The sequence below is a fragment of the Anomalospiza imberbis genome, chromosome 28 (genome assembly GCF_031753505.1).
Source record: "Anomalospiza imberbis isolate Cuckoo-Finch-1a 21T00152 chromosome 28, ASM3175350v1, whole genome shotgun sequence".
In the NCBI taxonomy this organism is placed as follows: Eukaryota; Metazoa; Chordata; class Aves; order Passeriformes; family Viduidae; genus Anomalospiza; species Anomalospiza imberbis.
The window spans coordinates 4,368,441-4,586,268 of NC_089708.1; the positions used below are offsets into that span (position 1 = coordinate 4,368,441).

The 217,828-nt window shown below is 55.8% G+C and overlaps 11 protein-coding genes and 1 long non-coding RNA gene across 18 annotated transcripts; 3 read left to right on the plus strand and 9 right to left on the minus strand.

Annotated features, from left to right (window-relative positions):
• The first annotated feature begins 4,263 nt into the window (after positions 1-4,263).
• SLC4A5 (solute carrier family 4 member 5) lies at positions 4,264-35,213 on the plus strand. Of its 6 annotated transcripts, none has more exons than XM_068174311.1 (26): positions 4,264-4,372; positions 4,635-4,823; positions 9,799-9,928; positions 11,620-11,780; positions 12,812-12,967; positions 14,595-14,690; positions 15,885-15,940; positions 17,823-17,980; positions 18,069-18,156; positions 18,323-18,477; positions 19,258-19,401; positions 20,169-20,343; positions 21,239-21,372; positions 21,479-21,750; positions 24,339-24,400; positions 24,930-25,130; positions 26,313-26,426; positions 27,051-27,164; positions 28,575-28,736; positions 30,053-30,231; positions 30,609-30,681; positions 30,842-30,910; positions 31,519-31,692; positions 32,138-32,299; positions 33,295-33,362; positions 35,013-35,212. In XM_068174311.1, exons 1-26 carry the CDS (start codon positions 4,300-4,302, stop codon positions 35,176-35,178), a joined length of 3,531 nt encoding a protein of 1,176 aa, XP_068030412.1. In that variant the 5' UTR covers positions 4,264-4,299; the 3' UTR covers positions 35,179-35,212. The 6 variants fall into 6 exon arrangements, 4 of the variants coding, with proteins under 4 accessions (XP_068030412.1, XP_068030413.1, XP_068030416.1 ...); XM_068174312.1 differs by having other exon boundaries at positions 27,141-27,164; XR_010993864.1 differs by lacking the exon at positions 35,013-35,212 and having other exon boundaries at positions 30,172-30,231.
• A 5,414-nt stretch (positions 35,214-40,627) lies between these two features.
• MTHFD2 (methylenetetrahydrofolate dehydrogenase (NADP+ dependent) 2, methenyltetrahydrofolate cyclohydrolase) lies at positions 40,628-54,042 on the minus strand. Its single transcript, XM_068174408.1, has 8 exons — positions 53,913-54,042; positions 52,307-52,491; positions 51,457-51,579; positions 49,773-49,925; positions 48,381-48,488; positions 46,580-46,672; positions 42,460-42,585; positions 40,628-41,709 (listed from the first exon to the last, which is right to left on the minus strand). Exons 1-8 carry the CDS (start codon positions 53,996-53,998, stop codon positions 41,570-41,572), a joined length of 1,014 nt encoding a protein of 337 aa, XP_068030509.1. The 5' UTR covers positions 53,999-54,042; the 3' UTR covers positions 40,628-41,569.
• A 3,503-nt stretch (positions 54,043-57,545) lies between these two features.
• BOLA3 (bolA family member 3) lies at positions 57,546-61,644 on the minus strand. Its single transcript, XM_068174390.1, has 4 exons — positions 61,561-61,644; positions 60,031-60,154; positions 59,142-59,230; positions 57,546-57,627 (listed from the first exon to the last, which is right to left on the minus strand). Exons 1-4 carry the CDS (start codon positions 61,588-61,590, stop codon positions 57,562-57,564), a joined length of 309 nt encoding a protein of 102 aa, XP_068030491.1. The 5' UTR covers positions 61,591-61,644; the 3' UTR covers positions 57,546-57,561.
• A 10,222-nt stretch (positions 61,645-71,866) lies between these two features.
• On the minus strand, positions 71,867-96,947 carry TET3 (tet methylcytosine dioxygenase 3). Of its 2 annotated transcripts, none has more exons than XM_068174550.1 (10): positions 96,812-96,947; positions 80,476-82,672; positions 78,223-78,313; positions 77,762-77,855; positions 77,102-77,310; positions 76,584-76,734; positions 76,132-76,221; positions 75,899-76,036; positions 75,220-75,556; positions 71,867-74,902 (listed from the first exon to the last, which is right to left on the minus strand). In XM_068174550.1, exons 2-10 carry the CDS (start codon positions 82,625-82,627, stop codon positions 73,167-73,169), a joined length of 4,998 nt encoding a protein of 1,665 aa, XP_068030651.1. In that variant the 5' UTR covers positions 82,628-82,672; positions 96,812-96,947; the 3' UTR covers positions 71,867-73,166. The 2 variants fall into 2 exon arrangements, with proteins under 2 accessions (XP_068030651.1, XP_068030650.1); XM_068174549.1 differs by lacking the exon at positions 96,812-96,947 and adding an exon at positions 95,609-95,744.
• Positions 96,948-104,112: 7,165 nt separating this feature from the next.
• DGUOK (deoxyguanosine kinase) lies at positions 104,113-111,218 on the minus strand. Its single transcript, XM_068174376.1, has 7 exons — positions 111,087-111,218; positions 109,080-109,192; positions 108,787-108,974; positions 107,105-107,252; positions 105,041-105,156; positions 104,856-104,955; positions 104,113-104,267 (listed from the first exon to the last, which is right to left on the minus strand). Exons 1-7 carry the CDS (start codon positions 111,133-111,135, stop codon positions 104,172-104,174), a joined length of 810 nt encoding a protein of 269 aa, XP_068030477.1. The 5' UTR covers positions 111,136-111,218; the 3' UTR covers positions 104,113-104,171.
• A 1,399-nt stretch (positions 111,219-112,617) lies between these two features.
• ACTG2 (actin gamma 2, smooth muscle) lies at positions 112,618-115,752 on the minus strand. The gene is made up of 8 exons (XM_068174375.1): positions 115,554-115,752; positions 115,340-115,468; positions 115,144-115,254; positions 114,537-114,621; positions 114,306-114,467; positions 114,020-114,211; positions 112,975-113,156; positions 112,618-112,875 (listed from the first exon to the last, which is right to left on the minus strand). Exons 1-8 carry the CDS (start codon positions 115,677-115,679, stop codon positions 112,732-112,734), a joined length of 1,131 nt encoding a protein of 376 aa, XP_068030476.1. The 5' UTR covers positions 115,680-115,752; the 3' UTR covers positions 112,618-112,731.
• Positions 115,753-120,857: 5,105 nt separating this feature from the next.
• On the minus strand, positions 120,858-136,632 carry STAMBP (STAM binding protein). The gene is given in 11 exon segments (XM_068174374.1): positions 120,858-121,280; positions 121,687-121,786; positions 122,584-122,696; positions 124,198-124,335; positions 125,433-125,557; positions 126,179-126,506; positions 127,176-127,271; positions 128,155-128,230; positions 134,474-134,688; positions 136,520-136,578; positions 136,581-136,632. Coding segments are annotated over 11 exon segments (1,344 nt in total). The 5' UTR covers positions 136,618-136,632; the 3' UTR covers positions 120,858-121,223.
• Positions 136,633-136,837: 205 nt separating this feature from the next.
• On the minus strand, positions 136,838-150,909 carry DUSP11 (dual specificity phosphatase 11). The gene is made up of 9 exons (XM_068174371.1): positions 150,841-150,909; positions 149,774-149,849; positions 148,507-148,638; positions 144,675-144,798; positions 143,353-143,413; positions 141,685-141,731; positions 140,472-140,544; positions 139,958-140,074; positions 136,838-138,941 (listed from the first exon to the last, which is right to left on the minus strand). The coding sequence occupies exons 1-9, from the start codon at positions 150,873-150,875 to the stop codon at positions 137,183-137,185; spliced, it is 2,424 nt and encodes an 807-aa protein (XP_068030472.1). The 5' UTR covers positions 150,876-150,909; the 3' UTR covers positions 136,838-137,182.
• Positions 150,910-158,326: 7,417 nt separating this feature from the next.
• On the plus strand, positions 158,327-165,453 carry LOC137463316 (prominin-2-like). The gene is given in 24 exon segments (XM_068174419.1): positions 158,327-158,616; positions 158,619-158,861; positions 159,454-159,503; positions 159,639-159,841; positions 159,923-160,043; positions 160,238-160,301; positions 160,381-160,470; positions 160,581-160,780; positions 160,862-160,936; positions 161,024-161,087; positions 161,202-161,361; positions 161,472-161,624; positions 161,961-162,084; positions 162,590-162,681; positions 162,759-162,843; positions 162,947-163,093; positions 163,178-163,249; positions 163,323-163,415; positions 163,515-163,568; positions 163,902-163,982; positions 164,361-164,429; positions 164,553-164,642; positions 164,776-164,882; positions 165,306-165,453. Coding segments are annotated over 24 exon segments (2,706 nt in total). The 5' UTR covers positions 158,327-158,411; the 3' UTR covers positions 165,370-165,453.
• Positions 163,121-164,492, minus strand: LOC137463317 (uncharacterized). Its single transcript, XR_010993879.1, has 3 exons — positions 164,409-164,492; positions 163,500-163,623; positions 163,121-163,234 (listed from the first exon to the last, which is right to left on the minus strand). It is a non-coding gene; the product is annotated as an uncharacterized lncRNA (long non-coding RNA).
• A 13,075-nt stretch (positions 165,454-178,528) lies between the features above and the next one.
• Positions 178,529-191,855, plus strand: PRNP (prion protein (Kanno blood group)). The gene is made up of 3 exons (XM_068174369.1): positions 178,529-178,642; positions 181,602-182,386; positions 191,842-191,855. The coding sequence occupies exon 2, from the start codon at positions 181,604-181,606 to the stop codon at positions 182,381-182,383; it is 780 nt and encodes a 259-aa protein (XP_068030470.1). The 5' UTR covers positions 178,529-178,642; positions 181,602-181,603; the 3' UTR covers positions 182,384-182,386; positions 191,842-191,855.
• Positions 191,856-192,470: 615 nt separating this feature from the next.
• Positions 192,471-208,149, minus strand: RASSF2 (Ras association domain family member 2). Its single transcript, XM_068174606.1, has 10 exons — positions 208,057-208,149; positions 206,102-206,177; positions 204,209-204,360; positions 201,508-201,590; positions 198,231-198,379; positions 197,741-197,842; positions 196,967-197,018; positions 195,467-195,588; positions 193,928-194,025; positions 192,471-193,609 (listed from the first exon to the last, which is right to left on the minus strand). The coding sequence occupies exons 1-10, from the start codon at positions 208,113-208,115 to the stop codon at positions 193,540-193,542; spliced, it is 963 nt and encodes a 320-aa protein (XP_068030707.1). The 5' UTR covers positions 208,116-208,149; the 3' UTR covers positions 192,471-193,539.
• Between the last annotated feature and the right edge of the window lie 9,679 nt (positions 208,150-217,828).

The following is a 217,828-nucleotide window of genomic DNA, read 5'->3' on the forward strand; positions in this document are numbered from 1 at the left end:
AGGGGATTTGGGAACGGGATTGGAATGGTTTAATTCCCTTTTATTCCCTGTTTTCTCTGGGATCTGGGATCCTGACTGAGGGGTTTGGATGGTTTCATTCCCTTTTATTCCTTGTTTTCTCTGGAATTTGGGATCCTGACTGAGACCTTTGGGTGGTTTTATTCCCTTCCAGAATTCCCATTTTCTCTGGCATTTGGGATCTTGAATGATTTCATTCCCTTTTATTCCATGTTTTCTCTGGGATTTGGAATCCTGACTGAGGGGTTTGGGTCATTTATTCCCTTTTATTCCATGTTTTCTCTGAGATTTGGGATCCACTGAGGGGTTTGGATGGTTTTATTCCCCTCCAGAATCCCCTGTTTTCTCTGGGATTTGGGATCCATTGAGGCCTTTGGGTGGTTTTATTCCCTTCCAGAATTCCCCATTTTCCCTGGGATTTGGGATCCCCATTGAGGGGTTTGGATGGTTTTATTCCCTGCCAGAATTCCCATTTTTCCTGGGGTTCCTCAGCAGGAGGAGCAGGAGGCATCACTGCCCCAGCCCCACTCTGTTCCCATGGAATGCAAACACAAATCTTCCCGGGAGGCAGAAATGACAGATTTGCCCCAAATCCCACATTTCCAAGGGTTTTCCCCACATTTCCAAGGATTCGCTCTGGGTGAGGATCAGCACAATCCCTGTCCCCCTTTTGGGGTGTCCCTGACCCCTTTTTCGCTATCCCTGTCCCTTTTGGGATATCCCTGTCCCTTTTAGGATCTCCCTGACCCCTTTGGAGTGTCCCTGATCCCTTTTAGGATATCCCTGACCCCTTTTAGGGTATCCCTGACCCTTTTGGGGTGTCCCTGTCCCTTTTAGGATATCCCTGACCCCTTTTGGGGTGTCCCTGTCCCTTTTGGGGCGCCCCTGAGCCTTTCTGATATCACTGACCCCTTTTAGGATATCCCTGACCCCTTTTAGGGTATCCCTGACCCTTTTGGGATATCCCTGTCCCTTTTAGGATCTCCCTGACCTTTTTGGGGTGTCCCTGTCCCTTTTGGGGTGTCCCTGACCCCTTTGGGGTGTCCCTGATCCCTTTTAGGATATCCCTCACCCCTTTTGGGGTGTCCCTGTCCCTTTTGGGGTGTCGCTGACCCCTTTGGGGTGTCCCTGAGCCGTTTTGGGGTGTCCCTGTCCCTTTTGGGGTGTCCCTGAGCCTTTCTGATATCCCTGACCCCTTTTGGGATATCCCTGACCCCTTTGGGGTATCCCTGACCCCTTTTAGGGTATCCCTGACCCTTTTGGGGTGTCCCTGTCCCTTTTGGGATATCCCTGACCCTTTTGGGGTGTCCCTGACCCCTTTTAGGGTATCCCTGACCCTTTTGGGGTGTCCCTGTCCCTTTTAGGATATCCCTGTCCCCTTTGGGATATCCCTGACCCCTTTGGGGTATCCCTGACCCCTTTTAGGATCTCCCTGACCCCTTTGGAGTGTCCCTGATCCCTTTTAGGATATCCCTGACCCCTTTTAGGGTATCCCTGACCCTTTTGGGGTGTCCCTGTCCCTTTTAGGATATCCCTGACCCCTTTTGGGGTGTCCCTGTCCCTTTTGGGGTGTCCCTGAGCCTTTCTGATATCCCTGACCCCTTTTAGGATATCCCTGACCCTTTTGGGGTGTCCCTGACCCTTTTGGGGTGTCCCTGACCCCTTTTAGGGTATCCCTGACCCCTTTTGGGGTGTCCCTGTCCCTTTTGGGGTGTCCCTGAGCCTTTCTGATATCCCTGACCCCTTTTAGGATATCCCTGTCCCTTTTAGGATCTCCCTGACCCTTTTGGGGTGTCCCTGACCCCTTTGGGGTGTCCCTGACCCCTTTTAGGGTATCCCTGACCCTTTTGGGGTGTCCCTGTCCCTTTTAGGATCTCCCTGAGCAGTTCCCTCCCGAATCCCGAAATCCCCATCCGAAATCCACGGGGACAAAAATCCCCCAGAGCCCCGCAAACCCCAAGCCCGCAGCTCGGGGTGGATTTTCCACGTCCCACACGGGAACCCCGTCCCTGGTGGGGCTGGGCCGGTTCCCCCCTCCTTCCCCCCGTGATTCTCCGCGCTCCGGCCTCGATCGATCGATCGATCCCGTCGGGATCAGGGCCGGGCTTTGGGGTCGCTGGGCTGTTGGGAAGAGCGGCTCCGGCTCCCGGCGATCCCGCTGCTCCCCGACCCCGCTGCCGAGCCCAAATCTGGTTTTGGGGAGCTCCAGGTGAGTTGGGAAGGGGAAATCTCCTTTTTGGGGTTTCACGGCTTTGCTCTCCCTGCCCGCGTTCTGGGGGATCCCGGTTGGGTTTTCCAGCTCGAATTCCTGCTCCGGGTCGGTTTTTAGGGATTTAGTGGGGAAAAGCTCCCCGTGGGAAAAATCCCAGACCATCCAAGCCCAGAATCGATCGGGAGCTTCCATTTAGCCATGCCTAACAAAGCCTGGCTTTACCCCGGGGGTCCTTTGTGCTTCCCAGCTCATCCAGATTCCCAAAAAAATCCCGTTTTTTCCTGGTGTTGTCCCAGCTGGGAGGGTTTGCACCCCAATCCCTCCCCCGGGAACCCCGGCCTGCCGGGATTTCCTGGAGTTTGGGATCCTTCATCTTTTAAAAGGGCATTTTTAGAGTAAAAATATTCCTGGGGGTGTTTTCCTGCTTTTCCAGTTTCCTAAAATCCTCAGGGTTTGCCCCGGAATGTTTTTGGGAAGCCAAGTTATCCCTAAAACTGCCAGAGGAAAAACCCTAAATTTCCCTCCAGAGGAAAAACCCTAAATTTGTTCGCCCCTAAATGAAATCAATTCCTGCCAAAAGCATCGAATTGACAGGAAAAAATCCCAGATCTTGGAAATTTAAATCTCAACCGAGATGGGACTTGAGCTGGACCGGGATAAACCAGACTTGAGCTGGATTGGGATAAACTGGATTTGATTTGGACTGGGATAACCTGGATTTAATTTGAGATAAACTGGATTTAATTCAGACTGGGATAAACGGGATTTAATTTGGACTGGGATAAACTGAATTTAATTTGGACTGGGATAAACCAGATTTTCCCGAGGTAAAGGGGGTCAGGAATTCCTGCCCTGCTGGGCCCAGTGGATCCAGTCGTTCCCGTTCCCTGTGGTTTTCGGCCAGATTTGGGGTTTTTGGCCGGATTTGGGGTTTTTGGCCAGATTTGGGTTTTTTGGCCAGGTTAGGGTTTTTGGCCGGATTTGGGGTTTGGGCCGGATTTGGGGTTTGGGCCGGATTTGGGGTTTGGGCCAGATTTGGGGTTTGGGCTGGATTTGGGGTTTTGGCCGGATTTGGGGTTTTTCTTCCCGCAAGAGCTGGAAAATGCGGGAATGCCGCTGGGGTCGCCCTCCGAGTGACTTTGGAGGCATCGACCGGCCGGGAATGGAAACAGCCGTGCCCGGGCAGCCGAGTGTGAAAGGCAATCGCTGGAGCTCGGCTAATTAGGGAGTCGTTAATTAATTCATCAGCAGCGTCCCTGGCAGAGCGGCTGCAGAAATCCCACCGGGACCAAAGGGGGAAAGGAAATGTGGGATCGGGAAAGGGGAGAGGAAAATTTGGGCTGGGAATTCCCTTTGGGTTGTGCGGGGTCGCTCCGGAATTCCTGGGAAATTCCAGGGAAATGTGGGATCAGGGATGGGGAAAATCCCTTTGGGATGTGCGGGGTCACCCCAGAATTCCAGGAAATTCCAGGGAAATGTGGGATGAGGAATGGAGAAAATCGCTTTGGGATGTGTGGGGTCACCCTGGAATAACAGGGGACTCTGGGATTCCAGGAAATTTGTGTCAGGAATTCTGCCAGGCTCTGACATTTTGGGAAATTCACATCCAAGGATTGTGCCAGGCTCTGGAATTTTGGGGAATTCGTGTCAGGAATTGTGCTGGGAAATCTCTGAAATGTTCTCCCGCAATTCATGGACCCTCTGAGCAGCAGGATTTGGAGGATGGGGATGGGATCCTGGGGGAATTTTGGGAATATGGGGAGAGGAGAGCGGGGATGGCACAGGAGGTGCTGGGGGGTCCCAGATCCCATCAAAATCCCAGATCCCACAAAATCCCAAATACCATCAAAATCCCAAATCCCACTCAAATCCCAGATCCCATAAAATCCCAGATCCCATCAAAATCCCAAATTCCACTTAAATCCCAGATCCCATAAAATCCCAAATGCCATAAAAATCCCAGATCCCATAAAATCCCAAATCCCACCCAAATCCCAAATCCCATTAAATCTCGGGTCCCATAAAACCCCGCTCCCGATCCTTTCCCAGCTCCCCCGAGCAGCCGGGCCATGCTGGAGGACGAGGATGGGCTGAGCGAGCGCGGCCTGGGCGGCTCCCGGAGGAGATTCGAGGATGAGGAAGGTGAGAGGAATCCGGGAATGGCCTGGAGGAGATGTTTTTGAATTTTTTATTCCAATTATTGCTCCACCCACATCATTTCCACCAGGAATTTTTCCCCCAGAAAAGTGAATTTTTTATTCCAATTAACTTTCCATCCACGTAATTTCCACCAGGAATTTTTCTCCCAGGGAATTCACACTTTCACTGCATTTATCACCCCACCCACCTCATTTCCAACACCAAAACCGAATGTTTTTTTAACCCCTTCCTCTCCCGTTCCCAGACTACCACTCCATCTACATCGGGGTGCCGGTGCCGCGCGGCTTCCGCAGGAACCGGCGCCGCCGGCGCTCGCCGGGCTCCAGCCGGGAGCGCAGCGGCAGCGAGCGCCGCTTTGGGCCCCGCGAGCCCTCGGACACCGACGAGGGCCAGGGCTGGCCCGAGAGCGGCAACGACAACGCCAGCAGGACCAGTGAGCGCCCCCGGAATTCCCAAAAATTCCCCAACGTTCCCGAGAAATTCCCAAAAATCCCAGCAGGGATTCCGGGCTCGGGGCGGGATCGGCTTGGGCGTGCGTGGCGGTGACGCCGCTCCCGTTCTGGGTTTGTTTGTGCCGTTGGGATGGGGTTGGAGAGGTTTTCCTGCTGGGATTGGGGTTCCCACAACCTTCACACCGTGTTCCCGATGGGTTTTTCCCGTTGGGTCGGGATTTGGAGAGGTTTTCCTGCTGGGATTGGGGTTCCCACAACCTTCACACCATGTTCCCGATGGGTTTTTCCCGTTGGGTTGGGATTTGGATGGAGTCTTCCTGCTGGATTTGGGGTTCCAGAAAACTTTCAGACATCACATGGTGTTCCAAATGGGTTTTTCCTGTTGAAATGGGATTGGAGAGGTTTTCCTGCTGGGATTGGGGTTCCCACAACCTTCACACCGTGTTCCCGATGGGTTTTTCCCGTTGAAATGGGATTTGGATGGAGATTTCCTGCTGGGATTGGGGATCCAGAAAAACTCCAGGCACCACATCTTGTTCCTGACGGGTTTGTCCCATTGAAATGGGATTTGGGTGGGTTTGGAGGGATTTTCCTGCTGGAATTTGGGTTCCAGACAAGCTCCAGGAGTCGCACCGTGTTCCCGCCGGGATTTTCCCGTTGCAGTGGGATCGGGATGGAGTTTTCCCGCCGGGATTGGGGAATCACGCCGTGTTCCCGCCGGGTTTTGCGGCTCCTTAGGGGGGAAATCTCCTTAGGGAGGATTAACATTTCACAAGGCCGCCGAGCCCTTCCAAGGGCTGGGATTGTGCTGGAAATTTGCAATCGGGTTCGGGCCCAGGGGGCGGGCGGGGGCTCCGCTCTTCCCTTCGGGAGCCGAAGTTTTCCAGGGTTTTTTTGCATGGGAAGAGGTTTTTTATTCGCTGGGCTGGCAGCTCCTTCATACCCGGCAAGAGTGGGGGCACATCCCTTCCTTTCCCCTCTTTTCCCCCTCTTTACTTCCCCCTCCTTTTCCCTCTTTTCCCCCTCCTTTTCCCTCTTTTCCCCCTCCTTTTCCCCTCTTTTTCCCCCTCCTTTCCCCCCTCTTTATTTCCACCTCCTTTTCCCTATTTTCTCGTCCTTTTCCCTCTTTTTCCCTCCTTTTCCCCACCCTTTCCCCTCCCTTTCCCCTCCATTTCCCCCCCCTTTTTCCCCCTCCTTTTCCCCCCTCCTTTTCCCTCCTTTTCCCCTCCTTTTCCCTCCTTTTTCCCCCTCCTTTTCCCTCCTTTTTCCCCCTCCTTTTCCCCCCTCCTTTTCCCTCCTTTTCCCCTCCTTTTTCCCTCCCTTTCCGCTCCTTTCCCCCCTCTTTTTCCCCCTCCTTTTCCCCTATTTCCCTCCTTTCTCCCTCCTTTTCCTTTCCCCCCGCTCTGTTTCCCCTATTTTCCCCTTCTTTTCCCTCTTTTTCCCTCCTTCCCTCTCCTTTTCCCTTATTCACCCCCCTTTCCCCTCTTTTCCCCCTTTTCCCTCCTCCCCACAGCCACCAAATTCCACTCAGAGATAACTCCAGACCACTTTGGTGGCTTGGACAAAAAAAAATTCATTTTACAGAGAAAAAAAAAAACCAAACCCAAACCCCCTCAAACCCCACAAAGCCAGAAAATCCCCCTCATTCCACCCCTGAAAATGAATTAATTTTGGAGTGGCCTTTCCCACCCCGCTGCGGCCGGGAGAGGAGAACCCCGCGGGGAACGAGCCCAAAGCGTGGGATTTTTGCGGGATTTTTTTTTTTGGGGGGGGGATTTTTTTTTTTTTTTTTTTGGTGGGATTTGCGGGTTTTCTTTTGCGGGATTTTTGCGGGATATTTTGTGGGATTTTTGCGGGATTTTTTTTTTTTTGCGGGATTTTTTTTTTTTGGTGGGATTTGCGGGATTTCTTTTGCGGGATTTTTGCGGGATTTTTGCGCTTCCCGCCGCTTTTCCGAGCGCATCCCGGCGATTTGGCAACTTCCCGTCATGGGAGCGGCGGGAGAGGGAAGGGTTTAGTGCCGCTAATCTGCTCCCTAAGCCCCGGAGTTTAGCGAGCCGCAGTGGATAAAGGAGAAAGGAGAAAGGAGAAAGGAGAAAGCAACTTTGCAGCGTTTTGGGATCGCAGCGAAGCTTTGGGGTTAAATGGGGGAAGAAATGGAAACAGCTCCAGGTAGGGTTTGGGTTTTTTTTTCCCCCGGCGCTGTGGTGGGAGAAGGAAAAGAGGTTTTGTTTTTTTTTTTTTCCCCTTCCGTGGGTTTTTTTTTCCTGTTTATCCCTCGGAAAAGTGACTCTGGGGCTTCCAGGAGCGCCGAGATCCAAAGGTCATCCTAAAAAATCAACGGGGGAGCTCCCGGTTCCCGCTGCTCCTCGGTGGAAAAGTCGGTTTTTGGAAGGGTCAGAAACATCCCAAAGCTGGGGGATTTGGAGCAAATTCATCCCGCGGGGTGTGCATCCTGCTCTCCTGGGTTTTGGGGAGGTGGGGACTCGTCTGAGGCAGGAAAATCCAGGGAAAAGCAGTGGAGAATCCAGGGAGAATCCAGGGAAAATCCAGGGAAAAGCGGTGGAGAATAAATAGGAAAATCCAGGCAAAAGCAGTGGAGAATCCAGGGAAAATCCAGGGAAAAGCTGTGGAGAATCCAGGGAAAATCCAGGGAAAAGTTGTGGAGAATCCATGGCAGCCCCTGGGTAAGGCTGGACTTTAAGCCAGGCTTAGTCCCGGCCGGACTGCAGACCCCGGCAGTGCCACCTTCCCTCATTTCCCAATTTTATCCCAATTCCATGGGAATTTCGGTTTGGAAAAGGACCCCCAGGTTTTGAGGTTTCATTGTGGGCTCAGGGTTGGGATGTGAGGGGATTCAAACCATTCCTGTCCTGTTTCCCTGGAAATGATCCCAAATATTCCCTGATATTCCCAAATATTCCCTGGGAATCCACGGTGGCTGAAATCCCAGAGTTTCCCCATTCTAAACCCTGGTTCCAGGAGATCTGGGTGCCCCTCAAAGAGCTGATTTTGGGTTTTTTTTTTTTGGGATTTGTGTCACTTTCCCCCTCCCCAAAAAACACCTGCTGCTTCCTGGGGTTTTGGATGGAATTCCCAGGAATAAAAAAAAAAAAAAAACACCCAAAGCTGGGAGAGCTCAGAGCTCTCCCGGCCGTGAAATTCTCCAGGTGAACAAATCCCAGGAATTTTGGCTGCCTGGCCGAGCACCTCGGGGAGGGAGGGAAGCACAAGCCGGGAGCTGCAGGTTGGATTTATTCCCAAAAAAATCTGGCAGGACAAGGAAAAGCAGCTAAGAAAAAAGCTCTTTCTGTACAAGAATCCCTTCGGTTTTTGGGGTTTCGGGGGTGACACAGCCCCAAGACTCCAAAATGAGGCCCTGGGGGAGGGTGAGGAAGGAAGGATCCATTTTTAAGGATGGAATTCGGGCAGAGCCGGGAGCAGCACCCCAAGAATCGAGGACAGGAATTCCAAATCCCATTTTTTCCACCTGACGCCTCACCCAGGACAGGGATTTCCAGCAAAATCCCGATATTTTTTTTTGGTTAACTCATTAAATTTGGGGTTTTTTTGGGGAATTTTGGGTTTGGTGGGGGGGTTGACCAGAATTTCACCCGTTTCATCCCTTTTCCGAGAACAACCCCGGGCTTAGGCAGCCTGAAACCCTCCAGGCACGGAGCCCAGCCCCAGAATTCCCGGGAATATTAATAACCAGAATCAGGGATTTATGGGAATGGCGGCAGGGCCGGGCCGCAGGCTTTGGGCTCGGCTTAGAGGGGCTTAAGTGGTTTAAGCAGGCTCAGCCTAAGGGACATCCTCTTCTTTTGGGGCCTGGCCTCTGCTTTCTGCAGGAAAAGGGGCAGAATTCCCATTTTCCCCTCATTTATCCATGGCAATTTAATTCCCTGATTTTTTTAAGTGCTGCATTACCCAACTTTGTTATTCCCAGCTTGGAGAAAAAGGAGGATTTTCCCAAAAAATTCGCGTTTTCCAAGGCTGGATCATTCCTGCTGAATCAGGAAATACAGGATTTCATTCCAAACACCCCATTTCCATGGATTTCAGGGCTTGGATTTCTCCCCAAATCCACCAAAATTGGGAAGTTTTGCCAGAGAAACCCCTAAGGATGGAGAGGGTTAAGATCAAATCCAACTTTTTTATTATTTTCCTGGGATTTCTTCACCCTCCCATGGGCACCGGGAATGTCCTGGGATGGAAAAGCCTTGGAGGGCGCCGTGATCCCAAAACCATTCCCACATTGCTCCACGGGCCATAAATGCTGCCCCTTCCCAGGAAAAAAATGGAATTTTTCCTGTGGGAATGAGGGGTTTGTGTCATTCCCCGTTGGGAAAAGGGGGAAATCCCAGGGCTGGAAGGGTTGGGTTGGGATGGAGCCTGGAAAAACATGGGATAGCCCTGGGAAGTGGGCACGGGGAACTCCTGGAAAGGGAATCTGGGGGGAATTGGTTCCTGGATCTTCATCCCGCTCCTCCTTTCCCCAGCATCCCCCAGGGAATTTGGGATGGGATCATTTGGAATTCCCCCATTCCCTTCAACATTTCCCTCAGCTTTTTATGGGATCCCAACCCCGCCTTGGGGCCGTTCCCTGGGGGACGGAGCGGGATTTTCCATGGAATTCCAGCCCTTTTTCCCCCAGGGAATTCAGGATGGGATCATTTGGAATTCCCTCATTCCCTTCAACATTTCCCTCCATTTTTTATCCCATTTTTCCCAATCCCAAACCACCCTTGGGGCCATTCCCTGCAGGATCATCCCATTTTCCATGGAATTCCAGCTGTTTTTCCTCACAGGGAATTCGGGATGGGATCATTTCGAATTCCCCCATTCCCGTCAACATTTCCCCCCATTTTTTTGGGATCCCAACCCCCCTCGGGGCCATTTCCCGGGGGGACGGAGCGGGATTTTCCATGGAATTCCGGCTCTTTCCCCGGGCAGTGTCCCCGGCCGCGGAACGGCTCCGGTACATCCTGGGGGAGGAGGACGAGCCCCCCAACCCCACGCTCTTCACCGAGATGGACACGCTGCAGCGCGACGGCGACGACATGGAGTGGAAGGAATCCGCCAGGTCAGCCGGGATTCGGGGTCGTGGTTTTCCAAGTCCCAGTTCCCACTCTCCGGCCAGGCTGGGACTCTTTGTCCTCAGGGCACCTGAATGCACCATAAATGGGGGGAAAAATGGGAATTTTTTCGAGGATCATGGCGGTTTTCCAAGTCCCAAATCCCGATCTCCAACCAGGTTGTTACTTTATCCTCAGGGCACCTGGATCCACCATAAATGGGGAAAAAATGGGAATTTGGGATGCTGGGAGCAGCAGGAATTCACTGTAACCCCGGCCAAGGAATCCCGGGATGCCGACGGCGGGGCAAAGGCGCCACTGGAGCCGTGCCCCTGATCCCACAGGGATTCCTGCCCCCGATCCCACAGGGATTCCTGCCCTTGATCCCACAGGGATTCCTGCCCTCGATCCCACAGGGATTCCTGCCCCCAATCCCACTGGGATTTCTGTCCCCGATCCCGCTGGGATTCCTGCCCCCGATCCCGCTGGGATTCCTGCCCCCGATCCCACAGGGATTCCTGCCCCCGATCCCACATTCCATCCCAAGCTCCCTAATGACCCAAATTCCTCGGGAAAAGGGGCAGAAAGGAGAGGAAAAGTGCCCTAATCGGCTCTGGGGGAGCTGCCGCGGGAAGCCTGAATTCCATCCCCGGGAAAGAGGAAGGGCTGGGGAACGGGATTCTCCGGAGAAATCGGGGAAGGGAGATGTGGGATGGGTGCCAGGGCTGGGTGTTGGGTTTTGGGGGTTCTGCCAGGGCGTTCCTGGGTAATATTTTGGGGTTTTTTAGTGGGGACACCCAGGGTTTGCTCTGTGCTGCCGCTGATCCCATCCTGGCCCTTCCCCGTCCTTCCCCCTCGGAATTCTGGGGCCATCGGAATCCCATCCCAAAATCCCTTCTCCTGGCTGTTCCCAAAATCCCTTCTCCTGGCTCTTCCCAAAATCTCTTCTTCTTGCTCTTCCCAAAGTCCCTTCTCCTGGCTCTTCCCAAAATCCCTTCTCCTGCTCTGTCCTTCCCACCGGTGGTGCCCGCTCAGATGAGTCAGGTTAAACCCCGGGAAGGAAAATCCATGGAAGAAAAGCAGCTTTTGTCCCAAAAACCAAGAGCTGCCCTTCCAGGAGCCCGAGCCCCATTCCCAGGAATTTGGGAGGAACATTCACCCCTTTCCAGAAGTTTCTCTGGAGTCTTCACTGTAAAAGGAAGGAAGGGAAGGGCTGAATTCCGAGGGTTTGCAAATCCTCCCACGGGGGGTCTGAGCATTACTAAGGAATTGGGATGTTGGGAATGCTCTGGGATATTGGGAACGCTCTGGGACATTGGGAATGCTCTGACACATTGGGAACGTTCTGGGACATTGGGAACGTTCTTGCTGCTCCGGGCAGGAGCAGATCCGGGCTCAGGCCAGGTCATCTCCATGGGAAAAGATCCCAAAACTCTCAGGAGTGGTTTAAGGAGGGAGAAAACCATGGATTTGGGTTTCCTGGTGGGACTGGGAGCTTTTCCTCCCCTCCACAACCCTGCAAGCAGCACTTTTGGGAATGACTCCACCAGATCCTCCCTTCCCAGCCTGGATAACGAGCGAGAACTCTGTGAGACGAACTAATCCAGGCCTGCCCAGCAGGGAAACTCCCCAGGAAGGAAAAGCCATTCCCGCATCCTCACACCCGCCCCGTTCCGGGCCCATCCCGCTCCCGTTCCAGGTGGATCAAGTTCGAGGAGAAGGTGGAGGAAGGCGGCGAGAGGTGGAGCAAACCCCACGTGTCCACGTTGTCCCTGCACAGCCTCTTCGAGCTGCGGACGTGTCTCCAGACGGGAACGGTGCTCCTGGACCTGGACGGATACTCCTTGCCCCAAATTATTGGTAGGAGCTCCTGGAGGTTTTCCCCCGCCGCGTCCTAAAATGGTGGGAATGGATTTAAACTCACCGGTTTGCTCCATTCCCTGAGTTTGGTCCAGGAATGAGCAAAGGGAGGAGTTGGGAGCCATCAGGGGCTTCCAGAAATGGTTGTGTTGAGGTTTTGGGGAGGCTTTTGGGGTCACCCCTGGACCACCGCGGCTGGATGCTTGGAGATGATGTCATTGAGGAGCTGATCGAAGATGGGACATTTTGGGGAGGTTCTGGGGGGGGTTGGGGGTTCACCATGGCCACGTGTTGCAGACATTGAGGAGCAGATCAAGGACGGGACATTTTGGGGAGGTTTTGGGGGTCAGCACGGCCGTGTGTTGCAGACGATGTCATCGAGAATCAGATCAAGGATGGGACATTTTGGGGAGGTTCTGGAGGGGTTTTGGGGGTCACCATGGCCGTGTGTTGCAGACATTGAGGAGCACATTGAGGATGGGACATTTTGGGGAGGTTCTGGAGGGGTTTTGGGGGTCACCACGGCTGCGTGTTGCAGACACTGAGGAGCACATTGAGGATGGGACATTTTGGGGAGGTTCTGGAGGGGTTTTGGGGGTCACCACGGCTGCGTGTTGCAGACACTGAGGAGCACATTGAGGATGGGACATTTTGGGGAGATTCTGGGGGGGGTTTTGGGGGTCACCACAGCTGCGTGTTGCAGACATTGAGGAGCACATAGAGGATGGGACATTTTGGGGAGGTTCTGGAGGGGTTTTGGGGGTCACCACGGCCGCGTGTTGCAGACATTGAGGAGCACATTGAGGATGGGACATTTTGGGGAGGTTCTGGAGGGGTTTTGGGGGTCACCACGGCTGCGTGTTGCAGACATTGAGGAGCAGATTGAGGATGGGACATTTTGGGGAGGTTCTGGAGGGGTTTTGGGGGTCACCACGGCTGCGTGTTGCAGACATTGAGGAGCAGATTGAGGATGGGACATTTTGGGGAGGTTCTGGAGGGGTTTTGGGGGTCACCCTGGCCGCGTGTTGCAGACGATGTCATCGAGAAGCAGATCGAGGACGGGCTGCTGAAGCCGGAGCTGCGGGAGAAGCTCAGCTTCGTCCTCCTGCGCAAGCACCGCCACCAGACCAAGAAGCCGATCCACCGCTCCCTGGCCGACATCGGCAAGTCCGTGTCCTCCAGCACGGGTGAGCCCTCGGCGCCCCGCCCAAGCCGGTGGCACCTCGGGAGCAGGGAGGGAGGACCCGAGGGTTTGGGACGCCCACGCAGCGTCTGTGGCTGGGAAGGAGCCCAGAACTGCGCCCCGGTGGGTTTAGGGGTGGGGGGTCGGCAGGGGTGTGGCCGTGGCAGGGACAATGTCACCGTTTGGTGACGTCATTGTGTGCTGACATCATCATGGGATGACATCGTTGCGTGAGGGAGAATGTCATTCTGTGGTGACATCATCGTGTGGTGACATCACCATGTGAGGACAGTGGCGCTGTGATGACATCACCGTGATGACAATGTCACCGTACGATGACATCACTGGGGACAATGTCACTGTGTGATGACATCACCATGGGGGTCAGTGGCGCTGTGTGATGACATCACTGGGGACAATGTGTGATGATGTCACCATGGGGACAACGACTGTGTGATGACATCACAGTCGGGGGGTCAATGACGCTGTGTGATGACATCACTGTAGGGACAATGGCACCACGTGATGATGACATCACTGTGTGCTGATGATGTCACCGCGTGCTGATGACGTCACGCGAGGCAAATGGCGCGGTGTGGGCCCCGGGCTCGGTGCCGGGGTTTCCTGGCGCGGCCGCCGCAGACAAATCCGGTCTGGCCCCGGCTGATCCCGCCTTTCCCAGCCCTTACAAAAGGGGATTTGGGTCTGTTCCCGATTATTCCCGCGGGGTTGGCGGGAGGTCACTCGCTGCAGCCCGGGACGCGCTGGGATCGGGATCCAGCAGCTCCTGGGAGCGTCCTGGCATTCCCAACGGGATCCTGCTGTGACATTCCCAACGGGATCCTGTCCTGACATTCCCAATGGGATCCTGTCCCCACATTCCCAATGGGATCCTGCCTTGTTGTTCCCAACAGGATCCTGTCCAACATTCCCAACGGGATCCTGTCCTGACATTCCCAATGGGATCCTGTTGTGACATTCCCAATGGGATCCTGTCCCCACATTCCCAACGGGATCCTGCCTTGATGTTCCCAATGGGATCCTGTCCCCACATTCCCAATGGGATCCTACCCCACATTCCCAACGGGATCCTGCCCCAACATTCCCAATGGGATCCTGTCCTGACATTCCCAATGGGATCCTGTTGTGACATTCCCAATGGGATCCTGTCCTCAAATTCCCAATGGGATCCTGTGTCCACATTCCCAACAGGATCCTGCCTTGATGTTCCCAACGGGATCCTGTCCCCACATTCCCAACGGGATCCTGCCCCAACATTCCCAACGGGATCCTGCCCCAACATTCCCAACGGGATCCTGCCCCACATTCCCAACGGGATCCTATTGTGACATTCCCAATGGGATCCTGTCCCCACATTCCCAACGGGATCCTGTCCCCACATTCCCAACGGGATCCTGCCTTGATGTTCCCAACGGGATCCTGTCCAACATTCCCAACGGGATCCTGCCCCAACATTCCCAATGGGATCCTGTCCCCACATTCCCAACGGGATCCTGTCCCCACATTCCCAACAGGATCCTGCCCCACATTCCCAACAGGATCCTGTCCCGACGTTCCCAACGGGATCCCCTCCCCGTCTCACGCCCCTCTCCCCTCTCCTCTCCTCCCAGCCCGCAGCCCCGGGCGCGGCCCGGCCGCCGGCGCCGCCTTCCACCGCTCCACCGAGGACCTGCGGATGCGGCAGAGCGCCAGCTACGGCCGCCTGCGTGAGTGGGGGCACGGCCGCCCCGAGCCTCCCTGCCACGCCACGAGGTTCCCAGGAATAGCACCACCAAAACCTCCCTGCAACGCCAAATGATTCCCTGGAACACCACGTGGTTCCCCGGAACGCCAAATAATTCCCTGGAATGCCACATGAGTACCTGGAACACCAAATGATTCCCTGGAAAACCGAATCATTCTCTGAAAACCAAAACCTCCCTGCAACACCAAATGATTCCCTGGAAAACCGAATGATTCCCTGCAACACCAAATGATTCCCTGGAATACCGAATAATTCCCTGCAACACCAAATAATTCCCTGCAAAACCAAATTATTCCCTCCAACACCAAGTAATTCCCTGAAACATCAAATAATTCTCTGAAAACCAAGTAATTCTCTGAAAACCTAATAATTATCTGAAAACCAAAACCTCCCTGCAACACCAAATGATTCCCTGGAATACCGAATGATTCCCTGCAACACCAAATAACTCCCTAGAAAACCAAATGATTCCCTCCAACACCAAATAATTCCCCGCAACACCAAATAATTCTCTGAAAACCAAATAACTCCCTGCAACACCAAATAATTCCCTGCAAAACCAAATGATTCCCTGGAACACCAAATTCCCAGCCCCAGGGGCAGAGCGGGAGGAAGAATTGGGGTCCCACCGCGGCCGCCGTCCCAGGAGCGCAGCACGGAGCTCGGGATGAGCGAGGCCGCCGGGGTGGGGTGGAGGAAAACACCCTTGGAGTCTTTAGGAAGGGAAGGCTTGGAAGAGGGAGGGAATCCTAGAAGATTGCTTGGCTGGGAGGGGGCAGGTGGGAAATCCCAAAGGAACCCGGGAGCTTGGTTTGAGTAGCTGAGACTGGGAATGCTCCCATTGATAGAGTTTTGGGATCATTAGGGTTGGAAAAGCCCTCCGAGGTCGTGGAACACCACAATGTCCCCGAAGGCCACATCCAGGTGGTTTCTGGACCCTTCCAGGGATGGGGGTTCCATCACTGCCCCGTGCCAGCCTTCCCACCCTTTCAGAGGAGGAATTTTCCCTAATTCCCGTCTTTTCACGGCGCTGCTGCTGCTTTGCAAGCCCATACACCATCACCAATATTTTATTTCTGTGCATGGATTCTCCCCAGAGGGTTTTCTCCTGGCACCTGGGCTGGCTTTTCCTCACAATTCCCTCCCTTCCCTCCAGGTCACGCCCAGAGCCGGAGCATGAACGACATCTCGGACACGCCGAGCACTGACCAGGTACCCAAAACCCCAAAATCCCAAAACCCCGACGCGATCCCTGCTGGGCTCTGGGGCTGTCGGGTCCATGTGAGCCGTGGCTGGGTCGATACCCGCACAAATCCCTAATTAGGGCAGTTAATTGCTCTATTGATCCCTGTGGGGAAGCTGCCCCGGAGGTGACACCTGCGCTCTCAGCACGGAATTAGGGACGAGCCAGGAGCCCAGATCCATCGGGGTGGGGCAGAAATTCCCTCCAGATCCGCAGGAGCTGCTTGGAAGCGTAGGAATCCTGAAGGGAGAGGGTGGTAAATCCCACCTGAGCTCTTGGGTTTGCACACGGGGATTCAGCTCTGGGGGTGAGGGGCTGGAATTTGGGGTGGGATCTGTTTTTTCTGAGGGTTTCTCAAGGCAAAGCTCAGCCCAGAGCCCGTGGGGGGCTTTTCCTCCTGGGATTGCTTGTAGGAGGGAGCTGGGAAGCAGGTCCCACCTTGGGGATGGGATGGGTCAGTGGGATTTTGTCCCGTTCCCATCCCAGTCTCTTCTTCTGGGAATGGTTGGTTCCTTGTATGAGCTTTGCTTCGTTTCTGTTCCTGATTCCGCCGTAAACCGAAGGCAGAATCACTGGCCCCGTGGGATTTTAGGGAATGGGATGGGAACAATAACTTGCTTTGGGTTTTTAGGGAGTGGGATGGAATAACAACTTGAGTTGGGTTTTTAGGGAATGGGATAGCAATTTGCTTTGGGTTTTTAGGGAATGGGATGGGATAATGACTTGCTTTGGGTTTTTAGGGAATGGGATGGGATAATGACTTGCTTTTCCCCCGGGATGTCCTCGCTGGGCTTACCTGGGGTGATGCGCTTTAGGGCAAGTCCAGACACCATAAATAATGTTTTATTTCCTTGGATTTCATGGATGGAAATCCACGTTCTGCTGGGAGCCACGGGACAGGGACACCACAAAGGTTCCCAGGCCACCTCCCGAAATGAATCCATCCTGGTGCCCACTCAGGAACCCCAAAGATCCCCTCCAGCAATGGGGTTCGGAGGGTTAATCCCAAAATATGCAAAGCATTTAGGTTTAATCGCCCTATTAGGCCCACTACAAAGGGACTTTTAAGTGTTACATGAAGCTTAGTGGCCACTGGTAACTCCTGCTCTTATTCCAGCAGAACTGGAGGAGTTGCTTTATTATGATGATGATTTTTTTTTTTTGTTTTTTTTTTGTTTTTTTCCATTTGGATTTAGAAGATTAGGCCAGGGCGAGGCGGCTGCCCGGCTCACATGCCTCCCCTCATGCTGCCATATAGATTATCATAACTCCCTGCCTGGCTGGGTATTGAACCCTTTTAGGCTCCTAATGAAAAGAGCTGCGGGGGAGAAGAGACCTGGGGGATAAATCCATGGGTGAGGTTTTCCTCCTCCCATTATTTGTTCCAGCTCCCGGAACCAGGCTGGGGAGGAGCGAGGCACCAGAACCTCCCCCATGCAGGGCTTTGGGGGGGTTCTGTGCCACGAGGGGCTGCAAATAAACTCCAAAAATGTTCCTGGCTCGCTGCAGCACCCCTGGGGTTGGCTTGGGTTTTCCACAGGGGGGTTTCAGGGAGTTTTCCTCGCAGAGAGCCCAGGAGAGCAAAACCAAACGTTGCTGGTTGGGTTGTGGAGCCCTGGGGCTGCGGTTTAGTCTTGGTTTTAGCCACGTTTCTGAAGAAATCTGGCTTTGTGAATTTCTCCTGGCTGATTCCCAGATGTGGCTCCTCAGTCCCCACCTCTGGGAGTCCTGGGACAACCAGAGGTGAAATCTTGCAGCCTGAGGCTTCAACTTTGGTGGGGGAAAACAAAAAAGAGGGAAAAGCCAAATTTTGGCAACCGCTCCCTTCCTCGATCTTGCCTTTCCCAACAGCTGAAGAACAAGTTCATCAAGAAGATCCCCAAGGACGCCGAGGCCTCCAACGTGCTGGTGGGGGAGGTGGAGTTCCTGGAGAAGCCCTTCGTGGCCTTTGTGCGGCTGCTCCAGGCCACCATGCTGGGGGGGGTGACGGAGGTGCCCGTCCCCACCAGGTGAGCGCCGTCCCCGGGCACGTCCTGAGGGGTCTGGTGGCCCCGGAGATCCGAGGCGGCCAACGCGGCGGCGCCTTTCCCTCCCCAGATTCCTCTTCATTCTCCTGGGTCCGGCGGGAAAAGCCAAGTCCTACAATGAGATCGGCAGGGCCATCGCCACGCTCATGGTGGATGATGTGAGTTGAGGCCACCCCAGCCCTCCTTCGGGACCCCCTGGCTCAGAACCCAGCAAAAAAAGCAATTTCCACCTTATCACCCCAAAAATTGAGATTGAAACCCCCCAGGAGGACGTGGGGCTGGAGGCCACGGCCAGGCTGACCCCTGTCCTGTGCCCACCCCCAGCTCTTCAGCGACGTTGCCTACAAAGCCCGGGACAGGGAGGACCTGATCGCCGGCATTGACGAGTTCCTGGATGAGGTCATCGTCCTCCCGCCCGGCGAGTGGGACCCCAACATTCGCATTGAGCCTCCCAAAAAAGTGCCCTCAGCTGAGAAGAGGTGGGTGGGGCTGGACCAGCCCTGTGGCCACTCCCGTGTCCAGGTCTGGAGGGCAAGAGCCTTGCTTGGCTTCATCCCTGGAAGCAACCCCTCCAGATGTTCCAGAAGCGCTGGGTTTGCAGCAGGGCTTTTTCCCAGTTTGGCTCAGCGCCGCTTCCACTCTCCTGGGACAGCTTTTCCTGGGAGCTGACCCTGCCCAGGCCAGGGGTTGAACTGGGTGATCCTTGAGGTCCCACCCAACCCAACCCAACCCAACCCAACCCATGGCTCCACAAACTGAGGAAACCCAGCTCTGGATCTGTCCAAATTTGCCCCAAAACCCAATCTCAGTGCAGGCTCAGAGCTGCACCACAGCCTTGGCCATGGTCCTCACACCGGTGCCGATCCGGCAGCGCAGATCCGGTGGGGCCGATCCAGCAGTGCTGATCTGGCGCTGCCGAGCTGGCGGTGCCGATCTGGTGGTGCCGATCTGGTGGTGTTGAGCTGGCGGTGCCGATCTGGTGGTGCCGATCCAGTGGTGCTGATCCAGCAGTGCCAATCCAGTGGTGCCGATCCGGTGGTGCTGATCCAGCAGTGCCAATCCGGTGGTGCCGATCCGGTGGTGCTGATCCAGCAGTGCCAATCCGGTGGTGCCGATCCGGTGGTGCTGATCCAGCAGTGCCAATCCGGTGGTGCTGATCTGGCATTGCCGAGCGGGCAGGGCTGATCCGGGTGTGCCCATCCGGCGGTGCTGCTGTGGCGGTGCCAGAGCGGGTCCGAGGTGGTGCCGCCGTCCCGCAGGAAGTCGGTGTTCTCGCTGAACGAGGTGGGGCAGATGAACGGCGCGGCCGGCGGGGCGGGCGCCGGCGGTGGCGGCGGCGGCAGCGACGATGGGGAGATGCCCGAAGTCCACGAGATTGGGGAGGAGCTGGCCTGGACGGGCAGGTGAGTGAGGAGCCACCCCCAAAATCCTCCAGCATGTGTCGGGATCTGTCAGCGTCTCCCGCGGGCTCATCCTGGGGTGAAATCCCGGTGGGAAGGGGTTCTTGTCAGCGCCAGGCCTATTTGTGTGTCTGTATTTAAATTCCATTTCTGTGTCAATGTTTATAAATCTCCCAACTGGCCAGAGCAGCTGTGCTTCCCCAGAAGTGTCCAAGGCCAGGCTGGACGGGGCTTGGAGCAGCCTGGGACAGTGGGAGATGTCCCTGGATGGGACTGAGGGGGTTTTAGGGCAAATCCCAACCAAAACCATTCCAGGTTTCCAGGATGCTTGAGCCTCTCTGCTCTGGAGCCAATCTGGGAATGGTCACCTGGAGAAGGGAAGGCTCCAGGGAGAGCTTCCAGCACATTCCAGGGCCTAAAGGGGCTCCAGGAGAGCTGGAGAGGGACTGGGGACAAGGGATGGAGGGACAGGACCCAGGGAATGTGTGTCCTTCCCAGTGCCCACGGGCAGGGATGGAGGGATATGGGGAAGGAATTCCTGGCTGGGAGGATGGGGAGGAGCTGGGATGGAATTCCCAGAGGAGCTGTGGCTGCTCCATCCTGGGAATGTCCCAGGCCAGGTTGGAGCCCCCTGGGACAGTGGGAGGTGTCCCTGCCATGGCAGCGGTAGGATGGGATGGGATTTAAGGTCCCTCCCAACCCAAACCTCTCCAGGACTCCACGATTCTGTTTTGCTGGAAGTCACCAGCTCTTCGGCGGTGTCTCCGCAGGTTTTGTGGTGGCCTCTACCTGGATATCAAGAGGAAGCTGCCCTGGTTCCCGAGCGACTTCTACGAAGGTTTCCATATCCAGTCCATCTCCGCCATCCTCTTCATCTACCTGGGCTGCATCACCAACGCCATCACCTTCGGGGGGCTGCTGGGGGACGCCACCGACAACTACCAGGTGTGGCCCGGGGTGTCACCGGCTTGGGGACAAGCAGGGGTGGGTTCAGTGGGATGGGATCCATGGGATCCACGGGATGGGATGGACTGGGATCCATGGGATTGGGATGGGATCCATGGGATCAGTGGGATGGGATCCATGGGATGGGATGGAATGGGATCCATGGAATGTGAGGGAATGGGATCCATGGAATGTGAGGGAATGGGATCCATGGAATGTGAGGGAATGGGATCTATGGAATGGGATCAGTGGGATGGGATGGGATCCATGGGATGGGATCCATGGGATCAGTGGGATGGGATCCATGGAATGTGAGGGAATGGGATCCATGGAATGGGATCAATGGGATGGGATGGGATCCATGGAATGTGAGGGAATGGGATCCATGGAATGTGAGGGAATGGGATCCATGGAATGGGATCAATGGGATGGGATGGGATCCATGGGATGGGATCATTGAGATGGGATCCATGGGATGGGATGGAATGGGATCCATGGAATGGGATCAATGGGATGGGATGGGATCCATGGGATGGGATCCATGGGGTTGGGATGGGACTGATGGGATGGAATTGTTGGGATCCATGGGATGGGATGGGATCCATGGGATGGGATCCATGGGATGGGATCCATGGGATGGGATGGGACCTATAGGATGGATTTAACCCCCCTTGTGCCATGGCAAGCTTCTGGGGATGGACATTCTCTGCCAGGTGGGACTGGCAGCCCCGGAACGCTGGAATGCTCCATGGCAATGCCGGGAGCAATGGGACATGGTCCCAGCCATCCCGGGCGGGCCCAGGCTGAGGTCCCTCAGCCCCATCTCCATCGGGGGGTCCGTGGGGACGTGGTGTGGCCCAGCATTCCCGTAAAGCCACCTCTGCTCTGTCCCCAGGGCGTCATGGAGAGCTTCCTGGGCACGGCCATGGCCGGCTCCATGTTCTGCCTCTTCGCCGGGCAGCCCCTCATCATCCTCAGCAGCACCGGCCCCATCCTCATCTTCGAGAAGCTGCTCTTCGACTTCAGCAAGTGAGTGCTGGGCCACCCCAGGGGACACCAGGGCCCGTCCCCGCGGGGGTGGGACGCGTCCCCAGCCCCCGGCCGCTCTCACAGGGCCGCATATTCCCTCTTCCAGAGGCAACGGGATCGACTACATGGAATTCCGCCTATGGATTGGGCTGCACTCAGCCCTGCAGTGCCTTATCCTGGTGGCCACCGACGCCAGCTTCATCATAAAGTACATCACGCGCTTCACCGAGGAGGGCTTCTCCACCCTCATCAGCTTCATCTTCATCTACGACGCCATCAAGAAGATGATCGGGGCCTTCAAGTACTACCCCATCAACTCCGACTTCAAGCCCGACTACGTGACCATGTACAAGTGCGAGTGCGTCGCCCCCGACCCAGGTGAGTTCACCCCGGGGCCGCCCGGGCAGGAGCCGGGGGTGGGAGGAGGGTCCTGGTGTGGATGAATCCCACGGGATCGCTGGCCCAGGACGTGGAGGAAGCCTGGGCTGGAGAGACCTCGTCCTCATCATCCTCCTCGAGGGGGTTGTGGAGATGGAGGAAGAGCCTCGTCCCCCTTGGATGAAGGCCTCGGCACTTCCTGGGACGTGGCGGACGGAGAGTCGGGATCTCAGCCTGAAGCAGCCAGACCTGGATATGGATATGGAGGAATTATGGAAGAAAAAAAGGACATTTTGGGTCATTCCAGCCTGCTGCCGATGGAAACTGAACGTCCAGGAAACACCTGGAGTGGTTCTGTGCTCTGCGGTGTCTGGGACACCCCAGGATGTCCCAGCTGACTGTGGAAACTTCCATGGACCATTTTCCTCCTCTTTTTCCACTCCTTTTCCAAAAGAGGCCATCAGGCTCTGAGCAGAAGTTCCTTCCATGGTTTTGCTCTTGGGTAGACGTCCTGGACGATCCCAGATCCGAATTGTGGAGCTCGGACGCTCCTGGAAGGGAGCAGAGACAGCTTCGGGCTCACGGCAGCGAGCGGCTGCTCTCCCAGGAGCTGAATTTATGTCAAAAATCCAAATTTTGGGGAGCACCAGCTGCAGCCAGAGGAGACTGACAGTGGGTGGAGGTGAAGGTGGATGAAGATGACGGTGGATGAAGATGATGGTGGATGAAGGTGATGGTGGATGGAGATCGTGGTGTATGAAGGTTACAGTGGGTGGAAGATGATGGTGGGTGAAGGTGAAGGTGGATGTAGATCACAATGGATGAAGATGGTGGTGGATGAAGATCACAATGGATGAAGGTTATGGTGGATGGAAGAAGATGATGGATGAAGGTGATGGTGGATGAAGGTCATGGTGAAGTTCTGCCCATCTCTTTCCTTCAAGAGAAGCACCCAAGACCCTCCACCCAAGGCATTCCCAACGCATGTGCCACTCCAAGGAGAGCTCTCACCCCGTGCCAATCGCAGCCATTGGGTTGAATTTTGCATTTTTCCCAATTCCTGCTCATCCACCCCTCCGTGAGCACCGCGATCCCGCCAGGAACCGAGACCCCCGAGCAGCACCAGAACCGACCCAGCTCTGCCCCCAAACCCGACCCGCAGAGAGCCAAGGTGGAACCCCCGGAGCCGGAATTCCCGGACGGAGCCGTGAGCACCCCCCGGGATGCACCCGGCAGCTCCCGCGGGAGGAGCCTTCAGCCTCCAGGGAGGTCTCCCCCTTCTCCAAGCCCCCACCCCGAGCAAACCCCGAGCAGCCCAGAGGCGTCCGCACCCCAATCCCCGACCCCACTCCTCGCCCTGGCTGCCCGAGGCAGCGGTGTCCCGGCTGGATTTAAAATCCTTCTAGAAATTATGTTTATTCCCCCCTCCGTCCTTAATTTTTTTTTTTAATTCCCTCTTTTTTTTTCATCCCTGCTGATTTTTGATTATTATAACTGATTTGTCCCATATTTGTCTCTGCTGCACACATCAATTTGGGCTGATTTCAATCTCAAGTGAGTATCGCCTTCTGAATATTAAAACTATTTTAATATTTGATACTCTCCCCCCCACGGGGGGGTTCCGTTGTTATTTTTTTTTTTTCCCATGTATTTGACTTTTCTCTCTCTCTGAAAAGGTTTGTGTAGAGCCCTTAGGGCTCCTCTCTTTAACCCCACCGGTGCCGTGCCGCCCTTTAGAGGCGGAGAACCCCCAAAATAGGGTTTGTGGAAAAAAGAAAAGGTTGTGGAGGAGAGAAATGAGAGCAAAGCCGATGTTTTTAGGGCCGGCTTTGTCCCCCAGAGCTCGGTCCTGGCAGCCCCAAGCTCTCTGTCCTAGCCCAGCCTCTCCTTCATTAATCCCTGGCGCCGGGGCTGGAGGCGGCGGCCGAAATTCCCGCTGGGCGAAGAGGATGGAAGAGGGGGGCGGCAAAGCCATCCCGGAATTCCTGAATTCCCTCTTTTAGGGGCACCCCGAGAGGTCCCGGGGGTGCTCCCGGAGCTGCGGAGCTGCGTCGCCTGAAGAGCCGAGGAGGAGAAGGTGCCGGGGGCTCAAAAGATGGAATTTAGCACCGATGACACCAAAACAGCCCCAAACGATTAAAAAAAAAAAAAAAGAAAAAGAACAAATCGGGCGTGATTTGGGTGCCAGCCCTCTCCAAAAAAAAAAAAAAAAAAACCAAACCCAAAAAAAAAACCACCCCAGGCTGCTTTCCCAGCCTTCCACCCCCGTGGTTTTAAGTCCACCCCACTCCCGGTGGCTTCTCTGGGAAGCTCCTGGAAATTTTAGGAATGGGAAGCTCCTAAAAAATCCCCTCTGGCCTGGCCCTCGCCAGCCCCACAGGGAGAAGCCGCTGCGGGAGCCGCCGCGTCCTCCCCGGCGCGTGGGATTAATCAGGGAGAGGTTAGAAAAGGGGGATTTCCCCCAAAAAATCCGGGATGCCGATCCCTGCCGGGCTGGGCAGGTGAAGCCCAGCTGGTGGCAGTGCCCAAAAGCTCCCAAAAGTTTGGGTTTAGCCCCAAAACCTCAATAACCGACTCCTCTCCCGCAGCCAACGCGACCTCGTTCGATGCTCCAGCTCCGGTGGCACCGAACACCACTAACGTGTCTCTGGTAAGGATTGGGATCCGCTCGTCCCGGGGGAAATCTGGGATCAGGGAGGGCGGATCCGGGGGATTTCAGCACCCAGGAGCGGGATGGGCTAGCTCGGAGCGAGGGGAGCTCAAATTTGGGTTCCCAGTGGGGCTCAGCAGCACCATATCCACGCTTTTTCCCTCCCAAATTTGTATCAGCGCTGCGGTTTTCCTGTGGTTTTGGGTATCCCCAAAACTCTGGAAATTCGCTTTTCCTTGAGTGCTGAAATGGCTCAAACTGCTCTTTTTGGGGGTTTGAGCAGGAAATTTCCTTTTTCTGCAAGCTGCAGTTGCTAAAAATGCTGATTTTGCTCAATTCAGTTGTGAAATTTCCCTTTTCTTGGACAACGTGATCCTAAAAGTACAAATTTGGGGGTTTGGACAGGAAATTCGCCTTTCTTTCCATGCAGCACCTTAGAAATGCCAGTTTTGCTGAAATTCCCCTTTCCCTGCACACCACAATAATTCCAAATTTTGCTAATTTTGCTTTTTTCGGGGTCTCTCGCCAGTCCAATGCTCTCAACCTCACAGCTCTGGACTGGACCCAGCTGAGTAAGAAGGAATGTCTCAAATACGGCGGCAGCTTAGTGGGAAAATCCTGCAAATTCGTGCCCGACCTGGCCCTCATGTCCTTCATCCTCTTCTTCGGCACCTACTCCATGACCCTGACCCTGAAAAAGTTCAAATTCAGCCGCTACTTCCCCACCAAGGTGAGGAAAGAACCAAATTCTGCCAGATCCTTTCCCAGAAATGAGGGGAAATGCGAGCTGCCGGGAGGTTTGGGTGGAGGCAGAGAACTCCAGGAACATAAATCCCTGGTTTTAGGAGGACTTGGCCACGACTGGGGTTCTCTCCAAGGTTTTAGGGCCTGATTTTTTGGGATTCTGTGAGGTTTTTATGACATCCTCCTCTCCGAACTGGAGTTGGGTTAATGGGTGGACAATTAATGGGTGGACAATTAATGAACAAGAATTTGTGGGATCATGGATGAAGAATGGGTGGGATGATGGATGTGGAATCGGTGGGATCGTGGATGAGGAATTTGTGGGATCATGGATAAGCAATTTGTAAGATGATGGATGAGGAATTTATTGGGACCCTGGATGACGAATTTATGAGATCCTGGATGAGGAATGGGTGGGATGATGGATGAGGAATTTGTGGGATGATGGATGAGGAATCAGTGGGACCATGGATAAGGAATTTGTGGGATCATGGATGAGGAATGGGTGGGATGGTCCCACCCACAGGGAAGTGGTCACCAGCCCAGGGTCCGATGGACATCAGTGACCAGTGGTGCCCAGGGCTCCCTGTCAGGGCCAGCGTTAATTAATGTGCTCATTAACGGTGGAAACGAAGGGGCCAAGGGCACCCTCGGGAGGTTTGCAGGTGACACCAAGGGACAATCCCAGAGGATGGGGACGTCCACAGAGACCTGGACAAACTCCCTTCCCACCCCGTTAATCCCCTTCCCACTCCATTAATCCCCTTTCCAACCTCATTAATTACCCTTCTCACCCCATTAATTACCCTTCCCACCCCATTAATCCCCTTCCCACCCCATTAATCCCTTTCCCACCCCACTAATTACCCTTCCCACCCCATTAATCCCCTTCCCACCCCATTAATCCCTTTCCCACCCCATTAATCCCCTTCCCACCCCATTAATCCCCTTTCCAACCTCATTAATTACCCTTCCCACCCCATTAATTACCCTTTCCAACCTCATTAATTACCCTTCCCACCCCATTAATCCCCTTCCTACCCCATTAATCCCTTTCCCACCCCATTAATTACCCTTTCCAACACCGTTAATCCCCTTCCCACCCCATTAATCACCCTTCCCACCCCATTAATCCCTTTCCAACCCCGTTTCCCTGTCTTGCCTCCAGGTCAGGGCTTTCATTGCTGATTTTTCCAATGTCTTCTCCATCCTGCTCTTCTGTGGCGTGGACGCCTGTTTCGGCCTGGACACCCCCAAACTCCACATCCCCAGTATCATCAAGGTTCGGCCTCCTCTCCTCTCCCACGCTCTTTTTCCAGGTTTTTTTTTTTTGGGAATCTCGCAGCTCCAGGCACCTCCTGAAAAGCTACTTGGTCTTTTCTAACAAGATTCTAATTTTCTGACTTTCTTTCCTCTCTTTTTTTTGTTTTTCCTTCCCTTTTTGTTTGCTTTTCCTCTTTTTTTGTTTATTTTTCCTCCTTTTTTGTTTGTTTTTGCTCCATTCTTCCTCTCCTTTTTTGTTGTTTTTCCTCCCTTTTTTCTCTTCCTGTTGTTTTCCCTCCTTTTCTTGTAATTTTCCTCCCTTTTTTGGTGTTTTTCCTCCTTTATTTATTGCTTTTCCTCCTTTTTTCCCCTCTCGTTTTTGTTGATTTTTCTTTTTCCTCCCTTTTTTGGTTTTTCCTCCCTTGTTCTGTTTTTCTTCCTTTTTTTGTTCTTTTTCTTCTTCCTTTGTTGTTTTTCCTATTTTTTGTTGTTTTAACTCTTTTTTTGGTCTTCGTCTTTTTTGTTTTCCCCGCTTTTTTTTATTGTTTTCCTCCCTTTTTTGCCATTATCCCTTCCTTTTTTGCTGTTTTTCCTCCCTTTTTGCCATTTCCCTTCCCTTTCCTCTCTCCCCTCTGGCCGGCAGCTCCGTAAGCTCATTAGCGACTTCTCGATCTTTATGTCCATACTAATGTTTGTGGGGCTGGATGTGCTTTTCGGACTCAACACCCCAAAGCTCCAAGTGCCTACCGACTTCAAGGTAAAAAAAACACAACTCCACAAAACCCCATTCCGGAAGGAGTGACGTGGGGATCCCAATGAGATCCCAGTGTGGAACCCAAATGGAAATCCCAATGAGGATCCCAGTGGGGACCCCAAATGGAAACCCCAATGAGGATCCCAATGGGGACCCCAAATGGAAATCCCAATGAGGATCCCAGTGTGGAACCCAAATGGAAATCCCAATGAGGATCCCAATGGGGACCCCAAATGGAAATCCCAGTGAGGATCCCAGTGTGGAACCCAAATGGAAATCCCAATGGCGATTCCAATGGGGATCCCAGTGAGGATCCCAATGGGGACCCCGAATGGAAATCCCAGTGAGGATCCCAATGAGGATCCCAATGGGGACCCCAAATGGAAACCCCAATGAGGATCCCAGTGTGGAACCCAAATGGAAATCCCAATGGCGATTCCAATGGGGATCCCAGTGTGGAACCCAAATGGAAATCCCAATGAGAATCCCAATGGAAACCCCAATGAGATCCCAGTGTGGAACCCAAATGGAAATCCCAATGAGGACCCCAATGGAAACCCCAATGAGATCCCAGTGTGGAACCCAAATGGAAATCCCAATGAGGACCCCAATGGAAACCCCAATGAGATCCCAGTGTGGAACCCAAATGGAAATCCCAATGAGAATCCCACTGGGGATCCCAGTGAGAATTCCAATGAGGATTCCAATGGGGATCCCAATGGAAACTCCAGTGAGGATCCCAATGAGGACCCCAATGGAAATCCCAGTGACGATCCCAATGGGGATCCCAATGTGGAACCCAAATGGAAATCCCAATGGGGACCCCCATGGAGACCCCAATGGAAATCCCAATGGGGACTCCAATGGGGACCCTAATGTGGAACCCAAATGGAAATGAGGATCTCAATAGGGATCCCAGTGAGGGACCCAACGGGGATCCCAAAGAGGATCCCAATGGGGGCCCCAAATTTTGGAAATCCCAGTGATGATCCCAATCAGGATCTCAGTGGAAATCCCGATGGGGATTCCAATGGGGATCCCAGTGAGGATCCCAATGTGGAACCCAAATGGAAATCCCAATGAGAATCCCATTGGGGATCCCAGTGAGGATCCCAATGTGGAACCCAAATGGAAATCCCAATGAGAATCCCATTGGGGATCCCAGTGAGAATTCCAATGGGGCAACCAATGAGGACTCCAGTGGGGATCCCAATGGAAACTCCAGTGAGGATCCCAGAGAAGACTCCAATGGAAATCCCAATAAGGATTTGGGGGCGGTTTGGGGCACAAGATTTAGAATGGATCCGGGATGGGGTGGTCCCCAAACGCCACCCCTTGGGTTTTGCCGACCCGTGCCGCGTTCCCGAGGTTCCGACCCCGTTCCCGAGGTTCCGACCCCGTTGTCCTCCCCAGCCCACGCGCGTGGACCGGGGCTGGTTCGTGTTCCCCTTCGGGAAGAACCCGTGGTGGGTGTACCTGGCCAGCGCCCTGCCCGCCCTGCTGGTCACCATCCTCATCTTCATGGACCAGCAGATCACGGCCGTCATCGTCAACAGGAAGGAGCACAAGCTGCGGGTGAGACCCCCGGGGGGACACCCAGAGCACCCCAGGATCCCCCACATCACCCAGGGCACCTCATGGATCCCCCACAACCCTCAGGGCGCCCCATGGATCCCCCACAGCACCCAGGGCACCCCAGGATCCCCCACCGCACCCAGGGCACCCCAGGATCCCCCACAGCACCCAGGTTTGGGGTGGGTTTGGGGGTTTGCCCTGGCTCCAGCACAGGCTGCCCCTGGTTTTGGCCAACTGTGGGTTTGGGGTGATGGAGGGCTTGGGGGGTGAAGTTCTGTGGGTAACGGGGTGCAGGAGGATGATATGGGGTGATATGGGGTGATACAGGGTGATATGGCATGATATGGGCTAATATGGGGTGATACAGGGGGATATGGGGTGATACAGGGTGATATGGGGTGATGTGGGGTGATATGGGGTGATACAGGGGGATATGGGGTGATATAGGGGGATATGGGGTGATATGGGGTGATACAGGGTGATATGGGGTGATACAGGGTGATATGGGGTGATGTGGGGTGATATGGGGTGATACAGGGGGATATGGGGTGACATGGGGTGATTCAGGTTGATACGGGGTGATTCAGGGTGCCCTATATCCATGTGGGGCACATCACAATGACACCGTGTATTTTGGGGTGACACAGGGTGCTTTGGGGTGACACCAGGTGCCCCATATCAGTGTGGGGCGCATCACGGTGACACCGCGCACCCCATGTCCACGTAGGGTACGTCGGGGTGACACAGGGTGCTTTGGGATGATGTGGGGTGATTTGGGGTGACACCGCACACCCCATGTCCACGTGGGGCACATCTCGGTGACACAGGGTGCTTTGGGGTGATGTGGGGTGATATGGGGTGACACCGCGCACCCCATGTCCACGTAGGGTACGTCGGGGTGACACCGGGTGCTTTGGGGTGATGTGGGGTGATATGGGGTGACACCGCGTGCCCCATGTCCACGTGGGGCACATCACAGTGACACAGGGTGCTTTGGGGTGATGTGGGGTGATATGGGGTGACACCGCGTGCCCCATGTCCATGTGGGGCACATCACGGTGACACCGGGTGCTTTGGGGTGATGTGGGGTGATATGGGGTGACATCACGGTGACACCGGGTGCTTTGGGATGATGTGGGGTGACACCGCACACCCCATGTCCACGTGGGGCACATCACGGTGACACCGGGTGCTTTGGGGTGACACCAGGTGCCAAGGCCATTCAGGGCACACCCAAGCCCTCCAAGAGGCCTCGGGGGGTGCCTGGGGGACACCCCCAGGGCAGAGCCCCCAGAGCCCCCCGTGCTGTGTTGCAGAAGGCAGCCGGGTACCACCTGGACCTCTTCTGGGTGGGCATCCTGATGGCCGTGTGCTCCTTCATGGGGCTGCCCTGGTACGTGGCCGCCACCGTCATCTCCATCGCCCACATCGACAGCCTCAAGATGGAGACCGAGACCAGCGCCCCGGGGGAGCAGCCCCAGTTCCTGGGGGTCAGGTGGGTCCTGGGGGTCCCAGGTGGGTCTGAGAGGTGTCCTGGAGCTGGGGGGACATCCCTGTCCTGGGGGGACGAGGGACACCAGGCCAGGGAGGGATTGTCATGGAGGGGACATCAGGAACAGCGTGGCCAGGGAGGGATTGTCCTGTCCTGGGGACACCAGGGACAGTTCCTGGGGGTCAGGTGGGTCCTGGGGGGCCCAGGTGGGTCTGAGACGTGTCCTGGAGCTGGGGGGACATCCCTGTCCTGGGCCAGGGAGGGATTGTCCTGTCCTGGAGGGGCCAGCAGGGCCAGGGACTGTCAGTCACATTCCCACTGGAGTTCCCGTGGTTCATCGGCGGTTCCTCGGGCTGACCCTGCTCCTGTCCCCGCTCCAGGGAGCAGAGGGTGACCGGCATCATCGTCTTCGTGCTGACGGGCATTTCGGTTTTCCTGGCTCCTATCCTGAAGGTAAAACATTCCCGTCCCCCCGCCCCACAGAGATTTGGGGACACGGGGATGAAAAGCTGGATCCTGGTGACCTCCAGCGCTGGCCCTGTCCCTGTCCCTGTCCCTGGGGAGGAGCTGCTGCCTCCCCTGGGCTCAGGGCCGTGGTTGTTCCTGTTCCCAGTACATCCCCATGCCGGTGCTCTACGGCGTCTTCCTCTACATGGGCGTGGCATCGCTGAACGGCATCCAGGTGAGAGCCCTTCCTCCTTGGCATCCTCCTCCTCCTCATCCTCCTTGTCCTCCTCATCCTCATCCTCCTTGTCCTCTGTCCTCCTCGTTCTCCTACTCCTCATCCTCTTCGTCCTCATCCTCATCCTCTTCATCCTCATCCTCCTTGTCCTCCTCGTCCTTATTCTCAGCCTCCTTCTCATCCTCTTTGTCTTCATTGTCCTCTTCCTCATCCTCCTCGTCCTCCATCCTCCTCATCCTTGTCATTCTCCTTGTCCTCCTTCTCCTCTTCCTCATCCTCCTCGTCCTCCTCCTCGTCCTCCTCACTGGCCACAGACTGTCCCACACTGGCTCCAAAAGGAGGATTTTTACTCCAAAATTTCCACGCATGGGACAGCAGATACCCAAAACCCTCTGAGAAACACCAAAAACCTGGAAATGCCCCATTTTGGAGGGAATAAAAGAGGCTTTTCCTTGGCAGCCTGTGGGGTGGGGCTGAGGATCAACCCCAGGCCTTCCTCCCCTGGCAGTTTTGGGATCGCTGAAGTTCCTCCACCATTTTGGGGACTAAAAGAGGGTTTTTCTGTGGGGTGGGGCTGAAGATTAACATGGACCTTCCTCCCCGGGCAGTTTTGGGAACGCTGCAAGCTCTTCCTGATGCCGGCCAAGCACCAGCCCGACTACGTGTTCCTGCGGCACGTCCCGCTGCGCCGCATCCACCTCTTCACCCTGGTGCAGATCGTCTGCCTGGCCGTGCTCTGGATCCTCAAATCCACCGTGGCCGCCATCATCTTCCCCGTCATGGTAACCCCATCCTCGATCCAGAGGGATTTTTTGGGATTTAATGAAATTTTTGGTGTGGTTCCACCATGGCCACCATCATCTTTCCCGTCATGGTAATCCCATCCGTGATCCAAAGGGGTTTTTTTGATTTTTGGCATGGTCCCACCATAATTTTCCCCATCGTGGTGATCCCATCCTTCCTTGGAAGGGTTTTTTTGGGGTTTTTGGTGTGGTCCCACCGTGGCCATCATCTTCCCCGTCATGGTAATCCCATCCTTGATCCAAAAGTGTTTTTTGGGATTTAATGGGATTCTTGGCATGGTTCCACCACGGCTGCCACCATCTTCTCCATCATGGGCAATCCCATCCTCGCTCCAGGGGTTTTTTTTGGGATTTAAGGGATTTTTGGCTTGGTGGTCACCACCAGATCTTGGGTTGAGCTGCCCTTGGACCTCTCCCCTGTCAGATCTTGGCCCTGATCCTGGTCAGGCGGCTCCTGGATTTCGTCTTCTCCCAGCACGACCTGGCCTGGATTGACAACATCATCCCCGAGAAGGAGAAGAAGAAGGAGGACGACAAGAAGAAGAAGAAAAAAGGCAACAAAGGCGACAGCAGCAGCGACGAGGAGGTGGGCACGGGGTCACCGGGGGCTCCCAGGGACATCCCAGAGCTGGGGAGGGACAATTCCCAAGGAAACCTCCGGGTTTGGGATGAAGGTCTTGGATTCCTGGAGCTGCTCCAGGGCAGGGACAGAAGCGGGTTCTGTGAGTGAGGGGCTCCATCTAGGGGATGTCCCAGAAGCTGGAAAATCACGGCCAAATCCTCAGGGAGAAGAGCCCAAATCTCCCAATTTAGGGCACGGCACCATCGATCAAAGCCTCTGAGCAACTCCTGTCCCGGGATTTGGGAAGAGGAAGGCAAAGCCTCCTCCTCCTCCGGAGGTCTCGGGTCGCTGTGGGAGCTCCAGGCGGTCTCAGAGCCCCCCCAGGCGCTGCCTTCAGCAGGAATTTCCCCGTTTCTTCCCCAGTTCCCACCTCCCTCAGTCATTAAGATCCCCATGGAGCCCCTGCCCGCGCAGCCCCGAAACGGGGGCCCCCATTGCCTCAGCCGTAAGTACCGAGCCCAGGAGCCTCTCCTAACCCCTCCCTGGGCTCCGCTCGGCACTAACCCCACTGGACACGCACCCGACCGCGCCCGGAGCACCGGGGTCGGGGAAACCCACCAGGATCAGGGAAAACCCACCAGGAGAAACCCACCAGGCTTGGCAATGAAAGGGGGGATTGGTGATTTTGGGACAGAAAAGATGGGATCGGTGATTTTGGCAATGAAAGGGGGGATCGGTGATTTTGGGACAGAAAAGATGGGATCGGTGATTTTGGCAATGAAAGGGGGGATCAGTGATTTTGGGACAGAAAAGATGGGATCGGTGATTTTGGCAATGAAAGGGGGGATCAGTGATTTTGGGACAGAAAAGATGGGATCGGTGATTTTGGCAATGAAAGGGGGGATCAGTGATTTTGGGACAGAAAAGATGGGATCGGTGATTTTGGCCCAGGATGCAGCGGGGGCCCAGGGGGATTTTTGGGGTCACCTGGGCAGTGTTTCAGCTGCGTGTCCCCCCAGGAAAGAGGGCCTCCACCTGGAGCTTTGCGTTCTGACTCCTCCCCGAACGGCTCGGACATGGACCGCAGGTACCCGGGGCCCCTCCCCATCCCCATCCCTGGGGGAGAATTTTGGGATCCTCCCGGCTGAGGCTCCACCATCCCCGAGCCATTCCCAAAAGTCCAGGCAGATCTGGCAGCATCCCTCTGGTTTTGGGGTGGTTTTGTTGCCCCCACCCCGCTGGGTTGGAGCTGTAAAAATCCTGCTCGGTGACGGCCACGGGGATTTTTCCGACTCTGAATCCTGAAATTTTGGGAACATCTTCTCTGGGAATCAGAGTTTTTATAAGGTCGATTAATAGCCTTGAAGGTATAAATAATAAATCTAATATTGTCCAATTAGAAGAGGAAATTTCCCCCAGGTTCTGCCCCACTGGGGTTGTTCCATTGGGGCTTTTTTTGCTTTTGAGCTGTGGTGGAAAACAAAATAATCTTGTCAGGCTTCTCCTTAGGACCAAACAGAATTCCCATGTGCGTTAAAGGGTTAATTGATCATGCTAAAATCTGAGAGAAAGCGTAGGGAAAATGCCAAAAATATAAGCACGTATGAACAGTCAAGGAAATATGTTCATATGTGTGAAAAATCTAAGAAAAATATGTTAAAATATAGGAAAAACCGATGAAAAATAGATAGGGATAAAATATGAATACGTGAAAAGTATATACGGAATATAGAAATAATATATGAAAAACAGATATAAAATACATGGAAAATAGATGAAAACTCCATAGGAATAATATCTGAATACATGAAAAAATATATGAAAAACAGATATAAAATAGATGGAAAATAGATGAAAATTATATAGGTATGAATATATGAATACATGAAAAAATATTTGAAACACACATGAAAAATAGATGGAAAATATATGAATAATATGTATAAAATATAGGAAAATATATGGGAAATATACGGAAAAGATTAGAAATAATATATGGAAAATACATGGATAATATATATAAAATATAGGGGAAATATATGGAAATATATATATAAATAATATATGAAAAACAGATATAAAATACATGGGAAATTGATGAAAATTCTATAGGAATAATATATGAATACATGAAAAAATATATGAAATACACATGAAAAATACATGGAAAATAGATGAAAATTATATAGGTATGAATGTAGGAATAGGTGAAAAAATATTTGAAACACATGAAAAACAGATGGAAATTCTATAGGAATAAGATCCGAATCCATGAGAAAATCCATGAAACACACATGGAAAATACATGGAAATTCTATAGGAATAATATCCGAATCCATGAGAAAATCCATGAAACACACGTGGAAAATACATGGAAATTCTATAGGAATAAGATCTGAATCCATGAAAAAATCCATGAAACACACATGGAAAATAGATGGAAATTCTATAGGAATAATATCTGAATCCATGAAAAAATCCATGAAACACACATGGAAAAAAGATGGAAATTCTATAGGAATAATATCCAAATCAATTTAAAAAATCTATGAAACACACATGGAAAATACATGGAAATTCTATAGGAATAAGATCCGAATCCATGAGAAAATCCATGAAACACACGTGGAAATTGTACGAAAACCACACAAAACATGCAGGAGAAGCTGGCCGTGTCCCGGGCCGGGTTTGGGGCAGGGCGCCCCAGCCGCTCACCCGCCGTCCCCTCCGCCCCCAGCATCACCCTGCACCTGAAGATCTCGTGCCCCTCGTCCCCCGCCTTCAACTTCTCGCGCAGCGCCGTGTGCGCCGTGCCCCAGGTGAAGATCGAGATGGAGTCGGACTACGAGGACAGCGACACCGAGAAGGCGCCGCGGGACATGGGCAGCGAGACCACGCTCTAGCCCGGCCCGCCGCCGAAAACCCCATTTAATTTATATATATATATATATATATATCTATAAATATGTACGTATATGGATGTATAGAGATAGCGCCGCGGGCACGTGCACGGATAAAGGAACTGCGCTCGTTTCTCTCCGCCAAACGCGGCCGGCCCCGGCGGGTTTACGGCCCCGGCGGGTTTAGGGTCTGAGCCCTGGTGGATTTAGGGCCCCACACCCCAGTGGATTTAGGGTCTGAGCCCCGGTGGATTTAGGGCCCCACACCCCAGTGGATTTAGGGTCTGAGCCCCGGTGGATTTAGGGCCCCACACCCCAGTGGATTTAGGGTCTGAGCCCTGGTGGATTTTAAGATCACGCGCCCCAGTGGATTTAGGGCCCCACACCCCGGTGGATTTAGGGTCTGAGCCCCGGTGGATTTAGGGCCCCACACCCCAGTGGATTTAGGGTCTGAGCCCCGGTGGATTTAGGGCCCCACACCCCGGTGGATTTAGGGTCTGAGCCCTGGTGGATTTAGGGCCCCACACCCCGCTGGATTTAGGGTCTGTGCCCCAGTGGATTTTAAGATCACGCGCCCCGGTGGATTTAGGGCCCTGTGCACCCTGGTGGATTTAGGGTCGGAGCCGTGGTTGATTTAGGGTCTCAGCCTGGGTGGATTTTAGGGTTTGAGCCCCAGTGGATTTAGGGCCCCATGGCCTGGTGGATTTAGGGTCTGAGCCAGGGTGGATTTTAGGGTCTGAGCTCCGCTGGATTTAGGACCCCACACCCTGATGGATTTAGGGTCTGAGCCCTGGTGGATTTAGGGCCGCATGCCCTGGTGGATTTTAGGGTCTGTGCCCTGGTGGATTTAGGGCCCCACACCCCAGTGGATTTTAGGGTCGTGCACTCTGGAATTCCCTCTCTTCCTGCTGGGCGAAGGCAACGCCACTGGCGGTGAAATGGGGCCGGAAAAGGGAAATCTGTGATTTTGGCAAAGGGAAGGTGAAATCGGTGATTGTGAAACCGGTGATTTTGGGACAGGAAAGGTGGGATTGGTGATTTTGGGACAGGAAAGGTGGGATTGGTGATTTTGGCAAAGGAAAGGTGGGATTGGTGATTTTGATCCTGGAAAGGAGGAAGCACCTGGGATGGGGATGAAGAGGAGGCAGCTGGGATGGGGAGGAGGAGGAGGAGGAAGAGGCACAGCAGGATGGAGAGGAGCGGGCGCCTGGGAGGGAAGGAGGAGGAGGAGGAGGAGCAGCTCAGGGTGAAGGGTTTTGCCACCTGAGGGCAACCAAGGGCGACAACCAGGCAGGGAATGGGGCTTGAATCCTGCAGGGATCAGGAACGGTTCCTGAGGGAATCGGGAATCAGGAATTGTTCAGGGAGTCAGGGATGGTTCCTGAGGGAATCAGGAATGGTTCCTGAGGGAATCGGGAATCAGGAATTGTTCAGGGAGTCAGGGATGGTTCCTGAGGGAATCGGGAATGGTTCCTGAGGGAATCGGGAATCAGGAATTGTTCAGGGAGTCAGGGATGGTTCCTGAGGGAATCGGGAACGGTTCCTGAGGGAATCGGGAATGGTTCCTGAGGGAATTGGGAATGGTTTGTTCAGGGATCTAGGGATGGTTCCTGAGGGAGTCAGGAGTGGTTTCTGCAGGGAATTGGGAATGGCTCTTGAAGGAGACAGGATGGGTTTCGGACAGAATTTAGGATGGTTCCTGAGGGAATCGGGAATGGTTTCTGCAGGGAGTCAGGGATGGCTCCTGATGGAAGCCAGGCTGGTTGCCGCAGGGAAATGGGAACTGTGGCTGCAGCGAAGCCCTTTGGTCGCCCACCCCACATCCTCACCCTCACCTCTGCCAGGCCCCGGAACAGCCCCATCCCCCTGCAGCCCTTCCCTCCCTGGAGGAATCCCCTGAGTGGGGAATCCAAGGATTCCTCCTGGAGGAATCCCCTGAGTGGGGAATCCAAGGATTCCTCCAGGAGGAATCCCCTGAGTGGGGAATCCAAGGATTCCTCCTAGAGGAATCCCCTGAGTGGGGAATCCAAGGATTCCCTCTGGAGGAATCCTGTGCCTGGAGGAATCTGAGGATTCTCCATGGAGGAATCCCCTGGCTGGAGAAATCCAAAGATTCCCTCTGGAGGAATCCTCTCCCTGGAGGATCCTCCCTGGAGGAATCTGAGGATCCTCCCTGGAGGAATCCTTTCCCTGGAGGAATCCTCTCCCTGGAGGATCCTCCCTGGAGGAATCTGAGGATCCTCCCTGGAGGAATCCTTTCCCTGGAGGAATCCTCCCTGGAGGATCCTCCCTGGAGGAATCCTCTCCCTGGAGGATTCCAGGGATTCCCTCCGGCTCTGCTGCCCAGGGCTCCGTTCCCAGCCCAGCCCCGGGAGCAGGAGGGGAGAGCAGCCCTGCCCCAGTGCTCCCAGTTCCACCCAGCAGCTCCTCCCAGTGCCCAGCAGCGTTTTGGGGTCCCCGAGGGGCTCTTCCCACCCAGCTGGGGATCCAGGCTGCCTCCACCTTTTCCCAGCCGGGCCGAGGCTTTAAAGGAATTTTATTTTTCTCCACGCACAGCCCAGGCCCAGCCCGGGTCCCAGCACCCCTGGGATCGATTTTTTCTCGTTTTCCCTGGATGAATCCTTCAGTTCTTTCCCTCCCAGAGCCCCCAGGCCCCTCCTGTGAGCAGAACCAACCTGACACCGACACCAGCGGCACTGGGGTTCTTCTGGGACACCAGTTCAGCACTGGGACACCAGTTCAGCGCTGTAACTGGGCACCAGTTAAACACTGTAACTGGGCACCAGTTGGCACTGGGACACCAGTTAAACGTTGTAACTGGGCACCAGTTAAACACTGGGACACCAGTTAAATGCTGTAACTGGGCACCAGTTAAACACTGGGACACCAGTTAAATGCTGTAACTGGGCACCAGTTAAACACTGGGACACCAGTTAAACGCTGTAACTGGGCACCAGTTAAATGCTGTAACTGGGCACCAGTTGGCACTGGGACACCAGTTAAATATTGTACATAGGACACCAGTTAAACGCTGTAACTGGGCACCAGTTAAACCCTGGGACACCAGTTAAACACTGTAACTGGTCTGGACCTGATCCCTGGAAATCCCCAAATCCTCAGAGACTCGAAGGCTGTTTCCTCTTTATGGCATTTCTCGTTTTGGTTCTGGCGCAGCTCCAGGGACTCCCGGCAGTGCCCGCCGTGCCCTGGCAACATCCAAACCCTGCCCTGGCACTGCCCAAACCCTGCCCTGGTAAAATCCAAACCCTGCCCTGGCACTGCCCAAACCCTGCCCTGGTAAAATCCAAACCCTGCCCTGGTAAAATCCAAACCCTGCCCTGGCACTGCCCAAACCTTGCCCTGGTAACGACCAAACCCTGCCCTGGTAAAATCCAAACCCTGCCCTGGCACTGCCCAAACCCTGCCCTGGTAACGCCCAAACCCTGCCCTGGTAACGCCCAAACCAAACCCTGCCCTGGTAAAATCCAAACCCTGCCCTGGTAAAATCCAAACCCTGCCCTGGCACTGCCCAAAACCTGCCCTGGTAACGCCCAAACCCTGCCCTGGTAAAATCCAAACCCTGCCCTGGTAACGCCCAAACCCTGCCGTGCCCTGGCAGAGCCCAAACCCTGCCAGGAGCCCCCAGCTCCTCCTGGAGCTCCTGTCCCCTCCCCGTGCCAGCTGCAGCGTGCTCTGCGTAGGGTTAAGATTTAATCCCGGTTTAATTCTGTTACTCTGCAGTGTGCCCCGGGTAGGTTTAAGGATTTAATCCCGGTTTAATTCCCTTTCTCTGCAGCATGCTCCGGGCAGGGTCAAGGCTAGGCTTAAGGATTTAATCCCGGTTTAATCCCTCTCTCTGCGGCCCAGGGCTCGGCTTGTGCTTTCTGGGGAGGTTTGGGTTCGTGCCAGGCTCAGCCTCAGCTCGGCGCCGCCGGAACCGTTTGTAATCCTCGGTGACAAAACCCAATAAAAACCCCGAAGCAGCAGCGTGGGCCTCATCCAGGAACCCCAAAACTCCCGCCCAGACCGGGGCTGGGGCGGGAGGGGCAGCAGCACCCCCGGAACCGGGAGCCCGAAAACCCCGAAGAATTCTAATTATATTTCTTTTAAAAACATGAAAAACATATACAGAACTTGTTATATATAATTTTATATATATAAAATTATATATATAAAACACATATATAACCGCATATATTTATATATATAAATATTTTTATATATATAAATATATATTATTGTATATATATAAATACTAAAAATAATATTTTCTATATAAATATATATATTACATATAATTACATATAGCCATGATAAATCATAACTCTATGAATAAAACCCCAAAACTCCCGCCCAAACCGGGGCTGGGGCGCGAGGGGTACTCCCCAGGTACTCCCCGGGTACTCCATGAGTACTCCCCCGGGTACTCCATGAGTACTCCCCAGGTACTCCCCAAGTACTCCCCTGGTACTCCCTGAGTACTCCCCCAGGTACTCCACGAGTACTCCCCAGGTACTCTGCTGGGTACGCCCTGAGTACTCCCCTGGTACTCCCTGAGTACTCCCCCAGGTACTCCGAGTACTCCCCAGGTACTCCGCCGGGTACGCCCTGAGTACTCCCTTGGTACTCCCCAAGTACACCCCCAGGTATTCCCTGAGTACTCCCCAGGTACTGCGCCGGGTACGCCCTGAGTACTCCCCTGGTACTCCCCAAGTACTCCCCCAGGTACTCCCTGAGTACTCCCCAGGTACTCCGCCGGGCACGACCTGAGTACTCCCCTGGTACTCCCCTGGTACTCCCCCAGGTACTCCCCCGGGTACTCCCCAAGTCCTCCCCCCAGGTACTCCTCGAGTACTCCCCAGGTACCCCCCGAGTCCTCCCCCCAGGTACTCCTCGAGTACTCCCCAGGTACCCCCCAGGGTACTCCCCAGGGTACTCCCTGAGTACTCCACCAGGTACGCCCCAGGTACTCCCTGGGTACCCGCCCCCCCTGGTACTCCTCGAGTACTCCCCAGGTACTCCCTGAATACTTCTCAGGTACTCCCCGGGTACTCCCCCGGGTACTCTGGTGGGTACGCCCCCGGCTACCCACCCCAGGTACTCCTCGAGTACTCCCCAGGTACTCACCGAATACTCCTCAGGTACTCCCCCGAGTACTCCCCCGGGTACTCCCCCGGGTACTCTGGTGGGTACGCCCCCGGGTACCCCCCCCGGGTACTCCTCGAGTACTCCCCGGGTACTCCCCAGGTACTCCCTGCTCACACACGTCGCAGCAAAGCTCCCCCCACCCCCAGGGCTTCTTTGGACACAAAAAGAAAAAGCTTTTGTAAAACTCCCCACCCGTTCAAAGAGCAAGAAAAGCCCGGCCTAGCTGCACTCCTGCCCAGGCCCAGGAATAAAGTATGGCTTTAATTTTTAATTTTAGTTTTATTTTTTCAAGTAATTCCTCTAGAGAAGAGTTTAAACTGAAATCCAGCACTGAGGGGGAATTGGGAGTGCCAGGATCTGGGAATTCCATCGAGCCCAGCTCAAACACAAAGCTGAGTGTGGGTAATCCCAGCTCAAACGAAAACCAGGAGTTTGGATACAAAGCAGGAGGAGTGTGGATAATCCCAGCCCAAAAACAAAGCAGGAGCATGGATAATCCCAGCTCAAAGTCAAACCAGGAGGAGTGTGGATAATCCCAGCCCAAAAACAAAGCAGGAGCATGGATAATCCCAGCTCAAACCCCAAGCAGGAGGAGTTTGGGTAATCCCATCTCAAAAACAAAACTGAGTTTGGATAATCCCAGCTCAAAATCAAACCAGGAGGAGTGTAGATAATCCCAGCCCAAAAACAAAGCTGAGTTTGGGTAATCCCAGCTCAAAGACAAAGCAGGAGGAGTTAGGGTAATCCCAGCTCAGCCACGCCTCCAATAAATACCTGTGGCCTCAGGTGGGGACAAGCCCCACGTGACAATAAATAACAAATACGGCATTTCCTGTCAGCTGGAATGGCGCGCGTAGGCCTGGCTCTGAGGGGCCCTGCGTAGGCCTGGCTCTGAGGGGCCCTGCTTAGGCCTGGCTCTGAGGGGCCTCTTGTTCGGCCCAGCTCTGAGGGAGCTCTTTAAGGCTGGCTCCAAGGGTCCCTTGCCAGGCCTAGCTCCAAGGGCCCCCCATTAAGCCTGGCTCTGAGGGGCCCCTTGCTAGGCCTGGCTCTGAGGGCCCCTCATTAAACCCAGCTGCGAGGAGCCCCTCGTTAAGTCCAGCTCTGTTTAAAGCCTCGAGCCCCCGGGGTTTCAGCAGTTTCTTGGCAGCAATGATGGTGTTCAGAGGGACCCCTTGTTAGGCCTGGCTTTGAGTGGCCCCCCTCTTAGGCCTGGCTCTGAGGGGCCCCCCGTTAGGCCCGGCTCTGTTTAGGCAGGCAGAGCCCCGAGCTCCCGGGGTTCCAGCAGTTTCTTGGCAGCGATGATGGTGTTCTTCATCAGCATGGCCACCGTCATGGGCCCCACGCCGCCGGGCACCGGCGTGATGTAACTCGCCTTCTTCCTCACCCCTGAGGGGAAAAGCTCGGCTTAAGGGCCGGGCGAGGCCACCCGGCCTAAAGCCACGCAGGTTCTGTCGGGATTAAGGCTTTAGGAACGGGGCCGGGTGGTTTTTCCCTGTTGGACAGCGGGGCAAGGCCCAGCCTGGGTGTGAAGCGCAAGGTGGGGAAAGGTGCCAAGCCAGGACTAAAAGCATCAAGCCAGGCCTGGAAGCACAAAGGTCCAAACCAGCAAAAATCAGGCCTAAAAGTGCCAAAAAGCTGGGCCTCGGAGCCCCAGAAAGTCAGGCCTAAAGGCACTAAAAAGCCAGGCCCAAAAGCACCAAGGAAGGCCTGGAAGAACAAGGGTTCAAAACAGCAAAAAGACAGGCCATAAAGTACCAAAAAGCTGGACCTAAAAGCACAAAAAGCCAGACCTGGGAGCCCCAGAAAGCTGGGCCCAAAGGCGCCAAGCCAGGCCTAAAAGTACAAAGATCTGCGAGCGCCAAAAAACCGGTCCCAAAAGCACCAAAAAGCTGGGCCAGAAAGCAGCAGGGCCTAAAAGCCAGCACTAAAAGCTGATCTTTGGCACAGAAAAGCCAAATCCAAGCCCAGGGCTGGAGCAGAGGCAGACGGACACGGACGCACCCCGAGCTCGGTGACACAAACCAGGCTTTGTCCCCTCCTCAGTGCCCACAAAGCCGATGCCGAGCCTAAAAAGCCGATGCCGAGCCTAAAAAGCCGATGCCGAGCCTAAAAAGCCGATGCCGAGCCTCTCCTCACCTTCAAAATCCACGTCCCCCACCAGCCTGGGCTGGGCCGTGAGCGGGTCCTGCACGCGGGTGATGCCCACGTCGATCACCGCCGCGCCCTCCTTGATCATGTCGGCCGTGATCAGGTTGGGGATGCCTGGAGAACACGGCCACACCTCAGAGGGGCTCCAACCCCCTGAGCCTCCCGGTCCCAACATTCCCAGGACGTCCCAACCCACCCCGGCTTTCCTGCTTCCCAAAAAAAAAAATGGGATTCAGGAATTTTAAGGGTTTTTTCCAAGATAAACCACCCTAAGAAATGCAAATCCATCCCCTCATCCTCCTCATCCCAACATTCCCAGGATGTCCCAACCCATTCGTGCTTTCCTGCTTCCCAAAAAAAAAAATGGGATTCAGGAATTTTAAGGGTTTTTTCCAAGATAAACCACCCTAAGAAATGCAAATCTATTCCCCTGATCCCAACGTTCCCAGGATGCTCCAACACATCTGGGCTTTCCAGCCTCCCAGAATTATTGGATTCAGGAATTTTAAGGGTTTTTTCCAAGCTAAACCATCCTAAGAAATGCAAAACCATCCCCTGATCCTCCTGATCCAAACATTCCCAGGATGTCCCAACTCATTCGTGCTTTCCTGCTTCCCAAAAATAATGGGATTCAGGAGTTTTAAGGGTTTTTTTCCAAGATAAACCACCCTAAGAAATGCAAATCCATCCCCTGATCCCAACGTTCCCAGGATGCTCCAACACATCTGGGCTTTCCTGCTTCCCAGAATTATTGGATTCAAGAATTTTAAGGGTTTTTTCCAAGCTAAACCATCCTAAGAAATGCAAAACCATCCCCTGCTCCTCCTGATCCCAACATTCCCAGGATGTCCCAACCCATTCGTGCTTTCCTGCTTCCCAAAAATAATGGGATTCAGGAGTTTTAAGGGTTTTTTTCCAAGATAAACCACCCTAAGAAATGCAAATCCATCCCGCTGATTCCAATGTTCCCAGGATGCTCCAACCCATTTGTGCTTTCCTGCTTCCCAGAATTATTGGATTCAAGAATTTTAAGGGTTTTTTCCAAGCTAAACCATCCTAAGAAATGCAAAACCATCCCCTGATCCTCCTGATCCCAACATTCCCAGGATGTCCCAACCCACCCCGGCTTTCCTGCTTCCCAAAAATAATGGGATTCAGGAATTTTAAGGGTTTTTTTCCAAGCTAAACCACCCTAAGAAATGCAAATCCATCCCGCTGATTCCAATGTTCCCAGGATGCTCCAACCCATTTGTGCTTTCCTGCTTCCCAGAATTATTGGATTCAAGAATTTTAAGGGTTTTTTCCAAGATAAACCACCCTAAGAAATGCAAATCCATCCCCTGATCCTCCTCATCCCAACATTCCCAGGATGTCCCAACCCATTTGTGCTTTCCTGCTTCCCAAAAAAAAAATGGGATTCAGGAATTTTAAGGGTTTTTTTCAAGATAAACCACCCTAAGAAATGCAAATCTATTCCCCTGATCCCAACATTCCCAGGATGTCCCAACACATCTGGGCTTTCCTGCTTCCCAGAATTATTGCATTCAGGAATTTTAAGGGTTTTTTCCAAGCTAAACCATCCTAAGAAATGCAAAACCATCCCCTGATCCTCCTGATCCAAACATTCCCAGGATGTCCCAACTCATTCGTGCTTTCCTGCTTCCCAAAAATAATGGGATTCAGGAGTTTTAAAGGTTTTTTTCCAAGATAAACCACCCTAAGAAATGCAAATCCATCCCGCTGATTCCAATGTTCCCAGGATGCTCCAACCCATTTGTGCTTTCCTGCTTCCCAGAATTATTGGATTCAAGAATTTTAAGGGTTTTTTTCCAAGCTAAACCACCCTAAGAAATGCAAATCTATTCCCCTGATCCCAACATTCCCAGGATGTCCCAACACATTGTGCTTTCCTGCTTCCCAGAATTATTGGATTCAGGAATTTTAAAGGTTTTTTCCAACATACATCACCCTAAGAAATGCAAATCCACGCCCTGATCCTCCTCATCCCAACATTCCCAGGATGTCCCAACTCATTCGTGCTTTCCTGCTTCCCAAAAATAATGGGATTCAGGAGTTTTAAAGGTTTTTTTCCAAGATAAACCACCCTAAGAAATGCAAATCCATCCCGCTGATTCCAATGTTCCCAGGATGCTCCAACCCATTTGTGCTTTCCTGCTTCCCAGAATTATTGGATTCAGGAATTTTAAGGTTTTTTTCCAAGCTAAACCACCCTAAGAAATGCAAATCTATTCCCCTGATCCCAACATTCCCAGGATGTCCCAACACATTGTGCTTTCCTGCTTCCCAGAATTATTGGATTCAGGAATTTTAAAGGTTTTTTCCAACATACATCACCCTAAGAAATGCAAATCCACGCCCTGATCCTCCTCATCCCAACATTCCCAGGATGTCCCAACCCATTCGTGCTTTCCTGCTTCCCAAAAATAATGGGATTCGGGAGTTTTAAGGGTTTTTTTCCAAGCTAAACCATCCTAAGAAGTGCAAATCTCCCCACAGTGGCACAACCAGCTCAGCTATTTCAGCTGGAACAAGGGAAATTCAGCTTGGATTTATGGCAGGAATCTCTCCCTGGGCACAAGCAGCTCTGGCTGCCCCAGCCGTGGGAGGGTCTAAAGCCAGGCTTGGTGCTTTTAGTCCCAGCTTTTTGGTGCTTTTCAGCTCTTTTTGCTGCACATTTCCCACCTAGACCGAGGCAGGAGGAGCTGGGGCAGTGTCCAACCCCAGCCTGGCCCAGCTGGGCACAGCTCTGGCTGTGCCAGGGAGGGGAAAAGCGCCGAGCCAGGCCTGGAAGCACAAAGGTCCAAACCAGCAAAAAGCCAGGTATAAAAGCAAAAAAGAACAAGGCCTGAAAGTGCCAAAAAGCTGGGCCTGGGAGCCCCAGAAAGCCAGGCCTAAAAGCATCAAAAAGCCGGGCCTAAAAGCACCAAAAAGCCGGGCCTAAAAGCACCAAAAAGCCGGGCCTAAAAGCACCAAGGTCCCAAAAAGCTGGGAGAAACCTCCTGGGGCTGACCCAGCCTTTTAGGGTGGGGTGAGTGTCTGCTTGTGCCAGATATCGGGGGGCTCCACTGCCAGCCCGGCTTATCTCCCCCTCCCGGAGCCTCCCTGTGCTCTGCTCCCACTGCCCGGGCCACCCCCACCCCTCCTCTGCTTCCAGAACTTTCCCTGCACACCCCATCTCCAGCTGGGCCAGGCCAGGCTCAGGCTGGATTTTGGGAAGGGTTCTGTCCCCAGAGGGTGATGGGCACTGCCCAGGGAACGGGCACGGCCCCGAGGCTGCCGGACTCCAGGAGTGTTTGGATTTTGGGGTGTCTGTGCAGGGCCTAGGGTGGGATTTTGGGGTGTCTCTATAGGACCAGGGGTGGCATTTTGGGGTGCCTGTGCAGGGATGCCCAGGGTGGCATTTTGGGGTGTCTCTATAGGACCAGGGGTGGGATTTTGGGGTGCCTGTGCAGGGTTCCCAGGGTGGGATTTTGGGGTGTCTCTATAGGACCAGGGGTGGGATTTTGGGGTGTCTGTGCAGGGATGCCCAGGGTGGCATTTTGGGGTGTCTCTATAGGACCAGGGGTGGGATTTTGGGGTGTCTGTGCAGGACCAGGGGTGGGATTTTGGAGTGTCTGTGCAGGGTTCCCAGGGTGGGATTTTGGGGTGTCTGTGCAGGGATGCCCAGGGTGGCATTTTGGGGTGTCTCTATAGGACCAGGGGTGGGATTTTGGGGTGTCTGTACAGGACCAGGGGTGGGATTTTGGGGTGTCTCTATAGGACCAGGGGTGGGATTTTGGGGTGTCTGTGCAGGACCAGGGGTGGGATTTTGGGGTGTCTGTGCAGGACCAGGGGTGGGATTTTGGGGCGCCTTTGCAGAGCCAGGAGTTGCACCCACGACCCTGCTTGGCTTCCCTCCCACCCCACGACTCCCCAGGTGCCATCAGGTGCCCCCTGCCAGGTGCCGCTGCCAAGGCAGAACCCCCCAAAAACCGCGGCTTCTCTGCCTCAAGCACGGGAGCCCCCAGCCCCAGGAGCCCCCCCAGGGCATTCCAGGACGGGGATTCCAGGAGGAGCAGCCCCCCCCCGGGCCTGGCGAGCCCCCGACCTGCGGCTGCCACCACGATGTCGGCGCGGATGGTGTGCTGCTTCAGCTGCTCCTTGGGCGTGTAGCGGTGCGAGATCGTCACCGTGGCGTCACCTGCGGGGACAAGGAGGGGCCGCTCCTGGAGCCAGCTCTTCCAGGGAGCCATCACACCCCAGGTGGCTCAGCTAGCCCAAACGGCATCAGAGTAGCAGGATGGCTTCTGAGGGAGCGATGGAAACGGAAAAGGTTCTAATAAAAGGCAAAATAACAAAGTCCTTACAGAGAAAAACCGAGCTGAGGGCAAGAGGATTTTGTTCCTGCTAAACACCCCACGAAAGGGATTGTTTCCTTTGTTCTCTTCTTTCCTCGTGAATTACCTAGGCTGGACCTCTTGGTCTCTGTCCAACTGGGCAGCCCCAGGCTGGAGGTGAAGCCCCAAAGGTCCTGTGAGGTGTCTTTGTACTTAATCTGGGAGAGAAACTTGTGGGCTTTTTGCCTTTTTAAGCAGACAGAGAATAATCTGGTCACTCCATCAACAAGGGGCACATTCCTACAGGCCAGGAATTCACAGCCAGCACCCAAACCCAGCCACTCCTCTGCTTCTTCACCTCCAAGGCCACCCCTGTGCTCCTCAGGAACATCAGGGCCTGCTGGTGAGCCCCAGGATCAGCCTCCGGAGGGACAGGCAGGGATTTGGGGTGGAAGAGGACAAGGAGCTGCTGAGGGAGGCTCAGGGCTGGAAGAGGACAAGGAGCTGCTGAAGGAGGCTCAGGGCTGGAAGAGGACAAGGAGCTGCTGAAGGAGGCTCGGGGCTGGAAGAGGACAAGGAGCTGCTGAAGGAGGCTCAGGGCTGGAAGAGGACAAGGAGCTGCTGAAGGAGGCTCAGGGCTGGAAGAGGACAAGGAGCTGCTGAAGGAGGCTCAGGGCTGGAAGAGGACAAGGAGCTGCTGAAGGAGGCTCAGGGCTGGAAGAGGACAAGGAGCTGCTGAAGGAGGCTCAGGGCTGGAAGAGGACAAGGAGCTGCTGAAGGAGGCTCAGGGGGCACCTTCTGGCTCTCCACAACTCCGTGGAGACAGGAGGGGGCAGCCAGGGCAGGGTCAGGCTCTGCTCCCAGGAGACAGAACAGCCCCAGGAGAGGTTTAGGGTTAGATAGTGGGGAAAAAATTCATCACGGAAAGGTTAGAAAATAGGAACAGGGACAGGATGAGACAAAACAGCCTCAGGAGAGGTTTAGGGTTGGATATTGGGAAAAAATTCATCATGCAGAGGTTGGAAAATATTGGAAGAGGCCACCCAGGGAAAGGAGGGAGATCAGGTGTGGATGTGGCACTTGAGGACGTGGTGACCGTGGCTGAGAGATGGCCACTTCATCACCCTGGAGACCTTTCCAACCTGAACAAGTCTGGGATTCCAAGGCTGTCGCCCTGTTCTTTTAAGGGTTTTAAAGTTCTTCTGCTGTTTACTATTTCTACTGAATTTTCACACACTGCTCATATAAACAATGATCGTTTTACATTCTTCTTTGTAAGTGGAAAAGATAAATAACCTGTTAGTTGAACCAGTGTGGTTGGAGAGGTGACAGTTCCTCCCTCCAATCCACTGTCACTTTTGCTACTGAATATAATTAGAGTCAGAAAATAAAATCCCCCTTCCAGTTCTCTTCTTTTCCCCTTTTACATCTAGCATCCGTGTCGAAGTCATTTCGTATCACAGTGTAACACAAGACCTCGCTGAGGATTATTTCTCCCAGACCCTGCTGGGAGTGCTTTAGGAGGTTTAGGGGAGGGTTGTGAGGTCTTTCCCCGGGGTGCCCCTGTCCTACCTCCGGGGCGCTCGTGGCTGCCGTCGGTGTGCAGCAGCATGGCGATGGGCATGCCCACGTTCTTGGACCTGCCCGCCACCACCACGTTCCTGCCCAGCGTGGGGATTCCTGCAGGGGACACAGCACAGCCTCACGCGCTGGCCTGGGCTGGGCTGGCTGATCCCACCCTGGCAGCCCTGCCCAGGCACCCCAAAATACCACCCTGAGCATCCCTGAGAATCCTGCACAGACACCCCAAAATCCCACCCTGGCAGCCCTGCCCAGGCACCCCAAAATCCCAGTCTGGGCATCCCTGGGAATCCTGCACAGACACCCCAAAATCCCACCCTGGGCATCCCTGGGAATCCTGCACAGACACCCCAAAATCCCACCCTGGGCATCCCTGGGAATCCTGCACAGACACCCCAAAATCCCACCCTGGGAACCCTGCACAGGAACCCCAAAATCCCACCCTGGGAGCCCTGCACAGACACCCCAAAATCCCAGCCTGGGCATCCCTGGGAATCCTGCACAGACACCCCAAAATCCCAACCTGGGAATCCCTGGCAACCCTGCACAGACACCCCAAAATCCCAACCTGGGAGCCCTGCACAGACTCCCCAAAGTGCCACCCTGGGAACCCTGCACAGACACCCCAAAATCCCACCTCAAGGGCCCTGCACAGACAACCCAAAATCCCACCCTGGGCATCCCTGGGAATCCTGCACAGACACCCCAAAATCCCAACCTGGGAGCCCTGCACAGACTCCCCAAAATGCCTCTCTGGGAATCCTGCACAGACACCCCAAAATGCCTCTCTGGGAGCCTTGCTCAGACACCCCAAAATCCCACCCCGGGCATCCCTGGCAGCCCTCAGCCACTCCTCGTGCGGCCCCTCCAGACCCATCCCCACCCTCGTGTCCCTCCTTTGGGAATTATTGAATTTATTTTCTTTTTTACTCTGTGTCACCCCAAACTGGGTGAGTTTTGAGCTGAGGCCACCCCAGAGCAGAGCAGGACAAACCCTGGTGTCCCCCCCAGGACAGGACAATCCCTCCCTGGCTGGCCACGCTGTCCCTGGTGTCCTTCAATCCAAGCTGGAACTCCCAGAATCATCAAATCTCCAGCTCCCACTTGAGCTGGAATTCCCAGAAATCCCCAAAAGCTGCAGCAGCAGCTCTCACCCGAGTTGGAATTCCCAAATACTGCTGCAGCAGCTCTCATCTCAGCTGGAATTCCCAGAATCAACAAACCACCAGCTCCCACCCCAGCTGGAATTCCCAGAATCCCCAAAACCTGCAGCAGCAGCTCCCACCCGAGCTGGGATTTCCAGAATCGCCCAACCACCAGCTCTCACCTCAGCAGGAATTCCCAGAAATCCCCAAAAGCTGCAGCAGCAGCAGGAGCTCTCACCCGTTCTCTGGATGATCTCCCAGACGCCCCGGGGCGTGGCAGGCAGCATGGAGTCCTGGTCCAGGCACATCCTGCCCACGTTGAGCACGTGGAACCCGTCCACGTCCTTGTGCGGGCTCACGGCGTTGCAGACCCTGCGCTCGTCGATGTGCTCTGCAGAAGGCAGGGGCTCAGGGAGCAGGCACACAGCTGGGCCACGCTGCCAGCTGTGCCCGTGAGCCCGAGGGCTGGCATGGAGACCTGACCCCAAACGGGAGCTCTGACCCTGAGCCTTGAGCTGCAATTGTCACCCCAAACTGGAGCTGTGACCCTGAGCCTTGAGCTGCAATTGTCACCCCAAACTGGAGCTCTGACCCTGAACCCTGAGCTGCAATTGTCACCCCAAACTGGAGCTGTGACCCTGAACCCTGGGCTGTAATTGTGACCCCAAACTGGAGCTGTGACCCTGAGCTGCAATTGTCACCCCAAACTGGAGCTCTGACCCTGAACCCTGAGCTGCAATTGTCACCCCAAACTGGAGCTGTGACCCTGAATCCTGAGCTGCAATTGTCACCCCAAACTGGAGCTCTGACCCTGAACCCTGAGCTGCAATTGTCACCCCAAACTGGAGCTGTGACCCTAAACCCTGAGCTGCAATTGTCACCCCAAACTGCAGCTCTAACCCCAAGCCTTGAGCTGCAATTGTCACCCCAAACTGGAGCTGTGACCCTGAACCCTGAGCTGCAATTGTCACCCCAAACTGGAGCTGTGACCCTGAACCCTGGGCTGCAATTGTCACCCCAAACTGGAGCTGTGACCCTGAACCCTGAGCTGCAATTGTCACCCCAAACTGGAGCTGTGACCCTGAACCCTGAGCTGCAATTGTCACCCCAAACTGGAGCTGTGAACCTGAGCCTTGAGCTGCAATTGTCACCCCAAACTGGAGCTGTGACCCTGAACCCTGAGCTGCAATTGTCACCCCAAACTGGAGCTGTGACCCTGAGCCTTGAGCTGCAATTGTCACCCCAAACTGGAGCTGTGACCCTGAGCTGCAATTGTCACCCCAAACTGGAGCTGTGACCCTGAGCTGCAATTGTCACCCCAAACTGAAGCTGTGACCCTGAACCCTGAGCTGCAATTGTCACCCCAAACTGGAGCTGTGACCCTGAACCCTGAGCTGCAATTGTCACCCCAAACTGGAGCTCTGACCCTGAGCTGCAATTGTCACCCCAAACTGGAGCAGTGACCCTGAACCCTGGGCTGTAATTGTGACCCCAAACTGGAGCTGTGACCCTGAACCCTGAGCTGCAATTGTCACCCCAAACTGGAGCTGTGACCCTGAACCCTGAGCTGCAATTGTGACCCTGAGCCCGAGCTGTGCCCCTGGAGCCCCTTCAGAGTGCGGGGCCTGGCCCTCCCCAGCACTCCCAGCTGCAGGCTGGCAGCTCCCAGCACGGGGCACTGGGAGCACCGTGCAGGGCCAGCCCTGCTCACACTGAGGGGATTTTCAGGCAGCCCCAGGCCACGCACGCCCAGCTCGGGAAGCTGACACTCCCACACAGGAATAGATCCCACAGCCCGGAGGCTGAGCCCTGCAGCAGCTGCTGCTGAGGGGGAGGATCAGGGCAGGATCCCCCCGTGCTGCCCCATCCTGCAGCCCTTGGAAGAGTTCTGGGAATGCAGGAGGAGGAGCTGAGCTGCTCACCAGGCAGGGGAAGCTGCACCAGGAGCCCGTCCACAGTCGTGTCACTGTTGAGTTTGGCAATCAGCTCCAGCAGCTCCTCCTCAGTGATGGAGGCTGGCCTGAGGATGGTCTCGCTGCTGATCCCTGGAATCGCCAAATCCACGGAGTCAGTGAGGCACAAAAGAGAGATTTCCCCAGAGTGTGAGGATTTAAACTGCCCCGTTTTGCTACCCCGGCTGAATCTGGGAGGCGCACGCCGAGGATGGAAGGGTTTGTGCAGCTCCCAGGCTGGAGAGACCTTTACAAGCCTTGGGATTTGTTGTTGAGGATGATTTTATGGGACTGGTGGCCTGGGAAAGGGGGTTTGGGACCCTGCCAGAGCAGGGAGAAACCCAAGCAAAGGCTGCTGCCATGAAAATAAACCCACGTGGCCTGAGACGCCTCTCTGGACACAATAAAAAAGGGATGTTTGCCTCCAAATCTCAGCTCCAGCTGTTGAGACCCAGGTTAAATGACACCATTTATTGCCCTGACCCCGAGCAGGACCTTGGACTGCAGGATGGAGCCAGAGGGCAGCGAGGCTGCTGAACAGGGGCTGTGTCCCAGGCAGATGGGGAAAGGAGGCCAAAAATGCCCTCCTGTGCTCTTCATGGCTCTGGGAAAGCTGACAAACCCCAATCCTGCCCCGAAGGATCCGACGGATCACATCTAATGATCTAATGTACTGATCTCAGTACAACTGGGCAGCCAGGAGAGCCCAAATCCCGGGTGAAGCTGAAAAGCCAGCAGGTGGGTGCATCCCAAAAAAAGCTTCCAGCATCGGGGATTCCCAACCAAACAGCGTTTTTGGGGCAGGAAACCCCCCACTCACCCACATCAGCCGCTGCTTTGGTTTTGTTGAGGACGTAGGAGTGGCTGGCCGGGTTCTCCCCCACCAGCACCACGCTCAGGTGGGGCCTCCTGTTGCCGGCAGCCACCCACTGCTGCACCTCGTGCCGCGCTTCCTGCCGGATCTGCCGGGCCAGCTTCCTCCCCGAGATCACCACGGCGTCCTCCCTGCAGCGGGGAAAGGCTCAGCACGGCCGCAGGCCCGCAGCTGCCAGCCCTGGGCAGGATGGAGGAGGAAACCAGGGGGAACAGGCTCCGGCCCTGGTGCTTTGTCGGGGCCTTTGGCACCTCTGTGCTCGCTCCTGCCGAGCAGAACGTTTTAGGCTCGGTTCCAGCATCAAAGCTGGGACCAAATAGGGCAGGATCGGAACATCCCGCGCTGGAAGGGACCCACTAGGATCAGTGATTACACCCCAAAATCCCGCCCTGTGCGAGCCTGGGAATGTTGTGCAAACACTGTTTGGAGCAGGGTGGGATGCTCGGGGGTCTCTGTCCCTGTCACACCAGGGAACGCTCGGGGGTCTCTGTCCCCATCACCTCAGTGCCCACGGAGTGCTCGGGGGTCTCTGTCCCTGTCACACCAGGGAACGCTCGGGGGGTCTCTGTCCCCATCACCTCAGTGCCCAGGGGTCTCTGTCCCTGTCACACCAGGGAGTGCTCGGGAGTCTCTGTCCCTGTCACACCAGGGAATGCTCGGGGGTCTCTGTCCCCATCACCTCAGTGCCCAGGGAGTGCTCAGGGGTCTCTGTCCCTGTCACACCAGGGAGTGCTCGGGGGTCTCTGCCCCCCCTGACACCAAGGAATAATCAAGAAGAGGGAGGGTGGTGGAGGTCTCCTCCTTTCTCACTCAGGGGGTTTCTGTCCCTCTCGTTCTGGGGGATGCTCGGGTGTGTCTCCATCCCCTTGACCCCATGCCAGCCCCGCAGTGGAGCGGTCTCTGTCCCTCTCATTCTGGGGGATTCCCCGGGACCGGAGGATCTCCATACCCCTCACCCCTGGGGATGCTCGGGTGTGTCTCCATCCCCCTGACCCCAGGCCAGCCCCGCTGTGGGGTGGTCTCTGTCCCTCTCGTTCTGGGGGATGCCGGGGCTGTCTCCGTCCCCCTCACCCGGGGCTGTCTCTGTCCCCCTCACCCCGGGGCTGTCTCTGTCCCCCTCACCCCGGGGCTGTCTCTGTCTCCGTCCTCCTCACCCGGGGCTGTCTCTGTCTCTGTCCCCCTCACCCGGGGCTGTCTCTGTCTCTGTCTCTGTCCCCCTCACCCGGGGCTGTCTCTGTCTCTCTCCCCGTCCCCCTCACCCGGGGCTCCCGGGTCGCTCCCGCTCCCTCCCGGGGCATCCCCGCACTCCCACGCAAGGCGGCCGCGGGATTTCATCAGCCTGCAGCGCCCGCCGCGGCCGCTGGGGGCCCGCCCGCCGCCGCCGGAGCCGCCGGGACCAAACAGGCCGCGACCCCGGCCCGGGGACCGCCCGAACCGGGCCGGGCCTCGCCCCGCACAGCCCCCGGCGCGCCGGGCCCGGGCGGAGCGCGGCGGGCGCTGCCCCCACCTCCCTCCCAAGCATCCCCGCACATCCCCGGTGCCCCGGCCGTACCGGGCGGCGCTGAGGTGCAGGCGGCGGGCGCGGGGCTGCAGCGCGGCGCGGCTGAGGGCGCTGAGGGGCCGGAGCGCGGTGGCCATGGCGGGACCGAGCCTGGCGGGCGGCGGGAACGGCACTGCGGGCAGCGCCGCTTCCGGCGCTTTATATAGCCGGCAAGCCACGCCCCCCCCGGCGGTGGCCAATGGGGTTCGGGCCAAAGGTGATTCATTCATGGTTTCACCTTCGGCGGCGGGAGAGCCGCCGGGACCGGGCCGGGACCGGGCCGGGCCCCGGAGCGACCGCGGCGGCTCCAAACGGGGTGGAAAATGACATAAACACCGTGGGATCGGCGGCTTTGGATATCCAGCGTCACCGCGCACGGCTCCGGCAGTGGGCACAGTGTGGGTGGGTGAGAGGCTGGAGTGAGCCCCAGCGCGGGCGGGTCCCGGCAGGAGCCGCCCCCGCTCCCTCAGGGCAGCCCGGCCCGGCTCTGCTCGGCTCGATCCGTTCCCTCCGCCCTTCCCGCTGCCCTCAGTCCGCTCCCTCATTCCTTCCCGCTCGCTCACTCCGTTCCCTCAGCCCTTCCCGCTTCTCTCGGTCCTCTCCGCTCCCTCACTCCGTTCCTGCTCCCTCACTCCGTTCTCGTTCCGTTCCCTCACTCCGTTCCCTCAGCCATTCCTGCTCCCTCACTCCATTCCCGTTCCCTCACTCCATTCCCGTTCCGTTCCCTCACTCTATTCCCGTCCCCTCACTCCATTCCCGCTCCCTCACTCCATTCCCGTTCCCTCACTCCATTCCCGTTCCCTCACTCCATTCCCGTTCCCTCAGCCTTTCCCGCTGCCTCACTCCGTTCCCTCACTCCATTCCCGTTCCGTTTCCTCACTCTATTCCCATTCCCTCACTCCATTCCCGTTCCGTTCCCTCATTCCATTCCCGTTCCGTTCCCTCATTCCATTCCTGTTCCGTCCCCTCACTCCATTCCCGTTCCGTCCCCTCAATCCATTCCCGTTCTGTCCCCTCACTCCATTCCCGTTCCGTTCCCTCACTCCATTCCCGTTCCCTCAGCCCTCTCAGCTCCCTCAGTCCTCCCCGCTTCCTTCTGTCCTCTCCGCTCCCTCACTCCATTCCGGTTCCGTTCCCTCAGCCATTCCCGTTCCCTCACTCCATTCCCGTTCCCTCACTCCATTCCTGTTCTGTTCCCTCACTCCATTCCCGTTCCCTCACTCCATTCCCGTTCCCTCAGCCATTCCCGCTCCCTCAGCCCTTCCCGCTCCCCGATCCCTCTCCTGCCCGTTTCCACTCCCCCTCAGTCCCCCTTCCAGCCCAGGAGGACCCTCCTGTGCTCCAAGGATGGATAAATCCCACAGGAGGACCCTCCTGGGCTCCAAGGATGGATAAACCCCTCAAGGATGGATAAACCCCCCTGAGGGAACCCTCCTGGGCTCCAAGGATGGATAAATCCCACAGGAGGACCCTCCTGGGCTCCAAGGATGGATAAATCCCACAGGAGGACCCTCCTGGGCTCCAAGGATGGATAAAACACCCTGGGAGGGCCTTTCTGGGCTCCAAGGATGGATAAATCCCACAGGAGGGCTCTTCTGGACTCCAAGGATGGATAAATCCCACAGGAGGGCTCTTCTGGGCTCCAAGGATGGATAAATCCCACAAGGACAGCTAAACCCCCCTGAGGGAACCCTCCTGTGCTCCAAGGATGGATAAAACCTCCAGGAGGACCCTCCTGGGCTCCAAGGATGGATAAACCCCTCAAGGATGGATAAACCCCCCTGAGGGAACCCTCCTGGGTTCCAAGGATGGATAAACCCCCCTGAGGGAACCCTCCTGGGCTCCAAGGATGGATGAACCCCTCCTGAAGGACCTTTCTGAGCTCCAGAACCCGCTAAACCCCCCTGGAAGGACCCTCCTGGCCTCCCGGGACGCCCAGAGCGGCTCAGCTGATTTTTGTGAGGTGCTTTTTGGGATTTTTTTTTTTTTTTTTTGGGATAAAAGAGGTGGACTCTGGCCCAGAGCCCTGAGCTCCCGTGGGGGTGAGGAGGAGAAGTGCCTGGCCCCAGGGTGGGCTGTCCCTGGGTGGGAGGAGCAGCTCTGGGCTGTGCCACGGGTCCCTCCTGTGTGGCAAAGGCAACAATAATAACAATAAAATAATAATAAAGTTCATTCCCGCTCTTCTTTCAGAGGAAAGGAGTTTCTCCTCTCCTTCTCCCATCCCACAAGGATTGAACACACACCACTGGGGGGAGGTTTACAGCCAGGGGGGCAGCCCTGGGCCCCTCCTGGAGCTCTTTATTGAGGCTGGGGTCTCTCCTGGGGCTCTTTATTGAGGCTGGGGGCAGCCTCAAGTCCCTCCTGGAGCTGTTTATGGGGCCGGGGGCTGCCCTGGGCCCCTCCTGGGGCTGTTTATGGGGCTGGGGGCAGCCTCAAGTCCCTCCTGGAGCTGTTTATGGGGCCGGGGGCTGCCCTGGGCCCCTCCTGGAGCTCTTCATGGGGCCGGGGGCTGCCCTGGGTCTCTCCTGGAGCTCTTCATGGGGCCAGGGGCTGCCCTGGGCCCCTCCTGGGGCTGTTTATGGGGCTGGGGGCAGCCTCAAGCCCCTCCTGGAGCTCTTCATGGGGCTGGGGGCTGCCCTGAGCCCCTCCTCGAGCTCTTCATGGGGCCGGGGGCAGCCTCAAGCCCCTCCTGGAGCTGTTTATGGGGCTGGGGGCTGCCCTGAGCCCCTCCTCGAGCTCTTCATGGGGCCGGGGGCAGCCTCAAGCCCCTCCTGGAGCTGTTTATGGGGCCGGGGGCTGCCCTGGGCCCCTCCTGGAGCTCTTCATGGGGCTGGGGGCTGCCCTGGGTCTCTCCTGGAGCTGTTTGTGGGGCTTGGGGCTGCCCTGGGTCTCTCCTGGAGCTGTGTGTGGGGCTGGGGGCTGCCCTGGGTCTCTCCTGGAGCTGTCTGTGGGGCTGGGGGCTGCCCTGGGTCTCTCCTGGAGCTGTTTGTGGGGCTGGGGGCTGCCCTGGGCCCCTCCTGGAGCTCTTCATGGGGCCAGGGGCTGCCCTGGGTCTCTCCTGGAGCTGTTTGTGGGGCTGGGGGCTGCCCTGGGCCCCTCCTGGAGCTCTTCATGGGGCCGGGGGCAGCCTCAAGCCCCTCCTGGAGCTGTGTGTGGGGCTGGGGGCTGCCCTGGGTCTCTCCTGGAGCTGTTTGTGGGGCTGGGGGCTGCCCTGGGCCCCTCCTGGAGCTCTTCATGGGGCTGGGGGCTGCCCTGGGTCTCTCCTGGAGCTGTTTGTGGGGCTGGGGGCTGCCCTGGGTCTCTCCTGGAGCTGTGTGTGGGGCTGGGGGCAGCCTCAAGCCCCTCCTGGAGCTGTTTGTGGGGCTGGGGGCTGCCCTGGGCCCCTCCTGGAGCTCTTCATGGGGCTGGGGGCTGCCCTCAGCCCCTCCTGGAGCTGTTTGTGGGGCTGGGGGCTGCCCTCAGCCCCTCCTGGAGCTGTGTGTGGGGCTGGGGGCTGCCCTGGGCCCCTCCTGGAGCTGTTTGTGGGGCTGGGGGCTGCCCTGGGTCTCTCCTGGAGCTGTGTGTGGGGCTGGGGGCTGCCCTGGGTCTCTCCTGGAGCTGTCTGTGGGGCTGGGGGCAGCCTCAAGCCCCTCCTGGAGCTGTGTGTGGGCCCGGGGCAGCCTCAGGCCTTGGGGGCCGAGGTGAAGATGCGCAGGCCGTGCATGTGCTTGATCTCCTCGCTCAGGGCCTGCAGGGCACGCGCGGCTCAGGGCCGGCTCCGGGCTCGGAGCCCCACGGGGTCCCTCTCCCGTTCCCTCCCACCCATTCCAGCTGCTCCCATCCCCTCTCCCTGCTCCCGTTCCCCGTCCCCTCTCCCCATCCCTCTCCCATTCCCCCTCTCCCTGTTCCCTCTCCTCCATCCCCTCTCTCCCCATTCCCTGTCCCTCTCCCATTCCCATTCCCTCTCCCCATTCCGTCCCTCTCTCCCTGTCCCTCTCTCCGTTCCCTCTCCCGTTCCCTGTCCTTCTCTCCCCGTTCCCTCTCCCCATTCCCCATTCCCTCTCCCCATACCCCATCCCCTCTCCTGTTCCCTGTCCCTCTCTCCCCGTTCCCACTCCCATTCCCTGTCCCTCTCTCCCCGTTCCTTGTCCCTCTCTCCCCCATTCCCGTTTCCTCTCCCCCATTCCCGTTCCCCATCCCCTCTCCCTGTTCCCTCTCCCCATTCCCCATTCCCTCTCCCCATACCCCATCCCCTCTCCTGTTCCCTGTCCCTCTCTCCCCGTTCCCTCTCCCCCATTCCCATTCCCTGTCCCTCTCTCCCCGTTCCCTCTCCCGTTCCCTGTCCCTCTCTCCCCGTTCCCTGTCCATCTCTCCCCCATTCCCGTTTCCTCTCCCCCATTCCCGTTCCCCGTCCCCTCTCCCCATTCCCCATTCCCCATCCCCTCTCCCCATCCCCTCTCCTGTTCCCTGTCCCTCTCTCCCTGTCCCTCTCTCCCCGTTCCCTGTCCCTCTCTCCCCGTTCCCACTCCCATTCCCTGTCCCTCTCTCCCCGTTCCTTGTCCCTCTCTCCCCCATTCTCGTTTCCTCTCCCCCATTCCCGTTTCCCATCCCCTCTCCCTGTTCCCTCTCCCCATACCCCATCCCCTCTCCTGTTCCCTGTCCCTCTCTCCCCGTTCCCTCTCCCCCATTCCCGTTCCCTGTCCCTCTCTCCTGTTCCCATTCCCGTTCCCTGTCCCTCTTTCCCCATTCCCTCTCCCCCATTCCCGTTCCCTGTCCCTCTCTCCCCATTCCCCCATTCCCGTTCCCTGTCCCTCTGTCCCCGTTCCCTGTCCCTCTCTCCCCGTTCCCTCTCCCCCATTCCCGTTCCCTGTCCCTCTCTCCCCGTTCCCTCTCCCCCATTCCCGTTCCCTGTCCCTCTCCCCCGTTCCCTGTCCCTCTCTCCCCGTTCCCTCTCCCCCATTCCCGTTCCCTGTCCCTCTCTCCCCGTTCCCTCTCCCCCATTCCCGTTCCCTGTCCCTCTCTCCCCGTTCCCTCTCCCCCATTCCCGTTCCCTGTCCCTCTCTCCCCATTCCCTCTCCCCCATTCCCGTTCCCTGTCCCTCTCCCCCGTTCCCTGTCCCTCTCTCCCCGTTCCCTCTCCCCCATTCCCGTTCCCGTTCCCTCTCTCCCCGTTCCCCGTCCTCTCTCCCCGTTCCCTCTCCCTCTCTCCCCGTTCCCGTTCCCTCTCTCCCCGTTCCCCGTCCCCTCTCCCCGTGCCCCACACCTGTGTCACCATCTGGTGCTGCTGCACCGGCCGCTTCTCCCGGAACTCCTCCGACTCCACGTGGATCTCGTACATGGCGCCGCAGCCTCCTGGCGACCCGGCCCAATTAATTAACGCCAATTAACGCCAGTTAGCATCAATTAACGTCAGTTCAAGTCAAGGCTTGAGCACCCTCCCCCTCCTGCCCTGTCTGGTGTTCCCCACGGCCCAGGGGGGGCTGGAGACTGACCGGGCTCCCCACTAAAAACCGGGCTTAGGGCAACCAAGAGCGGGTTTAGGAGCACAAAAACCGGGCTTAGGGCAACCAAGAGCGGGTTTAGGAGCACAAAGAGCCGGTTTAGGAGCACCAAGAGCAGGTTTAAGGCTACAAAGAGCTGGTTTGGGGCTACAAAGAGCGGGCTTAGGAGCACCAAGAGCAGGTTTGGAAGCACAAAGAGCGGGTTTAGGATCACCAGGAGCAGGTTTAGGATCACCAGAAGCGGGTTTAGGATCACCAGGAGCAGGTTTAGGAGCACCAGGAGCGGGTTTAGGAGCACCAGGAGCGGGTTTAGGAGCACCAGGAGCGGGATAAGGATCACCAGGAGCAGATTTAGGATCACCAGGAGCAGGTTTAGGATCACCAGAAGCGGGATTAGGAGCACCAGGAGCAGGTTTGGAAGCACAAAGAGCAGGTTTAGGAGCACCTGGAGCGGGTTTAGGAGCACCAGGAGCAGGTTTGGAACCACAAAGAGCAGGTTTAGGAGCACCTGGAGCGGGTTTAGGAGCACCAGGAGCAGGTTTGGAAGCACAAAGAGCAGGTTTAGGATCACCAGGAGCAGGTTTAGGAGCACCAGGAGCGGGTTTAGGAGCACCAGGAGCGGGTTTAGGAGCTCCTGGAGCTGTTCCGTACCTGAGATATCCACGACCTTGATGGCCGAGGCCCGCGGGAACTTCTCCCGCAGCAGCCGGGCCAGGCGCGACTCCCCGTCCGTCCCGGAGGCCAAACCCCGCCAGGAGCGGCAGCGCAGCCAGAGCTGGGGGGAAACGGCCCTGAGAGACCCGGGGGGACCCCGAAACAGCCCCGGGAACGCGGCAGGGAGGGACGGGACGGGACGGGAAAGCTGCCGGTACTGGAGCGGGCACAAGAAGCTGCGGAGAACCGGGAGATGGGGGCGAACCGGAGCTGCCCTCACCGGGGGAGCGGCCGGGGGGGGTTACCTGTGCCTGGGGGACAGCGGGAGGAGCGGAAGCACCGGGAGCGGTACCAGGAAAGAGGGAACACCGGGAGAGGGCGGGGAAGCGGGCCCGGACACCGGGAGGGGGCGCGGGCCGCGCTTACCGGCACCGGGGGGACACAGGGAAGGGGACACGGGGAAAGGGACACGGGGGATACGGGGACAGGGACCGGGGACAAGGACCGGGGGACAAAGGGAAGGGGACACGGGGACAGGGACACGGGGACAGGGACCGGAGAACACGGGACAGGGACACGGGGACAGGGACCGGAGACACGGGGACAGGGACACGGGGGATACGGGGACAAGGACCGGGGGACACGGGGACAGGGACCGGGGGACACGGGGACAGGGACCGGGGGACACGGGGACAGGGACACGGGGACAGGGACCGGGGACCGGGGACAAGGACCGGGGGACACAGGGAAGGGGACACGGGGACAGGGACCGGGGGACACGGGGACAGGGACCGGGGACAGGGACCGGGAGACACGGGGACAGGGACCGGGGGACACGGGGACAGGGACACGGGGACAGGGACCGGGGACCGGGGACAAGGACCGGGGGACACAGGGAAGGGGACACGGGGACAGGGACCGGGGGACACGGGGACAGGGACATGGGGACAGGGACCGGGGACCGGGGACAAGGACAGGGGGGAACGGGGAGAGGGACCGGGGGACACGGGGACAGGGACACGGGGACAGGGACACGGGGGACACGGGGACAGGGACACGGGGACAGGGACCGGGGGACACGGGGACAGGGACACGGGGACAGGGACCGGGGGACACGGGGACAGGGACACGGGGACAGGGACCGGGGGACACGGGGACAGGGACATGGGGACAGGGACCGGGAGACACGGGGACAGGGACCGGGGACAGGGACCGGGGGACACGGGGACAGGGACACGGGGGACACGGGGACGGAGACCGGGAGAAACGGGGACAGGGACACGGGGACAGGGACCGGGAGACACGGGGACAGGGACACGGGGACGGAGACCGGGGGACACGGGGACAAGGACCGGGGGAACGGGGAGAGGGACACGGGGACAGGGACAAGGGGACAAGGGAACAGGGACCGGGGGACACGGGCACAGGGGCACAGGGACACGGGGACAGGGACAAGGGGACAAGGGAACAGGGACCGGGGGACACGGGGACAGGGGCACAGGGACCCGGGGACTGACGGGCACTCACCGGGCCGCGGCTCAGCCCCGCCGCCGCCATGCCGGGGGGCGCGCCGGGGTCACCTCCGCCTCAGCCAATCAGAGGGCGCGGCTGGCAAAAGGGGCGGGGCCAGCGCTGCGCCGCTCGAGCGCCGCCTGGTGGCTCGGAGGAGCACGGCATGGCGCCCGATGGCCCCACAAAGGATCCCGAGCTGAGCCCCAAAATAACAACAACTGACCCCAAAAACCCACAATTGACCCCAAAAAAAACCCAACTGAGACCAAAAAATAACCACAACTGAGACCAAAAAATACCCCCAGCTGAGCCCCAAAAAAATAACCACAACTGACCCCAAAAAAACCACAACTGAGCCCAAAAAAACCAACTGAGCCCAAAAAAACCCAACTGAGACCAAAAAATAACCACAACTGAGACCAAAAAATACCCCCAACTGACCCAAAAAATAACCACAACTGAGCCCCAAAAAAATAACCACAACTGACCCAAAAAAAACCACAACTGAGCCCAAAAAATAACCACAACTGACCCCAAAAAAACCCAACTGACCCCCAAAAAAAACCCAACTGAGCCCAAAAAATAACCACCACTGAGCCCAAAAAAACCACAACTGAGCCCAAAAAAAAAACCCAACTGAGACCAAAAAATACCCCCAACTGACCCCAAAAAATACCCACAACTGAGCCCCAAAAAAATAACCACAACTGACCCAAAAAAAACCACAACTGAGCCCAAAAAATACCCCCAGCTCAGCCCAAAAAGCCCCAACTGACCCCCAAAAAAACCTTCCTGACCCCAAAACCCTCCCTGACCCAAACCCCCCCCCCGTCCCCACAAAAACCCCCTGACCCCACAAAACCCCCCCGACCCCCAAAAAAACCCATCCTGACCCCCAAAAAACCCCTCCTGACCCCACAAAAGGCCCCTCCTGCCCCCCTCAATTCCCCTATCCGGGGTCCCATCCCGACCCCCAAAAGAATCCCAAAAGGATCCCATCCCCCTCTCATCCCATAGATGGAGACTCCATCCTGATCCCCCCCAAAAGGACCCCAATTCTGCTCTGCCCCCACTCCCCACACCCAGAGCCCCCAGCCCCAAAAACCCCCAAAACCCAATCCTGCCCCAATTCCCACACCCAGACCCCCCAATCCCAAAAACCCCAACCCCAAAAACCCCCCAAACCCAATCCTGCCCCAATTCCCACACCCAGACCCCCCAATCCCAAAACCTCAATCCCAAAAACCCAAAAAACCAAACCAAACCCAAACCCAAAAACCCAAAAACCAAAAAAACCAAACCCAAAACCCCCAGCCCTCAAAACCTAAATCCCAAAAATACCAACCCCCAAAACCCCAAGACTCCAATCCCCCAAAACCCAATCCTGCCCCAATTCCCACACCCAGACCCCCCAATCCCAAAAACCCCAACCCCAAAAACCCCCAAAACCCAATCCTGCCCCAATTCCCACACCCAGACCCCCCAATCCCAAAAACCCCAACCCCAAAAACCCCCAAAACCCAATCCTGCCCCAATTCCCACACCCAGACCCCCCAATCCCAAAACCTCAATCCCAAAAACCCAAAAAACCCCAAAACCCCCAGCCCTCAAAACCTAAATCCCTAAAATACCAACCCCCAAAACCCCAAGACTCCAATCCCCCAAAACCCAATCCTGCCCCAATTCCCACACCCAGACCCCCCAATCCCAAAAACCCCAACCCCAAAAACCCCCAAAACCCAATCCTGCCCCAATTCCCACACCCAGAGCCCCCAGTCCCAAAACCTCAATCCCAAAAACCCCCAAAACCCAATCCTGCCCCAATTCCCACACCCAGACCCCCAACCCCAAAAACCCCAACCCCAAAACCCCCCAAAACCCAATCCTGCCCCAATTCCCACACCCAGACCCCCCCAATCCCAAAACCTCACTCCCAAAAACCCCAAAAATCCCAAAACCCCCAACCCCCAAAACCCCAATCCCAAAAATACCAACCCCCAAAACCCCGATCCCACAAACCCCAATCCTGCCCCCAATTCCCACATGCAGACCCCCCAATCCCAAAACCCCAGCCCTGAAAACCTCAATCCCAAAATCCCAACCTCAAAAACCCCAAAAATCCCAAAACCCCCAATCCCCAAAACCCCAAAAATCCCAAAACACCCAATCCCAAAAATACCAGCCCCCAAAACCCCCAAAAACCCCAATCCCGCAGGAATTGCAGCCGAGTCTCGTGTTGAGTGCAAAAAATAAATATAAAATTTATTAAAACACCCACAATATTTTAAAGGTATCGGGAATAATAACACAGCCCAACTCAGAATAAAATACAAATTAAAAATAAACAACAACAGAACAAAAAGAAAACCCCAAAAAAACAAAACCAAAACCGGAGGGGAGGATCCGAACTTGCGATTTTTAGGAATCCTAAAAAATAAATTTATTGAAACACTGGGGGAAAGAAAAGGAGGGAAAAGGGGGAAAACAACACAAAGAGAAAAAGGGAAAACGATACAAAATAAAATTATCGGCATCAATTTCCTGTCCTAGGAGTATCTACAGTTTAATTACATGTTAATTAATTCATTAATTAATTAATCCTATTGCCTTGAGACGTGGGAAAAAATTCTACCGCTCCTCGATCCGCCCCGAAAACTTCATTTCAAGTAACCCCAGTGCGAGCCCAGCCAGAAATCCTAAAGGGAATTTGGGACGCCCCCGCGGTGCCTCCCCCGCAGCTGCCGCCGTCCCAGAAAAACCCCAAACAGCGCCGGAACACCCCGGAAAAATCCCCAAAAAATCCCAAAATAAACCCCAAAATGCATCCCAAAAAATCCCAAAATAAACCCCAAACAGCGCCGGAACACCCCGGAAAAATCCCCAAAAAATCCCAAAATAAACCCCAAAATAAACCCCAAACAGCGCCGGAACACCCCGGAAAAATCCCCAAAAAATCCCAAAATAAACCCCAAACAGTGCCGGAACACCCCGGAAAAATCCCAAAATAAATCCCAAAATAAATTCCAAAATAAATCCCAAAATATCCCAAAATAAACCCCAAACAGCGCCGGAACACCCCGGAAAAATCCCCAAAAAATCCCAAAATAAATCCCAAAATAAACCCCAAAATAAACCCCAAACAGTGCCGGAACACCCCGGAAAAATCCCAAAATAAATCCCAAAATAAATCCCAAAATAAATCCCAAATAAATCCCAAAATAAACCCCAAAATAAATCCCATAGTAAACTCCAAACAGCGCCGGAACACCACGGAAAAACCCCCAAAAAATCCCAAAATAAATCCCAAAAAAAATCCCAAAATAAACCCCAAAATAAACCGCAAACAGCGCGGGAACACCCCGGAAAAATCCCCAAAAAATCCCAAAATATATCCCAAAATAAATCCCAAAAAATCCCAAAATAAACCCCAAACAGTGCCGGAACACCCCGGAAAAATCCCAAAATAAATCCCAAAATAAATCCCAAAGTAAACCCCAAAATAAATCCCAAAATAAACCCCGAAATAAATCCCAAAATAAACCCCAAACAGTGCCAGAACACCCCGGAAAAATCCCCAAAAAATCCCAAAATAAATCCCAAAATAAACCCCAAACAGCGCCGGAACACCCCAGAAAAATCCCAAAAAAATCCCAAAATAAATCCCAAAATAAATCCCAAAATAAATCCCAAAATAAATCCCAAAATAAACCCCAAACAGCGCCGGAACACCCTGGAAAAATCCCCAAAAAATCCCAAAAAAATCCCAAAATAAATCCCAAATAATGCTGGAACAGCCCAAAATAAATCCCAAAAAGCACTGGAACACCCCCCCCAAAAAAAATCCCCCAAAATATCCCAAAAAATCAATAAAAAATCCCAATAAAATCCCAAAAGCGCCAGAACAGCCGCCCCGCCTCCGGCCAAATTCCCAAATCCCACAAGAAACGCGCTCGGGTTGTCAATTTGGAATTGCCACGGTGCAAAAAAATAAAATAAAATAAAATAAAATAAAATAAAATAAAATAAAATAAAATAAAAAAAAAATTTAAAAAATTAAAAATAAAATAAAAATTTTAAAAATCCAAATAAAAAAAATAGAATTTCCAAATAAAATACAATAAAATAAAATTAAATTTCCAAAATAAAAGAAATTTAAAAAAAAATAGAAATTAAAAAAAATTTAAAAATCAAAATAAAATAAAATTTCTAAAATAAAATCAAAATTAAAAAAAAAATAATTTCCAAAAGAAAAGATAAAATAATAAAAAAAACCCCAATTTCCAAATAAAATGAAATGAAATAAAATGAAATAAAATGAAATATAAATAAAATAAAATGAAATAAAATTAAAATTAAATGAAATAAAATAAAATTAAATGAAATAAAATAAAATTAAATGAAATAAAATTAAAATTAAATGAAATGAAATAAAATTAAATTAAAATAAAATGAAATAAAATAAAATAAAATACAAATTTCCAAAATACAAATTCCCACGCACCCACAAACCCTCCTCGCTCCCGGAACCCAAATGAGGAAATTGCGGCGGGGTCGAAAATCCCTGAAGGAGGCGCAGAAATGGGGAAAAACCCGGGCGGAAAAGGGAAAAGGAGGGAAATGGAGGAGGAAACCCCGAAAGGATCCCGGATCCCGGAAATGCGGGAAAGGATCCCGGAAATGCGGGGAAAAGGATCCCGGAAATGCGGGGAAAAGGATCCCAGAAATGCGGGAAGGGATCCCGGAAATGCGGGAAGGGATCCCGGAAATGCGAGAAAGGATCCCAGAAATGCGGGAAAGGATCTTGGGAATGCGGGAAGGGATCCCTGATCCTGGAAATGCAGGGAAAAGGATCCCTGATCCCAGAAGTTCAGGAAGGGATCTTGGAAATTTGGGAAAGGATCCCAGAAATGCGGGAAAGGATCTTGGGAATGCGGGAAAGGATCCCTGATCCCAGAAATGTGGGAAAGGATCCCAGAAATGCAGGAAGGGATCCCTGATCCTGGAAATGCAGGGAAAAGGATCCCTGATCCCAGAAGTTCAGGAAACGATCTTGGAAATTTGGGAAAGGATCCCAGAAATGTGGGAAAGGATCTTGGGAATGCGGGAAAGGATCTCGGGAATGCGGGAAAGGATCCCAGAAATGCGGGAAGGGATCCCTGATCCTGGAAATGCAGGGAAAAGAATCCCTGATCCCAGAAATGCGGGAAAGGATCTTGGAAATTTGGGAAAGGATCCCAGAAATGCGGGAAAGGATCTTGGAAATTTGGGAAAGGATCCCAGAAATGCGGGAAAGGATCTTGGAAATTTGGGAAAGGATCCCAGAAATGCGGGAAAGGATCTTGGAAATTTGGGAAAGGATCCCAGAAATGCGGGAAAGGATCCCTGATCCCGGAGAAGCTGCACCCGGGGCTGGGGCTGAGGTATCTGCTGGGGGGCGCGGGGGGGAAGTAGCACCAAGAAACCCCAAAAAAAGGAAAATCAACCCAAAAAAGGGGAAGGGGAAAAGAAAGAGATGGGAGGAGCCGGGGAGAGCGAGGAGCTGCAGGAGCCTGGACAGGGCTGGACACGGGATGGACGCGGGATGGACACGGGATGGACACGGGATGGACACCGAGATGGACACAGGATGGACACGGGATGGACACGGGATGGACACCAGGATGGACACCAGGATGGACACGGGATGGACACGGGATGGACACCAGGATGAACATTAGATGGACATGGTGATGGACACAGAGATGGACACAGGGATGGATGCAGTGATGGACACAGAGATGGACATGGGATGGACATGGGATGGACACAGGGATGGACATGGGATGGACATGGGATGGACATGGGATGGACACGGTGACGGACACAAGGATGGACACGGGATGGACACAGGGATGGATGCAGTGATGGACACGGTGATGGACACAGAGATGGACACAGGGATGGATGCAGTGATGGACACAGAGATGGACATAGGATGGACATGGGATGGACACAGGGATGGACACGGTGATGGACACAGGGATGGACATGGGATGGACACAGGGATGGACACAGGGATGGACATGGGATGGACACAGGGATGGATGCAGTGATGGACACGGGATGGACACAGGGATGGACACGGGATGGACACAGGGATGGACATGGGATGGACACAGGGATGGATGCAGTGATGGACACGGTGACGGACACAGGGATGGATGCAGTGATGGACACGGTGACGGACACAGGGATGGACATGGGATGGACACAGGGATGGATGCAGTGATGGACACGGGATGGACACAGGGATGGATGCAGTGATGGACACGGTGACGGACACAGGGATGGACATGGGATGGACACAGGGATGGATGCAGTGATGGACACGGGATGGACACAGGGATGGACATGGGATGGACACGGTGACGGACACAAGGATGGACACAGGGATGGACACAGGGATGGATGCAGTGATGGACACGGTGACGGACACAGGGATTGACATGGGGCTGGCGCGGCGCTGAGCACCAGGAGTGCAAGGTTGGCTGCTCAAGGTTGGTGCTGAAGGGGAGCAGCGCCAGGACCGGGCCCGGCCGGGCGGTGCCATGGGGGTGCCTGGTGCCCGAGCAGCACTGAGCTGTGCGCCATGCCCGTGCAGTGTGGGCAACCACAGTGTCCACGCTCTGGGCAACCACCGTGTCCATGCTCCATGCCCGTGCAGGGTGGGCAACCACCGTGTCCGTGTTCTGTGCCCATCCATCATATCCATGCTCCGTGTCCGAGCACTGTCCATGCTCTGGGCAACCACCGTGTCCATGCTCGGCCCAACCATCATGTCCACGCTCCATGTCTGAGCACCATGTCCATGCTCCATGCCCAACCACCGTGTCCAAGCACTGTGTTCACACACCGTGCCCAAGCACCACCATGGAGCACCACGCTCAAGCACCATGTCCACAGCACGTGGTCAAATCACATCGTGGCCGAGCACCACGGCCATGGGCCGTGTCCAAGCACCACGGCCGAGCACGGGTCCAGGAACCATGGCCAAGCACCGAGTCGAGTCCAAGCACCAAGCAGAGCACCCGTGTCCATGTGCCACGTCTGAGCACTGTGTCCACCCACCATACCCGAGCACCACGTCCACAGTGCATGGCCAAGCACCAATGTCCACTCACCATGTCCAAGCATCAATGTCCAGCATGTCTGAGCACCAATATCCATGCACCATGTCCAAGCACCGTGCCCACTCACCACATCTGGGCACCAATGTCCATGAACCATGTCCACACACCATGTCTGAGCACCAATGTCCACACACCACGTCTGAGCACCAATGCCCATGAACCATGTCCAAGCACCAGGTCCGAGCACTGTGGTCAAGCACTGTCCACACATCATGTCCACACAGTATGGCTGAGCACCACGTCCATGGTGCATGGCTGAGCACCATGCCCGAGCACCATGTCCATGCACCATGTCCACGCACCACGTCCGAGAACCATGTCCGAGCACTGCGGTCAAGCACCACGTCCATGCACCATGTCCATGCACCATGTCCGAGCACCACAGCAGAGCACCGCGTCCATGCACCAAGTCCAAGCACCAAACACAGCACCATGTCCACGCACCACGTCCGAGCACCGTGCCTGAGCACCGTGTCCACGATGCGTGTCCAAGCACCACGTCCAAGCACCGCAGTTGAGCACCATGTCCGAGCACCACGTCCGAGCATCATGTCCATCATGTGTGGCCAAGCAGTGGGACCGAGCACCACGTCCAAGCACCATGTCCAAGCACCACGTCCAAGCACCACGTCCATCATGAGTGGCCAAGCACGGGGACCAAGCACCACATCCACACACCGCGTCTGAGCACCGCACTGAGCACCACGGCCGAGCGCCACGTCCGAGCACTGTGTCCACAAAGAGTGGCCGAGCACTGTTCCTGAGCACCATGTCCAAGACCACCCTATGTCCATGACCTGTGGCCGAGCACCATGTCCATGACCTGTGGCCGAGCATTTTGAGCCTGAGCGAGCGAGTCCAAGCGCCGCGTCTACGATGTGTGACCGAGCACCGTGACTGAGCGCCACAGCCACCACGTGTGGCTGAGCACCGTGTCCGAGCACTTATGTCCACACGCCACGTCCGAGCACCCTGTCCAAGTGCTGCAGCCAAGCACCGTGACCACATACCTGGCCAAGCACCGCGGTTGAGCACCATGACCACACCCCTGGCTGAGCAACCTGCCCAAGCACCATGACCACACACCTGTCCAAGCACTGTGGCCGAGCACCATGACCACACACCTGGCCGAGCATCCTGTCCAAGCACCATGACCACACACCTGTCCAAGCACTGTGGCCGAGCACCATGACCACACACCTGGCCGAGCCCCACGCCCGGATGTCACCTCTAGCACCTCATCCCGGGACCACGCCCGCCCCGGAACCGCAGGGAACGGCTCCACCGCGACGCGGCGCCTCTTTCAGTTTGCATAAACCCAACCGGCTCCCGGCACGCCTCGAGCTGTCGCTCCAGAAAAGTAAACTTCCTTCTCAACGACATTGCTTAATTTTTTTTTTTTTTTTGTTTTTTGTTTTTGTTTTTGTTTATCTTGGTTCCTTAATTTGATATATACATTAGTAGCACCTCAGCGAGATGGAATCAGGCAGAAGCGTGATACAGTTTGTTAAAACACCATAGCACCGTTTGTATTACAAGATTTCATTTAATAAAAATATGCCTTATAGAGCCCACAAAGCGTACTCCAGTATTAAAAGGAAAAATCAGCAATTGAGGCACCTCAGGGATTCTGGTTTCCTTCTCCTTCCCATGCCTCATGCCGAGAGCATTGAGATGGAGGGGGACCCAAATTGCATCCCCCGTTTCCTGCCCAAGGCGAAGCACCGCGGCCAGATAAAACCAAAGCGGGACGGAGGAGCCGGTCGGGGCTCCCCGTGCCGAGCCCTCCCTGGGGTTTCCACCACGGGTGTTGTTCTAGCACCAATGTGGCCACGACCTGCTGCAAAACCAGGTCCCCACATCCCACTCGTTAAAAACATCCCTCCCCCCGAGCTCCGCGACCCCCGCGGCTTCGGCACGGGCGGGACGAGCGCGGCCGCCGGGACGGGTAAAGGGAAAAGATTTTGCTTGGAAACAGCCTCTCAGCAGCAAGGGGTAAAGAGCTGTGCATAGATTTCGAGTTTGTGTAGAAGTCTGAAGCGTGCGAATTCGTAATGACTGAGAGTTGAGGTAGGTTAGACAAAGTTTATGTAGTGTAAAAACGTTGAGACTGCAGCAGTTCTCGCTCCCCGACCCGCGGCGCCGGCAGCTCCCCGCTCTCCCGGGCCAAACCCGCCGCGCCGGACCGACCCCTCCCTGCACCGAAAAACCTCTGAGGAAGCAGGACTTAGACAGGTTCCACGGACCATCGCCTTCTCCCAACGCTCCTTCTCCTCCAAGGCACCCCCGTCACGCCAGCCAGAGACCCCGGGCGACACCAACGGGGCCGGCACCCGAACCCGGCCCCAGATCGTCCCCGCCCCGCGTTCCGAACCACGGCGACACGGCGGGTCCCCGGCATCGCCCGCCGGCGTCCCTAAAATCTGACTCTTACAATCCTGATATGCTATTGGGTATTTCTAAGAAAAGCGGGAATAGCTCGTCGAGTTTCCTTGTCAAATATATGCGACTTTACAGATTACGGTTAAAAAACGAACGAAAAACAAAAAAAAATCCAAAAAAAACCAAACAAAAAAAATTCATTAATGATGAAGGACGGACAAAGCATGTTAAATATTCTGCCACTATTTACAGTTCTCCCACGATAATCTTGTTTAAAACATACTGCTTCAAGTTGGGGGGGAGTGGGGGGAGAGGAAAGAGGGGAGCTGTTTGCTTTTTTTAAGTTTCGCTTCCTTTTTTTTTTTTTTTTTTTTTTTAAATCTAGGTGAAAGTGCTTTTAAAAAAATTTCTTTCCCTATTTACAGGTTTAAAATCAGACCACGTCAATGTTCAGGCTGCTTTACCGAGATCCTGCTGATCCGTGCCCGTGCGCGATGTGGGGGAAGGAGGGTGACGGTAAACACGAGGTGATCCCGCACGGCGACGGCGTCGGCGCTGCCTCGCTGGCTCTCCAAAAGGCACCTCAAAGTGCAAAAGCAACGACCCCGCCCGGGGACGCCGGGGCCCCGGCCACGCCGCGCTCCCGGCGAGCCGCAGGGCGGCTCGGCCGCGCTCCGTCCGTCCCGGCGCCGGGCGGGAAGTCTCGACTGAGAGTGTTCGAAAAGCACCACGCGGTTGTCGTCGTTGCTGGGTTATTGGTTGGGTTGGGGTTTTCGTTTTGTTTTTTTGAGGGAAGAACGGTGATCCGTAGGAAGGAGGGATGGCACCCGGGGAGAGAAAAGAGCACCGAGCCCCGGCGGCGCTGGCCGCGGCTCGCCGGCACCAGCGGGGAAGGCGGACCCGGCGGGGTTTTGGCCAGCCAAGTCTTGGGATTCGCTCTTCCCAGAGCCGATTGCACGGAGAAAGTCCCCCGGAGACAGAAAGCACCAGACTTTAGCAACAGTGATGTACAGAGAGCAACACTCGCTATTCACAGTTTGGGGTTGTGGTTTGTGTTTTTTTTCCTGTTCTTTGTATTTTTTTTTTCTTTTTTTTCTTCTGTTTTTGTCCCGTCGGCTCCTACGGAGACGCCGCCGCTGCCGCTCGCCACGGAGGCCGTGGGCAAAGGAGCCCCAAGTCCGAGCCCGAGCGCAGCCCCCCCAGCAGCGGCGTTCCCCAGCCCGGACATGTCCTGAGGTCTCCGGCGCCAGGAGAGGCGCCGGCTTGCTCCGCGGCGGCAGAGCCGATCCCGCCGGAGGCGAGGGGCCGGGCGGAGACGCGCCGTCCCGGGACAGCTCGCCCGCTCGCTGGCTCCCGTTGCTGTGAGAAAGGACTCCTCGAGCTGCAAAATTGGTATTTTTAGGTCCTTGGAATAAAAATAATTGGATGTTCAGCGTGTCCGGCTGACAGTAAAGCACACGGTCCCACCAGCCCCCATGCGACGGAACTGGAGGGAGTCACCTCTTGCCTCTGAGCTGGTTTGCTGTTCAGGTTGGTTTGGATTCATGATTAGGGTGGTTTTTCAATGTTGGCTTCTCTTTCGAAGATCGGCTTCGTCGTTGTAATCGGAGTAAAAAACAAAATAAAATCAAATCCAACAAACAGGCCATTTCAAGTGGAATTAAAAACCTCTCCTTGCGGAAGGACGCTAGGAAATTCATCCGAGGCTAGATTAAAAAACATGGAGATATAAATATGAGATTACCTAAAATCATCAAACAGCATCGTTCCTCTTGGGTTTTTTAACCACGTTTTGCTTGGTTTGCCAACTCCTCGCCGGGCGCAGCTCTCCGACGGCGTGAGCCCGCGCCGGCTCCGCTGCTCCCGAGCGCGCGCGTTGGGCTCGTTTCCTATGGGTTGGATTTTTTTTTTTTTTTTTTTTTTTGTGGTTGTTGTGTTTCGCTTCGGTTTCCTCTATTTACTTTTGTTTTCTTCTCCCCCATGCCCGAGGAGAAAGCACCACGAAGCAACGCCGGGCTGCGGCGCTGCCGAGGGTTGAGGTAAGATGGGGCCATGGCGGTCGCCTCGGTCTCAGATCCAGCGGCTGTAGGGGCCCGTCACCTTGGTGTAGGCATAGGAGGACACAGTGATGGCGGAGTTGGTGGGGATGGCCACCGCCTGCCGCGTGGGGACCGAGTCCCTCCTCTCCTTGCTGGGCGCCTCGGTCGCCAACGCGCCGCCCCATTTGCGCTTCTTGGCAAAGGCTTTGGCGTCCGGCGGCAGCCCCAGACGCGCCGCCTCCTCCTGCCGGGCCCGAGCCCGCTCCGCCAGCTGCTTCACCTTGGCCTCCCACAGCGCCAGGCCGTGGTTGGGCTGGTTCAAGTTCTTGTGTTGGTAGAAGACGAGGGAGATGCGGGTGGGGTGGCAGCGGTTGGGTTTCTTCAGTGGGGTGGTGGCGTGGAGCTCGCGGCGGGCGCACTCGATGAGGATGGAGCCGTGGGCGGGCGCCACGGCCACGCCGCCGATGTTCTCGTCCAGGAAGTTGTGTTCGCTGTCCGACCACTCCTCCTCCTCTTCCTCCTCCTCTTCCTCCTCCTCTTCCTCCTCCTCCTTCACCGCCTTCTCTGGCAGATCCTCCTCCAGGCCAAAGGGGTCCCACGGCTTCTCCTGGCGGGGCCCTGCCGCTCCCTTCTCACCCACCGCTGCCTCCCATGGCTTCTCCGGCAGCCCCGGGCTGGGTGCCGGCGTCCTCCGCTCCTCCACCTTCACGGAGCCCCACGGCTCCTCAGGGAAACTGGGGAGCCCCGGCAGAGCCGAGCTGAACCCCAGTGACCCCAGCAGGCTCGGGGTGCCCGTGCCGGCCAGTGCCGTTTCCCCCAGCTTGCAGGGGCTCCACGGTTTCGGCAGCAAGCCCGAGCCATGCGCCGCTGCCGCTGGCTCTCCCGCCAGGACGTTGGACCACTGCTTCTCTGGCGGCGGCAAGCGCATGGCAGCGTCAAAGGCGCTCGGCTTCTCCCGCCCGCCCGAGCCCGGCGCCAGCGCGCTCCACGAGCCCTCGGCCGTGCTAGTCCTCTCGGGGGAAGCCGTGCCCCGGGGCGCCTTGAAGGGGCTCCACTGCTGCTCCGGCGCCGTGCCGTGCGCAGGGACGGCCGGCAGCGTTAAGCCAGCGCCGGGCACGGCCGCAGCGTTGGGAAGGGGCTCGATGGCGGGCGGGGGGTCTGGAGGCTCCTGCTTGATGGGCCGGTTGCCGAAACAGTTCTGTGCAAACGCCGGTGCCTCCTCCGAGCCCGAGCTAGTCCTGTGCGCCCCGGCCGTTGCCGCCGCTGCTTTCTGCTGGCTGGCGTAGCGGTTGGCTCGCTCGTAGGTGCGCTGGTGATGGTTTTTGCTCCGCACGCTGTGCGGGACGGGCTCGGGAAAATTGCTGTTCCCGTAGGTGTGGTTGAGGTTTTCCTGCAGCGCCGAGACGTCGGGCTTCTTCTCGTAGCCGTTGCTGACCCAGCTGCTCCCACTCCTCTCGGGCGCCCCGTAATTGAGAAACTGCGAGGGGAACACGTGGTTGCTGGAAAAACCGTAATACCCGAAGGAGGGAAGCGCGAACTTGGAGTGAAACCCGTTCACGGAAGGCAGATTGGGCTGTGCATAGTAGGAATGGTAAGAGTAAACACTGTTCATGCTGTACGGGTCGGAGGGCCGGCAGCTGCCCAGCACCGAGTAGCTCTCCACCACGGCGTTGCCGTTGTACTTGAAGGCGTTGTAATGGCTCTGGGGTTCCACCTTGATGGAGGGTTTCAGCGGCTGCGGGGGTATCCCGCCTTTCAACGCCATACCTGTGGGACAGCACACACAGCCCCCGTGACCTGCCAGCCGAGGAAGCCACCGGAGGGGAGCCAGGACCCCAAAACAGTCGGCCAGACTCAGAAATCCCACGGTGATGGGTTTGCCAGCCAACTGCAGAGGTTGGCATCGCTTGCCATCACCTGGCGCACCGGCATCGATTCGCACCTTCATGAAAACCCAGGTGGCACAGAGAAGCCATCCAGCACCACGACACAGCAGCCCAAAAATGTCCCCAACCACATCCCCATCCCCTCACGCGCGTTCCGGGCGGCTCGGGGTGGCAGGACCTCACCTCTGCCCCCGTTACCTGCATTTGGCTGGAGCGTGGGGAGCTCGAGCGCTTCCTGCTTGATCTTCTCTGGCGTCAGCAGCTTCTCTTTCTGCAGCTTCTTCCTCTCGGCAGCAGCTCTCCTGGCTTCCAGCTGCCGCTGCCGGCAGGACTTGGCGGGTTCGGGTAGCTTGCGGACCTCGCGGGGGAAGGACGTGAGCACCTGGATGGCCCCGCTGCCCACCTTGGCATTTTGGTTCTCCTCGCTGCCGAACTCATCCGTGCTGGACATCTTGTAGAGGGGGAGGACGTGCAGCTGCTCATCTTCGGGAATTTTCCCCACCACACGATTGTCTTCCTTTGTCAGCGTGCAGACCTGGCCACAGCAGGTGCTGTCAGTGGGATGCTGATGGATGTGGCCCGTGCTGGACGAGCCAAACTTCCCACTTCTTGCCCACACCGATGTGAAGCCACATCAGCATGGCATCCCCCCAAGCCTGCTCTGGTCCCCAGCTGGTATTTGGAAACCTCTCATGGGGTTTGGGTTGGACAAAAGTAGGTGCTGGTCCCTGTTAGACCTGAGCAGCGCGTGTGAGGTGTGCCCACACCAAACATCTGGAGCCACCAGGGTGGGACAATTGGGGATGGAGCCCCTCAAAAAGGGGCATCCCAAATTAGTGGGGAGCACCTTGAAAAGCCCTGCCAGGTGCCTGCTTACCACAGTGCAGCCGTTGTAGAGGTTGTGCTGGTCCTTGTGAGCGTGAGCACAGAAGTCCATGCACGCCGTCACCCCCGAGAACGGCCTCCCCTCCTTCAAGCCCAGCCGGCAGTCGATGGCTACATCCTCATTGGTGACCTGTGGAAGGAGGAGCTGGTCACCCAAAATCCCCCCAACAGCACCACCCCAAACCCATTCCAGCTGTGTGTGCCAAGGGCTGGGATGACCAGGACCTGGTTTTGGTAGGCTTGCGGCGCCAGCCTCTTGTAAAGTGGAGCAACCTCGGTGGCCAAGTCCTGAAAGCTTCTCCGGAGCAGCTCTTCCTGTGGTAGGGAAAAGAGGAGGATATTACCCAGGGGTTTTGGCAGCAGGGATGGAATTGGGGACAGAGCCCACAGACACCACACGGCAGCCAACCCTTCCCACGATATCCACCACGGCACAAAACACGTGGCTTAAATTCCCCATGAGGATTTGGCCGTTCAACCTCCAGCCTCACTGTCTGTTGTGTTTGACCAAAGAGCCCTCTGGGATTTCTACAGCAAGCCCATTCATGCCCCCTTTCCTTTCCTCATCTCTAGCCCATAAAAAACCCCACAAGGATCCTATTTTCAGAGTCCTGAAGGAAAGGAGCGCCAAACCACCACCCTGCCGGCGCTGCCCCCGCTCCACCCGCATCACCCACCTCTTTGGGATTGTCTCCCACCAGCCTGAACTTGCGGGGAGTTTTGCTGCGGGCGTATTTGCAGCCGTTGAAGTACATGCTCCAGGAGCAGCCGAAGGAGAAGGAAGCACCGCAGGTGTTGGGGTCCTTGCCTTGGCACGCGCAGGTCCGGCTGGGGGGGGACACGGCGAGAGAGTGTCAGCCGCCAGTGCCGTGCGGTGACGGCAGCTCTGGGAACGGGAGGGAGCCCCGCATCCCATTCCTGCATCCCATTCCTGCACCCCATTCCCATTCCCTTACTCCATTCCCATATCCCATTCCCATATCCCGTACCCCATACCCCATTCCCACATCCTATTCCCATTCCCGTATCCCGTACCCCGTTCTCACATCCCGTATCCTATACCCTGCTCCCGTACCCCATTCCTACGTCCCGTTCCTGTATCTTGTACCCCATTCCCACATTCCATTCCCACATCCCGTACCCCGTTCCCGTATCCTGCCTCCCTGCCCCGGGCTGTGCCGCCAGTGGGACTCACTCGTCGTTGAGGCCGCAGCGGCGGCTGGTGGGGTTGCCGTACTTGGTGAGGGTGTCGGTGAGCTCCTGGTAGAGCGTGTCCCCCAGCGTGCGGGGGATGCCCTCCCAGGCCAGGATGAGGATGATGATGACAGCGTTCTGGCAGTGGTGGCCGGCGCGGTGCCGCACCAGGCACAGCAGCTTCTCCTCCTGGTTGTGCCTGCGGATCACCTGGGGAGCGCAGGGGCCTGCTCAGACCTCCCGGGCCAGGGAATCCCACAGGCATCCCCTGAGCCTGGGGAATCCCACAGGGATCCCCTGGGATGCCCTGAGCTGGCAAGGAAGGAGCTGCTGCATGAGGGAGAGGCAGGAGGGTAAGGAGGCTACAGGAGAAGGGTTTGGGCTGCAGGAGAAGGGTTTGGGCTGCAGGAGAAGTCTTTGGGCTGCAGGAGAAGGGTTTGGGCTACAGGAAAAGGATTTGGGCTGCAGGAGAAAAATTTGGGCACTGGACACGCCGTTCCCCATGTGCCGAGCGTGGGGAGCCCCAGGGAGTGAGGTTCCCTCAATTCCGCCTTGCCAGCCATAAATCCAGCATCCCTCCCCTGGCCACGGTGGCCACAGCACAGGGAACTCCTGGTGGCCAGGCACGGAGGGGACAGGCCTGGGGACGAGAGGCACTCACCCACTTGGCGATGGGGCAGCCCCGGGAGCTCTTGCCCTCCTTGCCCGTGTAGATGACCTTCTCGATGCGGATGGCCTTGCCCTTCTCACCGTACCTGCCGGGGCACGGCCGTCAGCCCCACGGCCCCACAGAGCCCAGTCGCCTTCATGGGCCCCTCAGGAGCCCCAGTCGCCCTCAGGAGCCCACAGTCGCCCTCAGGAGCCCACAGTCGCCCTCAGGAGCCCACAGTCGCCCTCAGGAGCCCACAGTCACTCTGACAAGACCCCAGTCACTCTCTCCAGTCCCCACTCCCCTGATAGGACCCCACTCACTTTCTCCAGTCCCCACTCCCCGGACAGGACCCCAGTCACTGTCCCCACTCCCCGGACAGGACCCCAGTCACTGTCCCCACTCCCCTGACAGGACCCCAGTCACTGTCCCCACTCCCCTGACAGGATCCCAGCCCGGGGAGGGGCTCTTACCGCTCCTCCATGAGCTCCCGGATGGAGGCCACGGTGGGCCCCGAGCCCAGGTGGGTGTAATAGGGCCCCTCATCCTTCTCCACGATTTGCTCTGCAGAGACAGGAGGGAGCACAGAGATTTTGGGGTTTGCACCTCTGCTGGCTGCCCCAAAGGATTGCAAACACCCAAATCCCCTCAAACCGAGCTCTTCTACACCAAAAATCAAGGGTTTGTCAACAGCAGCTCCTCATTCTCTGCTCTGGAAGATTCTGCCAGCACTGAAATGCTGCTGGAGAACCCTCACCCATCAACACCCACCCCTTTTTGGGACCCAAAAACCCCCCTGAGCAGCCACAGCCCTTGGAAGCACCCTGGCAGTGACCACAGCTCCATCCAGGGAATCTGCTCTGGCCACTGGAGCTCTGCTGGGTGGGAGATGCAGATTCCAAACCCCCTCCTCACCCTGCTCCCACCCAGGGCTCCTGTCCAGAACCTCTCACGGGCACCAGCCCAGCTGGATGCTGCCATCGTGGGATGACTTTGGGGGCAGGGAACTCTTCCTGCCTGCTTCAGGCTTTCCCAGAGGATTTGGGGATGCTCATGGGATGCCCTGAGCTGGCTGAGCCCGCGTGAGGAAGGAGCTGCTGCACGGGGGAGAGGCAGGAGGATAAGGGGGCTACAGGAGAAGGATCTGGGCCATGGGAGAAGGATAAGGGGGCCATGGGAGAAGGATTTGGACTGCAGAAGAAGGGTTTGGGCTATGGGAGAAGGGTTTGGGCTATGGAAGAAGAATTTGGGCTGCAGAAGGAGGACTGGGGCTATGGGAGAAGGATTTGGGCTGCAGGAGGAGAATTTGGGCTACAGGAGGATCTTGGGGGCTGCAAGGAGAGGATCCTGGGGCTGCAAGGAGAGGATCCTGGGGCATCAAGAGGATCCTGGGGCTGCAGGAGAAGGACACTGGCACACAGCCCTGCACAAAGCAAACCCCTGGGATGCTCCAAAACCACCGGCTGGGATGTGTCCTGCACCACGGCCAGGGCTGATCTGTCTTTGCATCCCTCTGCTCTCACCACCCTGATTTTCATTCCCATCATGTCCAGCTGGCTGGGAGCCAGGCTGAGGAGAAAGCCGGGCTCAGCTGGGCTGCAGCTGTCCAGACAGGGATCAATATGGGATGCTTGGAAAAAGCTCATTTTATTACAGCCTCCAACAGCTCCTGTGCCCAATAAAGCACTGAGCCCTCTCCTGCTGCATTTCTTTCTCCTACAGCTTTTCCTTGAGAAAACAGAGAAGTGGAAGGGGGGGAATCCCCCCTCTTCCAGCCCCTAAACAAATCTTTTCCTGGCAAACTCCGAGGCTGGGTTTGAGTGGCTTCAGGAAAGCTTTCCCTCCTCTCCGTGGAGTTTGGGCTCATTCCTGCTGCTGTTTACAAGCGAATAAATAAATAATCATAAGCTCCACTAATAAAGTGCAGCCTGTGCTTCGCCCAGGGCATCCTCTCCCAGCAGTGAGGGGGTTGTTTTTCCAGCTGGATGCCCCCAAATCCTCACCTTGCTGCTCCCAGGGGAGCACACAGGTCCAGTCTAAAAACTGGGGAGGGAATATCCAGCTCCCCACGCTCAGATGGAGGTGAACTGCAAGGACTGGGCAGGGATTCTCTAGCACTTGCTGCAAAGTCTATCAAACGCCAATGAACACCAAAAATAACCACAAAGAACCTCACAAATCCAAGAGTTTGGTGATTTTTCAATGCAGCCCAGTGGGATTGGCCAGTGGACAAGGCAGCATCCCAGCAGCAAGTTATTTCTCCAGTGATAAGCACAAGCATCAAGCCAAAGTTTAGGTTACTCAACCTGAACCAGCTAATTTGGCTGAAAACACCAGGAATAACCAGGTGAGAGGGAGTTTACGTGGGTTTTGGCACTGGGACCACCATGGATTCAGCTGGTTGAGGTTAAATAGAAGGAAAACCCAAAAGCCCTTTGGTTTTGCTGCTCATCCAACCCCCCACCCCGGCACAGCCAGTGGCACCAGTGCCACCCCCGCGCTGACTCAGGCAGGCACTCGGCATTTCCATCCAACTGTAAAACCAAGAGAGGAGGAGAGAAACCAAAAGGCAGCTCCACAGCACCGGGGTTTCACCACGTGAGTGCCCTATCCTCCCCAGAAATCGGGGCTTTGCTGATGCCATGGCTTCCCTTATCTACCCAGGTCAACCCCGCCCTGCAAAGCCACCTCTGCCGCCCTCCCCACCAGCACGGCTGCTCGCTCACCAACACAGTCACAGGTGGGGAATTCAGCCTGTGCCCTCTTGGCAGGGGTGTCCAGGAGGCTTTTGGTCGGCGTGTCCAGGTATTTCAGCGGAGACTCCAAGAAGCCGCTCAGGGTCGGCGTCAGCGGCACCTCGTCCTTGGTGGGTGTTCTGTCGACGTTGTCCACGTCTGGGTTTTGGCTTTCCTCAGAGTAAAAACATGTGGTAGACACCACGGTGATAGCACCAGAAGACTCGATTTTGATCTGTTTGGGGGAGCGAGCAGTGAAGGGTGGCTCTGACAGCAGCCCCTTCCCTGGAGAGATGCTTTTGGGTCTGGCTTGGGGAGCGCAGCTGGGAGTGGGAGCCGTGCCGGCGGTGGTGGCCGCGGTGGGGGACCCTTGCGGGGCTGGTGCTGGCCCCCCCGGCAGCGGGCCAGGCGTCTCGGGGGGCGGCAGGTTGAAATTCTCCCCAAATTCGGCTTCAAATTGTCGGATGAGCTCTTCCAACTTGTCATCCACCATGATGGGAGCCGAGCTGGCCGGCGGGGGGGCAGCCGGCGCTTCCTCCAAGCCGGTCGAGCCCGCCGGCGCCGAGTGAATTTGGGGGCCCCCCCCGGGGGCACCCCTTTCCTGAGAGTCGGAAGCCGGGGGCACGCCGTCCAGGGGGTTTGGTGGCGGGGGGCATGCTGCGGGCAGGGGTAGTGCAAGAGGCTGGTGCGGGAAGGCCGGCGGCGGCGGCTCCGTTTGCATCTCTTCGGTGGGGGGTTCGGCGGGGGGTTCGGCGGGCGCCCGAAACCCCTCCAGGCTGATCTGCCAGAGGGGCGGGAAGAGCGGCTGCGAGTCCTTCTGCTTCGCCTTCTTGATCTGCACTTGCTTGCGGAGAGGTTTGGCCGGCGGGGGCTTTTCGGGCGGCGTTTTCTTCTTCTTCTCTTTGGGCTGCTTTTCGAAGGGCTTGGGGGGCGCGGCGGGGGCGCCGGGGGCCCACCAGCCGCTCGGCCGCTCTGGGGGTGCCGCCGCCAGGCTTTGCTCGAGGAAGAGGCTGCGCTTGTGGTGGAGGTGCTGCTGCAGGACCAGCTGCGTCTTCTTGTGCAGGTCGGGCTCTGGCGGCGCCGGCGGCAAGCGGGGCCCGCCCGGTGCTTCTTTGCTGGGTGCTCGCTCGGGGGGTTCCGTTTTGGGGGCTGTCGCTTTGCCGGCCGTTGCTTCAGGTCTCTTGAAAGCCGCCCTGATGTAGTCGTCAGCATTACCCAGCAGCTGCTCCAGCTCTGCCATGGGGTCTCCAGCCCCCGCTGCCCCCTCGGCCTCCAGCCCCCAAGAGGCCGCGAAGTTCCCTCGCGGAGGCGCCGCGCCGAAAAATGGCTCAGGTGCCGCTCCCGGCTCCGGCGGGTAGCGGGGCTCGTCCCCTCGCTGCCACGCGGCCCCCGGCGGGCAGAGGGGGCCGGGGCCGAAGGGGACGGCGGGGGACGGCGGCGGCGGGGGCTGCCCATCGCCCGCGGGCTGGGGCAGGGCGGCCGAGAGCTGCGTGAGGGCTTCGATGGCTATGGCGGTCTGCAGGCTGATGTTCTTCTCCTTGGCGATGGTCAACGCGCTCTGGGAAAAGGGGAGGCCGTCGGGCGGGCAGGGCTCGGCAGCCTCAGGCACCGGCTGGGGGTCAATAGCACCTTCTGGGGGAGGAGGCGGGGGGATGGCGGCGGCGCGGGGCCGCGGTGACGCCAGCTCTTCTCCGAGAGCCGTCTTGATCTTCTGCTCCAGCCATTCCAGGTAGTCGGGGCACTCGGGGCCGTCGCAGTTGCAGTTGGGGGGCTTCACACCGTGCTTGGCCAAAGCCAGGGCGGCCTTGAGGGCGTGCAGGTCCTCTCCCCGTGGCACCCCGTCCGCCGTGCCCAGCCCGCCCCGGCTCATCTCCGAGTCGAACTTCTCGTACAGCAGCGACGGCGACCCCGGCGGCGGGAGCCGGTAGGAGGAAACGGCTTCAGCCACCGCTGAGAAGGCCACCAGGTTCCGGACGTCTTCCAAGTGAGCTTTGCCAGCGGCGGGCGGCTGGCCCGGTGACCACCTGCTGGGCTCCATCAGCACGGTACCCCCCGCCTCCGGCCGGCCCCCATTCACCAGGCTGAGCCCGCTGCCCTCGTTTAGCCGCCTTTCTTCCACATAATTAATTGGCCCTTCTTCCATTTGGCTTCTGCTGGGTCCATCAACCGCCTCGCCCGCCGAACCTGTCTGCGAGGAGGGAGAGAGAAGAGACGTGAGCATCTCCATGTGCCCCAACCCTAATTTTTCCCCTCTGTTTCCTTTAGTTCCCCTTTCCCCATCTCATTTTCTGACTGGGGGGGGATGAAGACACGGAGGAGCCACGCAAGGAAAGGCAGCCGGCAAAGCCACGCGGGTTCTGCCCGGCTGAGTGAAAGAGGAGAAGCTCGGCTTGGCTCGGAGGGCGACCGCTTTCCACCGTGCCCACCCACGTCCCCACCCCGCCACCCGCTTTCGAAATCGCTCACGGGGACCGTTCGGGATTTCCATCACCCGCCGAGGGCGCCACGCCCGCGGTGGGACAGGCAGGGTGTCCCTGGCTGCCGTGGCACAGCTTGCTCACACTGACGGAAGCGGTACAAGGAGGAGAGGGGGGTTTTTGGAGGCCTGCCAGGAGCGAACATCCCGGCCGGGAGCAGCCGTTCGCACGGCAGGAAGCCACCGAGTTGGCTATGCTGGTGCCAGGGGCTGTTTCACCTCAAATAACCCCAAGTCTGCATCAACACGGCCGGCCAGGGCTCCCGGCAGCACCGGGGCTGTGCCAGGGACACGCCAAACCCACCCGGCCACGCCAACGCCGGGTGGTGGCACCCGGGGAGCCCAACACCACAGCGTCTGGGCTGGACTCCCTGGTGAAGACCGCCCCAAGGGGTTCTGCCAGGGATGGAGGGGGTCTTTCTGTTCTCTCTGGTGCCGTTCCGCCTCGGCAGTGGGGATTTCGTGCCGGCAGCGCACCGAGCCGTTTGCTGATAAGCAGGGGGAGCTTCCGGCGAGCTAAAAATACAGCAGAGTTCGCTGGAAAAACCATGCCAAAGCAAGCAGAGGCCGTGGGCAGAGCTTCCTGCCTCTGGACCGTGCCGCTCGTGGGAAGGATCCGCGGCTCAGATGCGCGGGGAGAGCCGAAATACAAAGTTAAGCACAAAGTTAAGGTTCTGAGTTAAGCCGGGGTTCAAAGCCCACCGCGTGTGGCTGCTTTAACCCTTCCGGCACCACGGCTTCGGAGCAGAGTCCTTCACCCTTGGTGGTGAGAGCGTGAGCAGAGGCACGCTGCAGAGATAAGAACGCTGGAGAGATAAGAATGCTACACTGCTGACTCCGGCGAAACCTCGGAGGAACCACTCCCCAGCACGACCCTTTCCAAAAAAGCCCTTTTCCCCAGCGGTGAAACCCCACAGGAGGGCAGCACAGATGCTCCTGCTCCGCTCGGGCATCACCCCGTGATGTTTTCAGAGGGTTTTTAGAGAGGCTCCGGTGTCTTCGGGGCGATGGGACCGGTCCGGCAGGTCCGGGGAGAAAGCGAAGCCCGGGCAGGGTGGGGACAGCATGCCTCCGCTCTCCTTTGCAAACCCAGCAGGGAACGGCCTCGCCCGTCCTTCCTCCAGCGTCATCTTCCTCCTCCTCCTCCTCCTCCTCCTGCCCAGCCCAAGGGGATTTTCCCAAGCGCCGGGGAGATAAACACGCTGAGCTCCCCCTCTCAAGGGCTCCGGGGGACGCGGCGGTGATGCCAGCCCAGGGAAATGATGGCAAACCTGTCTTGCTCCGGGTGGGGAGCGGCCCCAAGGGTTTGCCCAGGGGGGAAATCTGCTGGGAAAGCCCCAAAAATCAGCCACGGGGCCAGGGAGGGACCTTGGGCTGCTCCATCCCATAAACTGGGTTATGGAAGTGGGCTGGGAACATAGGAAAATTAATTTTTAAAACCCCATAAAATTCATAAAAATTCATTATTCAGAAAAATTCATTTAAAATGTCACTTAAAAATTCAAAATTCATTTAAAAAACCCCATAGTCCATCGCGTGAACTAAAGGAAGGAGCAAACACCTCACGCTGCTCCTAAAGGGTTAACCCAAAAGCCAAAACCTTCCCCAAATCAGTGGAGGAAAAAAACTTCACACATGTATATACACACCCATATATAAAAATATATATATATAAAAACCGATTTTTTCCTGGCTGTCCCATCCAGTTCCTTTTGTTCCTGGCCCTGCTGGCTGGGAGATGGAAAGAACCCGCAGCTTCTCCCCAAAAATCGATCTCCCTTCCCCATTCATCCCCCCCTCACTGCCGTGGGCACCAACTCCTCCACCCTCAGCTTATTTTCCTCAGAAAAAGTTCTGCCTGCCCAAAGCACCCGAACCTCCTTCCATTCACCCCGAGAAAGGATAAAAGCCGGGGAGGGGAGGAAATAAATTAAAATAAAGAGAAAACCAAGCGATACGGTTGGGGTTAACCCAGCTGCTCCTGCACATCCCCTTCTGCATCCTCCAGGCGCTATAAAATGGGAGAAAATCCCCGTGAGGACAACAACTTTTTTTTTTTTTTTAATCCGTTTTCCCTCCCTTTTTAAATCCCCCCCTCCCAGTTTAAATGCCTTAAACAGAGAGAAGAACAAAAAAAACAAAAAAAACAAAAAACCACACACAGGCTGAGCCCGGCTTGGAGCGTTTCCAGCCTGGGCTGCGCTCCCTGGAGCAGCCCGGAGCTGTTTGGAGCCCAGCGAGCGCGGCGGGGGCACGGAGCCGGGCTCGGGGACGCCTCCGGCCGGGCGGCACTTACGTGTGCAGGGGCGGGAGGCGAAGCCGCGGGCGGCGGCGGCACCGGCACCGTCCGGGGGAGGGAAGGAGCGAGCGGGGCCGCGGGAGCCCCGGGAGCCCCGGCCCTCCCCGCCCCCTGCCCGAGCAGCTGCGGGAGCCATTAGGGCCCGCGCCGCGCGCACGTACGGACCGGCGGACGGACGGACGGACGGACAGAGGGATGGAGGGAGGGATGGATGGGTGGAGGGATGGAGGGAGGGATGGATGGGTGGAGGGATGGAGGGAGGGAGGGAGGAAGGGATGGATGGATAGGTGGAGGGATGGATGGATGGATGGATGGATGGATGGATGGATGGATGGATGGATGGATGGATGGATGGATGGATGGAAGGATGGACGGAGGGATGGAGGGAGGGAGGGAGGGAGGGAGGGAGGGAGGGAGGGAGGGAGGGAGGGAGGGATGGATGGATGGATGGATGACGGATGGATGGAAGGAAGGATGGAAGGAAGGATGGAGGGAGGGATGGAGGGAGGGAGGGAGGGATGGATGGATGGATGGAGGGAAGGAGGGATGGATGGATGGATGGATGGATGGATGGATGGATGGATGGAAGGAAGGAAGGAGAAGGAAGGAAGGAAGGAAGGAAGGATGGAAGGAAGGAAGGAAGGAAGGAAGGAAGGAAGGAAGGAAGGACAGACAGATGGACGGCAGAGGCCCCAGCCCATGGCCAGACCCCGAGAGCCGCCTCGACCCCCATGGAGAGCACAGCGGGGACCCGGCGGGGAGGGACGGCCCCAGCTCCGGCTGCTGGGGCAGGAGCAGCAGCCCGAGAGATCCACTGCCCTAGGGATCCCTCTGCCCTACAGGCCCACTGCCCCAGGGATCCGCTGCCCTAGAAATCCCTCTGCTCTAGGGATCCACTGCCCTACAGATCCTGCTATCCTATAGGCCCTGCTCCCCTACAGATCCAGTGACCCATATATCCAGCAATCCTATATATCCACCCACCCTATATAACCTATACAACCAAGAACCTGCATATCCAGCAAATTTAAACATTCAGCACCTTAAATATTCCACAGTCCCACATATCCCACTTATCCAACAACCCTAAACGCTCAGCAATCCTAAATCTCCAAGTCCTGTGTCCATTCAGCACCTTAAATATTCCACAGTCCCACACAGTCAGCAACCCTAAACGCTCAGCAATCCTAAATCTCCAAGTCCTGTGTACCCAAGCATGGGACCTACACACCCAACAATCCTATAGGGCCAGCAGTCCATATATCCAGCAACTCTACACATCCAGCAACCTTATCAATCCCTTATATGTATATTATCAACTTCATCAATCCCTTATAGCATCCCTATACATCCATCAGCCCTATAAAATCAGCAATCCTATACATCCAGCAACCCAGGAACCCGATACATCCAGCAACAGGGATATTCCACAACCCCATACACCCAGCAACCCTAAATTCCTGAGTCCTATATACCCAGTGACCTGTAGATCCAACAGCCCTATATGGCCAGGAAGCTGGATATTCCACAGTCCTATACATCCAAATCCCAAAGCAGCCTCAAACTGACCCAAAAACCAGGGACATGCTGTCTGTCTGTCCATCTATCCATCCTCCTTCCAGCCCGAGTTCCAACCCGCTTTTCCCCCTTTATTTTTCCCCTTGTTCAAATTATTCCTTTCAAACCCTTTCAAACCAAACTAAAGCCACCCAAAGCCGGCAGGGAAATGGAATTTAAATCCCTCACGCTCCCAAAACACCGGCTTCCCCACACCAGGGCCCCAGAGATTCCCCCAAAGAAATATTTGGGGAGTTTGTTAAAGCCCTGGGCAGGGGGCAAACGGGCCGGGAGCTGCAGAGAACGGAGCGCACGCGCACGGCTCGGGGTCACCCCGTGCAAAATCCACACAGCTGGGAAAAAAGTGGAGAATCTGGGTGGCACAGGAAGCTCGGTGCGGCACTGGGGGCACCGGGATGGCAGTGGGGGCACTGGGGTGGCTCTGGGGGCACCAGGGTGGCTGTGGGGACACCAGGGTGGCTGTGGGGACACCGGGGTGGCTGTGGGGACACCGGGGTAGCAGTGGGAGCACCGGGATGGCAGTGGGGGCACTGGGGTGGCAGCGGGGGCACCGGGGTGGCTCTGGGGGCAGTGGGGTGGCTGTGGGGGCACTGGGGTGGCTGTGGGGACACCAGGGTGGTTGTGGGGACACCGGGGTAGCAGTGGGAGCACCGGGATGGCAGTGGGGGCACTGGGGTGGCAGTGGGGGCAGCGGGGGTGGCAGTGGGGACACCGGGGTGGCAGTGGGGGCACTGGGGTGGCAGTGGGGGCACTGGGGTGGCTCTGGGGGCACCATGGTGGCTCTGGGAGCACCATGGTGGCTCTGGGAGCACCATGGTGGCTGTGGGGACACCAGGGTGGCTCTGGGAGCACCAAGGTGGTTGTGGGGACACCGGGGTGGCAATGGGGGCACCGGGGTGGCAGTGGGGGCACTGGGGTGGCTCTGGGGGCAGTGGGGTGGCTGTGGGGGCACTGGGGTGGCTCTGGGGGCACCAGGGTGGTTGTGGGGACACCGGGGTAGCAGTGGGAGCACCGGGATGGCAGTGGGGGCACTGGGGTGGCAGCGGGGGCACTGGGGTGGCAGCGGGGGCACCGGGGTGGCTCTGGGGGCACCGGGGTGGCAGTGGGGGCAGCGGGGTGGCTCTGGGCGAGGGCATGGCCGGGAGCTGCGGAGGTCAGCGGGACTCGCTGCCAGCCGGCTGCACGGGCCAGCCAAGAGGGAGCTTTGGCTGCCGGCCCCGCTCCGGTGGAGCCCGGCCAGCCCCGGCACTCGGATTGTGGTTTTCCTCCTCTGGCACCAACCCCGGGGATCCTCCGTTGGGACGGTGGCTTTGGGGGCAGCGCCGGGGGAAGCCCTGAGCGCTGGAGGCCCTACAAGAACAACCCAAGGGCTGTGCCAGGGATGGGAATGCTGCTGGGATCACACCACGCTCCCGGGGAGCACCGCCAGGCCCCAGGAGATGGGAAAACCCTGCCCGCTCCCAATCCATGCCACAGCCCCCAGCCGCGGAGAGGAAGGGAAGAGGAAGGGGAGAAAGGGAAGAGGAAGAGGATGAAGGGAAAAAGGAAGGAAAAGAGGGAAGTGGAAGGAGAATATGGGAAGGAGATTAAGGCAAAGAGGAAGGAGATGAAGGGAAAGGAGAAGCAGGAGGCAGGCTGCACAGGAGCAGATGACCTACATCCAACCCGACGCCCCTGACAAGGGAAATTCAAGGAAATGTGGGAAGGCCGAGTGCCGAGTCAGAGCGGTGAGAGCCCCCGGGTCCCCCCTGGGTCCCCCCGCCTCTCCCCGGCCGGCCGGGGTACCCACCGTGGTCCCGCCGCCTCTCCCGCCTCCCCGCGCTGTCTCCGTGGCCCCGGCTGACCCCGGCGCCGGGGCTGAGCCGCTCGCTCCTGTCCTCATTTAGCCCGGAGGAAAGCCGGAGTAGCGGCGGTGCCGAGGGAGCTGAGCTGATTCACGCCGCGGGAAGCCCGGCTCTGCTCTACTCCAGTCCCAGGAGCACTTCTGGGGACCCCCATGGCCACGACCCCTTCCACCCCAGCAACCGCTGCACCCCCTCTTCCTCCTCCTTTGGGGTTTGACGAGCCGGCTGATTGTGATACAGTCCCACTCCTTATCCCACCAGAGCCGGGGGCTTCCGAGGGAGATGGAGGATTTTTTTAGAGGTGGGAAAAAAAGATTTGTTCCCACCTCCAACCGCCTCGTTTCCTCCAAAAGTGTTTTCCCTTTTGGAAGGGATGCTTGATGGGGGGATGTTCGGGGTCAGGATGGTTGGGGAAAGGAGGCTCAGGGTGGGAATACTCAGGAGTGGGGATGCTTGGGGTTGGGGTGTTCGGGGCGAGGATTCTTGGGATCAGGAATGCTCAGCAAGGGGATGTTCGAAGCAGGAACGCTCGGTGAAGGCTTGGGGTTGGAATGTTTAGAGTGAAGATGCTTGGAGTTAGGACTCTTGGGGCAAGGACGTTCGAAGAAGGGACACTTGGAGAAGGGACACCTGGGGCAGGGACATGGAGCGGGGACACTCAGGGCAGGGACAAGGAGAAGGGACATGGAGCAGGGACACTCGGAGAAGGAACACTTGGAGAAGGGACACTCGGAGAAGGGACATTTGGGACAGGGACACTTGGAGAAGGGACACTCAGGGCAGGGACATGGAGCAGGGACACTCAGAGCAGGGAGAAGGAGCAGGAAAACTCGGAGCAGGGACAAGGAGCAGGACACTCAGAGCAGGGACATTTGGAGCAGGAAAACACAGAGTGGGGACATTTGGAGCAGGGCCACTCGGGACAGGGCCACTCGGGCATGCTCAGCACTGCCTCAGCAGCTGCTCCCAGCGGCCGCTCCCAGCGGAGCAGTTTTTGGGAAGCCGAGTGCCGCGGCCAGGCCATGCCGTGTGTTCCCAGCGCGGCGCCGAGCCCGGCCGGGAGCCGCCAGTTGGCACGGGCACGGGGAAAGGCTTGGCACGGCACAGCTGCCGGCCCCGGCCGGGAGCCGAGCTCTTGAAAGGGAAAAAAAGGAGAGGGAAAAAAAAAAAAATCCACCCCACGGGACTATTTTTGTTTCTCGAAGAGGTTTTTTCCTTAAACACAGCTGGCTCCCCTCGTGCCGGCTCCCAGATTGGCACCGGGGCTGGCTCGGCAAGGCTGAATCACCGTGCCCGCTCCGTCCCTGGGGAAGGGAAAGCAGGGACGGAGAGGAGGGAAGAGGAAGGGGAGAAAGGAAAGGAGAAGGGGAAGAAAGGAAAAAGGGAAAGCAGAAAAAGGGAAAAAGGGAAAGCACCGGGGCTGGCTCGGCAAGGCTGAATCACCTAGCCTGCTCCGTCCCTGGGGAAGGGAAAGCAGGGATGGAGAGGAAGGGGAAGAGGAAGGGGAAAAAGGGAAAGAGGAAGGGGAAAAAGGGAAAGAGGAAGGAGAAGAGGGAAGTGGAAGGAGAATATGGGGAAGGAGATTAAGGCAAAGAGGAAGGAGATGAGGGGAAGGAGATGAAGGAGAAGGGCAAGGTGAAGGGAAAGAAGGGGATGGGGAAAAAGAGGATAGGGAAGGAGAAGAAGGGAATGAAGAGAAATGGGGAGAAAGGTGAAGAAGGGAAGGAAGGGGAAGAAGGAACGGGAGAAAGGGGATAGGCAAGGAGGGAAAAGGGGGATAGAAAAGGAAGATGGGGATGGGGAGGAAGGGAAACAAAGGGAAGAATGGGAAGGGGACAAGGAGGAAGGCGACAAGGGCAGGGAAGGACAAGGACCCATACGGGAAGGAAGTGGAGCACACGAGGGGCCTCTCCTCACCTGCCACCTGGCCCAGCTGCATTTCCCATCCCACTCCAGCCCAGTTTCACAGCCCCCCAACGCCAGCATTCCCCACAGGACCAGGCTCCGTCCCCTCCCAGCCACTGCAGCCCCCAGAGCCCCCAGCGGGGGCATTTCCACCCCTCCGATCGTTTTGCACTGCACATCAGGAGGAAGAGCCAGATTTGGAGGAAAGGTTTTCCACAGCCACGCGCTAACCAAACTGCACCCCAGTTTCCATGGCTTTGAACAGAGGAGGAGTCCCTGCACCTTCCTGGTCCCCACGTGCAATTCAGGGATGTGCCAGCCAGCACCCGCGGGTGCTCAGCTCCCCTCCAGGTCACCCCCATCCCGTCATACCTGGGAGAGGCTGCCGTGCCCCCCCAGTCCCCACGTGCAATTCAGGGATGTGCCAGCCAGCACCCATGGGTGCTCAGCTCCCCTCCAGGTCACCCCATCCCGTCATACCTGGGAGAGGCTGCTGTGCCCCCCTGGTGCCCAGGTGCAAGTCAGGGATGTGCCAGCCAGCACCCGCGGGTGCTCAGCTCCCCTCCAGGTCACCCCCATCCCATCATACCTGGGAGATGCTGCCGGGCCCCCCGTCCCCGGGACGTGGGTCTCCTCACGCCGCGCACAGCCCGACCTTCGGCAGAGGAGGAGGAGGAGGAGAACCGTGTGTGCCACCGCCCTCCCACCCGGCAAGCACAGGCACGTCGTTGGCGCGACGGCCGGCGGGCAGGAGCCGGGAGATGAGTGGGAGTGGGAGCCGGGCCCTGCCCCGCCTGGGAGCAGGGAAAACGCCTCCCCTGCCAAACCCGCAGCTGGTTTCGCCGCCGCGACCCGTTCCCCGTGGGGAAAAGCATCTCGTGGCAGGTGGGAGACGCGACCCCCTCGGGATGAAATCCCTTTCCCAAAGCTGGAGGAAGGTGCACGGGGAGGAAAATGTGTTGGCAGCACGGCATCAGCAAACTGCAGCACGCTGCACAAAGAAGTCCCTTTTTCTACCCAAAAATTTCAAGCTCTCCCGCTATCCCACTGCCTCCCCGGGGGCTGTGGCCGCTGAGTCAGCACGGGCTCTGCTGAGTCACCGGGGCCACCTCAGCCGATGAGCTCAGCGCGGGGGTTTGGCATCTCCACGCTCGCCGGCACTGCCAGGCCCCCAGGAGTCTTTTGCCAGCACCTCTGCCAACATTTTGGGGTCTCACCAGCCATCCCCAAAACCGCAGCGATCGGCATCGCCTCAAATCCTACGCTACAGAAACACAACCAACACAGGGTGAGGGCGCCGGGGAAGGCAGCGACGTTTCAACCCTTCCCACCCTCCAACCACGCCGTGGTCCTCTCCAAAAACATCTCACCACAGACCACCCACGAGCCGGGCTGGCAGCCACGGCCACCACCCGCATGCTCCCCATCTTGCTCGCCAAAAGAGGAAACAGTGAAAGAACAGAAAAATGAAATCTGGTTCTGCCTTTTTTTCCTTTTCCCCTCCTCAATGGGGTCAGCAGCACCATGGGGAAAGCGCCGAACGGTGAAAGATCAGAAAAATGAAATCTGGTTTTGCCTTTTTTTCCTTTCCCCCTCATCACTGGGGTCAGCAGCACCATGGGGAGAGCGCCGAACGGTGAAAGATCAGAAAAATGAAATCTGGTTTTGCCTTTTTTTCCTTTTCCTCTCCTCAATGGGGTCAGCAGCACCATGGGGAAAGCGCCGACGCCGCCTCCGGCTCCCCCGGGCCGGGGCCGGTGCCGATGCCGGTGCCGATGACTCACGGGGAAGGAAGGAGCAGGAGCGGGGGAAGCAGCGCGTGCACGGGGCCGTGGTGTTTGTAAACCTAAAAAAAGCCATGTGCGGGCAGGCAGCGTGCTCCGCTCCGCTCCGCTCGGCCGGCAGCGCATCCGCAGGGAGGCGGGGAGATCCCAGTGCGATCCCAGTGGGATCCCAGCGTGATCCCAGTGGGATCCCAGCATGATCCCAGTGGAATCCCAGTGTGATTCCAGCGTGATCCCAGTGTGATCCACAGGGAGGCGGGGAGATCCATGGGGCAGGCGGCGTGATCCCAGTGCGATCCCAGCGCAATCCCAGTAGAATCCCAGAGGACCCCATTGTGATCCCAGCATGATCCCAGCACGATCCCAGTGTGCTCCAGAGGACGTGCAGGATGCTCCCAGTGCTCCCAGTATGATCCCAGTGTGCTCCAGCTGGCACAGGCTGTTCCCAGTGCGCTCCAACACCAACCATCCCAACCAGGGAGGCTCATAGAGATGCCTGGCACGCCCGGGAGAAGCCAGCACTGCCACCAGGGCTGGTGCAGCCATGGTGTTAATTAAGTGCTGGGGCTTTAATTGCAGTGGCGTTAATTGGCGCAGGTTTAGGCACCTGAGCTTTAACTGCAGTGGCTTCAACACAACGGCCTTAAGTGCAGAGGCTTTAATTGCAACACCAGCGCGTTCCTCAGAGGCTCAGGGTCTTTGGAGCCCCTCACTCATCCTGCCCCACCTCTGGAGCCCCTCACTCATCCTGCCCCACCTTTGGAGCCCCTCACCCATCCTGCCCCACCTTTGGAGCCCCTCACCCATCCTGCCCCACCTTTGGAGCCCCTCACTCGTCCTGCCCCACCTCTGGAGCCCCTCACTCATCCTGCCCCACCTCGGGAGCCCCTCACTTGTCCTGCCCCACCTCGGGAGCTCCTCACTTGTCCTGCCCCACCTCGGGAGCCCCTCACTCATCCTGCCCCACCTTTGGAGCCCCTCACTCATCCTGCCCCACCTCTGGAGCCCCTCACTCATCCTGCCCCACCTTTGGAGCCCCTCACTCGTCCTGCCCCACCTCTGGAGCCCCTCACTCGTCCTGCCCCACCTCGGGAGCTCCTCACTTGTCCTGCCCCACATTCCCTGCTCCATCCCAGCTCCTGGGATGTTTCTCCATCCTTTCCAGCCAGCCTGAGAAGCAGAGCAGACTGTGCCACCAACCCTGGAGTGACAAACCCTCCGGCTACCCCATGGCCTTCACACTGACAACTGCAGCATTTACAACTTGCTCCAATCCATTTTTTTTTTTTTTTAACAGCATTTTCAGAGCTCGGGTGGTTCGGAATTTTTTTTTTTCCTCGTTTGGCTGCGATTGGAACTGCAGGCTCAGGAGCTCGTGGTCCCCAGCTCCCCCCTTCGACAGCAAAATCTCATTTAATCAAAAGATGCGGCGACTGGATGTGCAGAAGCACTTCGCTCTCACTCTCTTTTTTCCCCTTAAGAACTGCCATTTTAGCTGTAGCAAACAAACACGCTGCATTGTCCCCGCGACACGGCTCCCTCCGACAGCCCTGCCCGCAAATCCCAGCCCAGGAAAAGGGGATTCTGGCCTCGGGACAGAGGAGAAAACCGGGGCTGAGCTGGGTTTGCGGGGCTGGCAGCGGCGTGGCGGGCAGATGTGGAATGGGGACGGGGCCCATCGCAGCTGTTTCACTACCAGCCTCTTCCCGTTTCATTTCATCTCCCCTTGGATGCCGGCCCGGGGAGCAGGGGGGATAAATAAAAAAAGCTCTTTCATCCTCAGAAACGGTCTGGCACCCTTCTACACCGAGCTCAATGCACCGAGATGAAAGCACTGGCACGGGAGGGAGCAGGGGGTGTCCCCAGGAGGGATTTGGGGGCATCTCCCTCATGCCAGCCCGCACCCCCACCTGCAGTGGGGACAGCGAGGGGATGGGGACAGCGGGGTTTGGCGCTGGCCCCTTCAGGACATCCCCCTGAGAGGACACCCTGAGCACATGTGGAGTAGCGGTAGGGAACGGAGACCCCAGTGCCACAGGGACAGGGACAGCTGGCACCGAGGAACCCAACGGCACAAGGGGTCCAGCACAGCAGGAAGGGACCCCAGGGGAACAGGAATGGGGACAAGGGACCCCAATGACACGGGAAAGGGGACAAGGGACCCTGCACGGGCAGGAAGGGACCCCAGGGGAATGAGAATGGTGACGAGTGACCCTGCACATGCAGGAAGGGATCCCAATGGCATGGGAATGGGGACAAGGGACCCCAATGGCATGGGAATGGGGACAAGGGACCCTGCACAGGCAGGGAAGGGATCCCAATGGCATGGGAATGGGGACAAGGGACCCCAATGGCACGGGAAAGGGGACAAGGGACCCTGCACAGGCAGGGAAGGGATTAGGATGCCAGCGCTGCAGAAACAGGGAGCAGGGAGCCAAGCGTGCACAGGTGGGGGACAAGGGACACCACTGCCATAGGGCTGGGGACACTGGCACACACAAACAGGGAACCAAGGATCCTGATGCAGCAGGGATAGGGACTGGGGAGCTCCCACAGGGAACCCCAGTGCTGTGGGGACAGGGACACACACTGCCACGGGGACAGGGCACTCTGGCACACACACACGGGCAGGGGACCGAGCAGGCCGATGTCACACGGATGGGGACCAGGGATCCCAGTGAGGACAGTGTGGGAACAGAGACTGGGAACACTGGAACATGCAGGAAGGAGTCTGAATATCCCAAAGGCATGGGGACAGGGACCAGGCACCCCAGCACATGCAGACAGGGCACCCATGAGGACAAGAATTGGGGACTGCAGCACATGCAGGAAGGGGACTTGGGGACCTTGATGCCATGGGGACAAGAATTGGGGACTGCAGCACATGCAGGAAGGGGACTTGGGGACCTTGATGCCATGGGGACAAGAATTGGGGACTGCAGCACATGCAGAACCAGGACCAAGCACCCTGGTGCCATGGGGACAGGGACTGGGGACCGCAGTGCCACAGGGAGAGCTCAATCCCAGTGTGCCAGCACCAGGGACACCCCAGCAAGGGCTTTTTGGGACACAGACCCGAAGCACAACCACGTGTCCCAGAGCCATCGTGCCACCTCTTTGCCATCCCCATTCCCAGCTGGGCCAGCAAAGCCCCTCAAAGGAAAAGCCAAAATGCTGGGGGGACACACACATTTTACCTTCCCCTGACCCCACCGCAGCCACCACCCCCCTTAATTACCTTCGAAAAAGAGTCCATGTCGGGCACTCCGCAAAACAAACCTCGTCACAGCTAACAAGGTGCCAAAGGCCAACAGCGGGGCTCCTTTATGGGGCCACCATAACAACCTGGAGGACTCTGCCCAGCCCTTCCCAGCATGATGCAACCTCGGGGCTCACCGCATCCTGGCCGAACCCACCGCCCCGGCACCTGCCACCGGATTTCTGATTTTTGGGGTTTTTTTTTGGGTTTTTTTTTGCGCACAGCATCCGCCGCTCCGGAGGCAGCTCCGGCGTTGGCGGGCGCATCCCCGGCTGCGGGAGATCCGAAGCATCCCCGAAAACACGTGCTGCCAAAAAGCCGCTCACCGCCGGCTCCCAACTCGGTTTTTTTTTGGCCACGCTCTCCCCCTGACCTCGGCGACGTCCCTTGGAGCCACCAGCATCCGCAGCCGCTCTGGGGTGCCAAAACTGCCAAACCGCGCCCGCTCCCGGCGCCGGGGTGACCAAAATCGCCACCTGGGCGGGCCAGCGAGACCCTCCTGAGGAGGAGCAGCTGGTTTTTGTGCCCACCTCCGTCCTGCCGTGACGGAAAGCGCGGGGTTGGGGTGGTGGTGGTGGGGGGGGTTCTCCGGGCCGGACCCCGGGACTTCGTCACGGCGAGGGATGACAGCTGCCAGCGGCAGGGTGACGTCACGGTGACGTCACGGCGGGGAGCCTCATCGCCCTTGTTCGCATCGCCCCGCCGCACCTCTGAGCTCAGCACATTTCGGGGACGGTTAACGTGAATAGCGGTTAATAAAGGCGAAAAAGCACACGGGGCAATAACGATATGGGGGGCGGCGGGGCGGGGGGGGGGGGGGTGCACCTTAAAGGCTTATCGCCCTCCCACCCCTATCCACTACCCCCCCTTCCCCCCCACCACCACCACCACCACCACGAAGCGATGCCGGAGGGCAAGGAAAGGGATAAAAGAAGGAAAACAGCCCCAAAACGGGGGCGGGGGCGCGGGGCCCTCCCCAGGCCCCGCCGCTTTGTCCTCGCGGCCCCGCGGGGCCGCCAACACCGGGGGTGGGTGGGTGGTGGGGGGGGGCTTTAACCTCCCCCGCACCGCCCCGCAAGGCCGGGGAGGAATTGTTTTGGGTTTTTTTTGTTTTGTTTTTTTTTTTTTTGTTTTGGGGGGGTGCAGAGGGAGTGCTGTGGAAGGGGGAAGGGGTGCGCTTACCTCGCCGCTGCCCCCGCGCTGCCCCCGCAGCCCCCGCCGGCCCCGCACGGCGCCGGCCCTCAGGAGGAAGCCATCTTGTCTCCCTCTCCTCCGCGCTCCCTCACCGCCGCCCCGCTGCAGCCGGGGGGGGGACTGAGCGCCGCATCCCTGCTGCCCCCCTCTCCTCCTCCTCCTCCTCCTCCTCCTCCTCTTCTTCCCTCCTTCCTCCTCCTCCTTCCTCCTCCTTCTTCCTCCTCCTCCTCCTCCTTCCCCCCCCCCCCCCCACGCGCAGCCCCCCCCCCCCCTTTCCCCACGCAGTGGCACCGCCCGCCCGCTCCCTGCGCTGCGCAGGAGCGAGCCATGAGGGGACACGGGGGGGACACGGGGGGACACGGGGGGTGACATGAGGGGACACGGGGGGTGGGTGACATGAGGGGACACGGGGGGACACGGGGGGTGACATGAGGGGACACGGGGGGTGGGTGACATGAGGGGACACGGGGGGGACACGGGGGGACACGGGGGGACATGAGGGGACACGGGGGGGACACGGGGGGTGACATGAGGGGACACAGGGGGGTGACATGAGGGGACACGGGATGGACATGAGGGGACACGGGGGGGACACGGGGGGTGACATGAGGGGACACAGGGGGGTGACATGAGGGGACACGGGATGGACATGAGGGGACACGGGGGGGACACGGGGGGTGACATGAGGGGACACAGGGGGGTGACATGAGGGGACACGGGATGGACATGAGGGGACACGGGGGGGACACGGGGGGTGACATGAGGGGACACAGGGGGGTGACATGAGGGGACACGGGATGGACATGAGGGGACACGGGGGGGACACGGGGGGTGACATGAGGGGACACGGGGGGGACATGAGGGGGACACGGGATGGACATGAGGGGACACGGGGGTGACATGAGGGGACACGGAGGGGACACGGGGGGGTGACATGAGGGGGACATGCGGGGGATGTGGGGACATGAAGGGGACACGGGGAGGGCATGGGGGGACATGGGGGGACATGGAGGGGACACGGGGGGACATGGGGACGTGAAAGGGACACGGGGGGGACATGAGTGGGACACGGAGTGGGACAAGAAGAGGACACGGAGGGGACACGGGGGACATGGGGACATGAGGGGGACACGGGGGGACATGAGGAGGACACAGGGGGGACATGAGGAGGACACGGAGGGGACACGAGGGGGAGGTGGGGACATGAGGGGGACACGGGGGGACACAGGGGGGACATGAGGAGGACACGGAGGGGACACAGGGGACATGGGGACATGAGGGCGACACGAGGGGGATATGGGGACACGAGAGGGACACAAGGGGAATGTGAGGACATGAGGGGGACACGGGGACGTGGGGACACGAGAGGGAGGTGGGGACATGAGGGGGACACGGGGGGGACATGAGGGGGACATGAGGGGGATGTGGGGACATGAGGGGGAGGTGGGGACATGAGTGGGACATGAGGGGGACACGGGGGGACACAGGGGGGACATGAGGAGGACACGGAGGGGACACGGGGGACGTGGGGACATGAGGGCGACATGAAGGGGGATATGGGGACACGAGAGGGACACAAGGGGAATGTGAGGACATGAGGGGGACACGGGGGACGTGGGGACACGAGGGGGACACGAGGGGACACGAGGGGGACACGAGGGGACACGAGGGGGGTGCAGGTGGCCCACAGTGGGGACACGGACAGGGACACAGACATGCGACCCCACAAGCCCAGAATGGGGTCCCAGGACCCCGAACCCTGCTCTTTGTGTCATTGTCCCCACAGGAAACTGAGGCAGGGCGTGGGAGCAGCCAAAAAACCCCAAAAGCAGCCGGGGGAGCCCCAAAAAGCTCTTCACACCCCCCAAATTCTCCTGCCATTAAACCCCCCACAACGCCGTTAATTGGTGTCCGTTATTTTGGGTACGTTAATTGGGGAACATGGATCGTTTGGCTTGGGTAAACCCGAGTCCAAGCTTGGATAAACCCGAGTCTAGGCTTGGATAAATCCGAGTCAAGGACTGGATAAACCCGAGCCTAGGCTTGGATAAATCTGAGTCCAGGTTTGGATAAAGCCAAGTCCAGGTTTGGATAAACCAGAATCCAGGCTTGGATAAACCCAAGTCCAGGTTTGGATAAACCTGAGTCCAGAGCTGGATAAATACGAATCCAGGGCTGGATAAACCCGAGTCCAAGCTTGGATAAACCCAAGTCCAGGACTGGATAAACCTGAGTCCAGGGCTGGATAAATCTGAGTCCAGGGCTGGATAAATCTGAGTCCAGAACTGGATAAACCCAAGTCCAGGCTTGGATAAACCCAAGTCCATGTTTGGATAAATCCGAGTCCAGGACTGGATAAACCCGAATCCACGGCTGGATAAACCCGAGTCCAAGCTTGGATAAACCCGAGTCCAGGCTTGAATAAACCTGAGTCCAGGGCTGGATAAATCTGAGTCCAGACCTGGATACACCCAAGTCTAGGCTTGGATAAACCCGAGTCCAGGCTTGGATAAGCCCGAGTGCAGGTAGAAATAAAATACCTCCTAAGATTTAACTTAAACCACCTTGAGCCTGCGTGTCTGGTGACTTTCGGCGCCTTCTCTTCGCACGCCAAGCCTGAGACGAAGACGGCGGCAGAACGAACGATAAAATAAAGATAAACAACGACCCCAGGTCCCAGAAGCCCCAAAAACCTCGTCTGAATCTCATTCCTGGCACACAACTTTTCAGGGCTCGCCCCATCAGGGGAGGTTTCGACAAAAAATGATTTGAAATTATAAAAAAAATTATAAAAAATGACAAAAATTACACACATACATAAAAAAAAAAAAAAAAAAAAGATAAAAAATTATTTAAAAAATAAACGGGAATGGCCCAGGGACAGCTCGAGCTGTGCCTCGTTCCATCCCCACCACCCCACAAAGGGGATTTGGGGTCCCGGTGCCCCCATCCCTGCTGGGAGTGGGGTTTTCTGTGAGGTTTATTTAGGATTTGTTCCCCAAATTCAGTTTGGGATCTCGTTTGGAGGATGAACGGGAATTCCCAACGCCGGACACCTCGAGCTGTGCCTCGTCCCATCCCCACCACCCCACAAAGGGGATTTGGGGTCCTGGTGCCCCCGTCCCTGCTGGGAGTGGGTTTATTTAGGATTTGTTCCCCAAATTCGGTTTGGGATCTTGTTTGGAGGATGAACAGGAATTCCCAATGCCGGGAATGCCCCAGGGACAGCTCGAGCTGTGCCTCGTTCCATCCCCGCCACCCCACAAAGGGGATTTGGGGTCCTGGTGCCCCCGTCCCTGCTGGGAGTGGGGTTTTCTGTGAGGTTTATTTAGGATTTGTTCCCCAAATTCGGTTTGGGATCTCGTTTGGAGGATGAACGGGAATTCCCAACGCTGGACACCTCGAGCTGTGCCTCGTTCCATCCCCACCACCCCACAAAGGGGATTTGGGGTCCTGGTGCCCCCGTCCCTGCTGGGAGTGGGGTTTTCTGTGGGGTTTATTTCGGATTTGCTCCCCAAAGCTGAAGGGGACGGGTCGGGGCACCCTTCCCTCGGTTGGGGCTAATGAGCGGCTTCCCAAGACATTGATTAATTATGCAAATGAGTGGGAAGGACACCCGGAGCCGCCCGGGAAGGCAGGAGAGGGTCTGAGATCTCAACCTTGACCTCTGCCATCTCCCTCCTCCTCTTCCTCCCGGGGCAAACCCTCACGGATGGGGAAAACCGGGGGAAAAAAGGCAGAAAATCAGGAAAAAGCAGCCCCAGGGGGACTGCAGGAGCTCCAGCCGGGCCTGGCCGAGCCGGAGGAACTGGTGGAACTGGAACTGGTGGAACTGGTGCTGGGAAGGGGCTGCCAAAGCACCCCGGGAGAGACGCGGGGCCGTGGGAACCGCGGCACACCCGGCCCGGGCCACGGGCACCGGGGGAACCCGGCGCTGCCCCCGGTAACATCCCCAAAAAATCCTCTTTTTCCCCGTGTCCTGCCTGGAAAAGCGCCGCGGACAAACCCCCAGCGCCGCTTTTCGGTGTTTTGCCAAGGGCAAAGTCCTTCCCCTGCCTCGCCGGGCCACCTGTGCCAAGCTCCTCGCCACCCCGTGCCACCCTCCCACGGGAAAAAAAAACCCCCCGGGTCCACCTCGGAGGCGCTCAAAAAAAAAAAAAAAAAAAAAAAAAAAGGAAAGCAGCACCAAATTTTGGGTTTGTTTTTTTTTTTTTTAGGGGGAAAAGCAGGGAAAAAAAATCAACGTTCCTCCCTCCCACGCTGGAGACCCCCCCCCCCCAAAGCTGGAGCAGCCCCCCCTTTTTTGCGTGGGTACAAAATGTGAAATCCCGGTTACAACCACCCCGGCCGGTCAGACCAGAAGCGCCGAGGGAAGGCGCTGGAATTTTTTGGGTGAAGAAAACGCCGCAACTTGTTAGCTCCGAGATGCTCCCCCCGGGCACGGCTCTGCCTTCCCCTCCCCTGGCACCCCCTTTCCTTTTGGGGGGCACCCGGGTGGGTTCCGCGCGGCGTTTTGGGAGAAATTCCAAGGAATTCGGGGTAAAGGTGCGATTTGTTCCGCCCGTCCCGTGGCGCTGCTCTGGGGATGCCCCAGGGAGGAGCTGAAATGTTGTTTGGTTTTTTTTTTTTTTGGGGGGGTGTTTAAGGCATCAAAGCGGCCTTTAAGGCAGCAGAAAGTCCCATTTCCCACAGAAATACCCTTAAAAAAACCAAACCCAACCGCCGAGCAAGGAGGGGCTTTCCCTGCCCACCCCCAGCAGCCCCCTCCGAGTGACGGTGACGCGACAAAGGGGTCACAGATCACCCCAAAAAGGTGCGGGGGCGAGAGCGGGGGGGAACGGGGTTTGGGGGAGCTGGGGATCGCTCACCTCCCTGCGGAGCCTCTCCATCTCCATCTCCGTCAGATTTCGGGGCTTCCCCCCGCCGGGGGGGCGGCCGGCCCGGGCTGGCGGAGCCCCCTGCCCGGCGACAGGGACATGGCGGGGTCACCGTGTCCCCCGGCGCGGGGACACCGCCGAGTTCTGCGGGGACAGAGCCGCGAGTCACCCCGAGTTTTAACTTCCAGCCCCGGGGGGGTGGGGGGGGGGCGGCCCCGCTGTCTCCCCACCCCTCCCGCCCCATAACCCCCATCCCCCCAAAACCGGGGTGCTGCCTCGCCGCTTTTAATCCCACCCCCTGTTTTTCCAACCCCATTTTCCTTTTCTCTCCTTTCCCCCCCGACTTTTTCCTCCTTCCCCTCCACCTCCGGCTCCGCAAAACTTCCCAACTTCAGCCGCGCACCGGCAACTTTCCGCCTCCCCCAAATCCCCGAATTTCGACAGAAAAAAAACCCCGCATTTACCGGCAAAAAAAAAAAAAAGAAAGAAAAAAAAAAAAAAAAGAAAAAAAAAAAAGGGGTTCGCCCCTCTCTTCGCCAACGGGGGTCGGCGGGGCTGAGCGCGCTGCCGGCGGCGGGGGGTGGCGGGGACCCCGAGGGGCTCGGGATGTCGCCGGCACCCCGAGGGGACCCGCGGAGCCGCCGCACGTTGCTGCCGCCGCCGCCGCCGCCGCTCTGCTGCTTCCTTTGTTCTGCAGCGCCCGCTCGGGGGGACCCGCCGGGAGCCCGGGGGGCTCCGGGGGCTCGGGGGTAACGGCGAGGGGGCGAACCCCGGGGGGTTTGGGGGGAACGGGGATGGGGGGAACCCCGGGGGTAACGGGGAGAGGGCGAACTCCGAGGGGTTTGGGGGAAGCGGGGAGGGGGCGAACCCCGGGGGATTTGGGGGGAACAGGAATGAGGGGAACTCTGGGGGGTAACGGGGAGCGGGGGAACCCCGGGGGTTTGGGGGTAAAACGGGGATAGGGGGAACCCCGGGGCATTTGGGGGTAGCGGGGAGGGGAGGGGGTTTGGGGGAAGCGGGGAGAAAGGGGGGTGGGATTTTATGGGGTTTTGTTGTTGTAGGGTGGCCGAGCGCGGGGGTGCGCCGGGCTGTTCTTGTAGGATTGCTGTGGGGTGGGGGCTGCGCGACCCCGCTGGGCTCGTGGGGCTGTCAGCTGCGAGTCCTCTGGTGCTGGTGGTGCTGTTTTTGTAGGGTCGGTGGCGGGGTCTGCGCGGGTCTCGCTCTGTGTTGTTGTAGGGTCGCCGGGGGAAATCCCAAGGGGTGGCAGCCCGGCGCCCCACCCCGCCCATGTCCTGTTCCACAGTCCCAAAAATCCCCCCCTACCCTACCCCAGATTCCCCCACTCCCTGCGCCATATCCCAACCCACAGCCCCCCAAAATCCCCCTACCCCAGATTCCCCCATATCCCACCCCACAGTCCCCAAATGCCCCCTACCCTACCCCAGTTCCCCCATATCCCACCCTACAGTTCCCCAAATCCCCCCTACCCTACCCCAGATTCCCCCACTCCCTGCCCCATATCCCACCCCACAGCCCCCCAAAATCCCCCTACCCCAGATTCCCCCATATCCCACCCCACAGCCCCCAAATGCCCCCTACCCTACCCCAGTTCCCCCATATCCCACCCTACAGTTCCCCAAATCCCCCATACCCTACCCCAGATTCCTCCACTCCCTGCCCCATATCCCGCCCCAAATCCTCCCAAATCCCCTTTACCCCAGATTCCCCCACTCCCTGCCCCATCTCACCCTACAGCCCCCAAATGCCCCCTACCCCAGATTCCCCCATATACCACCCCACAGCCCCCCAAATCCCAAATCCCCACCCCAATCCCACTCCCCTGTGTTTTGTAGGGTCTCACACCAGGCCGAGCACCGTCCCCCACCCCCTTTTAGGTGCCAAATTCCCTTGGTTTTCCCCCAAATCTCCTTGGTTTTCCCCCAAACCCACGGGGCACTGCCATCCCCCCATCACAAGACCCCAAAACTGGGGGAACAATATCCCCTCGTGTCCCCTTAGGGTCACCCCACGACACAGAGCAGCTCCTCGGTGATTCCATCTTAATTTAAGGGAAAACATTGAAATATAAAATAACAATGACGGGGCTTGGGGGGAATTTCCAGCGGGATTTTCCACGGGAACGCCGCACAAAATCCACCCTAAACACGGGCAGGGGGCACAGCAAGAACCGGGGCAGGGGAGCCCCCCCTGACCCCAAGACCCCACACGGCTCTGAGCCCTGGCCAGGACAGGGGTGGGGGACAGCGGGGACCAGGATGTATCCCCTGTCCTCGGGATCGTGTCCCCTGTCCTCGGGATCGTGTCCCCTCTCCTCGGGATCGTCTCCCCTGTCCTTGGGATCGTCTCCCCTGTCCTTGGGATCGTGTCCCTTCTCCTTAGGATGGTGTCCCCTTGTCCTTGGGAATGTGTCCCCTTGTCCTCAGGACCGTGTCCCCTTGTCCTCGGGGTCTTCATGCGGACGCCGCCCCTTGCCCGGTGCCAGGGGGGTCGGGATGGGGAGGCAGAGGGTGAGGGTGGGCACTCAGGGACGTCACAAAGGCCTCCACCTGCAAGGACAGCCTGGCTGAGGGGTGGCACCGGCGTGGGGCACAGGTGGCACCGTGATGGCACTGGCGTGGGGCTGGGATGGCACTGGGATGGGGCAGGGGTGGCACCGTGATGGCACTGGGATGGCACCAGGATGGTGTAGGGATGGACTGGGATGGCACTGGGATGGGGCAGGGATGGGGCAGGGGTGGCACCGTGATGGCACTGGGATGGCACCAGGATAGTGTAGGGATGGACTGGGATGGCACTGGGATGGGGCAGGGATGGGGCACAGGTGGCACCGGGATGGCACTGGGATGGCACCAGGATAGTGTAGGGATGGACTGGGATGGCACTGGGATGGGGCAGGGATGGGGCACAGGTGGCACCGGGATGGCACTGGGGTGGGGCTGGGATGGCACTGGGATGGGGCAGGGGTGGCACCAGGGTGGCACTGGCATGCCACTGGGAAGGTGTAGGAATGGACTGGGAGGGCACCAGCACGGCCCTGGCACAGGTGAGGTTTAAACCCCCTGGGAGCTCCCCCGCCCTGGCTCTGGCGGCACCGGGAAGCCACCGGGGCCGTGCCACCCACCCGTGGCACCCACCTGTGCCATGAGCTGGCCCTGCCTGGCCGCGTCGTGCTCGAAGTCCTGCTCCGCGTCCAGCAGCAGGACGGGCGCGTGCCGCGCCGCCGCGAAGCCGATCCTGTGCGAGGGACAGCGAGGTCTGAGACCCCAAAAAACCCCAAAACCTGGGGTGACCCCAAAGCTGGGCACACATCAGGACTCACTCGGTGGCCCTGGCCACCAGCCAGAGCTCGTGCTGGCCATGAAGCTGCCTCAGGTAGCCCAGCTGGATCCCGCTCTCCTCGCTCCTCGCCCGCCGCCGCAGCCGCTCCAGGCACGTCTGAAAAATAAATTCCACCCTCTGGAAAACCCTTTATGAAAGGGTAAATGGGGATAAAAGATGTGTATATTTAAATATAAATATAAACATATAAATAAAAAAATTTTATATATGTAAAGATTATAAGATATTTATATCTATAATACATATAAAATATACATTTATATGTGTGAAATACATATTTGATACATATATATTATATATATCTTTTTTAAAATTTTAAAACTTATATCTGGAATATTATTATATATATTTATATATTATAACATATTACAACCTAAAACCCGCCCAATACCCACACTAAACCCACCCTAAAACTGACCTATAACCCAGCCTAAAAACCTGCCTAAAACCCACCCTAAACCCACCTATAACCCAGCCTAAACCCACCCCAAACCAACCCCATTCCCACGGGAACACAGCACACCCCAGGGCGCCGATTGGAGGTGAAACCCCGCGGTTTGGCACGTCGGGGGCTCCAGGTGTGCCCGGTGCCCACCTGGTGCGCCCGGTGCCCACCTGGGGCGTGGCGCGCAGGTAGAGGAAGGCGTGGGGGGCGGCGTGGGGACCCTGGGCGCCAGCAGGAAACCCACCCTAAACCCCACCTAAACCCCACCCAAAACCTCACCTAAAACCCATCCTAAAACCACCCTAAACATACCCTAAATCCCACCGTATACCCACCTTAAACCCATCCCAAAACCCGGCTAAAACCCACCCTAAACCCACCACAAAACCCACACTAAACCCACCCTAAAACTCACCTAAAACCTACCCATAACCCAGCCTAAACCCACCTAAACCAGTTTGGGCACGTCGGGGGCTCCAGGTGTGCCCGGTGCCCACCTGGGGCGTGGCGCGCAGGTAGAGGAAGGCGTGGGGGGCGGCGCGGGGCCCCAGGTGTGCCAGCAGGAAACCCACCCTAAACCCCACCCAAAACCTCACCTAAAACCCATCCTAAAACCACCCCAAACATACCCTAAATCCCACCGCATACCCACCTTAAACCCATCCCAAAACCCGGCTAAAACCCACCCTAAACCCACCACAAAACCCGCTGTAAACCCACCCTAAAACCCACACTAAACCCACCCTAAAACTCACCTAAAACCTACCCATAACCCAGCCTAAACCCACCTAAACCAGTTTGGGCACGTCGGGGGCTCCAGGTGTGCCCGGTGCCCACCTGGTGCGCCCGGTGCCCACCTGGGGCGTGGCGCGCAGGTAGAGGAAGGCGTGGGGGGCGGCGTGGGGACCCTGGGCGCCAGCAGGAAACCCATCCTAAACCCCACCTAAAACCCACCCAAAACCTCACCTAAAACCCATCCTAAAACCACCCCAAACATACCCTAAATCCCACCGTATACCCACCTTAAACCCATCCCAAAACCCGGCTAAAACCCACCCTAAACCCACCACAAAACCCGCCCTAAAACCCACCCTAAAACCCACACTAAACCCACCCTAAAACTCACCTAAAACCGACCCATAACCCAGCCTAAACCCACCTAAACCAATTTGGGCACGTCGGGGGCTCCAGGTGTGCCCGGTGCCCACCTGGTGCGCCCGGTGCCCACCTGGGGCGTGGCGCGCAGGTAGAGGAAGGCGTGGGGGGCGGCGTGGGGACCCTGGGCGCCAGCAGGAAACCCATCCTAAACCCCACCTAAAACCCACCCAAAACCTCACCTAAAACCCATCCTAAAACCACCCCAAACATACCCTAAATCCCACCGTATACCCACCTTAAACCCATCCCAAAACCCGGCTAAAACCCACCCTAAACCCACCACAAAACCCGCCCTAAAACCCACCCTAAAACCCACACTAAACCCACCCTAAAACTCACCTAAAACCGACCCATAACCCAGCCTAAACCCACCTAAACCAGTTTGGGCACGTCGGGGGCTCCAGGTGTGCCCGGTGCCCACCTGGTGCGCCCGGTGCCCACCTGGGGCGTGGCGCGCAGGTAGAGGAAGGCGTGGGGGGCGGCGCGGGGCCCCAGGTGTGCCAGCAGGAAGTCGTGCCACTCCTGGTACACCGCCCACTCCAGGGGCTGCAGGTGCCCGGCCTCGAACAGGTGCTTGGCAAAGACGTACCTGGGCAGGGAGCGCGGGAGGGCAGCGGGCATCGCCCCAGCCCCCCGCGGGTTTTGGGTTTTTTGGGGGTTTTTTTGGGTTTTTTTGGGGTTTTTTTGGGGTTTTTTGGCACCCACGAGGAGCGGCAGGTGCTTCTCTTGGGTGGGTATGAAAGATGTTTTACATAAAATACATACAAAGTATATCTATTCTATAATATACAAAATATATATTAAAAATAATTATTAAAAATATTTAAAATACATATCAAATATATAAAAATATTTAAAAATATATATAAATATATATATAAAATACATTAAAAACTGAGGAGCTGCAGGTGCTTCTCCTGGGTGTGTATAAAATATGTTTTATATAAGATATATATAAAGTATACATATTACATTTTATATATATATATATATATATAATATATTATATATACATTATAAATGTATATAAATAAAGAAATAAATATATAAATATACATACATATTTTTAAAAAAATATATAAAGTGTATATTAAAAATGTATATATAAATTAATGCCCACCGAGCCTGGCATCACCCCACAGGGCTTCACATGGCACCCCCAAATGACCCCAAAATGCCATTCCTGCCATTAAACATCCCTCCGGGCACAGACTCTGCTCACCCTGGCACCCCATGGCACCTCATGGCACCCATGGCACCCCATAGCACCCCACGACATCCCCTGGCACCCCATGGCACCCCCAGCACCCCATGGCATCCATAGCACCCATGGCACCCCATGACATCCCCTGGCACCCCATGGCACCCCCGGCACCCCATGGCACCTCATGGCACCCCATAGCACCCTACAACATCCCCTGGCACCCCATGGCATCCCATAGCACCCATGGCACCCCATAGCACCACACAACATCCCCTGGCACCCCACGGCATCCCCGGCACTCCATGGCATCCATAGCACCCATGGCACCCCATAGCACCCCACGATATCCCCTGGCACCCCATGGCATCCATAGCACCCATGGCACCCCATAGCACCCCACGATATCCCCTGGCACCCCATGGCATCCCATAGCACCCATGGCACCCCATAGCACCCCACGATATCCCCTGGCACCCCATGGCATCCCATAGCACCCATGGCACCCCATAGCACCCCACGATATCCCCTGGCACCCCATGGCACCCCCGGCACCCCATGGCACCTCATGGCACCCCATAGCACCCTACAACATCCCCTGGCACCCCATGGCATCCCATAGCACCCATGGCACCCCATAGCACCCCACGACATCCCCTGGCACCCCATTGCACCCCCGGCACCCCATGGCACCCCATAGCACCCCACGATATCCCCTGGCACCCCATGGCACCCCATGGCACCCCATGGCATCCATAGCACCCCATAGCACCCCACGACATCCCCTGGCACCCCTGGCACCCCATGGCATCCATAGCACCCATGGCACCCCATAGCGCCCCATGACATCCCCTGGCACCCCATGACATCCCCTGGCACCCCATGGCACCCCTGGCACCCCGTGGCACCCCTCTTTGGGTACCTGTCACTGAACACCGAGCGCTCGAAGACCCTCACGGGCTGGGGGGTCCCGGGGGTGACCTCGGCCCCGCCCGGCGGCTCCAGCGCGGCCTTGAGGCGACTGAGGCAGGAGAAGGTCTGGAAGGTGAAGGACCAGCGGGCAGGCTCCTGGTACATCAGCTGCAGCAGGTTGGCACAGCCCCCGGGCACCTGCGGGGACATTTGGGGTGAGGTGGCAGAGCCCACAGACACCTGCGGGGACATTCGGGGTGAGGGGTGGCACCGACAGGGCCGGGGTGTGGCCGGAATCCTCACCTGGGCAGCGCCAGCGGCCGGCACCTTGCGCCACTGCGCCACGGGCTCTGTCACCAGGTGCCACCGCGGGAAGGTGGCACCCAGCAGCTTCAGGAAGGTCGATTTCCCCACGGCTGCGGGAGAGGAGGGGGAGCAGGGTCAGCCCGGGAATGTGGGGTGAACCTGGGGATGTGGGGTGAGCCTGGGTGCCCCCAATCCTGTCCCTGGGGATGTGGGGTGAGCCTGGGTACCCCCAATCCTGGCCCTAAGGGATGTGGGGTGAGCCTGGGTACCCCCAAACCTGGCCCTAAGGGATGTGGGGTGAGCCTGGGTGCCCCCAAACCTGGCCCTAAGGGATGTGGGGTGAGCCTGGGTACCCCCAATCCTGTCCCTGGGGATGTGGGGTGAGTCTGGGTGCCCCCAATCCTGTCCCTGGGGATGTGGGGTGAGCCTGGGTACCCCCAAACCTGGCCCTAAGGGATGTGGGGTGAGCCTGGTGTCCCCAATCCTGGCTCTAAGGGATGTGGGGTGAGCCTGGGTGCCCCCAATCCTGTCCCTGGGGATGTGGGGTGAGCCTGGGTACCCCCAATCCTGTCCCTGGGGATGTGGGGTGAGTCTGGGTGCCCCCAATCCTGTCCCTGGGGATGTGGGGTGAGCCTGGGTACCCCCAATCCTGGCCCTAAGGGATGTGGGGTGAGCCTGGGTACCCCCAATCCTGTCCCTGGGGATGTGGGGTGAGCCTGGGTACCCCCAATCCTGTCCCTGGGGATGTGGGGTGAGCCTGGGTACCCCCAATCCTGTCCCTGGGGATGTGGGGTGAGCCTGGGTACCCCCAATCCTGTCCCTGGGGATGTGGGGTGAGCCTGGGTACCCCCAGTCCTGTCCCTGGGGATGTGGGGTGAGCCTGGGTACCCCCAAACCTGGCCCTAAGGAATGTGGGGTGAGCCTGGGTACCCCCAATCCTGTCCCTGGGGATGTGGGGTGAGCCTGGTGTCCCCAATCCTGGCTCCAAGGGACATGGGGTGAGCCTGGGTGCCCCCCATGTCTGCTCCTGGGGATGTGGGGTGAGCCTCGGTGATCCCCAGCTCAGGACTCGGGGAATGTGGGGTGTCGCCCCAGCAAATCCCAGAAACACGGGGTGAGCCTGGGTGTCCCCCTGCCCCAAACCCCGGGGTGAGCCTGGGTGTCCATCCCCGCTCCCAGGAATGTGGGGTGAGCCTGGGTCCCCCAGTTCCCGCTCCTGGGGTGAGCCTGAGTGTCCCCCCATTCCCGCTCCTGGGTCGAGCCGGGGTCTCCCCAATTCCCACTCCTGTGAAGAGCTTGGGTCCCCCCAGTTCTCACTCCTGGGGTGAGCCTGAGTGTCCCCCCATTCCCGCTCCTGGGGTGAGCCTGAGTGTCCCCCCATTCCAGCTCCTGGGTCCCCAGTTCCCACTCCTGGGGTGTGCCGGGGTCTCCCCAATTCCCACTCCTGTGAAGAGCTTGGGTCCCCCAGTTCTCACTCCTGGGGTGAGCCTGAGTGTCCCCCCATTCCCGCTCCTGGGTCCCCAGTTCCCGCTCCTGGGGTGTGCCGGGGTCTCCCCAATTCCCACTCCTGGGGTGAGCCTGGGTCCCCCAATTCCCGCTCCTGGGAACCTGAGGTGAGCCTGCGTGTCCCCCTCAGGACCCGGGCTGAGTCTGGGGGTCCCCCCACCCCAAATCTCGCAAATATTGGGGTGAACCCGGCGTTTCCCCACTGTGGCTACCGGGCAAATCTGGGGGTGCCCCTTGCCGGCTCCTGGGAGCGCGGGGTGAGCCTGGCTGACTCCAGCCCGACCCCCGAGAATCTGGGGCGAGCCTGGCTGTCCCTGACCCGGGCTGCCTTTGTGTCCCCCTTCCCGACTCCCAGCAGCGCGGGGTTTCGGGGTGCCCCCCACCCCCAGCGGCGCTAATTAAGACAATTACAGCCATTAAGTGCGGACTTTACGCCCCAGCCCGCGCCGTCCCGCTCCCAGCGCACCCCAAATCCTCCCGCCCGGCTCCCCCCGGTACCGATGTTCCCCTCCAGGGCCAGGCGCAGGGGAGCCCCGCTCCGCCCCATGCCGCCACCGCTTCCGCCTGCCCGCGTCACATGCTAATGAGATGGTAATCAGCAGCGCGCCACCGCCCCGTGACGTCACCGCGCGGGAAGTGGGCGGGGGGGAGGCGGAAACAGCGGGGGAGGGGAACCGGGGGCGATATGGTAATTTATGCAAACGAGGCGCTGTCCGCGGAGCGTCCGGGCGATGCGGGGGGCACGGGAAAGGGGGTGGGGCACAAAAAGGGGGGTCGGGGGCACCAACAAAGGGTAAAGGGGACCAAAATGGGGTAGGGGGTCACCAAAACCACACTGGGGTGACCAAAACCACATTGGGGTCAGCAATACAAAACTGGGGTCACCAGCAGGGGGTTGGGGTCCCCAGCATGGGGCCAAGGACATCAGCAGTGGGTTGGGGTCACCAAAACCACACTGGGGTGACCAAAACCACATTGGGGTCACCAATACAAAACTGGGGTCACCAGCAGGGGGTTGGGGTCCCCAGCATGGGGCCAAGGACATCAGCAGTGGGTTGGGGTCACCAAAACCACACTGGGGTGACCAAAACCACATTGGGGTCACCAATACAAAACTGGGGTCTCCAGCAGGGGGTTGGGGTCACCAGCATGGGGCCAAGGACATCAGCAGTGGGTTGGGGTCACCAAAACCACACTGGGGTGACCAAAACCACATTGGGGTCACCAATACAAAACTGGGGTCACCAGCAGGGGGTTGGGGTCCCCAGCATGGGGCCAAGGACTTCAACAGTGGGTTGGGGTCACCAAAATCACACTGGGGTCACCCAACCAACATTGGGGTCACCAATACAAAATTGGGGTCACGGGTGTGGGGTCAAGGGCACAGACATGTGGTTGAGGTCCCCGATGTGGGATTGGGGTCACCAGCTTTGAAATGGGGTTGGGGGCACCCCCTGAGGGTGGCATCAATGTGGGGTTGGGGACACCATGGAGAAGCTGAGGGTATCGATGGCTGGGGGCATCAGCAAAGGGTCAGGGGCACCAACACCACATTGGGGTCACCAAGATGGGGTCGAGGGCACCATCTTAGGGTTTGGGGTCACCAAGATGGGGTCGAGGGCACCATCAGGGGTCACCAATATAGGGTTGAGGGCACCATCTCAGGGTTGGGGCCACCAACATGGGGTTGAGGGCACCATCTCAGGGTTGGGGTCACCAACATGGGGTTGAGGGCACCATCTCAGGGTTGGGGTCACCAACATGGGGTTGAGGGCACCATCTCAGGGTTGGGGTCACCAGCATGGGGTTGAGGGCACCATCTCAGGGTTGGGGTCACCAACCTGGGGTTGAGGGCACCATCTCAGGGTTGGGGTCACCAACGTGGGGTTGAGGGCATTGCCATGGGGTTGGGCACATCAAGGCCATCAGCAGGACACGGGCACCAAGGTGAGGTCAGTGCTCGTCTCCCCATCCCCCCGAGCCCCCCCAGTGCCCCCCAGCCCCAGCCCTCCCAGGGAAGCCACCGAGCTGGAGAAAAGGCTTTTTAATGCGCAGTGGGCGGTGGGGAGGAGCGGCGGGGTCCGGGGGGGAGCGGGGCACCCCAGCCTGGGCACGGGGGGCCCACGCGGGGCGGGGAGGGGGCTTAGAAGCATTTTCGGTGGACGATGGAGGGTCCGGCCTCGTCGTACTCGGGTTTGCTGATCCACATCTGCTGGAAGGTGGAGAGGGAGGCCAGGATGGAGCCGCCGATCCACACCGAGTACTTGCGCTCCGGCGGGGCGATGATCTGCGGAGACAGCGGCCTGTAGGGTCCCCCCACAAGAAACCCCACAGCGGGAGGGGCTTTGGGGTGCTGGCGGGCACGGTTTGCTCAGCCAAGGCCTACTTTGATCTTCATGGTGCTGGGGGCCAGCGCGGTGATCTCCTTCTGCATGCGGTCGGCGATGCCCGGGTACATGGTGGTGCCCCCGGACAGGACGTTGTTGGCGTACAGGTCCTTGCGGATGTCGATGTCGCACTTCATGATGGAGTTGTAGGTTGTCTCGTGGATGCCGGCCGACTCCATGCCTGCCGTGGCACGGGGCCCGTCACCTCCCCGTGCCCGGCCTGTGCCTCCCCAGGGCTCCCCAGATGAGCCCCGGGGGTCTGGCCCGGCGCTGGCAGTGCCAAGGGCTCGGGGGGAGCCCAGAGCAGCCCCGTGGGGCAGCCACGGGAGCTGGGAGGTGGCCAAAGGGGCATTGTCTTCTTGTCTGCTGGTGAGGAGGGGGGCAACTACTCCCAGGGGGAACTGAGGGTGGGCTGAGCCATGAAGGAGGGCTGGAATAGGGTCTGGGGGCACTGGGAGCGGGCTTAGGGTCTGGGGGCACCGGGGGCACTGGAACAGGGTCTGGGGGCACTGGAGCAGGGTCTGGGGGCTCCGGGGGCACTGGAACAGGGTCTGGGGGCACTGGAACAGGGTCTGGGGACTCCGGGGGCAGGCTCACCAATGAAGGAGGGCTGGAACAGGGTCTGGGGGCACTGGAGCAGGGTCTGGGGGCTCCGGGGGCAGGCTCACCGATGAAGGAGGGCTGGAACAGGGTCTGGGGGCACTGGAACAGGGTCTGGGGGCTCCGGGGGCAGGCTCACCAATGAAGGAGGGCTGGAACAGGGTCTGGGGGCACTGGAGCAGGGTCTGGGGACTCCGGGGGCAGGCTCACCAATGAAGGAGGGCTGGAACAGGGTCTGGGGGCACTGGAGCAGGGTCTGGGGGCTTCGGGGGCAGGCTCACTGATGAAGGAGGGCTGGAACAGGGTCTGGGGGCACTGGAACAGGGTCTGGGGGCTCCGGGGGTGGGCTCACCGATGAAGGAGGGCTGGAACAGGGTCTGGGGGCACTGGAGCAGGGTCTGGGGGCACTGGAACAGGGTCTGGGGGCTCCGGGGGCGGGCTCACCGATGAAGGAGGGCTGGAACAGGGTCTCGGGGCAGCGGAAGCGCTCGTTGCCGATGGTGATGACCTGCCCGTCGGGCAGCTCGTAGCTCTTCTCCAGCGAGGAGGAGGAGGCGGCCGTGGCCATCTCGTTCTCGAAGTCCAGCGCCACGTAGCACAGCTTCTCCTTGATGTCGCGCACGATTTCCCGCTCGGCTGCGGGACACCGGGGCGGGAGAGGCTCAAGCCGGTGTCCCGGCGGTGGCACCGCGGTGTCCCCGTGCCCAGCCCCGCCCCGCCGGGCCCGTACCGGTGGTGACGAAGGAGTAGCCCCTCTCGGTGAGGATCTTCATGAGGTAGTCGGTGAGGTCGCGGCCCGCCAGGTCCAGGCGCATGATGGCGTGGGGCAGGGCGTAGCCCTCGTAGATGGGCACGTTGTGGGTGACGCCGTCCCCGGAGTCCAGGACGATGCCTGGCACGGGGGGCAAGGTGAGGGGGGACGCTCCACGCCGGTCCCTGTCACCCGCGGTCCCCTACTCACCGGTGGTGCGGCCGGAGGCGTAGAGGGAGAGCACGGCTTGGATGGCGACGTACATGGCGGGGACGTTGAAGGTTTCAAACATGATCTGGGAGGGGAGAGGACGGGGCAGGGGGTGAGGGGTGGGCAGGGGGGTCACCAGCACGCCCCACCCCACGCCTGTGCCTTCCTGGGGTCAGGGCATGGCGTGGCAGAACACGCAGGTGGCTGTGGTGCACGGAGGAACGGGGGGATGGTGGCGGCGCGGGGCGCAGGGGACAGGGAGGGAAGCACGTGGGGGGTGGGAAAAGGTGGGCCAAGAGGTGGAAACGTGGGTCGTGGCAGTGCACAGAGCCACGTGGGGTGGAGAGTGGTGTGGGGAGCCCGTGGGTCAAGGGATGGCGTGGAAACGTGGGTCACCAGAGTGCACAGAGCCACGTGGGGAACACGTGCTGGGGCAATTCCTGCAGGTCCACGCGCTGCCGAGAGACCCTCGGGGCCATCAAGCACGGGAACTTCCCACTGGGATCTCTGCCCTTATCCCGCACCCCACAAAACCCCCAGATCCCCCAGCCCTTCCTGCGGTTTTGGAGGGTCCAGCCCCCTCCAGGGGTCATCTCCAGGGCCCTACCTGGGTCATCTTCTCCCGGTTGGCCTTGGGGTTGAGGGGTGCCTCGGTGAGCAGGGTCGGGTGCTCCTCGGGGGCCACACGCAGCTCGTTGTAGAAGGAGTGGTGCCAGATCTAAGGCGGGCAGAGAGAGCTGGCGTGTCACCACCCCAAAGGCAAGGCAGGGCCGACCCCGCTCGCCGCCCCGCCAGGGCCTCACCTTCTCCATGTCATCCCAGTTGGTGATGATGCCGTGCTCGATGGGGTACTTGAGCGTGAGGATGCCCCTCTTGCTCTGCGCCTCGTCGCCCACGTAGCTGTCCTTCTGCCCCATGCCCACCATGACGCCCTAGCGCCGGCGAGAGAGGCCTCGTTAGCCACGTCCCGGTGACTGGATCGGGCTGGGGGCCGCCCCCGGCCCCCCGGGTACCCACCTGGTGCCGGGGCCGCCCCACGATGGAGGGGAAGACGGCGCGGGGGGCATCGTCGCCGGCGAAGCCGGCCTTGCAGAGGCCGGAGCCGTTGTCGCACACCAGGGCCGTGGTTTCCTCGTCGCACATGGCGGGGTGGCAGCGCTCGGTGCTGGGGGGACCTGGGGGAGAAGCTGGCCGGGGGGAAAGGGGGGGTTACAGAGCGGCCGGGGACGGGGCTCGTCCCGCGCCGCTGCCGGATTTGGGGTTGGAGGTGTCGGAGTCCTCGGGGATGGGCAGCCCCCTAAAATCCTCCGTGGGCTGGCCCCGGTGTGGCGGTGCTGGGAGGGGGGTGATGCTTGTTCCCCATGGGTGCTGCTCCACGCTGGTGCTGCTCCTCCATCCTTCTGCAGCTTCTTCTTGGCCAAAATCGGTGCCAAAGCCTCCCCGGGGAGCTCCGGTGCTGCCGTGCCCGGCTGGTGCCCCCCAAAAGCGGGCAGGGGGGTGCCAGGTGATGCCCTCTCATCCGCTTCCGTCTCAGCAGCCTTTTGCTGCTCTGACCTCGCATCCGCTCCCCAAAAACGGGGGGAAAAAATCCTGCCCTTCCCAGGGGGTGCCCCCTGTGCCAGAGGATGAGCTCCCCAATCCAGAGGGAAACAGGCAAAACCTTGCAGGAGCCCAAAAAGCGAAAAAAAAAAACCCAAAAAAACCAAATCGCAGGGATTTTCAGCAAGAGCACAACCTGCTTTGGCCTCAGCCCAGCTCTCGTCACCTCCAGCGAGGCCCCCAGCTGTGGGGTCGTGCCGAGGTTGGCACCCCCTCCGTGCCATGCAAACCCAGCTGGGGCCACCCCATAAATGCTGGGGCACCCCAAACCCCCCCCCCCCCGGGGTGTTTTCGCTGCCCGCCGTCCTCCAAGGAGGAAGGGAAGCAGGGCTGGGCAGGGCGGTACTCACCACAGAGGCGAGAGCTCCTTTCCTCTGGGACCGAGCCCCGATGCGCCTGGGTATAAATACCAGCGAGCCCGAGGAACCTCAGAGGCGGATCCGCTCTAAACAAAGACCCTAAATAGGCTCAGTGATGGTGTGTTGGCCATATGGCCATATAAGGTGTTTTATTTCATTAAATTGACCTTGGGCTGGTGGTAGGACCCGGCACGGTTAATTATTGTAGGAAAATGTATGGTAGGGATGCTTGGGAGGCAACAGCCCCGCTGGGACGCCGCTCCTTTTATGCTCCGCTCCCATAAACAAGTGAGACACAAATCCTTATAAGCGACGGGCTGGGAACGAGGAGGTGGCAGCGCCTCCGGTTGCTGGGGAGCTCCTGGAGAGACCCCAGCCGGGTGGAGGTGGCTTTGGGGCTCCGCCGCGGGGACACCCCGGGGCCGGGACGGGGCTGAGCCGCCGGGGCTGGCGCAGCGGCTCCTCCCGGCCCCGCTTCCCCCCGCCGCCCTGGCACCCGGCACTTCTGGGATGCCTCTCGCTGTGGTTTTTCCTCTCTCCGCCCCCAATTTTTGGGCTTTTGCTCTCCTCGTGCCCCAAATCCTCGGCCTGAGCCAGGCCTGGGGTTGTGGGTCCAAATCCCGGCCCCGCGCTCAGGGTGAGCCTGGCTCTGGTTCCTCCCGGCGGGATTTTGGACGGGGGGATGAGCTCAGAGCCCCCAGGGGACACGGTGGGTGCTGTCCCCGAGCCCGGGGGGGCCGGGGCCGCCCCCAGCCCCGCGGCCGAGCCTTGGCAGTGGCCCCTGGCCCTGGCAGAGGCCAACCAGAGGCTGCCCAACTCCCGGCTGCCTTTTTAAGGACAACGGGCCCTCGCCAGGGAGTCTCCCCCGGGGGAGGCAGCGGAGATGCCCCGGAGTCACCTCCCGGAGCTAGTGGGGCTCGAGGGAAACTGAGGCACGGCGGGCCCAGGCTGATCCCGAGCTGTGCCCGGGGCAGGGACATCCCAGCACTGGAGCAGTGACAAGGAGCTGCAGGGTGCCACCACAGGCAAGGGACACAAAGGTCCCCGTGTCCCCCATCGTTCCAGAGGGAGGGAATGGGCCCTGGGCTGTCACCCCCCAGAGCAGGACAGGGACACGGTGTCCCCCCAGCACTGCCAGTCCATCCACAGCCCCTGTGTCCCCCAGGGATGGCTCTGTCCCCTCTGGGCTGTCACCCCATGGGGCAGGACAGTGTCCCCAGCACTGCCAGTCCATCCACAGCCCCAGGTCCCCCAGGGATGGCTCTGTCCCCTCTGGGCTGTCACCCCATGGGGCAGGACAGTGTCCCCAGCACAGCCCCAGGTCCCCCAGGGATGGCTCTGTCCCCTCTGTCACCCCATGGGGCAGGACAGGGACACGGTGTGTCCCCAGCACAGCCCCAGGTTCCCCAGGGATGTCCCTGGGGCTGTCCCCTCTGGGCTGTCACCCCATGGGGCAGGACAGTGTCCCCAGCACTGCCAGTCCATCCACAGCCCCTGTGTCCCCCAGGGCTGGCTCTGTCCCATCTGTCACCCCATGGGGCAGGACAGTGTCCCCAGCACAGCCCCTGTGTCCCCCAGGGATGGCTCTGTCCCCTCTGGACTGTCACCCCCCAGAGCAGGACAGGGACACGGTGTGTCCCCAGCACAGCCCCAGGTCCCCCAGGGCTGGCTCTGCCAGGTTCCCTTTCCCTGTGAAACACCTCACAGGGGCTGGATGTGTCCCCTGGTGTCCCCCCACGCCCCCAGCCCCAGGGTCCTGCTGCCACCTCACACCCCGGCCCGGCCGGGTCCCCACCAAACATGAGGTCACCGAGGGGCGAGGCTGCCATGTATGACATGTTGGGGGGAAAAAAAAAAAAAACAAAAACCTTAAAAATGAATTTCTCCCCAAAGCCAGGAGAGTGGGGGAGGGAAGAGGGCGTGATGGAGAGCCCCGCGTGGAGGGAGCCGGCGGCAGGATCCCATCCCAAGCCAGCCAGGGGCACATTCCCAAAGGCCACAGACCCCGCAGCCCGCCCTGAGCAGCCGCAGCCCCCATCCCCGTCGCCGGGCCCGGCTCAGCTCCGGAGCTCGGGGCTGCCCCATCCCCGCGGGATGCCCGAGCATCCCTGCCCGCCGCGGGCCGGCGCAGCCCCGAGCGGGAGCCAGGCGCAGCCTAAAAAGGAAAGGTTTGGCCCCCGCAGCCAATCCAGCCGCCGGCGGGCCCGGGATGCTCGCAGGAACGCCAGGCATCCCCCGGCACAGGCGAGGGACGAGGAGGGGGCGAGCCCGGCTTGGCCGCTGCCTTTGCGAACTCCCGGTGCCGGCCCAGCCCTCGGGGGGAATGCTCACGGCCCGAACCTCTGGGGATGCTGCTGAGGATGGGCAAAGGCGTCAAAAGAGGGGCCGGGATGCGTTCCCTCTGCTGAGGTGGAGATGAGCATCGCTCCCTGCCTGCGGGATCCCCCCAGAACACACGACCCGCGTTGTTACCGCCAAGAAATCATTCCTGAGCGCGGTTTGTGTTCGGGGTCAGCTCCTCCCAAGTCCAACCCAAGTCTGGGTGGTTTTAAAGCGTGACATCTGGCACAGCTGGAGAGCCAGGGACGTGGCAGCAGTGCCTGGATATCGACATTCACTGCCACACAAAGCAAGGATTCAGGGACCTGGGGTGAAAAAATGGGATGAAAAAGCTGGGAGCTCAGGGAGCAGGGCTGGGAGCAGGGCTGGGAGCTCAGCTAACAGGGCAGGGAGGGAGGTGACAGCTGGGCCCTGACCTGAGGAATTCCCTGCTCCAAGGAACGTGTGGAATTCCCTGGGAAGGTTTATCAGTCACTGGGACAACACAGAAGTGGTGATGTGCCACCAGCTCCTGTCCTGGAGCCAGCTGACACCTGGGAGCTGCAGGGGTGTGGAGCTGGGATAAATCCCCACAGATCTGAAGGAATTGCTGCTTGGCAAGATGGGATTTTCCACTCTGTGTCCCCCACGCTGCTCCGGGGGAGCCCTCGGGCTGAGGAGCTGTGGGATGAACACCACGGAATCTGCAGCCCCTTCCAGAGCACGGCTTCAATTAATTAGGGCTGAAAACGAGCTCCCAGAGATGCCCCGAGGCCGCTCTCTCCCCTCCCAGCCCCGGGGCCAGCCTGTTCCCAAAAGTGACAGGGGAAAAGCTGCGCTTGTCACGCAAGCACGGCAACCCCAAAGGAACGGACCCCACTGAGCCAGACCCGAGAAAAGAGCGGCACGGGAGGAAAATCCAGCGCGGATAATGCCATCCATGTGTGTCAGACAGAGCCCCGGGGCGTGCCGGGGATGTTTGCACGCCGGGTGGGAAGGCGGCTCCAGCCCCTTCCCCTCCCCTTCCCCATGTGCCGACCATCCCAGCCTGCGGGGATGAGGAGCACGCCTGGCACAGCTGCCTCCCACCTTGGAATGCTGCTGCTTCCCTCCCCACGAAGGAAAATCTGGGCTTGGCACCCGACTAAAGCACCTCCAGGAGGGTCCTGCACAACCGCTGAGCTCAGCTTTGGCAAGGCCGGGCTTCCTGGGCCAGGCTTGCTGCTGCTCTGGGGTGTGCACAGGCCAGCAGGCACCGCGAGCTGGGAGCAGGGAAGTGCTCAAAGCTGCGGAATCCCATCCTGGACTGGGATTGGGGTGCTCAAAGCTGCGGAATCCCATCCTGGACTGGGATTGGGGTGCTCAAAGGTGCGGAATCCCATCCTGGACTGGGATTGGGGTGCGCAAAGCTGCGGAATCCCATCCTGGACTGGGATTGGGGTGCTCAAAGCTGCTGGAATTCCATCCTAGAATGGGATTGGGGTGCGCAAAGCTGCGGAATCCCATCCTGGAGTGGGATTGGGGTGCTCAAAGCTGCTGGAATTCCATTTTGGACTGGGATTGGGGTGCTCAAAGCTGCGGAATCCCATCCTGGACTGGGATTGGGGTGCTCAAAGCTGCAGAATCCCATCCTAGAATGGGATTGGGGTGCTCAAAGCTGTGGAATTCCCATCTTGGACTGGGAGTGGTCAAAAGTGCTGGAATCCCATCCTGGAGTGGGATGAAAGTGGTCAAAGCTGCTGGAATTCCATCTTGGAGTGGTGGTGGCAGCCAGACCGAGCTCCTCCATGGGAACACCAGATCAGGAAAAGGGATGAAGTGCCCAGACATCCCTAAACACCGCTGGGACGCAAAGCAGGGCCACATCCAGGGATCTGCAGCCCTGAAACGCTGGCAGACGGATCCCAAAGCAGCTTGGGCCCTCTTCCCTCCCCGGGCAGACACACGAGAACCAACAGGCAGCACTGAGCTTGGGTGGGGCTCAGAAGGACCAGCAAGGCTTGGCTTTAAACCATAGGAAAGATTTATCTGCTCCTGGAAGCTGTGCTGAGACCGGAACGAGGGACAAAACAGGGCATGGGTTAAAGTGGGCAAGTCCCAAAAGCACTTGGAGAGGTTCCCACACCTCAGGGGTGCAGCAAGTCACGGGGAGCCTCCCCGGGAGGCCATGGATTAGAGCTGAACAACTGCTGTAGTGTTGGCTTGTCTCTGAGCTTCTCCCCACGCCTGCAGCCCCACGGCAGGCGCTGAGGCTCCAGGGGCTCCCACGGAGGGCAGGGAGCCGACTCCACCACGGGGGAGGCAGGGAGGGATCACGACGTGGTAGAAATCATCTGCTACAGGAGGAGGAAACAGATTCCCTAGGCCTGGAGGAAGGTGGGGGCTCCCGTGAGGGGACAAGGCGAGAGGCTTATCGGAGATCCAGCAGCACCACGTCTCTCTCCACCACTGACACGTGATTGCAGGTCTGCAAGACAGGACAAGAAGGGTTGCTCAGATGTTCCCACAGCCCAGGTGAGTCTCCTCCACCTCCTGACACGACCTGTGCTTTCCCAGAACAGCCCTTGCATCCAGCTCCCACATCACCCCAACTGCTGGCCCTGCCCGGTGCCCCACAGCGACCACGGCAGGCCCCAGACACAAATCCCCCCCCCACAAAAACGGCCCTGGGCTGCTGCCTCGCCCTGCTCCTGCAGCCAGCAGCTATGCAGCACACTTCCAACACCTGGAGAACCTTGGGAAGCTCCTGCAGCTCCTCTCTGGCAGCGGGGGGGCAGCCCCTGCCAGGCTGAGCCCAGCAGCTCAGCGTGGACAGAGCCCAAGCACAGGGTCCAGCACAGCCACCCCCCTCCCCAGAGCCCCCAGGAGCTCACCGTGAACAGAGGGGGGTCTTTGGGGTGTGGGTGGAACCCCTTCTGCCGGCAGGATGAGATCTCCTCCAGGCCATGCTCCGTCAGCCTGAAGAACCCTGTCCTGGAGCAGGGGAACAGCAGCTCTGGAGCTCCAGCCTCTGCAGGCCCAGCCCATCCCTGGGGCACTCAGGGCTGCTCGTCCCCAGCAGGAGCAGAGATGGAGCCTGAGGGACACCCCAGTTCCTGGGAAACTCCTCTCCTGAACCTCCTGCCAGGGGTGGGCAAGCCCTGCCCAGACACAGCCCCTGGGAACAGCTCACAGGAGCTGTCCAGTCCCACGGGTGACATCCCGTGACATCCCATCCCACCCCATCCCATTCCTGGGACCCCATATGCACTCCTGGGACCCCACACCCACTCCTGGGACCCCATATTCATTCCCAGAACCCCACACCCACTCCCAGAACCCCACACCCACTCCCAGGACCCCACACCCCCTCCTGGGACCCCACACCCCCTCCTGGGACCCCATATTCATTCCCAGAACCCCACACCCACTCCCAGGACCCCACACCCACTCCCAGGACCCCACACTCACTCCCGGGACCCCACACTCATTCCCAGAACCCCACACCCACTCCCGGGACCCCATATTCACTCCTGGGACCCCACACCCACTCCTGGGACCCCACACCCACTCCCGGGACCCCACACCCACTCCCGGGACCCCACACTCACTCCCGGGACCCCACACCCACTCCTGGGACCCCACACTCATTCCCAGAACCCCACACCCACTCCTGAGACCTCACACTCATTCCCAGAACCCCACACCCACTCCTGGGACCCCATATTCACTCCCGGGACCCCACACCCACTCCCAGGACCCCACACCCACTCCCGGGACCCCTCACTCACTCCTGGTACTTGGGAGAGCACACGATGGCGATGGACTCGGGCAGCATCATCTGGTAGGAGCAGTGGGTGTGCAGGTCCACGCTGGACAGGAAGGCTGTCTGCGTGGGGTGGGTCTGCAACAGGGACAGGGGACAGCTGGGAGAACCCCCCCGGGGCAATCCTGTGGCACAGCAGACACAGCTGGGGTGCGATTCACGGAATCCTGGAATGCTTTGGGTTGGAGGGACCTCAAAGCCCGTCTGGTGCCACCCCTGCCATGGCAGGGACACCTCCCACTGTCCCAGGCCGCTCCAAGCCCTGTCCATCCTGGCCTTGGGCACTGCCAGGGATCCAGCTGCCAGCCCCAGCTGCTCTGGGAATTCCATCCCAGTCTCTCCCCACCCTCACGTGAGAGAATTCCTTCCCAGCACCCCATGCAGCCCTGCCTCTGGCAGTGAGAAGCCATTCCCCCTTGTCCTATCCTTGTCCTCCCTGCTCTTGTGTCCCTTCCAGCTCTCCTGGGCTTTTTTCTCTCTCTCCTTTGCTTTTTGGATTGCCCTAAAACGCGTGCTCCTCTTTTCCACTTGGAGTTACCTACAAAAGGAGCTCCACATTCCTGCCACATCCCATGGAAAAAAAATAAAACAAACCAATCACACGTCGAAGCCACCACAGCAAGGTCCTTGCAGGCCACCTGTGCCTTGCAGGGCACTTCACACCTTCGAGTGCAGCTCCCGGGGCTCAGCACCTCCGTGGAGGACACCACGGGAGGACGGTGTGTCCAAGGGACACCACGGAGGGCTGTACAGCCCCTGACAGCCCCAGCCCCTGCTCCTGCTGACAGCCCTCGCTGGGGTTTTCTTGCCAAGACCAGCAGGAGGGCCGAAGGAATTCTGGAGGGTCCCCGAACGTGGCAGGGCTGTCACTGCAGAGGTGGCCCTGCAGCAGCCACCCCTCTGGAGCAGCAGCAATTCCCTGCCAAGCCCTCAGGCAGCTGCTGCTTTCCAGAGATCACTCAGCTTTGCTTGGCAGGGATCCCAGGGCCAAAGGCTCCGTGGGGACAGCGGGCAGCCGGGGAGGAGCCTGCAGCTGGCACAGCTGAGGGACACGGCCTGGGAGATGTGTCCCTCTAGGAGAGGAGCTTGGGCTGACCCCACAGAGCCACCAGAGCTGGCTTTTAGCAGGAGGAAACATGAGCTTCATGTCTGAGATCCCACTTCCAGAGAATTGCAGAATGGGTTGGGCTGGGAGGGACCTCAAAGCTCATCCAGGGTCACCTCTGCCATGGGGTGACACTTCCACTGTCCCAGGCTGCTCCAACCTGGCCTTGGACACTCCCAGGGATCCAGGGGCAGCCACAGCTTCTCTGGGAACCTGTGCCAGGGCTCCCCACCCTCACAGGGAAGAGTTTCCTCCCAGTATCCCATCTAAACCTTTCCTCCTTCCCTTTCCAAGGGCTTGATGCTCTAGGAAGGGACCCAAACATGAACCAGGCCTGGGTTTCAGAGCGGTGAACGAGGCTGTAGCAGGGAGAGAAACCCAAGCAGAGGCTGCTGCCCGTTCCCTGCCACCTCCCCCAGCAGCCCTTCCCCTTGGGGCTGGAGGCCAGGGAAGTGCCAGGGGAAGGAGACTCACGTGGATCCAGCCCAGGGTGACGAGGCCGTGCTGGTCCTGGATGACGAAGAGCTCCTCCTCGCTCTCCGTGGTGCAGGAATCGGGGCCCCCCAGCTGCTTGGGGACGATGACGTGCGTGATGGTGAACTCGTTCCTCATCTGCAAGGCAGGGCCACCCCGGGAAGCTGTAACCCCCAGGCGTGAGGCACCTTCCCAAGCCTTGGGACAAGCCCATGGGTGACAGTTTTCTCTTGGAGTTAGGCCCTATGAGCTCTTACTACACCTGAGGTAGCTCAGCTCCCTCGAATGGCATCAAAGTGGCAGGATGGCTTCTGAGTTCTTACAGAGAAAACCTGAGCTAACGGCAAGAGGTTTTTGCTCCTGCTAAAACACCCCACAAAAGGGATTATTTCTTTTGTTCTCTTTTTTCCTAGTGAATTACCTAGGCTGGACCTCTTGGCCTCTGTCCAACTGGGCAGCCCCAAGTTTAAAGTGAAGTCTCAAAGGTCTTAGGAGGTGTCTTTTTACCAAATTGAGAAGAAAATTTTCTGGGCTTTTTGCCTTTAAAGGATAATTTGGTCACTCTATCAACAAGGGGCACGTTCCTACATAGGGATGCATCCACCACCCATCTGCAGGTGCAGCTCCAAGGAGTGCCAGGACTTTTTCCAAAGGAGTTCCAGGACTTTTTCCAAAGGAGTTGCAGGATTTTCTTCCCGTTTTGTTCTCCCTGCTGTGCAGAGCACCCACAGGAGCTCAGAGAAGCCCTGGACACCCCCCAAAGCCAGCTCTCCGCTCCAAAGGGGATGATGCCTCATCCCTAAACCATCCCCAGTGTCTGGAAGCAGCTGGACTGCAGGGAGTTGCTACATCAAACAACTTCATTTCAAAGCAAACTTCTGGGAGTGGCTCAGGGCAGATGGGCTGGAGCTGCCAACAAAACCTGGGCACGCAAAGTCTGGGGGTGGAACAGTGTCCTGTCAGCCTTGTCTGCGTGAGGGCCACCAGCTGGGACACCCAAAGGACAAGGAACGTCACCAGGAGTGTCACCAGTGGGGACTCAGGGTGGGGAAACCCTAACCCAAGAATGAGAAAAAGGGAGAGGCACGTCATCCATAACGCTCACACGGAAGCCTGACACCACACTCAAGAATCCAGGACAAAAATCAGGGTCCTTGAGCCACTTCCAAAGCCGTGGCACGGTGACAAACAGTCCTGTGCCACTTTTGGGGTCTCCGTGGGGGTTGGTTCCTTACCAGCTTCCCGCAGAGAATCCCGCAGGTCTCCACGCCCCGCACCGTGTTGGCGTCAGCCAGCTGCAGGAACTTGTGGCACAGCTCCCTGGGGACAATAACCTGCCGAAGGACATCCACACCTGCACCTGTGGGGAGGAGGGAGCACACTGAGCAGAGCCAGGAGTGCTGCGGAAAAAAAAGTCCCTCAGGGCAGGATCTGAAGGGAGCACACGGAGAAAATCCACCTGGGAAGGTAAAGGCACCTTGCAGTGGGCTCAGGGAAATGTGTCACTGTGACACTTGGTAAAGGACAGGTGCCACCTCTCTGAGAACGGGGAAAGGGAGATGGAGAGGGGAAGGTCCTCTGGCAGGGGGTCAAGGAGTGCTTTGTTACTAAAAATGAAACCACACACCCTCGGGAAATGTTATTTGAACAGGACGTGTCACTGGGCAGCACTCAGCCACTGGACATGTCTGAATCAGTATTTTGGAACCACATTTAGTGGGATTTGGTCAGGAGGAGGATTCAGTCAGCCCAGCCAGGAGCTAAACCCCAATCCCCAGCAAGGATCTGGATCAAGGGAAAGCAAACAGGCTGCAGACCCTGGAAGAGCAGAGAGACTGGGCTGGAAAAGCAGAGAGGACAGCACCCAGTGACCTGGGAGAGCAAACCCCCATGATCAGGAAATTCCAAGAGCTTCCCAGAGAAACTGGCCGTGTTTGGCTCAGCCCCAGCAGGGAGAAGGGCTGCTCCAAGAGGTACTAACTGTTCTCTGTGCTCCCCAAAGCACTGGGCTTCAAAGATCTGTCCACAACCGGAGGTTTGGAGGGCACAGTCCCCGCTGATGGACTTGCTGGGTGGCCTGGAGAGACTGGAACCTTTGGGATTAAATCTGTTGGGGGCTTTTCCACGCCAGGGATGAGGGGACCATCCACAGCCTCTGGCTCTGGCTTCCCAAACTCCTGCACTATCCTCAGGCGCTCCTTCTCCAGCTCCTGCTGCCGGATCATCTCCTCGAAGGCGTGGAACTGCTCCTGCTCTGCCTGCTGCTGCTTCATCAGGGCTACCCGAGTCTTCTCCTCCTCCAGCTGCTGCTGCAAAGCCAGAGTGTGTGCAATTTACTCTTCCTCCTCCTGCTGCAAGGAGGAACACGCCCAGGGACAGCAGCAGAGAGGGGGACACCGGCCCAGGGCAGACCCCCAGCCATTCCCAGGTTATTCCTAAAGGTCACCAGCCAACAGCATTTCCCGCAGGGAAACTTCAGCTTGCAGGGCACAGATCCAGAGCCAGCTGCACCAAGGGAAGGAAAACCACTGCTTTACCCTCCCTCTTCCATGGAATTACAATCCAGGTTGATTTCCCTCAATCCTGTCTCTGAAGTCCAGAGCAAAACTGACTGCAGAGGTGACTGCTTTGCCCACACAGATCCTGGGGTTGTGGTGGAATTCCAACCCCGACACCCTTCCCCTTTTTAAATTTAACTTCTGCTTCTAATTCTTCATCCCGTGGTGCTTTCCTTTCGTGGGGCAGAGAGAACAAAGCAAGCACACAGCCCCAGCTCAGGCTGGCTGGGTACGCACGGGGAGCAGAGCCGGGGCCACCTCTGACAGAGCCACCCGCAGGGACAGCAGGGGACAAGCCCGCGAAAGGCTGGGGCCACCCAGACTGGACATTCCCGAGCACCCAGCGAGCCCTGGAGCTTCTGAACCCTGCGAGGCTGGGGGGCTCCTGGGGAGCTCAGCCTGCAGTCTCCTGTCACTCACCTCCTGCTCCTTGTACTTAGCATAGTCCTTGGCGTACCTCTTTAGCAGCTCCTCCTTGAGCTCTTCGGCTCGGGGAAAGGCTACTTCCTTCAGTTTCTGGGGGAGGAAACACAGCATCAGCAGCCCCAAGGCAAGGAAAACGAAACCTGAGCAGCTGAAGAGCCCAAAAACCACCAGCAGAATCACTGAGCAAGAGCTCGGGCAGTGCTGTGCTCTCCTCTCCTGGTCAGCGCTGAGCAGGGGAGCTGCAGCTTCTTGAGGCTGCCAGGAATCTCCAAGGATTGCCTTGGAGAAAAGGAAAACCACCAGCCACCACTCATGGTCTTTGAAAAGCAGGGAGTTGAACAGGGAAGAAAGGACACCCCAGGAGGTAAAGTGGACACCACAGCCAGTCCAGTGCAAGTGCAACGGGGCGAGAACCCCCCAGACTGTAACTCGGAGAATCCTGGAGTTGTTCAGGTTGGGAAATACCTCCAAGATCATTGAGTCCAACCATTCCCCCAGCTGTCCACCCTTAATCCATGTCCCCAGGTGTTTTGGAACACTTCCAGGGATGGTGGAAGCCAGTGCCAGGACTGGACAAAGCTTTTGGGGAAGAAATTTTCCCAATACCCAACTTAAGCCTCCCCTGGTGCAACGTGAGGTCATTGCCCCTTACCCTGTCCCTGTTCCCTGGGAGCAGAGCCTGAGCAGGAGTCATGCAGAGCCAGAAGGGCCCCCTGATCCCCCTTTTCTCCCTCTGAGCCCCTTTCCCAGCTCCCTCAGCTGCTCCTGGGGCTCCAAACCCTTCCCATCTCTGGACACGTTCCAGCCCCTTGGAGCGAGGGGCCCAGAACTGAACGCCCAAGGGCTCAGAACTGCCTGGCCAAGCCAAGGCTTCTCAACATTTGTGTGGATCCCTCATCCCAGAGCCGGGGAAGCCCCAGGCCGAGGACCCCGAGCACGTTCCCACTCCAGACCTGCTGCCGTCCCCACTTACTTTGACCGTCTCCCTCTTCTCGGGGATGACGGCGCTTTTGTAATCGCGGTGCTGCGGCAGCTTCTCGATGAAGAGCCTGGAAAACGGGACACGAGCTGCACTGAGCACACTCCATGGGGCTCTGGGTGTTAGATATGTGTAATTCGTGCAGCTGGGGTTGCACGAAATAAGTTGCAGTTATAGATGTTATACACTGTAGCCACAAAGTGTTTTAGAGTTACTGGAAAAAAACAAGGCGAAAGGAAATTCGCAGATTAAGTTGCCGGGCACCTCATTAGCATTTAACAAGCCCTAGCCAGCAGAAAACAAGGGCGAAAAAAGCTGGCTATTGGGTCACACCCAAGCGAATCACACTCCACCGGGACCCAGAGTCAACATCAGGAGGGAAGACAAGGAGGAGGAGATCTGGACTCATCACCAGCTGATGATCTGCTGTTCAGAAGACATCAGCGGCCAAAATGCCTTCTCTGTGAGAGAAGACTGCATGAATACACAGCTTGCCACAATGACTTACAGCCAAAGGCAGAATAAAAAGTATAAAAACCCCTTGCAGAAACACAATGGGGGCAAACCCAACGGAGGCGCGGACTCTGCTCTGTGGGCGAATTCGAACTCTAAATTGCTACGCGATCGCAAATAAATTTAGTTATTAATTATTAATCCAGATTGGCTTGTCCCAGTTTATAACATGGGGGACCCCCTGTGCTCCCTCTGTCTGTCTGCAGGAAGCCTCCAGCCCACAGAGCTCTGCAGAGCGCTCAGGAGATCTCCCCCAGTCCCACGGGAGAGCCCACGCAGGTTCTCCTTGCACCTGGCCTCTGTCCCTCGGGGACAAACACATTTCTGTGGAAGAGAACCGTGGATCAGCTGCTCTGAAGCACCAAGGGCACCCACACCTGGCAGTGCAGGAATGTGCCCCCTGTTGAGTAAACAAGTTCCCCTTTGTCTCCTTAAAAAGGACAAAAGCCCAGAAGTTTCTCTTCTCAGTTTGGTTAAAAGACACCGCACAGGACCTTGGGGACTTCGCCCCAAACTTAAGGACACCCAACTGGACAGGAGCCAAAAAGTCCCACCTAAGCAATCCACTAGAAAAGAAGAGAACAAAAGAAGAAAATCGCTTTCGTGGGGTGTTCTAGCAGGAGCAAGAACCTCTTGCCCCGGCTCGGTTTTTCTCTGTCAAGAGCTTCTTTATTTTGCCTTTTATTAAAACTTTTTGTTTCCAACACTGTCCCAGGAGCCATCCTGCTTCTTTATGCCACCTCAGGTAGCCGAGCTGTCAAGGGTGTGATGTTTGCCTCTGAGAGCTTATGAGACCCGGCTCGAATAGACAAAGTATTATGGGATGGGAGCATCCCGGGATTCCACCCGAGCTGACTCGGAGCTCCCCGTCCTCCCAGGGGCTCCCTGTTCTTCTCCCAGGGAAGAATTCCATTCTAACATCCAATCCAAAGCTCTGCTCTTCCCCCCACCCCGTGTCCTGTCACTGCCCAGGTAAAAAGTCTTAATTTTTTTAGAAGCCTCCTTTAAGGCCACAATGGGATCCCTCTACAAGCACAAAAACAAGGAGAAATGCCCCAAACAAGGGGCAGTTCACTCTGGCTCAGCTCTCTGAGGCTCCCCAGGCTTGAGACACCTGGAGTTAATCTGTCACCAGGTCCCCAGCGGTGACAGAGTCTTAGGCTGAGCTTAGGCAGGAAAATAAAAAAGGGAAATGGGAGAAAGGGGACAAAAAGAGAAAAAAGGGGGAAAAAAAGAAAAAAGGGCAAAAAAATGGGAAAAGGGGAAAAAAAGGGAAAAAGGGGGGGAAAGGAGGGAAAGGGGGAAAAAGGGGGGGAAAAGGGGGGAAAAGGGGGGAAAAGGGGGGAAATAAGGGGGAAAAAAGGGGGAAAAAAGGGGGGAAAAAGAGGGGAAAAGGGGGGAAAAAGGGGGGGAAAAGGGGGGAAAAGGGGGGAAAAAGGGGGGAAAAAGGGGGGAAAAAGGGGGGAAAAAGGGGGAAAAAAGGGGGAAAAAAGGGGGAAAAAAGGGGGAAAAAAGGGGGAAAAAAGGGGGAAAAAAGGGGGAAAAAAGGGGGAAAAAAGGGGGAAAAAAGGGGGGAAAAGGGGGGAAAAAAGGGGGAAAAAAGGGGGAAAAAAGGGGGAAAAAAGGGGGGAAAAAGGGGGAAAAAAGGGGGAAAAAAGGGGGAAAAAAGGGGGAAAAAAGGGGGAAAAAAGGGGGAAAAAGGGGGGAAAAAAGGGGGAAAAAAGGGGGAAAAAAGGGGGGAAAAAGGGGGGAAAAAGGGGGGGAAAGGGGGGAAAAAGGGGGGAAAAAGGGGGAAAAAGGGGGAAAAAGGGGGAAAAAGGGGGAAAAAGGGGGAAAAAGGGGGGAAAAGGGGGGAAAAGGGGGAAAAAAGGGGGAAAAAAGGGGGAAAAAAGGGGGAAAAAGGGGGGAAAAAGGGGGAAAAAGGGGGAAAAAAGGGGGAAAAAGGGGGAAAAAAGGGGGAAAAAAGGGGGAAAAAAGGGGGAAAAAAGGGGGAAAAAGGGGAAAAGGAAAAAAAAAAGAAAATAGGAAAAAAAGGGGGAAAGGAAAAAAAGAAAATAGGAAATAGGGCAAAAAAGGGGAAAAGGAAAAAAGGAAGTAGACAGTGCCCCAGAGAGCAGAACAAAGCAGCCAAGCCAAGGCAAGCAGGAAAAGCTCAGGGCTCACCGGAGCTCTGCCAACACTGTGTGCGTGCAGCTGCCCCGAGCCCCCGGGGACTCTGTGCCCCCGAATGCCCTGGAGAGGATGCAGGATCAGCAGGGCCAGGGCACAGCCTGGAGCCCTGCCGAGGCCCCGGCTGCCCCCCAGAACCCCAAATCCCAGCCAGGTCCCCCTGTCCCGGCTGGGGCTGTGAAGTAGGTCACCGTGCCGAGGAGACACAGCCCGGCCCCCAGCGCTGCCAGCAGCTCCTGGATGCAAGTGGAAGGGATTAATTAGGCAGGATTAAGAGCAGATGCTGGCCTGGGCAGGATGGAAAAGCCAGCAGGGACAGCTGGGTTTCCACGAGTCAGGGAAAGACGTGCGCAGGAGGAGGAGAGGAGGAAAACCCCGCGGCAGAGGAAGGGCTGGAACAGCTCCTGGATCCCGTGGCCAGCCCTGCTGGGGCCTGGCCACACCAAAACCTCCCACAGGCAGCAGTTTTGGCTGCTGCAAACCTCTCGAGCCCAGCAGAGCAGCAGCTGTGGAGCAGCCAGAGCCAGGACTATTTTTAAGGCCAGCTCTGGAGCCCAGGCCAAGCCGGTCACACCCCCACGAGTCCCTGGAGCTGACCCAAGCAAACTGAGGAGCCCCAACATTACAGAAATGTTATGTCTTTTTCCTTTTTTCCTTCTAACTTGGCTCAAAGCTGTGTCTTATTACTTTTTTCCTTCTTATCTGGCTCAAAGTTGTGCCTTATTCCTTTTTTTCCTTCTTAATTGGCTCAAAGTTGTGTCTTATTACTTTTTTCCTTCTTAATTGGCTCAAAGATTTGCCTTATTCCTTTTTTTCCTTCTTATCTGGCTCAAAGTTGTGTTTTGTTTCTTTTTTCCTTCTTACTTGGCTCAAAGTTGTGTCTTATTCCTTTTTTTTTTTCCTTCTTATTTGGCTCCAAGTTTTGCCTTACTACTTTTTTCTTTCTTTCTTGGCTCAAAGTTGTGCCTTATTCCTTTTTTTCCTTCTTATTTGGCTTTACCACACGAACCCAGTGCTCCTGCTGGTGATTCAAACACCCTTTTGGATCAAGGCAGGAGAAGCTGCTCAGGACCACAGGCAAGGAAAGACTTGCAAGGTGACAAGACAAAAATCCTGGGGATAGCTGTGGAATCATGGGATGGGACCTCAAAGCCCATCCAGTGCCTCCCCTGCCATGGCAGGGACACTTCTCACTGCCCCAGGCTGCTCCAGCCTGGCCGTGGGCACTTCCAGGGATGCAGGAGCAGCCCCAGCTGCTCTGGGAATTCCATCCCAGCCCCTCCCCACCCTGACAGGGAAGAATTCCTTCCCAGTATTCCATGCATCCCTGCCCTGTGTCAGGTTAAAACCATCCCCCCCTTGGCCTGACACTCTCTGCCTGTGTAAAAATCTCTCTCTCTCCTTTTTATAACTTTTAGGCAGGAGAAAGAAACCCTGAGGTCCCCCCAGAGCCTTTTCTTCTCCAGGCTGAACACCCCCAGCTCCCCCATTCCCAGGAAAAGGGGAGCAGAGCAAACCCACGAGGCTCCAGTGCCTCCTCCTGCTCTCTGGATGAAAACGTTTAGAAACTTCTAGAAAATATCAAACCCACTGCTGGAGCTCCAGCTCCCCATCCTCGCTGGAAGAAATGACAGTGGCATCCAGCTCCCCGTGCAGAAATCCCAGCAGGGCAAGGTTCTCCCTGCTGGAAAAGGTTTCCAGGGAGGCTGGAAATGCCAGGAGAATCATTTGAAAGCAGCTGGGGACGCAAGCCAGCACCTCTGGCTGCCACAGTGACCCAGCCTGCAGCTCGTTTGTTTAGTTAAAACGTTTCTCCTTCGGCCCCAGCTGCCTAAGGGGCCTGGAACCCTTCCCAAAGCTTTTTTGGGAACCCTTCCCAAAGGTTTTACACTTCCCAGCTCCCGAGCAGCCTCCCAGGCCTCGCCACCATGCCCATAAAAGCTCAGGAAGTGCGAGGCAGGGAGCAAAGCTAATCAGAGAAAAATGTGTTGGGTTTGAGGGGCAGCAGCCCTGCACACAGGGGCTGGCAGGGAAAATGCCCACGGAGGTGCCAACCCTCTTTTTGGGGCGAGTGGGCACAGCACAGGCCCCAGAGAGGCACTGAGTAAAGCAGGAGGGACAGATTGAGGGGGAAAACCCTACAGGAACAGGACACGGCACCCTTGGCATCGGAGTTTTTATCCTTTCAAACACCCACAGCTGTGTTTGAGGGGGCTGGGCGATGTTGCTGAGGTGTAAGAATAAATAAAATTAAAAAGAAAGGAATAAATCCTCAAGTGGTCCCTGGTCCCAAAGGAGGAACTCCCTGCTGTGGAAGGTGTAGTAACCTTGGAGGTAAACAGGGTCAGAGGAAAAAAAGGCTCAGAGGAAAAAAAAGGAAAAAAGGCTCAGGAAAAAAAAAAAAAAGGAAAAAGGGCTCAGGGAAAAAAAAGGAAAAAAGACTCAGGGAAAAAAAAAGGAAAAAGGGCTCAGGGAAAAAAAAAAAGGAAAAAAAGCTCAGAGTTAAAGAAGAAAAAAAGGCTCCTCCTCTGAAGGTGGATTAGCAGAGACATCACAACCCAGCCTCCATCCTTCCAGCCAGTCTGAGCTGCACCTGTGCCTTTGTGCCTCACCCTTCCCACATCTCCTGCCAGTCCCAAAACCCACCCCAGTTTGGCACCCCAAATCCCTGAGGAGCAGAGCACCCCAAACCCCTCAGGAGCAGAGCACCCCAAAGCCCTGAGGAGCAGAGCACCCCAAAGCCCTGAGGAGCAGAGCACCCCAAACCCCTCAGGAGCAGAGCACCCCAAAGCCCTGAGGAGCAGAGCACCCCCAACCCCTCAGGAGCAGAGCACCCCAAAGCCCTGAGGAGCAGAGCACCCCAAAGTCCTGAGGAGCAGAGCACCCCAAACTCCTGAGGAGCAGAGCACCCCAAATCCCTGAGGAGCAGAGCACCCCCAACCCCTCAGGAGCAGAGCACCCCCAACTCCTCAGGAGCAGAGCACCCCTAAGCCCTGAGGAGCAGAGCACCCCAAACTCCTGAGGAGCAGAGCACCCCAAACTCCTGAGGAGCAGACCTGTGGCCAGAGCCCAGACCTGTGGGTCTCCCCCACCTCTGAGGAGTAGAGCACCCCAAACTCCTGAGGAGCAGAGCACCCCAAACCCGTCAGGAGCAGAGCACCCAAAACTCCTCAGGAGCAGAGCACCCCAAACTCCTGAGGAGCAGACCTGTGGCCAGAACCCAGACCTGTGGGTCTCCCACACCTTCCCAAGCCCCTGACAAGCAGAGCACCCCAAAGCCCTGAGGAGCAGAGCACCCCAAAGCCCTGAGGAGCAGAGCACCCCAAACTCCTGAGGAGCAGAGCACCCAAAACTCCTGAGGAGCAGAGCACCCAAAACTCCTGAGGAGCAGAGCACCCCAAACTCCTGAGGAGCAGAGCACCCCAAAGCCCCGAGGATCAGGCCTATGGCCGGAACCCAGACCTGTGGGTTTTCCCCACCTCCCCAAACTCCTCAGGAGCAGAGCACCCCAAAGCCCTGAGGAGCAGAGCACCCCAAAGCCCCGAGGATCAGGCCTGTGGCCAGAACCCAGACCTGTGGGTCTCCCACACCTGCCCAAGCCCCCGCAGCCCCTGCCCAGCCCCGGCCTTACGTGATGTACTTGTGGTAGAGGATGAAGGCGTGCTCCAGGTTGCCCTCCTGGCAGTAGACGGTGGCCATGCGCAGCATCTCCACGCCCGAGCGGAAGTAGCGCCGCGGGGGCACGTCCTCGCTGACCTGCACGCTGCTGCCCGCCCGCACCAGCCGCCGCACGCGCTCCTCGGGAGCCAGGCTGGCGCTGCCCGCGCCGGGCACGGCCACGGGCTGCTCCGGAGCCAGGCCGGCGCTGCCCGCGCCGGGCATGGCCACGGCCGCGCGCACGGGCTGCGAGAGATGGAGAGGGGGAATCAGAACCGGCCGGGAGAGGAAGCGGGGAGTTGGGGAATCAGGGAAACTGGGAAATGGGGGAGTCAGGGAATCACAAAAATTGGGGAAATCGGGGAATGGGGGAGTCAGGGAATCGGGGAATTCAGGGAATCGCTGAATCGGGGAATTGGGGAATTCAGGGAATCACTGAATCGGGGAACTGGGGAATTCAGGGAATCACTGAATCAGGGAATTGGGGAATTCAGGGAATCGCTGAATCGGGGAATTCAGGGAATCACTGAATCGGGGAATTCAGGGAATCACTGAATCGGGGAATTCAGGGAATCACTGAATCGGAGAATTGGGGAATTCAGGGAATCACTGAATCGGGGAATTGGGGAATTCAGGGAATCACTGAATCGGGGAATTGGGGAATTCAGGGAATCGCTGAATCGGGGAATTGGGGAATTCAGGGAATCGCTGAATCGCTGAATCGGGGAATCGGGGAATTCAGGGAATCACTGAATCGGGGAATTGGGGAATTCAGGGAATCACTGAATCGGGGAATCGGGGAATTCAGGGAATCACTGAATCGGGAAATTGGGGAATTCAGGGAATCACTGAATCAGGGAATTGGGGAATTCAGGGAATCACTGAATCGCGGAATCAGAGAATCATGGAATTGGGGAAATCGGGAAGTGGGGAATCAGGGAATCAGGGAACCACGGAGTTGGGGAATAGGGGAAATTAGGGGATCGAGGAATCAGGGAATCACTGAATCGGGGAATCAGAAAATCAGGGAATTGGGGAATAGGGGAAATTGGGGAATCAGGGAACCATGGAGTTGGGGAATAGGGGAAATCAGGGAATCGGGGAATTGAGGAATCAGGGAATCACTGAATCGGGGAATCGGAGAATCACGGAATTGGGGAAATCAGGAATTGGGGGAATCAGGGAAACATGGAGTTGGGGAATAGGAGAAATCAGGGAATCACTGAATCAGGGAATTGGGGAAATCGGGGAATCACTGAATCACCGAATCAAGGAATCACAGAAATCAGGGAATCACGGGGCTCCAGGATCCCCCCAGACCCATCCCGACCCAACAGGATCCCCCCAGATCCAACAGGATCCCCCCAGACCCATCCTGACCCAACAGGATCCCCCCAGATCCACCCTGACCCAACAGGATCCCCCCAGACCCATCCTGACCCAACAGGATCCCCCCAGACCCATCCTGACCCAACAGGATCCCCCCAGATCCACCCTGACCCAACAGGATCCCTCCAGATCCATCCCGACCCAACAGGATCCCCCCAGATCCATCCCGACCCAACAGGATCCCCCCAGATCCTCCCCCCACAACGGAGCAAGGGGAGCCCCATAACGGATCCCCCTGTCCTGAGGGGAAACATCCCCCGGCCCTGAGCAGATCCCAGCGGATCCCCCTTCCCGTCACACATGGCGCTCAGGAATTAACTTCGGTTGGAAATGAATTTAGGATTTAGGGTAGGAACTTAAAACGGAAGTTGCCACAGCCAGAGCCCCTCGGCGGTGGGATCCTCCCTCCTAAAGTGAATATCCCCCCGCCGGTACACGCCGGGGCGGCGGGTCCCCTTTTCCAGGGAAGATGCCGGACCCACCCCAGCCGGAGCCCTCCTGGGGGAGCTCGGGACGCCCCAGCGCCGCGGCCCTGGCGCCTCAAGCCGCCCCCGGAGCCCAGAGAGACCCCGCAGCAGAGGCCGGGACCCGCCACCCGCAGGGCTCGCCCCGGCCCCGGCCCGGCCCTGACCTGGCGCGGGCGGCCGCCGCTCCCCCTCAGCACTTCCGGGTTCTTCCCCACCGGCTGCGGCCTCGCTCTCGGCAGCCAATCAGAAGCCGGCTCAACATCCGGGTATGCAGCGCACCCCCCCCACTTCCGCCCGGTGGCGAAGCGGCTTCCGCTCCCTTAGGGGAACGTCGTGCGCCGTGACGTCACAGCGGCTGCTCTTAAAGGGGCAGCGCCCGTGAAAAGGCCGCGCTCCGCGCCGGCCCAAACCCGGCCGTTCTCACCCCAAAACCGAGCCCGACCCCGCCCGCAGCGCGGATCCTGCGCGGGCCCCTCAGGGCAAATCACAACTCCACAGGCAGGCTGGAGTTTGCACAGCGTGGGAATTTACTTCATCAAAACCGGGTAAAAAGGAGCATAAAAATCTGTGCTTTGGGGGCCGGTCCCTGAGGAAATCAACAAAAACCCGCTTTGTTGAAGGCTCTAGGGATGTTCCTTTAGCATCCCTCACGGATCAGACGCAGCACCAGGTTAAAAAAGTTCCTGGAGAAGCAGCAGAGCTGTGGGCAGGGAGAAAAAGCAGATTCAAAAAGCAGATTTAAAAAGCAGATTAAAAAAGCAGATTGATTAAAAAAGCAGATCCAAAAAGCAGCCCCGAGGGCTTCTCCTGCTGGATCCAGAGCCCTGTCAGGACGCGTCCTGCTGGCCCCTGTGCTGCTGTGTCCGGGCAGGGCAGGGCTGGGGGCTCCGGGGGGGACACGGCTCCTGGTCCTGCTGCTGCTTCTTCTTCTTGTGGGGTGGGGAGAGGCAGCAGCTCCTGGGGGGCACGCTGCAGGGCTGCCCCACATAATGCTGCTTTTTCTGCTGTCTCTTATCTGGCCTTTTCTGCTTCCTCTGCTCTGTCTCCAGGTGATTCTGCTCCAGGTGATTCTGCTCCCTCTGTTCCAGACGATTCTGCTTCTTCTGCTCTCTCTTACCCAGCTTTTCCTGCCTCCTCTGCTCCTGGTGCTCCATCTCCAGATGATTCTGTTCCAGACAATTCTGCTTCTGCTGTCTCTTATCCGGCTTTTTTTGCTTCCTCTGCTCCTGGTGCTCCATCTCCAGGTGATTCTGCTCCCTCTGCTCCAGACAATTCTGTTCCAGATAATTCTGCCTTTTCTGCTGTCTCTTATCCGGCTTTTTTTGCTTCCTCTGCTCCTGGTGCTCCATCTCCAGATGATTCTGTTCCAGACAATTCTGTTTCTTCTGCTCTCTCTTACCCAGCTTTTCCTGCCTCCTCTGCTCCTGGTGCTCCATCTCCACGTGATTCTGCTCCCTCTGCTCCAGACAATTCTGTTCCAGATAATTCTGCTTTTCCTGCTGTCTCTTATCCAGCTTTTCCTGCTTCCTCTGCTCCTGGTGCTCCATCTCCAGATGATTCTGTTCCAGACAATTCTGCTTCTGCTCTCTCTTATCCAGCTTTTCCTGCCTCCTCTGCTCCTGGTGCTCCATCTCCAGATGATTCTGTTTCTTCTGCTCTCTCTTACCCAGCTTTTCCTGCCTCCTCTGCTCCTGGTGCTCCATCTCCAGATGATTCTGTTCCAGACAATTCTGTTTCTTCTGCTGTCTCTTACCCAGCTTTTCCTGCCTCCTCTGCTCCTGGTGCTCCGTCTCCAGGTGATTCTGTTCCAGATAATTCTGCTTTTCCTGCTGTCTCTTATCCAGCTTTTCCTGCCTCCTCTGCTCCTGGTGCTCCGTCTCCAGGTGATTCTGCTCCCTCTGCTCCAGACAATTCTGTTCCAGATAATTCTGCCTTTTCTGCTGTCTCTTATCCGGCTTTTTTTGCTTCCTCTGCTCCTGGGGCTCCATCTCCAGATACTCCAGTTTTTGCTGCTTCCTCTGCTCAAGTTGCTCCTGCTCCTGGAGCTTCAGCCTCTTCTGCTTCCTCTGCTCCAGCTGATTCTGCTCCTGGTGCTCTGTTTCCAGCTGATTCTGCTCCTGATGCTCCAGTTTTTTCTGCTTCAGATGATTATGTTTCTTCTGCTTCCTCTGCTCCTGAAGCTCTATCGCCTGGAGCTTCAGCTCTTTCTGCTTCCTCTGCTCCAGATGATTCTGCTGCCTCTGCTCCAGATAATTCTGCTTCTCCTCCACATGTTTCAGCTTCTTCTGCTTCCTCTGCTCCAGATGCTCCATCTCCAGATGTTTCAGCTTTTTCTGCTTCCTCTGCTCCTGCTCCTGATGCTCCAGTTTTTTCTGCTTCCTCTTCTGATGCTCCATCTCCAGATGATTCTGCTCCACACGATCCAGCTTTTTCTGTTTCCTCTGCTCCAGGTGATTCTGCTCCAGATGTTCCAGCTTCTTCTGCTTCCTCTGCTCCAGCTTTTTCTGCTGCCCCAGCTCCAGCTTCTCCCAGTTCTGCAGCTGCCCCAGCCCCTGGGGCTGCCCCTGCCTGGCACTGCCAGGGTTCCTGCAGGGAAATTGGGGAGTTAGGAACCCAAAAGAGGTGGTGGGAGCACCCTGAGCCCCTCTGGAGCCTTTCCTGCAGGGAAATTGGGGATCAGCACCCCAAAAAGGGCTGGTGGGAATACCCAGAGCCCCTCTGGAGCCTTTCCTGCAGGGAAATTAAGGATCAGCACCCCAAAAGGGGCTGGTGGGAACACCCAGAGCCTTTCCTGCTGAGAAATTGGGGATCAGCACCCCAAAAGGGCTGGTGGGAACACCCAGAGCCCCTCTGGGAGCCTTTCCTGCAGGGAAATTGGGGATCAGCACCTCAAAAAGGGCTGGTGGGAACAACCAGAGCCCCTCTGGGAGCCTTTCCTGCTGGGAAATTGGGGATCAGCACCCCAAAAGGGCTGGTGGGAACACCCAGAGCCCCTCTGGAGCCTTTCCTGCAGGGAAATTAAGGATCAGCACCCCAAAAGGGCTGGTGGGAATACCCAGAGCCCCTCTGGAGCCTTTCCTGCAGGGAAATTGGGGATCAGCACCCCAAAAAGGGCTGGTGGGAACACCCAGAGCCTTTCCTGCTGGGAAATTGGGGATCAGCACCCCAAAAGGGGCTGGTGGGAACACCCAGAGCCCCTCTGGGAGCACCCAGAGCCTTTCCTGCAGGGAAATTGGGGAGTTAGGAGCCCCAAAAAGGGCTGGTGGCAGCACCCTCGGCCCCTCTGGGTGCACCCAGAGCCTGCTCCTGCAGCCTGAACTCCCAGAGAGGCTCACTCCTCATTCCTGACAGGATTTCCAGCAGGAATGTTTCCATTTCCAGCAGGAACTGGGGAGGAGGGGAAGGAGCCACAGCTGTACCAGAGCTGGCAGTGGCTCCCAAACTGCTTTGCTGTTGGCATTTTGGCTCTGAACAACTTTTAGAATTTTTTTTTTCACCCTGCCAGAGCTGGGGGAGCTGCAGCTTGGAAAAATCCCAGCTGGAATTGTGTTCCCAAAGGGAGGGAGCAGCTCCTTGGGCCAGGGGAAGGGGCAAACACCTACCTGGGCACTGCCAGGGGGGGCTGGGGGTGCTTCACCAGCTGCTTCTGGGGCTTTGCTGGGGCACTGCCTTTCTTCCTGAGGAGATCCGAGCCCGAACTCTTCCCTTCACAGCTGCTTCTGAAGGGAATTTGAAAGAGAATTCCAAAGCTGTCACTGGGAAAACGGGGTTTTTCACCCACGGGGTGATCACATCACACCCTGAAGGGAGACCTGGGGTTTTCTTTTTCCATCCAGCTCCAAGCCCAGAGTGGTTTGGCTTGGAAAGGACCCAGGGCCACCTTCCCCCAGCCCAGGCTGCTCCTTGGACACTGCCAGGCATGCAGCAGCCCCAGATTTCCTGGGAACTCCATCCCAGCCCCTCCCCACCCTCCCAGGGAGGGATTTCTCCCCAGCACCCCCCTGAGCTCCAAACATTTCCCCCTGCCCTGGGTGCTGGCCCAGCTCCCTGCTGGGGCCAGCCTGAGCCGCAGGAGCTGCTCCAGGAGCTCCCCAGCCCTGGAACACCCAGGCTCACCCCTGGGCTCTCCTCTGCAGGTCCTGGATGTAGTTGGGTCTCTCCATGGGGTGCCCTCGGGCTGTGTTGAACACTGGGGACAGAGTTACCCCAACACAAGTCACCCTCATGGCTGCTGAGCTGAAAGCCTCCAAAAAAACCTGCTTTTCATTTGGTTTTTAGCTAACTGAAACAGAACAAGAAGTTCCCTGAACGGTAACGCTTCTTTTTCTTCAAAAGACCCAAAAAAACCCAAAAAAGCACCTAAAACCCACCAGAGCCTAGGACACTGCAATCCAAAAAGGTTCATAAAAAGCTTTCATCTAATAAAAATATATTTATAAATTTATACATATGATTATATATTTAATAATTATAATACACCTAATTATATATAATGTATAATCACATGTAATATGTAATTATTATATTATATATTATATTACATGATTAATAATTGCAGCCTAGGACACTGCAATCCAAAAAGGTTCATAAAAAGCTTTCATCTAATAAAAATATATTTATAAATTTATACATATGATTATACATTTAATAATTATAATACACATAATTATATATAATGTATAATCACATGTAATATGTAATTATTATATTATATATTATATTACATGATTAATATATACAATATAATTATATATTTATATAAATTAATATATTTGTGTTTTATATATTTGTAATATTTTATATATTATTTAAAAATAATTATTATAAAATTTATTAACTTTAATGCATTTTTCTTTTAAAATTTTTATATATGATTTTAATATATTATATATATTATACATATAAATATATATATAATATATATATTATATATATAAATAAATATAATATATATATAATATTTATATATATATAAATAAATAATATATTTATATATTATTTACGTAATAGTATATATTATTTATGTAGTAATTACCACAAAAGCTAATAAAAAATCCAGCAAACCAAACTACAATCCACAAAAAAAAAAAAACAACCCTTCCTAAATTTACCATCTCTTCAAAACAACAACAAACTCTATTGTTCAACGTTATTCATTTCTCATACTTGTGAACACTTTGTTAAATTAACAATTTTTTACACTTTTCTCAAGAAAAATAAACAATTCCCAAATAAAAAGAAAAGCTAGTTTAAAAAACAACTTTCCTCCCCAAATCTGCCCTGCGGCCAAGCCCAGTTCCCTCCCTGGAGCCATCCCAGCAGGACTCACACTCTATGGCAGCACTGGGCTCCATGCCTTCCACATCGATCAGGTACCTGGAAGAGCAGCAAAATTCATGACACCATTCACTGTGAGAGCACTGACAGCTCGGGGATGATTCAAACAGGGGAAAAAAAAAAGTTTTAAACCATTTATTTATGGGAAATCAGCATTTACTGCTGAATTCTGGGATAAAAACACCCCCTAAAAAAAGCGGTGAATCCTTGCAAGTTTGGGGTCACAGAAATCATTCCACTCTTGTTTGCTCCTGGAATTTCAGCACTGAGTCCCTGTGGGCAAAAACTCACCTGGAATTTCAGCACTGAGCCCCTGTGGGCAAAAACTCACCTGGAATTTCAGCACTGAGCCCCACCAGCCAAGAACTCACCTGGAATTTCAGCACTGAGCCCCTCTGGGCAAAAACTCACCTGGAATTTCAGCCCTGAGCCCCTGGGCAAGCAGAACTCACCTGGAATTTCTGCACTGAGCCCCTCTGGCCAAGAACTCACCTGGAATTTCAGCCCTGAGCCCCTGTGGGCAAAAACTCACCTGGAATTTCAGCACTGAGCCCCACTAGCCAAGAACTCACCTGAAATTTCAGCACTGAGCCCCTGTGGGCAAAAACTCACCTGGAATTTCAGCACTGAGCCCCACTAGCCAAGAACTCACCTGGAATTTCAGCACTGAGCCCCTCTGGGCAAAAACTCACCTGGAATTTCTGCACTGGGCCCCTGTGGGCAAAAACTCACCTGGAATTTCAGCACTGAGCCCCACTAGCCAAGAACTCACCTGGAATTTCAGCCCTGAGCCCCTGTGGGCAAAAACTCACCTGGAATTTCTGCCCTGAGCTCCTGTGGGATTAAAATTTACCTGGAATTTCAGCACTGAGTCCCTGTGGGCAAAAACTCACCTGGAATTTCAGCACTGAGCCCCTGTGGGCAAAAACTCACCTGGAATTTCTGCACTGAGCCCCTGTGGGCAAAAACTCACCTGGAATTTCAGCCCTGAGCTCCTGTGGGATTAAAATTTACCTGGAATTTCAGCACTGAGTCCCTCTGGCCAAAAACTCACCTGGAATTGTCAGCCCTGAGCCCCTGTGGCCAAAAACTCACCTGGAATTTCAGCCCTGAGCCCCTGTGGGCAAAAACTCACCTGGAATTTCAGCACTGAGCCCCTGTGGGCAAAAACTCACCTGGAATTTCTGCACTGAGCTCCTGTGGGATTAAAATTTACCTGGAATTTCAGCCCTGAGCCCCTGTGGGATTAAAATTTACCTGGAATTTCAGCACTGAGTCCCTGTGGGCAAAAACTCACCTGGAATTTCAGCACTGAGCCCCTGTGGGCAAAAACTCACCTGGAATTTCAGCACTGAGCCCCTGTGGGCAAAAACTCACCTGGAATTTCAGCACTGAGCCCCACTAGCCAAGAACTCACCTGGAATTTCAGCACTGAGCTCCTGTGGGCAAAAACTCACCTGGAATTTCAGCCCTGAGATCCTGGGATTAAAATTTACCTGGAATTTCAGCCCTGAGCCCCTGTGGGATTAAAATTTACCTGGAATTTCAGCCCTGAGCCCCTGTGGGATTAAAATTTACCTGGAATTTCAGCCCTGAGCCCCTGTGGGATTAAAATTTACCTGGAATTTCAGCACTGAGCCCCTGGGCAAGCAGAACTCACCTGCACACCAGGTAGCCAGTCCTGTTCAAGCCATGCGTGCAGTGCACCCCGATGAGTTTATCTGCAACACACACAGGGCACACTGAGCTGCTTTAACTCCCAAACCCCCCCAGAATTATTGCAAATTTACTGCTAATTTTTGACAATTTTTTTTGCCAATTTATTATCAATTTATTGCCAATTTACTGCCAATTTTTTGCCAGTTCATTGACAATTTACTGCCAAATTTTGCCAATTTATTATCAACTTATTACCAATTTACTGCCAATTTATTGCAAATTTACTGCTAATTTTTGACAATTTTTTGCCAATTTATTATCAATTTATTGTCAATTTACTGCCAATTTATTGCCAATTTCTGGCCAATTAATTGCTAATTAATTGCTAATTTACTGCCCATTTTTGGCCCATTGACTGCCCATTTTTGGCCCATTGACTGCACATTTTTGGCCCATTTATTGCCCATTTTTGGCCCATTGACCGCCCATTTTTGGCCCATTTATGGTCCACTGACTGCCCATTTTTGGCCCAATTATTGCCCATTTTTGGCCCAATTATTGCCCATTTCTGGCCCATTGACTGCCCATTTCTGGCCCATTGACTGCCCATTTTTGGCCCATTTATTGCCCATTTTTGGCCCATTTATTGCCCATTTTTGGCCCATTTATTGCCCATTTTTGGCCCATTTATTGCCCATTTTTGGCCCATTTTTGGCCCATGGACTGCCCATTTTTGGCCCATTGACCGCCCATTTTTGGCCCATTTTTTGCCCATTTTTGGCCCATTGACCGCCCATTTTTGGCCCATTGACTGCCCAGTTATTGCCCATTTTTGGCCCATTTATTGCCCATTTTTGGCCCATTTATTACCCATTTTTGGCCCATTTTTTGCCCATTTTTGGCCCATTTTTTGCCCATTTTTGGCCCATTGACCGCCCATTTTTGGCCCATTGACTGCCCATTTACTGCCCATTTTTGGCCCATTTATTGCCCATTTTTGGCCCATTTATTACCAATTTTTGGCCCATTTTTTGCCCATTTTTGGCCCATTTTTTGCCCATTTTTGGCCCATTGACCGCCCATTTTTGGCCCAATTATTGCCCATTTCTGGCCCATTGACTGCCCATTTTTGGCCCATTTATTGCCTATTTTTGGCCCATTTATTGCCCATTTTTGGCCCATTGACCGCCCATTTTTGGCCCATTTTTGGCCCATTGACTGCCCATTTTTGGCCCATTTTTTGCCAACATGTTGCCAACTTTTGGCCTTGTCAGCAGGGCAGGAATTCCTGCTGGCCCCAGCAGGAGTGAAAGCCAGGCTCACCGTTGTCCCTGTTGGCTGCCAGGAACTTTTTCACCAGGTACTTGAACCTCAGGATGGTTTTTCTGTTCGGGATCTCGCGGCCCACGGTCAGGATCTTCCAGTAGCGCAGCGTGGGCGGCAGCTCCTGCGGGGAAAAGCCCCGGAAAAGCACAGGAGTTCTTAATAATTACACAGTCACGGGGGATAAACCAGAAAAAACAGTTCTCCTCACACAAAAATCTGTATTAATTAAAGAATTATAGGTGATAAACCAGATAAAAACAATTCTCACATAAAAATCTGTATTAATTAAAGAATCACAGGTGATAAACCAGAAAAAACAGTTCTCCTCACACAAAAATCTGTATTAATTAAAGAATTATAGGTGATAAACCAGATAAAAACAGTTCTCCTCACAAAAAATCTGTATTAATTAAAGAATTATAGGTGATAAACCAGATAAAAACAATTCTCACATAAAAATCTGTATTAATTAAAGAATTACAGGTGATAACCCAGATAAAAACAGTTTCCTCACACAAAAATTTGTATTAATTAAAGAATTATAGGTGATAAACCAGATAAAAACAGTTCTCCTCACAAAAAATCTGTATTAATTAAAGAATTATAGGTGATAAACCAGATAAAAACAGTTCTCCTCACAAAAAATCTGTATTAATTAAAGAATTATAGGTGATAAACCAGATAAAAACAATTCTCACATAAAAATCTGTATTAATTAAAGAATTACAGGTGATAAACCAGATAAAAACAGTTCTCCTCACAAAAAATCTGTATTAATTAAAGAATTATAGGTGATAAACCAGATAAAAACAGTTCTCCTCACAAAAAATCTGTATTAATTAAAGAATTATAGGTGATAAACCAGATAAAAACAGTTCTCCTCACATAAAAATCTGTATTAATTAAAGAATTATAGGTGATAAACCAGATAAAAACAATTCCCACATAAAAATCTGTATTAATTAAAGAATTATAGGTGATAAACCAGATAAAAACAGTTCTCCTCACAAAAAATCTGTATTAATTAAAGAATTATAGGTGATAAACCAGATAAAAACAATTCTCACATAAAAATCTGTATTAATTAAAGAATCACAGGTGATAAACCAGATAAAAACAGTTCTCCTCACACAAAAATCTGTATTAATTAAAGAATTATAGGTGATAAACCAGATAAAAACAATTCTCACATAAAAATCTGTATTAATTAAAGAATTATAGGTGATAAACCAGATAAAAACAGTTCTCCTCACAAAAAATCTGTATTAATTAAAGAATTATAGGTGATAAACCAGATAAAAACAATTCTCACATAAAAATCCGTATTAATTAAAGAATCACAGGTGATAAACCAGAAAAAACAGTTTCCTCACACAAAAATCTGTATTAATTAAAGAATTATAGGTGATAAACCAGATAAAAACAATTCTCACATAAAAATCTGTATTAATTAAAGAATTATAGGTGATAAACCAGATAAAAACAATTCTCACATAAAAATCTGTATTAATTAAAGAATCACAGGTGATAAACCAGATAAAAACAGTTCTCCTCACAAAAAATCTGTATTAATTAAAGAATTATAGGTGATAAACCAGATAAAAACAATTCTCACATAAAAATCCGTATTAATTAAAGAATTATAAGTAATAAACCAGATAAAAACAATTCTCACATAAAAATCTGTATTAATTAAAGAATTACAGGTGATAAACCAGATAAAAACAGTTCTCCTCACAAAAAATCTGTATTAATTAAAGAATTACAGGTGATAACCCAGATAAAAACAGTTTCCTCACACAAAAATTTGTATTAATTACACAATCACAGGTGATAAACCAGAAAAAAACAGTTTTTCTCATTCAAAAGTTCTTATTAATTAAAGAATTACAGGTAATAAACCAGAAAAACACCCAGTTTTCCTCACACAAGAAAAAGATGAGTTTCCTTCACACAAAAATTCTTATTAATTACAGAATCGCAGGTGATAAACCAAAAAAAACCCAGTTTCCACACACAAAAATTTGTATTAATTAAAGAATTACAGGTAATAAACTCAAAAAAATGGGTTTTCCTCACACAAAAATTCGTATTAATTAAAGAATTACAGGTGATAAACCAGAACAAAACCACTTTTCCTCACACGAGGATTCTTATTAGTTACACAATCAGGTGAAAAACCTATTCTGTCTGGTTTGTGACTCTAACACAAAATCACAGCAACGCCTAGGGAGCATTTTTGAGGAGAATTCCCCAGTTTTGAGCTCTGAGCTCTTCCCCGAGGACAGCCCAAAACCCCAGCTCAACAGCATCCCCAAATCTGGGCTGGTTCTGAGAGGATTTGGGGGTTGGAGACTTGATCCTTCCCTGCAAGGCTCCACCTCAGCCCTGGCAGAGGATTCCAGCCTCTCCCAGGGAGCCGTTTTTGAGGAGAATTCCCCAGTTCTGGGCTCTGAGCTCTTCCACCAGGAGAGCCCAAAACCCCAGCTCAACAGCATCCCCAAATCTGGGCTGGTTCCAAATCTGGGGGCTGGAGAATTGATCAGAAACACCCCACTGACCTGAAAGGTTTCACCTCAGCCCCTGGCAGAGGATTCCAGCCCCTCTCCCTCTCCCAGGGAGCCGTTTTTGAGGAGAATTCCCCAATTTTGAGCTCTGAGCTCTTCCCCCAGGACAGCCCAAAACCCCAGCTCAACAGCATCCCCAAATTTGGGCTGGATCCACGAGGATTTGGGGGTTGGAGACTTGATCCTTCCCTGCAAGGCTCCACCTCAGCCCTGGCAGAGGATTAAAGCCCCTCCCAGGGAGCATTTTTGAGGAGAATTCCCCAATTTTGAGCTCTGAGCTCTTCCCCAAGGACAGCCCAAAACCCCAGCTCAACAGCATCCCCAAATCTGGGCTGGTTCCAAATCTGGGGGCTGGAGAATTGATCAGAAACACCCCACTGACCTGAAAGGTTTCACCTCAGCCCCTGGCAGAGGGTTCCAAGCCCCTCTCCCTCTCCCAGGGAGCCGTTTTTGAGGAGAATTCCCCACTTCTGAGCTCTGAGCTCTTCCCCGAGGACAGCCCAAAACCCCAGCTCAACAGCATCCCCAAATTTGGGCTGGTTCTGAGAGGATTTGGGGGTTGGAGACTTGATCCTTCCCTGCAAGGCTCCATCTCAGCCCTGGCAGAGGATTCCAGCCCCTCCCAGGGAGCCGTTTTTGAGGAGAATTCCCCAGTTCTGGGCTCTGAGATCTTCCACCAGGAGAGCCCAAAACCCCAGCTCAACAGCATCCCCAAATTTGGGCTGGATCCACGAGGATTTGGGGGTTGGAGAATTGATCCTTCCCTGCAAGGCTCCACCTCAGCCCTGGCAGAGGATTCCAAGCCCCTCTCCCTCTCCCAGGGAGCCGTTTTTGAGGAGAATTCCCCAATTTTGAGTTCTGAGCTCTTCCCCCAGGACAGCCCAAAACCCCAGCTCAACAGCATCCCCAAATCTGGGCTGGTTCCAAATCTGGGGGCTGGAGAATTGATCAGAAACACCCCACTGACCTGAAAGGTTTCACCTCAGCCCCTGGCAGAGGGTTCCAAGCCCCTCTCCCTCTCCCAGCGAGTCGTTTTTGAGGAGAATTCCCCACTTCTGAGCTCTGAGCTCTTCCCCCAGGACAGCCCAAAACCCCAGCTCAACAGCATCCCCAAATTTGGGCTGGATCCACGAGGATTTGGGAGTTGGAGACTTGATCCTTCCCTGTAAGGCTCCACCTCAGCCCTGGCCGAGGATTCCAAGCCCCTCTCCCTCTCCCAGGGAGCCGTTTTTGAGGAGAATTCCCCACTTTTGGGCACTGACCTCACGCCCGTAGTAGCGCGTGGTGTAGGTCAGGTCGATGACCAGCCCCAGCTCCTCCTTCCTCTCCTGCAGCTTCCTGATGAGGTCTTGAGGGGAAAATCTCTCTTCTGGCAGAAGGTTCTGATCAAAGCTCTGCAGGAAATGCTGGTTTAAAGCAGTTATGAAAATCTGGGGGTGCTGTGAGGGGTGGGGAGAAGCTCCTGCTCTGGAGATCAGGCAAGGAGCAAAGGCTGCAGCAGAAAATCACAGTTTGGTCACTGAATTCCGGGACTGTTTGGGTGAAATGAACATTTAAATCACCCAGTTTTATGGATTTGCGCATTTCCTCACGGCTTTGGGGCTGCTCAGCTGGGAGCTCCCAGGGGTGAGTGACAAATTCCACCCACAGTGACAAACACTCACTGCAGCTTTGCTGGTGGGAATTCAGCCCAAACACACAAACCACCCAACCCCTGGGGCTGCAAAAGCCCCTCAACGCCACCCAGGCCCAGCTGCGCCCGCTGCCCACCGCGTCCCCAGCCCAGAGCGCTCAGTGCCACCTCCAGGAGCTCCCGGGACACCTCCGGGGGGACACTCAAACCTCCAACGCCTCCCTGCCCTTCCCAGGAAGAAATTCCTCCTGCTGTCCCTGTCCCAAACCTCTCTGCCCTTCCCAGGAAGAAATTCCTCCTGCTGTCCCTGTCCCAAACCTCTCTGCTCTTCCCAGGAAGAAATTCCTCCTGCTGTCCCTGTCCCAAACCTCTCTGCTCTTCCCAGGAAGAAATTCCTCCTGCTGTCCCTGTCCCAAACCTCTCTGCCCTTCCCAGGAAGAAATTCCTCCTGCTATCCAGCCTGGAGCCGATTCCTCTCCTCCTTCCTCCTGTTCCAAACCTCCCTGGGCAGCTCCAATACCTCCCTGCATTTCCCAGGAAGAAATTCCTCCTCATGTCCTCCCTAGAGCTGATTTCTTTCCTCCTGTTCCAAACCTCCCTGGGCAGCTCCAACACCTGCCTGCCCTTCCCAGGAAGAAATTCCTCCTGCTGTCCAGCCTAGGGCTGATTTCTTTCCTGCTGTCCCCGTCCCAAACCTCTCTGCTCTTCCCAGGAAGAAATTCCTCCTGCTGTCCAGCCTGGAGCTGTTTCCTCTCCTCCTGTCCCCGCTCAGCCCAGCTGCTGCCACACTGACCCCTCCCAAACCCCCCCCTCAGGATTTTGGGATCAGGAATTCCCCCAAGGACCCCCCCCCAAGCTGTTCCCCACCCCAAAGGACCCCCCAGCCCCTCCCTCACCTTGGTCAGGGGCACCTTGAAGGCCACGAAGCGCGTGCCCGGCATCCTGCGGCCCAGCGGGGTGTAGTCCGTCCACCTGGGCCCACGGGGGGTCAAACGGGGCAGGGACCCCCCCAGACACCCCCAAACCCCGCAACACAGCTCCCCCCGGCTAGGGAACCCCGAATTCAGCAGCTCTCTGAGCCCTCAGCCTCCCCCTGCTGTGAGACCCCCACAGTCCCCCATGGCCAGGGAGCCCCGACCCACGGGCCACCCAAATCCCTGGCCTGGGCACCCCTCAAACTCTGGCCAGCCCAGGGACCCCCAAATTCCCCCCAGTCCTGGGGACCCCTTAAACTCTGTCCGGCCCAGGGACCCCCAAATTCCCCCCAGTCCTGGGCACCCCTCAAACTCTGGCCAGCCCAGGGACCCCAAATTCCCCCCAGTCCTGGGGACCCCTCAAACTCTGGCCAGCCCAGGGACCCCAAATTCCCCCCAGTCCTGGGCACCCCTCAAACTCTGTCCGGCCAAGGGACCCCCAAATTCCTCCCAGTCCTGGGCACCCCTCAAACTCTGTCCGGCCAAGGGACCCCCAAATTCCCCCCAGTCCTGGGGACCCCTTAAACTCTGGCCAGCCCAGGGACCCCCAAATTCCTCCCAGTCCTGAGGACCCCTTAAACTCTGGCCAGCCCAGGGACCCCCAAATTCCTCCCAGTCCTGGACACCCTCGACCCTCTCAAGCCCCGAGCCCTCAAACCTAACCCAGCCCGGAATTCCCAAATCCCCCTCAAACCTCCACCGGGCCCGGGACCCCCAAATCCCCCCCGGCTCAGGGACTTCCAACTCCCACCCTGGCCAGAGAGCGTCTCCTCAAGCCTCCCCAGGCCCGGCGACCTTCAAACCCTGCAGCCCCAGAGCCCTCACAGCCCTCAGCCCCTCTCAGCCCTCAGCCCCTTGCCCCCCATGTAACGGTGCCACGCGGCGCCGCCGCCGCTGCCAGGTCCCGGCCGAGCTCTGGGTCCCTCCCGGCAGCCGGGAGCCCCCGGCCGGGAGCAGGCGCGGCGGGGCCGCGCTCGGGCCGCGCTCACCGCTCCGGGACGCGCCAGGGCCCCCTGCCCGCCATGATGGCGACGCCGCGGCGCCCGCGCGTGGCGTCACTTCCGGCGCGCGCGGAGCAGCACTGGCCACGCCCCCACGTTGAGACCGCGCCCATCGCGGAGAGGCCACGCCTCCCGCGCGGGGCCCTGGGGCTCTCGCGCCGCGTAGCGGTCACGGGCGGTACTGCAGACACGGAGCGGAGCCGCCACCGGCGCCACCGAGCCGGGACCGAACCGGGGACACCGAACCGGGGACACCGAACCTGGACCGAGCCGGGACCGAACCGGGGACACCGAACCGGGGACACCGAGCCGGGACCGAACCGGGGACACCGAACCGGGGACACCGAACCGGGACCGAACCGGGGACACCGAACCTGGACCGAGCCGGGACCGAACCGGGGACACCGAACCGGGGACACCGAACCGGGGACACCGAACCGGGACCGAACCGGGGACACCGAACCGGGGACACCGAACCGGGGACACCGAACCGGGGACACCGAACCGGGACCATACCGGGACCACCGAACCAGGGACACCGAACCGGGGACACCGAACCGGGGACACCGAACCGGGACCGAAATGGGGACACCGAACCGGGGACACCGAACCGGGACCGAACCGGGGACACCGAACCTGGACCGAACCGGGACCACCGAACCGGGGACACCGAACCGGGGACACCGAACCGGGGACACCGAACCGGGACTGAAATGGGGACACCGAACCGGGGACACCGAACCGGGACTGAACCTGGACCGAAATGGGGACACCAAACCGGGACTACCGAACCGGGACCGAACCGGGACTGAACTGGAGCCAACAAACAGGTGTCACCATACAAGGACTGAACCAGCATCACTGCACCGAGACCAAGCCAGTGTCACTGCCCCAGTACCAGTGTCACCGCTCCAGTACCAGTGTCACTGCCCCAGTACCAGTGTCACTGCCCCAGTACCAGTGTCACCGCTCCAGTACCAAACCAGTGTCACTGCCCCAGTACCAGTGTCACCACTCCAGTACCAGTGTCACTGCCCCAGTACCAGTGTCACCGCTCCAGTACCAGTGTCACCGCTCCAGTACCAGTGTCACCGCTCCAGTACCAAACCAGTGTCACCGCTCCAGTACCAGTGTCACCACTCCAGTACCAGTGTCACTGCCCCAGTACCAAACCAGTGTCACCGCTCCAGTACCAGTGTCACCACTCCAGTACCAGTGTCACCGCTCCAGTACCAAACCAGTGTCACCGCTCCAGTACCAAACCAGTGTCACCGCTCCAGTACCAGTGTCACTGCCCCAGTACCAAACCAGTGTCACCACTCCAGTACCAGTGTCACTGCCCCAGTACCAGTGTCACCGCTCCAGTACCAAACCAGTGTCACCGCTCCAGTACCAGCGTCATCGCTCCAGTACCAGTGTCACTGCCCCAGTACCAAACCAGTGTCACCGCTCCAGTACCAGTGTCACCGCTCCAGTACCAGTGTCACCGCTCCAGTACCAGTGTCACTGCCCCAGTACCAGTGTCACCGCTCCAGTACCAGTGTCACCGCTCCAGTACCAAACCAGTGTCACCGCTCCAGTACCAGTGTCACCGCTCCAGTACCAAACCAGTGTCACCGCTCCAGTACCAGTGTCACCGCTCCAGTACCAGTGTCACCGCTCCAGTACCAAACCAGTGTCACCGCTCCAGTACCAGTGTCACCGCTCCAGTACCAGTGTCACTGCCCCAGTACCAAACCAGTGTCACCGCTCCAGTACCAGTGTCACTGCCCCAGTACCAGTGTCACTGCCCCAGTACCAGTGTCACCGCTCCAGTACCAAACCAGTGTCACTGCCCCAGTACCAGTGTCACCGCTCCAGTACCAAACCAGTGTCACTGCCCCAGTACCAGTGTCACCACTCCAGTACCAGTGTCACCGCTCCAGTACCAGTGTCACCGCTCCAGTACCAAACCAGTGTCACCGCTCCAGTACCAGTGTCACCACTCCAGTACCAGTGTCACTGCCCCAGTACCAAACCAGTGTCACTGCCCCAGTACCAGTGTCACCGCTCCAGTACCAGTGTCACCGCTCCAGTACCAAACCAGTGTCACCGCTCCAGTACCAGTGTCACCGCTCCAGTACCAGTGTCACTGCCCCAGTACCAGTGTCACCGCTCCAGTACCAGTGTCACCGCTCCAGTACCAGCCTCAGCATCACCACATCAGCACCAACATCTCTACCCCAGTACCAGAACCAGCATCACCATTCCAGTACCAGGACCACCATCACCATTCCAGTACCGGAACCACCATCACCATTCCAGTACCAGGACCACCATCACCATTCCAGTACCAGGACCACCATCACCATTCCAGTACCAGGACCACCATCACCATTCCAGTACCAGGACCACCATCACCATTGCAGTACCAGGACCACCATCACCATTCCAGTACCAGGACCACCATCACCATTCCAGTACCAGAACCAGCACCACCATTCCAGTACCAGGACCACCATCACCATTCCAGTACCAGGACCACCATCACCATTCCAGTACCAGGACCAGCACCACCATTCCAGTACCAGGACCACTATCACCATTCCAGTACCAGGACCAGCACCACCACTGCAGTACCAGGACCACCATCACCATTCCAGTACCAGAACCAGCATCACCATTCCAGTACCAGGACCACCATCACCATTCCAGTACCAGGACCACCATCACCATTCTAGTACCAGGACCACCATCACCATTCCAGTACCAGGACCACCATCACCATTCCAGTACCAGGACCAGCACCACCATTCCAGTACCAGGACCACCATCACCATTCCAGTACCAGGACCAGCACCACCATTCCAGTACCAGGACCACCATCACCATTCCAGTACCAGGACCAGCACCACCATTCCAGTACCAGGACCAGCATCACCATTCCAGTACCAGGACCACCATCACCATTCCAGTACCAGAACCACCATCACCATTCCAGTACCAGGACCACCATCACCATTCCAGTACCAGAACCACCATCACCATTCCAGTACCAGGACCACCATCACCATTCCAGTACCAGGACCAGCACCACCATTCCAGTACCAGGACCACTATCACCATTCCAGTACCAGGACCAGCACCACCATTCCAGTACCAGGACCAGCATCACCATTCCAGTACCAGGACCACCATCACCATTCCAGTACCAGAACCACCATCACCATTCCAGTACCAGGACCACCATCACCATTCCAGTACCAGGACCAGCACCACCATTCCAGTACCAGGACCAGCATCAACATTCCAGTACCAGAACCAGCATCACCATTCCAGTACCAGAACCAGCATCACCATTCCAGTACCAGGACCACCATCACCATTCTAGTACCAGGACCACCATCACCATTCCAGTACCAGGACCACCATCACCATTCCAGTACCAGGACCAGCACCACCATTCCAGTACCAGGACCACCATCACCATTCCAGTACCAGGACCAGCATCACCATTCCAGTACCAGGACCACCATCACCATTCCAGTACCAGGACCAGCACCACCATTCCAGTACCAGGACCAGCATCACCATTCCAGTACCAGGACCACCATCACCATTCCAGTACCAGGACCAGCACCACCATTCCAGTACCAGGACCAGCATCAACATTCCAGTACCAGAACCAGCATCACCATTCCAGTACCAGGACCAGCATCAACATTCCAGTACCAGAACCAGCATCACCATTCCACTACCAGAACCACCATCACCATTCCAGTACCAGGACCAGCACCACCACTGCAGTACCAGGACCACCATCACCATTCCAGTACCAGAACCAGCATCACCATTCCAGTACCAGCACCACCATCACCATTCCAGTACCAGCACCACCATCACCATTCCAGTACCAGGACCACCATCACCATTCCAGTACCAGGACCAGCACCACCATTCCAGTACCAGGACCAGCATCAACATTCCAGTACCAGAACCAGCATCACCATTCCAGTACCAGGACCAGCATCAACATTCCAGTACCAGAACCAGCATCACCATTCCAGTACCAGAACCAGCATCACCATTCCAGTACCAGGACCAGCACCACCACTGCAGTACCAGGACCACCATCACCATTCCAGTACCAGAACCAGCATCACCATTCCAGTACCAGCACCACCATCACCATTCCAGTACCAGGACCACCATCACCATTCTAGTACCAGGACCACCATCACCATTCCAGTACCAGAACCACCATCACCATTCCAGTACCAGGACCACCATCACCATTCCAGTACCAGGACCACCATCACCATTCCAGTACCAGGACCAGCACCACCATTCCAGTACCAGGACCACCATCACCATTCCAGTACCAGGACCAGCACCACCATTCCAGTACCAGGACCACCATCACCATTCCAGTACCAGGACCAGCATCACCATTCCAGTACCAGGACCACCATCACCATTCCAGTACCAGGACCAGCACCACCATTCCAGTACCAGGACCAGCATCACCATTCCAGTACCAGGACCACCATCACCATTCCAGTACCAGGACCAGCACCACCATTCCAGTACCAGGACCAGCATCACCATTCCAGTACCAGGACCACCATCACCATTCCAGTACCAGGACCAGCACCACCATTCCAGTACCAGGACCAGCATCACCATTCCAGTACCAGGACCACCATCACCATTCCAGTACCAGGACCAGCACCACCACTGCAGTACCAGGACCACCATCACCATTCCAGTACCAGGACCAGCATCACCATTCCAGTACCAGGACCACCATCACCATTCCAGTACCAGGACCAGCACCACCATTCCAGTACCAGGACCACCATCACCATTCCAGTACCAGGACCACCATCACCATTCCAGTGCAGAACCAGCACCATCACTCCAGCAGGAGTGTCTCTGTGCTGGTACCAGTATCACGGTCCCAGTCCCAGCATCCCAGACTGGCATCCCCAGCCTGTGCCGGTACCGGTACCAGAATCCCTGATTGGTCCCAGTATCCCCAGTACCGGTGTCCCTAATCGGTGCTGGTGCTCCCAGAATCAGCACCCCTGGAACCAGCATCCCTACCCCATCCCCACAAATAGCCCACAAGTGCCACCCCAAAGGGCCACCCCATAGCGGCCACACTGTTCTGGTGTGCTCCAAACACAGCTGGGAGCAGCAGCTGTCCCCTGGGCCAGGAAGAGAGAGGGCAAAAAAAACCCAAAACCATCCCAAAATCACCCCCTCCCACCACTGGGGCAGGGTGGGGTAGCACACAGGCTCACCGGTGTCCATCCCTTCCCCTTGGACGTGAAAATCACCTCCAGCCCCAAAAACATCCTTGTTGGCCCTGCAAAACATCGTGGATATGGGGAATCGCCGTGGGAAATCGTGGTGGGAGTGGGGAGTGATGGTGGGGATGGGAAATCATCGTCGTGGAGTCAAATGGGAATGGGGACGGGAAATCCTCGTGGGAATGGGAAATGATTGTGGGGATGAGAAATGATTTTGGGGATGGGAAATCCTCGTGGACATGGGAAGTGATTGTGGAGATGGGAAATGATTGTGGAGATGGGAAATGATTTTGGGGATGGGAAATCCTCGTGGACATGGGAAGTGATTGTGGAGATGGGAAATGATTGTGGAGATGGGAAATGATTTTGGGGATGGGAAATCCTCGTGGGAATGGGAAATGATTGTGGGGATGGGAAATGATTGTGGGGATGGGAAATCCTCGTGGACATTGGAAGTGGTTGTGGGAATGGGAAATGATTGTGGGGATGGGAAATCCTCATGGACATTGGAAGTGGTTGTGGGGATGGGAAATAATTTTGGGGATGGGAAATCCTCGTGGACATTGGAAGTGGTTGTGGGGATGGGAAATAATTTTGGGGATGGGAAATCCTCGTGGACATGGGAAGTGATTGTGGGGATGAGGAATAATTTTGGAGATGGGAAATCCTCGTGGACATTGGAAGTGGTTGTGGGGATGGGAAATGATTTTGGGGATGGGAAATCCTCGTGGGAATGGGAAATGATTGTGGGGATGGGAAATGATTTTGGGGATGGGAAATCCTCGTGGACATGGGAAGTGATTGTGGGGATGAGGAATAATTTTGGAGATGGGAAATCCTCGTGGACATTGGAAGTGGTTGTGGGGATGGGAAATGATTTTGGGGATGGGAAATCCTCGTGGACATGGGAAATGATTGTGGGGATGGGAAATGATTTTGGGGATGGGAAATCCTCGTGGACATGGGAAGTGATTGTGGGGATGGGAAATGATTTTGGGGATGGGAAATCCTCGTGGGAATGGGAAATGATTGTGGGGATGGGAAATGATTGTGGGGATGGGAAATCCTCGTGGACATTGGAAGTGATTGTGGGGATGGGAAGTGATTTTGGGGATGGGAAATGATTGTGGGGATGGGAAATCCTCGTGGACATGGGAAGTGGTTGTGGGGATGGGAAATGATTTTGGGGATGGGAAATCCTCGTGGACATGGGAAGTGATTGTGGGGATGAGGAATCATCACCGTGGGAATGGGAGTCAGGGTTGGATGGGAAATCCAGGCTGGGGTTAGGAAATCACCGTGGGAATGGGAAATGGAGGTTGGGAAACCATCGTGGGCATGGGAAATCACAGTGGGAAATCATCCCTGGCATCCCCATCACTGCCCAGCACCAGCGTGGGCAGCCAGGGCTCCCTTGCCGGGCACAGAAATCCTGAAAATCCCAGGATTTCGTGGCCCGGGACGGGACAAACCGAGCCGGGACAGGATTTTCCCATCCCCAACATCCCATTCCCAAGCGGGTGGTGGGGATGAGCCTGGAAAAAAGCTGGCGGCACGTCCAGCCGGGCGGAAAGCCCCTTTTCCAGACGGAGGGGAAGCACCCGCATTAGCATCCACGCCGGGGAGACGGGAGCGTGGGCAGCCGGCGGTGGGGAAGGGCCGGTCCGACCCGCCCGGCCGAGCAGGGTCCCGGCTCTCGGGATGCCCCGGGGCCGTCTGGGCACAGCGGGGCTGCTCCCCCCGCACCGAGAGATCAGGTTGAGCCTCCTGCGCTTCTAGCCGAGCCTGTAATTAGCGCTCGACCCATGCGGGCGAGGAGGATCCGGGCCCTGGGAAGGAGCCGCGGCCGCCTCGGGGTGTGGGACAGGCACTGGCTGAGGCTGGAAAACTCATCTCACACCCGGCTGGGCCTCAGTGCCCCTCTCCCCGTGCTCCTCCGTATTTTGTCTCCTTGTTGCTACCCCGGCTCTCGGGATGCTTTTCCTAAGGGTGATTCTGACCCCCGGGCGCCCCATCCACACACGAGCATCCCCCCACAAGGGCTTTCCCAGCCCCCAAGCCACGCCGAAAATCCCAAATCCCTCTTTCCAAGCCGGTTGTGGTGGGGTCGAGCACCCTCCAGCCCAAGCACAGTGGGTGCAGGACCCCCCGTCCCCCTCCCCAAAACCCCGGGGAGGCTTTGCCACGGGTTTGGGGACAGGCCTCGACAGCGGGGACCCCGCGGCGGTGACTCAGGGATGCCGGGGCTTGCGAAACAAGCCTGGGATGGTTTGGGAGACGCCTCCACGCAGCCCCGCCAAGCCCAGCCGCCCCGGGGAGCCCGTGGGGGGAACAAGCCACGGCAGCGTCTGGGCTTTGCGCGGCGGCTGGCTGACCCGTCAGGCAGGTTTCCCGGAGCAGCAGCCCAGCCGGAGCGAGCCGTCCGGCGCCGGGAATGCCCCTCCGCCCGCTCGCAGGCTGACGGAGCCCCCGGCTCTCTGCTCGCCACCGCCGGAGCCATGCGGGCGGCCGGGCTGCTGCTGGCCTGGGCGCTGCTGCGTGCCGCTGCCAGCCAGCAGTGCCACCCTTCCAGCCCCGGCGGCGTCCTGCGCTTCACCGACAGGCACGCCGAGATCCGGGTGCCGGCGCTGCACCGCGTGCCCAGCTCGCTCGATCCCCTCTACGGCCTCGTCCGGCGCTGCCTGGACCTCATCCAGCAGAACCCGCTGCCCACAGGTGAGCCCCAAGACCTCTGAGGTCGTCAAGTCCACTGGGTTTGCAAAGAAATGAGATGGACTCGGCTGCATCTTCCTCCCGCTTCTTGTAGCTGGGCGGCTCTAAATTACAGATAAATAACAAATGGCAGAGGGAATCACCTCAAAATAAATGTTTGTTATAGATCCATGAATTTCCCTGTTCCTTGCCTGGGATGTGGATGGATTAAAAATGGGAGGATCTTTGAGTTAATGGTAAATCCCCCACGAATAATCCAGACAATTGTCCTAAACCAACTGGAGGGCACTCTGTTTACTAGGGGAAAAAAATTAAAAGTGGGGATGAGCTGGATAATGATTCCTCACCTCAAGCAAAGCGATCTCGCTGCTGCTGGGACCTTGGGCATTCTGCTGGCTGCTATCCCCGTGTCCTGGAGCAGCTCCAGGGGTCTCCAAGGTTCAGAAGAGGGGTCAGCCTCTGTCCCAGAGCAGCTCCAGGGGTCCCCAGGTTCAGAAGAGGGTTCAGCCTCTGCCCCGGTGCTGCTGCCCCAGAAGGTTGGGGATGCACCAGGTTGGGCCCCTCTGCCTGTGCCATGATTTATTTTTTTTTGCAGAGCTGCTCAGGACAGCGCTGAACGACCCCGGCTCGGTGCGGACATCGCAGGTGAGCCGGGCCGTGGGGCGGGGGATGCCATGGGGGATGCCAGGTGGGGGTTTTCCACCTGGCACAGGGCACCTGGGCACTCGGAGAGCCCCGAGCTCGGTGCAGAGGTGCCGACGCGGCTCTCCTGCGGCTCAGGTGGTGCAGTACGAGCTGGGCTATGTCGTCTGTGCCGCCGTGGCTCTGCTCTTCACCGTGGCCGTGCCGGTGGCCGGGATGTGCTTCTGCTACTGCCGGAGCCGGCGGCGCTGCGGGGGCCGCCTCCGCGCCCACCGGCGCTCGCTGGGCTGCCGCCGCCGCTGCCTGCTGGCCTGCCTGTCCTTCACCTCCCTCGTCATCCTGTGAGTGCCCCGAATCACCCCCAAAAGCCGCGCTGGGCGGGGGTCACCGCCTTACCGTCACTGCCCGCTCATTGCCCGCAGGGTCAGCGTCACCTGCGCCTTCGTCACCAGCCAGCGGGTGAAGGGGCAGATGGAGCCGGGGCTGGGGGCCGTGCCCTCCACCCTGCGCACGCTGCGGCAGCACCTTGCCAACGTCCCCCAGGTGGGTCCCCGAGCGGCCTCGCCCCCGGCGCGGGGCGCTGCCCAGGGATGGCCGCGTTTCCCTCAGGGGATAGTTTGGCAGGCAAGAGGAGACCACGTGGCTGCATTAAAAAATGTATTTCGAGTGGCAACGCGGGGATCCCTCCCCTCCCGGCGGCTGCTGCCCCCGGCTGACCGGCTCCTCTTTCCTGGCAGGGCGTGCAGATGGTGGTGGACAAGTTCGAGGTGCCCCGAAAGCAGATCATCTCCGACCTGGGGGGTAAGCACGGCGCCGGGCATCACCCCGGGCATCACCCCGGGGATGGATGCGGTGCTGACGGCGCCGCGGTGCCTTGCAGGGCTCAGCCGGAGCGTGGGGCTCTCCATCCACGCGCAGCTCAAGGCCATGACCTACGCAGCGCTGGCGGACCTGCAGGACAGGGCCGGAGGTACGGCCGGAGCGGGAGCGCCGCTGTCCCCGCCACCGACACCGGGGCCGAAGCCTCGCCGGGGCGGCCGAGTGGAGCAGCGTGACCTAGCCCTGGGCTTTCTCTTTAAGACCTACAGACCTCGCTGCACCATTTACAGATCGTGCACAGGACGGCGCGGGCGCTGGCGGCGGCGCGGGCCGAGCTGGAGCCGGCGCTGCGGGAGCGAAGGCGCCGCGTGGTCGCGCTCCTGGACGACCCGCGCTGCACCTCCTGTGCCAGCGTCCTGGGCAGGGCACAGGGCCTGCAGCTGGGCGCCGACTACAGCAAGGTGGGCACGGGCTCCTGGTCCCCGTGGCCACCTCCCCATGCCGCTGCCCCGGGGCTCACGGGTCCCTTCCTCCGCTCCAAGGTGCCGTCGGTGGAGAAGGTGTTGAAGGCACTGGCTGGTCTGCCCCGAAGTGACTTTGCGGAGATGATTCGCCAGGTTGGGGCGTCGGGGTGAAGCATGGGGGGGTCCACGACCCGCAAGCAGTTCCAGCCGAGGTGCTCAGTACCCCCTCCTTCTCTGCAGGGCAATGGCACCTTCAACTCCATCCCGGAGCTGGCCGTGGAGAGGATGGCGCAGGTCATCCAGGGTGAGTGGGGCTGCCACACCGAGTGGGGACATCCTCCACGCGGGGAATCCTCTTGGGGACACGGGGTGGGGCGCAGGAACCATCCACCCCTCCAGCCCAGCCTTGGTCCCGCAGATCTGCGGGCCGATCTGGCCCGCACGGCGGAGAAGGTGCAGTCCATCGCCGACGGCTTCCCCCTCCCCGACTACACCCGGCCCGCGAGCGAGGCGCTGGAGGAGGCCGAGCACCGGAGCCAGCCGTACCTGCGGGAGGCAGAGCGCTTCGAGCGCTACAGGTGACCCCGGGGGCAGGACGGGGCGCAGGGGGCGCCGCGGGGAAGGGCCCCGAGCCCCAGCTGCCTCAGCCCCGCATCTCGAGGCTGTGCCCTGCTGCTCTTCCCTCCAGGTGGATCGCGGGCACGGTGTTGTGCTCCATCATCCTCCTCATCCTCGCCTGCAACGTGACGGGAATGGCCCTGGGGGCGTACGGGCTTTCCAAGCGGGAGGACCCCAGCGACTACGAGTGCCGAGGAGAAGCTGGCGCCAAGTTTCTCCTGGTGTAAGCTTCTCTGGGTGCTGGGGGGCTGCTCCATCTCACACTACCCCCCAAAAAACCCAGGCAAAGCCAAGGGAGGGGCTGGGAGAGGTCCCAGCGGAAAAGCTTTTGAAGCCACCGCCTGCGCCTGCAGCTTTGGGAGCAGCTGCTCCTCCCTGGGAGCTGGCAGCTCCCGCGGCCCGGCCCCGCTGCCTGGCACAGCCCGCTGCCAGGGCCCTGCCCAGCCCGGCGTGCCCGGGCTCGGGAAGGAGCCACGGGGCTGCAGCTGGCCGGGCAGGTCCCTTCCTGCCTGCTCGGGGCTGCGAAGCCACCAGCGGCCGCCTCCTCTCCCTCTTTCAGCGGCGTGGGCTTGGCTTTCCTGTTCTCCTGGCTCCTCATCCTCCTGGTTTTCGCCACCTTCCTGGTCGGGGGCAACATCCAGACGCTGGTTTGCAGGAATTGGGCCAACCAGGAGATTTATAAGGTGGGTGGCCACACATCCACCCGTCGCCCTGTAAATCTCTCCTTCCGTGCACCAAAACACCTCCAAAGGCTCTGTGTCCTCTCCCTAAACCCGACTGGAAAAGTCCTAGACCAGAAGATTAAGTTTAGGATTAGCTCCTCAGATTTGCATCATCAGCTGGGAATCGCCTTTGTGCCGTTGATTCACTTCCTAATTGCTGTTCCCTGGTCCTTGGGCACCCCTGGGGTGCTTGGGGCAGGCAGCTCGGTGTGACGGGGCTGGGAGAGGGATGGGGGCCGTGGAATTGGGCCCAGGACTGTCCCCATGGCAGTGCCACAGGCGGGCAGGTCCCTCCAAACACACCCAGCGAGGCTCCGCAGCGGGGACTGTCCGAATAAAGCCAAAATGAGTTCAGACTGCAGTGAGCTACCCCAGGATAGCCCTGCGAGGGCAGAGCACCCCCAGGATCGCTGCTGGGAGCGCCCCTGCCTTACCCTGACCCTGGTTTTCCTCCTGTTTGGCCCAGTTCATCGACACGCCCGGCAATCTCCCTCCGTCCATGAACCTCACCCGCCAGCTCAACCTCAGGAGGGATTCCAACCTCAGCTCGGCGTACCGGTGAGCGCCGCAGGAGCTGCCCCCGTGCAGCCAGGGAGGCTTTGGGATCGCTCTGCCAACGCCCCTCTGCCTTCCAGGGAGTGCAAGAGCGGCGCGGGGCTCTGGGAGGTGCTGCAGCTCGACAGCTCCTACGACCTGGACGAGCACCTGAAAACCCCCAAGGTGAGGGCCGGCGCCAGCCAGAGCTGCTGGTGGCGGCAGGGGGACGCACGAGCTTTACTGGGCTTACTGGGAGCCCTGCAGAACGCCCTGTCCGACCCTACAGTACACGGCTGATTTCCAAAAACGCCTGGGAGACTTCACGGCGGACCTGGGAGAGGTGAGGCTCCTGCGCAGCGAGGGCAGGCAGGACCTGGAGACCTTCGCCCGCAGCGGGGTGGACGAGGTGGACTACGGGCGCTTCCAGGAGGAGGTGAGGGGTGCTCGCCGTGAGCCAGACCCCGCTGCTGGATGTGGGGCTGGATTCTGGGCAGCCTCCGACTCCGTTTCCCCGCAGATGAAAAACCCCGTGGTGCAGACCAGCCTGCCTGGCTTGGCGAGGAACCTGGAGGGGCTGCAGAAGATGCAGGTGAGCGGCGGGGCGGGCGGAGGGGGAGCCCTCGGTGGCCGCGGGGCCGGGCTGACCCCGCTGTGCCCCGCAGAGGAACAGCACGGTGGCCGGGCGGCTCGCAGCCGAGGCGAGGGCGCTGTGGCACATGCAGAACTCCACGGTGCAGTCGCAGGAGGCTTTGGTGGTGAGTCCGTGCTCAGCTGGTGGCAGCAGTGCCACTGGCACCCCCTTGAAGGGGACAACCTTGAGGTTTCTGAACCTTTCTCACCTCCCTGTCCCGCAGGCAAAGCTGGGGGAAAGCGTCCAGTTCCTCTCCCGCTTGGCACCGCACCTCAAGGTACTCACGCGTCTCTTCCAGCCCCAAAAAACTCGTGGTGCTCTGTGGCTCCCATCTGCCAAAAATAATAATAAAAAAAAACCAAACCAGCTGCAGGGTGATGGGAGAGCCAGGAAAAATGCCATCCAGGAGAATTGGTCTCCTTTAGGGATAGGATTTGCTGATGCAAACCAGAAATCCCCCTGCAAAGAGGTTTTCCTGCTCAGGGCACAGCCCCCTTTCCCTGCCCTCCGGCACCCAGACCCAATTTTGGGGCTGCTCCCTGCACCCCCTGGGCACCCACCCCGCTGCTCCGGGCCCTAAGGATGCTCTGCCCTCCCTGTGCTTCCTCAGGAGCGGGTGAGGAGGACGCTGGCCACCACGGCTTCGGTGGAAGCCCGGCTGCCCGTGCAGGCCCAGCAGATCCTGCGGCAGGTGAGGCAGGGCTGGGTGAACCAGCGTGGGTGGAATCCTGTGCAGCCAGGAGAAAAGAGGGAGAACAGGGCACCGGGAGCCTTCAGCCCTCGTTTCCCAGCCTGCATTAGCCCGGAGCTGGGCTGGGAAGTGCAGGGATGGAACCGGGCTGGGGAGTGCAGGTTAAATCCGGACTGGGAATGCGGGGCTGAATCCGGACTGGGAAGTGCGGGGCTGAATCCGGATTGGGGAGTGCGGGGATGGAACCGGGCTGGGGAGCGCAGGTTAAATCTGGACTGGGAAGTGCGGGGCTGAATCTGGACTGGGAATGCGGGGTTAAATCCAGACTGGGAACGTGCGGGGCTCTCCCTCCACGCTGCCATCCTTCCCCCTGCCCAGGAGCTCAGCTGCTTCACCAGGAAGGAGCTGCGGTATTTCTCCCAGTACCTCAACTGGGTCGGGCAGACGGTGAGAGCTCCCCGCCACCCCGCGGGGATTTTTGGGGCCCAGGAGCCCTCACGGATCCTCCCCCGCAAGCAAAAAGCACGCCAGCAGCCAGGCGTGACGCCTTGTCTCCGCTCCTCGTTGCAGCTGAGGGAGGACGTGGCTTCGTGCCAGCCGCTCGCCACGGCCCTGGACAACGGGCGGGTCATCCTGTGCGACCGCATCGCTGAGCCCTGGGTAGGGATCGCCCTCCGCGGGGCTCCGCTGAGGAGTTTGGGGAGCACCGAGGCTCCCCGAACCCCCCCGGAGCCCGGCGCTGCCGCTGCCCTGCCCTCCCGGCCCCGCTCAGCGCTGTGGCTTCTGCTTGCAGAACGCCTTCTGGTTCAGCCTGGGCTGCTGCACCTTCTTCCTCATCCCCAGCATCATCTTCGCCGTGAGACTCACCAAACACTTCCGCCCCATCCGCAACCGGCTCATGTGAGGGGCGGCCGGGGACGGGGGGACACGGGGGACAAGGGGACACGGGGATGGGAGGACACGGGGGGACGAGGAGGACACGGAGATGGGGAGAAAAAGGGGACGGGGAGGACACGGGGACGAGAGGGACAAGGGGGCGGAGAGGACAAGGGGACAAGGGGGACACGGGGCAGGGAGGACAAGGGGACAAGAAGATGGGAGGACACGGGGACAAGGGGACACAGGGATGGGGAGGACATGGGGACAAGGAGATGGGGAGGGCACGGGGACAGAGAGGACAAGGGGACGAGGGGGACATGGGGCAGGAGGACAAGGAGATGGGAGGACACGGGGACAAGGGGACACGGGCATGGGGAGGACACGGGGACAGGGGTGTGGACTCCTCCCTGACCATCCCTCGGGTTTTCTCCTTCTCCTCCGCAGCTCCACGGGGTCAGAGGAGACCTGTCCCTTCCACATCCCCCGTGTCACAGCGCTCAAGCTCTAGGACGGGGCTCTGCCGGGTGCGGCGCCCCAGGAGCTGCCACAAACCCAACCCAAACCCGACCCCAACCCCAAAGCACCAACCTGTGCCAAAGCTCCGCGGGGCTCCGGATCCCTCTGGCACCTCCCAGGGCTTTGGATCCCTCCGACGTCTCTTTCTCGGTGTCCTTTGGGGTCTGGCGTCCTTCCCGGCCAGGGGAAGTGCGGGAATTGGGAGATTTGGGATCTCTGGGGGGATCCCGGCTGATCCCACTTGGAAGGGGAGGCTCCCCCACCCCTCTGACACCCCACAGCGATCCCCCACTGCCGGCACCCCTGGGCCCTGTGGGGCTCATTAAAACCTTCCCCTAAAAAGCTGCCCTGGCTCTTTCCTTTGCACCCTCTTATCCGCAGAAAATGGTTCTGAGGGGCTTTGGGGTGAGGGGGCTGTAGGGCCAAAGGGCTTTGGGGTGAGAGAAGCCCATGGCCGAGGGGTTTTGGGGTGAGGGGAGCCCCCGGCTGAGGGGTTTTGGGGTGACAGGGCTGTAGGGCTGAGGGGCTTTGGGATGAGGGGGCTGTAGGGTTGAGAGGTTTTGGGGTGAGGGGGCTGTAGGGCCAAAGGGCTTTGGGGTGAAAGGAACCCATGGCTGAGGGGCTTTGGGGTGAGGGGAGTCCCTGGCTGAAGGGTTTTGGGGTGAGGGGAGCCACAGCTGAAGGGTTTTGGGGTGAGGGGAGCTCATAGCTGAGGGGGTTTGGGGTGAGGGGAGCCACAGCTGAAGGGTTTTGGGGTGAAGGGAGCCCCCAGCTGAAGGGTTTTGGGGTGAGGGGAGCTCATAGCTGAGGGGGTTTGGGGTGAGGGGAGCCCCCGGCTGAAGGGTTTTGGGGTGAGGGGAGTCCCTGGCTGAGGGGTTTTGGGGTGAGGGGAGTCCCTGGCTGAGGGGGTTTGGGGTGAGGGGGGCCCCCAGCTGAAGGGTTTTGGGGTGAGGGGAGCTCATAGCTGAGGGGGTTTGGGGTGAGGGGAGCCCCCGGCTGAAGGGTTTTGGGGTGAGGGGAGCCACAGCTGAGGGGCTTTGGGGTGAGGGGACTCTGGGGCCAAGGGGGCTTTAGGGCTGGGGGGCTTTGGGGTATGAAGGGGGTCGGGCTGAGGGGACCCCCTGGCTTCGGGTTTGAAGGGGTTTAGGGGCACCTCAGGGTTGGGGTTATGGCCGAGGGCGCTCCGGGACTGAGGGGGGCTCATGGCTGGAGGGGGGCTCTGGGGTCAGGCTTGTGGCCAGGGGGGTTCAGGAGCTGAGGGGGCCCCAGGATTGGGGTTGTGGCTGAGGGGGTGACAGGGCCATGGGGGTGACAGGGCCAGGCCTGAGGTGGCTCCAGGGCCAAGGGGGGGATGACACGGCCATGGCGCTCCACAGCCATGGGGGTGACAGTGACATGGGGGTCACAGGGCCATGGCCAGCCCAAACCCCATCTCCACCCCTAAGAACCCCACTGCAGGGGTGAGGGCCCCTCCTGGCCTCCAGCTGCTGTGAATTAGAGCTTAATTAGAGCTTAATTAGAGCTGGGGGCTCCGGGCTGAAACGGCAGGTGACGGTGGGGTTTGCTGTGGGTACAACCATGGAGAGGTTTGGGTTGGAAGGGACATTAAAAACCATCTTGATCATCCCCTGGCGTGGGCAGAGGGCTCTGCCCCCCACCCCAAGGAAGCCCAGCTCTTTGTCTCCCCATTTGTGACTTTTTTTTGGTCTGAAATTCCTGCTTTTCGCTCGGATCCTTCATCCCCTGCTTTGGCAGGGCTTTGTCCAACCAGGAAATTTTTCACCAAATGCATCCAGGGCTTTGCAGATGCACCAGACGAGGATTTCCCTCCCCATAATCGCTCTCTGTCTGCCAGCCGAGAGAGAAGTGCCCCATTTTAATGCATTATTTATAGGGTTTTTTAATTCTATTATAGGCTTTTCCTACCCACAGCCAGCAGTGCTAAAAACACCTGGTTTATGCATTATCTAGGTTTTTGCCGCCCGGGGTTTTGAGCAGTTTCTCAGCCTGCAGAGGTCAGCATTGGAAAGGTTTTTTTCCAAAGGGATTTAGGGAGTGGAAACCCCAGAAGGATTTCTGCAGGATCCCCATCCCCAGGGATGTTCTCAGCCCACATGGAAACCATCTGAGGGGCTTTTCTCTCTCACTTTATCGGGAGCTGAGTCCTCTAGGTGTTTTTTCCTTTCTCTCTTTATCTGGATCTGTGATCTTTGAGTTTTGTTTTTCTGTCTCACTTTATCTGGATCTGTTATCTTTGAATTTTTTTTCCTCTAACTCACTTTATCTGGATCTGTTATCTTTGAATTTTTTTCCTCTAACTCACTTTATCTGTATCTGTGATATTTGAATTTTTCCCTCTAACTCACTTTATCTGGATCTGTTATCTTTGAATTTTTTTCCTCTAACTCACTTTATCTGGATCTGTGATTTTTTGTTTTTCTGTCCCACTTTATCTGTATCTGTGATCTTTGAATTTTTTCCTCTAACTCACTTTATCTGTATCTGTGATGTTTGAATTTTTTTCCTCTAACTCACTTTATCTGTATCTGTGATTTTTTGTTTTTCTGTCCCACTTTATCTGGATCTGTGATATTTGAATTTTTTCCTCTAACTCACTTTACCTGTATATGTGATATTTGATTTTTTCCCTCTAACTCACTTTATCTGGATCTGTGATGTTTTGTTTTTCTGTCTCACTTTATCTGGATCTGTGCTCTTTGCCTTTTAAGCACTTAAATTAACTGGTGTTGATTAAACCACTTCCCTTCTCCAGCCCCCCCTTGGAATTCAGCCCCTGGGACACCTCACCTCGCTGCTGCTGTCCCTGCTGCCCCGGGAAGTGTCTATAATCCATAAATAATCAATAATTCAGAGGGCTGCAGCTCTGTCAGCTCTCCCTGCTGGCCTGGCAGCTCTGCTCAGCCCAGGTGCTGCTGCCCAGCTCCTGTTTCAGGGCACAAATTGTTTATAAATTTCCTGTTTCAGGGCTCAAATTGTTCTTCTCTATTCCCGGAACGGAGGAGAAATGCAGGAAAAGCCCAGCCAGGATCAGCTCATTCCTGCAATTGTAACAGCATTCAATTTCCCCATTCTTATTCCATTTCCCCCGATTTTTGTCCCCGTTTTTCATTGAACACCAACCTCCTTCTCCACAAAAAGGATCCGTGACCTCTTCCATCCGTTTTCCTCATCATCCCCCTAAAAACAGCTCGGGAAGCTGAGGCACAAAGCAGCTGCCGTGGGGAATTGTTCAGAATTTCATCTCCGTCCCCAAAATGTTCCTTTTAAAGCTCTTTCTGCTCAAGGAGTGAGTGAGGGACAAGATCCCAATTCCCAGCTGGGTTTTATTCAGTGAGGGAGGGATGAGATCCCAATTCCCAGCTGGGTTTTATTCAGTGAGTGAGGGACGAGATCCCAATTCCCAGCTGGGTTTTATTCAGTGAGGGAGGGATGAGATCCCAATTCCCAGCTGGATTTTACTCAATCTCAGCTGAGGAGTTGATGGAATTCTACCAAATTCCTTTTTTTTTTTTGGGGCAAGGGTTGATTCCCTGCTGGCTCCTTGACTCAGCTTTGTGAGAAACCAAATCCCAGAGGTTTTGCTCCCGTTTTCCTCTGGTTTTAACATCAAAACTCCTTGGATTATCGATGCCACAAAAATATTCTTCAGGCACGGTGGTTCCAGGCCTGAGCACAGGCAAGAAAACACCCTGGGAAACACAAAGGGAGCTTGATTAATGCTGATAATTAACTGCTATTTATTAATTGCCGATGGGGCTTTGCTTCTGGGGTGATTCTGGTGTGAGCTCAGGATAAACACCCAGCCCTGACCCCAATTTCCTTCATTTTCTGCGTTTGATCGCTCTTCTCTGCCCAAAATCCCACTGGGGAAGCCAAGCCAGGGGCCGAGGTGGCCAAAGCTGCTGGGAAAAGGCCACATTCCAGTGGTGGCATCACCCAGAGGCAGCTTCAGGGACAGGAAAAGCCCTTTTTGCCCATCTCTGGGCTAAAACAACCTGTCCTGAGCCGGGCTTTGCTGTTCCAGCCTTGCACTCGCAGCCAGGTTTATTTTCACCGTTTACAAACCCTTCTCCTCCATCCTCGGGGAGCAGCACGAGATAAAAATATTCTGGATGCCTCTGGATTTTTCCTCTCGCTGCCGCGGCAATCCCGGCCCTGAAGAGGCCGTGCCTGGTCATTCCAGCTCTCTGGAATTTAACGCGGATTTAACTGCGCTGGAATTCTCCAGGCCACTGGGAGCTGCCCTGGAAAAGCTGAGGAGGTAAAACCCAGGAGGAAAATCCTTTGGGAGAACTGTCAGCCCCCAAAACTGGTACAGCTGGGCTCTGCTCAGTTCCTAAACCTGGCCCAGCTGGGCTCTGCTCAACCCTTAAACCTGGCACAGCTGGGCTCTGCTCAGCCCTTAAACCTGGCACAGCTGGGCTTAATTCAACCCCTAAACCTGGCACAGCTGGGCTCTGCTCAATTCCTAAACCTGGCCCAGCTGGGCTCTGCTCAACCCCTAAACCTGGCCCAGCTGGGCTCTGCTCAACCCTTAAACCTGGCCCAGCTGGGCTCTGCTCAATTCCTAAACCTGGCCCAGCTGGGCTCTGCTCAACCCTTAAACCTGGCCCAGCTGGGCTCTGCTCAATTCCTAAACCTGGCACAGCTGGGCTTAATTCAACCCCTAAACCTGGCACAGCTGGGCTCTGCTCAGTTCCTAAACCTGGCCCAGCTGGGCTCTGCTCAGTTCCTAAACCTGGCCCAGCTGGGCTCTGCTCAACCCCTAAACCTGGCCCAGCTGGGCTCTGCTCAGTTCCTAAACCTGGCCCAGCCCCACACTCTGCGCTCCGGTTTTATCCACAATATTTCCGGGGGGGAACCCCGTCCTCTTCTCCTCATCCCTTCCTCCCCCCACATTCCATTCCCAGGGCCCCACCCTGGCTCAGAGGCCGGAATATTTTTTTGGGGATTTTCAGTGGTGTTGGCACCGGGGGAGTAAAAGCAGCTCTGAGGCAGTCGCAGGGGAGACGCTGCAAATCCCAGTTTTTCCGAAATAAATCCCAAATTTCCGGAGTGAAACCCTCCGGAACCGCAGCTGCCCTTAAGCTCCGGCCTAGCTAAGCCTGCGGGGTGGTTCTGAGCGGGGCTTAACTGCAGCAGCCGCTCCCGCATCCCTCGGTAGCCATGGCAACCGTGGGGGAGCGCTGTGGCCATGGCAACCCTGGGAGCATCCCCGGAGCATCCCCGCGCTCTTCCTCCCAATTTGGGCTCCCAAAGCCTTCCCTGAGGGGCCCCTCCAGGATCGAAGGATTGGAGAGGTCACTCTGGAATATTCCGTGTCAAAAGCTCCTTATTAATTTAATGATTAATTAATATTCGGTGTAAAAAACTCCCCACGTGTCTTTGGAAAGCGCCCTCATGGGCAGCTCCGCTAATTAAAAAAAATAAAATAAAAATTAAAAATTAAAAATTAAAATAATGAAAATATTATTAATTTAATGATTAATTATTATTCGGTGTAAAAAACTCCCCATGTGTCTTTGGAAAGAGCCCTCATGGGCAGCTCCGCTAATAAAAAAAAAAATAATAAAATAAAAATTAAAAATTAAAATAATGAAAATATTATTAATTTAATGATTAATTAATATTCGGTGTAAAAAACTCCCCATGTGTCTTCGGAAAGCGCCCTCATGGGCAGCTCCACTAACAAAAAAAAATTAAAATAAAAATCAAAAATTGAAAATGAAAATTAAAAATGAAAATAAAATAATGAAAATATTATTAATTTAATGATTAATTAATATTCGGTGTAATAAACTCCCCTGGTGTCTTTGGAAAGAGCCCTCATGGGCAGCTCCACTAATAAAAAAAAAATTAAAATAAAAATCAAAAATTGAAAATGAAAATTAAAAATTAAAATAAAAGAATGAAAATATTATTAATTTAATGATTAATTATTATTCGGTGTAAAAAACTCCCCATGTGTCTTTGGAAAGCGCCCTCATGGGCAGCTCCACTAAGAAAAAAAAATTAAAATAAAAATCAAAAATTGAAAATGAAAATTAAAAATTAAAATAAAATAATTAAAATATTATTAATTTAATGATTAATTAATATTCGGTGTACAAACCTCCCCATGTGTTTTTGGAAAGAGCCCTCATGGGCAGGTCCACTGCCAGGGTCAAAGGGCACATTGGGTGTTTAATGATGGATTAATATTATTAATACTATAATATAATTAATATATTTTATATATAATATATGTAAATTATTAAAAATTTATATATATATAATTATATATATTATATAAAATTATATATATGAATTCTATAAAAATTTATATATATAAATTTTCTATATATAAATATATTTTAATATATATTTATTTAATATCTATTTTTTGTTTCTATAAAATGTATATTTTATATATATATTTATTATACATTAATATATTTTAAATATATTTTATGTATTAAAAACCTATATATAAATATATATGGACTTTATATTTTTTATTTTTTATTTTTATATAGATACAAATTTTATGTACATATATAAAAATAGATAAAAAATTTTATATAAATATATAAATATATAAATATATAAATATATAAATACATAAAATTCATAAACAATATAAATATAAATATAAATATAAATATAAATATAAATATAAATACAAATATAAATAAACACAAAATTATAAATGTAAATATAAATATATCAATATAAAATATTTTAAAATATAAATATAAACTATTTAAAATAAATATAAATATAAATATAAATATAAATATAAATATAAATATAAATATTTTAAAATACAAATACAAATACAAATACAAATATAAATATAAATATTAAAAAAAATATATTAAAAAAAATTATATATATATAAAAAAAAATATATATATGCCCCAATTTTTCCTGCCCTTTCCCTGCCCAGCCACGAGCAGCTCCGGAACTGAAATCCGAATTTCCAGGGCTCCCTGCGGGCAGGGCCGGCGCGGTTCCCGAGCCCATCCCGGGTTATTTTTGGGGCGCTGACCTCACCTGGCGTCCCCTGATGTCACCCGGATCCCTTCCAAAATTAAAAATAAACCGCCAAAAAAAAAAAAAAGGCGGAGGAAAAGAAAGGAAAAGCTCCCGGTGAGTCACGCGCGACCAACCCTGCCCCGAGAGCGGGAAAATTCCCATTTTCCTGCCAAGGAGCCGCGAGCGGAAGTTCGGGGGAGTTTCTGGGAATCCCGGCCTTTCTGGGAAAGGGTTTGCTCCCGTGCCTTTAGGGAGGCTTTTTTTGGGATTTTTTTTTAAATCAGAAAAAGGAGATTTCTCCGAGCCAGGGGCACGAGGAGCCCTTTCTGTGAGCTGTGTCCCGAGCACAGCGGGGAATTGTTGGGATTGTTGGAACTGTTGGGATTGTTGGGACTGTTGGAATTGTTGGGATTGTTGGGATTGTTGGAACTGTTGGAATTGTTGGAACTGTTGGGACTGTTGGGATTATTTGGATTATTGTGACTGTTGGGATTATTGGGATTGTTGGGATTATTGGGATTATTGGGACTGTTGGGACTGTTGGGATTGTTGGGATTGGGATTGTTGGGACTGTTGGGATTATTGGGACTGTTGGAATTGTTGGAACTGTTGGAATTGTTGGAACTGTTGGGACTGTTGGGATTGTTGGAATTGTTGGGATTGTTGGGACTGTGGGATTTGTTGGAACTGTTGGGATTGTTGGGACTGTGGGATTTGTTGGGATTGTTGGGATTGTTGGGATTGTTGGGATTGTTGGAACTGTTGGGATTGTTGGGACTGTGGAACTGTTGGGATTGTTGGGATTGTTGGAACTGTTGGAACTGTTGGGACTGTTGGGACTGTTGGGATTGTTGGAACTGTTGGGATTGTTGGAACTGTTGGGACTGTTGGGATTGTTGGGACTGTTGGGATTTGTTGGAACTGTTGGGATTGTTGGGACTGTGGGATTTGTTGGGATTGTTGGGATTGTTGGAACTGTTGGGATTGTTGGGACTGTGGAACTGTTGGGACTGTGGAACTGTTGGGATTGTTGGGACTGTTGGGATTGTTGGAACTGTTGGGATTGTTTGGATTGTTGTGATTGTTGGAACTGTTGGAATTGTTGTGATTGTTGGAATTGTTGGAACTGTTGGGATTGTTGGGACTGTTGGAATTGTTGTGATTGTTGGAATTGTTGGAACTGTTGGGATTGTTGGGACTGTGGGACTGTGGGACTGTTGGGATTGTTGGGATTGTTATTTTTAACTCCAGCGCCGGCTGGAGCTGGAGCAGGCAGCGAGCATCTCCAGAGATCCAGCCACAGTGAGCCTCAAAAACACGATTTTCCCCCACTTCAGAGCACTTTTATCACCAGTTTTTGATCCAAAATTCATTTCCCCCCCCCCCCCAATTCAGAGCACTTTTATCACCAGTTTTTGGTCCAAAATTCATTTTTTCCCTCCCTACTTCAGAGCACTTTTATCACCAGCTCTTGTTTCAAAATTCATTTTTTTCCTTCCCTCTTCAGAACAATTTTATCACCAATTTTTGTTCCTAAATTAATTTCCCCCCCACCACTTCAGAGCAGTTTTATTACCAGTTCTTGTTCCAAAATTCATTTTATTCCTCCCCTCTTCGGAGCACTTTTATCACCAGTCCTTGTCCCTAAACTCATTTTTCCCCCACTTCAGAGCACTTTTATTACCATTTTTTGTCCCTAAATTCAGTTTTTTCCCCCCAAACGAGCATTTTAATGTTATTTATTTTTAATAAAAGCTGTTATTTTACTCGCAGCACCCCGGTGATGCCCAGGAGGGACCAAAGGCATTTTTTGGGGCCGTGTCCCACCGGGTGATCCTTCGCTGGGATGGCAGCAGGGTAAGGAGCTTACGTGGGGCCAGGGCTCAGCAGAGCCCTAAGCAGCTTGGAGCAGCTCCAGGGACATTTTTAACCCCCTGGATAAAGATTTCTAACCCTGAAATAATTATAACCCCACGGATGGACATTGTTAACCCCAGGGATAAATATATATAACCCTGAAATAATTATAACCCCATGGGTGGACATTGTTAACCCCAGGGATAAATATATATAACCCTGAAATAATTATAACCCCACGGATGGACATTGTTAACCCCAATGGATAAAGATTTCTAACCCTGAAATAATTATAACCCCACGGATGGACATTGTTAACCCCAGGGATAAATATATATAACCCTGAAATAATTATAACCCCATGGGTGGACATTGTTAACCCCAGGGATAAATATATATAACCCTGAAATAATTATAACCCCACGGATGGACATTGTTAACCCCAGGGATAAATATATATAACCCTGAAATAATTATAACCCCATGGGTGGACATTGTTAACCCCAATGGATAAAGATTTCTAACCCTGAAATAATTATAACCCCACGGATGGACATTGTTAACCCCAGGGATAAATATATATAACCCTGAAATAATTATAACCCCATGGGTGGACATTGTTAACCCCAGGGATAAATATATATAACCCTGAAATAATTATAACCCCACGGATGGACATTGTTAACCCCAGGGATAAATATATATAACCCTGAAATAATTATAACCCCATGGGTGGACATTGTTAACCCCAGGGATAAATATATATAACCCTAAAATAATTATAACCCCATGGATGGACATTGTTAACCCCAATGGATAAAGATTTCTAACCCTGAAATAATTATAACCCCATGGGTGGACATTTATAACCCCACTGGATAAATATTTTTAACCCCAACGGATAAATATTTCTAACCCTAAAATAATCAGAACCCCATGGATGGCTATTTTTAACCCCAATAAATGAACATTTTAACCCCAATAGAAGAACATTTATAACCCCAATAAATGAACATTTTAACCCCATGGATGGACATTTTTAACCCCAATGGATGAACATTTTTAACCCCATGGATGGACATTTTTAACCCCATAGATAAAGATTTTAACCCCAATGAATGAACATTTTTTAACCCAATGAATGAACATTTATAACCCCAATAGAAGAACATTTATAACCCCAATAAACAAACACTTTAACCCCATGGATGGACATTTTTAACCCCAATGGATGAACATTTTTAACCCCATGGATGGACATTTTTAACCCCAATAAATGAACATTTTAACCCCATGGATGGACATTTTTAACCCCAATAAATGAACATTTTAACCCCATGGATGGACATTTTTAACCCCAATAAATGAACATTTTAACCCCAATGGATGAACATTTTTAACCCCATGGATGGACATTTTTAACCCCAACGAATGAACATTTTAACCCCATGGATGGACATTTTTTAACCCCAATGGATGAACATTTATAACCCCAACGAATGAACATTTTAACCCCAATGGATGAACATTTTAACCCAATGGATGAACATTTTAACCCCAATGGAAGAACATTTTAACCCCCATGGGTTAAATATTCACCCTGCCTTTGCAAAGCCAGAGCTGGGTGAACAAAAGCATTTTTCAATGAACTGAAGCAATAAAAAAACCCAACACAAAATCAATGGGAGGCGATGGAGGAGGTGAACTTTCCTCCCTCCCCAAAACCGCAGTCAGCATTTTCTGAGCAAAACTCACCCCATTAAAGATTTCTGCGCTGGCACAGGGCCCGGGGCGTTATTTCCACTGTGGATGAAGAAGGGCCAAAGCTCCCGAGGAGCTCGATGCAGCTCCTGGCTTGAGGCTGAGAGGAATTTTACCCTGGGCTGCTGAAAATCCATTAAAGAGCTGCCGTGGATGCACAGGTGGGGAGGCTTCAGCCCCGATGACTTCCACAAGGAATTAAAAACTCGTTAATAATCCATGCTCCTGACTGATGTGCAGCTGGGATCTCTGTTTCTGCAAACACAACTTCTGTTTCCAGAAAACAAAGCAAAAAAAGGTTTATTTTTCAGTGTTGGCCACAGCACAATTATCAGTGGATGTTCTTCTCTGATAAAGAATCTGCCCATGTTGTCATTCTCCTGGAATAAGTTATTACAGGAGATTTTTAGATTAATGCAGGATTAATTCACCCCAGCCAGCCCATTCCTGGTTTCTTCCTTTTCCTGGCGTGGAATTTGGATGAATATTTAAACCCAAACCAGGCAGTCAGGAGCCATTCCACACAGAGAATAAATTCCTCCTGTAGGGCAGGGCTTCCACAGGCCCACAGACCTCAATCCTGCTTACTTCATCTTCTCCTGCCTGGATTAACATTTGTGTTTTCCCATTTCCCTGCCAGGGAGAAACCACTTCCATTTATTTCGACACAGCCCAGCCAGATGGATCACAGGGCTGTGGGGCAAAACCCCTTTTCCATCCAGATGTGGCCCAGGATGGTCCTTCCTGGCCCAGCTGTTTTGGGCACCTTCAGGAGGGTTTGGGGTGTGTTAAAATCATAAAATCTTGGAATTTGGCTTGGAAGGGACCTTAAATCTCATCTGTGGCAGGGACAACTCCCACTGTCCCAAGGTGCTCCAAGCTGGCCCTGGACACTTCCTGGGAAACCCTAAAACTTGGGAAAACCCTAAAAATTGAGAAACTCCCCCATTCTGCTCTTCAGGTCTCTGTATATTCCACTCATGCATCCTTAGCCTCCAAAAAAAAACCCCATTTTTGCCATCCCATGGGATTTTTAGTTGTTTTCCGTGGCATTTCCTCCCACTGAATTTCAGGATTCCTCGACATAAATTGAGATTGCAGGAGTGAGTTCTGCTCCTCTGCAGGGAGACAGGTCTGAAAGGCAAATCCATCCTTTCTCCCCGAGGTCTGGGCTGTTTTTTTTTTCCCCTCTCCACCAATCCTGGGAGCAGCTCTGATCCCCGGGATAATGGATTTGGAGCTGCAGCCAGCAGCTGCTAAAAGCATCCTGTCCTCTCCCAGATTTCCAACCAGGAGATTTCCAACCCACCCCAAACCCTGATGTTTTGTCAATTAAAAAAATCCAAGCATTGTGATTTTCCAGGATTCCCAAAACGGCCCCAAACCTCCTCATTCTGTTGGGTATTTCTTCAATAAACCACCGAGATACTGCAATTTTCCAAGATTTTCCAAGCCTTGATATCCCTTCAGTAGGAAATCCGAACTCTGCGATATTCCAGGATCTTCAGGTCAGCCTCAAACCCTGAAAATTCTTCAATAAAATCCTCCAGGTGCTGCGATTTCCCAGGATTTTTAAATCAGCCCCAAGCCCTGATATTTCTTCAGTATAAAATCCAAATGCTGCAACCATCCAGGACTTCCAAATCTGCCCCAAATCCCGGTGATTCCATTGTTATTTCTTCAATAAACCATCAAAGCACTGCAATTATCCAAGATTCCCAAATCCTGATGATCCCACCAACATTTCTTCAATAAACCATCCAAATATTTCAATTTCCCAACATCCCCCACGCACAGATATTTCCTCAGTATAAAATCCAACTGCTGCAATATCCCAAGGGTTTGAAATCAGCCTCAAACCCTGATAACTCTTCAGTAAAACCATCCGTGTTTCTGCAGCTTTCCAAGATTTTCAAATCAGCCTCAAACCCTGATAATTCTTCAATAAAATCATCCAGGTGCTGCAGTTTTCCAGGATTTTATCACCAGCCTCAAACCCTGATAATTCTTCAGTAAAACCATCCGTGTTTCTGCAGCTTTCCAAGATTTTCAAATCAGCCTCAAACCCTGATAATTCTTCAATAAAATCATCCAGGTGCTGCAGTTTTCCAGGATTTTATCACCAGCCTCAAACCCTGATAATTCTTCAATCAAACCATCCGTGTTTCTGCAGCTTTCCAAGATTTTCAAATCAGCCCCGAACCCGGATATTTCCTCAGGGCTGGAAATTTTATATTTCCAGTATAAAATCCAACTGCTGCAATATCCCAAGGCTTTGAAACCAGCCTCAAACCCTGCTAATTCCTCACTCAAACCACGGGAACACCGCGGTTTCCCAGGCTCTCCTTTGGCCGCCGCCGTCGCTCCCCGTGCCCGGGGGATGATTTGGGGCGAAGCCGGGGATTTCGGGGAGCCGGCGCGGGTTTCCCTGGGGAAGGGGATGGGTGATGGATGATGATGGTGGTGATGATGATGATGGGTGAGGGATGCGGGCCGGCCTCAGCGGGGCCGGGCTGCTCTGGAGCGGCTCCTCCCCCTCGCTATTTATTCCTGCGCGGAGCTCCGCGGCTGATTCACCTCGGAGCGAGCGGGCAGCGCGCTTCCAGCCGGTGAGTGCCGGGGAAAACGGGGCGCGGGGGGCTCCGGGAGCGATAAACCCAGAGGCGAGGGGGGGTTTGAGCCCCGGGGATGCGGGGCTGCCTCTTTCCCTGACAAAAAAAAAAAAAAAAAAAAAAAAAAAAAAGACATTTCCAGCGGCTCCTTAAAAGCCAGAGCCCTGCTCCTGCCCGGTTCTTGTTTACTCAGCGTTTACTCAACATCCGCAATTTCTTCTCCGAGGGTTCTGCCCTTTCCCCCGGCCGCCAGCTGCTCCCCCGTTGTTTGGGGAAGGGAAAGAGAAAGGGGCGAAGGGGAGATTTCTCCAGGGGTGACATTTTCAGGGAAATTCCCATTTCATTCCCAATTCCCAGAGCCCCAGGCCGGAATTTTCAGCCCAGGAGGGTCCGGACTCCCCCATCCCCGAGCATCTTCCCACCTCCCCCTTCCCCACCTCCCCCTTCCCCACCTCCCCCTTCCTTCCCCACCTCCCTTCTCTCCTTCTCCCCTTCCCCGGGGACTTTCCCGAGGTTAATTCCAGGGATATTTTGGCACCCGGGTGTTGGTTTTTCCCCTCCGAAGCAAAACCTCCTCCTTGCCAACGCCGAGCACGTAATTGCTGCTCGCAGCCTCCATTTTCCGCTGGGTTCCTCCAGCACGGAAAATCAGCTCCGCCACAAAACCACCTGAATTAATTATTCATCTCCAGCATCCGCCGGGTGGGCGAATCTGGGGGAGAAAGGTTAGGGAAAAAAAAAAAATCCCTGTGAAATCACTCGATCTGTAATTTAATATTAATGCCATGGTCCCGCCATAAATAGCATTTCCGAGCAGAGAGATGCCAGCTCCGGGTTTTTATTTCTCCGAGAGAAATCTGGGATTTTTCCGGGAGAAAATCCCGGATTGCCAGGAAGCAGCTCCTTCAGGGCTTTGGCCAGGGAGCTCATTTATTTGGGGCGAAGCTCCTGGCTCGCTAATTAGCGCCCCTATCCTGTTTGTCAGAGCTCTAAAGGCAATTAGAGGAGCAGCTCAGCGCTGCAACATCCCAGGATTCCTGAATCAGCCTCGAACCCCGCGATTTCCTCAAGAAAACCACCGCAGCGCTTTGCCAGAACCCCTCTCCAGCCAGGTTTTTAAATTTTTAATTCAACCAGGGCCTGATTTTTAACCCCTCGGAGCTCACAGCGGGGAGTGATGGCTCCAAAAATATATTTTTAAAAATGCCCAATTCGCCGCTTTTCCCTCCTGCATTGCTGATTTTCCCGACACCCAAGGAGCCGGTTGTTTTCCCCTGCTTTTTGGCTATTTTTAACCCTGCCTGATCTCATCCCTGCCCCCAGCGGGTGGGTGCTGCGGGGTGAGGGAGGCAGCGCACCCGAGCCCGGCTCCTCGAGCCCGGATTTTTCCAAATCCCAAAGCTGGAATTCCTGCCAGGGACGGGCTTGTGCATCCCCCGGAGTTTTTGTTGGGGCTCTTGCTAACGATCCCACCCAAAACACTGAGCCTGAAGGGCCTTTAATCCAAACATTGCTGGACTAAAATCCAGATTTTGGCAGGGGAAGGGGAGAGAAAAAAACATCACTAGGGAACCCAAGGAGAGGAATCTGCTTTTTGTGGCCCACAAATCCGGGTCTAGGTGGCCACAGAGGAATTTCTGGCTTGAACAGGGGCTTGTTTGGCCTTTTTGGCTGTAGGAACGTTCAGCATCTCCTGCCTGCGTTGAAGTTATTCCTGGGGCGGCTCCCCAAGGAAGCTGCTCCATTAATCTCTGAAAAAAACCCCAAATAATAATAAATTTAGGACCCCAACTGAATTATTTCTTGCTGTTCCGCGAGGCAGAGGGCGCATCCAGGGATGCTGAAATGCCCACCCACACCTTGCCCAGCAGGCCAGGAGCGATTCTGGGAGGGGTCTGGATGGAAAATCCCTTTTCTGTCATTAAACCCAGGGCAGCAGCGATTCCGTGCCCCCGGCGCTGCGGGGAGGCACGGAGGGGTTCGGCAGCTTTTGCTCTTTTGGCTTTTCGGTCTTTGAGGCGTTTTCCAAAGGATTTGCAATTGTCCCGGCCGGATTAGAAATGGGATTTTTCCTTTTCCAGTGTGGGAGATGCCTGCGATGCCAGCTGCAAACTGGCATTCACTGAGTCAGTGATGCTGGCAAGCTCTGAGTTCTAAAAATGCCAGTTTGCCCCTTAATTAACAGGAACTTGGGCAAAATTTGGGACAAGAACTTGGGAATTTTGGGAAAAGATCTTGGGAATTTGGGAGAAGACCCTCCCGCCCCGGGTCCGGGCTGGGCGTTGCCCTCCCTGCAGCACTGAGTGCCCAAAAAGATAAATACATGTATATATATATATAAAAATACATATATTAAAAATAGAAATACATATATAAAAATACATATATTAAAAATAGAAACACATGCATCTACATATAAAAAAATACACATATATAAAATACTTAAAAATACATACATTAAAAATATAGAATATATAAAAATGTATTAAAATATATATAAAATACATCTATAAAAATATATATAAAAACACCCATGTGTAAAATATATATTAAGATACATATATATAATAGATAAAAATGCATTTATACACATATATGTATATATACATATATAAATATATATATAAATAGATAAAATACAATAAACATAGAACACAATCATTATAAATATAAATACAATATTAATAAATATAAATACAATAATAAATGAAATATACATAAATACAATTATGAATAAATTTTTATATATACACATATATATAAATACATGTATTCATGGATACAAAAATATATTTAAAAATTTACATGTATGTATAAATAAAAGGGTTTGAGGTGGGTAAACACAGCCTCAGTGCAATGCTGTTGATTCTGCAGCTGGATTTGAGGGGACCAGCCGTGTTTTATGTGGCCCCGGGGAGGGGGTGGCCCTGCCCTGACGCTGTCCTTGTCCCCACAGCCATGGCCAGGCTCCTCGGCACCTCCTGCCTGCTGCTGCTGCTGCTCCTCGGCCTCGGCACCGACGTCGCCTCCTCCAAGAAGGGCAAAGGCAAACCCGGCAGCTGGGGCACGGGGAGCCGCCAGCCCAGCTACCCCCGCCAGCCCAGCTACCCCCAGAACCCCGGCTACCCCCACAACCCGAGCTACCCCCACAACCCGGGATACCCCCACAACCCCGGCTACCCCCACAACCCCGGCTACCCGGGCTGGAACCAGGGCTACAACCCGTCCAGCGGAGGAACTTACCACCAAAATCCGTGGAAGGCGCCTAAACCCAAGACCAAACTGAAGCACGTGGCGGGGGCGGCGGCGGCGGGCGCCGTGGTGGGGGGCTTGGGGGGCTACGCCATGGGCCGGGTGATGTCGGGGATGCACTACCGCTTCGACAGCCCCGACGAGTACCGCTGGTGGAACGAGAACGCCGCGCGCTACCCCAACCAGGTCTACTACCGCGACTACCGCGGCCCCGTGCCGCAGGACGTCTTCGTGGCCGACTGCTTCAACATCACCGTCACCGAGCACAACATCGGCCCCGCCGCCAGGAAGAACGCCTCAGAGGCCGGCGCCGCGCTCAACCAGACGGAGGCAGAGCTGGAGACGCGCGTGGTGACCAAGGTGATCCGCGAGATGTGCGTCCAGCAGTACCAGGAGTACCGGCTGGCCTCGGGCACGCGGCCGCGCCTCGCCGACGACGCCTCGCTGGCCGCCCTGCTGCTCCTCGTCCTCGCCGCCCTGCACTAGAGAGTCCCCGCGGCTGCCACGTGTCACCCGTGTCCTCCCCGCCGTGGGGTCCCCCCGCCCAGGTCTTGCTCGGTTTTGGTGAGGAGCCCCCGGGGCGCTCCCCGGCGCCTCCGGTTTAGGCAAGAAACGGAATGAAAATTTCCTTTTCCGCCCCAAACGCGGCCCCGGAGCGGCGCTGGAGCCCAAAACCGCGGCCTTCACCTCCTCCTCCTCCTCGGGGCCACCCCGAGAGGGACCAGGCAGAGGGGAGCTCTGCAGGAGCTTTTCCAAAAATCCTCTTTGTTAACAGGCAGGGTTTTATCTCACCCCTCAGTCCCCCCCATTCCCTGGGGATCTCAGAGGGGCAGCCATGGGGCTTTCAAAGCTGCCAGGTTGAAAGATTTGAACCGTTTCATCCTAAAAAATAAAAGCCCCTTCCCCACGTACATAAGGAGCTGCCACTCCACACCCCGCACGCTGCAAAAACCCCCTGCAGCAGCACAGCGAAATAAAGTCATTTTCCACCCCCCGTCACAGCCAGGCTGAGGCACCCGTCAGCCTTTAGAGGCAGAAAGTGCTGCTGAGTGCCCCAAACAGCCCCAGAACGGTGTCACAGCCCGAGAAAAAGCTCCTTGGGATGCCCCAGGTGACAAGTCGTGTTCGTGCTGCAGCACCTGGGCCTAAAGGACGTTACAAGGCAGCACAAAGGATTCTCAGGGTGGGTCAGGCACGGAGCAAGAGACTGAAACCAGCTGAACCACGCCGGTACAGCAAACAGCACCGGGAGAAACGGGCCTGGCAAGGGCGATGCTTTAAAAAAAAGAAAAAAAAAAGTCACACTTGTGAGTAATTCCTTTACCCTGTGGAAGCAACGGGTGAAATTCTTGCTTCTCGTGTGGATGCTGGGCTGGGGACGAGCTGTAACACCCGCGGCGCTGCGCTTGTGGAACCGAGCTCGGTTTAATATCTCTCGTGCATTTTATTTTTGCAAGGCACTGAATAACACTGTCCTAAATGAGATTTATTTTTCTTTTTCTTTTTTTTTTTTTTGCTTTGGTGTAAGCTAAGTGAAGATATATATTATATATATAAATATCTATAAACAGAGAGGAAAGAACCTTTTCAGGACGGCCACCGGAAAAGCAGGGCTTGGAGGTGCCCCGGACTTTGCGGATGTTTTGTAACCCCGGCACGGTGCATGCCCGGGATTTGCCGTGCTGAGCCTTTTCTAAGTGTTCCACGTCTGGTACAAATTAAAACGGATCAAGCCAAGGTGCCCGGCAGCCTCCTTTGTGTGCCAGCCCCCGGCCGGCCGGCCCCGCCGTATTTCTGCATTTCCCGCATTTCTGCATTTCTTCTGCATTTCCCGCATTTCCACCCCTCCCCATCCCCCGACCCCGGCCTGAGGGGGCTTTTGTTCCCTTCCAGCACTGAATTTGGCCCAAACCCCACGGTCACAGTCACCCTTTTGTCCTCCCCTGCTGAATATCGCTGCAGCCCAAGAAGCGTTTTCTAATTTCTGTCTAATTCCAGTTGCTGTTCTAATAAAGGAGTTTTTACATTTGCTGTTTCAGTGGTGTTGAGCCCGACCCAAGCCCCGCTTCACCGTGGAATCCTGGACACTTTATCACGGAATCCTGGAGTGGCTTGGGTTGGGAGGGACCTTAAATCCCATCCAGTGCCACCCCTGCCATGGGCAGGGACATTCTAACTGTCCCAGGCTGCTCCAAGCCCTGTCCTGGACAATCCCAGGGATCCAGGAGCAGCCCCAGCTCCTCTGGGAATTCCATCCCAAAATCCCATTTAAATCTCTGCTTTCCCAGTGGGAAGCCATTCCCTGTGTCCTGTCCCTCCATCCCTTGTCTCCAATCCTTCTCCAGCTTTCCTGGAGCCCCTTCAGGCCCTGGAATGTGCTGGAAACTCTCCCTGGATCCTTCTCTTCTCCAGGGGACCATTCCCAGCTCTCCTGGATCCTTCCCTTCTCCAGGGGAACATTCCCAGCTCTCCCTGGAGCCTTCCCTTCTCCAGGGGAACATTGCCAACTCTCCTGGATCCTTCCCTTCTCCAGGTGAACATTCCCAGCTCTCCCTGGAGTTTCCCTTCTCCAGGGGAACATTCCCAGCTCTCCCTGGAGCCTTCTCTTCTCCAGATGAACATTCCCAGCTCTCCCTGGAGCCTTCCCCTCTCCAGGGGAACACTCCCAGCTCTCCCTGGATCATTCCCTTCTCCAGGGGAACATTCCCAGCTCTCCCTGGAGCCTTCCCTCCTCCAGGGTAACATTGCCAACTCTCCTGGATCCTTCCCCTCTCCAGGGGAACATTCCCAGCTCTCCTGGATCCCTCCCTTCTCCAGGGAACATTCCCAGCTCTCCCTGGAGCCTTCCCCTCTCCAGGGGAACACTCCCAGCTCTCCCTGGAGTTTCCCTTCTCCATGGGAACACTCCCAGCTCTCCCTGGAGCCTTCCCCTCTCCAGGGGAACATTCCCAGCTCTCCTGGAGCCTTCCCTTCTCCAGATGAACATTCCCAGCTCTCCCTGGAGCCTTCCCTTCTCCAGGGGAACATTCCCAGCTCTCCCTGGAGCCTTCCCCTCTCCAGATGAACATTCCCGGCTCTCCCTGGAGTTTCCCTTCTCCAGATGAACATTCCCGGCTCTCCCAGCCCGGCTCCGGCTCCTCCGGGCTCTCCCCAGCAGCTCCACGCCCTCCAGGTGGGCTCCCAGCCCCGCAGGTGGGGTCTCACCTGAGCGGGGCCGAGGGGCAGAGCCCCCCGGAGCCGCTGCCCGCGCTGGGGCTCGGCGCAAATCGCTCTCCATGGGATTTTTATTTCCATTTATTTGCATTTCACAAACGCAGGACCCCTCCTCCACCAGCCCCGCGGGAGGAGCAGAAATTCCCCCGAGAGCAGGAAGGAAAAACTTCACCTCATCCAAAGGAAGGGGAACAAAAAGAATGAAAAATAAAAAAACCCTATTTCCCCGAGATGAACTCATGGATATTTCCAGGAAGAGGCTCCCAGCCCTTGCTCCGTGAACTCCCCCGGGGGAGGGTTTGACCTCAGCAGCAGCAGAACAACAAATTTCTCATTTTTAACCCCAAACCCTTCAATTCCCTCCCTCCCAGTCACGGGAAACACATTGGCAATGCTCAGACGAGCTCAAAAATAACATTTCCCCCTCCCAGCACACGCAGCACCCCGGTTTTCTAACCCATCACGGGGGTTTGGGGTGAATTTTTGGAGCTCAGCAGGCAAGGTCAGAACTTTCCTGGCTCTGGGAACACCCAAGTGGGGTGACACTCTGAACTCTTGTGTCCTTTAAGGACAGCTGGATCCAATTACCCCTCTGCAGTGATCTGCTGAAGCAGAGAAATTAATTAATGAGCAAAATGCTCCAAATCCTGCAGCGTGCGCAGGAGCCACGCATGGAGGAGTTCCTGATTCACCAGGATGGTAATAAATAAATAAAAACACCCCAAAATGTGAATACCCCACAAAGCATAAATACCAACTCCCTCAAAGTGTAAACACAATAAAATTGGAGGCGATTTTTTTAGGGTTTTCTCCAAATCTCTCATCACACAGCCCTTGGCATCCCCCACCTCCCCAGTCAAACACCCCCCACCCAGGCAGACCAGCTGAACGCATTTTTCCCGCCTGGAAAAAGCGGTAAAAAGAGGAATTTCGGCGCACAGCCGCCCGCTCTGCAGAGAGCTGGGGGAGGAATAATCTGATTTCGAGGCCTGCGATTGAAGCAAGGGCGCAGAGCTCAGCCGGGGCGGCTCCATCGCCGCGGCCGCTCCGGGGCGCGGATCCCGGGCCAAGAGCTCCATCTCCCGTCCGAGCCCGGCTGCAGCCCCCGGGCTTGCTTTCCCACGGCTCAATGTCCCAAAAAACCGCTCCAAAACCGCTCCGTGCTGCCTTGTAACGTCCTTTAGGCCCAGGTGCTGCAGCACGAACACGACTTGTCACCTGGGGCATCCCAAGGAGCTTTTTCTCGGGCTGTGACACCGTTCTGGGGCTGTTTGGGGCACTCAGCAGCACTTTCTGCCTCTAAAGGCTGACGGGTGCCTCAGCCTGGCTGTGACGGGGGGTGGAAAATGACTTTATTTCGCTGTGCTGCCGGGCTTGGTGCCGCCCCGGAGCTGGGAAACGCCGGGGTTTGGCTTCTCCACTCACCTGGAGAAGGGATCTCCCCGAGGGTTCTCGGAGTCCCGGGGTGCTCGAGGTCAGCGCCGCTCTCCGGGCAGAGCCTCCAACCCCAGAGCTCCCAGCACGAGGTGATTAATGAGGCTGTTAATTGCTGTTACTCTTTTTTTTTTTTTTTTTTTTTTCTTTTTTCCTGCAGGGTGGACTGGAAATTAAACACGGGGGGGGGGGAGAACGGAGCTTTTGGAGGGGATCTTAAATATCCTTGTGTTTTTTGTTTTTTTTTTTTTTTTTTTCGGTGGCGTTAAGCCCGACCCAAGCCCTGCTTCACCGTGGAATCCTGGACACTTTATCACGGAATCCTGGAGTGGTTCGGGTTGGGAGGGACCTTAAATCCCATCCAGTGCCACCCCTGCCACGGCAGGGACATTCCCCACCCTCCCAGGCTGCTCCAAGCCCTGTCCTGGACAATCCCAGGGATCCAGGAGCAGCCACAGCTTCCCTGGGAATTCCATCCCAGCCCCTCCCCACCCTCACAGGGAGGAATTCCTTCCCAAAATCCCACCTAACCCCGCCCTCGGGCACTGGGAAACACTTCTCCTCGTCCTGGCTGTCCCTGTCCTTGTGGAAAATCCTTTCCACGCCAAAAGCATCCCCCTGTATCTCTCACTGGGAGGGAAAAGGCAAGAAATAAATTCGGGAATGCGATTTAGGAAGAGCGGGGTCATTCCTGCAGCGTCCCTGAGCTCAGATCAGGGCCAGGAACAGAGAATGCCCCTGAGGGATGCAGACACGGAAGCTTGACCCGCATCTGGATGCAAAAGAAATGGTGGGAAAATACAAATCCGATCCGTGGCCGGAGGTTCTCCCGGATTTCAAACGAGCCCATAAAAAAAAACCCAACAAACAAACAAGCCCTCGGTGCGTTGGAGGTGTGGATGGGTTTGTTCAGGCTAAAAGCTGCTCCTCAGCCAGGGATGGTGCTGGTTTGGACAAGGCCATGGGGCATCCCTGCTCCAAAAAGTTTCTGAAGCCCTCAGGAGTGTCCGGTTTAGGGCAGATTTGGGAGAAGTGACTCCTGTAGAATTTCTAATGTTGTAAAAGAACCCCAGAAATCATTATCTGTTGCCTGGGGCTCCTTTCAACCCTGATTACAGGTGAGACCCAACCTCCTCCCCTCCTTGAGGACATTCATATCCCAAAATCCCTGATTCCCAGGAGAGATGAGCCACTCCCAAACATCCAGCCTCAAAAACCTTCAGTGAGCACTCCCCTGCTGGAGGATGGGGACCTCACCTGCCCAGAAGCCTTTTGGGGATCATTTTCCACTTGGAGCCACTTTATTTTCCATTCTCACAGCAGTGGTTGAGCTGCTGCGGCTAAAACCTGGATTTAGGGAACGTTTAACCCCCCAGGACAGGGATTAGAGAAGAAAATGCAGCTGCTGGAGGACAAACCAACCCTCACACCGCTCCTTTTTGTGTCTTCCTCCTCCCCGACAAACACACAGCACCTGAGACAGGGTCACTCCAACAGGTGCGAGTGTTTTGGGCAGGGAATGCTGAAAATTGGGATATCGAGGATTGGGATGGATCATATCAAAGCCAGAGAGATGGGACCGAGTAGCGTTTGTCCCCAGGCAGCCTCGTGGCTCCCAGTGCTAAAGACGATGGATTTGGTTAAAATCAGAGCATGTCTCAAGGCCAAACTTTATTGCGTGCCTGAGGCTTCCATTTCCAAGCCCTACACTCCCCTCCCCGCGAGTCCCAGCGCTCTTCTGGGGGGAAGGAGCGTTTTTTGGTGAAGCCGTGCCACGGGAATCCCGAGCCGAGCGCTGCGGGGGCCGATTTCCACAGGTCCTTGCAGGGCTGCCTTTGCTCACGCAGGTGCTGTCCCGGGTGGGCTCGCAGGATCCCTCCGGTCCCGGCTGGGGTTCACGGGATCCCTCCGGTCCCGGCTGGGGTTCACGGGATCCCCCCGGTCCCGGCTGGGGCTCGCAGGATCCCTCCGGTCCCGGCTGGGGTTCACGGGATCCCTCCGGTCCCGGCTGGGGTTCACGGGATCCCTCCGGTCCCGGCTGGGGCTCGCAGGATCCCCCGGTCCCGGCTGGGGTTCACGGGATCCCTCCGGTCCCGGCTGGGGTTCACGGGATCCCCCCGGTCCCGGCTGGGGCTCGCAGGATCCCTTCGGTCCCGGCTGGGGCTCGCAGGATCCCCCCGGTCCCGGCTGGGGCTCGCAGGGTCCAGCTCCCGGTGCCCACCCAGCTCCGGCCGCCGGCCAGGAGCGCCTCTCCCACCTCCCCAAGCCACATCCAATCTCCCAGGAAAGTCAGTTCTCTCCGAAAGGCCGGCGGGCGCGGCCGGCCGGGGGTCCCCGGGGGTGCCCGGGGGTGCCCTCAGCGCTGCAGCCCGTGGCTAACGAGGCAGGCTCCCGATGCCAGCAGCAGGGCGAGCCCGAGCCCGGCGCGCCGCTCGCCGGGGGCTCTGCTGGGGGCTCCCCGCTTGCCCCCCAGCTCGGGCCAGCCCCCGGCGTGGAACCCCCCCGCGGCCGGCGGCTGCCGCGCCGCCGGGATGCCGTGACCCAGGCGGGACGGCCGCGGGCGACCCAGCAGCCCCATCCCGTAGCCCGCGGCGGCGCCGGCCGCGATGGCTCCGGCCACCTTGGAGCCGCGGCCCGGGGCGCTGCCGCCGCGGGACACGGCGCGGAAGCCCCCGCGGAGCCCCCCGGCCCCGGCGCTCCTCCCGCCGGCCCCGCGGCGGCCGCCGGCGGCGTCGCTGAGGAGGGCGAGCAGCAGCATCAGCGCCCAGCACCAGGCGTGCTCCGGGGCCCGCATCCTGCCCCACCTGCGGGACAACGAGGGGGCTGAGAGCGGGGGTCCTGCCCGGAGCGGGGCTAGCCGTCCGTGCGGGGTTGATGCGTTATTTGTGCGGCTGGGCTCGGAGGAGCCGCTGAGCTGGAGGGGACCCACGAGGATGGAGAGCAGCTCTTCAGCGGTGTGGGGGTCACGGGTTGGGCTTGGTGACCTCAAAGGTCTTCTCCAACCTTGGTGGGTCTTTTTTAACCATTCTGTGGGTGTGTGAGTCTGGGGTTCTGTGAGTCTGGGGTTCTGTGGGTCTGGGGTTCTGTGAGTCTCGGGTTCTGTGAGTCTGGTTCTGTGAGTCTGGGATTTTGTGAGTCTGGAGTTCTGTGACTCTGGGGTTCTGTGGGTCTGGGATTCTGTGAGTCTGGGGTTCTGTGAGTCTGGGATTCTGTGAGTCTGGGGTTCTGTGGGTCTGGGATTCTGTGAGTCTGGGGTTCTGTGGGTCTGGGATTCTGTGAGTCTGGGATTTTGTGAGTCTGGAGTTCTGTGAGTCTGGGATTCTGTGAGTCTGGGGTTCTGTGAGTCTGGGATTCTGTGAGTCTGGGATTTTGTGAGTCTGGGGTTCTGTGAGTCTGGGGTTCTGTGAGTGGCACAGGCAGGGATCAAACCCCCAAACTTGGTGTTATTAGAACCAAGCTGACCTTAGTGGCTTTTATCTCTCTATATTATCTCTATATTGTCTCTATATTGTCTCTATATTGTCTCTATATTATCTCTATTTATATTGTCGCTATTTATGTCTCTATATAATCTCTATTTCTCTCTATATTATCTCTACTGATGTCTCTATAATCTCTATTTCTCTCTATATTGTCTCTATTTATCTCTGTTATCTCTATTTATCTCTCTATATTATCCCTATTTTATGATTTATTTATATATTCATTCACTGTGCAGGTCACTATGTATTATAGATAATACAGAATATATAACAATATGTGATCAATAACCGATGATTTCTAATAGAGACCATTAATACATAATAATAAATAATGTTGTGTATTATATAATATTAAAATACTGTACTATTATTATATTATTAAGTATGGTATTGTTTTATTATATATTATTATATTAATAAGTAGTTTATTTTATTATATATTATGTTGTGATATTAATAAGTGCGGTATTATTTTATTATATTTTAATGTGTTTATACCTATTTTATATATTATATTGATACGTAATTTATACATTCCAGTGGAAGTCATCCCTGCCCATAACAAGGGGTTGGCCTGGATGAAATTAAAAGCTCCTCCCAACGCACCCCATTCCCGAATTCTGTAATTTAACGCATTATTTCACATTTCTACCTCATCCCATACTTCCAACAAGCAGGGAGCAACATGGGGCCAACAACCCCAAAGTCCCCAGGCTGCCCCGACCCCTCCGCTCCCCCCAGGAATGAGGTCCCCCCTCCCCGGGGCTGAGCAAACACGCTCATTGTGCTGAAGCTGCTGAGCCATCGCGGGCCCCGAACCATCCCCAGCTCAGCCGCGGCCGTGTTGACAAAAGCCTCTGGACAAAATCCCCGGCCGTGGCATCCCTGTGTCAGCGATTCCCTCCCCGCTGGAAGGTGCCAGGCCTGACCCCCGCCCCCCAGCCCCGTTCCACTCCCAGCGCTTCAAAAATTTAAATTTCATTTAATTTGCCTCCTTTTCCTGCCCCGCTCCTCCGGCTTTTTTGGGGTTATCTTAAAGAAAGCACTTTAAAAAGGGGTTATTTTAAAGAAAGCGTCCCCCTTCCAGCTGTTGGCACAAACACCGCAAAACCGGGCGCCAAATCCCACAAAAAATCCCCACACGAGGATTTCCCCCTCTTATTTTCCCCCCATCTCTACTTGCCCAAACTTAGGGCTCACCAGGCAGGGAAAAGCCCAGCGCTGGAGCATCCCGGGGCTGCTCTCCCCATCCCAGCTTTGTGCCAAACAAATTCCAATTATCTTTCGGCTCGCTCTGCACCCAAATCCTCTCTTTTCACCCCAAAACCGCGAGGTGCGGGAGCGCGCAGAGCCTTACCCGTGCCGGGGCCGGTGCTGGCGCTGCCCGTCTGCCGGGCTCGGCTCGCTGCGGGCTTGTCCCGGTGGGATCAGCGGGAAGTCCTGCCCCCCGTGCGGGGAGGGATAACGGGGAGGGCCGGCTGAGCGCCGGGCACCGCGGGGACACCGCGACTTCAGCTTCCAGGAGACCAAAACGAGCCGGGTTTTACCTTCCGGGGGGGAATTCCCCGGGATGGAGCCTGCGGACCGCGGGGATAAATAATCCCTGGGGAGGAATCATCCCTAAGGGCTGGGAAAACCCTAAAGCAGCCCAGAAATCCTCCAGAAATTCAGGTGGGAGTCTAAGTCTGGGAGGTGAGAGCATTTCTCCTTGGGGAACTTCACTGACATTCAGGCAGGTTTTATTATTTTCCCTCATTTTTACTCATTCCCATGGCATTTCTAGCCACAAAAAGTGATTTATTATGGACAAGCCAGGCCCTAAACCAGCCCAATATTCCCCAAAAATCCTCCAGAAATTTAGGTGGGAGTCTAAGTCTGGGAGGTGAGAGCATTTCTCCTTGGGGAACTTCTCCACTGGCTTTCAGGCAGTGGATTCAGGATTTACTCTTTTCCCTCATCTCATTTTTTATTCGTTTCCACGGCATTTCTAGCCACAAAAAGTGATTTATTATGGACAAGCCAGGCTCTAAACCAGCCCAGTAATCCCCAAAAATCCTCCAGAAATTTAGGTGGGAGTCTAAGTCTGGGAGGTGAGAGCATTTCTCCTTGGGGAACTTCACTGACATTCAGGCAGGTTTTATTATTTTCCCTCATTTTTACTCATTCCCATGGCATTTCTAGCCACAAAAAGTGATTTATTATGGACAAGCCAGGCCCTAAACCAGCCCAATATTCCCCAAAAATCCTCCAGAAATTCAGGTGGGAGTCTAAGTCTGGGAGGTGAGAGCATTTCTCCTTGGGGAGCTTCACTGACATTCAGGCAGGTTTTATTCTTTTCCCTCATTTTTACTCATTTCCATGGCATTTCTAGCCACAAAAAGTGATTTATTTTGGACAAGCCAGGCTCTGACTCAGGGGGTTTCATTCTGCATTAAGTTGCTACATATTTTACTTTATTTCCTTGTTAATCCACGCAGCAGTGCCACAATCATCCTTCAAACACATCAAAAGCTCCTCTCGCTGTACAACACTTTCCCCAGCGTGAGTTAAAGGTGGAAAAGGTACCATTAAAATAAAATTAAAAAAAAAAAAAATTACAGAGATGCATTGCAAAAACTCAGAGGGAAGGGGGGAAAGTCAGAGGTTTAGTTCACATCGAGGTATAAAATGGATATTGCTGGTTTAGCCTGCGAGGAAAGAGGTTTTTCCAGCTGCTGGTGGTGGTTTCACCAGGATCATTTCCTGCTGGAAAATGGATTTGGAAAAACAAAATCCTCTTTATTTCTGCCTCCCCCCCTTTCCCACCTGGCACTCCTCGAGGGGCTCGAGGCCCTCAGGCATCCCTGCGAGTGCTATTTGGCATTTACAGCTACCAGAGAGGTTTGACATCCTGGTTTTCCTACAAATCCCTAAATATTAGTGCAAATTCCAGCGGGGGGACGGAGGCGGCCGCGCCACAGACGCGGCTCTGGGGAAGGCGCCGGAAAAAACAGGATTTTCTCCTGTGCTGGAAATCCACCCGCGAGCCCCCAGGTCAGGGTTAAACCCCCCCAAAATCTCAGCCACCCCTTTGGATTTACAAAACCCTCCCGACACCTGGGAATTATTGCAGTTATAGGGTGGGAATGTGCTTTTTTCTGGGAAAAAAAAAAAAAAAAAAGAGGAATTTTTTGTGCTCTCTTGCCGCCGAGCAGCAGGACCTTCACCGGGAGCCACGTTGGGCATTTCCAAACCGAGCCCCCAAAATTGCAGCCCTGGGATACTGGCAGCCCTCGCCTTTGTGCTGCTCACAGATTTCCTCTTTTTTCTCTGGTTTTTTCTGTTTTTTTCCCCCCATTTTTTTCCAGGGATTTGAGGTTTTGGCTGAAGCTGCCAGAGCCTCCCTGGGAGGAGCCCCCCGAGGACTGTGCGGGGATGAAGGCGTGGGAGGGGGGCGGCTCGGGGTTGAGCCAGCCGGGTGGACACCGGGAGCGTTTCGGGCTCGGGATTTGGTGCAGCCCATCCCAGGGACGCTCACATGGCCGTGGGGCCCTCGGAAATCTCCTCCAGCCTCTGCTCGATCATCAGCCGCAGGATGGAGTATCTGGGGAGGCACACAGTTAAAAAAAAGGATTTTTCAGCACCCGAGAAAACCCCGGAATAATTCAAACTCTGCTTTGGGGATGCCAAACCCCACTTTGGCAGCTGCACCACCGCGGGAAACACCGCAAAACCAGGTGGCAAATCCCACAAAAAATCCCGACACGAGGAGTTTTCCCTCTTATTTTCAACCCCTCTCAACTTCCCCAAACTTAGGGATGACCAGGCAGGGAAAAGCCCAGCGCTGGAGCATCCTGGGGCTGCACAAATGAGTTTTTTCAGGAATGTCCTTCCCTCCCAGCATCCCCCCAGCCCCACGTACTTGTGCTTCAGCTTCTTCACCTCCCGGTCCTCCTCCTCCTCCAGCTTCTGGATGAAGCTCCTGAGGGTGGGCATCTCGAATTTGATGTACTGGGCGACCTGGGTGGGAGAGGAGCGGCAGGAGATGGTGAAGAGGGGGAAGAACTGAACCCCCCCAGATCCCCTCCGTAGATTTAACCAAGGATCCCAACATTTTGCAGCAAGCCCTAAAAGAAAATGATGTTTGTGACCACCAGCTCGTGCAAACAAGTGGATAATGACTGGAAAAAGGTCTGCCTAAGGTTTATTTATTTTGGTTCACCCACTGGCTGCTAGAGGTGGCTCTGCCTGAGCATCCCCAAAGTCTCAGAGCTGCTTAATCCCAAATTAACCCCAAAAGCGCCCGGTTTGGGCCAGGATTTCAGAGCACAGCTGTTGCACGACGATACGAAATAACTTATGTACCTACTTAAAGATGTAAAGGAACAAAAGGAGCTAATTTTATTTCTGAGTTTGTAATATATAGAATTCTAAAAGTGACAGTGGATTGGAGGATGAAATTGTTATTTCTCTAATTGCACTGGTTAAAGTAACAGTATCAATTCTCTCCTCCCTCAAAGAATGTAAAATAATTGCTATTTACATGAGCAGTGCGTGAGGAACTCTAGTAGAAATATGTGAACATCAGAAGGCATAGGAAACTTTTAAAAGAACTTTAAAACTTTCAAATAATAGGCTGACACACAGCCGGCCGGGCGAGCCGGCAGATGGCACAGGGGAGCCGCTCCCACCCGCCTGGAAAAACAATTCTGCAGGTCCAGGATGGCACAATGGGGCTGGGGGCTGCTCTTGGAACACGACACCGGGAATTTCCCGTGGGATCGGCGGTTTTCATGCACAGACACCGCAGAGAGAGACACCGCAGAGAGCAGCTCCCACGGCCCCGGCGCGTCTCGGGGCAAATCGGGGACAAATCCCCCGGGGTAAATCCCTTGGGGTAAATCCCTGGGGGACAAATCCCTTGGGGTAAATCCCTGGGGGCAAATCCCTGGGGGACAAATCCCTCAGGGCAAATCGGGGACAAATCCCTCGGGGTAAATCCCTTGGGGTAAATCGGGGACAAATCCCCCGGGGTAAATCCCTTGGGGCAAATCGGGGACAAATCCCTCGGGGTAAATCCCTGGGGGACAAATCCCTCGGGGTAAATCCCTCGGGGCAAATCGGGGACAAATCCCTCGGGGTAAATCCCTCGGGGCAAATCGGGGACAAATCCCTCGGGGTAAATCCCTTGGGGTAAATCGGGGACAAATCCCTCGGGGCAAATCGGGGACAAATCCCTCCCTGGGAGGCTGCGGAGAGGCTGGCACGGGATTCCCAAAAAAGCGGATCCCTGGCAGCGTCCCAGGCCAGGTTGGACACCGGGGCTTGGAGCCACCTGGGCCAGCGGGAGGCGACCCTGCCACGGCAGGGGTGGCACCGGGTGGGCTTTGGGGTCCCCTCCCAGCCAAACCCGCGACTCCCCGGCTTCCAAGCGCCCCAAACTCCCCGAGCCCACACTCACGTCGTAGGTGACCTCTTCCACCTGGTCCTTCTCCATGAGGAACACCTTGGACACCTGCTCGCAGGGGCCCTGCAGGACGCGGGCCAGCAGCGGGAAGTCGCTGCCGCGCAGCTTCTGCTTCTCTGCAACGCAAGTGCAGCCTCGCTACCGGCACTGCCCGCGGGTACGGGCACTGCCCATGGGTACCGGCAGTGCCCGTGGGTACCGGCACTGCCCACGGGTACCAGTACTGCCCACGGGTACCGGCAGTGCCCATGGGTACCGGCGCTGCCCGCGGGTACCGGCACTGCCCACGGGTACTGGCACTGCCCATGGGTACCGGTACTGCCCATGGGTACCGACACTGCCCACGGGTACGGGCACTGCCCACGGGTACCGGTACTGCCCACGGGTATGGGCACTGCCCATGGGTACTGGCACTGCCCACGGGTACGGGCACTGCCCGTGGGTACCGGCACTGCCCGCGGGCACCGGCACTGCCCGTGGGTACCGGCACTGCCCACAGGTACGGGCACTGCTGACACCGGCAGTGCCAGGGTGGTACCGGTGGTGCCAGGGGGGCCAGGGTGACACCAGCAGTGCCGGGGTGGTACCAGCGGTGCCAGGGTGGTACTGGGGGGGCCAGGGTGACACCAGCGGTGCCAGGGTGACACCGGCAGTGCCTGTGTGGTTCTGGCAGTGCCAGGGTGGTACCGGTATTGCCAGGGTGGTACTAGTACTGCCATGGTGGTACCAGCAGTGCCAGGGTGGTAATAGCAGTGTCAGGGTGGCACTGGCAGTGCCTGGGTGACACCTGCAGTGCCAGGGTGGTACCAGCAGTGCCAGGGTGGTACCGGCAGTGCCAGGGTGGTACCGTGGGGGCCAGGGTGACACTGGCGGTGTCAGGGTGGTACCAGCAGTGCCAGGGTGGTACCGGCAGTGCCAGGGTGGTACCGGCAGTGCCAGGGTGGTACTGGCAGTGCCAGGGTGGTACCAGCAGTGCCAGGGTGGTACTGGCAGTGCCAGGGTGGCACTGGCAGTGCCAGGGTGGTACCAGCAGTGCCAAGGTGGTACCAGCAGTGCCAGGGTGGTACCAGCAGTGCCAGGGTGGTAATAGCAGTGCCAGGGTGGTACCGTGGGGGCCAGGGTGACACTGGCGGTGTCAGGGTGGTACCAGCAGTGCCAGGGTGGTAATAGCAGTGCCAGGGTGGTACTGGCAGTGCCTGGGTGACACCTGCAGTGTCAGGGTGGTACCAGCAGTGCCAGGATGATACTGACAGTGCCAGGGTGGTACAGTGGGGACCAGGGTGACACTGGCGGTGCCAGGGTGGCACTGGCAGTGCCTGGGTGACAGCTGCAGTGCCAGGGTGGCACTGGCAGTGCCAGGACAGGTGGCAGTGCTGCAGGGATTTGGGGCCCTCCTGTCCAGGGAGTTTGGGGCACTCCGTTATCAGATAATTTGGGGCCCTCCTGTCCAGGGGATTTGGGGCGCCCTGATCTGGGGTAATTTGGGGCACTCACCTCCGCTCGTGTGCACCATGTACAGAGCAAACTCCTCTGCAGAGTTCTCAATCTGGGGGGAGAGACAAAGCGCTGCTAAAGGGACACGTTCTGCCCTGGTATGACATATATATATATATTTAATAAATAAATAAAAATATTTAAATTTAATTTAAAAATAGAAATATATATATAAATATACACATAAAAATCTATAACATATATATATAGGGTATAGATTTATATATCTATATAATCTAAATGCAAATTACATATATATGATATAAATATTTATGAATATTACAAATAAAATTTACAAATCTACAAATAGAATGTTTTTCTATCAATATATAATTATGAAATATAAATAATAATTTTTAAATAACCAAAAATGTGTATAAATATAATATATAAGTATAAAAGAGGAATAATAATTTAAATATACAAATATAAAATGTATATACATACAATATATACATATAAATATAAAAGAGGAATAATAATTGTAATATAAAAATATAAAATGTATATAAATAATATAATATAATATAATATAATATAATATAATATAATATAATATAATATAATATAATATAATATATAAATGAGGAATAATAATTTAAATATACAAATATGAAATGTATATAAACATAATATATTAAAAATATAAATAATAATTTTAAAATATACGAAATCGGAATGCAGATTTTACACCTACAACCCATAACTTTATTTCTTTGAAGCGCCACACAGACCGCACTCCGAGCAGCGCTGAGCGGGGGTTGGTGCCCGTACCTTGAATTTATTGAGCAGCAGTTTGAGCACCTGGGGCGTGGTCATGGTGCTGTTGATGCGCACGTTGGTGACGGAGCCGTAGGCGGGCGTGAACACCGAGGTCTGCGGGGCACAAGCAGCGCTGAGAGCCCTGCCCAGCTCCCCCGGCTCCCCCCGGCCCCCGGGTGTGGATATTCTCAGTTCAGTCAGAGAGAAAAAGAGAGGGTTTTCTAACCAGGCGAGAGCCTGGGAGGCAGTTGGGAAAGAATGGAAATAATTCTTTAATCTCTCTTGTTGTTCGCATTGTTTGTAGATGGGTTCTGCCACCGTGCGTCATTCACGGCACACCAATGGCGTGAGATGTTTTTACTCTAAGACCAGTGGAATTAGTCCACACAATGTTCCCTATAAATAGAGCGGTGCATTTGAAATAAATCAGAGTTCACTCTCTTTGCCTTTGACTTGGAGTCTTCTCGTTACCGTCCTGCTCTACGGCGACACCCGGGCTCACCTTGTGGTTGTAGAAGTGGCCGTTGATGGAGAAGCGGTGCCGGCGCAGCCGCCGCTGCTCGCCGGGCGTGCGGGCGCTGCCGCGGTGCCGGACGCCGACGTCGCTGCGGGTCCGCATCAGCTGCGGGGCCTCCTCCGCCGGCCTGGGGGCTGCAAAACACCCGGGGTGTGGGAGCCCAGGGCATCCCTCTGGCTGCCCTGGCTGGCTCCAGACCCTGGCAGGGGGCTCGCAGACCCTGGCACCAAGTCAAAACCACCTGTGGCTTCCACTTTAGCCCGTGGAAAAAACTGCCAACTCTGTGTGAGGAATTACAAGCCACAAGGGTTTGAGCAGTGTGGTAGTTGAGTTAACACAGGGTGAAAAAGTGGAATTTTGGGGTTTTTAGAATGGGGTTCAGGGGACAAGATGGAGGGATTTGGGTGTGTCCTGGCCTTCTTCTCCTTCTCCTTGCCCTCCATGTCTTGCTGTGATGGTGACACTTTTCTGTTGGTTTAAGGTACAGACACACTGCCCAACAGAAATGACAGATATTGGCACGTTACCGTAACCATGGCACACGGAGTTTTGGGTATAAAAGGTGAACACCGCCCTGAGGGCAGACAGAATGCCATGGCCGACCTGCTGGACAGAGCTCAGCAGGGCAGAGAGAGAATGTTCTAGATAAGGGAAAATAAACAACCTTGAGAAGCCGACCCTGCGCACTCAGACTCCTCCTTTGGCTGCACGGGCTGGGCAACGAGGACTTTTACAATCTTGGGGTCATCCCAACACCCAGACCTCGAGAGCGGGGGACCCCGGGGATGGGCACGGGGACAGCCCTGGCTCTGCTCTGCAGCTCCTCTGGGGAGCCCTCCCAGGGATGCGCGAGGGGGAACGCCCGGGGTTCTCCTCTAGAGCTCCAGGAGATTCTGGGGAGCGCTCCCAGCACAGGCTGGGGTTGTTGATTTTTGGGCAACAATCCCAGCACATGGGATCCTGTGTGCGGGGATTGTTACCTAAAAATCAACAATCCCAGGGAGCAATCCCAGGGTGGGATTGTTGATTTTTGGGGAGCAATCCCAGCACATGGTGGGATTGTTGAACAATCCTGTGTGCTGGGACTGTTACCTAAAAATCAACAATCCCAGGGTGGGATTGTTGATTTTTGGGGAGCAATCCCAGGGTGGGATTGTTGATTTTTGGGGAACAATCCCAGGGCGGGGTTGTTGATTTTTGGGGAACAATCCCAGGGTGGGATTGTTGATTTTTGGCCAACGGTCCCAGGGTGGGATTGTTGGTGTGTTGGATCAAAGATCCTTGTGGTCCCTTCCCACTTAGGAGATTCCACGATTCCGGAATTTTCCTGCTCCAAAACAGCTACTGGGAGGATGCAGAAACCCTCACCCCAAACTTCCTCATCCCTATAAACTTCCCAGGACATGTTTAAACCACAGCAACCAGTTCATTCCCCCCAGCTCCTGAGGAAGGTCATTAATTCAGAATTAACCACCTAAATCCCTGCTGCTACCTGGATAAAAGCCCTTTTCCCGGGATCTCGAGCGTCTTCCCTCTCTTTTCCATAATTTAATTTTCTTTGCTCTCCTTCCCTTTAACGGGAGCAGGCAAAGCAGGGCAGAGCCTCAGATCTCTGCAAGAAAACTGGCCTGGATCCAGATTATTATAAACCAGCTCTTCATCCATTTTTAATGAAGCTCTCAGGCTCCAGCTCCGGGTGTTTTAATTCAGGACATGCCTGCAGCAGGGAGAAACCTCCGGCAAGAGCTGCTCCAGCTGCACAAGCGGTGACCGAGCACTCCCAGGCACTGATTTTTACTGGATTTTAGGGGGAAATGGAATAAAAGGCTTTTTTTTTTTTTCTTATCTGCTGGCAGAGGATTGAGGCCATAAAGCTGAGGGGAATCGTGGGCGTTGCCTGGGAAGGATATAATTAAGGTGGGGAAAGTGTTGTGAGTGGGGAGAGCAAAAAGAAAAAGGGGAAAAGTTGGAGGGTGACGGATGGGGGTTCCTGGATCAAGCTTTGCAAGGGCTCAGCTCCTCTCAAAAGGATGAGCTCATCCCTCTTTACCCCCCAAACACCAAATAACACCCAAAAACCCAGAACAGCTGAAGGAGCAGAACGCATCCAGCAGGTTTTCCCTGCGGGAATTCCCGGTGGGACGGCTCCGCACAACGAGGGGTTAAGGAAGCTCTTCCCCCTGTGCAGAGGAGGAGCCGGGAGGCGACAAACGCTGGGGACAAACGCTCCTCAGCAGCGGTGACTTCCCCATGGCAACGCCATCCCAGTGCCCCCACTCTTCCTCCGGGAAGGGGAAGCTCCAACATCCTCATTTTCCTCCTTATTCCCATTTTCCTCCTTATTCCCCTTTTCCTCCTATTCCTCCAATTCTCCTTTTCCTCCTGTTTCTCCTTGTCCTCTTTCCTTCCTTTCCCTCCTTTCCCCCTTTCCTCCTTTTTCTCCTATTCCTCCTTTTCTTCCTTTTCCTCCTTATTCCCATTTTCCTCCTATTCCTTGTTCCTCCTTCCCTTCTTTTCCCCTTTTCCCCTTTCCCTCTTCTCCTTTTCCCCTTTCCCTCCTTTTTCTCCTTTTCCCCTTTCCCTCCTTTCCCCCTTTTCCTCCTTTTTCTCCTTTTCCCCTTTGCCTTTCTCTCCTGTTCCTCCTTTCCCTACTTTCCTTCCATTCTCTCCTTTCCCCCCTTTCCCTCCTATTCCTTCTTTTCTTCCTTTGTCTCCTTTCCCCCCATTCCTCCTTTCCCTCCTTTTCCTCCTTTTCTTCCTTTCCCTGCTTTCCCCGTTTCCCTCCTGTTCCTCCTTTCCCTTTTTCTCCTTTTCCTCCTTTCCCTCATGTTCCTCCTTTTTCTCCTTTTCTTCCTTTCCCCTCTTTCCCTCCTTTCCCCCTTATTCCTCCTGTTCCTCTTTCCCTCCTTTTTCTCCTTTTCCTTTCCCTGCTTTCCCCCCTTCCCTCCTGTTCCTCCTTTCCCTTTTTCTCCTTTCCCCATTTCCTCCTGTTCCTCCTTTCCCTTTTTTCTCATTTCCTCCTCTCCCTCCTTTTCCTCCATTTCCTACTTTTCTTCCTTTCCCTCCTTGCCCTCCTTTCCCTCCTATTCCTTCTTCCCCTCCTTTTCCTCTTTCCCTCCTTTTCTTTCTTTCCCTGCTTCCCCCCTTTTCCCTCCTGTTTCTCCTTCCCCTTTTTCTCCTTTCCCTCCTTTTCCCCCTTTCCCTCCTCTTCCCTGCAAAGCAGGGATCTCTGCTCCCTGCCCCGTTCCCCTTCCCGGCTCACCTGCGCCGTTCCCGGGATTCCCGGCGCCGCTGTCCCCGTCTGTCCCCGCGATGTCCGGCAGGGCACTGGGCTTCAGCACGGACCTGGGGGGCACGGAGGGGTGGGCTCCCTGCCGGGGGTCCCTGTCCCCGGGGGTCCCTGCCCGGGGGTCCCTATCCCCGGGGGTCCCTGTCCCCAGGGGTGGTCCCTGCCCGGGGGTCCCTGCCCGGGGGTCCCTGTCCGGGGGTCCCTGTCCCCGGGGGTCCCTGCCCGGGGGTCCCTATCCCCGGGGGTCCCTGTCTCCGGGGGTGGTCCCTGCCCGGGGGTCCCTGCCCGGGGGTCCCTATCCCCGGTGGTCCCTGTCCAGGGGTCCCTATCCCCAGGGGTCCCTGTCCGGGGGTCCCTGCCCCCGGGGGTGGTCCCTGCCCGGGGGTCCCTGTCCCCGGGGGTCCCTGTCCCCGGGGGTCCCTGTCCGGGGGTCCCTGTCCCCGGGGGTCCCTGTCCGGGGGTCCCTGCCCAGGGGTCCCTGTCCGGGGGTCCCTGCCCGGGGGTCCCTGCCCAGGGGTCCCTGTCCGGGGGTCCCTGCCCAGGGGTCCCTGTCCGGGGGTCCCTGCCCGGGGGTCCCTGCCCGGGGGGCTGCGGAGGGAAGGACGGCCCGGGGAACCGCTGCCCCTCATCCCCGATTCCAGCTGGGACAGAGCCGGGAGGAGGCAGCCGGGGCTGCGACCTGCACGGCCCGACAGCCGGGAGGGTTTGGGGCCGGTCGCGGGGATGTCTGTGGGGTTTGGGGCTGTTTGTGGGGTTTGGGGATGTTTGTGGGGTTTTGGGGCTGTCTGTGTGGGGTTTGGGGCTGTCTGTGTGGGGTTTGGGGATGTTTGTGGGGTTTTGAGGATGTTTGTGGGATTTTGGGGCTGTTTGTGTGGGTTTGGGGCTGTTTGTGGGGTTTAGGGCTGTCTGTGTGGGGTTTGGGGCTGTTTGTGGGGTTTTGAGGATGTTTGTGGGATTTTGCGGCTGTTTGTGTGGGTTTGGGGCTGTTTGTGGGGTTTAGGGCTGTCTGTGTGGGGTTTGGGGATGTTTGTGGGGTTTTGAGGATGTTTGTGGGATTTTGGGGCTGTTTGTGGGGTTTGGGGATGTTTGTGGGGTTTTGGGGCTGTTTGTGGGGTTTTGGGGCTGTTTGTGGGGTTTGGGGATGTTTGTGGGGTTTTGGGGCTGTTTGTGGGGTTTTGGGGCTGTTTGTGGGGTTTAGGGCTGTCTGTGTGGGGTTTAGGGCTGTTTGTGGGGTTTTGGGGCTGTGTGGGTTTTGGGGCTGTGTTTTAGGGCTGTCTGTGTGGGGTTTGAGGCTGTTTGTGGGGTTTTGGGGCTGTTTGTGGGGTTTAGGGCTGTCTGTGTGGGGTTTGGGGCTGTCTGTGGGGTTTTGGGGCTGTCTGTGTATGGGTTTAGGGCTGAATGTTCTGGGGTTGTGTGTGTGCGTTTTTGGGGCTCCCTGCCTGTTTTTGGGGGGCAGTCTGTGTGTATTTTTGAGGCTGAGTGTTTTTGGGGCTCTCTGTGTGTATTCCTGGGGCTGTCTGACTGTATTTTTGGGACTGTCTGACTGTATTTTTGGGGCTGTGTATTTCTGGGACTCTGTGTGTATTTCTGGGGCTGTCTGTATTTTTGGGGCTGTCTGACTGTATTTCTGGGGCTCTCTGTGTGTATTTCTGGGGCTGACTGTATTTTTGGGGCTCTCTGTGTGTATTTCTGGGACTTTGTGTGTATTTCTGGGGCTGTCTGACTGTATTTTCGGGGCTGTCTGACTGCATTTCTGGGGCTGTGTATTTCTGGGGCTGTCTGAAGGTATTTTTGGGGCTGTCTGACTGCATTTCTGGGGCTGACTGTATTTTTGGGGCTGTCTGACTGTATTTTCGGGGCTGTCTGACTGTATTTCTGGGGCTGTCTGACTGTATTTCTGGGGCTGTCTGACTGTATTTTTGGGGCTGACTCTATTTCTGGGGCTGACTGTATTTTTGGGGCTGTCTGACTGTATTTCTGGGGCTGTCTGACTGTACTTTCGGGGCTGTCTGACTGTATTTTTGGGGCTGACTGTATTTCTGGGGCTGTCTGACTGTATTTTCGGGGCTGTCTGACTGTATTTCTGGGGCTCTCTGTGTGTATTTCTGGGGCTGTCTGACTGTATTTCTGGGGCTGTCTGACTGTATTTTCGGGGCTGTCTGACTGTATTTCTGGGGCTGTTGGACTGTATTTTTGGGGCTGACTGTATTTTTGGGGCTCTCTGTGTGTATTTCTGGGGCTGTCTGACTGTATTTTCGGGGCTGTCTGACTGTATTTCTGGGGCTGTTGGACTGTATTTTTGGGGCTGACTGTATTTTTGGGGCTCTCTGTGTGTATTTCTGGGGCTGACTGTATTTCTGGGGCTGTCTGACTGTATTTTCGGGGCTGTCTGACTGTATTTCTGGGGCTGTCTGACTGTATTTCTGGGGCTGTCTGACTGTATTTTTGGGGCTGACTCTATTTTCGGGGCTGTCTGACTGTATTTCTGGGGCTGTCTGACTGTATTTCTGGGGCTGACTGTATTTTTGGGGCTGTCTGACTGTATTTTTGGGGCTGTCTGACTGTATTTTTGGGGCTGACTGTATTTCTGGGGCTGACTGTATTTTTGGGGCTGTCTGACTGTATTTTTGGGGCTGTCTGACTGTATTTTTAGGCTGGCCCTGGCCTCACTCACCCGTGGGCGCCCAGGTTGCAGCCCGAGTGCCAGGAGGAGGAGGAGGGCGGCGGGCGGATGCGCTGGTTGTCGTCCTGCATCTGCAGGCGGATGGGGCGGCGCAGCCCCCACGAGATGTTCAGCAGCCCCTCCACGATCAGCTCCCCTTCCTCCTGCGGCCACATTTGTACACAGAATATCAGGATTTTTTTATGTAGAATATAAGGATTTTATACACAGAATATCAGGAATTTTTATGTAGAATATAAGGATTTTATATACAGAATATCAGGGTTTTAGACACAGAACATAAGGATTTTATATGTAGAATACAGGGATTTTATACGTAGAATATAGGGATTTTATACACAGAATATCAGGATTTTTTTATGTAGAATATAGGGATTTTATACACAGAATATCAGGATTTTTTAATGTAGAATATAAGGATTTTATATACAGAATATCAGGATTTTATACACAGAATACAAGGATTTTATATGTAGAATATAGGGATTTTATACACAGAATATAGGGATTTTATACACAGAATATCAGGATTTTTTATGTAGAATATAGGGATTTTATACACAGAATATCAGGATTTTTTAATGTAGAATATAGGGATTTTATACACAGAATATCAGGATTTTAGACACAGAATATCAGGATTTTATATGTAGAATATAGGGATTTTATACGTAGAATATAGGGATTTTATACACAGAATATCAGGATTTTTTAGTGTAGAATATAGGGATTTTATACACAGAATATCAGGATTTTTTAATGTAGAATATAGGGATTTTATACACAGAATATCAGGATTTTATATGTAGAATACAGGGATTTTATATACAGAATATCAGGATTTTATACACAGAATATAAGGATCTTATATGTAGAATATAGGGATTTTATATGTAGAATATAGGGATTTTATACACAGAATATCAGGATTTTTTTATGTAGAATATAAGGATTTTATATACAGACTATCAGGATTTTATACACAGAACATAATGATTTTATATGTAGAATATAGGGATTTTATATGTAGAATATAAGGATTTTATACCTAGAATATAGGGATTTTATGCACAGAATATCACGATTTTATATGTAGAATATAAGGATTTTATACACCGAATATAAGGGTTTTATATGTAGAATATAAGGATTTTATGCATAGAATAGGAGGATTTTTTTTACATAGAATATGAATACAAATATAAACCTTTATATATAATATAAAGGTTTACATATCATATAAAAATTCAGATATATGCATGTAATTTGAATGCAGGTTTCAAATATACAATGAAACATTTATATATGTAATATAGAGATTTTTATATATGTAATATAAAGATTTATAAGTAAAAATTCACATATATATATAATCTGAATGCAAATTACATGCATAAAAATATTTTTATACCAATATAAAATCCAAATGCAGATTTTATGTATATAAAGTCATTATTTTTATATACATAATATAAAGATTTATATATAATAAGTCATATATATATAAAATCTAAATGGCAATTACATATATATAACAGAGATATAAATATAACAATAGAAATATAAAATAATAATGTAATGTAATAATATAATATAATGTAATGTAATAATATAATGCAATGTAATGTAATATAATGTAATAGAATTATTATATTTTAATAATACGATATTATATTTTGATAATATTATATTATATTTTGATAATATTATATTATATTATATTATATTGTATATATTATATTATATTATATTGTATATATTATATTATATTATATTATATTATATTATATTATATTATATTATATTATATTATATTATATTATATTATATTATATTATATTATATTATATTATATTTCTCCCTCTCAATCCCCCGCGTCCTCACCTCCCGGTGCCGCAGCTGCAGGTTCTGCCCCTCGTAGTAGATGTTGTAGGTCTTGAGGTGCAGGAGCAGCTCATTCCTGGGGGAAAATGGGGAAAAAGGGGCTGAGATGGGGGGCACCACCCTATATATTCATAAAAATTCATATATATTCACATATATTCATACATATTCATATATATTCACATATATTCATACATATTCATATATATCCATATATATTCATACATATTCCTACACATTCATACATATTAATATATATGTATCTATATGTGTGTGTATATATGTATAAAATTTTATATATTTATATTTTATATTTTTATATTTGATATTTTTATTTACATTTGTAACTTTGTTTATATAAACATTTATATCTTTTTATATTTATATATTTATCTGTATTTATATATCCCATATCCCGTGGAACACCGGGAATGCCCCAGCCCCGTGTCCTGCCCTTGTCCCCACCCGTGTCCCACCACGTCCTCCCCTTGTCCCATCCGTGTCCCACCCGTTTACCCCACCCTTGTCCCATCCGTGTCCCATCCGTGTCCTCACCCGTGTCCCATCCGTGTCCCATCCGTGTCCCTGCCTTGTCCTATCCGTGCCCTCACCTGTATCCCCCCGTGTCCCATCCGTGTCCCATCTGTGTCCCACCCTTGTCCCATCCGTGTCCCTGTCCATGTTTCCCCTGTATCCTCACCCGTGTCCCCCCGTGTCCCATCCGTGTCCCATCCGTGTCCCCACCTGTGTCGCCCCATGTCCCCCCGTGTCCCATCCGTGTCCCACTCTTGTCCCATCCGTGTCCCTGTCCATGTTTCCCCTATATCCTCACCCGTGTCCCCCCATGTCCCATCCGTGTCCCAGCCTTGTCCCATCCGTGTCCCACCCTTGTCCCATCCGTGTCCCTGTCCATGTTTCCCCTGTATCCTCACCCGTGTCCCCCCGTGTCCCATCCGTGTCCCTGCCTTGTCCCACCCGTGTCTCACCCTTGTCCCACCCGTGCCCCTGTCCATGTTTCCCCTGTATCCTCACCCATGTCCCATCCATGCCCCATCCGTGTCCCATCCGTGTCCCCACCTGTGTCCCCCCGTGTCCCATCCGTGTCCCTGCCTTGTCCCATCCGTGTCCCACCCTTGTCCCATCCGTGTCCCTGTCCATGTTTCCCCTGTATCCTCACCCGTGTCCCACCGTGTCCCATCCATGTCCCTGCCTTGTCCCCACCTGTGTCCCCCCGTGTCCCATCCGTGTCCCTGCCTTGTCCCATCCGTGTCCCACCCTTGTCCCATCCGTGTCCCTGTCCATGTTTCCCCTGTATCCTCACCCGTGTTCCCCGTGTCCCATCCGTGTCCACGCCCGTGTCTCCCCCATGTCCCGTGTCCCATCCGTGTCCCATCCGTGTCTGCCCTGTGTCCCCACCCATTGTCCCCCCTGTGTCCCACCCATGTCCCCCCTTGTCTCCACCCATGTCTCCCCCCTGTCCCATGTCCCCCTCTTGTCCCACCCGTGTCTCCGTCTTGTCCCACCTGCATCCCCACCCGTGTGCCCGCGTGTCCCCGCCCGTGTTGTCCCTGCCCGTGTCCCCACCCGTGTCCCCGCGTGTCCCCACCCGTGTCCCCGCCCGTGTCCCCACCCGTGTCCCCGCCCGTGTCCCCGCCCGTGTCCCCGCCCGTGTCCCCACCCGTGTCCCCACCCGTGTCCCTGCGTGTCCCTGCCCGTGTCCCCGCGTGTCCCCGCCCGTGTCCCTGCCCGTGTCCCCGCCCGTGTCCCCGCGTGTCCCCACCCGTGTCCCCGCCCGTGTCCCCGCCCGTGTCCCTGCCCGTGTCCCTGCCCGTGTCCCCACCCGTGTCCCTGCCCGTGTCCCTGCCCGTGTCCCCACCCGTGTCCCCACCCGTGTCCCCGCGTGTCCCCACCCGTGTCCCTGCCCGTGTCCCCGCGTGTCGCGCTGCCGGCGGCACCTGGAGATGAATTTGTCCTTCCCGCAGGGCACCGCGTCCCCTCCGCCGCCGAGCTCCATGGCGGGGCCGCGCGGGCATGGGAACCGGGCTGGGAACCGGGATGGGAACCGGGCTGGGGATTGGGATGGGAACCGGGATGGGAACCGGGATGGGGATTGGGATGGGAACCGCGATGGGAACCGGGATGGGGACCGGGATGGGGATTGGGATGGGAACCGGGCTGGGAACCGGGCTGGGGATCGGGATGGGAACCGGGATGGGAACCGGGCTGGGAACCGGGATGGGAACGGGGCTGGGAACCGGGCTGGGAACCGGGATGGGAACGGGGCTGGGAACCGGGCTGGGAACCGGGATGGGAACGGGGCTGGGAACCGGGCTGGGAACCGGGATGGGGACCGGGATGGGAACCGGGATGGGAACTGGGATGGGAACCGGGATGGGAACCGGGATGGGAGCAGGGATGGGAACCGGGCTGGGAATCGGGATGGGGATCGGGATGGGAACCGGGCTGGGAACCGGGCTGGGAACTGGGCCGGGAACCGGGCCGGGAACCGGGATGGGATCCGGGATGGGAACCGGGCTGGGAAAATGAAATAAAAATAAAATAAATTAAAATTTTAAAATAAATAAATAAAAAAATCAAAATTAAAAAAAAATAAAACTAATAAAAATGAAAAATAAAAAATAAGTAGGAATAAAAAACATGAAAAATAAGAAAAATAATAACAAATAAATAATATAATTTTTAAAATAAAAATAATAAATAATAAAATAAAAAATAATAACAAATAAGAATAAGAATAAATAAAAATAAGAATAAAAAGAAAAATAAGAATAAGAAGAAAAATAATTAAAATTTCAATTATAAAAAATTAAAAATCATAAAATTAAAAATATAAAAATTACAATAATAATACAAATAAATCAATAAAGTAAGTAAGTGTACCCCTGAGGCGCTGGAAAAGGCTCCGGAGGTGCGGGCGGGGCTCGGTGCGGCTCCTCCGGGGAAAGCGCTGGGGAAGGAGGGAGATCAGATAAGGGCAGAGGCGGCGCGAACCACTGAAAATTTAATCCCCGCGGAGATATCCTTACGCTAAATTTGCATTTGGAGCACCCGCGGGTGTCCCAGCGACGCCGGAGCCGCGGGTGGGAGGGGGGGGGAATGGGAATTGTTCCTTTTTTGCGATTATTTTCCTCTTTTTCCATCCTACAGAGCTGCAAAGGCGCAGGGCTGGGTCCGGCTGCCGCTCCCTCGGGCCGTCCCAAGGGTGGATTCCCAAGCAGGCTGAGATGCTGGGCTGATCCTGCACCTTTTTGATCATCCCAGCCCGAGTTTTGGGCCAAACACTTGGGAATCCCAAAATCCCGCCCTGGGACAGGCCCTGGCTCAGAGCTCAGGGGGATTTTGGGATGCTGCAGGACGGGATTCAAGCGGGGTTTGGGGTGAAGCCCTTGGGACGCTCACTTTGGGCCTCAAAGACACCTGGGGATGGGGAACTGGGGGGTTCTGAATAATGAAAAAAGGGCTTTTGGGGTCGTGCTTTTCCTTGGATGGAATCCTGCACAGGATTTCATTTTTCAGCGTCTTTTGCCTCCCTTCCCTTCTCATGGAAGAGAAACTGAGGCGAGCAAAAAGCGTTTGCTCCGCAAGGCGCTGGTTTCCTCCGCTCCCACCTCGCCATGTGCTTCCTCCCAGTCCCCTGGGACACAAAATCCCCTTTTCCTGGAAGAAAAACACCCAATTCCACCCCAAAACCCAGGCCAAGGCAGTAAAACCTGGCAGAGGATGAACCCAGACCCTAAAGCCTCTGGAGGGCAGCGATCCCGGGGTTCCACCCCACACTTGGGATAAACCCCTGGGGGAAAAATTGATTTGCAACAGCAAAAACTCTTCAGTGGCAGGAGGGGAAGGGCAGGAAATCGGCCGGGCCCAGCCCTGGGGCTCGGAGAAAAAGCAGAAGGAGAAGTTGGCACCAAAAAGCCACCGGAAGAGCTGACAAAGCTTTGGGTTTCCTGAGGAGCTGCATGGGTGTTTTGGTAAAATCTGGCAAAATTGGGCAAAATCTGGCACCAATTCTCCTCCTGCAGCCGCCTCTCCTGGCCCCTTCCATCCTCCCACAGGGAACAAACTCAGGAATAATCCCATTTATCCACCAGAAATGGTACCGGGAGGGGATTTTGCAGCTGGCTCAAGGGTTTGGGATAAACCCGTGGGGTTTTTGGGGCAGCAGCTGCGTGTGGGGGGCCCCAGATTTGGGGGTTCCCAGGTGCGAGGTGCAGGAGTGGCAGAAATGAGCACCCCCCTCGTGGGGGTCCCCTGGCAAGAGATGAAAAGCTCTGGGGACGTTCGAGGAGGATTAAAGGTCACGGCGGATGCAAAAATCGGGCCAAAAACACCAAAGTGAGGGAAAAGAACCCTCCTAGAGCACAAAACCACCAAAATTAGTGAAATAAACCCCTCCTAGAGCACAAAAACACCAGAATTAGTGAAATAAACCCTTCCTAGAGCACAAAACCATCCAAATTAGTGAAATAAACCCCTCCTAGGGCACAAAAACACCAAATTCAGTGAAAAGAACCCTCCTAGAGCACAAAACCACCAAAGTTAGTGAAATAAACCCCTCCTAGAGCACAAAACCACCAAAATTAGTGAAATAAACCCTTCCTGGAGCACAAAAACCACCAAAATTATTGAAATAAACCCCTCCTAGAGCACAAAACCACCAAATTCAGTGAAGGGAACCCTCCTGGAGCACAAAACCACCAAAATTAGTGAAATAAACCCCTCCTAGAGCACAAAAACACCAAATTCAGTGAAATAAACCCCTCCTAGAGCAGCTCAGCCCAGGGTGGAGCCTTTGGTACCGCTCGCAGCTCTGCTCCAGAGCATCCTGGTGATGCCCAGGGGCGAGGCCAAAGTCCCAATTCCCTCGAAGGGGACACGGGGATGAACTGCAGGCATAAAAAAAGTCCTGTTTTGGGGTGGGAGGGCAGCTCCAAGATGCAGGTTCATCCTCCCGTGCTGAGGAGTCGTTTCCTGTTTACGCCCCGGCTCTGCCACCTTCGCCTCCGTCATCACATCCCCTTCCTAGCGCTGAGGAAAGGGGCAAATTCTTCCTTTTTTGGGTCTGGAGAGAGCCAGGCTGGGAGCGGAGGGGAGAGGCGGCTCCTGGAGACCCCCCGGCACTGCCGACCCCGACATCCCGCCGTGGCTGTGGGAGAAGGCTGGGAACCACCCGGGAAAGGCTGGAAATCACCCAGATCAAAGTGCTGACAAAGTGGAAGTCGCTGCATTGCCCAACCCTGGCAGTTTGGGGCCATATCCGTCCCCGTGCCTCAGTTTCCCCCTCGGAGCTCACGCGGTTCCGCCGTGCCCTGCCCGGCCCGAGCCTCTCCTGGCGCTTTGCAAAGCGCTTTTAGCACAGCTCCAGGTCAAACCAAGGAGGGTCCCGGCCCTCTCTGCCTCCTCTGGGCTGCTCCCGGGCCTGACGGAGCCCACGGAGCCCGGACTTGTTCCCTCCCCCAAAAAACAACCCCCCCAAACCCCGTCCCGCATCCCTGCAGCCCAGCCCGAGCGAGCCCGGCCGCATCCACAGCCCCGCACGGCTCCCGCCGAGCCCCGGGGAGCTCCAACACAACAAAACAAGGACAAAAGTAGCCAAACCCCCCCAAACCGAGCTTTCAGCAGGAGAGCGATGTTCTTCCCTGCTCCTGCAAAGAAATCTCCGTTTTTTGGGGGTGTTTTGCTGCCTCGGTCCCACCCCCACCCCCGCAGCATCCCCCGCTGGGGCGGGAGGCGCGGATCGGGCGCAGCCGAGGCATTGTGGGAATATCCCGCTCCCCGCGGAGGCCGCGATGTTCCCCGCGGCCCGGGCCGGCTTTTCAGCGGCCCGAGGGGCGCTCCGGTGCCCAGAGCGTCGCCGGGAAGCGGCGCAGCCCCCGGCAGCCGCGGTGCCGGGGCACGGGCGGAGCGGAGCCGCGCGGCCGAGCGCTCACCCCGCGCCGCGGATCCTGCGCCGCAGCCCGCGGTGCCTGCGCTACTGCCGCGCTGGGATTCCTGCCCCGCGTCCGGCCCGCATCCCTAGGCGGGGAGGTGCGGCCGCTCCATTGTTTTCCAGCGCCGCTATTGTTCTTCAGCCCGGCCGCTCCGTCCTGGAAGGGGAGAGGGGAAGGAGGGAGCGCTGAGCGGCGGCGGAGCGGCCGGAGCTGCCGTGGGAGGGGGCCCGGGGCACCTGGGGACAGGGTGAGGGGGGCCGCACTCAGGGTGAAGCCCTCCGGGAGGAGCCGGTGGCCACCAGGGGCTCCCGGTGGGCCCCGGGACAGCGGCGGGCGGGACGGGGCGAGAAGGAGCCGTGGCCGGGACGGAGCCGCGGGCGCAGCGGCCGCTCCGGCCCGGCCCGGAGGGCGATGCTGAGGCCGCCCGGGGGGGGCTGAGCTGACTCTGGGGGTGCGGGCCGGGTCCCCCCCGCTCCCGGCGCGGTTTTCCCTGAGCTCCCGGCTGCGCGGGGGCCGCGGCTCAGCCCCGGGGCCGCTCCCCGCGCAGGGGACTGGGATGGGGATGGAGAGCGGGATGGGGACGGGGATGGGGACGGGGATGAGGATGAGGATGGGGATGCCCCATCCCGCCCGCACTCACCCGGTGCCGGTGCCGCTCCGCTCGCAGCCGGTGCTCCCGTAGGGCCGCCCCGGGGCGGGGCGGGGCGGGGCCGGGGGTGGCAGCGCGGGGGACACCCCCGCCCACAGCCGGGGTCATCCCGGAACCAGGAGGACATCCCGGCTCCGGGATCCCTTCCCGGGTGCCAGGGCTGCGGACCCCAAAGGATGCCACCTCCGGGAGCCGGGTTGTCCCCGCCCGGACATGCCGAAGGATGCTCCAGGGATGCTCCAGAAGGATCTGGGGTCCCGAAGGACAGCCTGGCTCCAGCCGGGTTGCACCTCAGGAGCGGGACCCGAAAGGATTCTCCATCCCTGGTGCCAAGAGCAGAGTCCCAAAGGACGCCCCATCCCCGCTGTCACAACCAGGATCCCAAAAGATCCCGAGGCAGGAACAGGATCCCAAAAGATCCCCCCATTCCCCATGTCAGGAACAGGATCCCAGAAGATTCCCCCATTCCCCATGTCAGGATCAGGATCCCAAAGATCCCCCATTCCCCATGTCAGGATCAGGATCCCAAAAATCCCCCATTCCCCATGTCAGGATCAGGATCCCAAAGATCCCCCATTCCCCATGTCAGGATCAGGATCCCAAAGATCCCCCATTCCCCATGTCAGGATCAGGATCCCAAAAATCCCCCATTCCCCATGTCAGGATCAGGATCCCAAAGATCCCCCATTCCCCATGTCAGGATCAGGATCCCAAAGATCCCCCATTCCCCATGTCAGGATCAGGATCCCAAAAATCCCCCATTCCCCATGTCAGGATCAGGATCCCAAGGGATTCTCCAACACTGTTGCCAAGACCAGAATCCCAGAGGAATCCCCATCCCACGCAGCCGGGCTGGAAATGCTCTGACAATCAGCTCTGGCTTTGTCCAGAATTCCCAGAGGGAATTTGTGGGCTGCATCCCACAGGCTGGAGCGGCTGTTTCTGCCTCAAAAAGCCCCAAATCCTGGGATATCCCGTGCCAGAGCCGTGCAGACAGCGCACTTGGCCGTTCTGTTGTTGGGATGGGGCCGTGGGCTGGACCCCGGGATCCCACCCGGATCCAAAACCGCCCCCGAGCAGGGGATGGAGGAGGAAATAAATTCAAATCAAATCTGCCTGGAAGCTGCAGCTGCAGCTGGGGGTCACAGTTACCTCTGAGCCAGCACTCAGCATTCCCAGGATAGGGATCCCGTCCTGCCTGTCCGGTCCTGGCACCCTGGGGAGAGTTTGGGGGAGTTTGGGGGTGTTCAGTATTCCAGAGGAGCAGCGGCCGTGTTCCTCCTCCTTTGTCTGCCCCTGACCTTTCCCAGTGTTTTGTGGCTTCTCTGGGCTTTTTTTCTTTTTCAGGAATTTGCCTAGAAACAGCCCACACGAAAGGAAAAAACCAAAAAACAAAAAAACAACCCCAAAACAAAGAAATAATCAAAGCAGCTGCTTGAGCCAAACAGGCTCTCTGCAGGCACAGGCTGGAATGGGCCTTTTTTCCCAGATTTTCTTGGATTTCTGTGTAAAATATGAGAAGTTCTGGAGGAGCCATCTGGCTCAGGGAAGCACTGACTCGGCGAAAGTGAGCGGGGCCGGGTCAGGATTGATATTCCAGCAGCATCCCGAGGGCTGGCAGGGATGAGAGGCCCTTTGTGGTGGGAAGAGAGGACAATGGAGCCGGCCCCAAACCCCAGGGATTCGGCCCCAAACACGGGCAGAGCTTCCCCTGACCCTCAGCTCGCGGGGTGGATGCAAAGAGAAGAATAAAAATCAATCCGGGGTCTGGGGTGGGCGCCTGCGGGAGCACAGGGGGATCTTGGCTGTGGAATTGGGGTCAAATCCTGATTTTTGCCATGTCCTGCTTGCTGCCATCAGTGCACGGGCGGTGGGGGGAGGCAGGAGCCTGGAGGGGGGGATTTATTTCCCAAATAAAAGGAACTTGACCCGTTCCTGCCCTGTGAGGGCTCCCTGCAGCTGCTGCTGCCTCCAGAGCGGGGTGAGCACAGATCCACGGGAGGAAAGCAGCACTCCCACCCCTCCAGGCTGCCCAAAATCCCCCAGGAAAGGAGGAAAGGCTGTCACAGTACCTGTTCTGCAGGCTGAGTCAGCTTTTCCGTGCTGAACACCACGCACGGACCACAGCAGATGGCTTTTCAACCACGAGCTGGATGGATTTACTCCTGCCAGGCCCCAGAACAAAGCACCAGCTCCACAATTCTCCAATATTCCATTATTTCCCCATTTATCCGTTATTTATCCATTAGGAAGAAACCGATCAATTAGGGAGGAATCCTTCCCTTCCAACCCAAACCATTCTACAATCCGCCACCAAAGGAACTGTGACAATCACTGCATCTATGCCCGCGTTTATTTATACTGAACAGCTTTAAAAATACAGAATAAAATAGCTTTATCTACTATTATTCACAACATCTGGTCCAAATATTACATTTTTAAATATTTAGTTGTTTAATGAAGCAATGTTAGGGGGAAAAAAAAAAGGAATTTAAAAAAATCTGTAAAAGAATTACACATCTTGGAACAAGAACAACAACAACAAAAAAATCAAACACAAACCCCTCCCCAAAATAAACTTTTGCTGTTGAACAAAAAAGTTTTACAGCCAAAGTCAGTCACGAAAAGTCATGGGAAAAATGAAATTTATCCCCACCGCCTAAGAACAGTCAATAGTTTGTTACGCCAGAGGTTGTTCTGAACAGACAAATACAGGAATTATTGGGGCTGGCAGCCCGGGAAGGGCAGAGGCCGCCCTGGATGTCACTGCCCAGCCCCAGCCCAGCGGGAATTCCAGCCAGGAACGCTCGGGGTGGCTCCAACACCCATCCCAATCTCAGCCAGCCCTGGGAGCCCCCCCAGGACCCCGAGCTCCCCAAAAACACAAACTGCAAAGAAGGAGTGACCCCCCCACCGGCCCCGCTTCGAAAAAGGAAAGGAAAAGGGGAGAAAAAAAGCCGCTTTTGGTTGAAGAAGGCCACACAGAAGCAAGGTGAAGGTCGTGCTGGTCTCACACATCAGCCCTGCAAGCACGGGCTGCTCAGGTGGGTGAGGCGTCCCAGGGCTCAGCCGAAGCAGCAGGCTCGGGGGTCTGCCGGCACGAGCGCCTGCAGCGCTGCCTGTGCCCAAACTGCCAGCTTTTCCGCGCTTTTGGGGTGTAGGGGACGGGCCGCGCGCACTGGGGCGCCCCGCTGAGGGTTCTTCTCCAATTCTGTGCCCCGAGGGCTCAGCAGGGAGGAAACAACAAAAGCCTCCAGTTTTGGGTAGGAACACAAAGATGGGTAAATAAAGTATACACAACCACTATAGATTCGTCAATGAAGAAATTCTACCATCACATGACATTGTCATGACACTCATACCACTCCCTCCCAGGAAAAGCGCCGCCGTTATCCTGAGCGGAAATGTTATTTTCTTAATATATGGAAATAAAATACTGCAATATTCATGTACAAACCAAGTTGTCATATTTCAAGTCAGTATTAAAAGGCAATAAAAGCAAATTTGGGGTTGAAAAGGTTGAGCTTTCTGAGCGAGGTACGTGGTGAAGTCCCTCCAATATGACAACGGTGATCAGTCATAGCTGTCAGCTACGAAACCTAAATTTCTATAGGCATAATTTGCAAGTATTTGCTTTAGAAAACGTGTTTCAACATGTCAGCAAGAACCCTTAATTGAACCTAAAAAAAATACAAGAGAGTATCAATTACAAAAATCCCAAGCTACTTTGTTTGTATACACTGATGCCACCTCTGATATGACAAAATGAGATTTCTACCATGAATATTTGCCCTTCCCTCTCCAAATCTGGTTGAAACTTCTCATCACCTCTTCACTCACCTCTCAGCTGCCACCTTCCCTGGGTGCTTGGAGTTTGGCTGTTGGAAAAGGCAGGGAAGGACAGAGGGGGAAATCCAGCATTGCATTGGCAGTCAGGTTGCACCTGGACGTCCCCAGCACACACAATTTGTGTTTAATTCTCCCCAGACCTGCAGCTCCATCCTCTCCACCCCTGCCAGCAGCTGGGCACGGGCTCCCAAACCCCTGAACTTGGAATTTCACAACAGCCACTTGGGAAAGTGACCAGGAGAAGGGAAGGATTTAATCTCCAAAATCCCCTCCCTGCACAAACCCGGGGTGAACTCAGGGATTTCCCCCCCAAAGACAAGCACTGCTCTCCTTCCCCTGGGGGGGCTGCAGGAGCCCCAGGATGGGACAGGGCAGCTCCTCTTCCCAAAACTCACCTCCAACGTCCCAACCTCACCTCAGCCCAGCCCTTCCTGCACACCCAGGGGTCCTCCCCGAGCCCGGGGCTCACCTTTAACCCTTCAGCCTGGGACAAGGTGGGGATTTGTCCCCCTGCCCAGCTGGGATCCAAACTGACCCCAAGTCCAGCTGCTCCCAGGGGCAGGGGCCGGGGGAACGGTCACGAGCCACAAAAAGAATGAAATCCAACAGAAAACTGGACTGCACCTGCCTGGAGAGTGCTGTGGGGAAGGAAGGGAGCTCTGCTCCAGGGAGGAGAGAGAATTTAGCCAGGATTGGCTGCCCTGGGACTTGGAGTGTCTTGGGAACATCCACTGGGAACTCACCGGGATTTCCCTCAGCAGGGTGAGAGAGACAAACTCTGCTCCCATCCCCTCCTCGCTCTGGAGTTAGCTGGAAATTAAGAAGCTTTTCCTCCCTTTCTCCACTTTTACAGGATAACCAACTTTGGCATCTGACATCAGCACAACCCCTCGGGCTGCACAGCCACCAGAGGTGGCTTTTGTTTTCCTTCTGGATGGGTATTTTTAACCCCTCCACGTCTGCCACGCATCCTCGGTTGCACAGGAAGCTGGGGGATTTGGAAGCTCTGTGCCACTGACCAGAGGTCACCACACCCAAACCGCGTGCGGGTGGGTGTGGGGATCCAACACCTCGCTCCCTGGAGAGGAAACACTGAAAAATGAGCAAAAATGACTTTTGTTTCACAGGCAAACCAACCTCGTCTACTACACAACGACTCTTGCGACCAGCTCCGAGTCCAACTGACACCAAGACTGCAAACTACTGAAAGTTCCCCGAAGGAAGCAGGAACAAAGGCATGCTTGGACACGGGAAAAGCGGGGGAAAACAGTTTCTGGA

What these genes read in the sequence shown, in the direction of transcription:
- BOLA3 (XM_068174390.1), bottom strand. Translation starts at nt 61,590, where the DNA reads ATGGCGGCGGCGGGGCTGAGCCGCGGCCCG. An exon ending in CGGGGCTGAGCCGCGGCCCG is followed by an intron (nt 60,155 to 61,560) that starts GTGAGTGCCCGT and finishes GTTTCCCCCCAG; the next exon opens with CTCTGGCTGCGCTGCCGCTC. An exon ending in AGCACCAGATGGTGACACAG is followed by an intron (nt 57,628 to 59,141) that starts GTGTGGGGCACG and finishes CGTGCCCTGCAG; the next exon opens with GCCCTGAGCGAGGAGATCAA.
- RASSF2 (XM_068174606.1), bottom strand. Translation starts at nt 208,115, where the DNA reads ATGGAGCTCGGCGGCGGAGGGGACGCGGTGCCCTGCGGGAAGGACAAA. An exon ending in TGCAACCTGGGCGCCCACGG is followed by an intron (nt 201,591 to 204,208) that starts GTGAGTGAGGCC and finishes CGTGCCCCCCAG; the next exon opens with GTCCGTGCTGAAGCCCAGTG. An exon ending in GAATCCCGGGAACGGCGCAG is followed by an intron (nt 198,380 to 201,507) that starts GTGAGCCGGGAA and finishes GGTGTTTTGCAG; the next exon opens with CCCCCAGGCCGGCGGAGGAG.
- PRNP (XM_068174369.1), top strand. Translation starts at nt 181,604, where the DNA reads ATGGCCAGGCTCCTCGGCACCTCCTGCCTGCTGCTGCTGCTGCTCCTC.
- MTHFD2 (XM_068174408.1), bottom strand. Translation starts at nt 53,998, where the DNA reads ATGGCCACCGCGCTCCGGCCCCTCAGCGCCCTCAGCCGCGCCGCGCTG. An exon ending in CTGCACCTCAGCGCCGCCCG is followed by an intron (nt 52,492 to 53,912) that starts GTACGGCCGGGG and finishes TCCCCGCTGCAG; the next exon opens with GGAGGACGCCGTGGTGATCT. An exon ending in GGTGCAGCTTCCCCTGCCTG is followed by an intron (nt 49,926 to 51,456) that starts GTGAGCAGCTCA and finishes TGCCTTCTGCAG; the next exon opens with AGCACATCGACGAGCGCAGG.
- DUSP11 (XM_068174371.1), bottom strand. Translation starts at nt 150,875, where the DNA reads ATGGCGGGCAGGGGGCCCTGGCGCGTCCCGGAGCG. An exon ending in TCAAGGTGCCCCTGACCAAG is followed by an intron (nt 148,639 to 149,773) that starts GTGAGGGAGGGG and finishes CATTTCCTGCAG; the next exon opens with AGCTTTGATCAGAACCTTCT. An exon ending in GCCCAGTGCTGCCATAGAGT is followed by an intron (nt 140,545 to 141,684) that starts GTGAGTCCTGCT and finishes CTCTGTCCCCAG; the next exon opens with TGTTCAACACAGCCCGAGGG.
- TET3 (XM_068174549.1), bottom strand. An exon ending in GCTGCCCCATCGCCAAGTGG is followed by an intron (nt 77,311 to 77,761) that starts GTGAGTGCCTCT and finishes TGCGCTCCCCAG; the next exon opens with GTGATCCGCAGGCACAACCA. An exon ending in TGGGAGACAATCCCAAAGAG is followed by an intron (nt 76,222 to 76,583) that starts GTGGGTGATGCG and finishes TCCCTACCACAG; the next exon opens with GAAGAGCTGCTCCGGAGAAG.
- DGUOK (XM_068174376.1), bottom strand. Translation starts at nt 111,135, where the DNA reads ATGGGGCGGAGCGGGGCTCCCCTGCGCCTGGCCCTGGAGGGGAACATC. An exon ending in CGGCCGCTGGCGCTGCCCAG is followed by an intron (nt 108,975 to 109,079) that starts GTGAGGATTCCG and finishes ATGTCCCCGCAG; the next exon opens with GTGCCCGGGGGCTGTGCCAA. An exon ending in CGCTCGGTGTTCAGTGACAG is followed by an intron (nt 107,253 to 108,786) that starts GTACCCAAAGAG and finishes CTCCCTGCCCAG; the next exon opens with GTACGTCTTTGCCAAGCACC.
- SLC4A5 (XM_068174311.1), top strand. Translation starts at nt 4,300, where the DNA reads ATGCTGGAGGACGAGGATGGGCTGAGCGAGCGCGGCCTGGGCGGCTCC. An exon ending in GAGATTCGAGGATGAGGAAG is followed by an intron (nt 4,373 to 4,634) that starts GTGAGAGGAATC and finishes TCCCGTTCCCAG; the next exon opens with ACTACCACTCCATCTACATC. An exon ending in CATCGCTGAACGGCATCCAG is followed by an intron (nt 30,911 to 31,518) that starts GTGAGAGCCCTT and finishes CTCCCCGGGCAG; the next exon opens with TTTTGGGAACGCTGCAAGCT.
- ACTG2 (XM_068174375.1), bottom strand. Translation starts at nt 115,679, where the DNA reads ATGTGCGACGAGGAAACCACGGCCCTGGTGTGCGACAACGGCTCCGGC. An exon ending in CTACTCCTTCGTCACCACCG is followed by an intron (nt 114,212 to 114,305) that starts GTACGGGCCCGG and finishes GGTGTCCCGCAG; the next exon opens with CCGAGCGGGAAATCGTGCGC. An exon ending in CCAGCACCATGAAGATCAAA is followed by an intron (nt 112,876 to 112,974) that starts GTAGGCCTTGGC and finishes CTGTCTCCGCAG; the next exon opens with ATCATCGCCCCGCCGGAGCG.